This window comes from Zonotrichia leucophrys, chromosome 1A, assembly GCF_028769735.1.
Source record: "Zonotrichia leucophrys gambelii isolate GWCS_2022_RI chromosome 1A, RI_Zleu_2.0, whole genome shotgun sequence".
NCBI classification, from domain to species: domain Eukaryota; kingdom Metazoa; phylum Chordata; class Aves; order Passeriformes; family Passerellidae; genus Zonotrichia; species Zonotrichia leucophrys.
The window spans coordinates 56,311,842-56,549,699 of NC_088170.1; the positions used below are offsets into that span (position 1 = coordinate 56,311,842).

Consider the following 237,858-nt stretch of genomic DNA (forward strand, 5'->3'; position numbering starts at 1 on the left):
GCTTACTATACTTTCAAAAATCCTTCTTCTGGGTAGAAATGAAGGATGTGAAGGAATAAAGTGTGCAAGAAGAGAAGATTTTTCTCCTCAAACAACCTGACACTGGATACTGAAACCCCAAGGGGCTGGTCCTTCTCTCATTTACTCACAAGAACACTGCTCAGTTCAACACAAGATATTACAATGCAGTGATCTAAGGCGTGTCTCCAGAGTCACAGTACTAAGGAGCAGAAAATCCATGTGAAGAGTGGAAATTTTAGGAAAAAACCGTGTTTTTGTGAATTTCTTCCTCCATCTATCTTCCTGATAGGCAACTGTAAGTGTTGGAATTAATACCTGCTTCATTCCATCTCAATGGATAAAAGCCAGATTTTTGAGCCTATAATTTCAGCACAACATAATGAACACACAGTTCTCCAATATCTGCCTTGTAAATAATCACAAAAGCAGTCATTTTTCAGATTTCCATCACAAATATTACTGTGTCTCTTCAGTCCACCCATCTTCCCTGAAGACAAATAATTTGATATAACAGGGAAAATAATTTGAACATAAACCAGAGTTCATGCACACAGGGGAAATCACTAAGGAAACCAAATTTATGATCACTGTTCAGTGAATAAATAGCTCTTTGATACACACTATAGAATAAAATAAATATATCTGCTAGTTTGTTAACACTTATTGCACAAGTAAATACAACACACATAAGAAAATTAAATCTTTACCAAGAAAAAAATATGAATTGCCATTAACATTCAGAAAATCTGTCTATTGAAGTGGCATTAACACATTCTTAAATATCTTTACATATATTGATCTGTCAAAGAGTTCTCTAAATCATTATTTCTTGATCATGATTCTATGTCTACACCTTCCATTTCACTGATGCTATCTGTGGTTGAGATTGGGATCAGCTCCAGAGCAGATGATTCTCACTGAAAACAATTCCCAGCTGAAGGGAGTAATGCACAAAGACAGTGAGAGGCTCTAATGATCAAAACCAACACACTGAGCTGCAAGTCTGAAGAGGCAGCGAGTCATGTAGGGTCTGATTTATAAAGAGTAGATGCTGACTGTGCCAAAGAGCAGAATTTCTGGGCAGGCTAGTCCCCTGAGATGACAGTGGCCGTCACTTTGCTTCCACAGGGCTGGGCTAACATGGAGCAGGATGATGAGCTCCCTCACCAGCAGAGACACACAGCTCCCGGGCAGCAGCTTCCCTCTGCCTCAGCCCCATGCTGCTCTTCTTTGCCCCCTCTTTCCTGCAGGAAAGAATTCATATCACCTCTGCTCCAGGGGGCAATCACAGACCCTCAATCTACTGATAAAACCCTCACTTGTCCTCCATGCAGAGCCTGGCAGTGGCACTGATTTGGGACCACAGCTTGAACATGCACTAGTCTGGCAGTGCCTCCATCCACTCCAGGGTTTCATAGATGTCTTGGAAGAATGACTTCACGAGTCCCTAAGAATTCATGCAGGTACATGAAAATTCAGCTCTATCATAACAAAAACAAACAAACAAAAAAACCCCTACCAAATCTACCAAAAAAATTAATTTGCTATCTTTTATTCTTGTACAGTTTGAATATCATAAGGCAAAACTGCAGAGCTCAATTTGCTTTATCACAGCACGGCTGGGGGAGTCCAGCTAGGATTTTTGAACATTTGGGCGTGCACATGGTAGACAAGTGGCTCGGAGTTTGCCACGGGGAAATTTGCGCTGATATCACTACAACAGAAAATTTGTAAGTGTGGAGGCAGCTCTGGGATGCTGCTAGAGGAAGCCGGGGGCTCTGACAGACCAGAAAGTGTGGCTGAGGGCATTATCACCCCATCTGTCTTTCTCTCTGCAGAGCCAGCCTTCCCGGGGCAGAGCATGAGAGACGAACGTACCTGCTCTGGGCACGGATGGGGCTGTGGGCACGGATGGGGTTCCCGGCACGGATGGGGCTGTGGGCACGGATGGGGCTGTGGGCACGGATGGGGCTCCCGGCTCTCGGAGCCGCCCCGGTGCCCGCGGGCTCTCGGAGCTGCCCCGCAGCCGCCACTCCCTGCGCCCGGGCAGCCGAGAGCAGCAACGCCTCGGAGCGCGGCTGCTCCGTCTGACACAGCCCATCTGCCAAAACCCGAGTGAGAAAGGCAGCGAGATTACACAGGACCCGTGTTTGTATTAAGGGGATGTGTAAAGTCACGCTTTCCAAGGAAAAAAAATATGCAGTTAAGTCAGTTGCTGTGCCTCGTATTTGTGCGCAGTATCTGTGGCAGTACATTCAATTAAAGTTAAAGAAAAGGAAATAAATCTCAGCTGGTGCTCTGCCTGGATAAGTGCCCGAGCAGGAAGTAGAGTTGTACTGTCTAAACGATTTATGTTTGTGATCAATTAATAAAACAGATTTTTCTGTTGATTCTGCACTTTTAGCTGATAATTATGGAACATTTTGGGGGTGAGGAGCTGCCACTCTTATTGAGATAAATTTTCCACTCTAAACAAACAGGAGGCAAAAATAACACTGTATCTTATCAAATTTTTAAGGGGAGAAGTGCTTTTAAAAATTCATTGTTTCACATCTATTCTGAAGTTTCTCTTGGTTTTATAAATATGGTTTAGAATACTTTTAAGTACACATACTTTGAAGTATTAAAAAAGTACACATACCCATTGCGACAACAGACAAAATAAATCCTTGCATAAAACAGAGTTCTGTTTGTGCACATTTTTTTTAATTAAACAATAGTGGTCTGGTATGACATGGAACCTGGCATAGGCATTCTAGTTTTTCTACAAGATTTTTGCATAACCTTGGGCAAACCACACCACCTCTTTGTGTGTTATCTGTGAGGGTAGGGAGGCATGGAAAGTCAATATAGCCCTTCCTTCCTTATCTTACCAAAATGCTGAGAGGAGAAAATACAAAGAGTAGGTTTGGCTTCACATGTGGTTACAGCTACAGAAATGAACTAAAGAAGGTCAGGGTACATGCCAAGTGCTGGTCTGCAAGTTTCCACCCAACAGTAACATTTCCCAGCTGTTACCCCAAGGTAACAGGTACCCACAGTCCCTAACACTGTTTTTGGCTTTGCTGTCTCAAGCATTGCCCAGGAAGGGCTCAGGGGTAGCAAGGGCAGAGGTCTCTGCAGTGGTAGCCTGGATGTGGCAGTCCTGATTTATGGGAGAATGGGAGCAGAGTTCCTTCTGGCTGGACACACACCAAGCAGCACCAACTGGCCTCAGGACTGGAGACCTGTCCCTGCCTGCTTTATTTACTGTTATAGACATAGCCTGTGAAACTCTCTGATAAAGAGACATGGCTTCTAGTTACAGACAATATAAAATTAGATTAATGGTAAGAGTCAAGCGCATACTGTTGTTGGTCAATTTGACCTGCAATTAGATCCACACTGACAGTTTCTTGGCTGAAGTTTTCAGGACAGAAAGAAGAGTCTGCAAATACAGACACAGCCTTTGCTGGGTTGGATTCTGCCAATGACCTGGAACCCAGCAGCACGACCTCCCTCTCTCTTGCAATGTTTGTGCTGATGCAAGGATCTCTCCTCTCAGGGTGCTGCACACTGCTGTGAGCCAGACAAGCCAGACCAACAAGAGGTCCTGCAGAGCTACCATCCAAACACGTTGGGCCAGCAAACACACAAAACTGGGAAACCACTTCTGCAGCAAACGCCCAAGGAACAGGCCATGGGGAGAACTTCTGGTGAAAGTTACAGTTGTGTAACAAAGCACTCCCCAAAGAGACCAAGAGGAAAACTGGTTTAAAAAATTCCTGATGGAAGATTGTGTCCTACTTAAATCAAAGCACTTTTGCAGGAATGTTTCTATCTGTAGGTTTTACAAAAATAGTCTACTCATTCCTTTTCGATATAGCTGAAACATTTCATTTTGAGAAATTCAGAGCATTTTCTTTCACTGCTAGTGATAATGTGTTTTATTGCAGAGTATCTCAGAACTGACAGGCTGGGAGTTGCCTGAAGACAGCAACTGACTGTCCATTCCTCTGCTTTTTAGGTACAATCAACTTAAATAGAGCATTCCTGGCAGAGCTTTGTCTAATCTAGCCTCACAAGATTTTCTTTTTGGTGAGTTTCATCCTTTTGTGAGGATGAAAATAAATTTGTGAGTTTACCAGTCAAGAAGCTATTCCTAATATCTAATAAAAATTTACCTCAAAATTTTGAAACTATTCTAGAGAAAATGTCATCAAAGCCTGTGGTCTTACTGAAACAAGACATTTATTAAAAAGGCCATTTTTCTATTCCCTCAACAAATTTTCAGGATGGTTTTCACAAGCTGGATCACAGTCAGATGTCAGTTTGACATTAAGGGATAATCAGAATTTACTGCAGAATAGTCACCCTCATTTTCAGCTGTGTTTCTCTTCATGATTAAATGTACAGGACTACCTCAGTGCACATCTGCAAATGTAAGGAGAGACAAGAGGGTGCTGCTTCACCTTTTTTTCAGCTGAAGAAAGTCTTGGGTAAGCTCTTAAGCATGACCCAGGCTGAGCATGGAAGCAAGGTCAGGAGGGACCAAGAGAAAAGAAATGTTACAGAAAATTACTGAAGTATTCTTAATTCATTAAGATCTTATTGCCATAGCCAAAGTAGGGGCAGTGAGAACAGCAGGGAACTCTCTGCAAATAGACCTGAATCTTGGCATGGGGAGATTTGCTATTTATGTGCTTGCAATATAGGACAAAGATGCCTTTTCCTTTTTGTGTGTCTGCTGGGAGTGCAGCGTTTCCCAAATTAATGAAAATCAAGAGTTAAGTTAAATGACATAATAAAATCCAGACATTGATTTTTATGTTAGGAGTCGTCTTTATGCAAAGCATAATGTATCATCTTAAATGTCACTCATTCAGTAATACTATTATAATTCTATTCCTTGGTGATGGCCAAGAAAAACTTGTTCAGGGCATTCATCAACACTGTCTCTATGTCATTTTTCGGTCTACTATGAAACCTGACTGAAAGAAATTTCAGATATTAGTTGAGAGGAAAACTGGGATATAGTTGCTCCCAAAGCTGGATCAGCTGTGTGTGCCCCATTCCTGTGCTCTTCTGTGTGCTCAGGCACAAGTCACCTCTAAAAATCAAGAAAAGGCAAACAGGGAGCTGTGAGGCCAGAATGCCAGGAGAGAAGGGGTTTCTAACTGGCATCTCTACACAATGCTGACAGAGCACCAGGCCCACAACCAGCAGTTCCCAGAGGTGTGCAAGGAGTTTGGAAAATGTGCTTGCAATGATGTGGAGGGCACTGAGCTCATGTCCCTTTCCCAGCTCCACACCAGCTCAACCTAGGCATGGAGGAAGCAGACTCTGAGGGAAGAGTGCCATCTACTGAACCCCAGCCTTTCTCTGGGCTGCCCACCCAAATGCAGCTCACTCAGCCTTGAAGCGTTCCCATCTGCAGCCCCCCAGCCCGCCAGAAACAGCCTCTCCCCTCTCTGCCCTTCTTTAAATGCAATGTGAGCAGTAGAAGCACGCAGAAATACCACCAAGGTACAGAAACAGAAATCAAATTTCTCTTGCATTTCCTGTTTCACAAATTAATTGCTTATTTATATAGCAAGAAAAATAACAGCTGAGAATACCTGTAATGGTTGGATTGTTCTGGGAGTGATTAACTCTGGTGTAAATGTCCACAGCTCTCAGCAGCACTGCAAAGGAATCATTCTTCATAAAGAAGAAGAAATTGATCTCTTCTAAGACTAGAAAGCCCTACATCTACTGATCAACATTCCTATTCATCAGAGCAGTAACCTGCTGCTACATTATCTGGGCCACGAGGGTGCAATGGTATTTTTCCATCCCATTATAATAAATTAGCTGTTCTGCTATTAACGTTCTTCATATTTAAGAGAGATAGTCACCAGCTCCTAAAGAATCAGAGCCAGTCCTTTACAGAAACTGTCCCAGGGCTCAATTAATTGTTGCAGTGACCAAGTGTTTAAATGAAACTTCGTCTTCCAGATATGTCCCATCAACACAGAGTGAAATCAATAAGGCTCATTTCAAGCAATTTACCCACCGTCTCTATATTCCAGGCAGTACTTGCATTCATCTGGATAGTATTAGTTTATCATATGTCTCTGATGTATTTTCCTGTCAAACCTTCCTGTTCTATGCTCATACAGATGAATGAACAGTGTCAAAATAATTTCATTCTGTTTTATCTTTGCAAGAATTTCAGAGCTGTAGATGGGAGAGAGGGGTAATTATCTGGGTCTGTGAGGGCCATGGAACAAGGACAGCATCCTTTCTGATTGTCACAGACATACTTTAGTTGATACTCAGCCTTCAGTCAGATCACTGAATAAGAGAAAATTATAATTTACTGTATCACCCCAACAGCCTTTATGGTCCTTTGCTCAGCCAAGGCAATTTTGCTACTAGAATGATAGAGAAAAAAAGCATCACTACCCCATATAACAGTGAGGAATTTGGGAAAAACAGTTGCAACTTCCCTAGATATCATTTTGCTGTTGTTTTTTAGTTCATCTCATTCCTTTATTCAGCAATTAAAGAATATGCAGGAGATGAGGCAGCTGAAATTTTCTTTATCAACAGTTTTAATCTGAAGCAAAGGGGCATCAGGAAATGAAAGAGAAAAACTGAAGTTTCTTAGCAGTCTGCTTGACTCACAGAGATCAGACTGAAGGAGATGTCTGTTCCCAAGTGACTATTTAAGAATTAACCTTTAAAGAGGGTATTTGCTAGATTGAAAAGAAATGAGAATTCATTACTTCTAAGGATGTGGCCCAGAATTGTTCCTACTCTCTTGGCGAGGCATTGCTCCCTTAAAGAGCCTTCCTTTCAGATGATTAGCTATCATTCAGTACTATCAATACACTCAGACACACATTTCCTAACAAGAGCTGTCTCCTGCCTCCAATCCAGGCATCACAGTCTGTCCTGCAGACTTAATACAATTGCAGCTGAGCAAAAAGCTCATTTGAATTTCAACAGCCTGTGGCCACAATAAGGAACAAGCAATTTCAGGTTTCCAGGAATTTCTGGACAAGAAGCATAATACAGCTGCATAATTACAGCACACCAATATGTGAAATATGCAACTAAGTGAGTATTTTAAATAATGTTTGCAACTTAAACCGATGCATCCACTTCATATACAACTTGATTACACAGGCTTGTATCAATAAGATGGAGTGGAACAGAAAAGAAGAGAGCTGCTCCTGGCTGTAATATTGTTTCACTGCCACAGAGACACTGTCAAGAGGGTCTCCCTCCATTGCATTAATGTATGCATCCAATTACAGAGAGGCTTTTTGTTTGCTTGTTCCAGCTGTAGAATGCAATGCTATACTTGTGCTCACACTGTCATGTTCTTGCCTACTGCAGAGGATAAAGTGGTTTTGGAAAGAGATCTCAAATCCAGCTAGAAGAAGATACTGCCCTCATATCTCAAGTAAGCATCTACATTGGGCAGTTAAAGTTAGAGTAATCTAATTTTTTTTTCTGTTAAATTTCAAATGAGAATCTCTACAATCTTATTTTGAACTGTTTTTCATGTTTTCTATTTTCTCTACTAGGAAAATAGATTTTTATTTCTTGAACTCCTTTGCAAACACCAGTGTGCAAAGGTTTAACATTGATTTTGATCAGAATTCATTCAGTAGTAGACCCTGGTCTTGCAAAGAGATCACTGCAAAATCTTTCTTGTTCTTGTAGCAAAGACAAAAACCTCTTTCAGAGGTTTTTTCAGCTAAATCTTCTGCTCCTTTATTTTAGAGAACTAGCTCTTTTGCACTGGAAAACAAAAGTGAATAAATGCATTTCCAAGATGTTGGCTTCCCTGCAATTTTTCATGGAAGGGAGCAGCATCCCAAGTTTGTTTGATTTTCCTTGGCCTGTAATGAGATGTTTTCTAGACAAAATGTTTCACTTCACAAAAGGTATGCTTAGTTGAGAGATTTAGTGTTAAGAACCCTTTCTGTTCCTATGTTGGAGATGTGAGGTGCAGAAATTCCCAAAAATCCAACAATTAAGGGCAAGAGAGGCAAGGAAACCTTTTCACTTTCTTATCTAGAACTTGATCCAATGGCAAAAAGCTAAAAGTGAATTGAAAGGAAACAAAGAGAGAAAGTTCATGCTGTGGAATGCTGGAAGTCCTTTTCTCCATTCAGTTCCCAGAAGAAAAAGAAGCTCAGCAGCTTATACTTTTCTTGATTTTCCTGCAGTTCATGTGTGGCACATTTTAAAAAAGAACATACCTTTTGCATACTGGTTGTATCAGCCCAGAACCTTTCCTGAGAATGAGATTCACTCTGTAAAAACAATCACAAAACACCCACTGTTCAGTATCTCCTAGACACAGTGGGGTGGACTGAGAAGAGCATGTCAGCTTTATTTTTAAATGTGTCCAATTTTATTTTCTTATATATATTTTCTTTGATATTTTTATAGGATTCTTTTGACTTTTCTTGGTTAATGCCCTAATTTTAATTTCTTTTATGCTCATTAGGCTACATGAGAAGTGATATAGTCACATCATGATGTCAAGCATTTGTAAATAAATATTTATGGACTTCAAAAAAGTGAATTATGTAAGTGAAGTTCAATAAATTGTGAAAATGTATCATATTCTCCACAATGTGTCACGTACACCTTCTTCAAAAAAATTCTTTTCAAGTGATGTTATGAGCTGGACAGAGCACAACACTTCCGCTGGAACCATCATGGTTTAATTACATGGCAGCATATGTACTCCAAATATTTCTAAAATGGGTAGAATTTGCAATGTGCATGCAAATCAAAATAGCTGCATGACCTGTGCAGTAGCCCGTTTTCAGAGCTGTATAGCAATCCCATTCAGAAAACATCCAAATATTCTAAAGGGGGAAAAAACCAAAAACCAAAACCAAGACAACAAAACAAAAACCCCAAACCAACAAACAAAAAAAAACCCAAAAAAACCCAACCAAACAAACAAACTAAAAAAACCCAATAATCTTTACACATTATGCTGAAAGACCAGGATGCAGCACAATCAGGGCCAAACATCACCAGCCCACACTTCTCATTTCCTCATTACTCTGAAGGGACTGCCTGCAGTCTGCATTGCATCATGTCCCATAAGATCATCTGCTATTTTACAAGTCAAGAGGAATTTCAGCCACCAGGAACATGGATTTTAAAAATAGAGGACATTTTAGAAAGAAGCGTGTACTGATTTTAACAGCAATGTTGAGATGTAATGATTTTGGGAAATATTCTGAGTAGAGCATATTTTTTAAATTAGAAAAAAAAGTAAAGACTACAAAAGGTGAGGATTTTGCTATAAATATATCCATACTTCTCATACCCTCCAAAAGATTGAACAACCAGCATTTTTTAAACCAAGGCATGTGCCTGACTTCGTCCTTAAATTGTGTCTGTGTTTAGAAGGGATCTGAACACTCAGTTTTACCAACTTCAGCAAAGAAGCTGAGAATAGGCAAACTAAACTATTAGTCTGGAAAATACAGGCCATTACACATCTTCTCTAAAAATTTAATTACATAAAAAAAGATCTTAGCTAATCAAACTCAAACAGGAAGCGTGTGCAGGGTGACTCATGCCTTCCTCTGCATTGTGCTGGCAGAAAATGGAGCTGGTGGGGGCAATGCCTTGCCTGTGTCAGTGCACTGCACTCATCTGGCAGCTGTGGTGGACTCCAGCCACCCCAGATTCTGGCAGGGGAGCAGGCAGGGTGTGCCAGGACCGCGCTTTGTACAAGCCAGAGGAAGCACTGCAGCAAGAGGAGGTTGTGATTTTCCACAGGGCACAGATCCTGTTACCACCTCTCTAATCTTGGTACCCTTCTAGTTTGTTTTTCCTAGCACAAGTCAAATGCCTCATATAGCCACGCTCATTTTGACACGGGTTCTAAAAGGCATACATTAGACTTGTATCTGTAATAGACCACAAAAGGACCTTCATAATCAGATTATGTTTGCTGTGATAATCATGGTCCTCAATTATACAACTGTATATAAAATACCTAATGTTTCAAGAAGTAACATTTTTCAACATTAAATTAAACTTGCTAAAAATACATTATACTTCCTGCAACTTCTCTCTATATGTCAGAAGAGTAATGCTGTATTTATAGCAAAGATGATACTCCCATTAAATCTTTCAATCAGCTAGGGACTGAGATAATTGGCAAAATTCTCTTCACTGCTATTTAGTCAGCTGGCTTTAAACCACAGTTAAACTTTACAACAGTGTTTCTCACCCACTCTAGTTTTATTTGATGTTATTATATCTGTCAATCTTGAACAGGAAGATGCAGAGAGAATTGAAAAAGTTTTTTGTTTGCCTGATCATTCTGAACCTCATCAAGGTGGCAAGTATAAGGAATGGGGTACGGTATCGAAGAAAGAAAATATTAGTTGTGACTGACAGAAAAATCTTCAGTTACTGTCACTGCACTATTTCCCATCTACCATTCCACCTAATAAAATACATCCCTGTGGCACAGGCACTCACAGTAAGGTCAGCTGTCTGTGGAGAAGAGTGCACCTGGAGATGCATGACAATGAAAGGACATTGCTTGGAGAAAAGCACTTTCAGTCCCAATCAGCTGTGCTTAGGACCAATGGCTGACAAAGGGGTGATGCAAATATTTTAAATTTGTGGTATGAGGTTTACCAGGATTTTTTGTCTCTCATGCCATATTTGCAGTGCAATCCACAGCAGTGTCAGCACCTGTTTATTGGTAAATACCTTGCAGGACAAAGGGTTTGGGTAGACTTTTACACCTGTAAATCATAAAAGGTAAAAAAACTGGTGCATAATTTTCCAGGGTTTATTTTTATGGGCTATGGGACCTCCTGAAATGCAGCTGCTTGATCAGACATTTTTAGTCTAAACATTCCTGGAAATTATGTGGGAAAGCACTCCACATTTTCACATAGCAGTGATTGTAGGAAAAAAATATTAACTTTTTCCCTCCAAAATGATATGCAGGATGGGAACTATCTTACCTGGTTTTAGCCATCTCAAATCTAGGCATTTACTTTACTTAAGGTATAGATTCACCCTATAAACTACAGAAAGACTGAGGAACCTCCAGACAGAGATTCTCCATCCTAAAGTAATTGGCAAAGATGACTAGTGCAGAGTGAGCTGATTTTCCCTATTAGGAGCACAAGTAGGAGGTAGTAGGATTTATATGCTGTTTAAGTATTTTCATAAGGTACAAATCTTCACCACAAAAACTATTAAAAGAGGCCAGCTGGAAACATTCCCATTTAATATTTTAATATGGATTTCCCCAAGAGGAAATGTTTCACCGTCACTTAAGTAATTTGAAAACTGCTTGTTTGAAAAGAAACATGAGGAGGGAAAAAAGTGGATTTTGCCATGCATTCCAATAATACAATTGTTAAATAATGGGATAAAAAGCTTGACTGCACACACAGAGAGGAGCACAGAGGCACAAAGGTAAGAGGGGGAGTTCAAATTACCCCCTGCCCCTTCTCATGCCAGCCCCATCTATGCAGGCCCATGTTTGCATCCATGAAGGAGCACAGGGGCTCAAGGCAGGAGGAGAAACCCCAAAATCCCATTCAGAGAAGCAGCCCCCACCCAGGACTGCCACAGGAGTGCCTCAGCAGCATGGACTGGGACATCCATCCCCATGAAGACGTGGGAGCTGCTCCAGCTCACCCAGCACAGAGCGGCCACTGCCTAGGGCAGGGGAGGCACTGTGGGATGCAGAGGAAGAGCATTCCAGGATTGCATAGGACTGATTATGGGATGTTTAGGGTGGGAACCAGAGGTGGAGGAAGAGAAGAATCAAGGTGATTTGGGAAGGAACACACACAGAAAGACAGAGGAGTAAGGGGATTAAAGGATGGGCTATGTATGAACAGGGGCTGGTCAGCACACTCATCTGGCTGTGCCCTGCACCCCAGTAGTGAAATGTGTCCTTTCCTCTTGCTAAACCTCTCTCTAGCTCTTTTCCTGGGTGAGAGGTGGGTGGGCATTGGTGTGTGTGTCTCTGGGAGGGAGGTGGGAGGAAGGGCAGCCTCTGCCTGTGCTGTGTGGCTGAGCCCAGCTCCAGGAGGGAGGCCCAGTGGCTCTGCTGTGTGTGTGTGCCAGTGCAGGGGTGTAAGAGCATCTGTCCCAGCAGCTGGAATGAAGCTACAGCTTTGGGGGCTGATATGTCCAGTGCCAGAAACCGGGAGAGTGGGACCCAGGGACAGCTGCTGGTGTAAGGGCCCAGCTGCTGGAGAGACCCCACTGTACATATGGGGACATCCATCTCCACCAGCACCCTGCTCAGACAGACAGGGAAGTAGGATGAGGGAACAGAATTAACATTTTCAATTTTATTCAAGGAGGATATTTCAACTGACTCAAACAAGCTGGTGGATTTTTGCTTTAAAGAATATCTTCACACTGTTTTAAATGGGTTTTTCCTCCTGTTTTGAAGCACAGTATTCCCTAGGATACTAAAGATATGCTGCTATTTATTGCCTTTAGAAAAACTTACTGGTACAGATTCTAAAAGTGTTCTCATCAAGAGCAGAAAATGTCTGAATACCTTTCTGGAACTACAAGTTTCAGAAGTAATTCAAACATCACACAGAGGAAATTTTATGGCCTCAGTAACACAGTCAGACAGGTTAAATGATCATGATGTTCCCTTCTGGCCTTAAAATTTATTAAGTACCTCCCATTTTTTCTGTTGATAGGCTCAGTAATACTTTTCAACTGCACATCTCTCCGCAGATATTATATGGTAGCTGCATATAATTACTTCTACCTTAGAACATGAAAACTGATTCAGAGGAGTTAAGTGACACAATCATCATGCAAGAGTGCACTAGAACCTACATTAGACCTTAGATTTATTGAGTGGCCATTCTATGTGCAGTCCATCAGCCTCCCAGTTTCTCCCTAGCTAGTTAATTCCAGTGTTCCTGTTTCCTTCCCTTCAGAAAAATAAGAGCAGTATCACCTTCTTATTCCTATTGATCTATAAACTGTTGTCAGCGGTGATTTCAGCTCATGGAATTTCTTCAGCTATTTCTAAGCAAACTACCATGGGCAACATTAGCTGTGTAGCAGCAGTAACAGGGAGTTAATTGCAAAATAATTACCTCAGCATTTAAAAGACAGGTTTTGCATCCTCTGCTGCCATACCTGGTACAGAGGCATGAGATCTGCAGCAGGTGCCTGCAGCAAAGCCAGCAGAGGCTCTCAGATGGCAATCAAGCTGTAAGCACACACATTATTACAGTGTACAGGTACCCCAAGCTGTGAAGATCCACTGCAGGTTTTCATATTTCATGTGCACCTGACATATATAATGGGAAATTTGTGGATTCTTCTGGAGATAGGATCATAACTTGCATATGCACCAATCTTATCTTTGACTGTTATTCTGGGTAAAACTATTTACATTTTAAATGATGCATACCCGTTCAACATAACAAAATAATTATGACAATACTCTTTGTAATAAATTGTAGTGAGCAAAAACTTAGATTTTGATTTTGAGATATAAAGTAAATTGGATATTAATACTTAATTAGGCTAATAAAAAATTGAAGAACAATTTTTACAGCACATTTAATAAATATATTTCATGTGTAAACTGTCTGGAGCAGCTTAAAAACACATTGAATGGAGCTGCCCTGAGGTGGCTCAGGTTTCTCCTCTCTAGCTAAATTCAAGGGCTGATTATAATAACCTCTTTTCCACATCAGCTCTGCCCCTTTCTCCATTTTACTCCATACCTGCAGAAGTTTTAGGGAGAGATGATAGGATAATGTACACAGAATAGGTAGCACCACACAGGTGAGAGTGAGAACCATGTGCAGCTCCTTCAGTGAGCTCTCCCAGCAGCAGCCTGCTAGCAGTGCCTGAGTAAAGATGCAGAAATAAAAGAACTGAGAAAATATCCTAAAGAAGTTACCTCCTTGACAGCAATACCATATTTGAAGGGCATCCATCCCCAGGAATGTCTTCATCACACACAGAGCCATGGACTGTGTGACACACAACAGCTGTAAAAATGCCTTTCCATCCTGCACATAGGAGATTGTACATCACTGTTTTGTGCTGGCATAAACCTGGGGTGCTCTGCAGCCTGCCTCAGTCCTACCAGGCATCTCTGTCCTGCTAAGAGCCAGACAGCAAACCTAATTACCAACCTTCCTAACCCCACCCAGGCCTTCAGTCTTGTTAGATCCTTCTCTATTTCCTATCAGTTGTGCATGCTCAGAAGCATCTTTTTAGCAAAAACAAGTGTGTTATCTAATTGGGAACTTGTATGCAGATGAACAGGCACTTGGCTTCTGTCTGAATCCTCCAGAGAAACAAAATGCTTAGAGATGGTCAGAGATGTGACTAACTTTACACTACTTTGCAATGACCACTGCTAGCCTAATAATTTATGCATAACATCATTTTCTAGATCCCTTCTCAGGTGTTTCTTTTCCAAGATCAAAAGTGCTAGGTTACTTTTCTCTTCTTACATAGAAATCATTCCCTACCTCTGTTTTGGTATTTTTCTGAGGAGTTTTAGGGAATTCTTTTTTCTATGTGCTTCCTATTATATACCATCCTAACATTATTCTGAGATCTTTTTAGTATGTCTATACATTTTCCATGGACAGATAAAGGAACACATACTGATTTCAATATTCACAGCAAATCCTTTATACTTTGCTTTTAGCTTTGCTCTTTTACTTTGATTTCTCTTATGTATTTTCTTTCCCTTTTTCTGCTATTGTTTTTCTTTTTAGTCCAGGATCATTAGCTTTCACTGGAGGGTACTAATCTGTGAAGTGAACCTGTTTTACCATTCTCAGGTACAGAACTCATTCCAGAAGAGACAAGGAGCTGTTTTCTTTCACCCAGAAGAGACAAAGTACAAAATACAACTGTTTAACTTTAGTTTTGCTATGAAAAATACCTTCACACACATCTTCCTACATTAATTGGTCCTAGTTACTGGTTTTAAAAATTGAGGAAAGGAAAAGGATGACTTTTGCTATTATTTCCATTTTTAACTATATGATTGCTTAATTTATGGAGGTGTGGCACTCAGGTGTATGAGAGGAGAAGTAGAAAAATCCAGGTTAGAAGAGAAGGAAAGAGGATTCTAGGTTTTTAATATAGCATTTAAATATTTTTCTATATATTGCAAGTTTTTCCTTTTATTGAAGCAAGCTTTGGCTTAATAAATTAATGATTCTACAAAGGATGAACATGGAAGAATTTTGCATTTAAACTCAATTTTCATACCTGTACCAATATATGAGTTGACAGCAAATTAGACCAATGAATTGCATTGAAGTGATTCAGTGGAAGCAGGGAGAGGAATGGCAAAAAAAGGATTTTGGGCAAGCCCTAAATGTTTGGGAAGACAGATAGCATACCTGACAGAACTAGAATGTGTATCTTAGCATAGAAACTTTGGTTGCCTTTTGTGGCCAGGATTTTTTTACCCACAGGGGGGAAAAAAAATCTTCAGTATTAACATATTTGTTGAATTAGGCACATAATTCTGTCTTTCACTGTACTCCATTTCTCATAAGGCACATAATCTATTCTCAGATTTCCCAGCTGAATGCAGCTCTGAGCTTGTGGAAAGGATTACAGAATTTTATTTGAATACAAGCTAGCAGTTGTGTTTTGTGCCCAGTACGATTACTGAAATCACAATTTGTTCCTCTTTATGTATGGAGCAGGTTTATACCAGTGTATGCAGAAAAGGCTTTCTCCGCCATTGGCAGTGAAGAATATCATCTGGAGCATCTCCTAAGGCCCTCTGTTGAGGTACACCTGTTATTACATGCTATAGTCTTTCTCCACTGCTATAAAACACAAGGTCTATATTTTCATGTGTGCTTAAACTAATGATAGATGAGTCACATTCCAAATTACTGTTGTGGAAAGCCAACCCTCAGGCACCAATCCATTGTCATGCAAGCATGCTAAAATGAGATTATATCTTTGAGCCAAACTGCGATTAAAAAGGCCGTTAAAAACACTAATAATTTTGACTTAATCAATGATTATTGCTCTTTTAAAATGGAGTTTAGAATTTGTGCACTGGCTTTGATTTTCACTTTTTGTTAAATCAAGCTCTGTTTTTGCCAGAATGGAAAATCTGTCACATTGCAATAACACTTCAAGTGCATAACTACAGTCTAAAAATTGAGCAAGTGTAGCTTTAACACGAGGATGGGAATTAATTGTTCTTTTGCTGCAATATCTGGGGAAGCTGAAGGCAATTCACATTTCCGTGTGCCACCACAATTGTTTCACCCAAACTAATCATCCTTCTAGCCTCATTTCCAAGGATATATAAAACCCCTGAGCATGACACAAGTCATGCAGCAGAATTCAAGTGAAGTTAGTACTGAAAGATCAGATTCATGGAAGAATCATTTCTTCCAGTAATTATAGTTTGGTAGGGCAGATTTAACTTAACAGGACATTCCACAAGATGATATTTCTACAGAAATCTCTCTCTTTCTTTTTTCATGCCTTTTAATTAAGTTTAAATCTTGCATGGCTCAAAGTAATGTAAAAATAAGTAAGCAGGCAGCTGTAAATACAATAGAGTGAAAGAAAGGATGTCATATATTGCTAAACAAAGATGTGACATTTGCTGGGTGGAGAAGAAAATAGAAAGAGCAGAAATATTACAACCCAACAGGATTCCTGATTTTACATTCTTCTTCTCTTGTACTTTCATTCTGGTAGCACATGGGATGGATGCCAGAGATGCATCAAACTGTCCAAGTATAATTTAAGTAGTCAGGGAACAGATGTTCACAACAGTTTCTGGTCAGTGCAGGGATTTTACTACCTGCCCACAAGCTTCTCCCCACTGTGAAAACTGTATTTCTGGAAGATGTACAGTATCAATTTATATCAAAATACACGTACCCTGTAAGGTTGAATGACCCTAATCGACTCCCAGTGTAATACAATATCTCCTCCTTTCCTCTCATCCTCCCCTTCTCCAAGACTGGATAGAAGTCACTTACACTGGCCAATATTATAATGCAGACTTCAAATGCTCAGATACTTTAGGAATTTGACTTTGAATGTTGGGACTTCCTACAGCGTGAACAGGTGGGAGAATGCTGGAAACCATGAAAGTGAGCAACAGTTCTCCTTCCCTTCTCCCTTGTACCTGCAGCAGAGGTCACAACTTTAATCCACACTTTCAAAGGAGGAAGACTGTGCCAGCTCCAGAAATCTACCAAAACTTTTTCCTTTTTTCATTTATCCACAAAAAGTAAGAAAAATGGTAATTTCTCTAAGCTAATCATCAAGCTGTATTGATTATTTTCATTTAAGAGGGAAAGGTAACCAAATACACTGATGGGATTGAACATATCAGGATTTATATACAGAAAGATATATATTGGCATGACTGGAACTAGAAACAGATAGCAAGAACAACTCAAACCTAGAAAAGGGTGACTGGAAAATGCCACTTAATGAATCAAATCTATGATTTCAGCAACATAAAAGATTTAATGTTCATTTGAGTTCATCTCAAACAGCAACATCTGTAGCCCACATATACCTATTTTTGCTAATTTTTATGTAGGTCAGCAGCAGTGGAATAGCTGTGTTAATGGTTCTTTGTATCTGAAGTTTTCCCCAGTTTCCCTGGAGCCCACTACAAGAATGTGCCATTGTGGCAGCACTGCCAGCAGTATCCAAGAAAGGCAATTTTACACTAACTGTAGTTTTTCTAAACATGCCACAGTATTGTTGTGGCCTTGGCCTTCACTGTAGAAGGCAAAATTGAAATCTCCGTCATCATAATATCCGTGGTGTGTTTGGGGGTATATTTGACTTGTTTTAAACATTTTTTTTAAGAAGAAAAATGGCTTTGTACTAATTGTGTACTTCTAGAAGAAGACAAGATTTCACATTTTCTTCAGTAAGAAAAGGATCAAGATGCATGCTATGATGCATGTAAGAATCACACCACAGACAGACCTCAGAGGCAATGAAAAGGAATATCCTGAGACCAAAGGGGACACAGCAGTTTTTTCTAAGCTACCATTACAATGTTAACTCCAGTAAAGCTCAGAACCAAGAACTCATTGGCTGGGACGCAGTGAGAAATGTAAGTGCTGCATATAAAATTATTATTTTTCTTTTATTTTAACTTCCAGTCTGTGAACTCTACTTGCTTAGAGCTTTATTTTCTTTAAGTAACATTCCATTCAAATAAAACATTACTGATTTTGAAGAGTTCCTGATCTCTTTGAAGAGCTGACTTGGACCCAGTCTGAGTATGTTGACCTCACATTTGCGACCTGCTTTGTGGCACCATCTCAGCCAAGAAAATACAAACAAGCTAAGATTAAGAACCTACTTAGTTTAGGAATAGTATGCTTATCAAATTGCATACAAGTGGAAGATCTCTTTTATAAGTCCTCTGTTTTAAACAGAAGCACAATATAATGTTGCCTTATGTCATTAGATCTATGTGGTACATATGTTCCTTCAAGTCTAGGAGATCCCTTAAAATCTTAAAATAATCCTGAAACAAGTGGTCTGGTTGGATCTCCAAGCACTATCTTATCGTACTCTGTGTGGAAACCAAATAATCATAGTAAATAAAGCTTTCACTATTTTTTCCACTCTCATAAAAGCAATAATGAGAAACTGTTCTTTCTCTGCTTAAACCAAAGTTCCTGAAGTGAGCTGGAAATACAAAATAAAGTAACACTACATAGGCTTAATTTTCTCCAGCACAAATATGCTGGCTAGATAGTAAAGAAAAAAAAAAAAAGAAAGAAAAGCACTGAGCAGGATCCTTCATTCCCTGGTTAAAATGCACTAACACTCAGATGTTGTGCAAATGGTTCCACACCATCTGGCAGCTATAAAGGGAAAAACAAACCATCATTTGCAGGTTACGGTACTTCTCACATTTTTAATAATGTATCACAGTGCACTCATTGTCATAACACCCAGCACAATGTACAAAATATTTAAAGTGCAGTATGCTCCCTCTCATTCATATTTATGCAACATAGCTCAGGAATGCACTTACATGTTGTGCCATTGCTATTCCTGTGTTGCCTGGCTGTGTAGATTACTGAGAGACAGTGCTTTGTACAGAAGGGATGTGCTTTTCACAACACAGCCTTGCACTGCACCATGGATGATAATCACAGCAGCTCCTTTTTCCACCACGCTGATACAGAGACCTTGCCACCACCTCACAGCCTGCTCCAGCACTCCCACAGACTGAAACCTACCCTGAAACTGTTCCCCCTGCATCCCTGCAGAACTGCACAGACATCAACAGAAACCAATCCTGCAACTTTTCCCACTACATCCCTGCAGAACTGCACAGACATCAATAGCCAGCTCCCACAGCACCTAGCCAAACCCTGGGGCTAATAATTAACAGATTAATTTAGGATGTGCCATTCTCTCTCTGAGAGAACCCTGCATCCATTCACCTGCTTCAGTGATGCTGAACACAGCCCCAGCATACCTGCACCTATATTTTTCTCCACTCCAGGCATGGTGAGACATGTTTCTCCATTTGCCTTGCTTGATTTTGGTTGTCACTGAAAGCACCAGTATCTGAGGGAAGGATCAGGAAGGATGCAATCACAGACTTTGCAGGGTCTCATTTTTGCTACTCCCTATGTTATTTTTGAAGCCAGCCAGAATGGCAAGGCAGTCCTCTGTTTCTTTGCAAATACATGTCTGTCCCTTCAGAGTTCCACTGACAGAAAGTTAGAGAGGGCAAGGAAGGGGCATTGCTCATGGCCTAGAAACAGTGACAAGAAAGATCTTTCCAGGACTTGCTGCACACATAGTCTTAGAAATGAGATGGTAGGAAATTATTCCTCACAACCTCTTTCAGCAGCTCTCACATTTTTATAGATCACAGACTCTATCAGATGTAGCTAAACTGGGGGAAAACTCATGCAGATTTCTGTCTTCCTGGTTGACATCCAGTAGACTTGGTTTTTTCCTAAGGAAGGCATCATTAAACTTACACAGCCAGACAATTCAGCATGTGTCATACAGTCTGGGATAGCTTTCCATACATATCTCCTCAGCCCACACCAAGGCAATTAGCTATTTTAACCTTCTTTCTCTGAAAGTTTACATTATGGAAATGTCTTGCTCTACCAATTGGAGAAATACACTTAGTATCATCTTCCCCAGCAGACTCTTATGCCTTCTGTTATCACAGTTTTTCTCTCATCTTTCACTCCTGTACCAAATGCAAACTTCATGCCTACTCCTGCTCTTTCCTCATCCGCTATCCATCCTACACCCCCTCCTTCAGTAAAGGAGCGTTTTTCTTCATTATATGTGCATGCTACCCAGCAGGCTCAGCCACAGAGTGAAGCTGGCATCTCACAAGGTCCTGCCTCTGCCTTCTGTACATCTTCATTACATTGAGAAATAAATTATCTTGTTAGTTACATTATTATATTAAAAGTTGACAAGTAAATCTTATTATAAAAGTGTAATGATACAATGAGATATTTTATTCATGCATTTAGCCCTCACTCTCTGACACTTAATTATAGCTACTGCTGCATGGTGATCTGAAACATTAATTCGAAAAATCAACTAAAATCCTCCATAATAGGCTGATTTCCTGCCCTGCTCTCGGGGTTCTCTTTTAACATACACTGAAATTACTTAAAACATATCCAGTGAACCTGAGAAGAGCTTGATAGTAATGGGAAAAAAAATACTATAGCAGGGGTATTTTGTTAAGAACTGCAGAGAGGATCAAATCTGAACTTGCGTATAGGATGAAGTTTTGCAAGGACTGAAATGAGATCTTCCCTAATGAGTGCAACATAACACCCATGCATCTGCTCCACCATGGTACAGTGAGCACATTATCAAAGAGTGTTACGTTATTGCACAGTGCAGCTGAGGCTGCTTCCCAGCTTTTCATGGTGCTTTGGCCCAGGGACCTTGGTTCCCATGAAGACATGCACAAATGTCCATACTGGGCAAGGAGGCTGTAGTGTGAGCTGGACACTGCACACCACGGAGCCCTGGGCACTCCTGGGATACAGCAGATCATCTATTTTTTTCCTTTAAGGCAACCAGCATTCAGCCTGTGTTTAGATTTCCTACAACTCCTCACCACCACAGGATGGATATCCCCAGAGCTGCCTTAGGTCTTGAAAGGAAAAGTAATAGGTTATTCCTCCTGCTTTGCAAGTGTACACTCCTTATCTCATAGTAAGAGCTTACGGGGCAGCCAGTGACTGCAAAGAGAGTCAGGGCCAGACATCCTGCAGATAAATCAGCTCTGGGGTCAACTTGTGAAGTAGAAGACCCATTTGATCCCCAAGAACTCTAGCAGGGTGACTCCACCACAGCCCTGAAGATACTCCAGGGCAGAGAGTTTGATATATTCATTGGAGCATTATTTTAGGGATATTTTTTAGAAGCACCAAATTATTATTTATTGATATTGTTTAAATGCACCAAAGCCCTGTTGCACAGCTGTCATCCAATGTGCCTCTTGCACCACTGAACCATCCCAGTCTGCATCCTAAAAGAGCACCAGAAATGCTTGGAGGTGTAATGGCTACAGAGACACACCTGCAAGGATTTAGAGCTTGAAGGGGGAGGCAAGTCAGTTGGATCTGCAAATCTTAACGTAAAAATATTCTGAAATCAAGAAAAAGAAATTATAGTTCCAAAACTACCTATAATTGTGTTCCTGTTGTGTTCCTGACACAGGGATGATCTCCAAGCAAATAATCTTCTCTCATGATGAAAACTAGTCTGCCCCTGCACACTTTCAGTAAGGAGCCCACAGACAATAGAACAGGGACATTTTCATTTTCTTCATGTGAATGAAACAAAGCATCTCATAAACATGAACATCCACCCTCTTTAACTAAGCACACTGGCAAGTTTTCCCATCTAGTGTAAAGGAAATTGAAAGAAAAAAGGCTGAACCTCTCCTTGTGGTGGTAAAAAAATCTAAGAAAATTCCAGTAGAGTTGCAGCACAAAATGTAAAGGAGAGCTTAAGAAACTTGGGCACTCAGTTTTTGCTGAATATCAGCTGGAGGTAAATTACTAACTTTTCTGCACTCCTTCAAAAATCCTTCTGAAAACTATATTCACTTCATGACCTCAGTAAAACTTTGTCTTCTGCTTGCATATCACATATCCCATCAAACTTGGGACTTGCCACTTTAAACAGAAGACTTACTATCAGTAAACATGTCTTTTCCAGCCTTACTCTAGCATGATTCTATTCATCAGTAATAAACTCTGAGTATAAATCTTTTTTACTGCTGTACTTCCCTCTGTGTCAAAAATTCACATATAGATTTGGTACTAGCAAGTCCAACTTCCTCTGAAAGTTTAGGGGGCAAACTCTGCAATGACAGAACATTGCAAGTTATAGGCAACTATAAAAACATTCGAGTGACAAAATAAGCCTGTTTGCAATTCAGGGGGAGTATCAAGACAGCAATTCATGCTACAGTTTTCAGAATAACTAAACCTCAATAGCTGAGACAAAAGATTAAAAAAATTCAGATCTCACTAAGACACCAAAGGAAGTGACCAGGTTTTAATATAAAGTGAGTCCACAAGTTGTCTACTAGGGGCTCAGCATTTTCTCAAAGTCCAACTCTAATTGTGATCAGCTCTACTGAAATTTTAAAAATTAGCACATGAATTATTTTCAAGGTCTGTTCCCTAAGGACACTTCAACATAATTCTGGAAAAGATGATATGAAGAGTAAAGAAGTTCAAAATCATGACTTGACCCTCATGTCCATACTGCTTAACCATAAGCTTGGGTGCAAATTTACCATATGGTAGTTAATTCATCTGCAGAAGACACACTCTAAGTCACAAGTGTCTCTTTCAGCTTAGTAATATTTAGACAGTAAGCATAAAAATGTGCTGAAATGTTATGAATCATTTAGGGTTCCTACAGTGGTTTACCTCAGACTCTTTCTCAAAGTCAGCTATCTTCTGGCAGGGAATAGGTGTAAATTAATCTTTTCATCTAGGAATAAATAATTCCTTCTTAGTACAGTCTTCCTCTGATTTTCCAGTGATTCTTTCTTCTTTAATGATGTTTTAAGAAGCATCTTCAATTAAGGAGTAAACAACCCATTCTGAACTTGTTATTTCAACTCAAGAAAAATGATTAGTTCAGTTCCTTGTAGTCAAACTATTAACTTGGACAATTATTAAGGACTAATTAGTTACAATGCAGTTCTGAAAAAAAGTTCTTTTAAATATATATATATGAATATAACCTAAATTCCACCAATTATATGCAAAAAGAATATTATACAGTAATCATTATTCTATTTTTAGAGAATTATATAAAACACATTTCATTTTTAAACTGACAGGTCTGACAAGCATATGCATGAAAAACTTTTTTATTTAGTAACCAAGAAACAAGTTTCAAGAATAATGTGACAACTCAAAAATATATGATATTATCCTCAGTAATTGGCAAAATCAATACCTTACTGCATGACCTACAGTATCTGTTCCTAGGGGAACAGTAAATTGAATCTACTTCAGCACAGGGAACAGTGGTAAACAGAACCCTAATCTTTTCTAGAACTTCATTTGTCATGTATGATTTATCAGTATTTTTTCATTTCACAATGCAAGTGTCACTTGTTGGTTTCATCTTCTGTAGAAAGCAAATTGTTTTGATGAAGGTCAACTGTATGAGTTGGGTAAAAAAGGCAGACTGGTCATGATAGTTCACTTAAATGGAAAACCATCCTACATGAGTGCCATTAACAGTATCCTTCCTGATGGCAGAGTATCTTAATGCAGTGACCCAAGAAGGGAAATGCTCAGTCTCTGAGTTTTACCTCAGGCATATTGAAATGCAAGTCTGAGTGTAGAAGACTAAATACAAGGTATTTTTCAGCCTTCCTTGCACAGAAAAAAATAGACCCTAAAGAAGACATTTTAATTTGCATTGCCAATTTTATTATAACACCTAGAATTTTCCCTTCCCCTTAACCATGTCTTACCCTATTAAGCACTCATTTTGTTAAATACTGTTGATAGAGAGAAGCCCCCATGGACTGCAGCTCAATTGGAACAAAATTAGTGAGAAGGAATGGAGTAAGAAGGCTGAAAAAAATCCCATAGTTATTATGGTAGACTATTAACATTAAAGAATTTGTTATATGTACACAAGGAATGAGGAAAGGACCATAAATAAATGACGTTTCTTTGGGAACTTCTTTATGGGATTAATGATACGGAGCAAAGAGCACATTGTCTGTACAAGTGATGGGACTAGTGGAAATCAGTGCTGTTGTCAAAAATGGGGTGCATGTGCAAGAAAAATTATGAAGGAGAAGCTATAAAACCCCTACAGGAAGAAGCTGTGATGTACCCTGACTGCAGATTAAGGTTTAGTCTGCTACTAACATGACCATTGTCTGTAGAGAACAAAACCACAAAATTTCTAATGTTTGTATGAAAAAAGTAAATATTCCATAAGAAGTTAGTGTCATGGAATCTCTTTGCTTCTGCAGAGTGCTCAGGGTGATTCACATTCCACCACAGCTATCATAATTCCATAAAATCCCATTGAGTAGCATCAGTTTTTACATAGACTGTGTTCTGAGTGGAGCTAGCACAGATCTTTATTATTCAAATACGTCTGATATGTAGAGCAGCCACATTTGATGTAAATCATATTTAATAAAAACCTAAAGAACTCTGCTCCCTCTCAGCCCCAAAATTCTCTTGAATGGAAAAATTAGATGATGTCTAAAATGTCAGTCTCTTGTTTTCATACAGTATTAAATCAATCTCCCTCTAATGCCTTGTGCTACTCAATTTGTTTTCTGTAACGTAGTTTTCTCCTCTCTTTCCCTACATAAGTAATATTTATATTATTTAATCACTAGAAATCTTTGTCTGATATTAAACTGCTAGCAATTCAACCGCACATCTTTAGATCTCTCATGTCTCCTTTAAAAGTGAACTGTCTCCTCTGAACAACAGAAATTGCAAGATGAATTTAAGAGTCCACGTCAAAAAGAGGTAGCAGTAAAATGGAAGACTGATGCATATAAAAATACTGAAGCAGCTACTGTTTTATATTTCATTTTAATACTTATATATCTTCTACACTAAAAGTTACTAAATCTTTTCCCTTGATCATGATTTCTGAACAATTCACTTATCAGTTGCACAGATATTTTTTCATAATTCCAGAGGAAACTGAACTGTCCATACACTATGGTTATGCTGCAGTCTTCTGAACTGCAATTAATTCTATATGTATATTAAGATATCCCTCTGTGTAACTGTAGGAGTAGCATGGGCCAGGTGCTCAGTCCTGAGGTGAGCTGAGACCCTGGAGCCCTGGGTAGGGCATTCCAGGAGGGTCTGAGATGAGGGGGGTCATGGGCTCCTTGAAGATCTCTGATTGTCAAGGCTTCAAAGGCTCAATTTCAAAGGCTTTTCTCAAATCAGGACTAGCATATTATCTACCACAAATGTACATGTGAAACTTGCTCTGTATTGAGTCATCTTTCACCCTAAAAGGGTCACTCTCTGGGAAAACTGAAATTCATGAAACTAAGGCATTCTATGAACAGTTTGGTCCTCCTCTTTTCCTTTCTCATGTCCTTCCTCTTGTTTTCCTCCCAACACACACAACAACACTCCCAAACATGGAGTACTCTGCCAAGTGTGGAATAAGCTGAAATACTATATTCACTGTGAATTATTCAAAGAAACAGGAAAGATTAAATCCACTTCCACCTCCAGACCAATTGCTCAGCTGCTTAACCTGCATTTGCAAAAGTGAAGAGGAGACAATGCTGAGACACAAAATGGTGCATGGGGCCACAATGACCCATTCCAGCTTTCAGGCAACCTCTTGGGCCCTGGTTTCAGCCCTGGTGGCAGTAGGAACAAGAGGAGGAGAAGAGCAAAGTATAAAATTGCTGAAGTGGTGTGACAAGCCTCTTTGGCAACAGTTAGAGACTGTCTGGCAGAATTAACAAGAATCAATCATGCAGTAAGTTCATCGGAAAAAGAAAATGAGAATAACAAGGGACAAGCTAAACAGTAGCTCAATAAGGTGGAAAGGCAGATTCTCAACAGGCTGGTGAGAAGCAGTTGATGGAGGATATTACAGCCACTGAGGCAGAATTATGGCAAGTAATTAAGCATAGGGGCATTGTCAGGAGGTGGGGAAACACTGCTGTTCAAATGTGGGAATGGCTCTGGCCCATGCTTATTCCAGCACAGCTCAAAAAGAGGATGATCAAAACTGTCAGTTGCAAGAAAGGGTCTGATTAACCCCTGGGTGGATAGATATATTTTTTAACTACTCTACCATGCATAGACTTGCTTCCTTGCAATAGAACATAGCTCAATAGGGCTCATAACCTTTAACAGCAGAAGGACTTTCATATCCCTATTTCTGTGTCTTGACATGAAAACTTATTTTTACCTGCCCCATACAGCATAATTACATGATCTTATGTCAATGTTTAATCTCATTTCATCCACAATAGTCTCACCTGCTTCAAGAAGGTAGTCATAAAACCCTTCAAGGCATATATCCAAAGGGTAACTTCGGATATGTAAAGAAAAAAGGAAGATAGCATATATAACCTAATAGCAAAATAGGGATCCAACTTCTGTTTACTTGCATTTAAAATGTTTGATTGTTTTAATAACAGCCTCACTGGCAAACTTCTAATTTGGATCTATTATCTTCCTCATTAGAATTCCAGTGGCAGGGTGAGCACATAGGCTGCTTATTATACAGGAGTTCATTATCAAAATCTACCAGAGATTGATTATCAATAAAGTGTTTTTCATTTCCTTAGAACTCTCATCACAGCACTCTTTTTATTTATTATCCTTCCACTCTCTTTTCTTTATCTAATCAGCCTGTGTTGAATCAGCTGCTAAGTATTCAAGAGCAAATGGTTTCTTCAGCCTCATAACCATTACAAGTCAGTAGGAGCTATCCTTCAGAGCAATTGTTCTGCTTAAGATCCAGCTCTCCTTTCATTTTTAAGTCCTTATCCATCAAGAGCATAATGATACCAAATGACGACCAAATGTTTTTCAGTTAGATATAGAAAACGCTTCAAACAAAGAATTTACCTTTCCAGTCTAGAAAGTCAGAGTGTGGACATGCACAATAGAATCCTCCTCCTCACCAGCTGGGGAGAACAAGTACTGCCCTCCCTAAATTTCTGCTGGGAGAGAGAGAGGGGCTCGAGAAGGAACCCAGGCAAGCTGGAACCCAGCAGCTAAATCTCAGTTAATGTCTGAGGTTGAGTTGCACACAGCTGGTCTCTCTGGGTGCCTCTCTGATTAACAAGGGTGGGTTAGAAACAACACATGGCAGCTGAAGTTCCTGCTCATCTGCAATCAGTGAAATGGAAATAAGCCTCCTCCAGGGCTGTGATTGGTAGGAAACAAGAGGAAATCAGGGCAATGTTTAGACAACATCTTTTGTACTTAAAAGTTAGCAAAGGTCATATCAATAAGTTATAGAAAGAGGAAGTGCTGGGCACTCTTTTCAATGGAAAAGAGGGAAAATAATTTGGGAGGCTTGAAGATCAGATCAGATCACCCTGTGATACTAAACCAGGGAAATACTTAATTCATCACCTATTTGGGCTGAAAATATCAGAGGGAACTGAGATGACTGGAAGATTTTACTAGCTCTAGTAAAGCTCATTTATATGGTAGTTACATTCTTTGAGTCTTATTACTAGTAGATGGAGATAAAATAAGAGATAACTACCTCCACCTACAAGCTAGAGAGGGAAAAACCTAATTTCTGCTCTATGATTTCAATCCCAGCTGTTCTTATTTACATGAAGTGTGGTGCAGAATGTAGTACATAACTCTGAACTAGCTACAACTAATGAGACTCAAAACTAATAGTGGCTAGGCTGACTTAACTGATAATGTTCCATGAACTGCTCCAAGCAAACTCCCATAAACAGTCACTATGAACTGACTATGGTCCCTCAGGCATTTGGGAAAGAACATTTCAAGGGGCTTTGAGATGAACTCCCCAAAGTTTCCCAGCTGGCCCGTGACATGCTGTGATGCTGGTTTTGTGGGACCCTGCAGTGCTGGCTGGGCTGTCCTTGGCTGGGGAAGGTGATGGCTCTGCTGGCTGCAGGCTGTGGCACTGGGGAGCCTTCTCTCTGCAGCTGAGGCAGATAATGCTCAGTTTACACTCGGAGTGGAGTTTCTAAGTGGAATGGAGGACAATATCAGAGCACTGACTCCAAACAGGACAACCACATCTAACTGGAGCAGCACTGCAGCACACGGCTGATTTCCTGCTGGAGTTTCACTCATCTGTTTGAAAAGAATACTTCATACGTTTTACCCACAAAAGGCACCTACATATCCCATTCTCAAGCATTTTTTCATACCTGAGGGAAAAATCTGTAAAGACTGTAAAGTACCCAAAAGCCAGTAAGTGACACTGTATCCATGGTATCCATGTAAGAGAAGTTCCTCAGCAAGGGGCATCCTGGTGATTCTCTTATCCCAAAAGCAGAGGTTTTAAGGAAACAAAACTATTGTCTAGCTGAAGGCTACCCAAAACTTTCGATCTAAACCTGTCTTCTCAAGTCCATCTTTCTAAAGTGATTGTCTCAGTTTCCCTGTCTCACCATTGAGCTTTACAAGAAATAACCCTGCAACCTCTCCTGTGTGTTCTTCCTTTACATTTGGAAAACTGTCCTTTTTCTTTTTGTGTCTTGGACCACAAGTCCAGACAGAGTGGGTGAAAGACTCAATTTAATGTTCTTAAGAAAACTTTAGGAGTCATAAATAAACATAAAAGCTGAGAGAGGAAGGATCCTGCTCAACAAAAGGTACATAAAGCGAAACACCTTTTTGTTCAGTTGTTTTGTTTATATGTAGGTAGACGAGGAAAGATTTATGTAAGCAGATGTTTTCTTAGCATTGAAAAAGGCTTCTCATTTAATATGCAAATAACCAACACAGTATTTAGCCAAAATGTTAAAATGATAAAATTTTACCAGCATAAAGTACAGCTGCACAGAAAAAGGCCATAGGTAGTTCATACTAGCTGAAATAAGAACAGTGAACTACATAAACTAAAGCCTGAGGGCTCAAACTGATCAATGCTGGAAGCCAAAGAGGATTTATATCCTCTTACATAATATTTTATTCCTGTCTAGATATCCTGTGAGCTTTTTCTGCCCTCTTTGACAAGCTAGTAGGCTTGATGAATCATTGTTTGTTTTCTGATTTGGTAATTCCCATGTTCTTATAAAGAAAATAACGTATGACAAGGTCAAGAATATGAACACAATTATAAAGGAAGCTTGACAGATCAGATAAACTTCTAGGGTATAAAGGGAAAAAAGTAAATAAGGAGTTTGAGAACAGATATTAGTGAGCATAGAAGGAATACAAGCAAAAAAAGCTTCAATCCTGGAAAAGCACAGCAGGAAGTTTTTGTCAGTAATAGGAAAAAAGAGGGGAGATGTAAGCATAGTTACCTATTTGCAAACCAAACTAGGAATGGTAAGCTATACAATCATTGTTGAGATTTTTTTTAACTAGACCAAATTTAAATGAAAGAGAGAAAAAAAATAGGAATGAAATTCTGAGCAAGTATAATTGCAAATAAATCAAAATTGATGTCAGCCCACTTACATGGCATGCTCCCTGTGAGGATCTGGTCTGGATACACTGCAATCGGTGTTCAAAAGTGTGTGCAAGCCAAGGACACAGAGTTTGTCAGGAAATGAAAGACTGAGATGAGTAGATTCAGAATGAAGAAAAATAATCAGAAACTGCATATCAGGTTTCAGGTAAGCAAAGAAAAGAAAGTCTTCTTGAATGAAAAGCAATTTACTAGTGAGCAGAAGAAAAAAAAGATGATCTGAGGAACATCAAGTCTTTGGAACAAGAGGGGAAAGTTCAATAAAAATTAAATTCTTTTGATATATATTACAGGAAATATGAAAGGATTTGGGGTGACAGTGAGAGATGGATATACAGGAAGAAGGTGTAGAGGAGAGAGAAGAGCTGAGGTAGAAAGAGGATGGTGTAGCAGTCCAGATGCTGACAGTGGGACTGTGATGAATAGCATCTGTTTAATTTTCTGGTTTGCAGTCAGTGTTTTTTATGTTCCTTTTTAAAATCAGTGGCTGGTAGCAGGCAAGAAGACTGCTTGTCTGCCTTGCCTTGGCTACTTTGCCACTGGGCTTTGGCAATAGACGAACCTTTACAGACAGGGCAGTTGCTTCTCTTCTGACAGCACTGAACTCGCTCAGCAGGGAAAAGGTGAAGAAGAGCAGAGCTCAGCATCTGGGAAGGGACAGACTTGGCAGGAAGGGAAATGCTAAAGTGGGGAAACAGGCAGAGGAGACCAGAAAACACACATGTAGTCCAGAGCTAAAGAAAAGGGAATTTTTGAGGTACTTGGTGGAATGGTAAAAGATGATCCAAAGCAGCAGGCTATTTAAATGTTCTAGACTGAAAAGAGGGCTGGAAGAAAAGTCCTGCCCAGCCCAGTACAGGAGATGAAGGTTTGTAGTCTTTTGTTTTCAGCCCCTTATGAGTTTCTCACCTGAAAAAAATACTTACTCTTCTGTTCTAATAAAAAATAGTGTTAAAAGTTCAATGTATTCTGATACATTTTGCAGTAGCCACTTTAAGAAACAGAGGCAGTCTATGGCTTTACTTCAGGGTGAGGATATATTCAGCTCAATTTCTAGTCCCAGCACAGACATTTTAGGGGATCTTGTATAATATCCTGTTTGTTTCTGCTCCAGTCAAAGGTATCTGATATGTAGACAATATATACTTAGTGAATGACAATAAACCCTTGCTTAATTCTGGAAATTGCACATACCCATATAAGTATAAAGATACTATTTTTGTATGTCCTTTAAGAATTTGTCCAGTTTCTCTAATTTGATACTTCTGCAAAAGCTTTTCCATTAACAAAAATACCCTAGGTTTTAGGTGTGGTATAATAGAATATTAGTGCTAGTGAAAGTATGTTCAAAACAGGAGTATATGGGAAAATTAAATGCCTCAGAGAACAAGTTGAATTTTAAGAAGGGAGAGGGAGCACTGAAGATAGAGTGGCTGTAGCTTTGTTGCTTCTGCCAGTTGGAAGTGATGATTCCTGCAGGCACACACTGTCAGCAGTGAAAACAGGGAGAAAACAGGATCTGCCATGAGCTTACCCAGACCTTGTGTCCTTCCATTCTGAAAATCCAAAGGAAGACATGCTGCCTTCCTTAAGCTCCTGCCTAAGACCACTGAGCTTGGCTCTGAGCTGTAGGCTGTCTGAGGACTCCATTATTTTCAGCAGAAAAGAGATAAAAAAGGGTTAATTCCTCATCCTAATGAGAGCTACTGGGAGCATGCACATCCTGGCTAATGGACCTGCAGCAATGGAAGACACCTTGTCAGTGAGAATGCTTCTCTGGTCAAATGCAAAGGGTACATGAACCATTATTTGGCTGCATTATTTTAGACTGTACTGCGAAATCTGAACTGCATTTGTGAGACTAAAACAAAGTAATGCACTTTCTCAAAACCCAAAATATATAGTCATGAGCTCACCATCACAACAGTGATGCCTACAGTTAAGCTGATAACTGCTACTGAGGCGAGCAAAAACACAGGATGCTGAAATATTGTGCTGTGATTTAAATTTAAATTTATCTTTAACCATATAGGTGAAACACTAGAGGTACTTTTGTGTACTGAAACACAGTGCAGGCACTTAACCTATATCCTGGTAGTAGAGTTCAACCTGTTCAGTAGCAAAACTATTTAAGGAAGGAAAGCTGATATCTATTTCATGAGATCATAGTGCAATCCCACTGCTTCAGTGCCTCTGGCTCTGTTTTAGTGTGGATGTTGTTTAGGAAAGAATTCTGATAAGTAGGCTGAAGAAATGCAGCATATTAATACGTTAAGAAAAGTGACATATTAAATTATGTGTACATTGCATTAGCTGACACTATCTCCATATCACCAGGCAGTGTGTCAACACCTGCTTTGAGATTTTTTTAGTTGATCAGTCATAAACAAAGGGAGTAAAATTTTTAAAAGGTGAACCTGTATTGCACCTATAAAACAGGCAATTTTGTGCCTAACAGGCCATACAAATGCACTCTCATGTTCTTGAGGCTTTTCTGAGCACAAACATTATTGTGGACCTAACTGAGATTGAAGTGAAAAATGGTACAGCCTGAAGCTATGTTATCTATTGATAATAATAATCTTTCCCTCTTGAAAGCTGTATCCAACACATTATAAAATTTCAAGGTAAAATTAAAGAAATGTGTTTCCTGAAATGAAGTTTGGGTCGATCCAGCCAGAGTTGGCTGCATGAAAGATAGTTTCAATCCTTTATTGCAGTCTGAATTTGCAGGGACACACCGACCTTTGAACCCAAGACCTGTGCAACTGGAGAATGGAATAAAGAAGTGCTAATAAATTGTGTTACTCTATTAAGGGCTAAGAATCTTTCAAACAGCTGCAGCTAGTGCCTTGCTTTTTAATTATGTAAGATAGCATCTTTAAACATAGAGAAAAGCTTTGTTCATTACTTGTCCTTCTGCCACAAAAATGTGTATTATTGCTGAATTCAAAAGCATTATTTTTCATGACCCATTTCAGGCCAGAAGTTCACAAGTGCTTTAAGCTGGCATTTGCCAGCATTGACCCTAAGAAAATTGCCCTGCTGACTTCCTCTACTTCTCCTGCCTGCTGTGCATTTCTCCACTCTGGCACAAAGATATGTGAAGCTGAGTGGCAGACTGGGGCAAGGAGCTGAAGCAAGATCAATTTGAGGTGGGAGAGGGGACAGAATGTTCATTACATTATTGCATGAGAAGTTTAAGCAGGAGGATGAAGGCAATGAGCTAACAAGATCAGGCAGAAGCTGCTGGGGAAGGGTGTTCAGCAAGGTTGGCACTTTAGCAGCAGTGCCAGCTCCTGGAATTACAGTGTGTGATCATCCTGCTCTTGCCAGTGACACTCAGCACCCTTATCCTTCCCTCCACTGAGAAATCTTCAAATGCTGAGAGGAGCAGGCTAGACATAGCCCTAATCATTTAAATGTGTCCCTCAAGCATTTCTTAAATCAGATACTTCTAAAACTACAGAAAATCTGTAATTTACATCCTACAGAGTTTTCATCTGCACACTGAAAACAAGTCTATTTGCTTTAGAGTTGTCAAAGCAAACTGTCAATTATTTGGTGTTAGATTCATGTTATCTCTGTCCTAGGACTTTCTTTTTTGCTCTTCTGCAAGAGTAATTGTGACATTATAATACAACTTTGGTTCAATCTAAGAGATGTGTGCAGTGTAAGCATGAGGTACGTTGCATCCCATGCTTCAAAAGGGAAAGTAATTAAACATCCTGAATCACAATTTGTTCAGAAAAAGCATCACTTGAATTCTCTGTGTGCAATATTCCACATTCTGTCTCCCTTTCCAGCACACCAGAGGAAAAGCTCTGCTAGAGAATTGCATGTCTAAGGAGGTAAAGCAGAATTGCTAATAACTATTTTAGTAAGTGCTCTATTTTACATGATTTTCTTTTTTAATGGCTATGAGTTCAGAAAAGAACATCTCATATTTCCATGAGATAAAAGAGGAGTGGGAGCAAATACTCATCAAAAGCTGATAGGTCATGACGTGCCTGGTTTGGAGCAGATGTTACCTAAGGAGAAAAGCTTTTGTTTCTGTAAGAGGGAAAGGGAAAAATATTAAATGAAATAGAAAACCTGCATGATGATTTCATTATGTCAGGTCAGTGATCCTGTTTGATGGACTAGGACACTTAGTACCAGCAAATCTTCTGGCTAAATATGCAAAGGAGGACGTTATTCACCCTTCCAGGCTTATTTAAAAGACTGCAGGCATCATGGAGCCTTTTAAGGACAGTTAAAGACGGTAGTTGTCTTTGCTGGTCACATATAGTTAGGTAACTTGTTGCCTGGAAACACAATCCCAGTGGTTGATACACTAAAAGAGTCAATTTAAAAGTTGTCTTTGTTCCAAATTTTAGGTATTCTCTTATTTTCAGCTCTTGCCTCCTATAAGGCAACTGCTCTATATTTTATAAATTAGCCATAAAAGACATTACACTGATTAAAGCCTTTCATGAAAGTAAGCCTTAGTAAAAATAACTCATGGCAGGAATGAGTACTTGAAAAAGCACAATTAACTTAGAAGTGGTGTAAAGGACTGAGCATCCTTTTGTCCATCCTTTCTTGATTGACTGAGTAACAGAAAGGTGTGGGATAAAGTAAAAATCACTTTAAAGTGCCCAAGAGGTAAAAGTGAGGAAAATAAAATAGCAGTGGAAAGCTATTAAGGGAGCTGGCTGCAGGCAGCACACTTGTGTTTGCATAAGGGCTGTCCTTCAGACAGGCTCGTCAGAGTGCTTGGCCCTTTATAGAACATCAGAGACTCTGAGGCTCAATTTAAAATAAAACCTGATCAAACACTGGATGTAATCTATGCCTACCCTGAAGTGAAGGGAAATACTCCTGAGGAATGAGCTATGTGCTGTTTCTGAATTACAAACACCTCAGCCCAGATTACAAAGAGACAAGGTGCTCAGTCTCACGGCCCCATTTTAGGAACTTGGCTCCCTATCTGAAGAGATGCCTCAAGAAAGGATCACAAAATAAACCTGCTGAAGGGGAAGCTGCTTATCTAGCCCAGAGGAGACAGAACAGGTTTTTCCTTTTTTTTTTTTTTCTGTTCTCCTTCCTTTCCATCTCCTTCCATCTGGAGGAATCTCTCTGAGATACTAAGTGCCCAAGGGTAAATCTTTCCTCCCTGAAACTAGCAAGCTTTCATGCATGATATTTAACCCATGTAAGATGCAGGCTGTTTCATTCCCTTCATCTCTGCTATTTTGAAACTGGAATTTCAGAACTACCTCCCTGGAGGAGACTGACCTGCTGGCCAGGCTGTAAGGATTTAAAGAGCAAAGTAGCCCATCTCAAAACCCTGATCCACAGAAGGACCTTGTCATAAGAACAGCCACCACAGCAGGTACTTGCAATAAGCACAGAGGGGAGCAATTTGCAATAGGAATGTGCTAATTCCCAGTCTGGCGAGGTGAGATCTGGTTTGCACATCCTGGTTAATGCATCCAGACAAAAATTCCCACTGTGGCAAACTGTGAGGAAGGAGGCAACTGCTCATACACATATGACCCTAGTTATAGGGACAGCATCTGCAATTACCCTGTCGATACCCAGGAGCTGGGCTGTGTAAAGGGGGAACCTGCAGAAGAACGACTCCAGGGCCCCCAGCACTGAGAAGCCCAGGGTGAAGAAGGACCAACAGGACACCACTGGATCCATGGGTGGTGCCTCTCTTCTGCTTGATCTCTCTCTCCCCACCCTGCCACCCTTCTCTATTTCTTTCCATCTCTCTATCTCACTACTGAATAAACTCCATATTACTGACTTTGGCATATGGTCTCATTTGCACCTTACTTTGGACAGAAGCACCTCTCACTTACCAAATCACAGCACCAGCTCTCGCCTTTGTCAAAGTTACAGCACAGTCCTGGCTGAAAAACCAGCCAAGGCACAAAGAAATCTCCCAGCAATGAAACTGGATTGCTGCTACATCACGAGGGAACATGCTGGGGAGGGGATCTCTGGCATTTCACATCCCAGTGTAAGCATTTTACAATCTAGCTAGCATTTTACTCAGATACTGCACAATATATCAACAGTCCTCAGAAAAGGACTGCAACTCAGGATTTTCCTTTCCCTTCTTTCAAGTGAGGATCCAAATTTCTGATCCAAGAGCTAGGCTGAGAGCATGTCTAATACACCAAATATCCATGCTGAGACAGATGGCACAGCATCCACTTTGTGAAACGTGAAAGCACTCAGGTGTAACACAGATGCCAAAATGCTCGATATTGTCAAATAGAAGGCATCTGTGAGCATGCACGGAGGCGAAGTTTCATGTTTCTATAGCACATAGGGTTATCCAGCAGCTGAGCAAAATGCTTTGGGATTTACTCATCAAACAGTATTTACGTCTTTCAGAGCAATATAGGATTTGATCTTCAAACCCGTGAGTAGGATTATTGTTTGATACTTTGTCACTGGCCCATCTGGAGCCTGCCATTACAGCTTCCTCTGGGATGAGCCATTTGAAACATGTGGAATCTGCCACCGGAAAAGAATTAAGCTCATTTAATTTGCAGGATTAGAACTCAGTCTACAGGACTGTGTTTTGTGAGGAATGGGTAGGTGTGGTACAGCTTCCAAAGTAGCAGACAAGTCTGCAGACTAATTGCAATACAGGGACATGAATTAGTAGCTATTATCTTATTATCTGGCTTATTATGCACTCCAGACCAAAGTCCCAAATGCATTTGCATATTCTCTCACACAGTACTGCCGCATTTTTTGTTCCTGACGTGGATTCCCTTTTCTGCACTCAGGAGGAAATTGGTACCTTCGTCTGCTTGGAACTGCTGCAGCAGCACTGCAAGTGTGGAGAGAGGTCAACAAAAAAGAAATGCTGAACTGAAACCTGAATCTGAAGTATTTTGTGCAAAGAGGGTCTGAAAATATTTCCTAGAGTGAGGTGCTCATATCAGTTTTGATATACAGACCTTTCATCTATTGGGGGGTGGGGAGAGAGCAGTTTGTGTGCATGTTTGTATTTAATACAATAAATTCAGGTGGGAAGGGACTTCAGGATGTCTTTAGGCAAACCTCTCCTCAGAGCAGTGTCAGGTCTTAGATAAGGCCAGGTTACTGAGGGCTTTATCTAGCTGGGTCTTGAAAAACTAAAAGGATAAAGACAGCATATATTCTGTGGGCAGCCCAGCACAAAGCTTTATTGTCCCCACAGAGAAAGAGGTATTCCTTTCTTCCTTTTCCTTTCCCATCTGAACATCCCTGTTTCAGCTCATGCCTGTTGTCTCTAAACCTCCTTCCATTTTCCGCTGTGCAGGGCCTGGCTCCACCTCCTCAGTCACTTCCTGCAGGCCCTTGGATGTCTCTGTAGCCCACCAGAAACTATCCCTGCTCCAGGCCAGACAGCCCCAGCTCCCTCTGCCTCTCCTCAAAGGCCAAGTGCTCCAGTTCCCCACCATCATGGTGGCCCTCAGCTGAACTCATTCATAGCTATGAGTTATGAGTCTCTGCCTGGGGCTGGGGACAAAAAACTTTTCCTTTCTTTTCTACAACACTACCACCAGTTGATACAAATAATCAGGAAGTAGAAATCTCCTCTTCAGTGCTTTCTTCCCACTGTGGAGTCAACTTCCAAGCCACTTCTCTGTGCTCCTTAAAGCTCCTAGATACCTGGTACTCTAGGATGGGAGGGTGTGTGCTTAGCAGGTACACCTAGCCCTACAGCTCAGGGTGGAAGATGGATTGAGCCACTGTTCCACATTTTTATCTCCAAGTTGTTTGAGAAAAGGGGAAGAAAGGTGAGCTTTTTTCCATTTGCACTTCTTTGTTTTAGCTTAACAGCTACTTCATTCAGTTGAACTTTATCATTTCTCATCCAGAGTGAATTTGAAAGTCCCAGGTTCTCCAGCTGTTTTGTGTGGCTGTAAGCCTTAAGTTTCCTTGTTAAGATGAACTTCGTTTTCCAGCTATTGATCTTACCTTCTAAATTTTTCATTCTCTTTTTGAAGCTGCAGCCAAATAGAAATGTTCCTGCCACTGACTGTGATTTTCTCACATGAAAATTAAGCTCAGTGTACAGTGGTATGTGAAGGTAATGAAATCATCTGAGCTAAATCAAAGCCTTTACCAAGTAGCTTTTATGAAGTTTTTCTCTTTTTTTCCTGTACAATGGAGGGCCATAGTCTCTCTTGGTCTAAGTGGAGCACTATTCAGATGATAAAGATATTCTGATTCCATTTAAGATTCATCATGATTCTGTTTACTGTCATAGATTCACTTTCAGCAGATTAATGATTGTTTTCTTTCTAGAGAAGATGATTCAGTAATAATACTTTCAGGTAAGAAAGAAAAACTTACCAGATAGAATTGCTAATGTTTAGGTGAAATATTTACAGGACAGAATTGTAAATTAATGCCACATACCTGAAATGCCTAAAATTCTGATGAATTTTTTATATATTTATTCTTCTATGAATGTGGGGAAATTAGTTACAGTAAGGTGGTGATCATTAGTCAACTATGAGATTAAGAGGTAGGAAATGTTGAGTTCCGGGACCCTCAAGACTATGCAATTAAATTTTCTCCTATTTTTAATCAGTGTAACCCTAATTATAAATTCATAAACCAGCCTACTGACCAAACTATTCCATGTAAATTGTTTCTGTGCACAGCCCCTGACTTGCAGGAAGGGTATTTGTCATAGAAATGGAAGAACAAGCTAGAAATAGAGAAAAACTTTCAGAGTTGCTCTATTTTACCATATCTGGGAGAGCTCTTACTTATTGCAGGGAAGCCATAGTCAGACAGACTTTTTAGGCATCTAGTCTAAGCTCTGAAGCCTGATCTAGTATTTCCTGGGGGCAGATGTTTCAGTGTCCCCAAGTCACCAAGTAGTCTCTGAGGTCTGGATGCAGCTCAAACCAGCAGAGTCTGAGCAGTCACAAACAGCTCAGGCACAGCAATGGGATGCTCCTGAAGCGTGCCAGTGTCAGAGCATGGACACTGGGGTGTCTGGAGAGTGTGGGGCTGCAGGACACACTCAGCACCAGTGAATCCTGGTCCACACCTATGGATGGATGCAGTGGCACCTCAGGGCTTCCAGAGCCTGGCAAGGGGAGCAGTGGCTGCCAGCCCAGACAGGTGCCAGAGGGTGACACTGCTGGGTGTCCCCACCCGGGCCAGCTGTGCGGTGTGGGAGGGCCAGGCACTGCCCTGCAGCTGCAGAGGGACAGTGTGAGAGTGTGGAGCTGGGGCTGAGCAGCCCAGGGACTGGGGGACATGGTAAGCTGTAAGTCAGGCTCTGTCCTCAAAGTCAGATGGGTGCAAGAGCCACAGGGATGGCACCAGATACAAATTTTCCCTGTGTACTCTCAAACTAGCCGGACTTCTGGCTACCCTGTGCTGCCCTCTGGATTTCAGTTTCAGCTCTCAGTTTTACATGGAAGTCACTCAGATATCCCAGGGATGGCAAACTGTTTTAAGCAAACAAGCAATACACTTCCTTCACTCCTAAGCACGGTAATCACTGAAAATGTTAATACAGCTGTTAATTCCCCATTTCATAATGAAAATGCCTGTCTCAAAATCTGACTTTTATCTGTAAGCAATGATACTAGAATGCTTCGGCCATCCTTTGATCTTAGATACAATGAGACACTGAAAAGCAGCAGACTGTCCATTCTAGCCTCAGAAGTCTCCTCTCTGATCACAATATTTCTGTCAGAACAACCCTACTTTAATGCTGCACTTGCAAACAAAGGTCCTGCCTTCTTTCCTCGCCTCTTCACATCTTTCATGACCTATTTCCCAACAAAACTTTGTTCTTTTCAGAATGGTAACTAAGAAAAATTTGCATTTCTCTTTCATTTCTGGTTTTTTCTTTTCCTTTTGTTGCCATTGGTGACATGCTGAACTCAGGACTGTACTCTCTGCACTCCCTTCCTCCCTCTGGCTCCGTTTGTGCCACCCCTCCCCACCTTCCTGTGCTCCTTCCTCTTTATGCTATTTGGTTTATGAACTCAATGAATATAACTGTTCTGTTTAGGAAAAAAAAAGATCACATTTTCTTTTGATCCACTTCCAGTGCTCATTCTACTACCTCTTATTCCATTTCTTCTACAAAAGTCATTGTTAAGCCCTTTTTTTCGAAAGTATATGCCTTTTTTTGATTCAAAAATCACTACTTCAGTGCCTTTTGAAAACTCTTTTATCAGTGCCGATATCTTTTGTCAACTCCCACCACATTTTCGATCTCCATTTCCATCAGTGTGATCCCTGAAGAATTGTTGTATTTTTCTTACCTCTCTCCTCCTCAGTGCTCATTTCACACAGGTTCCCATTATACAAAGAGCACAGTTACTGTAATCCTTCATATTTTTGGACAAACTGCGCATTTTACCTTCTGAACATTAGTACACTGAAATTAGTTTCATACCTGCCATTCCAATTCATTAAAGTCATATTTTTTTGCTCTGCAGAAACAAGGGATCCTGCAAGTAGTTACATTCACCCTCTACTAATCTTTGAACAGTTTACAGTTTCCCCTATCTAAAAAAATGTCCATGTTGCGATTTTCCTATATTTGTGGCGTATTTGCTTTCTAAACTGAAGAATCAGCATCTTTCTGACCCATAACTTACTTTTGTACCATTGTCCCAAGCCACTTAGAGGTCAGCTTTTGAGTGTACTAAGCCCATCAGTGCATTGGACCACTTAAACTTTGACTGACTGTTCAGCACACATGCAATGTGCCCCAGCTGGAAGCACCTGCTCACATATTTAAATTTAAGTATGAAATTAAGTCCTCAGGTGGATCAGAGTTCATGGGTCAGGCACAGAGCTGAGTCTCATGTTTTCCTCTGGCATCCTGGGGTGCTGCTCAGTGCAGAACCACATCCATGCAGCACTGAGCTCTCCAGAGTCAGACCTAAACACTACATTTCTTGTAATACTAATGTGGGGGAACTCTGTGCCTTCTGCATCCTCCAGTGCTGACATTTCATTCCAGTAAAACCAAATATAATGCTGGCAGGCACACCCACCTGCCAATCCCCACATTACCAATTAGCTGTCTATGGATGTACTAACTCATTTTACCAGTTCTCTGTTGAGCAATTCCCCCATGCTCTTCAACCACCACCCCAGACACTCCCCAAATTAAACTAGATTTCCTAAACTACTGTTGCAATAACTTTAACATACATCCTAGATTGCTATTCAACACAATGATCTGTTACTTGTAGCACAGGAGGAAATACAGCCTGAAATATAAATTTGGAAATGAATAGAGTCCAAGTAATTATAAAACCTAAAACTGGAATATATTATAGTTATGAAAAGCATACCAGAGAAAGTGGAATAAATTGAAAACTTATAGGAGAGAGGATATTAAAAGAACAGTACAGTGCAGGGATCAAATTTACTCGTGAATATCTGAACAAAATCAAAAGTGGTAGTGCTGCATATGCTAAATGGTTAAAAAAATTAAACACAAACTAATTGTGTCTCTCCTACAAAGCTATCTCATTTTCTGCCTACAAAAGCAGATGATTAGTGTCCCTTGAATCAGTGTCCCTTGAATATCAACTTTTTCCCATGCAAACTTGACAAGGAGTGATTGAGTTTCAGTAAGAAAGCTGTAACCCAGGCTTTTTTGCACATTTGACTTATGTAGCTGCTTTTCCTATCTAGATCATTTCTGCAAATTTCATGTGGAATTAATATTTTCACTCAGGGTCAAGATATTAATTTACATTCTAAAGTATTTTCTACTACTGAAAATGCAAAATATAAAAGCAAATCATACCAAAAAAACCCACTAATCCTCTCTCTGTTTTTAAAAAGCCACTGTCTTGAAGAGAATAAGTACCAAATACTGAACCTAATCTTCAGAAGTATGTGTTCAGTTTTATAGCACCTTCAAAACAACTGGAAATTGAATAAGACATTTAGATTAAAAAATATTCTGGAAAAGGATTGCTTAAGAGCAAGTTTTGGCTGGCATTATTTTTAATCCTTTATAAATTTCTAAAAGGAATGGAAGGTGAGACATGTTTTGCAGATTTAAATAATTTAAATAATAATAAAACACAGATTATTTAAGGGGGTTGGACTATTACTCTCATTAGTGCCTGAAACTCCCAAGTGATCTGACCACTACAGCCACTCACAGTTGCTCTGTGTTACCCTGAAGTTACTCAGGCTTCCATCAGGGAAATATCCCAACATTTGGGGATATCAGGAAGTTAGAAGCTTGACTTGATCATCTGACTCCAGAAAAAATAAGGAGCAACTTCAGTATTACAAGAGCCTGCATTGGCTCCCTCCAGGGCTGAGTCCCAAGCAACAACAAGAGTGACTGTGAGCTGCTTTAAAAGTTTCCTAAAATTCAACTGAGAGCTTGGGCACAGAGCTCACAACTGAGTTAGGAGAGATAAGGACCTGAAAAATCTCTTTTGTGGACTTTCTGGGCGTGCTCCAAACACATGTGGTGTGAGCAGCCTCACAAGTTTAAAGCTAAACAGATGCTGAGACATCCATGGGCCCGAGGACAGCCACAATCCCTTGGAAAGAGCTGTGATGTTCAATGAAACAGCCCTGGTGGCCCAGCACCTGCCTGGCTGCAGAGATTGCAAGGCAAGTTGAAGAAGCTTGTTAAGAAATGCTTCCAGCAAAGCAGAAAATATCATTGTAAGGGGAAAAAAAAGGGAACACTTCAAACAGAGCCAAAAATGATTATTCTGCAAATAAGTGCTGCCTTCAATCTCAGTAAAAATACCTGTTAGCATGAAGCCAGCTGTGGAGGAGAACAGTGCATGCTTTAACTTGTAAAGCAAGATGGGAGACACACACTTTGGGGTCACACAGCAGAGCAGCACAGCACAGCATGTGAGAAATCTGCTCCCTTGTCCCCTTTCCCCATGACATCCCCACAAATCCTTCCTCTGCGCCTCAGGGGACAGCTCAGCTGCACCCAGAGCAGCTGTGGAGAGAAGGGCACTCAGTCTCTCCAGGCATTCCCTTGCCCTCATGCTCAGCTTTCCCTGGGCTGGCAACACCCACAGCACAGCAAGGCACAATGTGGGGGCACCTGCCTGGCAGCACCTGCCTGACACATCTCCCAGGTACTGCCCCAGGTACCTTCCTCAGCACCCAACCTCAGAAACACAAAGGAGAAATCAGTTGTCCACGGTAGAGACCCATTTGGGAATGTTTTGCCAAGTTTCTTTGAAAACAAAACATTTATGTAAATACAGACCAGCCAGCCTGTACAACAAATTCCTTTTTCTCTTACAGCCATTGTCATTCCTCAGCTCAGGGATGAGCAGGACTTAAAAACAGATGGGGTCCTCTGGATGGAGCCAGGCTTTGGAGTTTGCAGTGTCTGAAACACTGTGCTAGCTCCTGCTCCTTCTTGCTGTCCCTCTGGAAGCTCAGGAGAGGAAGATGCCATGGACCTTCCCCTGTGTGCAGGTGATGCTGCTGCAGGGCTGGGACACCCCAGGCTGGCTCTGTCAGCCCTTCTCCTGTCCAAAGGGACATGGACAGGCTTGGCAGCCTTCCCCAGTGGCTGTGTGGTGCTTCTCCCCTGAAATCACTAAGCAGCTCTGTCTTCTCCTGAGCATTGCCCACCACAGGAGTTTTAGTGCTACTCAGCTTTCTAATGGGTTGGGATTGCACTGATGTTGTGCTTCCTCTCCTCAGATGGTTTCCTTTGTGAAACTGCCAGGAATGAAGATTGAACTTTGCTAAGTGTTGCCAAATCCAGTAGCCTGGCAGAGGAAAGGCTGCCACTGCTCCTTGTTCTGGGGCCATCCCAAAGGGACCTTGTCCTGGTTCAGGGCAAATTTGGGAGAGAATCCCCAAAGGGGCTCTGGTGGAAAGGCAGATTCAATCGGCCCGTCCCCCCAACCAGTCCGGGAGAAAATACCTCCTTGGAGAAAAGTAGATAAAACCCGTTTATTAAACAATAAAACCTAAACAATATTAGACAATAAAACCCTTTGATGCTCCAAAAGAGATGACAAACTCAGAAAGTCCCCTACCCGGGTTGCAGTTCAGCTCACTCAGCCTCTGATCAGTCCCTCAGTGCTGGAAATGCCGCGGCCCAGGCCCAGCCTGGTGGGCCTCAGGTGTGAGCTGCCGGCGCTCCTCTGGGTGTTCAGTCCAGAGCAGGTTTAAACTGGTCCAAAGAAAAGAGAAAAAAAACACAGTCCAGGGACCTTCTTTGCCTCAGCTAGCTAAAACTAACTAAAAGCAAAGGAGAGCTCTGTCCCGCTGTCTGTGCATCCGCAGACAACACAGTCCAGGAGCAGGAATGTGGAGGAATGCAGTGTCTGAAAAAAACCTGCAGCTTCTTATCTCCCTGCTTCACTCTCTGGAACAAGCCTTTAAAAAGTGCAAAATTTCATAATAAATAGAAATATTCATAATAAATAGAACAAGATGATTGGGGATAAAAGCATCATATAGTCAACCTAGGACAGACCTGAAGGTCCATGCTGCCTACTGGGAATCCATGGGGCTCCAGAGACCATTTACACCAGGCTTCCAGTCCCTCCAGTAGCCAACTCTCAGAGTCTCTGGACTCTCCAGTGCCCATCCCAGAGTGGGAGCTCTCTGCCTAACTGGGCAACTGGAGCTGACCCTCTTGCCTTCCCTTGTGCCCCTGTGTTCTTTACATGTGTGTGGAGATGGTCTTTTAATCCCATCATTTAAACATTTATGTTAGTATCTCCACGTTGTGCTGAAATGAGAAGTTTTACTATGGAAACTATAATTTGGTGGCTATTAAAATATTACTGGAATTCATGTGATCAGTAAAAATATGTACCTTTTAAGAATATCTTCATATTTCCACACCATAATCATAGCTTGCTTCAGATGGGCTGAGATTTATCACACAGGACTAAGGAAAAGATCATGCTGTTTCTACAGCTGCTGCCTTATGTCTCTGTTTTCCTCTAATTCCTGGCCATGTACCCCCCCCAAACTAGAAGAACCTTCTTTTGTTGAGCAACTGAAAATCTTAAGAGTGAGATACAGAAAGACACTTGCACCTAGTTTTATATTTAGGACATTTCCAGATGATTCTTATATTTCCATTTAGTAGGTCACTTACAAAGAAAAGAATATAAATTATTAATGGAAGAATGGATCTCTTATTTTTTTCTTTTTTATCACTCCCACTGGGCCCTGATCAGTGGAGTCACACCAGACATGAACTGTACCACAAGCAGGTTTTTTTTTACAGTCTATTTTGTACTAATCAAAATGCATAAGCAACTTGTTAATCAAATTACTTCAGAATTGCATCCTAGTGTTCAGTGATTGTTCTAACTCATTACTGCCAGGGCAGAATCAGCTTTCAGATTCTTTCTTTTTTTGCTATTCTGAAAGTGTATGTACTTCTACAACATAGAGGAAAAGAAGAATGTTCATGTATTCACAGTAGAGATTTTGTGTCATCAAATGTTACCTTTTCATGCTGGAATATATTATTGCTCTTAAATAATCAGACCTTCTATTTGTGCCAGCAAAAGTATTACCATGATTATTGGGGAAACATGTTTTGGAGATAAAAACCCACTCTGAAAGACCAAACTGTAGCTCTCAACTTACTGAACTCAGAAAGACTTAACTTAGGTCCAGTAACAAAACTTCTGGAAAATTCAGGTGAAAAAAGGATCTGTCTTTTTGATATTACACATCTGCTTTTCCTTTCCATCTCTATAGTTAAAAATACTGAGTTTGTTTCCAATTATCTTTTATTAAGCTTGTATAATAAATTGGGCTTTTTAATTACAGAAATAAAAATATTAAAAGCAATTTGAAACACAGAATGATTCTTTCTGCCACCAGAGGTGGAAGATAATTACCACCAGAGTAAAGTATTATTTGTAAAAGACATCAGGGGAGGAACAGCTTTTCACAGTCACAAGTGGCAATTATACACTAACCTCTCCAGGAATCTCCATGGCCACTGAATGCTATCAATGCTTCTGTGAAAAATCCCCTTGTTAATGTATTTCACCATCTCTTGCTAGCACTAAGATAGGTTATAACCTGTTTACAAAATAAAACACTAGAAAAACACTGGCAAATCTACCTATGCCACAGCTGACATCCAGAGGTTTGTGAAAGTCTAATGACTGAAAAGCTCACTGCTGCCATTGCCAGGTGAACAGTGAAGGAAGCATATTTGTACATAGGCAAATTTTATTTGACAATTATGCAGTTCCTTCTGTGGAGTTTTTTATGACTAAAAATTTAGTTTTGCCTAAAATGTTAGTTCATGTTTTACACTACAACTTTCAGTGGAAGAAGATGATACTAGCAAAAGGCAGTGTCAGTAAAAACCACTCTGGAGTAAATACAAATTTTAGATGCTACTCAGTGGGAAGACGTGTGGTTCAGAAAGTGCAGGGAAATATATTACAAGAGTTAGTGCAGGCTAAGTAATGAAAAACATGCAGAAGCACATTCTGCAGTTATGAATCATTTTTCTATCACAACTATCATTTTTATTAGCTGCAATACTAATTGAGTTTCTTTGTAGCTACTTCAGTTCATCTCATATTAGCAGAAGAGATATTAAATTGCAAATCAGAGCCTGTGGTGATCTCATGGAGGTAGGTTCATAATGAAGGAATAAAAGTGCCCATTTCTGCAGCTATGCCTCATGAAGCTGCAGAGAGAATTTACTGAGATCTCACTCAATTTTCAGCTTCTGAAGCTGACAGGTAAATGTTTACATGCCACAGGAAAATTAGGGAGAGTGGGAGAAATATGATATAGAACAAGTTATGGTTCTCATCGTGCCCTGAGCTTCTGAGAGCCTCGTTAGGAGTGTTCTAGTGGAGCCCCAGCAGGAGCAGTGCCCGAGCTCCTGAGCTGCCTTTTGTCACTCAAAGCCCTGCTGGCTGCTGCAGCCTCTGCTCACTGGGCTTACAAGCAGAGCTCCCTGCAAACCTGACATCACCCCACAAAGATGTCAAATCCTGCCTTTAGTCAGAATAACAGGGCAGCATCCAGTTTTCTTTTCCACATAGCACAAATGGGATAGCTGCAAATGAATTCTGAGCAAAACTGTCTCCTAACTGTGTTTTTTCCACACAAAAACCAACCCAGCAGATATCCCTTGTGCCATATCACAGTTATCAGTTATTAGTTGGCAAGTTGATCAATTTTCAAATAGCAAGTCAGCTGCATCAAAGTTCTGCAATAATGATCTGGTCTCTCTTTTTCTGTTTACTGTAAAATATTTTGTATGCATTTGTGTTTTTCTGATTGCTAAATTTCTGAAATTAAAAGGTTATGCTGTTGGTAATTGACTTTGGGGTTAGAAAGTGGGAGTAGATATGAAATGTAAACACTGGAACATCCCCTGCTATCTGGAAGGGTTTTACATGCAGTGAGCTGTAAGGTTTGGCATGTCTGATACCCAAGATAAAAGTTACTTGCCTGCAGGTCTGTCCATTGTGGACACAGCCAGGTTAGTCACAAAGCTGGTTTATGGAGGTGAGGAAGAAAGGGGATTATAAACTCCAGTAAGCACAAAGTTGTGAAGGAACCAAAGGTGACTTCAAGCTGTAATATGCCATTGGTGCCACCAGGTGGATTGAACCAAATGGCTGCCAGAGAGAAGCTGGGCATGAACAATTCTGTAAGCAGAAGAGGAGCAAGAGACTTACAATGACTTTGTTCTGAATGGGAGAGTCTCTGTAAGTGAAGCAAAACAGCCAGAATCAATGAATCAAACTTATTCAGAAAGAGAGGAGAAAATCCATGTGTTTGCTTGTTCAATTTTGGGGTTTTAGCAGAGTTTTATTTCCTGCAGACTATGTGTTCTATGTTCTGTTGTAGGATATGTTCTTACACCTCAAAGTCACAACAGACCTTACCTCTTTCAGTCAGTGAAAGTTCACCTAACACACATTTGCATGGTCTCGGGTCGGCTGTCTGTCTCTGCCCCGAGATGCATGGGATGATTCTGTGGCAGCCCGTGCTCTGAAGAATGAGTCTGGACTCTTCACTTTTCAGTCTTCAGGTTGTTTATTAATTCTTATCTACAAAATTTTCTTTCTGGCCAGCCGAGATCTGCTCAGCAGGGCAGTCACGGGCACTCTGACCACCCCTGAGGCAGTGTTGTCCTTTTATACTACAAACTACGTATAACATATTTACTTTTAATTCCCAATACCTATCGCCTATGTTAGACAGTGCACTTCTACTCTAGACCAGTCCCAAAGTGCCAACATCACTGCAGAAAATGGAGAAGAAGAAAAAGGACTAGACACACCCAGATTCCTCCATCTTGTCCCCATAACCCCTATACCAAAAATCCTAAAATTTACATTTTCACCCTGTGAATACTTTATTATTACAGCATTCAAACCTGTGTGGCTTTCACATCCCTATACCAAGCTGTCAATTCGTTGGAAGGATCAAAATCAACCCACCAGGTGTTCCAGGCAGCATGCCAAGGTCTCCGATCCCCCCAACGGGGTTCTCGGCAACTCTGGACATCCAGAGGGATGTGCTGAGTTTCCACAGCATGGAGCAATAACTGTTTTTGACTAAAACTGTGTTCTAGATGAGCACTAGGAGCTGAAGCATTCAGCACTCTCTCTCACAGTTTGCTGTAACAGTTAATCCTTATGTGGAGGACCTGAGCTCTGTTTCCTCTGTGAAACAGGACAAGAGCTTTGCTCAAGGCAGTGGTTGCTCAGCATGTTCCTGTTCTGTTTGAGAGAGCTCTCTCACAACCATCCCATGCAGTGCTACAGGACAGAGTGGCTGCTTGGCAGAACAGGATCCGGGGGTGCTGGACTTGGGGGTGCTGAGCCTGTGTGTGCCCTGGTGGGCAAGAAGGAATCCTGGCTTGCATCAGAACCTGTGTGAGCAGCAGGAAGTGATTGTCCCTTGGTACTTGGCATTGGTGAGACCACACCTCAAACCCTGTGCTCAGTTTTGTGTCCCTCACTATGAAAGAAAGACATTGAGGTGCTGGAGTGAGACTGGAGAAGGGCAGCAAAGCTGGTGAAGGGTCTGGAGCACAAGTCTTTTGAGGAGCTGCTGAGTTAGTCTGGAGAAGAAGAGACTCTGGGGACCTCTGCAACTGCCTGAAAGGAGGTTGTTGCCACATGGGGATCAGTCTCTTCTTGCAGGCAACTGGTGACAGGAAGAGAGGATGCAGCCTCAAATTGCACCTCATGAGGTTTATGTTGGACATCACGAAGAATTTATTCACAGAAAGGATGGGTAAGCATTGGAATGGGCTGCCCATGGAGGTAATGAAGTCCCTGTCCCTGGAGGTGTTCATGAAATGACTGGACATGGCACTTAGTGCCATGGTCTAGTTGATGAGGTGGTGATGGTTCAAACGTTGGACTCAATGATCTCAGAGGTCTTTTCCAACCTTAATGATTCTATGACTCCTAGATAACAAATCTATTTTTCCTAGGAAATACTTATATATTAAAGTAAATAATCTCTCTTTCCTTTTTGATAAACCAAACCATAGCAATGTCTTTAAACTTGGTATTATTAGGCTTATTTTCCAGCCTCTAATCGTATTTGAAGGTTTTTTTGACAGCCAGTTGAATTTTTTTCAGTGTTTGTTGTTTGTTCAGTGTTTGCTCTAGGACTGTTCACCTGTATTTGATGAATTTACAGGGAGAAAGCCCCTTCTCAGCTTCCCTTCTCCTAGATTGAAGCTGAACTTCTGCTTCGAAAGCAAACTTGCCACTCCTCCACCCTACCAGCCTTTTCCTGCAGCTAGTGAACACAGAAATCCCCTTTCTTGACCAGGAATGACCAGAAATACACACACACATTTTATTCATCATCTTACCCCCATGACAGTGGTTTTCCTTACAGAAGTCTCTGTAGTTCTTTATGGGTTTTTTTGTTTGTTTTGTTTTTTCAGGAGCTGCTAAATACCACTAACATTTGTGCCTCTGTGTCACACAATTATTTCCCAGTCTGAACTTTACAGTGCTCCCTCTGTCTTTGGCAGTAAATAAGTTCTGGAATATTCAAGGAATGTCTTTTCAGTCATTCCCTTGCTGTCCATATCTGCTACCTGGTGCTCAGTGATAACCAGCAATCCGAGTGTGCTGCCTGTGCCAGCGAGCCTTGCTGGCGCTTCAGATGGATGTGCTTGAGAGTGACTGGGACAGAACAGAGTTCTGCAGGGACCTGAGAAACCCCTCCTCAGCTGTCATTTGTGGCTAAATAGAGACACATCCATACCTCCAAAAGAATACCTCATATTTATTCTCTCTCTCTCTCAGAAACCATGAACTAATTTTTGCTGTTTCACTCTGGTTATTCACTGAAAGAGGGGAACATTTACTCAAGGACTGAAAACCCCAAGTCACCTCAGAAGTTTAAAGATCTGAGCCCAGTGCTTCTCTCAGACAAAAAAAAAAAAAAAAACCTCTTTCTTAGACATCAGCACCTAAGAGCCAAAACCATGTAAAAATATATAGGAAATTTATTCCTTGCAATACTTTTTCCCATCCCTCTGCATTTGAAGGCAGTCAACTTGTTACTCAGGGAATCAGTGCCATGGGATATGGCTGTTGGATAGCCAAGGTCATTTTGAAATGTGTGTTTCCTATTGAGGCACACTAAGGCCCCCGTGGTGCAAAGCTGAGAGCATTTAGAGTGTCTTCACAGAGTGCACACATAAAGGAATCAGTTTAGCTTTTGGGCTCCCTGTAACTCACTGGTAGCTACTTCCCCAAACAATAAAAGCATCAGCCATCAAATGATTGCTGCATTCAGCTGTATTTCATTGAAGTGAAATTGAAAGTCCTGACAAAGAAAGGGGAGAGACAAGATCTTGTTTTATCATTTTGTTGACTTTTGTCTTCTAAAGAGAATGAATAAATTGTAATTAATAAAATAAAACAGTTCTTCAAGTGAATACCTCTCTAGGTATTAACAGTAGATAAAATATTATAAAGGCTGTCAGAATAATAGAAATCTTATTAAAGAAACAGACAAATGGCATCTTGTATGACTCAGAGTCTCAGGCTTCTGTTGCAAATTGATGCCTAAAGAGTCATGCTCAGCAAGCAAAGGGCACAGTTCTGCACCTGTGTTTTCAAATATCCTGCAGTACAACTTCCAAAGAAGCCCTGCTGTGTAACATCTAGGCTCAGTGCAAGACCAGCCACTGAGATCAATACAGACACTCAGAACCCTGCAATACTTATAGGCCATTACAGCAATTCTAAAATCAATGTAGTATTTAACAAGGTGCTAATGTAACTCCATTGAGACCAAGATAGTGAGATAGCCACAACATGCTTGTGACAGATTTTTGCAGAAGCATTTTCAATTACTGTGTATTTTTGAAGACAGGATAAATAGCAGTGTTCTTTGTGCCTGGCATCCTAAACAACACTTCCTCCCCAGCACGCCCCGCTCTGCAGCTGACACGGGGCTGTGGTGAGGCTGCTGTGCTCAATCCAGCCCGGCTGCTGAGCCTGTCCTGGCCAGCAGCTTCCTCCAGGCAGCTCACAGCCCACACCCAGCATCCAGGGTCATCCCTCTTCCAGTGCACTGCCAGGACATGCACCAGAGAGAAAAAAACAACCCTCAGAGCAGCCTCTTCAGCTGCAGCCAATTAAACTCCTCTAGAGTTTAAAGACCTATACAGAGTACACCTCAAATGTCACTTCTAACTTAAGTCTCCTTCTTAACATCTAGTGCCCATAGCAGGGGCCATGGCAGCAACATTGATGGAAAATTCTCTCTTTGCATGGAAATGTGTATATAGACCTGGCATCTTAATTTGCAACTTTTTGATCCCAAAGTAGAAAAGGAAGAAACCTGTAGTGATATTGCTGTGATCAGTCACCTGGTTCATCCAGTCTTAGGCAGTGACTAGATGCTAGTTCTCTACAACAAAGGCAATATAAGAAGTTCCCATTCTGTCCATTGTCCCTCATTGCAATTTTCTGCACCCAGTTGTGCAAGCATCTGTTGAAAAAATGTTCTAAACCAGCCCAGTCAAATGACTGTTTTTAAAAACAAAAATAATTTTACAAAAGGACAACAACTACCACTCATTTACCTTGATCCCACTCGTTTACCTTGCAGAAATGGTTTGGATCATGAGCAACAGGCAATTGCATTTGTGAGATCAGCTTCAGGCAGTGTGTGGAAAGATTTGCATCACAAGAGAAAATCAGCATGAAACCATGCAACCTGAAAAACCACTTTATGATTGTTGTCTTGGTCCCAGAGACTTTGCTTCTGGAGAGCTCATAAATCTGTCCTCTCTCCCACCCTGTTCAGATGCTATAACAAGCTGCTGGGGGATGCCCCAATGGTACAAATTAGAATGCCAGCACTATACTGATGGACTTGGGAAACCTTTGGTTCACATGCAGGAACCTTTATTGTTTCCTAACTTATAGAAACTGTTGCTCCAAAGTTTTTTCTATGATGTAGCATTTGCAGACAGGAATTTAAGACTACAGAGAGAAAAGAAAGGTTAATTTTTAAAAAAAATAAATTAGAGAGTCAGTCAAAAAGGTAGATGAAACTTGCAGTTGTTACTTCATGATTTTTATCTCAAGAGTCAGAGAATCATAAAATGGTTTGGGTTGAAAGGAACATAAAGACCTTCCAGTTCCAACCCTCCTGCCACTAAACCAAATTACTCAGAGCTCCATCCAGTCTTGAACACCCACAGGGATGGGGCATCCTCAGCCTCTCTGGGAAACCTGTTCCAGGGCCTCACCACCCTCACAGTAAAGAATTTCCTTCTAATATCCAATCTAAACCTGCCCTCTTACAGTTTAAGGCCATTCCCCCTTGTCCTATCACTACCTACACTTGTAAAAGGCTGTAAAAGGCACTTGGGCTCCATGTCCCCCTTCCAGTCAATATCTGAAGCTGTGGGATTGAACACAGCTTTCCTAAAGAGAGATTTTCACTCATCTCTCTTGCTTGCCTCCATTCTCCCTCATCCTTGTCACTTTTTATCTGCTCCCTGAATTCTGCTTTTATTTGACATCTTTTAAATTCACTAATCTAGTAATTTTAATAGTTCAGTCTTCTCCCAGAAGCATTCAGCTGGGTCAGAGCTTTGTCTCTGAACGCTAGATTCTGCACAAAGTAAACTGTGCATTGCTAGGAACCACAGAAGAGTTGGTGGATACCATCACATTTAAACCATGAAGCTGCGTGAAGCCATTCACTGGGTACCTAAACTCAGGGAGTTTTCAGGTGATGTTCTCAAGTTATTTTCATTGAGATATGATGCTGCAGACAGTAATCATTCTGAATTACTGAATTCTGGTCAAATTCTTTGAGTCTTGATTTCAAGAATCTGGAATTATCTACTGCCTGGCAATAATTAGACACACTTTTGAAAAACAAGCTCTTTTTGCTTGGTTGCTAGTACTTAGTATTAGGATATTCTTAGTTCCTGGTATAACATATTTTTCTAAGACTGTTTTTATAACATGTATCAAGCTACAATTTTAAATCAAATAGCTTTAAAATTAAAAGACTTATTTAGCTTTTTTTATCTTGTGAACATTTGCGTGAAATTGGAGCCTTGCTGTGGGATGGTTTTCTTACATAATTGAACCTTTTCACAAATCCCTCAATTAAAATGTATAACAGCTTTTTATTAAAAAAAGAGCACAAATTCATCAAAACAAATAACAGCCCAAATTGTCACTGAATTGTTGCATCTGTGCTTCCTTGTCACATAGTTATAGATCTGCAAAGTAATGCAGAGGTGCAGATGACATTTCATTTTTCTTCACTGATGTCACTACAGACTCCCAGCACTCCTCCACCTATTCTCCTTCAGGACAGCAAAATCAGTAGTTCCTTTGGAGCATGACTGCTATTTGCAGCTCCTTGATAACGTCTTCCGACTAAACTATTGTTTTACCTGGTCTTTACCATTAAAAGTGTTTATGTCTGCAATAATACAGCCCTTCTCTTATATATCATCTGTCAAAGGGATTTCTACTCAAATGGAAGAATACATAATCCACTTTCTAGGAGAAGAAGTTATGTTTTTCCTTCCTATCATAGTACTACCTAATTTCAGAGAAAATTCATTTTCATTCTGTCATAGGCTCCAGCCTTCTCATATTTGTCTCCACCATAGCATGGTGCAGTAAGCCTATGACAAAACATGAACTAATTTTTTGTGGCTGCAGGAAAAACCGTGTGTGCTGTAGGCTGCAGTAATTGGGTGATCCTACTGGGACACTCTGATTGTCACTGCAGGATTTGAAGTGGCAGGTGTTTAGTTGTGATGCAGATTCATCCTCTCATGCCTGCGCTGCCTAACAGCATGAAGGCAAATCCAAAGCTTCCAAAAGCCTGTAAAACTCTGATAATCCTGCTAAGATTTATTGCAACAGTTCAAGAAAGAGATACAAGCAAGTCCTATAATCAGATAAGAAAAAAAAGAAACTTTTTTTTCTAAAGATAAGCAAGTCCACTCTAAAGGAACAAAGCCTGTAATTCACCTTAAGTACTATCCAAGGAGAAACTAATTCCTTTCAGATGCAGGGTCAAGTTTTATGTGGAGTCATCTTGACCTGTAATCAGTTTGGCTATGAATAAACATATGTGCTCTAAGGACCCATAGAGAGAAGATAAAATATGATCACTAACACATCTAGTCCAACTCTCTTGGAGCTCTGTGGAAAGGCTGATTTTGATGGGATTTGGATGTAATTCTGTCATTCAACACAGGTGCTTTCATTCAGGACATTTTGGTTCTCTCGGTGTCAGAAAAAAATGCAGCCCACATTATCATCAGGAGAAACCAGAAAAGCATGGTACTTGTCAAAATTAAGCTAGAAAATCTTTTAGAAAGAGTTGTGTAACCGCCAATTGAGTCCTTCTCTGCTGGTGGTGAACACTAGTTCAAGTGCTAGTTTAAATTGGAAAAGGTTTTTCAGCACAGCTGGAAAAAGCAGGGAGAGATTTTGTGAAGCTGGAGGTTTCTACTTTTGTCCTTCCATGAGTGGCACTTTGTTTAACATATAAATTCTGGGGCACTCATTGATGACAATCATCACTAACCAGTGGTTCCACTTCCTAAAGTGTAGGGAATAAATATACATAATTGCATTTTGCAATGGTCAGTGCATTAACAAAAGAGGTCCCTATTTCAGTGATTTCTATAACTACCAACAAAATGACCCAAATTGCTCTTTCTCAGACACACCAGCTATAAAACTGAATTCACTTCACAATGCTGAGATCCATGGGCTAAGTTCTTCCTGATGCATGACAAACAGGGCCATAAAAATTTTAAATCATATTTCTGATTGTTAGAGCCTTGGAAAAGACATAAAGAAAAATATCACTTTCCATGACTTGAAGTATTTGAATTTCAGCTTCTGACTGGAACAGAAGCTGGGGAGGGAAGTTGTAGAACCTTTGAGGCAAGGATAGAAGGAGCTCTTTAAATCAGATAGTCATACCAATCCACTCTGACCATAATGACATTGGACAGTAGATCAATGGCTGAGCATAACTTTGGCACTCTATATAGCCTGTTGATAATATTTTGTTTCACAAAGTTTGTGTCACAAAACAGTCTGAAAATGAAAGCAAAATTCCTTGTGGAGAAAAGTCAATATCAATGATTCTTTCCACTAAGCAGAAGGAAGGACCCCACAGACTCTTGTCAGACAGGATTCAGCTGGAATATTTGTGCTTTTCAGTGGCTTATCCTCAGCCCGCAGCAGGACAGATCCTTGTACCCCAGCCATCAGTCCCCACAGTCCATTGGGGCCTTGCAGCCTGGGCAAGGGGGAGTAAAGGGGATCCCTGGAGGAGCAGCTCTGGTGTCAGGGCACACCTAGGCCACCCAGGACAGTCTGTCAGTTCAGTGCAATGCCAGCTCCTAGTGGCACTGACACTGCCTGTTCTTTCATCCTCCCCCTTTCCAGCTGCATGCCAGACACTTCCTGACTCCTGCTGGCCACTGAGCCATTCTTTCTCTAGGAATTCAGGTTGGCTGAGTGAAACCCATTCTCCCGTCCTCAGGATAAACATTGAAAAGTGATGGAGCCTTGCAATTTTGCCAGTTACTCTGAAACTGCCCTTAGGAAAGGGTAGCAAAAGCCAAAAGCAAATCTGTATACCTAATTGAGGGAGAGCAGCTCTGCTGTCTGTGGAAACAGTTGGACAGAAATGAAGGGAAACGAAGCGTGCCTCATGTGACCGCTCCATTGGCATGGTCCAGCGGAGAAGGTGCCAGCCACTGTCAGCCTTTCTGTTGAGGACACTTTCATCCAACCTGGTGTCCTCCATTTGTACTCTTAGAAGAGGATGGGGTTGGAGGACATCCTAGTTTCTTTCACAACCCAGCTCCACACCTGGGCATAAGTCAAATTCTGAACTCTCCCTGCTTTTTTGTTTATTAGCCTAAGCAGAAACATCTCTACCTCCCTCACATAAAGTCTTTGCCTGTTACACCTACTTTGCACAGGCAATTCCACTCTCAACTGGTCACTGCTGACCAGAAGCAACCACACCCAGAATAAACCTTGGCAGAGTACTCGTAATTACAGAGCTTATCATAATTACTTTTGCAAGGATATTATTCAAGGGCAGGAATAAAGCTTTTCACATGTAAAATTTTAGTTCTGCATTTACATCCCTCCGCCTTGTTAATCTTGTTTAATAGGATGGCACAACTGCACAGATACCTGCAGTGTATTACCATCGGTCAGTTTAGATAGAATGGTAGCCAGCTCTGAGAAGGGAATGAATTTGGGATCCTCACATCATCTTCTCTCCTACAAGCTTGACTTTAAAGGTTCACTTGGAAGACAGTCAGCTGGATAGCAGGATGGCAGTCAAATTTTCTGGACTCTGAAAGCAGACACTCACAGGCTGGGTTTCCCTGGAAGCTCCTGTCAGACCCCACATGGCTGCAAGAGATGCAGCTGACTCAAGGCACACAAGGCAGAAAATCTGTAGCCAAGCTGTCTGAAGCAGTTGAGGGAAGAAAAACCTTCAGTCATCCAGGCTGGAAAATTACAGTGTTTGCTTTTCACAAGGTACAGTAACACCTACATAGTTTGCCACTGAAAAATTATATTTACAGTCTGTTGAGATGAAATAATGTACTTTAATCCATGAAATTCAGAAAAGTTGAAATGCTACTTTTTAAATAGCATTCTCTGTTGACTGAAAGTTTTTACTGCAGACTGTAAGACAGCAGTAAATGTAGTCCCTCTTCAGAGCCTGAAAGCTAGAGTGGCAATGCTGACATATGAAATAGTGAATAATACAATTAAAGTAGTCTGCTTTCCTTCTAATATGAGCTTGGAGATGTCAGTGCTAGTACTCTTCAGAGTAATAACATTGTGCATTATTAAAGACAAGATCTCAACAGCTGTTTAATGTTAATACAAGATACCTAAACACATTCTGAGAGGCTCCATGTCAGTCCAATATAGGCACTGCAATTTTAACTTACTAACTTCTCTTGCACTCTAAAAGTTTATTTCCTGTTTCGTCAGGAATCATTAATCTTTAAAAAAAATCTGAATGTTCAGAAAAGAGCTCCTAAAATCTACCCACAGTTCTCCATATCCCTATTTGAAGAAAGTTACTCCAGAGTCAGCCAAACCTCTGTCCCTTCCTAGGGCCTCGGTATTCATACCTTGTCTCCATTTTGCCTTGAGTAGAATTCCACTGCTCCTCTTTTCCAAGACCGAGCAATACTGGCAGCAGCTGTGGTTCCTAAAGAGCCTCATGCAGGATCTGAGTTTAAATTCTAGCTGTTCACACACTGTGTACTAGCATATGTTATAAGCAACTATAAATTGTGTACAGATGTGTTCCAGAATTCCAGTGAAGCCAAGCTAACAACACTGAATAACAGCTCGTGTGCTTTGTAATTATACATAATGCATTTGCTGTCATATAACAGAGTCCATCTCAGTGTCAGGATTTATCCACTAGCTTAGGAAGCAAGGATTAAGAATTATAGCGTAAATTTTTAAGCAAGATTTTTAATACAAGATATGCAAACCAAAGAGAGATGACTGATTTCTGGGGAACATTTCATGTAAGAGATTTTGATTAAATGAGCACACAAGCCAGGGCTTAAAAAAAAAAACTGTTTAGAACACTCTTGAAGGTCTAAAGACAAAAAACATTTACATACAAGTGAAAACAAAAAGTAAGCAAACTTTGGCCCAGCTGGAAAAGCCAAGTGCCAACAAAGAGGAAACAGAGGGAAGCACAGTAAAGGATGGGGTGGGGCAGGGGAAGGAGCAGGGCAGGCTGCTGTCAAAAGAAGATGACTCTAATGACCAGGAAGAGCAGGGCTGAAGGGAGATGAGCATCCTTAAAGCACCCTGTACATTTTCTCTGCTGTACTCTGGTGCAAAACTGATTCTTTTCTTAGAGAGAAGATTGCTCTCTGCAAATTAGAGTTTGAGCAATAAATGTTGGGAATATTGACCATCTTTGTTGCATGGAGAGGGAAGGCCATCATTGCTCACATATCAGATGTGCCCTTTCCATGAGTCCAACAGCAGCACTGCTTTTCTTCTCTTCTGACCAGTGGCAAACACCAAAAAGATACACAAACCTGACTAGAATAATCCTTTTCTTTAAGCTGCGTAGACAAATCAGTAGAGGAAAAAGAAAGGTCTGAACACAGTATCAAAATGTGAGCATAGGTTAGTTAGCAGCTGGCAGAAGATCAGACTTTTATGGCCTGCCCCTGTTAGAGCCCTCAGGAAAAGCATCTCAGTATGTCTTTTAAGTTAATCTAGATCAAGCTCTGGTCCCACTGTCCTGCCCATTTCCAGCTTTTTATGCCCTTCTCTGTGACTTTAGCACAAGCACTTATTGGAGTACATAGTGAGGTGGTTTGCAGTGCTGGAAAAACTGAAAGCTTATGAAATGAAATAATTAGCTTTCAGCAGGGTAAGTTCGCTGGATGGGATCCACGTGAAATCAGAGAGATGCCAGGGCTAATGCAAGAGTGGGGACAGAGGTGTGCAGCCTTGGTCCACAGGGAATGTGCAGGTTACAGTTACCCAGCCCTAGATTGCCTTGAGCTGCTGTGGAAGCACACCCACACCCTGATGCCTCTCACAAAATATCACAAGCTTCTTTGCAATCCCATAGATAAAATTCTGCCTCTTTGGCTAATCGAGAGAGACACCTTCTCTTACAAAATAAGATGTTTTGTGGTTCCTCTACCCCAGGTTGCTTTCCTGATTGAAAGAGGGCTTGTAGGTTTAATGAGAGTACTCTCCAGTAGACAGTAGCAGCAAATCATTAGTGAACAGCATCAGTTCTGACAGAGGCACAGCTTTCAAGATTCATCCTGTGTTTGAAGGTGATTTGCTACATCAAAGCTGAGAAAATTTATTAATAAGGCAAAGGGAAAAAACTCTGGAACTTTGATTATATCTTGTTTTTTTGTTATTGAGCTTACCTTTTGGTATAGCTCTTTCTTCTTGTATTACACATTCCAGTGCATTTCTCCATATGCAGAGTATTTGCATCATTTGGCAAAGAACATGAAAACCTAAACGATGATCAGACTGTGCTGGAAAGGGTCTGTTAACAGTAAACACAGGCAGTTAAATCACATCATATTAAATCAGCAACATTCTTATCCCTGAAGCATGGCATCTTATTATTTATGGACTATTTATTCTTGACTCTTTGGTCTCCTTATACCTCATGAGCCTGATTAGCTGCATATTTGATGGTTTCATTTCCTTCTTTCTGAAATTCCTTGGATTAATCCATGGCAGGTCATTTTGCTAACCCACTTTGTCCACACTTGTGATACTGCTTGGTACCCTCAGAGTCTACCTTGCAACGTTGATATAGCTTAACACTGGCTGGTCTCCAGCCCTTCTCTGCCACAAACAAAAAGATGAATACTCCTGTCCCTTATCTGGGAGGGACAGATGCAGCTCTACTTCCTAGCTCAATTTTAACTGCATATTTCTGAAAGATTTAGTGCTATATACAAATTCAAAGTGAATCTTTTGAAAACATATCTATGGAAAACATGTAAAAGCACAGAACTAACCCTAGAAAGGGCTGTGGCTCTAAAAATCTCAGGTAACATTAGATTGTCTGCCTACAGACAGTCAATCACCAACATAGATTACTGCTATTTTATTGTCCTACTGCCTTTTATTGTGCTAGATGCTTTATTATTTCTTTGAGTCTTCTCTTAAGGCAGACTATATTTGAACACTTCATTCAGCAATGGTTGCTGATTTTCTGGAAGAACTAGTCTGAATTACATACATTATGTCACACATTGATGATGGCAGGAGGCAGCAAAGTCTGATACCACTTTCTGGCCAGGATAAACTGCAATAGAAAACTCGGTGACAAGTTACACTGGAGGAATTTTTGCAAGGGATGACATTTCATCTGAGTCCTGAACTTACCTTAAAGCATGTCCAATGTTGGGCAATGGAGTTGAGTGGAAATGGTGCAGGACTTCACAAAGGGCCTGCCACCAGCTGTCAGACCAGAGTCATTGTGCCAGACCTGGCGTCAAGTACACAGCATCCAGGATGAGTTGGTAAGAAAGAAAAATATAGTAAGGAATAAAATATGAAGGTAGTGTTTTATGCATATAGAATAATCTTGGTCTCAACAACAACAAAACAGCTCTTGTTACTGGCTCTAGGTGCTTTAATACTTTTTGTAGAAAAGCAGCACAAGAGGGGTTGCTCCAACGCAAAGGGTGTTTGCTGCTACATCAAAGAGCAGCTAACTACATTGTTAGGACTTCAGCTGTTTAGACTTAGCATGCTCCACTGCATTCCCAGCCCAGCATTCCCTACTTAACAGATAAGGAATTAGTTTGATGATTACATTATTTCCATCAAATGCTCCCCCTCTCAGCTATGTTAGTTGTCCTTTGTTGCTTTAGTGACCCCGTTTTCCAAGCCATTGAGTTTCCAAACATCAGTCCTCAGAATTATCCCATCAGGGAAACAGTTTTCAGATTTTAATTTATCTGGGGCCTTACAGGTATCTGGTTGCATTTCTTCACCTGTTAGCTTGCTTCAGGAGGTTTTACATGCCTTTGCTGCTGTTTTAATTGATTGCTTTGGCTTATTAGGAGAAGCCCAAATGCAAAGACCAGTGCCCAAGTACTCACCCACATTGTGCTGCCACACATTGCAGCAGCTCCAGAGCTTCCCAGACTTCAGAGGCAGGGAGAGAACTGCTTGGAAATTTTTGCTACAAAAATTTTGTTGCCTAATGACAAATGAGTTCAAACTGGAAAAGGTAAAATAAGTGCCATAGCTGAACTTTCAGAGGTCAGTCTTGTCTCAAGATACGGTCTCCCCACTGGAGCAGGAAAACAGAGTTGCCTTGTACAAAAAATGAGGCAGGATCATGACTCTGCTTTTCTCCTTCACGATATCATGGGCCAATATCTGTCCTTGTAACAAAGAAACTATAGGCACTTTAACTGGGAGTCATCCCTACACGATGCACCTGCTCATTTTGTCTCCTTCCATTTCAATATTGAAACAAGTTGCAGAGACAAATTCTGGCCCCATGGTATTACTCAAGGTGAACAGCTGAAGCATTCAGATAGACATCTTCTGAATCAGCTTGCAGAGGCGAAGTAGCTAGATTAAAAGAACACAGGTGGGAGAGCGATAAATCCCGTGATCAGAGGCATTTACAACGAGCTATGAGACTCTGCTTTGTGCTGTTTGTTGCTTTAGGCTGGGATTTTTAAATCCCAGTCTTTGTTGTTTTCCCAGCTTTGTTTGCTCAAGGCAAAGTGATTGTTGAATACCTCACACAGAGGCCCCTGGTTCTGACTGGGACAGCCTGTAATATAAAACTTTAATGAGACACAGTGCCAGGATGGAGAGATATGTCATTCCAGCCTCACTGCTGCTGGTATTTCACTAATTTTACCATATGGTCCATGTCTGCAGTATGCTATTTTCCTATAGATTCAGCCTATATACCAAAGTATAGCAATACTTACACTAAAGGTCACATTTTGCTAAATTTATTCCCGTGAAGATGTGTCCTGTCAGATCTGACCAGCCCCCCAAAAAGCCACAGAAACCACACACATGATTTTCCTGGCTCCAAAGGCAGCATCATGGCCGGTTAAGCAAATTCCTTTTGACTGGCCTGACCGAAGGGAAGCGAGTAATTTCTGAAGCGTGGCTTGTAATGTAACTATCCCTGTCTGGCACAAGCTCCTGGACCACGGCTGTTTTTACAATTCCCGTGTTCTGGCTGGAGATGTGATTGCTAAAGCGGCTGCCGTACCTCAGAAGGAAAGGGTTACTGCTGCGGAGCCGAGCGCGGCTCAGGCGCTGCAATTGTAGGATTGATGCGCCCTCCCGTGTACCAGCGCTGAAGTGTTTGCTCAGCCACGGCCTTCGGACATCAAGGCAGCCCTCTGGAGATTTGGGTTTGTTTGTTTGTTGGGTTTTTTTGGTTTTTTGGGGGGTTTTTTTTTTTGTTTGTTTGGGGTTTTTTGGGGGGTTTTTTGGGTTTTTTTTTGTTTTTTTTTCATCAAATAGCAACTCTGCATAACCTGTCATTCAATCTGCCGGAACTTATTGACAAAAAATTAATTTGGAAAAAACTGAGAAGCTTAGACTCGCTAAAGAGCAATAATAGTAGGGCTAGTCCTTCCCACATAGCTTTTTTTTGTTTATGCAGAGAACCCAGGTCAGAAAAATCAAGAATACATCCACCAAGAGATTTTGCTACTCCCAAAGAGGGTCTAATAAGACTTCATGTATCCACCTTTCATAAAATCAGTAAGATTTCTGTCAAATAGAGAAGGGTAAAGAAAGAAGTATTTCAAGGTGACAGTCCCTTTGCATGAACGTCTTTGAAGGAGTGTAGCACCAGCTGTACATTTTAATTTCAGGGAACCACAGCAGAGCTTAGGTAGAACCACTAAAAATCTTTTCATTTTTACTTACTTTGATTTTGAAACCATCACTGCTCCACTGATTCACCACAAAATATCAGATGAAAATAGCAGCCATCAATATCCATGGACAACAATGGAAATTATTGTGTTTTTCAAGAATCTATCTACCTCTTCCTATGAGAGTTTACTATTAAATTGTAAGGTATCCACATTACAAAACAGTAATACAAGAATCTCCAAACTGCCCAAGAGATGCTCTTCACTGGCAAGGAAAAGGTCCTGAAGATAAATCTATTTCAAGTAGCAGAAGAGTTATGTCGGATATTCTTTGTCACAGCATATGCCACAGCATATACTGCAGTTGAGATGGCCACAATACACAGAGTACCACCATACAATTTCAGAAAGCTTCAACCCATGCAGAGTAACACCACCTCACTTCATAAGGCTTTAAGCATCTGCCCTTCTTGCTCTTTAGCCCAACCTTTCACACCCCTCATGTTGATGCACTGCCCTGTGTGCCCTCTGTTCCCTTTGGTGTTGGTCAGTGCCCTGGGCACTCCCTGGCTCATTGCTGTCAGTGCTGCTCACCTGCTGCTCACAGCTGTGCCCACTGGGGATGGGCTCAGCCCAGCCCCATCCCAATCACCACAAACTGTGTGCCTACAGTTTGTATTTTCCCTCAGCAATGGCATGGAGCAGGAAAGGGAGGCATTCCTATTGCCCATTTTCATGTAGCTGACTGATCCATCTGAGTTCTTGGCACAAGCCCTCAGTGACTGGGGGCAGGACAGAGGTTGGAGTCTGTCTCCCTACCTTTGTCTCCTTGTGGTCCCTGGAAGCAACTTAAAGGGATCCTCTGCGCAATGCAGGCAGTAAATTGGCGTTTAAAGGTGGCACTGTGAATAATACCTGTTGGGTAACAACATAGCTGCTTCAAAAATATGCTTTGCCTTCCTTCTTTCTTTATCCTGCTGTCCAAGAAAATCAAATGGTCAGTATCTTTATTTGGTTAGAGATGTATTGGACTGCTTTCCTTTCAACAGATTATCCAGTCCGATTAAGTCTTGTCTATTTTTTTTCCTTTTTTCTTCTACAGAAAATAGTGGTATTTCTGTCCTTGGATCTTTTTCAGGCTATTTCTTTTCATCTCCTCTTGTAGTTAGGGAAATTCCAGATGCATTTTTCTTCTATTGATCTATTTTGCCTAGTCACCATAAATTTCAATGTTCTTCCTCTGCTGCATTTGTTCCATCAGTTGTCTTAACTGGCAGTTTCTTTAATAGTCCTTGTTCACATATGAGATTTTCATAGCTTTGAGCTACTTCATTTCTCTAGAGAGAAAATTAATTTGCACTTTAAACATAAGCAACACTTAGTCCCCATTCAGGCTGCTCTTACACTGTGGGCTGCCTCAGATCTGTCAGGTTTGTTGTTGGTTTTTTGCCTGAATTTGTTTCTTTCCTTTATTAAAAAAGAATGTTGTAACCAGAACCTGGTTTCAGGTACTGAAATGACACTCAGGCCAACCAAGAAAAGAAACCTACCAATTATTTCTGATGCTTAAATCACTTCCTTTTCAATAATCCAGAAGCTGGTGCTGTATCATTTTCTCATTCTGTAGCTCCTGTTAGTGTGCCTTAAAACACAGTTGGGGGAAAAAAATCTTGTAAAGATGATTATAAAACAATGGAGATTGATGTTTGGGCCATTACTAAATTCTAAAATACATTTGATGCATACAATATAAAGTTACCACATAATATGACAGATTAGGAAGATTTTTTACAGTTCTAACACCTAGGGCCCAAAACTGGATTTGACAAAAAATTCAACAGTTCACACAAATGTGTTGCAGAGTTGTTTTTTGAACTGAGTTTAAAACCTAGCTGGTAGTGTTTACTAATCTCCAAGAGGTTGTCCAAAATACATGCTGGCCCTCAGGACCCCAACACTATCCTGTATTGGTTTGAAACCAATTTCTACTTGTTGGGGCTGTATCAATCCATAGATGTAATTTATAGGTGGCTTGCATGAGTTCCATGATATGTTACCAATTATGGCATCCATGCCCTCTAACCACTATTTTCCTCCAACCATTTCTGATATCTCTGAAGTTAGAAGAAAGTTGGTTTGTCCTGCCAGTTAGAAAGAAGTCTAACAAAATCTACATCAAGGGCCCAGAGCAGTTTAAGGAACTAAAGCAATAATTCAGAATGAAAAGAGGCATCTTCACAATGTTCCTGCTCAATAAAACTTGATGTATTTTTCCCTAGCTCTGCTTGATAATTTGAAATTAGGAGAGTACCTGTGCTGTCTTACAGAAAATTTCAACATCAATACTTTACAAGAGCATCGTATAAAATACAATCAGTGTATGCAAGTACCAAGACAAAAGATTGATGCTGTTAATTTAGTTCTGGAACAACAACTTAAAGTGGACTGGTTGGGCTCTGATACAGAGATGGGTTTCTAAACTAAGGAGGGGACTACATGGAAACCTGACATTTCTGAAGCTCTCTGTATCAAAGCTTGCCTTTTCTCCTGGCATGGTTAAAATACCCAACCCCACTCATAAAATTGAATGCAAGGTTTAAAAGAGCTCTGAGAACTAGCATAATCTCTAATATGCAAACACTCTGTGTCACCTCCCATCACATGCAGGTACTTCTCAGATTGCTGTTGGATTCCTTCTAAACTTCAGCAATAGCCTCCAATTTTCCATTGCTAATACTGTTGCTTGATATCAGTGTACTTCAACAATGGTTTCACAACACTGAAGTTACTTTGTTTATCCCATGGGTTGATAATATGCTACAGGTGGGGAGGTTGTTTATTTTTGTTTTAATAAAGAACACAGGACACAATCAGGCCATTTTATTGCTAACATACTGTGTTCCCAAGAAACATGCAGGTATATGAAGTGAATGCATCGCACACTAATTTGTGGATTGGAAATCTGGTCAGCTAAGCAGGGCCTCCTCTGGACATTTGTCAAGTCCTTGGTCCTTGTCAGATACCCCCATCCCAGCCAACACTCCCTGCAGTGCTCTACACATTCCATTCTCTGTAGGATCTTTATCTTCCTTACTGTCTGGAAAACAGATTATACAGTTTGGATGCTACTTAAATGGGAAGAGTAAACCCGACCATTACTATTACTTTTGGTTAGACAGAATGGGAATTTGTGTCCTATACATTTTAGTTAGCAGCCTATAACATTTATTTACATAACAGGCGGTAGGAGGAAGATCACAGTGCAAAGATTCCATTTCAAAATGAAGTAATTTGTCAACATTTGTTTTTCCACTCATTTCAATTTGCATGCAAGGATACTAAGTTTTATCTCTGGCTGTGCTACAGGGCTATAGTTTATTCACAGCAGGAGAGAGAGCAAATACAAACAGCAAGCTAATGGGCTGAGCCACCATCTAGCTGGAGCTGAAGCTTACCTTCAGTTGATGTCACAGTACAGTAGCTGCAGCAAACAAGTCAATGTGAGCTGCAGATTATAACTTATTTGGGCCATGAGAATGAATATAAGATTTGAAATTCAAGTGTGTATTTTAAGAATGTATCTGAGGCAACTGGTGATTCTTTCTAATTTATGTACAGCAATGCTGTTTCAGACTGCAATTGTAGCAGCCACTTCAAAATACCAAAGTGGCAATGTTGACATCTATCTATAGATGTCCACTATTTGTCCTCTGAGCTCCTTTAGAGCCAGTGGAGACAGAAATCTTTTTGGCTGTCACTCATTTAGAATCACAGAATCACAGAATGGTTTGGGATGGAATGGACCTTCAAGATCATCTAGTTCCAAGCTCTCTGCCGTGGGCAGGGACACCTTCCACTAGACTGGGTTGTTCAGTGCCCCATTCCACCCAGCCTCGAGCACTTCCAAGGAGGAAACCTCCAGAGCTTCTGTGACCAAACTGTTCCAGTGCCTCACCGGCCTCGCAGTAAATAATTTCTTCCATATATTTAACCCAAATTTCCCCTCTTTCAGTTTGAACCCATTACTCCTTGGCCTGTCACACAATTCCTGATGGAGAGTCCCTCTCCATTTTCCTCTTTCAGATACTGGAAGGTTGCTGTGAGGTCTCCACACAACCTTCTCCATGCTGTACAGCCCCAGCTCTCTTAGTCTGGCTTCATAGTGGAGGTGCTCTAGTCCCCTTATAAATTTCATGCTCCTGCTCTGGATTTGCTCCAAAAGTTCCATGTTCTTCATCTGCTGATGTTCTTCATCAGTTCTTCCCAGGCTCTGGCACTTGGCCCAGGCAGGGCTGTACTCACAGGCAGGGGTGGTGGCACCTTGAAGGGCCTGAGCTCAGCTGGGGCCTGGTGCAAATAACACCAAGGCTGAGGGTCAGTCCTGAACAGGTCATTCATGTTAAGAGCAGGACTTCAAGAGCCTTGTGGGTCCCTTCCAAGTCAGAACATTCTGTGGTTTGGAAATAAAGACCTGATTCTCGCTATTGGCTATGAAAGGAATGTGACTGAAACTCAAATGTAGATGTCTCTCCATTTCTGACATACTGGGGAGAGAGTAACTTCCATAGATAAGCAAAGTTACTGCTTATCCAACACTAAATCTTTTGTCCATTGACATACCCCGTCAAGACAAATATTTTGTGATTACTTCATTTTGTGAGGAATGCTTGTTGGATTTGGGAACCCTTTGCTGGCTACAAGTATCAATTTAACTTAAATTGCTATGAAAATTGAATAATGTTATATATGCATATTGTATATAAAACATATTGTTTTCAGAGCATTTCCATAATGAATACAAGTTTTCAAAACTGAAGAGGTGTCCTTGGATAAAGAAAGATGGACTTTTCCTTATTATTCTTTCATAGATAACAGAGACAATATTATCCAGTGTGATTTGAATTATCTGGATTAGCTGTTATAGCCCAGAGGATGACTGCACATGCAACAACAGGCTGGCCCTTACTATCAAAACATAGTGGAGTGATGGAGACAAAAGTACTCCTTTTTAAAATTTATACAGAATTTTTCACTGATGCAATAATAGTAAAATATCTGGGGAAAAATATAACAGTGAAAATTTTCTTTACTGATATGCCAGCTTTATTCATTTCTGCATGCAAAGGCTGAATTATTTATTTGCATGAGGCAATTCATTCTATACAGTTGCAGCAAGTACTTGTTGATGTCTTAGGAAAAGTTTTTACTTGATCACATAAGTATAGAACTAAATTTCTTTTTCCAGATATATAGTTTATTGTTAGCTACAGTCTGAAAGTGCTTCTATAAACACAGCTTGGAGCCGGAGCTACAGACTTCTTTTTTGATGACATGAGATGAAAAATTACCAAGTCTCTTTGCTGTTTGAATGGGATTTTATGAGTGAGATAGCCATCTAACTATTGATAAGCCTGGGTATCTCATTGCCTCCTGTGAGCTGTCATGACAGATACATATTTTGTATTTCTGCTGCTGCTAAAAGAGTGAACAGAATTGATCAAATGGGCTGGTAGCAGGAACTGTTCACTGGAAATCTCAGATCTTTCTGGAGGGAAGATGGAAATATATATGAAAATACATAAGCTGAATTTCAAAAAAGCTCTGTGTGAGAGATTGCATCCTGAATTTAAGGATGAAGTGGCCTAAATATCCCAAGAGGCACATTTCCTCCTTTCTGGAAATCAGAAATTATTGGGAATAAAACTCCTCTATTCTCCCTGATGGTTTTGTTGTTGTTTTCTTCTACTGCTGTAAATTTCAGAATGTTCTTCCCATGAGGAGGATTTCTGAGAAGGCACAAGTAAGTGATGGTTGGATAAGAAATTTCTGAAAAAAGTTCTGGAGTAAAGTATCCCCAAATCCAGATTTCACAGAAATGAAATCTTAGTTCTGAAGGATACATAACAGGAAAATTAGAGAAGTATGTATACTAAATCTTGATTTATTTGATAACAAAGACTGAGCACTTCTGTCCATATTGGTTGCAATTTCAGACTTTAATTTTCTCTGATGTGGAAGCTTGATTACAAGAACAAACATGGGAGCCCAGTTCAACCATTTACGGTGCACATTAATTCTCCTTTGGAGAAGCTTTGGAAGCTTGTAGGAAATTGTAGGAAATTCTTGTGGCCAGAAAAAGCCCAATTTTCAGAGCACCTGTCTCTGAGAGACTTTCTCTAGCATCGCATCTCTCAGCCTCTCATTTCTGGCACAGGCATTGACTGTCCTGTGGGCTCCACACAGAAGACTTTGAAGCATTAAAAGAGTCTCTGATACAGTGCCACAGCAATTTAATTATTTTCTCTCATGCTGCCTCAGCTACACTAAGCTTAAGGAATTAGATGGGATGCAAGATTTTAGCTTTAACTTATAAAAATGCAAATGATCTGGAATTAAATTGCTCAGGAACTTGACTCCCTATCACACAGTGATAAGAAGCACTCGAGCTGCAGTTCTTTCCCATGGCACAGAATTCTGCCTGAGTGATTGCTGGACTGGGAGCCTTTCCACCTCACATCCTCCTCCAATCTCCAAAGAATTTAATGTGCTACAAAGTACTTATCTCCACTCTGTTTTCAAGGAGGAACTGACCTGAAGTACAGATCAGATTTTCAGAAAGTCCCTTCTGTTGTACTTCACATTTATATCCATGGAAAGTCCTCCATCTGCCCAGACAGTTTTCCATTACTCCTTTTGCACAAGAAAAATAAACAAACAAATACCAGCACATACCTTGTGACCCTCTGGGCCTTTACTCCACCTTCTTGATCTCTTCTGCTTTTGAAAAAGCAATTTGAAAGACCTCCCATTGCTGATTTTATGCAGGATCTTTAGAGGATTACAGCAGATAAAGAAACACAAGCTTTACTGAAGGTGAGAAACCAGCATGATTACAATTCATTGTCACTCGAGCACATAACAGACAGACTGCCTCTGCATCCCTGTCTCCATACCCCTGAATGTGGTGGGGAGTTTGAAAGAGAGAAGTTACTGTCCTTGCCTTCTCTGTATATTTTCTCACCAGATACACAGGATTATTGGAAGTCTCCCAGTAACTTTCTTGACATAAGGGACTTGAGCTACATACACATATATGATATCTCTCCTTGGTAGTTAATCTGCCTAAATCATCTTAATTTCCAGATCTTATTGACCCTATCAGCTGTTTATTGTTTCCTCACTATGAGCTAAAGTTTCCCCTTCTCCTTTACTCCCAGAGCCGTACAGAATTCTGTGCTTCCTCTGTGTGCCTTGCCCTGATTTGCTTCACCTTCAATTTAATTCTGCTGTGGTGTCAAATCCATCTTCCAGAAAATGCTCCACACCCTCTATGTACATGATCTATGCACAGACACAGCCTTGGAACTTGCTTGCATGACCAAATCACAGAACCTACAAGGTACCTGGGCAGAGAGTGGCAGAAATGTAACTGGGAACCGAGGTTCTGTTAACCCATCTCCTCTTGTGGTAAAGGCTTTTCAGGCTGTAAAACAGAAACACACCAAATCCATGCTCTGGTGTAGGGTGCAATGTGTTCAAAGAAAAAATAAACACAAGCTTTCCACTCTATGTAGCACTTCATAAATATGTGTTTATTTCCTCATCTTTCACCAGTTTTACAGTTTTAACCAGTGCCTCGGGGGTAATGTTCGTCAGAAGCATACAATGGAACTTCAGATAGTTCTATTCTGTAGTTAAGAATTGAAAAAAATTAACTGGCCTTTCCATACGGAACTGCACCAAATAATAATGAAACTAATTTTTATAGCATATTACAGAGTTACCTAAGATTTCAACTTACATCTCTATCTTACTCATGTACTGTATTTACACAGTTAACTAATTTATTATTTACATTTTTCAAATTCTGTAGTCATAAATCTTTTTTATATTGTACATTCTAGTTTAAACTTTTATTACAGAAATTATTCAACACACATTTCAGACACTGCAATTTAAATATTTCACATGAGTCCTAGGAAATGACTGACTGGTTTCACTAGTGACATGTCAAGATGCCTCCTTCATAAGAAAATATATATTACAAAGGAATTTTATCATGTTCAGAATCTTGAATTTTGAGAAAACTAAGTACATGGGATGTAACCATGATAATGCTATTTCCTTTTCTATGCAATATTTTTTTTGGAATGACACTTTACCTGAGATGCAAAATTGTTAAATGTGTGGGCTTTTGATAAAAATTTGAAATTTTACATAAATGTTGGCCTTCTATTTACTGAGAACTACTCCTATCTGCATAGATATATAAATGTTATTTATATATCTATATCATATTTTCCAAAAAAGTCTATATCTACATAAATAAACATTGGTATTATATTAGGAAACTTCCCACTATCCTTAAAAAGCAATGTGCTCAAGTACAATATTCAACTTCTGACACAGACACAATAGTAGATGTGACCTCTAGTGGTAATACTTCCTTCCAAGGGAAGTGAGAGGTACCTGTTGAATTTGGAAGACATGACAGACAACTTATGTGGACCCAATGAAGGGAATTTTATATATCCAGTCCCAAAAATGTTGTGCAGGAGCATCTGACACAGCAGACAACTTTGGGTCACCTTTCCATGTTACATGTAACTACCTAAATATCACCTTAATAGAAAAAGTTAATTATAGAAAACCCTTACACCAGTTAATGCTGTGTTGTCTTCTCTCGTTACAATAATATGCATTTCTATTAACAAATGATTGCAGATACCAAGTTTAAAGCAAATAGTCGTAGATTTCATGTTTCTTTTATTCTGTTATTGGTAGACACTGTTAGGCACAATATGACATTCCTTGTAAACATAAATTTTGATACATTAGACCACAAACTGAGGTTACAGAAAGCAGTACACAGACATGTGAGAAGCACAGATCCACTACACATTCCAGGCACAAATGCAGCCACCTGGGAGGCCTGACCCTGTATCCATCACAACTGAAACACCCAGCCGACACCAGTGGAAAACAAATGCATCCTAGTTGCCAAACCAGGTTTTTGAAATAATTCTCTTTTTATCTTCTACCAAAGATTTCATATACTTTTAAAATATAGATGGTCTCATAATCACGTGGTGGTAAAAATGTATTTTACTTTATTTACCCTGAAACACCTAATTATTATGAAGTCTGTGTAAAGAACTAAGGCCCCTAAAGCAAGTAATGTAAGTAATACATTTAGAAAGCTCTCTTCAAAATATGTATCTGCATATTTTTAAGAAGTTGAAAATAATCTTTCAATAACAAGTCATAAGAGAAAGTCTCTTGAAGGTTTTTTATTTCCCAAACTTAAAAGTGCACTACACTTTCTGTGCAACGCTGTGCCACTCAAGAACCAAACTGAGGAATAAGAAGTCTGAACTTTTAAGTATATTGCTTATTGCAACTCCCACCCTTCATAACCTGCATGTGTATGGTAGGCACAAATTAATATGAGTTATGAGTTATTTACATCCAACAGAGCAAACTTAGAATTCTTACCAGAAAATATTCCTTGAAATAAAACAGTGCACTTGAATTATGTAAGTTTTAAGAAATTATTCAGTATTCCATGGTTATATGAAGAAACATTAATTTTAGTCTATAAACTCAATTTTTGTTCTGCTAATGACCCATGAACAATCTGAGTATACAGTTACCACTATTGTTGTTGGGAGCTAGCTCTCTTCCTCTGAATAATCAGGAAAAGGGTATTAAATTATTTAACAAAAAAGCTTTGGAAAGATATATTAATTTTCCTTTTCTAATCACTAGAAATGGAGAATAAGGCAACAACTGAGATAAAAATATATCTTGCTTAGTAAACCAAGCTTCTTAATACATTTCTTAAAAGTGAAATTTCATGCTGAAAAATTGCAAGGCCTTAAAAGAGAAACTTTAATTACTTTGACAAGGCCTTGCCTTCTGTTTAATTCACTATTTTAAAGCACTCCAGAACATATTGAAAGGGACTTATTTCAGTGTAATAGATGAGTCTTCAGCTTTAAGTAACTCCTTTTTATGGCAAAAAAGCTTCTATAGCATCCTTCAACACTGAATAATGTTTAGAAAAATGCCACCAATTTCCATTACAACCTTCTATATTCTTATATTATAGAAGTAATCTAACCTAATTCCATAGAAAAACAACAGATGGTGTGGTAATATCAGTGTCTTTTGAGCTATAACCAGACCCCAAAACACAGGCCTTGCTGTCTCACGTGGTCTGTATGATCAAGGAAAAGTTCTTTTTTGCCACTCAAAGTAGATTTCACCAACCAAAACTGGCTGACAAATTCATGGCAGGTGACACCGAAGTAATGACAAAATAATTCCGTAAGTAGTTTTAAGTCTAAAGTACAATTGAAAAATTGCTCCACATAAATAAGAGAGACAACTATTCTATTTAGACAAGGGGAAAAAAGAAGAAAATAATACTTCTGAACTCATTTTTCATGCTGAGCAAAAAAATTCACTTTTAAGTTCATTCGGTGCTCGATATCCTGCTTTGTCCACTTCTTTGGTATTCTGTTCTCATTCTGCAAATTCCAACAGAATTTTAATGGTCATCTTACTTCAAATGAAAGAGCAAGGAGCTGAAAGCATAACCAGAACAACAGATGCCATAATACTGCAGAACACGTTGCTTCTAATGATTTCAGTCTCTTTATATTCACTTCTTGTAATGATTAGGGGCGTCCGCAAATGCAAACTTCAGTCTGTAGGCCTCTGCTAGGAGCACACTGATGTCTTCATTTCCCCAGTGTACTGTGGGCAAATTCTGTAAAAATATCAGTAACTCCTAATTGAAAAGGAAAAAAAAAAAAAGGAAGTAAATATATTTTTTCAAATAGCAGTGTAATAACTATATATTACTTATACAATGATCATTTATAAGCAACTACTCATGTACCACCTCTGCATCCCAAACAAATCTGAGATCCAATTAGGTTTAGGGATTTTTACATAGATACTTGCTATTCAACCTTTCAGTTCAGAAACCTGCTATTAATTGCAGCTGAAATATGTTCATTTGATAGATAATTTTTTTTGAGAAAAATAATCTGTGTTGCTGCGTACCCAAATTATTTTTTTGCTCCAGGGCATGAAGTCCTACAATTGGATAAATTTTAAAAATTATGCATGATTGCTAAGTCTGGGATTCTCTCACACCAGTGCAAAGATAAACTACTTCTCTCTATACTACTTATACATGAAGAATTATGAAATACGTTATTACTTCAGTCAGTTGCAGTCAATTTCCACCTCAAGTCTTAGCCCAGGTTTCCCACTCCCTGCTGGTTTCTGATCCCGAAACATTTTCCTGTGGGTAGCTTTTCCTCTCTCATTTTAGGTTTAGGTGAAATTCACTTCCAAGAAGCCTAAGCCCAGGAACAGAGGTAACAAGAAGCTCACTGGCACACAGTGCCTCCATGTTCAGTTCTGATGAAAATGCATCAAAATCCACCATGATCCTCAGCAGCACAAAGCCTCAAATCCTCATCTGTAGGCTGAGACCTGACAGCTCTGAGAGGACTCTTTGGAAGATCAGCTACCACAAATTGTCTCCTGACAATTCATGCAAATGACAAGTTTTATAAGGCTCCTAATTTGACTAAACTCTGGAAGTTAGTTTGCTCTTTAAAGAAAAAACCTGGTGACCCATAAGGTCAGAAACCCTCAAATGTGATGCAAAAGCCACCCTTGGCCAAATTTTAAGTTCATGTTTGAAAATTTTCATAGAGCAGATCACCTGTCTGTTTTAATTGTTTTGATAAACTGTGGCAAAACAGCAAAAGAGAAGTTTTGGATGAGTCACAGCAAAATAAACATGGACTTTTATGATGGGAGGTATAAGGCAATCTTAGGAATAAATGAAGTTGTTAAACCTGCTCGTATCTTCTAGGTGCTCTATTTTTGCAGAAAAAAATGCACACAAATTTGTGCACATTTGTATACATGCATATGTATTTGTGAGGATGTGTATATTTTTATGCGAGTACATCTGTTCAGGTTTATTCTGAAGATCAGGAATAAGTGAACGGGAATGCAATTAAAACCACAGCCATTATCTTGTTATAAATCAGAATCCTGCAGTAGCATGTATAAGTACCCAGGGAAATGATTTTTCTTCATAAGAATCATATTTTCCTTGCTTCCCCTGCTCCCTTCTCTGCACCTTCTTTCATAGAAGATGGCTGTAGAAGCCCTTAGCAAGGATTCACTGATTTTAAGAAAAGCCAGGAGCAGAATTAACATTAAATTATTTCTTTATGTTTATGAGAAAATTATTTTGACTTCATCTATTTCACAGTCTTGCTATACTGGTTCTTAGAGAAAGGATAGAAGTTGAGCAGTACTGTAATTATGAATACTAAGTAATAATACAACAGAGTTGGAATGAGAATGTCTCTATTACACTTGAGAGAACACATTTTTAATAAAGTATTGTGCAATTGTCAAAATCCCACTCTTCTAAAAAAATTCAATGCACTTATTTGACAGTTATGTTGATAACTGTAATTAATTAATTAGCAGTAGAGTGTAGGAAGGTTGTGTGGAGGGATCATAAATGCCTTCCTCCCTGAAAGTTCTTTTCTCCTTTTACAAAACTTTCAAGCAGCCCTAAGACACAGCAATTAATTCAGTGAGTTTTGTGAAATTACCTCTTTTACTCTTTGCAATCTCAAGACTTCTCTGGGTCAGACTACTGGTGCAAATGGATTCACATTGCTGGAGCAGAGTTTTGGTTTTCTTTGGGCTTTGGTTTTCTTTGGGCTTTGGAACATCCAATGACTTTATCAATATATATATACCACAACATCCATGCTATATGAAATTTAACATATTGCTCAAATCTGAAATAGGACTGTTAGTGATGAACTAGTTTAATACTTCAATCATTAATTTCAAATTTGATAATAGTTTTCATCTTAATTAAATATATAAATAAATGGCAGATTAATGCATTTACTGTCTCCAAGTCCACTTCTGTTTGAGTGGGGATTTTGCCACTGTTACCAGGGAAGAAGACCAAAGTCTAAGACTGATACTGGCTAGCAGATATGTGTTATAAATCCGTGTAAAGTAACTGGCCAAAGACATACTACTTGTATGACCATCTAAAGATAAAGCTTATCTTCCTGTGATCTATTACAGAGCTTCAAAACTTGCTCAGATAGAAATAAAGCTTACATCTTTTTAAAAATAAAGTTGGCAAAAACCTCACTAAAGAAAATGTTATTTTCTTTAAATTGGAAAATTTTATTTTTCTTTGACTGTTAAAGAAAATCATGCTGCCTTTATTGCTGCATATGGAGAATTCTTTGGAAATAAGGAAACTGCTATAAAGAAACTATCAAAAACCCCCAAAGTCTTTGGATGTGAAGAACTGTACAAATACACTGCTTAATATTTAAAAGACCACAATGACAAGTTGGTCTAAAACTGCTCAATTCAGCATTTTACAGTTAAACAAACAAAAAAAGAGCAAGAATTACTACAAGTGACTCAAGCTTAATAATTTATTTTTAATTATCATTATTTTTTTGCCAACAGATAAACAGCTAAGCAGCATGTATAAATAAGGCATGCATACTAACTTCTTAGATTCATTTTCTTATCCACAACAGTATTAAACTATAAGGCACTCTTTGAAATATGACGACTCATAATGTGAATTAACATTTACCATTAAAAGCTTGTAGATGATAAATTGCCTGGTCTATTTCGGATGAAAACTGAGTCTAAAAAATCAATCTTTGTAAAATATTCCTGGAAGAGTTCTGCTTTCTGCTTAATTTAAATGGTATTGTGATGACACCTGGCTGAAGAATCAGGGCAGCCTGATCATCATCATCAGAGCTGGGGTTTCTAAATTCGCAGGCCAATGTTTGTTTATATTTTGGCTTTACCAACAATAAATATGCTCAAAATTATGTCCTTTGAATTTGGCAAATAGAGTGCCCTGTTTTCCTCTCTTACTGAGAGGAGCAGCTATATTAACGCCTTGAACTGGGGCCCATCTGCAAGGCCCAGCCTGCCAGCACAGCTTCAGCTCTGTCTGTGGTGTCTGCCCTCTCACGCCACACCAGGGAAAGGCATCTCCTCCCTCCTTCCCTCCTTGCCAGCCAAGCAGAGGAGGACATCAAGGTACCACCTGCATTTGCTCCTGCCCCTCATCAAGCACAAAAAGGGAAGAGATTTTAGTCACAGTGCTACTCCCATAGTTAGGGGCTGCAGTTGATGTTACCCAGGACAGTGTGAGGAAAATGGCATTTGTTAGCAGGGAGAAGAGAAGGCTAAGGCAGCATCCAAGAGCAGCTCCACACAGAGGGGGCTGGAAAGAAGAAAAGAGGTGCCAAGAGGCAATAGTAACAAGCTGAAGCTAACTTGTCATAGGGAGCTGACTTGTCACACCAAAACAATCCTCTGCAATGAGGGTGCTTGAGCAGCTTGCCAGGGAAACTGTAAATCTGTCCACTGGGATTTTCACAGCTCGCCTGGCACACCCTGAGCAGGCTGCTCAAGCTCCAATGCTAGTCTGGCTTGCAGCAGCAACATGCACTAAGGAGCTCCCTTCCACAGTGAAATTTGCCACTGTTTTATTTTGTAAAGGACTTGGGCCTAAATAGAAAAGAAATCCCAAAGTGAAAAAAAACAAACAAACAAACAAAAAAAAAAAGGCAAAAAGCTAAACATTTACCCCTTTGCACCATTTCAAGAAACAAAGGTATGTTTCCTGACAAGTAGAAGCTTGTATTTTTCATTTGTAATTAAAGGATATAGGGGGCTGGTGCAGCAGAGTTGCTGGGTCAGACTACGAATAAATTAAAAACTTATAAATCAAACTGACTTTTAAGTATGGCAAAAGATCTGAATGTAAACTATATACTAGCCTTTGTAAGGGATTTCTGGTTTACAGTGACTTATTTAACCCACAATTCTGAAATAATTCTTCAGTACATTTGAAATTCAATATTTTTGTTACCAAACAAAAACCTTATTTTTTATAGAATTTCACTCATCATATTTCCACAACTTTAACTACATTTGGATTTACATGATACTTTGCAGATTTGCATTTGTAAAATATGCTACAACACTTTATATATAGCATGCTACTATATATAAAGTATTTTTAAACACTTAGAAGTTGATATATAGAGTGCAGTTTTAAAGTTAATGCACTTTTGAAATCTAATTTTTCTAAGATAATTACATTTTTCTAAGATAATTACATGTATTCTAGAACTACTGTCTTCACCTTTTAGTCAAGACAAGACAGTGATAAACATGCTGGAAGTGCTGTGGTATAAAAGCTCCTCTGGATGCATGAAGAGTAAAAGCATGAGGTCTGTGTTTTACACACCACAACAGTAAGAGCAATACTCTTACTGTTAAGCAATGGCTATTGTCAGACACAAAATTATTCTTGAGGGAAAAAAATGTTATCCCAGAAGATCCAATACACATATCTAAAATAAAATACCAGACTACCAGACAGACAGCTCAAAAAAGGTGATTTCCAAAGCTTTTATTCCTCAGTTTCCTCTAAAATCAAAAAGGTCAAGGTCTGCTCCTTGTAGACTAGATCAAAACTGAATATTAATAAAACTTCACAAAATACATTTATAATAATTATTACAAAGTTATCAGCCTCTTTCTCCTCATTGAGATTTTAACCCAGTGAAACCTCAGCATATTAAAACCATTTTAAAAAACCCCAAACCCAGAGCAAAGAAAGCAAATTTTATCGTGTTTTGGAATCTCGTTCATTACCAAATCTCCTTACAGTATGACGTCTACTATAATCCTGTTAGAAATACAATTTTTAGCGTAAGATTGGCCAATAATACTGTTTTTTGGCAATGGCTATCTGTAGTTGTTACCCTATTTACTATCACCCCTACTCTGACTCCATATGAGGATCTTGAAGGAAGGAACATAAAAAGCAGTTCCAGGAAACATTTTGATAGTTTATAAAACATAAAAATGTTATTCTAATGAGTAGAACACTAAGGTATCATCTGTGCTAATCAAAGCAGTATATTTAATTTGAAAATACAGAGGTTTTGTCTGTGTGAATTATTGACAAAGTTCAATTGCAAGGTTGTTTTGTTTGCTTGTTTGTTTGTTTTAAGAAACTTAACAGGACATAAAAAACAGCAATAGTGTTTTCATTTTAGATAATATAAAATGGCAGTAACTAAGGTAAAAATCAAACTTGAACATACTGAGGACATTACAGAGTTAGCTTTTAGTGTCAAAACTGAGAACCCATCTATTAATTTAACAAATAAAGGCACGCCTAAAATGCAGTACTTTTCTATGAGAGTTGTTAATCCTTCCTGCTGTTAACTGCAATGCAATTACAGCCTGAGCACTCCTGGTCTGCCACACCTCTATTTTATACTCATAGGCAGAACCTACAGTCTTGCTATACTTTATGATCATAAACTTTACAATATTATACTTTAGGACTGTAAATAAGTAACATAAAGGTGAATTAAATTTATATATAATCTTCAATGATTTGATAAGAAAATGCTAACAACTATAATTTTAATAAGAGCTGTATGTTTTACACATTATGATCACATATAAAACACTGCAAAATTTATGCTGGCAATTTGATGAAATGGCCCCTTCGTTTGTACTTTCCAAAGCTGTACTTGAAATCCCAGAATATGGCACCTACTTTTAAAGAACTAATGAAGTAAAATTCTACTAAAAATTTATTTAGAGTAATTATTGAGACAACCTAAGGAGGAAACCAATTATTGCCAGGAGAATAAAAATAGGCTCTTTTGTCTTTTTAAATAATAGAAAAGAGAAATAAACCTTATGTGTGCATTAAAAGAAATCTAAATTTTTTTATGGTTTTATAGGAAATTGCATAATGCTGGACTAGAGATAGAGCTGGATTATTCATACATGCGTTTGCAACCAGATGTAACCACTATACAGGCAAAAAAAATCCTTAATATAGGGATTATTTAATTCCTGTTTCCTTTACAACATTCTTTTCCACTTGATTGCATTTGGGATTGCCAAGTGTGAAAGGACAGGATGGCTAGTGCCAAGTGGGCATCCCCTGTGTGGGATCCCCTCAGCCCCCTTCCCTGCACTGAGAGCAGACAGACAGATGTGCCTCACACCCTGTGAGAGCCGCAGGAGCCAGGCTGCCACCGTGCTGTGCCATGTTAACCTCTAATCCTCCTCCCAGATATTTGGAATGAGGGATACCTGCTGCTTTGGGACTCAGCCAGGCTCAGTACAAATCCTCCCCTGCCAGTCTGCTATCAAAGCAGTGACTGCAGTGCCCAGTGACACGCAAGCACAGGTCCAGCACACTCTGCAGAGCCTGGCTGACCTCGTTCAGCTGCCTCAGCGCCACTTTCCCTTCTCTCTGCCCCTTGCTCTTATGATAGTGCACCAAATGAATTCAGCTCTAGCTCTGACACAAGTTCTCTTTTCTTTCTTGAGTGCTGTTTCTTGCAATATGCTCAGCAATATTCCCTATGCTGCTGCCACTTCTTCCTTCTCCAGATGTCCTAACCTGCTACACAGAGTTGCAAATAATGAGCTCTATTTCTGGAGTGCTGTGCCTCTTATTAATTACCTGTGTCTTGGACTCAGAGAAAACATTTCTTTCCTTTTGGGCCCAGCTGGAATTGAGAATGCTAAGATTTCAAAATCTAATAATTAAGAGATAGCAGGAATAGGTCACCTAGTGCAGCTTAAGAAATATTTGCTGCAGGTATGGGTTAAGAGGCATAAGCGGACCCGGATTGTCGCAGACATCTTTTCATGAAAAGCCTTTCATTAGGATTTTTTCCTGCTGAGAAGCTGAGAGGCTTCAGGAACAAAATGTAAACAATGGTTATCTGCTGCTGTGGAATGCAACAGGTGCATCTGTGATTGGCCCATCTTGAATGTTTGTAATTAATGCCAATCACAGCGAGCTGGCTCAGACAGAGTCTGAGGCAGCTGCCTTTGTTATCATTCTTTCTTTTCTATTTTTCGCCAGCCTTCTGAGAACTTTTCCTTCTATTATTTTAGTGTAGTTTTAATGTAATATATATATCATAAAATAATAAATCAAGCCTTCTGAACATGGAGTCAACATTCTCGTCTCTTCCCTCACCTGAAACCCCTGTGACCACCATCACACCAGATCCTTCAGTGGTACAGCTGAGTGCCTGTGCTGCTCCCTGAGCATGGAAAGCACACAGCAGCAATGGCTCAGGTAGCACAAAACAGTTCCTTTTGGATCCTGGATGCAAAAATGCCTTCCTGGTTCCTTCAAAGACTATGGATGAACCTAAACTTGGATAAGAACAAGATGGGGCAACACTGGTTTATCTATGCTAAGTGGTAGGAGCATTGAAGTCTGCACTTGACAGTCTGAAAGATTTAAGAGACATATTCTTGGCCAGTCATAAACCAGTCTCACTCAAAAACTTTCACCTGAAATATGAAAATTTAGAGGAAAGAAACAAGAGTTAAAAAACCCCAACTCAAATATTTGCTGAAATACTGTAACATTGACCTTCCTAAATTCAATGCTAAATTTGATCTTTTCTTGTACATTCCTTTATTGTGCATTACTTACATTATGCTCCAAGAATTCCTTGAAATTAATATTAATTCTTTCAATCAGTCTTATACATCTTAATTTTGACCTGTTTTTACACACCATGACATATCAATCAACAGACTATGGCACACAGAACTCAAAACAGTAGGAATAATTTTTTTCTCTACAAAAATTATATTCAGAATTCCAACCAGACTTGTTGCATCTTAAAATGAATATTTTTAAAAAAATCTAAAAATTTTAAAGGTTAATTTCTTCTGCTATCAGCTTACATTCAGGATCTCAAGGACAGTGGCTCTCAACAAGGATATATTTTTTTAATCCTTTGATTCAAATACAGTATAAATATATATAGATAAATATATATATTCTTTGGTTCAAATATACATTTTAATTCTTCATTTCAACTGATCAATCTGCCATTATCTTATTAAAACATAAAGAAGTATGCTATTCTCATAATTAATTTCATATTCCTAATAAGAATTTCACAGAAACACACCTTAACATCCTGAAAATGAAAGCTTATGAAAAGTTGATGGTTTTATCATTTCCTTTTCATCTTTTCCTTTTCATGACTACTGAAAAAGATTCCAGGACTCAACACACTAAACTAGCAATTAAAGTCCTGTTTCATCTGGTATGGATCTCTTACACAAGTCATTAGCAACCTTAATCACTAATCATGAAATATGTGGTTCTAAAGGACTCTGTCAGAGAAGCTGTGGTTAGCTTCAGCTCACTTAGCTAAAGAGATTTACATCTTCATTTCCAAGAGTATTGGTTTAAAAGTACATTAAAGACCACATCTCAGCTGGTATTATATGTAGTCTTATAAAATAAAAACCAAACCCACAAGTAATCTCCATCCCTAAGACAAGAATCAAATTTGAATGCTAGACCTTTTTCTCAATTGAACTTACTATCCACATATGATCATCTCAAGTTTGTAAGACAAGGTTAAGGAGTTAGAATCAAAGCAGGCATTGGCACAGGATTTAAGGTCCCTTCCATCCCAAAACCTTCTATGATTCTATGATACTCAAAGACTGATTTAAATTCAAACTCAAAATGGACAGTCAAACAAAACCAGTCCTGGTTTCTTTCTCACATTTAAACTAGAGAAAACAGAACTTCTATTTTACATATCTCATATGGAAACTGAGTATCTCAAGAAGTTTCACACTTGTATCCAGGAAATAGAGCTGACAGTTCCAATTGCTAGAGCTCAGAACAGAACAGTCCTGAACCACTCTGATTATATTTTTTTCCATATTGTTTTATGAAATACTGTTACATTGATGGTATTTGGAGATATGTGTACTTCTTATGTACCAAATACAAATCATAACAAATAAATAATAAAAAGCCCAAGTATGTAATTTACCACTAGTTCCATCCAAAACACAACAAATAAAGGAGAACAGATGCAAATATCCAGAATATAAAAAGTCATGAAGACCAGTGGTCATTCTATAAAAAGAACATCCAAAGAAAATCCCTCCAAACACAGAATGTACTGTACCAATTAAGGCTGCAGCAATTATGGCAGAATTTAATTTCTGAAATGACTTACCAATAAGTTACTACATTCTATCTATTTTTTTCTGTAGTCAAGCAGGATCAAAATATTTCTATAGCAGATCCCAAGAGAAAATTTACAATTCTATCTTTCCGTAAAGTCCATATGCTAACCACTCTTCTTGGTTTGGTTTTCCTGACCATAATTTGGCAAGGAATTTTAAGTGGGACAATTCTACAGCTACAAATTCACACATATTTCATTTCCTTCTCTACAATGACTTAGATTTTAACACTGTAGTATGTATAGCTAAAAGCTCAGCCAAAAATAAAGGAAAGAAAATCATAAAATACCAACTGAAGCACAGGAGAAAAGTGCATTAAAATTGTATGTATTTCTAACCAAAAGTAGTGATTATGTTTTGACAAAATGCTGTAAATGGTTCTGAGTAAAATCTCATCTAGTTTTAGAGAAAAAATATATTAAGGATGACTGATGCAAAATTACCTGTTTTATATAACTTAAGTAGTATTGCCTAAGATATGTAACTTTTACACCCAATAAATATGTCACAGTGCAGAGCCTACTTAAATTAGTGTAATTTTAGAAGTAAAACAAGTAGTCACAAACACAGCCCAAATGGAATCTTGTCAGTATCCATGGGAATATGGGGCTGAAAGGCCAGTTCCATTTAATTGCTCAATCACCACCAAATGAAGCCACATTTTGGTGTGTTGTTCTGTATAACAATCATTCCCCACTTGCCATGACAAAGCCCATAAAGCATTTGTGCACCTCCAAGAGACTTAAGGACAGCAGTACAGAGAACCAGTGACTTGGCAGTGGAAGAGACCTTCATGAAGATAGCACTGTTAAAGGAAACAACCTGCCCCATCTGATAACTGAAAATTTCCCAGTTAACTTGAAAAGCCTCACAAAAATCAATAAGAAGTAATCTGAAAATCCCTTCATCTCTGAGGAAAATGCCACTGTTCAAATTAAGAAATCAATTAAGCTTCCTTGGTGAGCATAGCACGCAGGCACAAGAACATAACACAGGGGATCACTCAAGCTGCACAGGTTTTCCCAATGTACAAAAAACAACAACATCTCCTCAAATTTCTATATATTCCTTGATGCCTTAAGAAAAAAAACATGAATGCTTCAGTCAGAGAGAAATTCCACAAGTGCATCCATAGACAATAGACTGAAGCATCAATTCAAATTCACACAATGTAATACAATTGTACACTATAGGCTAAAGAATTAAAATATACTAAACCAATAAATACCATGTGAGAAACACAATTAATAACTGAGGCTGTGCTCAGGACACCTTCAGTTTTTCTGGGGACAAGAAAAATCCCAAACCAGGATGAATCTTCCTGTACCACACAATAACATAAATTTATCAAGCTTTGTTAGAAAATATATGCTGCTCTTTATGTCCCGACATTTCACCTACAAGATGCTTTCTCTAATGATTTATACATCAAAGTGAAATAATTTATATACTTTTGATCCTTCACCAAAGTTACATTATTACTTAAATCTTTACCCCTGTTATAAAGCAATCCAAAGGCATTCTAGATGATGATCATATTCTCTATCAAGGTTTGCTTCACAAGGTTAAACAAGCAACATTCTTCTAATACTCTCTGCTAAGGTCAGTTCTTCATTTCCCAGTCTACTGTTGTTAAAACATAACTCTAAAGAAATTACATGAAACCCAAATAAATAATTCTCATGCAAGTGCCAGAGAAATGAAATTTTTAAAAACAATGAATATATTACTGGAACCACAGAAAAATAATAACACTAAATGGAGTACTTGGAAGCCCTAAGGTAGATACAAATATCCTAAGGCCTGGACTTCCAAGACAATTAAAATACTATCACACTTTCTTTATATAATATTTAATTGCCTTTCTTACACATCACTATGCTGATAAAAATAGATATCTACAACTCAACTTCAGCCAGCCAGAATTTGAGATTAAATTTCTATATAAGATGATAAATGCCTCAAGTTTCAGCTTGTAAACCAAAAGCTGAATGAAGGGCTCCAATGCAAAACCAGTACATTTCTTTATTTATCTACAAAAGAACAGCCTCCAGACAAACATGAGAGAACTGAATGTCTTTTCAGTACAGTGGGTGACAATGGGCTGGGTTAATCTTTTCAGACTGCTCATTTTTAAGATTTCCAAGATGAAAGTCATAAAAACTCTGAGGGCATGACTACCTCTTGGTAATCCTGGTCCACACACATAAGGAAATAAACAAGTTTACACTCAAACTTTAAAAGAATCTGCACACTGAAAGCAGTGGCCTCTGTCATGGTATCAATACCCAAAGAGCAATTTGGCCAAGGAACTCTGAAAGCCATCAGTTGCACAGCAGCTCTAGAATGGTCATCAAAGATCAAATAGGTCAAAACCCTTAATTTCCCACTATGTAAGGAGAAATATTACTAAAACCAGAATCAAAATGGAGGGAAAAACACTGTTTTCATAATAATTATTTCAGCACATGACAACTAGTATTACATAAACTGAATATGAGTAATATTTTGCTGTATTTCTCCCAGGTGTTGGGTTCTTATACCCACTTGGTTTTATAAAAATTCCAATTACATTAAGAAGAACATTGTGGCCTTCAGAGATTCAAAGAAAAGCCTCCAGAAAAATCTATCTGAAATGGTTATCCAAATAATCAAAACCACACATAAACCAAATAGGTTTAAGGCCAACATTATAGCTAAATTCATTCTCTTTGGATAACTGGATTTGTGACAACATTATTTCTTTTACAAAACCATACCTTGAGAATAAAATGTCATTTTGTTTAAATAAATAAACATGACCAAAAAGTGTTTCAGGGTCTGGCAAAAAACCATTCTAACAGCTCTAATGGACAAACATTTCAGTGATGCATTGTGTAGTATAACGTGTTTGATGGGCTGGTCACCAACAGTAACGCATCTCTCATCTGTTTCTGCTTCTTTAGCAGGCAGATGAGAGGAGCAATTCCTGTATTTATCACAATAATCTCCTAGAAAGGACACTATAGCACAGCTTGGAAAATGTGACCTTTTCTCACAGAAGAGAATAAAGGCATCAACTACATGAAATACAACTTTCAGAGGTGCATTGCTGCTGGCAATTTTGGGCTGCTTTAATGGGCTTGCCTGCGAGCTGGCACTGCCACAGCAGCTCCGTGCCCTGCTCTGTCATCTTTTCTCAGGGGTGGCAATATTTAAGAAAGGATGTGGTAGAGAACAACAGCTATTAAGGTTTTCAGATGCCCCTTTTTAACCTGCTGACCTATGGGGATCAGTGCCTAAGCAAGATGTGTGAGAACTGCAAGGAAAATAAATTAACACAAAGCTTTAGTGAAGCAGCTCTCGAGGACTGGATGGAGCCATTGCTATTCATTCAGCTAACAGCAAGCAAATGCTACTGTGAAGAAAACAAATTAAGATGGGATAAATGAGAGCTTTTCATATATTTGAAAAGGGATGTCTAATGCAAAAAACACTACAGAGAGCAAAGAAGTTGTGCAAAGATTTTACTCTTTAAGGCAGCTGAAAGATCTAACCAGGAGGCTACAACAGTAAATCTGTCATAATGACATTTCTGGAAAAAATCTAATTCTGATTTGTTTATGAGGATGAAAAAACAATAAGCATTTCAATTCTTGTTATTTTTACTGTCTTGCAGTTGCAAAGAGACAATTTTGTTGTAAGACAGCAAAATCTACATGCACTAGCATTTAGGAAACCATAGGAGAGAACAGAAAATTGAAAGAAAGAAAATTAATCCTCCTCCATCTTCTTGTCTCAAAGAAAAGCATATGTGACTTCATCCTATTACTAAGCTCATACTCCAAAAGCTTCTGGTTTCTCTTTGTTCTCTTATCAGTAGTTTTGATTGAGTTTGGTTGTCAAGTGTACAGGCTCCTGTGATTTTAGTCTTCTCCAGGGTTACACACTGATAAGGCCAATAATTGACATTGTTATGCAGCAGGTTCTGCTGAACAAATAAACATGGAAAGAAAACAGTTTTCTTTGTAGAGAGATGTCTCCAGTGACAGCTGTGAATTACTAACTAAATGGAAGTCCTGCCAGTGCATTTAGTTTAGCAGGTCACTTAAATTGCTCAGGATGAACAGGAGCTCTTCCTCTGTTCAAGAGAAACCCTTTTTATATTGAAATGGTGAAAATGCAGACATCCCTTTGTGGTATTTACTGAAAATAAATTTTAAAAAATTGGTTGGTGAGAGAAATATAGGATACAGGAATCAGAAATTGCTTTTTCTAGAAACTTACAGAACAGTAAAATCAGATTTTCATTCTGCGGAAGATTTGATTTAAAACTTGGACAGTAACAGCAGCACTCTGAAGTAGAAGCCATAAAGCAGGTTTACTGGAAATCCCTTCAGATTATACACACCCAGCATCACATCTTTCCTTTCCTGCAGCAGGAATCAGACCAAACACAACTCTTGCCAACATGTGCAGATGAAGGGGACCCCAGTTCTGCATCCCAGCCTCCAAACCACACTGCTCAATCCCTAAGGAGTTTAGTGCCAGCATCCCTAGAGGCATAGAGGACTGAACAGAAAATATACAGATATTTCTTTTTTCTTCGTGTTGCCTTCCAGGACAAGGAAGGACACAATTTAGAGGCAGAACAAAATCAACTTGCTTCTAGAGTTAAATAATGTTGCTGGCTACAGGAACAAATATTAAAAGCAATAAGGAAAAAAACAGTGATTAGTCAACAATTATTGAAGCTTTTTATATCCAAAATAGTGCTTTTCCTCTGCAGCTAGGCTTTGCAGAGACTCACAATTTTAGACATATTTACCACTGCAATGTAGTTCTAACATTGTGTGCTCTCAGTTGGTAAAGATAACTAAAAATTTCTAGAGTCCAAAATGTTTAGAAGGTATTTGTAGACAAAAACATTAGACATGTTTTAATATACATTACTGACGATTCAAAATTATATTCTAAGGCCAGTTCTTATCTAACTGTTTCAACAACAGTGAGAGCTTCAGATGCTTTTTGTACCTACACATGCTAGCAACCATGTATGTCAGTGGGAGTATTACTTGACAGGTACACAGCATAAATTTGGGGCTGGTTCCTAGAGTCATAGATGAGACCATTACTTATCCTGGTCTGACCTCCTGTGTGGATAATAGGAACTAAACCTAAACATATGGTTAGTGGTTGTTTTTTTTTTTAATTTCAGGAAAAGAGTTATAGAAATTCATTAGTAGTTAATGTCTTATAGGTTTTTTTTCTATATCAAATTTCTCATATATGAATCAATTCACCTCTTGGTTTTCTTTTTGACAAATTAAGTATGTCAAATACTTCAGTCATGCTCTCTGAGCCCTCTCTATGAGAACTGGATGCAGTATTGACAAAGAAAGAAAACCACCAAAAGGCAAAACAAGCTCTTAGGTTCATTAATTCAAGGATCCAACCACTCCCGTGTGCCACAGCAACATTCTGGGATCTCATTAGGAGAGATGGTGGCATCACCCATCCTTTTGAAGCCACATGTCACAGGGCACAGTCTCACACTCCAGAGGTATGACCTATTCTAATTTACTTTATTTGCAGATTTTTTTCATTTGACTGTATCAAAATACAGCTCACCTGAAGAGTTCAACTGAGCAAGTGATTCAAGATTTGTTTATGCAACTGCTCTGTGCTCCTCACTTTGTCAGAATGGTGAACCTGTGTCATCTTCAGATTTCTATTATCAGCTATTTTGTTAGTGGAAATGCTGAATAGCCTCATACTGACTCCCACTAAAGAAGCCTCCTCGTGAAGATGACTAACAAAAAAAGTATTTAGGACATTGTATTATATTTTTGTTGATTCTGTTAAATGCTATTTAAGTGTACAGAATAAAGCAGACCACAGAATAAAGTAGACCAAATTATTATGTTGCACTTTTGCATCATCAACGTAGATTCATTTTTCAGAATTAAAGATAGAAATGAAGCTGTTAAGAATGACATGGGGGAAAAAATGTTTCATTTGTTCTTCTTAACTGATAGTAAGAAAACTGGCTAAGTAAATATGAACAAATAATTATTAGAGATAATGAGTAAAGAATTAAATACTAGTAATCAAAACTGTATCTTTATTATCTTCCTGATCACAGTATTTTCTTCCCACTGTGCCTTCTGAGATAGATAAAAATTGCCACACATAAAGGAAGCACCTGCATGTTACAAGATTTCCATTAAAATCCATAAAGAAAAATTAACTTCTAACTCTTTTTGCAGACAATATTAGTAACTCATTACTATTGTTAGCTGGACACGCTGTGGTCACTAGAAAACCACTCATTACAACATTATCCTCTGATATGTTGGAGTTTCACTATTTACAGTCTTCCTGAAAATTAGGAAAAGCTTTAGTTAGCCTACTGAAAAATGAATAAGCCCATCAATTGGAAGAGCTCTGATACCTGTGTAGATATATTAACAAAAACTGCTGAGTATTCAAAATCTACATGAAGGCAAAAATAAATATCCAAAACTATCCAAATAGCTAAAAATATCCAAAACAATTGTAATTTCTTTCTGAAAAGTAAACGTAAATAAAGGTAATAAAATGGCAAATTATTTCATTGCAGTTCCACATGCATGACCTAGAGTGTATTGCTTATTGGTGAGTGATCATGTTGCCACAAGGGAAATGATAACACACTCAGCAAGACTGAAACAGGACTGAAGTATGAAATAACATCCTTGCAGCCCCAGCAAAGCACAAAGTCAGACTACTTATGGTGACTGGAACCATTCCATGCCTAAAGCTACCCCATTTATTTTCCAACACTGTGTTGAGATAGCAAAATTGCAGTATGGATTTGGAAAGCCCCAACAGTTCACTGCTGACTCATGCAGTTCAATCATGCTGTTCCTACATTACACTTGTGCTGTTATCACACCTCTTCATGATGGGAGACTTCACTATGGCCAGAGCCAGAGCAGATGATGAACTACACGTCAAGAGGAAACATCAGTTCCTTACCTGTATTAAAATACACAATCTGAATATCAGGTGAAATTAATTCCAGTGATTAAGAACCATTCCCAGTTACAGATACAGTCACACAGAACCCTACTTCAATGATTATACAAACAGCCACGTCTTGCCAAATGAAAATTTAGCTGTTTAATTACATGAGAACAGCTTATTTACACTGAGACTTTAACAAGAGTTTTTGTTTTTCTTTGATCCAAAGAGTCCTTCTTTAGCTGTGTGTGTTCTTTATGTCTTCAGGAATATTGTGGTTTGGATTTTTCTAGGTTTATAGTAGTGCATCTTCACCAATTCTACTTGCCCACTATAACAAATAACCTGAACAAAATTCCTGGGAACCCAAACAGCAAGAAAATCCCCTGGCTTACTGACAAGATTTTATCTGAAAAGTCAGATTTGGAAACCATTATAGAAATACTGTCTATTCATCACCTGCAACCTCCAATCAAAAATCCACCTTTTAATTTCTAATTTCTTTGATCAAATCTTCAAATAAGCTCAATCATTCCACTGGAGTATAATTTTGAGTACTGAGTTTCTTTTGCTGAATACCTGAACTTTGGTTGTTCTGAATTTTCAAATTTTTTTTTCAATTTTATGATATTCATTTAATTACTTAAAATATTTTTAGATATTTTCATCTTTCTGTAAGTAAAATCTAAATTTATTCTGTTTCTAATTCTCTCCCCACTAAGACTGTAGAAATGGGCATTATATAAACTAAATGTTAAACCACCTTCCAATTATGTTTCCAGCATCAATCATTTTTGTTTTGGTCAACTTTCTTAATTCTGTTGATCTTCACCACAGCAATTTTAGCTGAATTAGCTTCAGTATAATTTGTTGACACACTTGACAGCCTGGCATTGCTTTTCTACAGCAAATATCCACTATTATGTAGCTATTTTTATCCTAAGGCTCAAATTGTTAAGACAGGCAACTTAACTGAAGATAAAACATGCTAATTCTGCAATTAAGACTAACCTAATGTTTTGTATGAGAAAGAAAAAGTAATTATGATTAAACCATTCAAGATACAGCATAACTGTAATGCAGCAAAAATGAAATCTGGACTGACAAGAACATCCAATGGAATTTAGAAGAAACAAAAAAATCCCCTCCAGTGCCCAGAAGTGTACTATTCTATCAGGTGAAAATTTAAACATCATGGAAAGTTACACATTATGTGCTGTTCCAATGCACAAATCATAGCTGGAATGTATATAAATGAGCCCATGAAAAAGCACAGCTGGTTTTTTACCAGATAGCATAGACAGCTTCTTCTGGTTTGGATGGTTTTGGCTGGGCTTGTGGGGGCTTCTTTCCTCATTTGCTTGTTTTTTTAACATAAAGGGACATCCAGTACATTTGATGCTTTGCCAGACTGAAAATTTCTGGTGATAATTTTATTTTCTATTGGTAGAATGCCTTCTCTGGTTTTGGTACCTAAGACTGGCTAAGAAGAGCATGTCCAGAACAAAACAGCACTTTTTAAAACACCAGAATATGGATGCAAAAGCCTCAGCTCAGTTTTTCCATATGATTTTCTGTCAGAATTTTATGCAGTATTAACAATGATACATGTAAGTCTTAACTATAAAACAGAAAGACTAAAACCTTTGCATCCTGGTAAAATGTTCTGCAAATTATATTTGAATTGCTCTGCATATTTGCAAAACACTTTTTGTTTTGAAGCCTATTTACTGAACTTATATTCTATTGATTCTCAGTGTGCCCTAGTGAATATGCTTTGAAAAGAGGTATGATTGTATTTATGTAGCAGCAACGTGCCTCTGGATCCCTGAGAGCCTACTCAAAATATTCAAAATGCTATGCCTTTTTTTTAGCTCTGTGATTCATTTAACTCTTCAACAGCAGCATTTACTAAAAATGGTGAATTCAATTTGTCAAATAACTCAACTGAAGCAAAAACCAAATTATTATTCTGATTCACTTAAAGCCATCCAAAGACCTAGAGGGTTATCAAGAAACTACTTTATGGATAAGAGAACAAAAATCAATCTGTATTCTTGCATCCTTCCCAAAGGGTTATTAGCCCAGCAATATTCATTGCCCATTCATTCTGTGTGAATACTTGTAACCATATTCTTTTTCTCTTGAATAATCAAAATAGAATCCTGTTTCAATTATGACATGTGCAATGTGATTTTTAGATGTAATCACAATCACTTAACCTAAAGGTTATTAGAAAATTGTGCCAAAGCCATAAAGATTTAGAAAAAGTTATTTATATAAACTTACTGAAAAAAGGCCAGATCTGTTAGAAACTGTCAAGAGTCCTCTGTCCCTAAACAGATATTTTCCCTCTTCATATATAATAGTCTTTTAAAGAGAAAAAAGTTTCCTTCCAACTTCATTTTAACCTACAGATTTATGAATTCTAGGATAACATTACACTTTTGAATTCACTGTGCTCTTTGCACATTAGAAGAATTAATGATAAGTGTCCTTCTGAACAGCTTTTCAACCTCTATCTTCTGCAATTAAATAACAAAACTGTGGTTCCTCTGTATCATAGAAAAAAAAATGGTACTAAGGTTTTGGACAGTTTATTTGTTTGGGTTTTTTTCTCCTAAAAAAAACCTATCCTCACCCTGTGCAATACTCTGATAATGTGAAGAAATACATGAAAACCATATGGGTGCCATCAGTTGTAAGACTACATTACAGGTCTATTTAAAGAAAAAAAAAAAAACAAAAATAAAATACATAATCCACATTACACACAGCATTATAAAATAATTTTCTGATCTTGCAATGTCCAAGTACTGTTCAAGTACTTGCACAGTAAATCCACAGTCGAAAATCCAAACCACAGTATTCCTGAAGATGCAAAGAACACACAAAACTAAAGAACTCTTTGGATCAAAGAAAAATAGAAACTCTTGTTAAAGTCTCAATGTAAATAAGCTGTTCTCATGTAATTAACAGCTAAATCTTTCATTTGGAAAAACATGGCTGTATAATTCTATAATCACTGAAATATGGTTCTGCGTGACTATATCTGAAACTTGTAATGGTTCTTAATCACTGGAATTAATTTCATCTGATATTTATTTTCTTCATGTATTTTAATGCAGGCAAGCACGTGTGAAACTCCAAGTGCTGCTCTTCAGCTCAGCTTATCCATCCTTACATAGCTCATGCATGAATGCTTTATGACCCCATCAGAATATCTGAATCCAAACACTGGCTTCTGTAACACTGTTCATAAAAAAACCTCCCTTAAAATAGCAATGATTGCACTACATTCTGTCCAGACCAGTCTCAATCACTCTAAAAGCTGCATTTGCTGTTCATTCTTCTTGTACATCTAGGCCTTTTTATTAGGTGGCAGTTAATTCTGCAAGGACAACCTTCAAGAAAAACAATCTCATAAGAGACATAAAGACATATTAACATCATGCTACAATTAAAAACATTGTAGCATTAACAAAAACAATAAAGAAAAAAGCATTTAATCTAGCACAAATTTCACTAAGCAGTTTCCATTAAAAATTGAGAATTAATTCCTGGGGAAAACAGAAAAAGCTGACCAATTACATTATAAGGTTAATGGGATCAGTCTAATCACATTCAAAATATGCAATTTTCAGGGAGCAAAATGAAATAAAGATTTTGGTAAATTGCAGAGCTTTGAAGACACTATGTATTCAGCTTCACAAGATTAAAGAACTGAGATCCTAGAGCTTTCATGGTACCCTGAGTTCGAGACAGAATTTATTGCTATGCCATTGTAACTGCAATGATCTCTGAAGTTCTACATCCAGGAAAATCTCCATGTCTCCTATTTGTTGTAATCCTTTACATTTTCTTCTTCAAGAAACTCTGATTCTGAAGAGACTGGCAGATAGTCAGGGACCAAGTGATATGTTGGTAACACTCTTTTTTAGGTTGCTCGGCTAATCAGTCACTATGCAAAATGGGTAGTAATGGAAAGGTTTAAACCCAATCAATAAAATACATTAAAACAATTATTGGCAAGAATATACAGAAAATATAGTATGATTTTACAGAATAACTATAAAATAAAGTAAAAATTCATTCTAGAGCTCACTCAGTGACAGTAAAAAGTAGAATCCATTACTAAACAAGAAGTTATTTTCCTATTATAATCACAAGAATGCATTTCCCACAAAAAAAGCCCAAATCATATTCAAATCTGTAACACTAAAATCCTTAAATTCAAATAATAAGAATAGAGGTGCACACAAAGGCAAGGGCTCAGGTGTCTCTAAGAGTCAAGTAATTCTGTCTGAAGAAGGAATGCCTGCTAAAGAAACAGATACTTCTTCCATGAAAATATACAGAATGTAAAGGGATCTTCCAAGCAATATGAATTGTATAAACACTGTGTCCTACAGTTCTTCTCCACACAACAGCAAGTTTTAGAGCAATTATGTTCAATAGTCTTTCCCTCTATCGAGCAGTACAGAAAATAACATTTGGGCTTGCAAAGAGACATTCACATCTTCAAGCAAATCTTCACAGAGTATTTAATATTCAGACCATTAAATGTAGGATTTGACAGATGAATTCTAATTTCTGTCAATGCCATATTCCTTCATAAATAATACAGTGACATAAATATTTGCACAGGATAGGGTGAGATCAGAAGTGACTAACTCATACATGTCTTTCCACTGACTACAAATGTAATTTAAAAGTGACTTTATTTCTAATTTAGATCTGAGTTAGGGGATTCACTTTATTTCACTAAACCTTAAGCCAAAGTACATACTGTAACACATTTTCAATCTAACTGGTCTCTGAAACACGAATCATATCTTCATATAATATTTGTACTGAACTATGCAGCTGGTTAGCATCTTTGTTACTTAACAAATTAATATTTGAAAAATAAGGAAGACATTACCTAATATCACACAATTGATTTAGAAAATAGAAATAACTGCTGACTTTGTCATAAAGTTGCTTAGGGTTTTTTTGAAGAACACAGACAAACACTAGAGTAAGAACTCTGTCATACTAATATACGGTATAATGAACTGAGCTCTCAAATACACTACATCTATTGTTAAAGATTTTGCTCTGTATGAAAGAAGGGTTAGAAGTTAATGAATTGCAGTATGTCACACACGAAATTCAAGCACAAATCTGCACTTTCAGTGCTCACATTTGAACTTTTTAATTTGATGCATTATCTAAAATTGCATCCCCTGACTATCAGAAAAGCAAACTATTCAAATAACTTAATTTGAAACTAACTGTAGAACAAAACCTGATGAAATGCAATTTTTCAAATGGTGTGAACCTTTACATAGAAGAAAATACAGACTATTCAGGACTATAAATTATTATATCCCTTTTGGTTTGTTTTTTTTTTAAATAGTTGGCAAATGTGAAAGTATGACAAACTGACACTTGTGTGCAATGAGTCAAAATATATCTCCAAACTGCTCTGGCAAGAGACATAAGTTCTTAAGACCTTGGCTGTTTAAGCATGCTCCCCATTTACTTTCAAGAAAAAGTAGCTGGCCATCACTTCAAAACCATTCTCTGTACTCTTCTTACATCTTACACATTTCCTCTAGAAAGAGCCACTGCAGCTTTCACAGTGAGGTACCTCATTCCCTTTTAGATCCTCTCAACTGGTGTGCTAGGAAAGAAGGCACTTATTACTATCTCCCAGTACCTTGGTTTTCAGATTTTTTAAACTCCTGGGAAATAAGTGACTTCATAAAAGCCATGTGCCTTGGAATTATACTTAAAACAGGTGAGGCTAAAAATTAAGTTACTAAATCTCAACACTTGTTGAGTAATCTCAACATAAAGATTTAGTAATCTTTGTTACTCGAACTGTAACAAAGATTACAATTAGAAATATTTATAAAGTATAAAAATCTTTTAAAAAATTAAAATATTATTCTACTTAATATCAAATGCTGAAGATCCTTGTCCTGTTCCTTATAAGCATGGTTTCAGTTTTCCACTATTCATGCTGCATCCCAAATAAAATTTCTACTGATAGAGTCTGCTGGCCCTGTGGAACTGGTCTCCTTCAGCAGGGATTTTGAAAATTCTTCCTATTTTGACCAACCTATTTCAGTGGGAAAAAAAACCAAAACAAAACAACAAAAAAAACCAACTGTACAGATTTCCCAAGATAAGTCATGGCTGCAGTCATTAGGTATTCAAGGACTCCTGTTTTTCCTCAAGCGCTTTGGAGAGCAGGGCTTAGTCTCACTGACTGCTGCGATTTGTCTGATAATATTAGAATACATCATATCACAGAATAACTTCTGAGTTTCAGTAGCAAACACATATATTTAAGCTACTTGTAATTCAAAATCATTGTACTATAGCTAGTAATTTTACTATGTGCCAGTGTTCCAAATATCTTGAGGAGGAAGGAGGACTTCTGGGAGAGAGCTAGATGGAAAAAGGGCAACAGAAACAGGGGCAGATTTCAAATTCAGATATTACAAAATTTACATGTACTACTGGTAGTATATTAAATATTACTTTTAACATGCCAGGCATGATAATATATTATTCCTATAGGCTCTTGGCCCAGAAACTCAAGCAAAACAAAGAAAAAGAGGTAAATTTAGGAGTGAAAATACACACATTCCTAGCTATATAAGATATAAATCAACACTGGGGTTGGTTTGTTTGCTTGTTTTTTTTAAACTGCTTTGCACATTTGAAGCCAAACTTTGAGGAAAAACAATGTATAACTTAGGAAAAATAGGCCTACATTATAATCAAAAGAAAATGGAAAGCCATATAGCAAGAGATAAGTAAGGTTGAAGTTACAATTTTTTTTTCTTTTTCATGCTTCTTAAGCCATTTTTAGTGTACTATTTAAACTGGTCAGAATCTTCCAGTAGTTTTCCAGACAGAGGGCAAGTTCTCCTCCTAGTACTAGACAAGTACCAGTATTAAAAGAGGGATGACCTACAGTCTATCTGTTACAGTTCAGTTCAATATTAAAATTTTGCAATAATAATTGCTGTGGGATAAAACCTGTTCTTCTGACTGAATGTTAAAACATCTTTGCAGCATTCTGTTTAATTTGCAATACCCTCACATGTGGAGGCCAAGTCAAGATATTCATGACAGAAAAAATATGCAGAAGCTTTTGACAAAGTTGAGTAGGGTTGATAACAGAGCAGTTAAACTATTACCACTCACATCATTCTCTGTTCATTAAGCCCTGCGTGCAAAAATGAAGTCAGCAATGTTATTATTGCAAATTGGCTCTTCTGAACATGAATGATCCAAGAGTGTTGAATCCCAGCTGCCTGCTGCCAGTACTCAGAGATTCAGAACTGATCTCACGTTCGGTTGCCAGCTATGACTTTCGAAGTCTAAAGCAGCAGAGCGTCCAGTTTCTTGAAACACAGTACAATATGCTGAACATCTTCCAAAAGTGCTCTCAGCAGGGAATTAAATCACAGCAGTGGTAGTAGTCAGGCTCTTTACAGTTAGGAAGATTTTCATGTTCACAATTTTTAGTTCTTTACAAGTTTTGGAACATCCACCAAAAAGACCCTATTAGCTTCCATACCCAGAAGAATGAGGGCACAAAATCGTCTAATCATAGAGCTTAGAGAGAAGGAGGGCAAACATTCCTCTGTTCAAAAAACTAATCCTTTCAGAAACATAATTTTTTTTTCTTTAATTGAAAAATATTTCTTTTTACTGCAGGAGCAATGGAAATTAAAATTTTAGCACAATACATACCAGAAAGCTAAATTAAAATAGATTTATTAGCTACACCTCATATGATATGAAGTAAGCACTCCGATACTTTCAGGCAGAAAAAGTAAAATCTAAAAATCTGCATCATAAACTATGTAAAGATCACAAAAGACTAATGAAGTCTATATTACTGTGGTTAAGTGTAAAAAGATAGTACAAAATTACATTTCTGATATCTGACATGTTTTAACAGTAGATAATTTCTAGGAAAGATATTAATATAAAACTTTTTAAAATAAATCCCATTACTTATATAGGCAGCAGACATTAATTTGTCTTCTAAGTATCTTGTTATTCAGCATTTATCGAATTTCTAATAAGACATACATTTGTGTGTGCATTCATTTTGGTAAACAAGTCAATAAAACTTACTTCCTATATACAAAATAATAATTGAATAATCATTACTTAAAATGTGATATAAACAAGAATAAAGCACAGTCACTATTCTGAAGATTTTATGGCTCAAGCACAAAGCAAGAGACAGTAAATTCACAGAAAAATAAAAAGAAACAACACAAAACTCATCAATGTGACTCTAAGTGCTACTAACAAACTCAAGCCAAACTGTCAAATCTATTCTGGGCATAGCAAAAAACCAGAACTTAGCATGGCTTAGAGCAAAGTAGCTGAATATCTGCATTAGGTGCTCCATTTAAGTAGGGCGGCAAAGTGGGAGACAGCACTGCTCTTTCTTGTGAGTGCAGCTGGGTGATGGAGCTGTCATCACGGGCTGATAGACTGCAGTCAGCATCTCACTGCTGAATCTCAGGTGCCATGTAAGGTGTCAGTGTTAGTCCATTAAAGGCCTCAAAAGAGAAAGTGTCTAAGTTTTCCTTGGTGCTCTAAAAAAGAGGGAGCTAAGGGAGATGCAGAGCAAGAAAGCAAGAAAAAATGATGGACTGAAAAATTATCTTTACAGCTTCTTTGCAGTCTGGGTGAATATAATTGGAGCAAAAATGCATTTGTCAATGACAAAGAAAAGGACAATGCAGTAATAAAGACGTGAGTTGGTGACAGCGTGGGTGAAAATGTCTTTTAGACAGACAGAAAAGCCTATATCTTAAAATCATGAATAAGAAAAGATCTGCAAGAGAGATTCCTTACTACAACATAGTGAATATACTTTTGTAGCTCATCTATGTCAACAAAGTGATAACTTCCTTAAAGTACAAATCTAACAGATAAGCCAGTATGAATTCAACTATTACTAACTTAATTATAATTACCATTAGGTTATATTTAGTTCAACAGTTGAATCTAGTCTCTGAATTCTAGTTTCTGTAAAAATCCTTCAGATATCTTGTACATTCCAACTCAGTAGCCATATTTTCTTTTAATATTTTAATTCCAAATATGTTCAAAATCATACATGAATATTTTATCACTTAACAGCATCAGCTATCCACACCTCTCAAGAATTCTGGAGAATTTTGGATTTATGGCAGTAGTTAGGCATATTAATAACAGCAAGCCAAAGTCTGAGACATGCTGATGAGTAGAAAGGTTTTCATTACTTGCACATTTAGATACTTAAGCTAAATGAATTGCATATTTTGTATGCAAAAGGCATAGTGTATCACATTTTTAAAAAGTATTTTTATTTATATTAAGCTTATGGCTTTTTTTCTTTTTTTTTGTCTGACACTAGTATGGAACCAGGAAATTAACACAGAATATTCCTATCATGAACAGAAATGTCAGAAACCAAGAATGACCTGTTTGAGTCTATAAAACATCACACTGGTTACAAGGGAAAATCTAAAGCAGGATTAAAGTTTCTGCCATTTACTGCCTAGCCACTGTGTTCTCTGCTCCCCCACATGTGAAGTATAAACCGCTGATCTGAACTATGAACAGAGTAACAGAGCCATCCAAACTTCCTCTCTGTACCTGGGTTTGTGGGGCACCTATCTAGATAAAGAGGACTCTAGAAGTGAGAACCAAGAGAGAATAACAAGCTGTAATGAAAACTAAAAGAACTCTTTTCCATAATGATAAACTTTGTATTATACATGGGCATAAAATATTTAAAACATCTCCCTGAAAACATGTCAGTTTAATTTCACTGGTATCAAAAAGTGACTCTGGGGAATTTAAGAATTGCTGAATGGACTAATTTTTGTCCTCATTACACAGCATTGCATCACACAGCTCGCTGCACTAAATAGCAAATTTCAAAATGGGATTGTAGCTTACTAGAAAGATTACTGAATAAGTAGAACAAAATGTAAGCAGCTTTAAACTCCTAGGAAAATAAAACCATCTGATATTTTGTACTTAACCAAATAAATGGCAGTGAGAGCAATGACTTATTCAAATGATTCAAAAGAGGACAAGTATCATCATTACTTGACTATCATCTTACAATGAAAAAAAACAGTTTTATATGCCTGTGTTGGATCTCAAGATTTCAGTCCTGAGATGCTGAGCCTCCGAGACCACCTTGGGGGGCTCGGGAGTCCTGGAATGTTGCCAAAAGTGTCTGGTAGCTGGACTTTAACCCTACACAGGAGACGACAAGGATGAGGGCTTCACCGGGTGAATGGTGAAAAGATTAGTTAATTAGAGGGTGAGACACAAGGTTTAGGATTTATGTACAGGGGGGTTTAGAGGAGTAAGATGGAGGAATTGGGGTGTGTCCTGTCCTTCTTCTTCTTCCTCTTCTCCTCCATCTTCTTTGGCCATGGTGGCACTCTTGGATTGGTTATTACTGAGAGTGCACCCAGCAATGAGAATAGATGGTATTGGGGAAAAATGATAAATATTGTACACGTAACAAAGGGTATAAAGATACGTGGCTGCCCGGGAGGACAGACAGTGTGCCCATGGCTGACTGCTGAGCAGATCTTTGTTCGGCTGAAAGAACATCTTTTAGATAAACAATTAATAAACATAAAACCAGAAAGAAGAACTGAAGCCTCTTCTCGTCCTTCGATACGCGGGCTGCCCCAAGGCCACCCCGGGCCTTTTCAGGCCCCTCAAACAGCCGAGATAAACCGGACATTTGGCGGTCCCTGGCTGGGCACCACCACCACCTTCAAAGCCCTGAAGATCAGAGAGAAGAAGAAAACAAAAAGCCAACAGAGACTGCAAAAAAACAGCAGTCACTGAGGAATCCACCTCTCAGTTTCTGCCGAAGACAATTCGTAGCAGAACAGCCCGGACTGGAACCAGAAGGCGCCCTGGGACCACCTCTCGTGATCTGCTGGACAGAGACCGAGACGTCCAGACTGCTCTGAACAACAGATTTGGTAAGAAAGCCTGAAAATAAGAACATGGGGGGCACACCTTCCCAGGAACAACGGGAAATTTTGTCCGCCTTATAAGGTGTGACACAAACATACACAAAAAAAAATTAGCTCTGGCCTTAAAAGGCCAGGAAGGAAGACCCCGAGACGCAGCAGACGTCCGGGGGGGGGCCCTCAAAAGAGGGGGGAGCAAGACTCCGGAAAAGATTAGCTCTGGCCTTAAGAAGCCAGGGGGAAAGGCTCTCGAAGAAAGAGAGCGAGAAATATTATTAAAACACCCGGTCCCAAAACCCAGAAACCCTGGGAAACTCCCAAAAGCGTCCAAAAAGCCCAGAGAGCATGGAGGACTCAGGAGCAGAGGGGGAGCAGGGGGGGGAGAAAAAGGGATCGGGGGAGGCGCTTTCTCGCGGCAGCCAGGCAGCGGCGGAGCAGGCGGGGAGCGCGGCTGAAGAAAAAACAAAAGACGCGTGTTCAGATACGGCTTTGCTAAGCTCAGGGCCGGGGGGTGCAGCGGCCCCGGGGGCCGGCAAGGTAGCAGAAACGCGCGCGGTGGGCAAAACTCGCAAGAACCCGGGGCAGAATCACAAACCAACGCCAGGGCGTCTGACCCATGCAGCGAAATCAGGGGAAATTGCGCAATCCCAGAAAGGCTGCCGTGAGACGCAGGAGGCGCGCGGTTGTGACGCAAAAAACCCGGAGCGAGTCGCGGCGGGCGCGGGTGCCGGCGGGGGCGGCCGCACACACCGACAAAGGGCCACACACACACAGCGTCGGAGGAGGAGGAGACAGAGTCAGGGGCAGACCGAGGGGGGAAAATTCAGAGGCGGAACAAAAAGGGAGAGGGAAAAATTACCTCGGGAGAGACAGAGAGCGGCTCGGAAAGCACGCATGCGCAGAGTATAGAGCGCGGGCGGGGGCGGGCCAGACCCCCGGTGACGTCTCAGGCGAGGAGGGGCCCTCTCCAGACTTGGTGCCTTTGGTAAAAACCCTCGTGGAGTCCAAGCCTCTCCCCTCCTGGGGAAGCTTGTGTGTTCTAACCCTATTGTCAGTTGAATCAAAAACCAGGTAACCCCTGAGTGCACGACATGCCGGATCGGTTCAGCAGAGCTACAGCATCATTTCGTAACGAGTCTGCAACTATGCAGCGATTTTCCTCAACAAGATATAAGAAGAAACGAATACTCAGACAAAAGTCGGGACTCAGACTGCAAAGGACAACTCAGAAGAGAAACAAGAGAAACGGAAAGACTCTGGGGGGGTTTTTTCTCTTTGGGGTCTTGAATATTTCTGTATAAGAACGAAAGACTGGGAGGTTTTCTCCTTGGGATCTTGAATTGCAATAGGCAATGGGGTAAATTTACCTATTACAGGGAAAACTGACAAAGGATCATATATTGATCAGCTGGTAGATTTCTTTGACATTTCTCCCATTTGGAGAGGAATTTTAAGGGTAGATTTCTTTGACATTTCTCCCATTTGGAGAAGAATTTTAAGGGTAGGATTTTATGTTAATAGTTTAGGATTTTATGTTGTAATATTTCTCCTAGTCCTCATCCATGTCGTCCCAGATGCCATGAATCGGATTGTAAAAGAGGGTCTCTTGGTGCAAACAGAAGGGGGAGATGTCGGATCTCAAGATTTCAGTCCTGAGATGCTGAGCCTCCGAGACCACCTTGGGGGGCTCGGGAGTCCTGGAATGTTGCCAGAAGTGTCTGGTAGCTGGACTTTAACCCTACACAGGAGACGACAAGGATGAGGGCTTCACCGGGTGAATGGTGAAGGGATTAGCTAATTAGAGGGTGAGACACAAGGTCTAAGATTTATGTACAGGGGGGTTTAGAGGAGTAAGATGGAGGAATTGGGGTGTGTCCTGTCCTCCTTCTTCTTCCTCTTCTCCTCCATCTTCTTTGGCCACGGTGGCACCTTTGGATTGGTTATTATTGAGAGTACACCGAGTTATAAGAAGAGATGGTATTGGGGAAAAATGATAAATATTGTACACGTAACAAAGGGTATAAAGATACGTGGCTGCCCGGGAGGACAGACAGTGTGCCCATGGCTGACTGCTGAGCAGATCTTTGTTCGGCTGAAAGAACATCTTTTAGATAAACAATTAATAAACATAAAACCAGAAAGAAGAACTGAAGCCTCTTCTCGTCCTTCGATACGCGGGCTGCCCCAAGGCCACCCCGGGCCTTTTCAGGCCCCTCAAACAGCCGAGATAAACCGGACATGCCTGTGTTCCAAGTCTATACATACACCTGTTTAGGTATATACATGTACATCTACAATCCATACATATAATATATACACAAGAACATTTGAACATATGGAGACCTGAATTGAAACATTTATTTCTTCCACCCTTCTCTTATCAAAACTTACTTCCCTTAATATCTTAATATTTAATTCTACAGATATAAACAAAATACAAAGCAATTTTCAGGTTGTATCACTCTATAGTGAGTCTAGCCTAACTTCTTTCATTTCAAAATTATTTCTCTGCTACCTGACAATACACAAAAAAGTCCCCAAAACTACAGTCACACACATTGTGTGTCTATCATGAGGAAATATTAAGTCAAAGTCAATTAATCTGTTCATATTAGAAAGAATAAAAATCATACTTTTACTGATTGCTTGGTTTCAGACATACTTAAAAGAATGAAAACAAGTATCTTAAGAGCAAAGAGTATTTTCTATCATCATCATGTCTGTAATATTACTGATAATATACTTCATCAAATAATAAGAATAAAAGTATTGCATAACCAATTCCTTTAAAATTGGTCTTTCATTCAAAATCTGTTCAGTGTCTCCTCTGATGCACAGTGCCACATCTGATGTTCTTGGAAAATTATTCCAACTTAAAATTCCTGTGAGGTCTGTATTTCTACTGAAAGAGGTCAAGCAGACACATAAAAGAAGAGCAGGAGTTTTCACAGTTTGTAGCAAAGAACCAGGCCCTCTGGCTGACAGCTAGGAGAAACTTCCCTTATTCCTGTCATATGCAGAAAAACAGACATAGACCACACTATGTGCAAGAGAAATGACTGAATGCATGTGGTTCTTGATACAGTTTACAGAACAGAAATCTTCTGTACAGAATGTGCTATAGCTGTGACTTCTCAATAATGTGAATTCAATGCACTCAGAGTGCTCCAGACAGCACATACTGAACTCCCCAATTTTCCAATGTAGTTTAAGTGCTTATTACTTTGAAGACTAGGCACTGATCTACAGCTATTATTAACAAAGCAGAAGAATAATGGATATTATTCTTGCCTGTGGGACAGAAGTATCATTTAGAGAATTGATAACACTTTAGTTCAGCCATTTTAAAAGGTCATGTTATACAATAAAGAAGGCCAAGGCTTTTAGTGATAACATATGATGGTGATAAAACTAGCATGGATCTACAGACCCTCAAAATTACCAACTGCATTTCCATGTAAGCAATCCAAAGCAGTGTGATAAATGCATTCCAGTGTATTCCTGATTTCTGTACTTTATATTCTAGTTCACATGGCCTACAAAGAAATTAAACCATACAGAAATACCTTAGCTATTAAATAAGTAAACAAATCTGAATGTGTGTAAGGAGAACAAAACAAGTCTTCATGGTACTATACCATGGTATTATTCACTTGAAGCGTAGTTGTAATAGATTTGGTAGAGAGAGGAAAATTATGGCCTTTGGTGTGGGAAATCAACATGAACAATTTAATAGGGAGGATTAACAGTGAACAATTGTAATCGAGAGGTATGGATACCAACATTAGAGATGATTTTGACAAAGTACCATAAATTGAGAAAATCTGACAGCGTTAGCAGGTAGTAGAAATTAAAGCTGTTATGTTGTGCCCTTAGGGATTTATTCATTTCAAAGACAGGCCACGACAGCTCTGAATAAATCCTTTCATGAAGATAAAATAGATTGAAGTGATACACAAATTTGCACAATGGTTCATTTGTAGAGGGCCACAGAGTTCAGTCAGCTGGAGAGAGAATAAGCTGGTAATGGGCCATTTCCCCTGGGTAGGCAATGGTGGGGGCTTTGCAGCACAGGCTATTCACATTCAGCCTTCAAACGAGACTTTAAAGCCTTTTAGGCATTCAGTGTGTATCATAGGGTAAAATTCAATATAAATATTTCTATGAAAGTGAACTGTCACCAGTTCACAAAAATAATTGGACTTCTATGGATGTATGCAAATGATCTGCCTATCTACCATATTCAAATCTTCTTACAAACAATGTCTTGATATGCTTTTTGCTGAAAAGGTTTTGAAACACAGAGGCCTGAAGTCCTTTTAATTCCTAATGAAAGATAGGCTCCTTATTTTAAAAGACTGTTTGCCCAGCTTTTTTGAAAAAATGAACATGATCTTGTTAGAGAATGCTATATTATACCGATGAGAAATTACAAATAAATTCTTCAGTGACGCATTTAAGACTAACAAACTTTACCTTTTCAGAAATCTCTGCAAAATACCAAGGTAACAACAACCCCAGAAATCAACTTCTCAAAGTCTGCCTCAGTTAAAACAGCATTTTTTTCCAGAGTGGACAAAGAAAAGACACCTCCTACTGCTTATAGTCCATCACTTCAGGTCTAACAGTTTTGATACAACTCTAACAGCAAGATATCGCCAGTCTTGCTGCTCCTGTTTTGTCTTAAATTCATCCCAAGAGTAATGTTAGGAAGGTAAATCTAAGAAATGGCACCCTGTGCTTGAAAAATATCCTTTTCACTTACTTGAAAATCTTTCTCCTCCAGGATCTCTTTCCTCCACCTGACAAGGAAGGCAGCGCAGACGTACAAGTGGAAGTGAGAAAAACCCTCTGGTTCAGACTAGAAAAAATAAAAATAGATCATCCTTTCAATACACAAATAATAATACTTTTGATCACCATATGCCCCAAGTGTATTTTTATGACATTTACTTCTAACTGCAAATGTCAGCCACATCTGTCTCTCTTTGTATCACAAACATGCTTGCATTTAATCCATGCCAAACCTATTCATTGCTATTTTCTGTAACAGGGACAGAGATGAGGCAGCTTCCATTTCTCATATTTAAATCCATTCTTTATTGATGTGTTTTCCATTTCTGGTGTTATCCATTAGCTTATATCTGGTATGAAATACTGTACTGTCCATCTCAACACTGTGGTGTGAACATATGTTTCATCTCCATTATTAAGTCAACTCCTCTACTAGCAGTAGCTTCTGAAGTATAAATTTTGATATAGGAAATTATTAAGCATTGTAAAAATAAAAATACCTTGTATTATACTGAACTGAATTAGATGTTTTCACTATAGGAAGAAAACATAAGATGAAACATGTACAGTCTAGTTTTGTATTCAGATCTGCAGTTTTCTGTTCTGGTGCGAGTCAGCAGATTCCATCCCTTTATAAAACTCCCCTTGGAAATTAGTATTTTATAATTTCACATAAGAGATGAGAAAATTTTGTGATGAGGTCATTAAAAGACATCACTAAGTTTGCTCATATTATCAAGTTAATCTCAGATTTTATTTTCTATACCACTAAGACTGAAAAAATAATTATGATATTAAATTATCAATGTTATGACTGTGAAATAATGCTATGTAAAATCTCATTAAAATAAAATCTGAAAATAATAATTATGAAATTCAACTACATAATCTGACAAATGGAGGTGAATTTAATTGCTGATACCTATATAATTTACAAGATCTAATTATAGTGCTTTAAAAATGTAGCAAGTTTTTTCATATTCTTTGCTGGTCATTTCAAAACTGAAGTTTACTCTTTAGAAAAATACAGTGTTCTGCTCAAGTACAGTGAACTGAAACAATTTCTTACATAAAGAATAACATGATAAAATACCTATTTTATTGCTATTTAACCTAAAACATGGTATTTAATATTTGTGCAATAAATAAACCTCTAAGCTATAACAAGTGACAAAGGAAAAATATTCTCCTACTACTACTTTTGTTTCTCCTCTATCCTTGACTGATAAAAGAGCAGAGTGTGCTACAAGAGGTTTGTAGAACACCTTGTAAACAGCTACAGAAACCACAGACCATCTGGTCCACCAAATCAGTGAGGTTCCAGAAAAGAGACAATGCCAACTACTTGGAGGGAAGCTCTAAGTTTAAAAGTGCACTTGGAACTGAAAATAAGAATTAGCTACTTTTGGAAATACTTTTAAGGAATCGCAGAAGAATTATCTGGACGTGTATAAAAATCTGTACTTTGTCTTGTGATTTCTCTGGTTTTTTTCACCAATAAAATTTTCTTCAAAATGAAGCTCTTTTAAATGAAACAAAATAGGCTTAAAAATGCAATTCATTAGAGAAAAAATGCATATCCCCTACAGATTTAAAAATTCATCATGTTTCAGAGATAAGTCTAGGTACAAAGTATTTCCAATGGATAGTTTTAGACAGTTTTAGAAATTGAGTAAAACAGCTAATGCATAATTGCCTTTTCTAACACCTGATACCTATTACACTTTTCCATTTGCAGCTTTTGAAGTTACAAACAGTTTGATCTCTAAATGTACAGAAATGCAGACTACCACCTAAAAGCTATTTAAAATCAAGTATAAACAATGACCTTGATTTAAATATTTCAGAAAAAAAATCTCAAGGCAGATGTACAACCTTCCAGAGGACTTATTCTGAACATATTACAGATGACTCTGAGCACATTATCTAAGAACCATCTGTCATTATCAATAAAAATCATGTTAACATCACAAGTATCTCATTGCCCTGCAAATGCTGGATCTCCTCTGCAGCTGAAAAAAAGGCATTCTTTGGACTGCACTCCCCAAACTTCTTGAATTTGCCAACCACCAAAAGAATGCAAATTTTGTTGTATGACTAGACTGATTATTGACTTGACAGTGATTAGTCTAAGCAGCCTTCCACCCTGGATACTTCAACATTTAGGGAGTGTAATACCTCATGCTATTATATTTGTATTTATATACAAATTTCATTGCTTATTTGTATTTATATACAACACAAGATTATTGTTTAAGTACTCATAATAATTAAAGCTATGAAATTTTGTCAGGGTTAGGTATTAAAACCACATTTCATTACTCAAGTAATAGCTCAGACACAAGGACTTTCAAACACTCAAAAATTACACATGAATAAAGCAACCTTAAGCAACTCCATTTCTACCACATTACAAAGAGCAGATACTTTAGGTAAAAAAAGATTTAAATAATTTTTGCCAAAATATCCAAGCAATCTATGGCAGAAAAACAGAAAGAAGCCAACACACGAACATCATGAAAAGTAGAATATGTTGGCTGCTCCTCCAACTTTTACATTTTTGATCAACCAGGAGCCTTGACTTCCTAGGTTCAGACTCAACTCACTGTCAAAAGAGACTCAAGAGTTCCTGTCTGAGAAGAAACAAGCAGGAGCACACCAGAGAGGTCCATGACAGTAGTGAGCCTCTCACCAGCAATGATCAACAGCAGACGACTGAGTACAGGAGTGCAAGATACAGCAGTACCTTCCCAGAATACTCCAGGTTTCAAAGGTTTCATGTTCAGAGATGTTCTAAGAGAAGCTGCAGAATATGTCCATTAAATGGGAGTTAATGGATTTGTCTTAACTTCTGAAATCTTTTTGCAACTGTAAGCTTTTGGTAAAAATCACCAAGTCCTGGAACAAAGAATTCCAAAACACGAGTGCATGCCATAAAGCATGCCTGGTTTAAACCTGGTAGTTTCAGTCAAAGTAGTTCAGATCGTTGCAGTGAAAGAGTATGAACCACTTCCTGTTCACTTTCTGCAATCCATTCACATTTCTTTCTCTTTTGCAGAGTAGAACTGTTTTGCTTATTCCACTGTTCCTCATGTACCAGTTCCACCTCCTTTGCTCAGCCTTCTTAACCATCCTTTCCTGTAGTTTTCTCATTTTGAAATAGGGTCTGACCTGTGTATAGCATGTAAATTGCAGAAAGAATATAACTCCCATAGTGTTCATAATGATATTTTGTTCTTCTTACCTTTTCCAGTAATTCCGAACCTTTGGGGTTTTTTTTATTTTTTTTCTATTCTTGACTGCTACTGAGCATGTATTTTTCTCTGGTGCTTGACTGTAGGAAGCTACCTTGAAGCCCATAGTTATACCACTAAAGCTAGGATTGGTCCAAACACACAATATCACTTTATTTAGTCCACACTGTATTTCACATGTTATGTATGCCAGGCTAACACATTTAACAGAAACATGAAGTTCTGTGACTCTTTGCTGTCCACCTCTCACCTTTACTACCCTTAGTAGCATGGTGTTGTCAGCAAACTTTGCTGTCTCAGTTGCTCTTCTATCCCTTTTTTATCTCTTCAGCAGAAAGAGCTTAAGCCTCATGACAAATTTCAAAAGAATGACATGTTATTTCCTTTAATTTTGAAACTTGCCTACTTGTTCTTAACGTTTGTTTTCTATCTTTCAGGCAGTTATTAATATTCATACAAGGGCATTCCCTTGAATTTCACAGCTGTGTATCTTCTTTAATAACCTTTAGTGAAGAACCCTCTTCACTGTTTTCAATATTCTACATCAGCCTGGTACATGTGTTCACTGGCTCTCAAGCTTTGTGAGGTGTGATTTTCCCCTACAAAAATCATGTCAACACTTTCTTAAAATTACATAATTAGTCATGGGGAAAAAATATTACAATCAAGTTTAGAGAACACTGAATTGAAGTCACCTTAATCTTGGCATTCTAAAAGACACTGGAATACTTTGCAGACTGCAACTATTTTTATTGCACACAGCAGCCTACCAGCCCATGTTGGATGATCCCTTCTCTGCTTCTTAGTTTTCCAGTCAGTTATAAAATGAAATTTCAATTATTCAAAAAGTGCTAAAAAATTTAATTTTACTCATCATACAGGTTGAAGTTTTTTCACAGTTATATGCAAAAATACCTATTAACAACACTTTTGCTGGGTTTGCACTTTTTGGATTGTCTTGTATCATTGTTTTTGCTTCACTCTGTCTATTCCCAAGAGGATGATTCTAAAAGCAGTAAGTGACCAAGAGCACTTGTCTACGCTGAATCCATTCTTACCATAAATGCAGCAACAAAGTTGGGTCTTTTATGCTTTAAAAAACCAAAAGAAACAAACCAAACATAACCAATAGGTAAGGCCTACAAGCAGCTGTTTCTAATGTGAACATCCATCAATTACCATGAAAATTTATGGGCAGGTTTGATCTTTGCATAAAAGAAAATCTGATCCAAACACATTTCATAGCGTTTCAAAATCTTTAATGGAAAGTAACATTTCCAGGTCATAACATCAAGCTAGAAATATCTGTCAGAGTCAAAAAAATATGCAAATATCTCAACACTTAGAGTTCATTAAATCCCTTATAGAAGAGCTATTTTTTAAAAAAAAACACTACATGAACTGTGTTCACATTCCCTATTTCTGCTAGGCATGTTCAAAAAAATGACTTATAAAATCTTCCATTAGATTTGGCAAATTTATGCTGAAAATGAGGTGAAGATCAGTTTTCACAATTTAGTCATTGGCTCATTGGTCTAGTCACCAACAGCATGGCAACAATTCTTGAAATATGACTTGATATAAACCTCTGCTGTGAAATCCCAGCCACAAAGAACACAGACCACTGCTGGAACTTTTTTGGATCAATACCTTGCCCTGTTGGAATGCTCCATATGGCATGCAAAATTCATGTTAAGACTATGACTCAATGTCAAATATAAATGCATGCTAGTGATAATTACTATTTACCCGATTTATGCACTCTTCAACTAATAATTTAGTTTTATGAAGCATCTTTCATATAAATTTCCACATGACCTTGTATTTTCAGAATGGAGTTTAAATTACTGCCCTCTTCACTTGCTAACATGCTCAATTCAAATAGATTAAAAAAAATAACTAACAAAGTGTGTATTTGACTTTTCTGTCCTAGCTCTTCCAGAATACACTGTGGTGGAAAGCAAAAATCAATGTTTCTCATTTGGTTCTTTTAAAGAATTCACCAAGAAGTCTTTAAAGAGTTCAGTCATGACTAGGATGTCAAGTGGATTCTCACTCAATCAAACACTTTCATATCCAACACTGAACTGCCATCTTTTACAGCTATTTTTCCTCCTCTTGTGTGGTTTATTACCTTTGCACACAGGAAAGGAATGGAGCTTCTTATGCAGCTCCCTTAAAGCCTTTTCTTGCTGAATTGCATATTGACAGAAGTAAGTGGAGGAAAGCAGTTTTCTTGAAAAATGCCTTGGATACAAATGCAAGAGGATGCTGAACTCTACACAAGGGAAACACTTTGCAACACTCATTTCTAACATTATTTTGAAAAGAACCTAGATAGACACAGAAGCATTAGGGATGGTGAGACTATCAGAAAATACAATTTCTTTTCTCTAATTTCCCATGTTAATAAGCCTCTTGTAATCTGTAGTGAAGAGTGACCATGACTTGTTCTTTGTACTTGCTGCAGACACTATTACTAATCTACTGCTTTGAATTTCTACAACTTGAAAAGGCAGACAACTTTCATTTAACCTAGCAGTTATAACTACATAGAACATAGCAAAACAGGGATGTGGCAATGTGAGCATGAATTCTGCCAGCAATAGTTCAACCACTGTGATTTTACATAACAATAGTGAGGGCTGTATATAAAACCCCAATCTAATATATGTATTTTACATTTTGTTCCTCTAGTAGGAACAAAAAATTACTTTCTGCACGTAATTTGTTTGTCAATGAGAATGGAAGAACCAGCAGCAAGAACTAATGAAGCTCTCTCAGGCTGATTTCAGTGCATTAACAAATAGCAGCCACACAGCACTATAAGCTCACATTAATAACAATAGATAATTTACACTGTTTAGGTTTTAGAGAGCAGTTGATTACTTACAGCTATATTTTCTTTGTTCACATAGCTGATGTGTTAAAAAACAAACTATTTAGGTTAGAGCCATTAATAAGGTTCCTAATTATCTTCCCAAACCATGACATAATGTAATGACTCAAAGTAGCGAATCTCTGCCTCATTAACACCAAACACCACTATGTCATTTACCTCCTCTAACAGCATGGAATACAAGCATACACTAACTCTGTTTCTCATGTATTTAAAGCTGAAGCATTTCCCTACACACCTTAGTCCTGAGTCTTTTCCTCAGAAAAGGCTTGGGCAGACAGATCACAGAAGCTGTAAGAGCATATGAGAAGGCAACACTACCAACAGCCTTTTCAAAAACTTCCACTGCTTGAAAAGCTTAATTCTCTAGCTATTTCCCAGAAAATTCACTTTGCATCTTCAATTTGCAGAGATTGCCCCACCCAAATTTAAAATCCCTCCTGCAGGTGTGAAGTTATGGAAGCACTGAGTTATGGAAAGTCTGAGGAGCAATAAAATAGGGATAAACCCAGAAGTGACCAACTATCTGCCTCCCCAGCATAGGTGAAGTCACAGAAAAAACTTGCTAAAACCTGTGGGCTATTTCTTTTTTAATACGTTACCTGGCAGATTTGACTGAAAATATTCAGTCAAAATATTTTCAAAGGCATGCACATTTGGGATACCAAAATTTAGATTTCATCTTTGTTTAACCATTCAATGATAGAAAGAATATGTATCACAAAAGTTCTTATATTTTAAGCTAAGCTGAAAGCTGGGCTTCATTTATTCAGACATGACTGTCCAGCTGGAAAGAAATTTGTTTTGAAGTTTCCTTCTAATTAAAACCCCATTCATTCTCTCTGAAATCACTAATTTAATTTGTTCTTAAACATTCAAATTCTGTCTCAAGTCAAGACTTGACAGCAATTAGTTGGCCAAAAATGTGGTGGGAAAAAAAGCAAAGCTATGTCACACTAAAATCAACACTGCTTTTAGTCACAGTATTCCATTTAAAAGTATGATTTAACTAAAAAGCACAAACTTAATCCAGATCGTTAATAAATATGATCAGCTGCAACTGATTTAATTCTGAAGTACTTTGCGGCAAGGCAAAATATCTTTACATAAATGCCAACCTGCTTTAAGCAAACTACTGATTGGATATAGGGACAAGCACAACTGCACAAGCACAATCAAAAAAGAACATGATAACTTTTCCACCTGTGAGAACTTCAGCAGATCACGGGAACCAAAACCACACCACACTTCCTCACCAACCTGCTTTTAAAAGGCAAATGAGCACAAATAAGCAGTATGACTAATATTTACTAAACTAATTCCCTATTTCACCTTTTGAATTTCAGAATTATTTACCTCATGTATCATTTTAATTATTTTTACAGTTCGTTCCCAGAGAACAGCGATACTGGGAAATTAATTAATGGGCACAATAGAAGAACTGTCAGCATTGTTTAAATATAATTTCTGCACTAGCCTCATTTACATGTAGCCCTTTATTCTAAACAGAGGTACTGCTGAATATTTGGTATGAAATTGTTAGTTCATTAAAAAGAGTACAATGACATCCTTTTCTGCAGATATTCATGGGTTATCAAATATACTGAAATACAAAGCTTGAGACAATCATTAGAGCTTTTAGTCCATGGACTTCAAATATCTGAAAAAGCTGTATAATAGTTGTGTCATTGTTTAATTAATTTGCTTTAGCTTTATCATATTATTAGCTTTCATAAAAGTTATCAAATTAATACTTCAAGGCAGACCTACAGAAAGCAGTAAGTGCTAGTCTACCATTTCACAACTGAAAAAAGTAGTGAGAATACCTCTACACATATATATCAGATATTTATACTGAAGGATTAAAGCAAAATCTAAGTATGAACAATATTAAAAAATAATGGTTGCTTATTCCAACTTCTCAAATAACAAGAAAGTGCTTACTGACACACTGCCAATACGTAATTCAAAGAAATCCTCTCATGAAGTATGTTTTAGGCTACATATGTCACTTCCAGATAGATAGAGGTTCTCATGTGCCTTTTGGGACAAAGTTGGTGGTCAGATTACAACGAACTCTAAAATTAAATACAATAGGTAATTTGAGAAAAGCATATTAAACCATCCAATAAAGATATTGCTGAAATTTTTTTTCAGTACATGAAAACTCTACAATCCCCAAATTCCTACTTCTGTAAATTAGGGGATGATTACATCAATATAATGTAAAAGTTTTGTGAAGATTTCTGATTAGATTGAATTTATACCAGAGCCTTGTCTGTTCTAAGAAAAACCTACTTTCTTCTTAATAATAACAACAAATAAATTTTCAAGCAAACTATTTCCAAAACCTTTTCTTTCCCTCAAGGAACACACCATAAGAGCTGAGAATGAACAAATATGTCACATGTTCAGTCACATGTTTTCTAATAGGTGGTCTTGTTGACTAAGATGATAAGTAGAAATACCAAAAATACATTTAGTAATAAGCATGAGATATTACCTTCCTCGTTCTCCAAGCTAACAGGTTTAGGCATGACAGAGTTAAATCATAACACAGTCAAGAACATCATCCAACTTTCTAACACAACCATTATCAAGATACTCAAGACACATCACTGTCTGCTTGCCCTTCTCCCATCATTAAACCACATTAAATCACATTCTTCAAAACAAGAAACAAGCAACAAAATGCTTAATTTTTTATCACCATTATTCCTATTAGAGGCTAGGAAATAGCTGGGACTGTTATTTTCCTTCATTTGCTGTCCTGCAAAAATCTTATTCATGAAAACACTTTCATTGCACAGCAACACTATCTGAATCAGTCACTACTCAGGGATGGCAATTTGCCTGAATGTTCAATCTTGCTTTGTGATGATGACTTAATTATACCAAGTTTTTTGTGACCATGTGACTGCTTACAGCATTCTTTGGTCTGCATGCTTCACATTTCATTCAACTTCCATTAAAACAAACTAATAATGCCACCAAAACCAATGTAGGCAGCTGCTGAATGCAGCAACATCTTGTCTGAGTAAAGAAAAGCACAACATCTGAAAACATTACTCAACAGCTCTTCAGCTCCATCCAGCACAGAGGCCCTATAGTCATGATGGTGCTAAACTGCAGGTTTATAAAGGGGTTTATATAAAAAGCAACTGAAAAGCCAACACCATTAATCATTCCAAGTATCTGAAAATTGCTAGTCACTCAATATCACAGCTGGAAATGTTAATAATGCACAAATTTTAATTAAATACATTAAATACTTGATAGCTATCACCAGGAGTTTGATCTTGTTGGGATGAATAAGACTAGCTGCTTCTTTTGTTAATACAAAAGACTCACCAAGCTAATCCAAAAACACTCTTCAGACCACTTCTATTCCCATCCACCAACTGCTTAGCACACAAAGAATTAATAGTGATGATCAGGTGCAGCTTTGGTGAACTCTGATCAGAATGAGAGACTACATCTACTACATCTACATCTACTAAACACGACTGCCTTCATTACATTTAGCAAAAATACTTCCTGTGAGTAACACCACGGTTCTGAGAATGCTAAATGACTCCACAGATGCCACCAGCCTGCTCAGAACTTAAGTATCTTTCAGGACACTGAATCAAGGCAAGATCTTTGATTTAAATCTTCTTAAGATGCTGACAATCAACTGCAGATCAAGACAAAGTCTGCTTTAATAATAAGTCTTCACACCAGACCACGGACTGAAGACAGCAGCATGAAGCAAAAGACTCACTGGGAATGGCAACACCTGTAGAGTTGTTGCAATCTGTTTATCAAGGGTCTCTGGAGGTTACCTCTGATGCTACTATTGTTACCTCTGAAAAACAAAATATTTATGTTGACCCTAAAGAGCCTTGAGCAATTATGAGATATTACAACAGTAACATTTTCATACTTTTCTCCATCTCAGGCGTATTAGACACTAACCATGAAGGATTTCCTAGCAGCCACTTCCTTAGAAAAGCTCCTACAAGAATATCCAGTAGCAATGCAAATGAAGAAAAAAATGGCAGAAAGTAAGGCAAATTTTAAGGTATTACCACCCACATGCAACTTAATTAATTCTAATATCACCAATAATGCATTGGGGGTTTTTCTAGAAAACCTTTCTCCATCACAAATCCAGCTCAAGGGCTTGAAAAGCTCTTGCTCTTCAGCAGCTTTCCCCATACTGAAAGCCTGATGCAACCTGCACAGCTTCGTGTTTTTCCTGTGTGACATGACATCACCAGACTGAGGTTTGAGTTGCTCAAATCTCTTACTGCTGTCAATAAACATGACTTGCTGTTTTCCTTCCAGCTTTTGTGAGCAACGCTGCACTAATCCATGCTGACACTGGAAGGACTGAGTCTGCAGTACCAGGAGCTTGACACATTTCCAACAGAAGACAAAGCAAACAAGAGTGCCCTCATCACTACCCCTACCCTTAAGCAGATCAAAATAGGAGGTCAGCTTTGATCCAAAGAAAAGCTTTCTGGCTGGTTTTTTTGACTGAACCCAAAATCTTCAGCTGAAATTCACAGTATAACATCTAGCATAGTACTTCTGCAAATTCCTTTATCAAAAAATATTGACCAAATACATTGAAAGGACAGTGGTTTAGGGACTAGTCCCACTGAAACAGCCTGGACACTGCATTAGATTCCCAAGCATCTCTCCAAATTTTCAGAAGCATTTTACTCATTTATTTTGTTCAAGACTTTAAAAGAGTACATAGTGACATCATAAATGGCACTTTCTGGATTTATTTTTACTATTATAAAAGAAAAAAATTACATACAATTTTCTTTAAATCTCTCTTATTAAGTTGTAACAGGTAACAAAAAAGCAATCATAAAAAAATTATGCTGCCAGGCTTCAAGACGAATTTTATCAACAAAATGAATGTGAAAAAAACAAACAAATATGCTCCACGGTAACAACTCAGCCTCTAGAAAATTAAAACAGAAAGCAAACAAAGTATTATCTACCCAATGTGTGAACTAAAACATTTACTTATTAAAGGACGTAGCGTCAAAATGTAATTGCTAACGGTACCTGTCCTTCAGCTTTGTAATATTTTTCTCACATGATTTTGCTTATAGCAATGAAGGCTTTGAATTTTTAGACTTTAAAATCTGACCAACATATCCCAAAATGCTGGAAAGAAGGATGTAAAGCTGTATGTTCATCAAGCATAAGTTTAAGTTAATGCCAATGTTTAATCTCACAAATAATTTAAACTGCAAATATAACTTATTTTGGTACACAGATACAAGATTTTTAATACTGCTTACTCTATTACTTTGTGTACATAGTGATTTCTTGATTCCAAAACACTCTAAATCAATATCAAAATAGCAAAGGATATTAAAAAAATTAAATGAACTATATTTAATGCAATTACGTACTTTGCAAAAAAAAAAAAAAAAACAAACCAGAAATTTTATGATAATCAATACCAATTACCCAATGCCATTTTGGAAAACTGTTTTCTGTACATCTTATTTTTCAGCGTAGCATTAAAAACTTACTGGGATAAAATCTCTGCCATCACAGAATGGCTCTGTGGAAGGATGAAGCTCACCACACACTGACAACATCTGTAGCTCATTCCAGCCAAAACAAAAGCAGCACAGTGTGCATAGCTGGGAGAAACATGTTTGAAACAAGCAATGTGCAAAATGAGCTGCAAAACAAAGCATCAGCTCACACAAAGTTATACTGAGAATTTATACACTGAGAGACTCCCAGAGCCAGGTACAGTGGCAGAAACAGAGGTGGCAAACTACTGACTGATTCCAGAAGATTTACAATTCTTAGGACTAGTGATGAGCCACTGAAGATGGGTCCTGGCCACCTCTCAAGAATCTGCATTTGCCACATGACTTTCAGACAGCAAGGAATGTGTCAGGAACATTCCAAGGACTGTTAATTTTCCATGTTATCCCATTAAAGCTTGGCCAGCCTTTGAAGGCTGTGAAAATTCACTGCATCCCTGGGCACCTAAACAATAAACCAAATTAATAATCACTTCTCAAAAACAACAAGGTGCTGCAACTATGGAAACAGGCGGGAAGCAAAAGTTGTGAGCACTGCTCAGTGGGAGCCTACAGGGAACCAAGCAGCAGAGCTCTGTTTCTGTAACGGGTACTGAACCCGAGAGAAAGAGAATTTAAAACAAAAAGAAAAATAAGAAAAAAAGAAATCATAGCCTAGACAGAATAAAAGCCATGAAGAGTGCATGTGTACTGAAATGGGACTCAATACCAATGAGGAAGAGAAACTACAAGTCAGAAAACCAAAAGTATATTTACCATAGACCTAATTTACATAGTAGATATTCAGAGATTATATTAATAATCACACTTGAAAAAAAATACACTGCAATCATACAAACATTTAGTCTGAATTTAAATATTTAACTGCAAAAGTCATACAGTATCATGAAACAAAATGTTTCAAGTTGTATCTTCCAGAAAACAGAACACAATTGGTATTTTTAACTATGAAAATGCTTTACTAAAAAGCAGGTGTTGGCTTGTTTCAAGACAAACCAAAAGCACATTATCACCATAAAAAGATTTTTTTCTGAAATATTAAAATAAAGTTATAAAATACTTAAGAGACAACTTTTCTCTGTCTGCAACCTAAGGTTTAAAAAAATATCACCAATGAAAGTTGTTTACACTTCTCAGAAAGGACAGATTGATTTGTTCTCCCATTAAGACACTAATTTTCCACAGTCTTGATAAATTACTACTAACAAGGAAAGAATCCCATTAGAAAGAAAACCTGTTTATTAACAAACAGGAAGATTATTAGAATTTAAAGGCTCGATCATGAAAATGCTTCTATTAGTTTTGTGGACTGTTTTGAGCACAAATGTGTAAGGCTTTTTTCAGCAACAAGAGAATCTATTAAAGGATAATCAGAAGATACAGTCTTTGTTGAGCTGATTGGTATTTAATAATTTATATAAAACTTCCACAAAGTCTGTTCTTTTACAGAAAGGAGACAGTAGGTAATGTTATCTGGAAATTTTCATCCATAACTTATTGCAAGAAAGAAAGAAAAACTGACTGTATTTAAATGAAAAAGCAAGAAAGCATAGATGTTTCAACTGTAATCTCTATTGTCCTATCTACTAGACCATGTTTCCTGTCCAAAATATTAATTTCTGCCTAGAATGCAAAAAACCTGCTGTATACCTATTTGTATCTGTTTAGCTTATTCAAGGTATTATTATATTTCCTAAGTCACCACATAAAACTTGCATTTTCAATACTATTTACTGTGTTTCATAAAAGTTTCATTAGAAACAAATTCAGAGCAAATAGAAGTTGGAGGCATAATTTCCATTTATTACCTTTCATAATTTGTTTCATTAGAAACAAATTCAGAGCAAATAGAAGTTGTAGGCATAATTTCCATTTATTACTTTTCATAATATCTTTTCTATTCAGACATATCAACACAATCTAAGGAATTTCTGCCATTGTTCTCAAAGATGACAAAAAATAATCTCAACATGCAATTGTTCTAATCTACCAAAACCAATGGAAGATGTATTAATGGTTATGTGATCCAAAGTACAGCAATCCCATGGATATTTACCATGACCCAATTGAAGAGTATTGTAAAAGATTATTATTTGCTTTCAGTTTGTGGGAGTTGTATTCATTTTCAGAAACAGACACAGGAGGTCAGGATGATGTCTCCAGAGGAAAAGTGAGATCCCTTAGGAGCTTCCCTTCAGACAAATTGAAAATTCCAGGGATCACAGTGAACATCTGGAGAAAAATTACAGCAAAGATCACCAAGCAGAGCCAGAAAGACTGATGGGAGGATCAGGAGGTAAACAGAGTTTGATGAAAAGAATCTTGTAGAGGCCAGAGAAGGCTCTGAGGAGTTTTCTAGGATTCAGAAAGTAATTTCTAAATGGCACAGCTACTGTGGTTTGGTTTGGATTGCAGACATCCTTTTGAAACACATTCTCACATACAGTCATGTACTGAACCACGGCCAAGGCCAACCTGAGGTTTCATGGAGCATCCAGGGTCTTCACAGAGCTAGTACATGTAGTTATGTAGTTATTACATGAACTATTCTCTTGCACATGAAAGTCTTCTTGCAAAGTTTTATTTATCTCCTATTCCTTCATTACTTGAAAACATAACAGAAAAAATAAGTCAGGCTGGGAATTTCATGTAATGTTTTCCAATACACTCCCTCTCTGCAGGAAAAAACAATCAGATACAAACTATATTAGTTTCAAAAACACTCAGCCAAACTAAACCACAGAAGAGCCTTTGATTTTATCTCAGTCACCTGTTTCATTTATAAGCAAAGACTGTTCCATGTACTGCAATAAATTCAAAGCCTTCAATCCGTCTCTTGTCATAAGAAAAATAAGAACGTTGCAGTGTGAAAGATGGGGAAAACTATGCATTTCCATTAATACCTGAAGTCGCCAAACACCTTTTGACTCCAGACTAAAACAGAATATCATGCCAATTTCCTTAATTCTGGTATTCAAAAATAGAGAACTAACAGCCACAGCTCAAATTACCACTTAAAAATGAAGATTTCTCAGAGCTTGGTAAACATTTATGACACAATTCTTAGTACTCTTAAGTCAAATGGACACCCCTATCTTCCCTCAAGGAAAGGACAGCACAGATAATTCAGAATTATTACCACATGCTCTCTTTCATTATTTGATCTCTAAGAAAGCATGGACATGCACAATTGCCAGTCCAACCTCCAGCAGTAATGGTATTCATCAGTAATCTTCTTGTGAGCCTTTACAATGGCTCCACTACTTGACTTCAATCAGCTGTAAAGCTCTTTTATTCTGTTATCACATCAGTGCAAGGGAATGAATGCCAAGGATTGAATGCCCTCCTAAAGGAGCACAGTCATGCTGTTGGAATAGCAATGAGCTTCATCTGACACTGCTCAACACCTCCTTTCACACTCCCTCACTCTAACAGAGAAACACAGGCATGACAAAAATAAATGTCTGGTGAGTGGGAATGCTAGGAAACAAATCTACAGAATAATATACTAAATAGAGCATATCACAGTTATATAGAAAGAGTTGGAAGTTGATAAAAAGGATGCAATTAATAGACAACTGGCAGCAGTTGGGTTCCATTTGTCAGACAAAAAGGATGAGTGGAATAATTATGCTAGTAGTGAGAAAAAACTCAGAATTGTCTACAGAGAATGTCTCATTTATTAATACTCAGCTCTTCCTAAGCACATTCTATTTTTCCTGATGTAAGGACCTAAGCACAAACTTGTTCTTAATAATTTTAATAAAGGGACAAAAACTAGAGGTCAAATCAAAAAATGTATGATTGCTAATATTCTAAGTAGAATCTTTTGGTAGCTCAGCCTGTCTCCTCCCTGCACTGTTTGGTGCTGTGTGCATGGCTTTAGCCAAAAGGAGCAGACAAGCCTGATATGAAATCTCTGCAAATATGCCCCCAGAATCTACACTGCCATATTGACAAAGCTATCAGACAACTCAGGAAAGCAAATGAATTGCCATTTATAACTTAATATTGTTTTTTGGACAAAATCAGTGGGTTTTATTTTTTTTTTTTTAATTTGAAATGCATCATCAAAACTCCACCATGGAAGTAAGCTTTTTTTTGTCAGGAAAAATAAAAAGTGCATTTTTCTAGCGCATGCACATTAGTGATATTCAGTAATAAATACATTATAAAGTGCTTTTCAAAAATTTATATCTCAATAGTTAATTATGATAAATTCCACTTTCTGACCAGCTATAAAGCAGTGTCTTTCCTCAAGAAAGCTTATTTCTACTAAATATTTTTTAAATATTTAAATCAAAACTTATTTTCACAATGATAGGAAAAAATCTAGGCAGTCTGTAAGATGGAATGGCTGAAAGGAAGAAAGACATCAGAAAGCTGGCGAGAAAATGAATCAACTAAGCTAAGAAAACTTAATTCTTTTTGTAGCACATTCTCTTTTAAATCAACACTAAGTTGCAAGTCCATTAATTCTCTAAAACTTACACTTCATAATCACAAACCCAATGGGTTGATGCTCCTACTTCCTGACATCCGTTAAGATATTCTGACTTTCTCCCTTCATTTAAAATGTTTATATCAAAAAGAAATCATCTTCCTTGCATGAGAGCTTATTTAAATTCCTGTGCTGCTCCATAAAGGATGAAGGATGGTGCTGTAGACTGCGAAATGCCTTTGTGTTTGACCAGAAGCAGATTATTTCAACAGTGCACCATGCTCTGCAGTCCATTTTAGAGTGAACAGGAACACAGTGAAATCTCTCTGCTGTGAAGTGTGCCAGCATCAACTCCAGCTTGGAGAATCAGAGAATGACTTTTGTGCCTCTTCTCAGGAACAAGGCATTGATGTGGCAAGAGAATGAGGCTTCTGAACACTGTTTTCAGAACACAAACTGACATCTCAGCACACCAGAGATGCAATAAAACTTAATGAGTGACTCCACTGATCACATTTCCTTGAGAAACTACACTGCTCCAGTGACATAAACAGCAACTTTTCCAGTAGGAATGTGTTAAATAGTTTCCTGTACCTCTCAATCATGCCTGTAAAAAGATCAAAACTCAGGATGAAGCTCTACAAAACACCTTCCCCAGTGAAAGTATATAGCCAAAATTGTATCTGCAATGGTGCTAGATGTTAGTATATAGTATTTTGGTGGCACCCTTTCCTAGTAATGTAAGGAAGAGAAGTCATCAACAGAAATCAGTAAAGGATGGATATTTTTCCTTTTTTTTTAGTGTAGGTGAGCAACAAAAATTTATTATAATGTGGTCAGACAGTTGGACTAGATGATCACTGTAGGTCCCTTTCAAATGAACTATTCTATCCAATTCTACTAATTACATCATAACAAACAGTTATTAGCACTTGCAGTCAGTAAAACTGACTCACATCTAATGTAGAAAAGGGCCAGAAATGACTGCTTCTAACATGGTCAGCCATTCCCTGCCTCCTCTCACAAGGTTGATACAGAACTGCCCAGACTGTTATAGCACAAATATGCTTGATTCCACATGTGCTCATCTTCACACTTCTAAGAACTCTTTCTAAATATGAAGAGTTTTCTGATTCAGGATTTATTTGCACTTCTAAAAGCAATGAAGCACAATAAGGGCAAGAAGAAAATGAAACAAACTGCCTTGGTGAGTAAACACATTTAATGAAGATTTAACTCTACAAAGTCTACTTTTCTACCGATACTAGCAGAATTTTTGGAAATGACACTAGGGAAAAATATTTATAGCAACAACCTGATTAATCTGAAAAAAAGCTAAGGGGATAAAATGCACAGAGTAACTTAAATCATAAATTCAAATGCACCTAAAAGAAAACAGATAGTCATTACATTTAAATACCAAAATGAATAATTGTTAAATTCCCCATTAAAAAGTACTTTACAAGACTTATTTACTACAATACAAGTACCTGCAACATTACTCTCACTTTGCATAATTTTCTGTTAATTACTTAGGCTTAGCAATATGATGGAAAACCTAATAATGTTTAGTACGTATATAAAGGGACAACCTGGAAGAGAACCAAATTCCAAATGATTTTAAATTACTGAAAGGATGAAAGAAATTTTTATCTTCCCTTCATTTTCCAAGCACTTATTTGAGGGATCAAAGCAGGTTAACACAACTGCTTTATTTAGAAATATTAAAAACAAGATGACTCATCTCTCCTACACTTTGTTCTCCCCACTTCATCCCTGCTCCCCTGCTGAAAGAATAACATTAGGTTTGGTTAGTGCTGTTAAAAAATATAAATGTCTTATCTGTAGAGGAAAACTATCATGATTAAAATTAAAGATATATTTATTTCCAAATGTATTTGCTTCTGACATTTAAACACATATAAAAGCAAAACGTTCCTGATATGAATAATATGGAACTAAATAATATATAAATTATTGAAAAGGGGATTACTGGAAACATTGGAGGTCAAAATGGATGTTTGCTTGAGACCAGGAAAAGGAAGCAGTAAAGAGGACACAAACAAAAAACAGGTCTTAACTCTATGAACAATATTAACACCTAAAGGAAACCACTTTGCCATTTGAGTAAGTTTATTAACACAAAAAGGTCTACCTATCATAAACGCATTAAAAGTAAGAACTTTGATGAATAATTATTTAAAGGCTTTCTTAATTAGAAGCAAAGATGTCACTTTCCCATACTACAAATAATATTTTATGTAAGATATTTGTATCCATGTTTTTCTTGACACTTTCCTCTTCTTATTTATTTGTCAGCAAATCAAGCAACCTGCTGACCTGGACTGAGTGCAGAAGTAAGCTGTCCTCACAGCTCTCTTGATATATTTGAAAACCAAACAAGGAAGTTAAATTTTACTACTGTGTTATATTGCCAAGTGCTCAAATAAAATATATGTGGAAGGAAGAGCAGAAAATATATTTCAAAAGTAAAAGCGGACACATTTAAGAATATTGCTTTTAAATAAAACAAATTTATATAGAAAATATAGATTTCAACATTTCACAAAGCAAAATGTTGCATTTTTCTATTTAAATATTTAAATTAGTAGAAAAATTCAATATCAATATTGTAAGCTAAAAAACAGTGTAGACAAAGAAATGCTGCCTAATTTTGCATATCAACTTTGCATTCCTCAGATCCTAGACATAACATAAAACATTCCAACCATGATGTGGTTATGAAAAAACACAGTGCCTTGTGGAAGAAGAAAGTGTCTTGAATCACATGGAGTTTGTAAAAAAATTGTAAAAAAAATAGCATCTTCTTCAACCTTTCTAACCTGAAGATGTTTTTTTTTATGTGGAATATATGCACAGATTTCCAAATATCAACAGGATTTCAGAATATATCAACAGAGTTTCAGAGTCCAGTATGGCTACTCTAAAAGAATCTAGGTTGAGCATCTTGTCTTTGAGTCAGGGAAAATCCAAGTAAGTGCAAGCTTTAGGTGATTCCTTCCCATCCACCAGCATCATAGCACAGAGGTATCTTGATCCAGATATTGGAATCTACTTCAATTCCTAATGATAGATTTTTCTCTCACAAGTTTTCTCAGATCCTTTTTGAATCCACATAACATTCAGGACCCACAGAGTGTTGTGGTAAAGAGTTCAACAATTGAACTGTTGTGTTAAGAACTATCTTAGGCATGGACCAGACACCAGTTTTTAAATGTCACTAAACTTTCCCCTATATCACATGTACTTTGTAACCTGTTCTACATTCTCCTCTCAATCATTTCCCCCACCCCAGGCTCAAGAATCTTGAATGTGCAATTCTTCACTTTGACTTATTCTTGACTTCCTCCAACCTGTTCCATAGGAACACTGCAGATTTATGTAATGGCAAAATTAGGGTCTCTTTCATTCTTAGTTCTATCATTTTCCTAAAAGTATTCTGATCTCCAGTTCTTGTTCCTAACTGGCAACACACAGTTCATGGCCAAAACTATGTACCAGAATATAATTTCCTTTTTCAACTCAAATCTTTCCATGTCCCTTTACACTTACCTGAATGGGAATTTTAAGGGCCATTGTATTTTTGTCACTCTGTCTCAGACAGACTTTCTGCTTTTCTTGGTTTGCAAGTTCAGTTCTATGCTTATTCAGAATGAGTTTTTACCAGCTGCAGGCTTTCCTATTCTGTTACTCACTTTTCTTTCCTGATACTTGTGATGATACTGCATAACACATGTACAACCAGCACAAATATGAAAAATACAGACATCTGTAGAACTTTCTGTTCATCAACTTAAAAATTTATTTTCATCTGAAAACTTACAACTTGTTATGCTACCAGATACTACTCTTTTGTTCAGATATGAAATAACTGAATATCTATTTTGTTTCAACTTCATCTACTGAGCATTTCAAAGTAATTGAAATTGGCCTTTTTTTAATTTCTAATCAACAAAGTTTCCTCACAGTGAATAAAGGAGAAATAGTGATACATCAAAATACCTTTCCAGTAGTACTTCCCAGAGGCTCACAGTGTCTTCTCTGAATTTATAACTACTCAGCAACTTTATTATGTTTAAACTGATGACAAGAAAAGGCTCACCAATGAGACTTTTATTTCAAATTATCCTGAAATGTGTTTAGTGGGTTTTTTTTATCTGTTCCCCAACAGCAGTATTTCTGTGCACCTTTTCTCCAATTTGACATTTTTATAACAAATCAACACGGCTATTAATATTTGCTCTGTGTTCAGTCTCTGAAATAATGTGATACAAAAGAAAGCAATAACAGAGTTAAAATAACTAAGTATATCTAAAGTACGCTAGGATAAAATGACATGTACACATGTCTTCTTAATCAGGAAAAAAAACATCACATCAAATTTAGAAATAAACCTCTTATAATGAATCTCTGTTTTAAAATATGACAAACTGCAGGTTGAAAAATTATCACACAGGAAGATAATGTGAATTTTGTATGAATCACTATTAATCAGCTATCCTCAAAAAGAAAAGTATCTTTGATTGAAATGCTATATTAAAAAGTATAGAAAATATGTACCTTAGTTCTTTTTACAGTACCAGCTGTAAGTTTACAAACTATATTTAATTACTGTTGATGAACACGATATAGGTTTTCCTGTTCACTACTCACAGTTGCACACCAGCTTGCCAGTTAAATCTTTGTTAATATTCTCATTTCTAAATGCTTTGAGTATGATCAGTGCTTACTTCCTGCTACGAAAAAGGCATAAAACACAAGTTCAGTTGCTTACTGGGTTTATGAAGAAGAATATTGTCAGAAGGATTGCTTTGACAGTTTGATTAGATTAACACAATCCATCAGCTTGCACAATATACATTGCTCTTCAAAATGCAGGTATTGCAACTTCTTTAGTGGATGCTAATGCATCTAAATTGAAAAGCACTGGTATCACATCTTTCCAATGCAAATTTCCATGGAAAATAAATTGAAATACACTGAATGGCATCTGATAATGGTATTTCCAAACATAGTCTTCTCACAAAAGAATAAGTTAAAAAGAAATGAAGCACAACTACCTGTATGTTTTCTCATGAAGATGCAACCATATTTTAAAAATGTACATGGAATTTGTAACTATTTTACATATATGGAAAACTACATGACAATTTCTGGAATTGCTGAGCTATACAGGTAAAAAAATACTACAGCAGAAACTGAAAAATTTGCAAGAGAGTCAACATGGCTTTATGAAAAGCAGGTCCTGCTTGACTAACCAGAGCTCTTTCTATGACAAGGTGACCTGCTGTGCTAGGTTCTGATTTATGGTTGCAAAAATAAATTATTAATTTTATCATGTATTTTATCACGTAATCATGATACAGCAATTCCATCAAATCTAAATATATGTGAATTTTTGTTAACTAAGCACAAGTACTCTGAAATTACTACTGTAAAATGTGCACAGCTTTTCAATTTTTTTCAGCAGATGTTGAAGATGCACTGAGTAACATTAGATACTGAATAAGAGCCATTTAATAGACTGCACTGACTTCCATATAATAACAAAATGCACCACTGGCCTTGACATAATGTCTAATTAACCCGTAATTATGTAAAATGGATTGAATAGGGTTATCTGAAACCTGATGTCAGCATTCACATTAGCAAGTAACTGAAGGCAACAGATGACAGGAAGATGAGAGCAGCCTGGGCTGAGGTTCTTACAGGATATTGCCTATAAACATCTACAAGTACAAACCTCATAATGAGCAACATGGATATTGGCACCACAATGTTCAAAAACCTGCAAGTTTTCATTTGGCTGTAAAAAATACATGGCTGTAAAAAATACATCTTTAAAACAACAACTTAGTGGCACTGGAGAGAGAAAACATTTTTTTATTTCAAAAAAACAAGGAAAATACAAAAGCTGCAATTGAAGGACTTGGAAACAAAGGTAGAAAGGTTGGTGAATTGTCACTGCTGCTTAAAACAGTGGAGAAATAAAAGCTAGTCTGTGTGAAATTAAAGCATTGTGAACCCCTGCAAATTAAAGCGTTGTGAACCCTGCAAATGAAATGAACAGAAATCAGAGTAATCAACTAAATACAACTGTGCTTTATTGTCCTCATAAAGTGGGATGAAGTATTCTTAGTGTAATAATATTCAACATTTCAAAATAATAGTGGCTAAATTCAGTATATAACCCACTATAAACATTAGAGAAAAGGGTATTGTTCAACTTAACAAATTGCCAGAGGCACTTTAAAAAAAGAGAATATTGCTTTTTAAATTCATTTCATAAGTTACCTTCAAATGAAGCTTCCAAATCAAATTTTTGCAACTTCTGTCAGCACACATGATTGAGAAACTTGTGCCATTTGCAACATACAATTCAACTTCTATGTGATTGCATGAATTCAGTATTTCTCAAACATCAGGGTCAATACAAACTGAGAAAGCCATATAAAGTACACTGTTCCTTCTTACAAGTAACTTCTTCATTAAACAAAAATCAAGTCCTATTTTTCCCTCCCTACTGTGGAAAAATACAGTTCCAGAATTTAATCCACATATCTCCAGCTTGAATCAAAACTTGTCTTTCTTCAATTACCACCAGTCACAAATTTCAAAAACTACAGCAGCTGATGTGGAGTCACCATCTCTGAAAGATGTTTCCCACAACAGCTATTTTCACTTTGTAAACTCTTTCTTTCATTGTTTACAAAGTCATGACAGTACTGCAACACAGCAATGATGTTCAAGGTGTGATTCAGACATTTTACTTAATCTTGAGTGAGTGTTTTAAAGACATGAATTTTAGCCTCATTGAAAGACATCATTACTCTATGGAACATCATTGAAGACAACTGAGTTGTGTGAAATGAATCTTCCCCACCAACTCCCATGTACAAGTCTGTTTATGGTTCATTGCACACACAGTGAAAATGGATTAGGGTGTAGCCAAAAAGGTTGAACAGACAAATAAATGAATGTTCATTCACAGACATATGTTTTCAAGAAGGTAAATAGACTAGGCAAAATTTAAAACAAAACAGAAGATGGCAGCGTCAAATTAATTCACTAATTTAAAATATGCAGTATTTATTAGTAATAAATTATTTGTATAGTTAATAACCAGTATATTAACTACATATTTCACCCTTTGTACTTTCACAGTATATACTCTGTTCAGAGATCTGAATAATCAGGACAACTTTATTTCTGAACTAGTGCTCAACTGAAAATTTCCATGTTGAAGTTTTTTGTTGTGTAGAAATGTATCTTAACAGATAAAGGTGGCAAAGACTTAGTGGAATAATGCTTACTAAAGACAGCCCAGAGGAGTGCTAAAATCAGATTTAACTTGAAAACCATTTCTGATGCCATATTAGGCATCACTTTAGAACTTCTTCATATTCATTTACAGACTCTAGCATTATTAGCATTATTTCAGTTTCATACTACAAAAAAAAAAAAAATCCAACTAAGCACAGAACAGCCAAAACTCATCAGATTTATATACACTTTGAAATAGTTGGAGTTTTTTGATCAGTAGGTTCTGACCTACAGCCTGGAGAACAGAATCTAAATTGGGATAACCATATGAATACTTACAGAGAAAAATGTCAAGAAAATGAACTGAATGATGGAACATCTGAGTAATGACAGAAGAAGAAAATTACATATTCTATCTGTTTTAAAAGGATTAATATTATTTGTATTAGATGGAAATTAAAAAAAAAAATAGGAATTGGGCTTTTGGAAATTCTGTGAGAGAAAAGTACAGCACAGATTGTCTGGAAAATGTAAGAGAAAAATATGTTGAACAAAAAAATCCAATGCAGAATCTACTAGAAAAAGTTTTGAAATGAGAGAAGCAAGAGCTCTATTGAGGAAAAGAGGAATTCTTGACATCAGTAACTGTTGCCAGCTATCTCAGGAGAACTGTCATGCAGACATTCGGAAACGTGTGTCTTAACTAAGGAAGATAGGTCAGGAAAAAAAAGCAGATATGCAAATCATCAGCATAAGCTGACAGTGAAGTTGTAAGAAAGCCTCAGATCACCCATGAGCAGGATGGAGAAGGAAGAGGGAAAAAGAACCAAGAACCCCTGTGAGACAGGAAGAAAGGGCAGAATAGCTCTCAAAACAGACAGCCAAGGACAATGCAAGTGGCAGAGCAAAGCACAAGAATGTCACGTATCAGGAATACAACAAAGGCCAGAATTTTAAAGAAGCAGTGATCACTACTAGGAGCTAAAGGACTGGAGAGACAAAAGAAGATAAGATTTTTATGATTTCATGTAGTTCTAATGAGGTTGTGCATTCCAGAAACAAACAGTAATTATACCAATTTCATAAGCCCTTCACAAGGATCTATGCTGCTATAAAGAAGTTATTTTTACTGAATTTCACTGGATTTGTCCAATATTAGTTTGTCCTTTCTTCCCCGCCCCCCTCCCCCAAAGTTGTGTTTGAATCTAGGTATTATGTCTTACACAGTGGAAAAGAGTTAAAATGATCTTTAATATTTAATAGATTTTCTGTGCAGGCTGTGTTAGCTATGGATGTCTTAATAAATCTGAAACAAGGAAGCAGAGAACTGTACAACATGTTAGGACCTTTGAACATTTGTTTTTAACAAATGTTTTAACAAACAGGTTTTAACAACAACAAAACATCAGAACAAAAAAAGGGAAAGTCAAATGGCAGTAATGGTTTAGTTGCTAGTGCTCACTTCTACGATCAATAATAACTAACACAACTAACTGGAGCTTCAGAAAAGAAAACTAAGTACATTTAAAATATTAAACTAAACAGCTTGAAATTGTGGTGTAATCTTAAATGTAATGTAGTCCTAAAACATCAGTGAAGCTCAGTGAGGAGAGGCTCTGTGGGAGGAAGGAGCATAACATTAAAGAGCACATGGATGTAAGAAAGGAAATTTTGCTTTTTGTCTTCTTGTACAGCAACACAATTCTCTTCCAGACTTTGGGCTTTGAGAACAATATTAATTTTAATAAAGTCTTCTTCTAGAAACACTGGCTACTTCAAAGTAGCCAAGGAGCAAAATAAACTGTTTTCAAAACTCTATCTAACATTCTACAAGTATTCTACACTCATTCATCAAGATCCTGATCAATAAAGCACTTGAGAGTACATGCTTAAATAAAACAATTCATGAGTCACTCTATTGAAGTCAATGGGATTATTCACATTCTTCAAGTTAACTAAGCTAAGCATAAGAAAAGTACTTTCTCTCTGCATTCACAATCAACTTTCATTTAACCACAGAAAAATTAACATCTATTTCAACAGTACTGGAAGCTGCCTAAAGAACTTGAACTTAGAAAAACCTACAGGCTTCCTATGCATATCACTGAGTTTTGATTCGTTGTTTTTTTCATGTCTAAATATTTTCCTCATAAAAAAACATGGGTTCTTATCTTTTTCCTTCTTTTCCTTCCCACACTGAATCTTCCCTGATGTTGATGAATGCCTCCAAAGAAAAATGGACAAAAATTAGCAATACACAAACATATTTCTAATTCACACTTACTGACATTACAACAGTGGCCAAGAATTTGACATCATTAGTTCTTTTAAATATTATGAAAATAATTTTAAGTCCCTTTTTGCAAAAAATGCAAAGAACTTCCATTTTGAGATGAAGATTTTTAAATTTGTGTGGCTACCAGCATGCAGTGTACTTATGCTACAAAGTTAATGAAGATGGAGTCAATATGTTCAATGGAGCCTAAAAAGGCATTCAGCTGATAAGCCACTTTAAACCATACATCTCATAAATCACTCTAAATCCCTCTCTAGGCTCCTGAGTTTATTTACTGGGTGAAGTTTAGAAACACAACACAGCAATGTACATAAACTTACAGAAAGACACCCCTCTTCTTGCGTTTATATCTCAAACCGAGCCCCACCTCTGCTGCTCACAGTGAGCCCACTGGTAGGAAGGACTGACCAGGAACTTCAGAGTTCTAGATCTGACAAACCTCTAAACACAGAAATTCCCATGTATTGGCAAGAAATAAGCAAACCCATTCAAAGGCATGCATTTGTGCCAGTCAACAACTTCAGCTGTCATGGGGAGTCACACACAGAGGCTGTCACTGTGAGTTTTGTATCTGCCAGTGTCAGTGAAACTGCAGATCACAGCTGGGAAGCTGAATGTGCGCACTGCTCTGTGCTAGAATGTGGTCCTGCAGAAAATCAGGACCCACTTAGTCTGCTTTCACTGAGAATTTGGGAACCCTGTCTCTCCACAAGAAACTACAAAATAAATAGGAAAAACTAACAAACTAGACTTGGATGACCAACAAAAGATTCATACACACCATTATAATTCTGCAAATACCATCTGGCTTTTTTCTATTATAGGAGAAAACTTCTGAGCTATATTCATATATAAAACACTGTCTTGTATGAATGAGAGTATTCTAAATTCACACTGAAAAGCTAAATTATTGTCTAAGAAATTTGGTTTTTTTTCCCTGTGCACATAATCCTTATGCATGTTAAAGACTGTACACAAAACTGTATATATACATATATATATATATATATATATATATATGGTTAAAGCCGTGTGGCTCTTTTTTAACTAACACTCTTACCTTCTTTTCTTTGAGTTTTCCATTATTTCAGATTGCACTTAACACAAGACAAACAATAAGAGGTTAGTGACTTCAGTAGTGCTGTACTACTGAAATATAATTGCCTGCCACAATAAATTCCTAATGAGCACAACTCTTACCAGTGGAAGGTTGCCCTGGCAACAAAATTATTCCAGAAGGTAACTACCCATTTGGTAGAAGGCAATGACACTCAGTTGTCTGACAAAGATTTGAAAACTATAAAAACTTTTTAACTGCTCAAGTTCAACAGAAACTTGATGTACCAGGACTCTCTTGACACAAGAAAATACTGAATACAAACGGATTGAGAAACTTCCAAATGAATGCAGAGTCAAAACAAGGGCATTATATTAAAACAGGTAAACATTTGGATTGCCAGTCTTACAATAAAAAGTTCTTCTCTCACTTGTTTATGTCTTCCTATAGTTCCAAATGACTAAATATGATTTAAACCACACTTTTATATTTACTTTTAAAGAGTAAAATGTGAAAATGTTTTCCTGAATTATAATGGAAGTTGGCAAGATCAAGGCTGGGCTCAGTAGACAGTAGGATGGTGAATTTCATCTCTGAGGTAGGGAGCTAAAAACATTCCCAAGAGAAACCAAGAAATGGCAGAATCAAAAGTAGAGGCACGACCTGAGTACAGCCTCCTGAGGACACTGATGCTTTTTAACCCAGAAGCTGTTTTCTCTTACAGTCCAGGGCAGATACTGACAAGAAGAGTCACTACCAAGACACACAGTATTTTTTTATTTCCTAAGAAAATTAAAGTTTCATGTTCACATTTTACATCTGGCAGGAAAAGTTATATCCCACTATGTCTGTCTCCCCTACTCCAGAACATTTAAACTTACTAGCCAGTTTCAAATTGACAAATGCTTAAAAATTTGAAAGACGATCCTACCCACATGTTAGTAATTGGATATTAAATATTCATATGTCCAGACACTTCTTACAAGGTAACTAAGTCAGATTCTAAAATTAAGTTATTGTCAAATGAGAGAGAAAGTGTTCATAAATTAAACGGACAAAAATAACAGAATAGAATCTGTGTTGTTCAACAAAATACTAAGGGGTCTTGAAAAATATTAGTTTAGTAGAGATGCAAAATTATTCCAAATAGCTTTTACTGGTAAAAAATAAAGTTGGCTTCAAAAAGTTTCAGAAAGCTGTTGTGCCACTGAATAATAAAATGACAAACGGAATGCAGTCTGGATATATAAACACAGAGGTAAAAACACTGCAAAGCAGAAACATCTGATGTCATCCATGACATGAACCACTGAGACTGTCAAGTTGGACTAACCATGAACAAATACCTGATGTACTCACCTTTGAGAGGGGAAATGGATTCTCAGCACTTCTGTAAAATTGTATCCATATTATTTCTTAAAACTCAACATTAAATGCCTACTTTTAAATAAAACCCCCTTAATCAAAATCTAGTAATGAGTTACATAAATGATATTAAGAAATAAATGGGAAACAAATATGTCTGTTACCATATTGGTAAATAAAGCATGAAGTCCATTATGAGACAGTGTTCATTTTTATTTTCATGTAAGTCAAAGAAATGAAAAGTACACTTCAGCCTTCCTTGAAGGGAAGATATAAATAGTAGTCAATACATTTACATTTTCCAGAAAAAAATAGTGTTTATTTTGGGCAAAGAAAGCACTGGTCTCCTTGATTAAGAAAAAAGAATAAAATTCAAGAAGGAAAAATACGTATTTTTCTAGACCCACTGGCAGGATTTCAGGAAGAAAGATAAAGCTGGCAGACTCCACCAGGAACAGGTGCTCCCTATTGAAGTTTTTCTAAGGGATGCAACCTGAGAAATGTACTATCTACCAAGAAAGAAAATGTGCTTTGGAAAGATGGCAAATAAGGACAAGCAATCATTCTGATCTAACACTAGGGCTGAAATCACAGCTCTTCTCTCTCATCCTCTCTCCCTTGCACCGGCTGTGGTTCTCATCAGCCTCCTCACTTCCCCAATGTGAAGAAAACTAATAGATACTGTCAAGGAGCTGAGGGGAACAGAAACTAGAAGAAAAACCTATTTTAGCAGTGAGACAGTAAATCAACTCACCAGTACTGTCAAATTCTGTCCGTGTTATTATTTGCTCTTTTCTGTGTCTTTTGTTAATCTTTGTTACTGTTTTGCATTTTAAATGGTCGGATTTTATAAATTCTTTCATTTGTGCCTAATTTTACACAGTAAGCTTTAGGTACCTTGGTAACAGTAAAGTTTTCCTCACACAAGAACAGGGCAATGCTGCTAAGTAGGACAGCAGGGCACTGTAAACAGTACCTACCTCACCTCCATGGTTTTGTGTTTCCAATGAGTCTGAGTGCATTATTCATATCAACTGCATCAGCTTCTTACTGGGGAGCTGGCAATACAGCAGTCAGCTAAATAATATGAAACAAAAATGCGTCCTGGCAGGTGAAAATATTAGGCTGTGCACTTCAACTCTAAAGATTCACGCAGCATATGACAGCATGTATTTAGAACTGAAAACTAACATACATTGCTGCTACTGTATTTTCCTTTTCCCTTTTCCTTTTCTGAGCAAGTGTTTAGCTGTGAAACTTGTATTGGTGTCTTTTCTGTGAATTATGAAATACTGCTATGGTGAGTTACACAGAGTAATCTCTGCACAAAAGAGAGCACAAAAAGGTAATTTATGTGAGAACATCAGATCAGAAGATAAACACTCTAATGAAAAATACACCCACTCCATTCTACTCTATTCTCTAAAAATAAATTAAGTACTTTTATGTCTATGAAAATGCCTATCCTATTTAAAACACCAGTCAGTATAACACCTTGTTATCTTGCATCCAGATAATTCAATGGCATTGTTAAGAGTCTTCCTTCCAGCTGCAAACTGCCTACAAGCCAAATGCATTTTGAAATCCATATTAAGCAGTTAAATATACTGATTCTCAAAACTAAACACTGTTCTGCTCTGAGTATTGGTATGCAAGCACTGACATTCAAGTCCTGTATTCCCATTTCTAGTCAGGGATGAAGAACTGGGAATGGCTGCCACCACTGAAATGGCATTGCTTCCTACCCCAACACAGGAGCACAAAGCTACATAAACACAGAGTATCTTACGAGTGCCTGAAGGACAACACACATTTTAAGAATTTAAATAAATGAAAATAAAAACTTCAATGGAAACTGCCATCACATGTTTTAGTCTGAAGAAAGGATACTTTCTGAGATTTTATGGTAAGCATATAAAATTCTTATTTAGAGCAAGACAGCAGAGATGCTGAGCATTGAGGCATCTCTACCTTTTCCAATACAGTATGTTAAATCTTCAGTTAAACTTAGAAGCCCACAGAAGTCACTTTCAAATAGCAAAGAAATCTTTAAAATAGTGTCAAAGCATCCTTCTGTCAAGGACCAAATATAAAACTAATTTGTATTTTGTAAGTCCATGGAAATGTGTAAAACACATATAGACTGAATAATTCAGCCATCACACCACTTTGATTTACCAGTCCTTTGTGCCAAAAAAGATGATAACATATAAGATAAAAAGGCAAGATATAATAAAAGATAAAACTCAGGTCTTATGTTACACTATTTTGGTTTGTGGACATAAACATTCATATTTATCAGTTTCAGTTCTATGGATTTAAATTTTAAATGTCTTGGGTATAACTTAACAAGCAATTCGTATTTTGAAAAAATTTACAAGATATTTACTATATAACAAAAAAAAAACACCACCAAGGCCTGAAACAAGTGAAGAAGTAGGATAATTCACTCATCAAAATGCAAGTCAGGTTAAAAAATAAATCAAACTAAATACTTACAGCTAAAAAGCTTTCTCAACATCTCTTTTGTAAGCAAAATTCATAATGTCTTTACTTTTTCTACTTTACACAGTTCTTCAGAAGACAGTGATGTATTTCAGTGGATTTCATAGATCCAGCTACAGAATAACAGAGCATTTACTGACGTGAGGATTTGGGAGCCTTTCCAAATTTCTCTTCCCCTCAACTCTAACTAGCTCAAGTACAGGTATTTTGGATATGTTCAACGATTTACTCCACAGACCCTAACAACTGACTGATGAATCCTAAATTAAACTAGACAGAGAATATGACTCCAGCCAGAGGACTCTTACTACCATACATTCCACCACAGCGGTGGGCATCATTAAAGTGTCCAATTCTATTCTCACAGAAGTCACTGGAAGAACAATAACAAATACCGAGAGACAGAACACAGTTCCAACACCTCCAGCCAACAGCAGTTATCTCTCACACTAGGAAATACACAACAGCAGACAATTTAAGTGTGTTGTTATTCCCCTGAAAACCCTCTGCTGCAGTTCATGAGAAACTGGGGCCTGCTGTGAGAATCACCAATCTAGAATTTAAGCTGGAAACAGCACAGTATTTATTTTTTCCACTGAAACAGATGAAAACAGGCAGCTTGGCGAAACAAGGCATGGTTTCAGCTTTAATGGGGAAAGAGAAAGACAAAAGAGAGAAAAATGTTATTTTCCATGAAAGCAGCAGCAGATCCTCTCTTTCAAAAGGTGCCACTGGTCTCTTCTCATGGATTTCTGCAGGAAACAGAGCCAGAATGCACTCAGGGTGCGGACATGAATGGAGCTGACAATTCTGCCTGCCTTCCTATTCCTTCCGCATGAAGGAATCTGACTGTCCCACCCCTCCTGAACCCTCATCTGACACTGCTTCTCTGCCATTCCCACATCATGACACACATTGGGACTAGAGATATCTGTAAACAGGGCCTTCAAAATGCCCCATCCCTTCCTAAGAGCCACAAGGCAGGCAGATCTGAACAAAAGCCTGACATAAATAGTGGAGGGATGAATGCCAGTAGTCCCTGCTGATGTTCCATAACAACATGATCAGTTCACCTTTCTGAACTTAAAGTGCAGGTAAAGCTAATTGTTTACAGTAGTTCAAGATTATCGGGGGTAAAAGTCAGTACAGGCACATCCTAAGTACTCACAAATAGCAGACAGTAAAACTCTGTAAATCTAAACAGAACTCCTATGTGTTCTTAATTTACTGCTTTAGGACACATGAGGTAGCAAAAGCAAGACTGATGATAGGATCATCAGCCTTTGAGTACAGGAAGAAAAGTAGTTAAACATCTATCCAGCCCTCACAATTATTAGTAGGATTGCTCCTCCCATCTGTATCTGGAAAGTTAATTATATTTCTTGCTTTTACTCATTTTACATGTCTCTTTCAAATCCAACGTCACAGGTCCCTCCATAGCTAAACCCCTGAAGAACTTCTTTAACAATATATCTCTAAATGAGAGACATATTTTGGCCTGTAGCAGGCTTTACAGTTAAAAATATGACAAATATTCAATTGGTTTTCTTGTTAAATAGAAATATTTAACAAGAAAACCAACTGAACAAACTCCGTCTCTGAAGTGTTTTCCATTCAGAAAGCAGCACTGCTAGTACACAGCTAGCTGTAAACAATTAATTCAGAAATCCCAGGCACCAGAATGGCTTAATGACAAGTTGGGTAAAAATCTGTAACATTATTGCTTAACACCTTAGCAAAAACTTTGCATGAACTTTACTGGCCCTTGCAGGTTCACTGCATTTATTATCCATAGTATCAAGGTGAAAAGATCCATATTACAGGTTGCTAATCAGTGTAATAAAAACACAACTGGAATCTGATTAGCAACTTGAGGAATTGCTTGAAGTTGTTTCAGAAAAAGTGTCTAAGGAATCCTTATTGGTTATAAATACACTATTAGACAAGACATGCATACAGAGCAGTCTACTGAATAATGAAACCTAGAAAACAGCACAAATCTGCTGTACCTGCTGAGTCAAAACACAGAATTACTCCTTAAGTTTGTTTAATACACAAAAATAGTCCCCACTCTGCATATAAGTATTCCATTTAGGTATTTGGATAAAAATACATTGAAGAAACCTTGATTTAAAAGATACCCTTGGAAATCGCATGCAAAGCTTAAGTATTAAGCTTTTAAATACTACTTTAAATACTCAGATTTTTTAAAAAATTATAATTAAATAATCAGAATTATTATAGATAAAGATCCCATTGAAGTGCAACTTGAGAGGTGCCTATGGACTAGCAATGAGAAAGCGCTCCTTTCAGCACAGCAACAGTTTGAGAAATTAACCCCAGACTTCCTTTTCAAAGGAAAATTCTCAACATTATCATAAAATCATAGCTCAGAGATGAACTTAAATTGAAATTCTGTCAAAAACATATATATTTTTGGGGCATGTATCAGCAGTTAGCTGGATTAAACAGGCTAAGATAGATAAGGCTAATGATCACGTACCAAGAGCAGTGCTAGAGGCAGCATGGTAAAAAACCTTCAGGTGCTGGAAATAATGCAGCAACAGCAACAACAATTATTCAAATGGGGATAAATTAGTTACAATAAAACATTTAAATAGCTCAGTCTTTCAAATTGCCAGAAAGTTTTTATAAAGAATACATTTTTTACTCTGGAATAAAATGCCAGTTAATAACAGATATCACATTAAGTAATAGATATTATAATGAAACAAAGGAAGCAAAAGAACCTCAGATGAAACCAGCAGCCATGTTCAATTCAGATATTTGTTGAAGATAAACTCTGCAAGGATACCACCTCTTAGAACAGATTAACAGTAGAACTGATAGATTTCTCATTTCCTAACACGTTCTTATCAGATTTGGATACCATCAGACTTCACTGAAACAACATACTGAACTCATTAAATAAACAGCAAGCAGTTCTTCACCCTCTGTTACAGGTCTGGATAAATGATCTATTAGACATTCTGACATTAAAGTGTATGAAACCAATAGGACATTTCTACATAATGAGTAGATATAAAGACAATGCTATTTAAAGATATTACATCTCTTTACAAGGCGTAAATTTTGAGTTAATCTCTTATTTACTGACTAATACACTTGAAAATTCTTAAGGAATTTAAAATATTTGTACTTTTCCCTCCCCCACTAACTTCAACAAGGAAGTTGTTAGATAAGGATATATAGTTTAAACATATAGTCAAGAATTGCAACCAAAAGCTACTGAAACATCAAGTAATAGAACTAAGAATGCATAAACCACTTTTCTCAAACATCAATTCTTTCTCTTGACAATAAGAAATTATTGAGGAAAAATAATTACCACACCAAGAGGTCAGCAACATGGAGTTTTATCCGAACAAACAGACAGATGACATGACAAAGGACAAAGGCGGAGAACTGAAGATTGAAAGCTAATATTGGATTGAGTAGTTAATCAGATGGATAATAAGAAGCCTGGAACTCAGAATTGATGGAGGGCATTGATTAGGCACAATTCAATGTTTCACTTCTCTGAAGGGACAGAAGGGAGTATTGAGTGAGTGTTCAACTTAGTACTACAAACTATCATGACATCAAATGCTTGGCTTTGAAGGGCAAGAAGACTGAAGACATTAAATGTTTCTAAGTAGTGGTGATCATTGAAGGTTTTTTCTTTTATTATGATGATACTCAGACAACACTAAAGCAAAAGGTTCAAGAAAAACCACTCACAAAGATACTGGCATGTCCAAAACACTTTACCAGAGTTATGGAAGTTTAAAAAAGTACTTACTTGGTATGTGTCCCATAACCTGATGGTACACCGTAAAGGGACTTCTCTCATCAGCAAGTTATTCATCCAACGGAAAGCAAATTGCAAGTATTTCACCTCATGCTGATCCAAGTGCCTATGAACTTGTTCTGAAGACAAAATAAAGAGGTATTTTACAGCAGCCTTTCTGAAATCTTGAAATATCAAGTTCTCTGTCTAAAACAATCAAATACTCCTCCAATCTCAAGGAAAAAAACTTGTTGTGGTGCATGCAAATTCTCACAACCAAATGAGAGCACTCAAAATATAAATTAAACATTACAATGGACGGATTTTTCTGCCATTTCATAGATTAAATAACTGGTCTGAGTTGCACTATCTTAATAAAACATTAAGATCAGAGTTTTAAAATATACCACAAAAATATACAAAGTTCTAATGTGAAATCATTAGGTACATATATCCTCACTAATTTATTTCTTAGGCTACAAATTTTTTGGGACAATACAACAAGAAATTTAGTTTCCAAATAACATAATGGCCTCCAAAAATAACTTTTTGGCAATCAAGAAAGAAAATTATTAAATTAGGAAGGTAAAGAAATATAAGGACATGTAAAGGTTTCATTCATTTGAGACTAGAAAAAGTGAGATTAATGTGTAGGAAATACAGTGAGAAAACTTAACTAATTTACAGCTTAAATAATTTCTTAGTATTACAAATAAATGCAAATAAACCCAATACAAATCAGTGGTTTCTAAATCAGTACTCTCACACACTGTGTTTTTTGTAGAACACATACCATTTGAAAGCAGTGATAATCACTTGCATGGATTATTGCTAGAGCTAATAGAACTAATTTACTACATGGCTTGTCTATACTGAGAGAATTTTCTGCAAAAAGGATCACAGACATGCTGTTAACAGGCTTTAGTTAACAGGCTCAAATATGACATTAGCATGGTGTAGATGACAAATACTGCAGAAATGCTCATGTCTTATTTTGGACAAATGTATGACAAGAAATCTTTGTTAAAGCCTAAGTAAGACATTCCTACTGTCCTTCTGTATACAAATACATTCTTTGGAGATTTTTGCTGCCCAGATTACCCCTTCATCCAAATTCACAGACATGTATTACCAGCTAAAACAATGAGTAAATGCTCATCTTCCAAACTTTACAAATCTAAGAAATACCTAAAAAGGCATTAAACCACTAAATTAATTAAAAGAATAATCCCAAGAGTATGGAAGCACTATTATAGGAAACATTACCTAGAGATTAAGGAAACAGAAGTTAAGTGATGCTAAATTATGATAAAGACTAATGCTGCTCAATTTTTTTCCCCTCAGGATGTATTTTTTGGCTATATGAAAGTCTCAGCCAATATAAAACAGTTTTTTCAATATGGAAGCTGGAAGTACAAACCTTTTGGATTTTAAAAGCAATCAAAAATGAGGGCTTTAAAAAAAAACTAAGACACAACAACACATTACTCCAAAGGTTCACTTAACACATCTTGTCTCCAAAGATAACTAAAAACAAATATAAATGAAAATGTATTAAGCACTGCTATTTCTCCATAGCACTTGTCAGTCTCCATTTATCTGTGGCTAAAGCAGTCTTCACCAGACCTGGTATTTATGTTCCTAAAGTCACACCCTTCCACAATATAAATATAAACAAATATAGACAAATTCTTAAACTGTAAGGCCCAGAACTGCACACCATGCTCAAGGTGATGCTACAGCAACACTGAACACAGTGGGATAATAAACAGTGGGATAATCAAGTCTTTTGGGCAGCTGGCAATGCTGTGTTTGATGCACCTCAGGATGGGATTTGCCCTCCCAGCCAGGACAAACTAGATCCCTTTTTTCAGAGCTGTTCTCCAGCCCGTCCTCTCCCAATCTACACCTGTGCTCAGAATTACTTCATCAAGGGTGCGGAACTTGTAAATTCTTCTTGCTAAATTTTCAAATCTTCAATAAATCATTGATGATTGCCCAATGCTACAATCTAGCAAGATCCTTCTCCAAAGCATCTTGCTCCTCAAGAGTCAACAGTGAACCCCAGTGTAGCATCATCTGCAGATCTGGTAATGCTGCATTCAACTCCTGCATCCACATCACTGATAAAAATATTGAATAGAGCTGGCCTTGGACTTGAACACTTAAGGACATCACTGGTGAATGCTCACCTGCCAAATGCAGCCTCACTCACTGCAACCCTTTGAGCCGTGTCCTCTGCCAGCTCTCCACCCACTGCACCATTACTACATCATTTAGATTACTAGACTCATGCCAAATGCTGAATTACTATTGTGTGGCTTTGCTTTGGAAAAATTTAACTTCAAGCTAAATATACTAAAGTGAGATACTGGGTTAAATTTATTATTTGAATGTCACATGTGGATACCTTTATTACAGACAGCTATGATTTGATAATCTAGTACATCAAGCAGGACGCAAAAGAAAAAGGCAGTTTTATTTCTAAGCAAAGTTACTAACTCACAAAATTTTTGTTCTTCACATAGCAGAAACAATTTTCATTTGGTAGTTTGTAGCCATTAAAAGTAAGTAATGAAGTACAATAAATTGTGCCAGTTGTGATATTTCAACTATGGTAGTTAATGGGCCTAATGAATTTCTTGAAAGTTGCTTTCTAGTCTAAACAAGTTGAAAAATGGATTACTAAACTCTGTGCTTTATACCTAATTGATGCAAGGCTGGAATAGAAGATGCATTGAGTAAAGAAGCTAATTCTTCCTACTTTGCAAGTAATTGTAAGCAGAAGCTAATTTGCTGATAAAGGTAATTTGGACTGGCATAATCTAAATCTAAATTTTCCATTTCAATGAAAATAAGTATGTATGTGCAATGAACAAGAAGTTATATAATTACTGTCAGCTTTAGGACATGAAGTATTTTATAAAAACTACTGCTACTGCAGTTTCTGATAACTTAATTATTTTACAGTTAAAAAACAACCAATTCTTTTATCAAAATTCAAAAGAAATAAAAATTACAATTAGTAAGCTTCCCAACATTTTCAATAAATCTATATATAAAGTTTGGGTGAAGGAAGTCTTCTGATTAATGACCAAAATACATTACAGTGATGCATGCCAAAGGAGCATACTGTCAAAAATAGGTAACCTGTAGACAAAAACCATTTATAACTATTAATATTTTTATTAATTACACTATTGGTACATTATTTTGATCACATTTAGCCACCTTAAACAGATGCTTCTCATAGCAGATGGGCCTACACACATAAAATATTTATTCTTCATGTTCAGTGTCAGCATCTCATGCTGTTTCACTGAAGTCAAAATTAAAATCTCTATGATTACAAAATCATGAGCTAAACAGCTAAGGACAGAAACAACCTGTCAAAACAACTCAACTGTTCTCCTGACAGGAAGATGGTGTTAGAACTAGTCCCTAGGCAAGCTTACACATAAGCAAAGAAAAACAGCAAAATAATGTAAGATTATGCCTGAACCGCCAAATTACTGTGGCACAGCATGGTGTTACCACATCTATCTGTACAATTCAACATTTCAGAACATTAGCCTTTTGGCACTCACCTTTATTCCAAGATTCCAACAAATCCTATAGTTTCTGATGTTTGACCTAGTTTTGAAATTTTGAGTATTACTTAAAGTCTATTTTTCAGTCCTATTTCATACCCTGAACACTTTGTTGTTAGCTCTATTGTATCAATATTTTATACATATTCCATTGTAAATATAAAAAAAGCACTAAGCGTTAAAAATTATCTGAAATGTATGTAAGCTAACAGTCTCTCATAAAGAGGCATTTTAGTTCAACAAAAGGAAGTGTATATTTCTCATGAAAACCCACACAATTTTTCTTAAAAAGTGCAAGAATAACTGCTCTGATACCAAAGCAAAAGGAAATAATGAGCCAATCTTTGCCACAGGAGCTTATTGGCATTGTCCTTTGCATGCACAATGACTTTTTTGCATTGATCCTTAACGTACGAAAACATGATACATAAACACATCGGCACTCCAGTCTTCCATGGAATCATATAATTATTTAGGCTGGAAAAGACTTGTAAGATCTGGATGCTAAACCATTAACCTAACACTGCAAAGCCCACCAATAAACCACGTCCCTAAGGGCTCACATCTTTTAAAAACCTGCAGGGACAGTGACTCAAACACTTCCCTGGGAAGCCTGTTCCACTCCTTGATAATCCTTCTGGTGAGGAAATGTTTCCTGATATTCAACCTAAACCTCTCCTGCCACAACTTCCTCTTGCCATTTCCTCCTGTCCTGTCACTAGTTATTTGGGAGAACTGACTGACCCCCACCTGGCCACAGCCTCCTTTCAGGCAGCTGTAGACAACAACAAGGTCTCCCCTGACTCTCTTTTCCAGGCTGAACAGCCCCAGCTCCCCCAGCTGCTCCTCATCAGACTTGTGCTCCAGACCCTTCCCCAGCTGCATTGCCCTTCTCTGGACACACTCAGCACCTCAATGTCCTTCTTATTGAGAGGGGCCCAGAACTGAACACAGGATTTGAGGTATGGCCTCACCAGGGTTGAGAAAGGATAATCACTGCCCTGGTCCTGCTGTCCGTGCTGTTTCTGATATGTGCCAGGATTACATTGGCCCTCTTGGCCACCTGGGCACGCACTGACTGATGTTCATCCAGCTGCTGCCAGCACCCCAGGCCCTTTTCTGCAGGGCAGCTCTCCAGCCACTCTGCCCCAGCCCGTAGTGCTGCAGTGGCTGTTGTGACCAAAGTGCAGGACCTGGCACTTGGCCTTGCTGAACCTCACACAACTGGCCTTAATCCACTGATCCAGCCTGTCCAGATCCCTCTCCAGAATCTTCCTACCCTCCAGCAGATAAACACTCCCACCTGACTTGGGGCAAACTGAGGGTGCACTCCATCCCTATCTTACAGCTCCCACATACAGAACCTTGCAGTCCAAATGAAAGGACCTTGTCACCAGCCAATGATTGCTTTCTTTTGTAGTACTCTATTTGTTAAAAGCTGATCTTTAATCTAATCTAATTTTCTCTTCTGAATAAATTCTACATTGTTCAAAGTCAGGATATTTATGGGAAACAAAGGTAAAAGTTTGGAGTAAAATCTCAACATCAGATGTTACCAGTTGCAGAGGAAGAAAATCGCTTACAACCTCCAATATTCTGAAAAAAAGTAATTCTGTCAAGACCACAGCTTAGCAATTAGTTATTAGTAGTTATGTATATTAACTTCTATTAATATACATTAATTGCAAAAGGAGCTCCTGATGATTGAATAAGACATTCTAAAGATCATAAATGTGCACCTCAAGAAAAGATCTCATCACGATACATAGTTCTACTTCAAGTAATAGCAGAGATCCAAGTCAAATATTTACATGCTGATTATATCTTATTCCACAAGTTTATTTTTTATAACTGGTTAAAACTGTCCACTGTAAAAAATTACAAAAAAGGAATAAAAAAATACACTGGAAAGTCCTAAAAATGAAAATATGACAGAAATACAGAAGTATTGCCAATTACATTCTCCTCATGACCTACAATTTAAAGATAATGGTCTATTTAAATTGAGCTCACTAAACATATAGCTCATAGCTAGGACTGAGAAGCATCTTCATCATAACAAAAGATATGGTCCATATGCTAATAGTGAAAAGCACAAGAAACTGATAACATAGCAAAAGAAGAAAATACTAGAGGAGGGAAGGAGGGAAGGGAAGGCCTAGTTGCCTCATGGAATCAAATGAAAGTAACATTTGATATGTAACATTCCATATGTATGATGTGTATGCGGTATGTAACACCAAATGGAGGAAAATATAAGGAGAAACATTTAGTAGTAATCCAGAAAGATCTACCCTTCTAGCTAAAAGTTAAAAAAAACCTCTCATGTTTGCAGGTGGTCCTCAACATTCCAAGTGCAACAAACAACAGGGAAAAACATATGTTTGATGGGACACCTCTGGGTACCATCACTGGACTTCTCTAGCCTCTTCTTCTAAATCCTAACTGTATGAATTCATAAAAGTGTTTATTCCTGACACTTTTTTAATCCCCCATCAAGTGAAACATCTCTTTTCTTCCTTTTTTTCTTTTTTTTTTTTTAATTTGCCATGAAAATAGTAAGGTTTGGCAATTTAAAAGTTAAAGTACTTACAAGTACTCAGGAATTTACAAATTACAGTCAAGCTCAACTCTTGCTAAGGTCTCTGAACTCTGTAATAGCATACAAATATAATCTCCACAGTAAAACATAAAAATATTATTTAAAAGATATATCAATTAATTATAATGCCCAGTGAACAGCACTTACAAGTGGATTAAAGTATAATACAGTAATTACAACCATAAAATCAGATATAAAATAACTACTAGTGAGCTAAATAAAGTAGCTTTATTAAAATGAGAAAGAGCTTTGGAGTGCAAATTAATTAAAACAATTATGAAATGCTTACAAGATTTTCTATCACTTCAGCACCAAGGTGACATAGAAAGATGGACCAAGAAACAAGGTCCTTATTAATCACTCATTCTCAACAGCAGCAGTAAGGTCTAAATAAATTCTAATAAAATTCTATGTCCATTTCCAATTCAAAATGCATTCATAAGGCTAAGAATACCCATTTTGCAACTCTTGCAATTAGAGCTCTTTTTTCCAGACACTTCAACACAATCCTAATTCAAAGTTATTGGTGTCTGTAAAATGTTTTACAATATAATTAAACATGAACATAATTTTGCACATATAATTATGCATTCTTCAACCATCAACCAAAAAATCATTAGCATGATTAAATACATAACAAAGATAGATCAAATGTCATCTATTACCACAGTTTCGTTATTAGTTCATTGTAAGAACACCCAAGATTCAAATTAAAAACCAAATTAATTAATCTATATCTATCACGTATATTGAACAGATAACTTTTCCTGTGAGTTCTGATTAAACAACAGTAAGTGGATTAATAAGAAAAAGTATTAGTCCTGGTGGATATTTTGTCTTTCCGAGAGTCAGATTTTCCTAAAGAAAAAAGCAAAACTATTTTCTCTGCAGTTTATCTGAATGTCCTTCAGAAACTGTGGAAGCATTAAAACTATTCATGAGGTATGTCTCGTGAGTCTGCCTTAACTCGTCATATGAAATTAGGTTCTGAGCAGAATTGTGAAATGTTTGTGTTTGGAGCATTGGACAGCTCTATGGGAATAGGCACCTTTATCTCCTGGGACAAGAACCTGCTGCCAAACATCCACACAATACTCAGAGAAGAAACTGCAAGAATCCCAAGTGAAGTCTGGACATTTAAAACTTTGGCAGCCCATTAAAGACACACAGCTCTTAAATAAACTAAGACCTTAGAAAGGATAATCCTACAAGTGCTAATCCTGTTCTAATGAAGGATGTTTTATAAACTTCTCCAATTAAATAAGAAAACATATTATATATAATTTTAAGAGCTTTATCAACCAACCTTTTAGACATTTCTACAGTAAATATTTCAAAGCATGAGAAGTACACAGAATGGTAGAATAAAATAAGCCTTTCCACTGTGGTTAACAAAAATGCACACAAAAATGAAAAAGTTTCAACTGAATACATTCCACTAAGAACTTCATCTGCTCATATTTACACACAACACATAACTATTTACAAGAGAGCTATATTTTAAAATTTTATGCAAATAGCAAAATTATGCAAAATATGAATTTAAGGCCACAACATGAAAATACTTTATTACAAGTCCTTAGTTCTGGCATCATCTACAGAACTTCAGATAGTGGGCCAACCAAGACATTTGTAACCCAAGAGAGAAATAAGTAAAGAAAGTATGATTAGTGAAGTCAAGATTTATTTGCTCAGAACATTAAGACAAGAGGCATAATCTAATTTATCTGTCATTTGGTGTGAATGAAAACACATAAAATATAGCAGCAATAAGAAAAAATAGGATTTGTAAAATTTTTAATAGAAGATGGTTTTAAAAGGTGAAATAGAAATTTAACTGCACTTAGGAAATAACTGACAATATTTCCTCAAACAATACTATTCATTATTTATTAAAAGTCAATATTTTTAGCAATCCAAATACAACAACTTAAATTTCACACTAAAAGCACCTCTTAAAAATCTTAAATATATTTGCAACAATATAATGCAAATAAACTAGAAATTGTCCCGATGAAAACATCATATGTAGGAATAGCTGTGGTAACTCTCCAAAACAGATGATCAGAAGATGCATTCACAGTGGAAACAGCAGAAATTCTGAAATTTTATTGGACCTTTGAAAAATGTAGCTGAATTCCAGAGAAACTGAAGTCTTCCTTATTAGCAAGTTAAAATGCAGCACTCTTTTTATGTTCCTAGGTATTTTTCCATTACCTCCATTTTGAGGAGAAGGGGGAAAGTATATACAGCAGCTGTAAGCTTTTTAACTATTATTTTCAATAATTTTCTGCATTTTTTCATCTTTTGTTACTAAAATTCAAGGGAAAGTTCTACAAAATTATTGGTGATTTTTGGTGAAAGAATGTGAAACAGTAATAACAGAGACTTTATCTATAAAAAAAAAAATCTGTACAGAACACAAATGCAAAACCTGGGTTGAGTTGTTCTAGAAAAGATGCAGAAAAAAGTCTTTTCAAACGTATCCTCGCACAAGGCACAGAATATTTCTTCTGAGTTAACAATACTGGCTTTATAATTTTCTGTAACACTAATAAGAAGCCAACATATATTACAAATACATTTAACATAGGCTATGGTTTTTTCCTAGAACTGCCTTATTGTTAATTTGGAGAGAATGCTACATGATTCTATCACTTTTCATCAATGTTTATGGAATCCACAGACTACTTTTATCTACAAATGCTCAGCCTTCTCCAAATGGCCACCTCAAACTCTCATGTAATTACCAGTTGTCTTACAGTAAATTGAAGAAGCTGAGACTCTTCCAGCCAAGTGCTAAGCACCTGTAAATTCTGGAAACACAAATCCTGAATTAATTTGGGCATTCCTATACCGTGTCTGTTTGATTTCAACCCTAAATGAAGTAAAAGTGGAAGATAGTATGACCTTTTGCATGAGTATGACCTTTTACAAACCATGAGAAATGGTTAATGATTTAGAGCAGAGAAGCTCTGCTGGCATTACAGGAAACAGAAAAGATAATAGGAAACAGAAAAGATAATAAGAGATTCCTTGTATTATTGAGCTATCTATTGATTGTCCCTCTCAATTTTTTCATATAATTCTGAGAAAAATCTGAATGATGACGACAAGTAGACTAATGAGATTGAATAATGTTTTATCTTCAAACTCCATCTCATCTATAGCAACATTCCATTAACAGACCAAAAACTTCCATTAAACACAATTTATCAAAATTATTTTCTGGAGTTTAAGCAGAATGAGATTATGATTAAATTAGGATAGTATTTTGGCTGTTTGAAGTCCTCTGCAATATTCTGGAGTGTACACACAAGGACAGTTACTTTGAGGGGAGTTGTGATCCATAAGGCTGAGTTAATGAAGGTTGCTTGAATCACTGACATAATGCATTAGCACTCTCCAAAGCACAAGCATCACCTTTCATATACTGGTAATCCATTACTATTAGCAAAAAGGCAGTACAGGCTTCATCCACTCACACAGCTACTTACTAGATCAAGATTTGCTTCACTGCGCAGTTACCCAGCATCAAGAAATAACGTGACACAGTACCAACAGGAATATTATTTTCTTGCACAGTAACCTTAATGAGCACTTAGAGTAAGTACAGCAAATACAGATCATGAGGACCTTTTCTAAAAAGCCAAGTCACTGAATTTATATCAGCCATACATTTCCCTTTAACTAAAGTACAGCAAACCCAGAATAAAAAGACAAAAGCAAAAAGGAAATGAAGAGTAAACCACAATATTCAATCAAACTATGCCACGATTCCACCAAAAACCCAATAAATTCAGGATCCCTTAGCTGAGGCATCCAAAAAGGTTATGACTGCAATACACAACCACCATTGCCTAATAACAACTAAAACTTTATTTTAATCTTAGACATACTTTGGCGTGCTTTCCTTGAGAAAGAAAGTGATTGAGTGGACAGTCTTCAATACAAAAAGAAACAGCCCAAAGAATAACGAAAAATGTGTATCTTTACGACACAAAACTTTTGACTGGACCTTTGTATTAAAACGTTGTGATCAGCAATACAAAGTCCAACTGACAACAAATTATTAATGATATCCCTCCAGAGTCAGCACTAGGGCCAGTATCTTTGTTAAACCTAATGATAGCATAGAATACTCTCTGTGTTTGCAAATTATACCAGATTGGGAAGGGTGCTTGACACATTGAAAGTGAGGACTACTATTTAAGGAACACTGGCAAGCTAAAGGAATGGCCGAGAGGAATCTCCTGAGATCCAGGAGAGGCAAGTGTCCTCTGTTTGGGATGGAAAAGTCTCACTCAACAAGCACTGACTGGGCACAGCTTGATGGAAAGCAGCTCTGCCAAGAAGGACGTGGGGATCCTGGTGGACAACAGGCTGTACCCAAGTCAGGAATGTCCTTGCAGCAAGAAAGGCCACACATTTGTTGGGCTTTCTAAGCAAGAAAGACAACAACAGGTCAGGGGAAGTGATTCTTCCTCTGCATCTACCACTTGGGAAACCATTTCTGCAGCATTCTCCCAATGCTGTGACACTGGCACACATGAGCAAGCCCAGTGGGAGGCAGAGGAAGCCAGAGCACTTCACACATGAAAGGAGGCTGATAGAATTGGGTTTGCCCAGCCTGAAAAAGAAGTCTATGAAAAGCTGCAACTACCTAAAGGGAGCATGCAGAGAACGTGGAGCCAAATTCCTCTCAGAGGTACACTGAGATAAAATAAAAGGTAGCGGACATAAGCTCCATTTTTAAAAACAATTATTTATATAAAAAATAAAATGACAGTGGAAGTAGTCAAACTTCCCAAACAGTCCTACCCAAAGAAGTTGCAGAATCTCCATCTCCGGAATCACTCAAAACTCAACAGGGCAAGACTCCACAGAGCCTGCTCTAAATTGGTCCTGTCCCATTAGACAGTCATCCAGGCAAGGAAAAAGGCTTGGAACACTGACTTCCAGAGGCCCCATGTAACCTAAGCAGTTCTAAATGTCCATCAATATTTACTAGCAAACACTCATGATTTCTACTAAAAACTACAAAAAAAAAATTATAAAGACCTCACAGCTTTATTTCAAATTAGGTAAAAGAACAGGAACTCACACTTTACTTTCAGTTGCAAAGGATAATCAAAGAACAGGATAAGATTACACAGCTATTTGTTACAACTGACTTATTTTTTTAAAGCGTGAAGCTTTAAAAATAATGCTTCCTAAACCTAATAATTGAAAGAAATTATTGAACTATATCCCTAAAGCACTGAAGGTATACATAAGACTTCAGCATTTCTTTTTTCCTTAAACTAAAAAATAATATATTGTATCATACTTAATATTTTTATTCAATTGAACAATAAAGTTGACCATCAGAATGCTATTTCTGATTTTAAAAGCTTGGTTAAACAATTTGTTTATATAAATGTTCATTGACCAAGTTAAGGAAGTCTATTTATAGGAATTTGAATTATATACTTCATTTAATGTATAATAACTTGCTTCTGAAATGAAAACATCAATTGATGCAAGACTAAAACCACATATAAAAATCACATCACAAGAAGTTAGAATATTTTTTAAGTAACAAAATACACTGATTTAACTATATTTTAATATAAATATTTAGCTACCCAATATACAGAAATATGCCCTTACATTTTTCATATTTACTGGCATTTTAAAAAAATATACCAATAACAAAAATTTTTACATACATTTAAGTTTATAGTGAAATTTTACACAAACCTTTTTCTCCTGCCCTTGGTTTGTGATCATTAAAAATACCTTAATATCCTAGAAAAGCACAGAGACCATTATAAAATATTAAGGATGTACACACAAGGAGGCAAAATCTCCTATGAGAAGCACGGACACAAAAAAACCCTTCGCTATATGTAACAGAACCAGGGAATTAATGTTTCCAAGAAGATTATCAAATATAAAGCTACACAGGAAATATTTTTTCTAAGTCATCACTGCCATGCTAGTGTTGCAAATATATGCCCGGTTCTGCTTCGCAACATTTTGTTAATACTCTGTTCATTAATTTAACAAACTATCAAGAGATTATGTTTAGAATGGGCAAGCATTATCTCTTGCATTTCATTTAATTAAACTCTGTCCTAGCTATATGACAGTCAGCATTTCATGAAAGGAATTACTTTAAGGATGAAGGTAAAATATTTCAAAGCGCACTGCTTAAACATGAAAGAATAATCTAAAATTACCCCTGCACATACTGTAATTTATCTATAAAATTAAAGATGTTATTTCCAGAGTTCATAATTAATTGGATTCCACAGAGAAATTATGCAGGCATTCCAGATAGCAAAATGATGCACAAAGGCACAAAACATAGTGCCGAAGGACAGCCATAAACAACCACTGCGACTTGCTGCATTACAACAACCATTGGGGCTTAATGGGAAATGAATACTGGCTGCCTTTTGCGTGTGGTCATTACTCTGCTGCAAAGAAATTGCCATTGAATTTTGATTATATTGCCTTAATAAAAAGTAATGAAAGAGGCTCATGCTCTAGTGGCTTTCTTTTAAATGATACACGACAGTGATCCGCAAAGGCCAGCGTGCCACAAGCCAGCGATGACACCTCACCTGAGGAAGGTGATGTTACTGCACCACTGCAGGTGACTGCAGTGATGTTGGCTTTTCCTGCAAACATTTTAACCAAACACTTTCAGTGTAACATCTGTTAGAAATCAGTTTGCCTTTGAGACTTACCATCAATCCGACTAACAAGTTCTTCCAACATCTTCACTTTCCTTTGGATTCCTGGCTGTGCAAACGTGTAGTTATCCTAAAGAGGAGACCACATACAAGTATTAGCTGCAGAAAAGCAAAAAAGTTTTCTTTTCTTTCAATTACTTTTCTTAATCCATGTATTTTTCTCTGTTTTCTTACGGTGTTTCTGTTTTGTGACTACATGTCTGAGGTCTGTTTCTACAGTAAAATGGTAAATCATCACACTGTACAGTTCTGTGAGTCCCCACCTCTAATAGCATATTCTGTATAGCTATTCCTGCAACTGCTCTCTACCTGCTAATCTAGTGAAGTTACTTTATTGCAGAAATCCAAGTAGCTTTAAAAGGCCCTCATCTTACACACAAAAACGTGCCATGTGAGATATTTTTAAGGTGTTTTTTTTTCTTGGAAATTTATAATTCTACAAATAATGTAGGAAATATGACAATTTAGCCTATAATCAGAGGCAGGGAAATAATGTGATCTTTTGAAGTACAGAGTAATAACTTCAAGCAGCATAAGAAATCAAAAGTCTATTTTAATGTACTCATAACTATTCTGAAACCAAGATTACAGTTAATATCATGAATCAAAATCTAAGACAAAAGCAATGTAGCTAAAAGGGCATTATATTTGCATACATTTCTTTGAATGAATTAACTCTAAATGGATTTTTAATTTGTGGATTGCAGCTCTACAATATAGATTTGAGTTTGAAATAATGAGAGCAAGAAAGATATCTCCACTTGAAACCCAAAGTGATCAATCTTTTAAAATAATGACATTATTCAAATATACAGCAATGTTTCTGAATATTTAATTGGCAATCCCTCCATTCAGCTCTTTTTATTACAGTTGTCTTCCTGTGGTTCTTCAGAGATTCAAGAAAAGAAAATTATACATACACATTTTAAAAGAAAGTTGCTATGTAGAAGGTTTTTTTTGTGCAACCACCACATGCACAGAAAATCAGAGTATTGGATGTTTTGCCTCAACAGCTATTGTTTGAGTAATTCCTTTATCAACTGGAGGTAAGTAATCCCAAAATATTGATTTTTCTTGACTTCATTTCAATTTTTAACTTGGTCTTAGAGTAAAAGAATGATTATCTGTTCATATGTTTTATGTATCAGTTCATTTTTATGTTTTTCCATTTAAAACCAAAAAGAGTCTTATTAACTCTCTTGACTTTATTTACATGGAGTTTTTTTTAGGTTTTATTTGACTTATGAAACTAAACTACAATTTAATCTTCAAATTCTGTAAAACTGCTATAAAGTGTGAAGTCTAAAAGTTCACAAGCCAAAATGATACACTAATAATTCTGTAAATTAAAGTAGCTCAGTCTATAAGCAATTTACACTATCAAAAAGTCTACTGTATGCTCTGATCACTTGTAACTGACCACAGTAATTGCCATTTTAAAAATTATAGCAAATTTTTCTACTAGTTAAGCAGTAGCCCTTTCACAGTAATTAATATTAGAACTCAGTGTATGAACTAAAACAGTATGGATAAGGAAGCAAGAATAATTCCCTGAATTTTTAAATTTTTCACAATTGCCAAGTAAAATTGGCAACCATTTCAGCTTGTTGATATTATTTCACAAACAGAACATGAGCATCCTTTTTAATCCAAAAAAACACCAAAATGGAAAGAATGGAAAGACACACAGAATTCAGATCTATTATAATCTCATTTCAGGAAGAAAGAAACTATCCCATGTACTAGAACACTGCCTTTACACAAGTCTGACAGACACCTGTATTAGTCATGGATAATATCCAAGGCACAGAATATTTAGGAAATCATAATCACTTTCTTTACAGAATTTACTCTAACAACAGAAACTGTATTCACTTTTTTTTTGTCGCAAAATGTTTATTTACTGTCCTATTTATTTATTTAAATTTCTAGAATTTGATTTAAATTTCTAGTATTTCTAGAAGTAGTACTGCACTCAAAGTACAGCAACATGGTATTTAATTATTTCCTCTGTAGAAGAATTCTCCTGTATGTAATACTGAAAGTCAACACAGAGTTAAAATACTGGTGCTTCGATCATTAGTCTCCCCCCAGGTAGTGCAACTCTTGACTGTGATCTATGAACCTGAAACTACTTTATTTCTCAAAGCCTAATTTAATCCATACAAACCTGGAAATGCAACCCAAAACTGCCATCTTGGTTTGAAAACAGGTAAATTTGCTTTTCACTACATTTGATCTTTTGCTTATTTATTTCTCTGTTCATTATTTCAGCTGCAAATGAACACAGCTGGGGGTCACTCTTCTACTTGTGCTGACTCACCTAAACTGGAAAGATCTTTATTGGATTTCCCAGTACTCTCTTCTAATTAAATTGTCTTGTAGATATGCCCTCCTATGACACTTGTAGTTGACTTCCTGGAGTTTGTGAAACTATGAGAAAGACTTTGTAAATGTAAAAGGTATTCTGTTACCCACTATTCTTGCTCCTTTTGTGCTTATCGATGAAGGAAAAACAGTAAAACAGAAAAGAAAAGACATGCTAAAGTCACAAAATCCATTAATTATTGCTCAGGGCTGAGTCAAGACAATTATTTTCTCAATTACTTACGACTATTTCAGAGATTGTCTTTTGTTCATTATGGATGGTCAACGTTTCAAATGAGGAAATATTAAAAAAAATCAGGATGAAAACTAGGAGTTCACACAAAATATCTCTTGTTTCCAAACACTGTTCTTGACAGTAACCATTCACATATGACAAAGTATGTATTTATACCAGAACCCTTGATAAACATAAAAATTCATGCACTGGTGTGCAATGAATATCTAAATTCCTTGATGTTCTACTCAGATCGGTTCCAACACACTTTCAGTGAACTGTGCTAACCTACTTCACAGCTGAATGGGCATAATATCTAGTTCAGACTGACACATAATTAGTTTCACCTTACAATACAAAAGGTTAGGACTTCATAATGTCACAAGAGATCAAAACTTGCATCAGCTTCAAATCTTTGTGTTAGTAGGTACTTATTCTGTAGAGACTGGTATAACACCCTACTTCTCTGCAACTACAACTAGGTCTGGATTTCTCAAAAACTAGTTGCTATCATTTAAAATAAAATACTAAAATTACAGGCTTCACAGAATATTTTAAAAACTATTAAGCAATTTCTTACTTTTTTAAGGGTAGAGAAATGTTAAATGGAAGAAACTTGGAAAAATGCTCAAAACAGATTTAACTAGGACTGTCCTCCCAGAGAGGGTGAGGGGGAGACAGAGAGAGACTTCATAGGCACTAGCTGAAGAAAATCCCTCATCTTTTTCTACGTGATGATGGGATCATTTTAGAAGAAGAAGCAGCAAGCTGAAGAGGAATGGAAAACAATCTTTCATGACATCACAAAGAAGAAACAGAGACAGCCAAAGTAAAAGAAAAAAGCACTATCAGTAATTTGACATTATGACTGCAGCCAAGCAGAGGTGCAGGCACAATGCTTCTCATCTTTTCAGGTCATACACACTGTTCACCAACAGTGCACTGAAGAAAATATCAGAAACATTTCTAGAACCAAATGGAAAGTTTTGACATGAGGTGTTCATGTGTTCTTTGCTCATGTTTTTTCAATGAGATCAGACCTTTTAAATATAGAGGATACACTAAGCAATCCATATAAATCATACAGACATACAAACTTGGGTGTCTATTTTCTCTACTGATGTATATTTAAGAATTGCTATGCATCAATTTAGTATGTTCAAGTATAGTATCACATGAACAAATGACAACTGAAAGAAAAAGCTTTTCTTATCCTCATTATGTCACAAAGAGATCTCCTGAATTCTTCTTTTTTTACTCTTCTAAGTACTCATTCACATATTTCTGAATTCTCAAAGCAAACTCCTATTAAAAATCTTGGTTCACCTTGCTCAGAAAGTCATGCAAAAAGATAGGGGCAGGAGGCAGGGAAACATGACACCAGATAATGATAGCCACGATTTATATTTACACTATTCATGGAAGCACACTTCACCCAAAATGCTTCTAAAAGATAGAGATTATAATGTAAATTCAGTCCTGAATACAGCTCAGGAGAGAGTGTGCACGCACAAGAACAAACACACAAGTGTGCTGAACTATGCTGTTAGCACAGTCCATAGCATGTTCCATTATTACTCCAAGACACCTTCTTTAGAAGAAAGGGTCTGTCAACTGAGGCGTTCTCATTCTCTGAAAAAAAATCTCTTCACCCAGAACTTTTCTCCTGGGAAGCTGAGAAGCCTCAGAGAAAAGGAACACAAGTCTTATCTCATTTGCTTCTCCTGTGTTTTGCTTGTCTGGAATGTGTTTGGAGATTGTTTACCCACAAGTGATTGTTTCATTGGATTTTGGTGTGAGTTTTTTGACTCTCTGGCCAATCAGGGCCAAGCTGTGTTGAGACTTTAAAAAAAGTAATGAGTTTTCATTATTATCTTTTTAGCACTAAGTATCCTTTCTGCATTCTTTAGTATAATATAGTATTCTTTAATATAATGTAGTATTATAAAGTAATAAATTAGCCTTCTGAGAGCATGGAGTCAGATTCATCATTCCTGCCTTCATTGGGACACTCCCAGCAAATACAATAGTCAACCATTACAACTATTAAGCCTGACTTTTCAAATTGCAACATTTCCTAAGTAGTAGGAAAAATATTTACAAAGCATCACAGCCCAAAATTTTGCATAAGTATCTTACTTATTCCTACATAACGGGACAAAAAAACCAACAGTTTATTAAAATGTAGGTACTGTTTCTCCTGTTGGAGTAGCATCCACAAGGTCAGAACAAATGATCCAACCTTCTACTGGTCTGTGTAGTCAAACCTCAGTTTTACTCAAGTGGATGTATTATAAATTACAGGAACTGCTAAAGTGGCAATGACAAAAGTGCTCAGAGTATATTTTTGGATTACAGCATAGGCCAGGCAACTGTTCAAATCTGGATAAGAGCTAGAAATCATAAATACAAACTTGTACAATTCCAAAAGCTGATCTGCAAATTTTAGGTAGAGGATAAAATATTTTTATGCTGAAGTATACTGATAGCACAGTATATTTCATCTACTGATTACAAATAGATTTGTTGTCTTCCTGAAAATTTTATTCACAGTGACAGGCCAGAAAACTGCACTATTATGCAGAAACTTGTGCAGGAGTTCAATCAAAAGGTACAAAGAAAGCTATATTTGACCTATTCTTCCATTCAAATAAATCAGGAAGGTCCTATGAAGAATTTTTAAAAGACTTACTTCTGCACATTCTTCTCAACAATCGAAATGCATGTTCATGTTATTTATTGGATCCAGCTTTCCAAGCACCATTCCTTCCATCCATGCATGCATATATAAGTAACAACTTTCCATAACCCAGGAGTGAGAAAGAACTCTGCAGGATTCCCTTTAAAGGTCATAAATCTTGCTATTTTATCAGACATAGAAATAGCTAATATGTACCTCAGCACACTCTAGTCCCTGGATATGAATTATCTCACTTTTATTCTAAAAATTACCAGGCCCTGATAAATGATTATGTTAATATTTTAGTGCTATTTTTAATACATCTGGTTAGATCATTATGCAATGCATGTATTTCCCCTTTGGTTATTTTATTACCAGTATACTCGAACTTAAAATGAAAAGTTATACTCTATTTTATACATGAACATTACATTTTCAGGTGGCACAGATCAATGTGAACTTTTTACTGGAATGTTAATGAGACACTATTGAAGAAAGTGTTATAAAGGACAATTTAGTAATAAAAAAAAGAAGTTAATAATCTGGATATATGGGAATGTCTACTTAATTACATGAGAAAAATACTCATGGGATAATTCTTGTTTTCCCATATGAACAGCCACAGATGAAAATACAAGAATGTTCATGCATCATCTACAGTTTAGAAGTGTTGCAAAGACAACCAGTTTTATCACACACATGGAAGATATATTTTGCATATGGCCACACACAGCCTCAGAACCAGGTTTTCATAAATCAGCATAAATCAGCACATCTTGCAAGAATACAGGCTGGAGACGAGTTCTGTGCCAAAGGACCTGAAATCTCAGCACACAGAAAGCTCAGACTGAGTCACTGGTGAGCCCTAACAAAGCCTGCCAGCAGAGTGCTTGGCTGCCCAAAGCCAAATCACCTCGAGCAAGCTGCTCAAGGCCATGGACTCTGGGTTTGAACTTCCAGAATGAGGATTCTACAACCTCTCTGACCAAACAGTTCCAGAGTTCAATCTTTACTGTGTAGATTTTCCTTCAAATGTTTAAAAATAATTTCTTGTATTTCAAGACCATATTTAAAATACCACATCCAATTTTAAGGACCCTGATATAAGAAAGAGGCAATAAATTTCAGAATAAACTGAAGCAAGAGCAAAAGGTCACCAAGATGCTAAGAGATATGGAGCACATGCTCTTTGAGGGCCTGGGGAAACTGGGCTTGTTCAGCCTAAAGAAAAGACAGCTCCAGAAGCACCTAATCACAACCTAATAAAACCCAAGCTATCAAGACAACAAACCTCCATTTTCCATAGTGGTGCCCAGTGGGAAGATAAGAAACAAGCAGCATAAACAAAAAATATTCCATCTGCCCACTGGGGAAAAATTTCAACACAAGGATGAGGAAGCACTGAAATAGGTTAAACCCCAGAGACTGTGAAGTTTCTGTCCTTGGAGGGTTCAAGACCCAGCTGGACAAAGCCCTGACAAATCAGTCTGACCTCAAAGCTGGTCCTATATTGCACAGAATTATCCTATTTTCTTATGATTTCAGAAGATCTCATGTGTACTCCTGAAATAAATAAAAAGCAATTGCAGTGAGGTATAGTCTTTCTGGGACAAAAACTAAAAAAAAAATTCAGAGCACAGACTCAGGAAGCACTGAAAAGGAAAATCATTATATACATCATCATTCAAAATTGACTGCTATAAGACAGCTACAGATTTCAAGATTAAATGATATTTATATTTAAATACTCCTAGTATTTATTAGATCAATTTTTAAAACTGTAATCAAACTGTGATATGACACATGTGCAGTCTCTCAGAAGCCTAAACTCAGAGACAACCAACAGAGAAAGAAGATGCAAAGTAATCTAAGAACAAAAAATAAATTAAATTACCATGCAAGATTAAACATTAACTGCTGGAAAAGTTCTGCAAACTCTCTAGCTGGAGCCAAAAACTACTTGCATAGGAACCTCCAGATGACAAAAAACCCAGCACAGAGGAATCTGCTAAAGCAACAGATGATTTGAACAAGTTTTTATTTATTCTCTCAGCTGAGAACTGTATGCATGTCAGGAAGTGACTGTCCTGCTGCCAACCCCTTTCTTGGGTCTTGTTCTATTGCACAGGTCTCTGTGGTTCAAAGATGCTTTCTTATATTAAAAATACAGAGTCATGTTAGGTACATTAGGGAGGGAGGTAAGATGAGTGAGGAATGAAGAAATAATAGCTACTGTGTGTGGTAAAACTCCAGCAAGAAATGCATATATCTTAATAACACCTTTGACAATTCTAGAATCAAGAAAATGAGACCATCTGGATGGTTTGGAAAAATAAATGAGTTTTCTGTTAGGAATAATGAAGGGGTACAAATACAATCATACAATCATTCTTCCATTACACCTTTCTGCAGTGAAAAGACAAAACACACAAAAAAATGTATCTAGTTCATATTAGCTAAAAATTTCACAAAAAGACCATAAGAGTTATCAAAGTGCACTCTTTAAACTTATCCAATACTGGTAGGGCAACATGAAATGGAAATTTATATTGACAAATAAATTAATGGAAACACTCTGCAGAGATTCTCTGATTGCAGAACTGTCACATATCCCTGTAGAGTTTATTCAGACATCTCAGGCAAAATCATCACATCCATCACCCAGGAGTCTTCTATGCCATATTTTCAGAGAGAAATGATTGTGCATCGAGAATGCAAGTCATCCAGAACTATAGCATCACACAATGAATCCACTGGGAATCTTTAAAGTTTATCTAGTCCAAACCTCCTGCTGTGGGCAGGGACAGCTTCAGCTCGATCACGCTGTTTAAAGCCACATCAGTCCTGACCTTGAACGCTTCCAGGAAGAGAACATCCACAACATCTTTGAGCTCCCTCATCATAGAAAATGCACTCCTAATGCCCAATTTAAGTCTCTTCTGTTTGAAATGTTGCCCCTTGTCCTATTACTACAAACCCTGGCAAAAAGTCTCTCTCCAGCTTTATTAAAAGTCCCCTTGAAGTACTGAAAGGTTATAGTAACATCTCCCCAGAGCCTTCTCTTCTCCAGGCTCAAAAACCTCAATATTCTCAGCCTTTCCTCATGGGAGAGATGCTCCAGCCCTCTGATCACCTTCATGGCCCTTCTCTGGACCCACTCCAGCAGGTCCATGTGTGCCCCATGCTGGGGATCCCTGAAATGGCTGCAGCACTCCAGGTGGGCACTCACAATGCAGGGTAGAGGGGCAAAATCCCCTCCCTCACCTTGCTGCCCACCCGCCTTGCACACACCCCAGGACACAGCTGGCTTGCTGGGCTGCAAGTGCACACTGCCAGTCCTGTCCACCAGCATCCAAGTCCTTCTAACAGGGTAACTTCTTCCAACCAACCCTACCTGCAACTACATGACTGTTTTATCTGTTAAGTGGTATCACCACAGAAAGGAAACAAAGCAGGAGAATGGGAGAAGAAAAACAAGAAACCCTTTTATATCAGCAGCACTGCAGTTGCACTGAATTAACTGTAACATCATTAGTCACACCACTAGCATAATCTTTCAGGCCTTCTTTTGATGGATGAGCACATCCTTTAATACATCCAACATTATTCCATTTACATAGCTTAAATTTTCATTGATGCAGTTTAATTCCATTGCAATTGGTTTCCATATTTTGCTTCTTAGTACTCGATAGTTTTGTATGAAAACAGAATTTTAGGAGAAATTGACTAATCTGTGAACTTCCTTTCCAAGAAAAAAAATAAAGCAACAGGCTAGTGACAATGATGTTCCAGAAGCAGGTAAAAGAGTTGGAGGAGAATTTTCATTTCTTTACCTGGCTTTCTTCCTTCCCAGTAGATTTCAAGCTCTCACTTTTTTCTTTATAACTTTTCATATAATTTATTGCCTAGTGTTACAAACAGCTTTTAAACATTTATCAGAGAGTTATTCATCTTGGTTTATATTAATTTTATCTAAAAGTTCTTTAAACACAGCAATTTTCAGGAACTGATCTGTGGAAAACCCTTACTGAACATTCAAAATAAGCTACAGGCAGTAAACCTGAGTTCAGAAGGGTAAGAGAGGAAATTTTCTTTCTTACCTAGGACATAATTACTCATCTAATAACACCTTCAATTCAAAGCTCTAAACCTTTTGTTGGCTTTCAACTCTAGTAACATCATTCTGTGTCAAACATTAGAATCTTATGACAAAAACAGTTTAAAATTTATTTAAAATTTAAATAAGCAAACCAGCATTTGTTACAGGAACTGATGTGGGAAAATGACTGAGCATTTCAAAAATGCTACACAAAACACTGAGCTTTAACCAGGAAAAATACACTTAAAACACCTTCAAAAAAGTTAAAGCCTTTTGTTGCTGATTCAATCCTAGAACCATTCTGTCAAAAATGAACTCTTTTACAAGGTTAAATTCACAATGCACCTTAGCCAATGAAACATTGATATTAAAATAAGTCATAGGAAAGAATGTTGTAGATACTTGTAATCTTTATAAACTTTTAAGCCCATGAACAAAAATCTACCATTATTAGATTCCAACTTGCTGCCTGTAACAGAAAAATTGTGCCTTCATTGATAGCTTTTCCACATAGAAAAAATCAAACTCTCAGTGAAGCAGCGTAAGTACCAAGTTTTAAATGGGTATTTTAAAAATATGAAGATAATTTCAGGAACTATTAAGACAGCAATCACTTATGGGTTGCTATATTAACAACTGAAAAATTAATAAATAAGCCAGGTTTTTACCACCTCAGTGAAATTCTGAGCAACTATTCCTCATGCTTGGTAACAGATTTGTAAAAAAAGCATCTAGGACTGGAAGTTTCTGTTCTGCTCTAGAACATCACACACAATGGAACATGCAGACATTTTGATTAAGAGAAGTTGAACGGTTTTTTTTTTTATTCCTTTTCCCTTCTTTCTTTTCTATGCCAAACTCAGAGTGGATTTCTCCAATGGGAAATTCAGAAAACCCCTGTTTTTCATAGATGTACTCTTTTTCAGCCTTAAAGTAGTTGAAAGCCATGACATTAATCAGTTAACTCCACTACTTACAGAGAGGAAAAATCAATTTACCTGAATGCCATCAAGCAACTTGCTCATGCACCAGTAACTGTCAGCTTCTATGTTCTGCAGCACTTCTTCAGGCAGACTGGAAACATCAAAATTTTCCACTTCTTCTTCTTCTGTTGCAGGAAAAGAAAGAGAAAGACAAGTCAACGAAGTGCACAGAATAAATAAAGCAAGAATGAGGAAAATAATTGAAAACAAAGACAGCCACCACTTATCTTTGAGTCAGAAACCAATGCAGATTTACTTTAACAGGGCCTAAATGAATCATTTATTGCTTAACTGTGTCATCTAATGGCTTTAAATGTTAATGAATACTTAATTTCTTGCAGACTGTGAAAATCTCAAATCATGCCTGGTTAAGCAGAATTAATATATAATAAATCACTTTATTCTAAACATTTCACACCTGAAGGAGGATCACAAGCACTTTGAGAGCCCTCAAGCTATATATGAACAATCCCTGAAGAAGATGACTATGTCTGCACCATGCACAGAATCTGCAAATATGTTGCCAGTATTCACAGAAGAAAAAGCCCTGAAAAATACTTCTCAGAAAAGCACTGAACTTTAGGTAAAAAAGCAGACTACAGCTTGAATTTAAAAAAGAAAAACCTTTCCAAATAGAAAAGAAAATTAATGATGTATCCACTACAGCACAAAACAAAACTTCAGTACATCTTACACATATTAACTCACAAAAAAGTATTACAGTTATACAGTTTGTTATATTTTCATAAATCAGTGCCCCACTGTAAAAAAAACATCTAGTTAATATTTACAACTTTCAGTTTAATATTTCAAATGGCAAAAAAAGAAGCAACCCATTCTCACTCTGCCTCACTATGTCTACAGAAAAAAACAGTAAATGTACCAGAGTTCCTTGTATTGATATAAAACACAAACATATACTGAAGTGCCTTCCCTTTGAATGAAGTCTTCAGGCCCTCCTCCACCCAACACTTGCTGAAAGAATGAGATTACAACTACTTTGACCACATGCTCTTTTGTAAATTTTCTGCCTTGGAGCACCTTTTATTTCCATGGCACTGGTATCACATTTCTGAAAGAAAAGGCAGCTATAAACCATGGCACAACACACGTGGGTACAAAAAGATAACAAATGAAAAAGACTTGTTATGTTCTCTTTCTCATCTTTCTTATCTTACCTCATTTTTGTCTCTTTCTTTCAGAATCTACCATTTCATACTATATTCTCACATCAGGTTTTAAACCAACAAAAAAGCTGAAGATCCATATAAACATCAGAGGTGGGCATCTTCACCTCCCTTCACAGCCAACAAAGAACACCAAGAAGTGACAGAGTACTACCTGACCTGTTCTAAACTAGAAAGATAAATCAGATGAATCACATTTTTTAAAAAAATCTTGTTTCTCAGTATTAGGTATAATTTGCTTTAAAAGGATTGCCTCAGAATGCAGACCTTTAAACTGGGGAAGTCTAAACTAAGCTGAATAAAAGCTTTAAACACCCACCAAATGATCTGCTGTCCTGTGACTGAACCACCTGCAAATTGTAAGTAGATCAGGGCAGTTTGTAGGGAGGCTAAATGATGTAACTTGTACAGCAACAACACTCCAGCATTAGTATTTTGGAAAAACTAGATTCTTATTGTTCTAATAAAGATGGATTATGAAATTAGAATGACCAATTTTTATTTCCCCCAGAAAATACACTACAGCTTTTAAGAAATATCTTTCAATGGCTCCAATTACTGTTCATCAGAGGTATGTCCCCCAAGCACAAAGAGGAAGTCAGGCCAGGCCTTTCTGAAAAGAACACAGGTATGATACAAATTTACTACTCTGAGTAAAATTTTCATTATTCCACAGGGAACAACAACCTAGAAAAGGATATAGATAAGATATAGATGGCTTTTAGGAATCTTTCTTCACTGAAAGAATCGACAGCCTCAATTATAATGTCACAGAGCAACATGCTCAGCCATTACAGACATTAAAAAAGCAGTTTTATGAAGTACTTGTCCAGCTGTCTTGTCTCCCCTCTGAAGAGCTATCCAAGAACATTTTCCTTTCTGTGCCTTAAAGAGACTGATCTTTTGCATTGCCATAAGCCTCTTAAACATAAAATAATTATTCAATCTTTTAAATGTTCTTTAAATATATAAGCTACTTCTAGACCAATTTTCAATCCCATTGTGCTTCCAATTCATCACACTAAGTCATCTCTTCTAAAGTCAGATAATAAAGCTTTGAAATTAAAAAATCTAATTAAGTGTTTCAGACAACTCAGTTGTATTTCTATTGTACCCTAGCAGTATTTCCCCTGTGTAAAGCAACTGTGTCAAACTTTGGCTTAAAATTCTGCAACCAAGTATTTCAATAAATAAACCTAATTACTTGGACCTATAATACAATACAGTTTCATTAAATCAGCTAAGATGTATCTTTTTGGATATGTTACATTAACTGGTACTTTTTGATTCAAATGTGGACTATGATGAACAAGGAGAAGCACTGAGGATGCACCCAAGAACTCTTCTAATAAAGACGGCACAGCATCCCAAAAGTGAAGTCTCAAACAAGCAAGTGCTCAGTGATGTCAATGGTTTCTGCTGCACCAATCCACCCTACCTTGCCACACTTCACTGAGGAAGTTCAAAACGGACACTGAATATCCAAAGGACCCTTTTCCAAGTTACAAAGGAAATTAAAAAAAGGCCATCCCTTTTGACAAGCTCCAGAATTACAGAACATTTGATTGGCAGAATGCTATGCAAACTCCTAATTTACATATTTAGCATTTAATCATTTATTTGGGTATGCACATAGAGCAAAATGCTTCATTTTCCCTGCAGTTTTAAGGAGAAAAGCAGTCAAGCTCCATGTTGCTCTCTCTCTCTCTCTCTCTTTTTTCTTATTTGGATGAAGAAATAAACACACTAGAAAAGTTTTGAAAGAAAGACCACAAGGGATTTCAGAGAAAATAGAAGCAAAAATAACAAAATAACCATCCCAAAAGTACCTAAGATATGATTTGTGCTTGAGAACACAATTGCAATTTCTGGTTTTAAATAACTTTACATTTTTTTTCAATGAGTGAAATCTGAATGGACAGAAACATAAAGACTGAATAAAAGAATGCAGACAGAAACAGCAGGCCAGCATGTGCAATATCTGGGGGAGAAAAGATCACTGCCTGAAACTTCCCAATTATGAAGTCTTACAGTTTCCTGTGGAGATCATTATCAAATTATCTATACAAGTGTAAAAGACAGGAAAATGTCTGGTTGCCTGGAGGAGAACTGCTGTAGCATGGAGCCTGTGTCATGCTGATCTGAATACATGCATTGCTGTAAGCATGGGATTAGCTCTTCTTTACTCCCTCCCAGGGTATGCTTCTAAAACTTCCCACCCTGCAGAAAGACTAACTTTTTCTAAACAGTTCTGACTGGATCCACTCACAAAAGCAGAGACATAAGGACAAAATCAAAATTTAAAAAAATACTGCTTACAGCTACTTACAGATTTAGTTTCCCAATGACAGCAGAAAGTAAACATGCTAAACAGCTTGCCTCCATTAAAAGTAGGTTTTAATTCAAGATTAAGCCTAATGGATGATTTTGATTAAAGTTGTACAGAATGTTAAAATTAAGTTCATAATCTTAAAATCTTTGTCTTTTAGATGTAACAGACTTCTTCTAAAGAGTGCTGGAATTTTACATTTTCAGTACAGATCAGGGGTAAAAAACACATGCAACCAACACAAAGGTCGTTTGCATTCAGAACTTCTCTAAACCCGCTACTGACACCAAAACTCAATCTTAATAAAGTGTGTACAAAATTATTGTAACTTGATAATTTTCATACTTCATTACACCAAATAAGTTCCTACAACAGATACCTCCTTTAAATAAAGCACACGTTCTCTCAAAGGATTTTTTTAAATGAAATAAACATTTAATTTGTTACTAATGTTTTAACTGTAGCTTTTTATCTTGAAATTGTTTCTCAACACTCAGAATCAGCAAACCTCAGATGAATTCACCAGGGTGTGAGGTAGGGGATAAAATAGATGGCAGGATAAAAAAGACCTAGTGCTGAAGCCCAAAACACACTGCAGTATCTCCAATAAATTATGATTGCTCATTACATACACTCAATATACAAAATAATACATAAAGACATTAGATCAATTAATGAGCTGAACAATTTAAAACTGGGGATTTTTTAGCACTATTTTGTGCAAATGTAGACAAGGCATTACCATATACCTGAAGTCCAAATTATGTATCTCTTGCAGCACTGCAAGGAAACCATTCTGACCACAGATGCACAGGTGCTTCTCTGTATAAAGCTTACTGTGCTGCAACCGATTTCAGATGTTACATCTTCAGGCAGACCTAACATTAAGGTTACCACTCAAGTATGCAAGTACAAAAAAATTCATACACATGATTGCATGCAGAGGTGCACAGTAATATTTCCACAGCTAGATTTTACATATTCCACTCCAAACTCAGTTTTTAAAAAGCCTTATGAAACACCTATTCAATCACTGCTGCACTAAGGCAATGTTTTTCTAAGATCAAGACATAATAGAGCATTTAAATGTAAATTCTTTCAGTAACAATTGCCTAATTAAATATGTATATTACCATATCAATATCTCCCATTGAAGAAGTCCTAGTTACATATTAATCTTGATAGAAATAGCTCTTGAGCTGTTAAGGATGAATCACCAAAGTAAAACTTTCCCTTTTCTTTGTGTTACTGCAGTCACAAAGGTAAAAATTTAAAAAACCTTTATCATCTCATCAGTCCAAGCTTAGGTAAATATGACCTTACTGTATTTCAAATATTTCCCTATAAACAGTCATGTTCTCACATCCATGATATATTGACAACTCGTCTATTTTAATATTGTTAATAATCTTACATTGTTTTCAACTGATCTTCCACAATATCCTTCAAATGCAATAAGAAGCAAGATGAATATCTTTATGCATCCCTGTAAGAATAGTGTTTCAAACATTAATCATTATATTCTATTCACATGAATTCTCTAATTTGCTGCACATGGTGACTGTTACAATCTTGTGTGACCTGGCAAGGTAAATCATCCTGTCCAAAAACACTGTAAACTTGATCACATGCACTGAACTTCTATGCTCATCAAAATTAATGCATGACCCTGCAAGTACTCTCAATTTGTTCTGTCACAAGAGTGTAGATACTTCATATACTTTTCCTCTAATTCCAGATTCTGTATGAAAGTAATCAGTAAATCATTCAGAGACTTCCTTTAGTGGGTCTACACTGTTTGCCAGTAAGATCTTTTCTACCCAGGTTTTTTCTAGGCTAGATTTTAATTATCTTTTTTTCGTCCACACTAAATAATCCAGAATTTGCCTTTATTTAATATTCATACCCCACTGCACATATATACACAAAAACAGACCTGTTTTTAAGGATGCTACATTTATTTGAAAAATGGAAACTCTCAGGTCACATTGCAAATTAAACAAAAGACATCAGTTCCTTATAGGCTGCAGGCTGAGATTACTGCTTCATGTGTCAGACAAGAGGAAGATTAAAAGTTCTATGACCAAAACAGGGTACAAAGGAGAATTAAGTGAAACTGCTGGCACCAACATGTCTTTGACTCACAGAACTTGCATAATGCCAAATACAGGACTGAGAACCTCTTCCACACAGGTGAGAAATCAGCCAGTAAGTGCAGTTTGAAATTAGAAGAATGCAAGCTATATCCTTGGGCATGACATTATTATGAAATAGAAGCCTTCAAAGCTTGTAAGATGGCAGCTCCTCTTAAAAATGGATTTCAGCAACAATGAACACAATGATCAGAACAAATTCTTCTCACAGTACTCACTTCAAAAGGTTTGCTATTATCAACCAAAACAGCCTGCCAGGGAGAAGCTGTGCATGTGACACCAAATTAAGGGACTCATAATTAGCAACCAGTATGCATGGTGAGCACAGGATGCTGACGAGTATTTTCTTAGAATGCCACATAAGGGAATTCCCTGAGAAGTCCAAAGGGTGCTTGGAGAATAGGAAATGAAAGATTAAAGGTTGAACATGTCTCCCACATTGCATTTTTAATTAACTAGTTTGTGCTTTATCATTTAATTTTTTAAAGCATCAACACACATATCCACAAATACACAAGAGACAAAACACCAAGTGTGGGACAAGAGCAAACTGTAGTGTGGTCAAAAAAGTTTAAAGCAAACCTCAAGACCACAGGTGTTCCCTGTGTTCAGGTATGGGATTGATTAGAGACGTAGTTCAGAACTATCACCCTAGGACTGGAAAAGCCTTCAAAGAGAATCCATAAATTAATGTAGTTTTGAAAAAGAACTATTTATTGGAGATGGAAAAAAAAAAAAAAACTGTACTAAAAGCTACAATGTATATAAAAGATAAAGAAACCAGTACATGTATCTGCATATGCAAGGGTGAACTCTACTGAAAATGAATACTTCTTCACTGAAAATATTAAAAAAAAAAAAAATGAAAAGTCAAAAAAATAAATTGTATTGCATGTAATTACTTAATAATAGAAGGCTGGCAAAGAGAACTCATTTGAACAATTTCATAAACAGCAATATGTTTAATACATTTCCTGGATAACTTAAAAAGCTCAAAGGTTCAACTCTAACTTGAGTAAATATAAAAGCAGTACAAATTATCCAAGAACTTGTATGTGAATATAAAAACTCAGAAATGTAATTTTTTCTGTGACTGAAAACTGAAAATTTGCCACTGTCACATAAGCTCACCAACCATTTCCCTATGACCATAATTCTCTTTAAGTATAACTTCACTCACCCATGAAGCAATTTTTATTTTAACCCATTCATGTCATTTGAATGGCATAACAAAATAAGTTCACAAAGAAAAATGGATGGCAGAGGAAACAACTGCCCCTCAGTGACAACATCCCCACATGCCTCTGACTGTGGCAGTTTCCTGCAACCCACACTGTGCAATATCCAATTTTCAATTGGATATTTATCAATTTTCTTAACCAAAATTACATGCTTCTGTGTTTTGTAATCTCCCACATGATTCACAGCTAGTAAGAAATCCACCTAATAGATTTCTTGCCTTATTTACAACAGAAATTAAGTGACATCCATTATTTCTGCTTTTTAGCAAAAACTGCAGATACTGAATTTGAAGAGAATGCACTCTGTAGGAGAAACTATTTCTTCTACTGTTTAATTGCTGAATGCATTCCTTAACTACCTTAATCTGCTGTGACTTACACTTTCCTAATGAAACTGCTACATGTGCTTCTGAGGCAAAAAAGCCACAAGGCTTGCTCTCTTCATAAATTTCAAACATATTCTTACTGATTGTATAGGTATTTATTGTCAAGATAAAGAAATAATCAAACCTCTAGGAAAAAAAAAATTTTTCTCTGTCTGTTCAAAAATAATAGTATGATCTCTAATTTTCTTCAACAATGTTATTGCAAGAAAGGTAGTTCTTCTTAAATTTCGGCCATACCACAGTAAATTTCTGTCATAATTAATTAAAGATGGAACACAAAATGAATTCACAAATGTTTTTGATGAGAACACAATTGATAACCAATTTTTTTTAAGTACTGGGATTTGTCAAAGTGAATGTCCCATAAAAGTACAAAGTATTTTCTGCTTCTATGAAATAATGCAATGAAAGCCTACAGAAGAAAAACTGTTTTGCAAGAAATTTTTTCTCCCTTTTTTTCGTTATTGTGCTCAACTTCTGCTTTAAAAAACTTTTTCCACAGCTTAAAGTAGAAATTTAAAATATCATCTTTCTCAAATAAGAAACCAGCAAAATATCCCCATGCTAATGAAAAACCCAATGGCTTCAATTACTATTATTAAAAAAGGTTTGCATTTAAATTACAAGCAAAGCCAACTCAAATTGAAGTTTCAGCACACAAACTTATTTGTATTGGTTTGACATCTATAAATTATTAACTCACCATGTATCTCATTGAAAATAAGAAAAAAAATTGCTTACAGTTCTTTTTAAAGCACTGATCCACCAAATTTGAAAATCTTTTCTTAGATCTTCAGCTCCTACTGATCTGTGCAACAGGATTGGAATGTTACACTTCTAGCATTTGTAAAGCATGTTGTCATTGCTTAAGCATTGCTCTTTCTCTTTTAGCTTTTCTTCCCACAAGTTACTTCATAATAAACACAGAAAGCTGTGATATTTGGATGTCAAAAGCCACTTTTAATGGCATAAAAGCCATTAAAGTAATTTCCCAGTCTGTTGGAAAGCATTCTTGAGAAGTCTCAGATCTGGAAGTATAAGCACTTCTGTGCCGCTTCAGTAAAAAGAGATGATCACTAATTATAACTGTATGGAGACCATGGGGAGAGGAGAAATAGCAAAGCAGAAGCCAAAACTAAAATATGCTGCTCCCTTTGGAATACATGTCTCTCCCATAGCTATATTTATTGCAATTAACTTCCTTCTTCACAATTCTTCCATTTTTATACCTGAAGAAATTTTTTGGCTTCTCTTCAATTTTAGTTTACTGCTTCTACCAGTATTCAAGATTTTTTTTCTATGTATTCCCATGACCCAACATTTCCAGTCTGTAGTTTCAAACAGAACACCCTTCACTAATGTCTCATTACTTCCTCATAGTATGAGTCTATTAGTTTAATTGCCTTCAAAAATGAGACAATATAAACCACAAAATGTATTTCAAATTTGAAAAATGCACTCATTTTTACATTAGCATTTATATTATAAAATAATTTCATTTTTAAAATACTGGGAGTGTGCACTAAGCATCATGAAATAGCACATCTTCTTTAGACAGATACATTTGAAAATTTAGAAACACACATATAGATGCAAAACCAACTTTAAAAGCAAGTCATTTAAACCCACGTCATCCTATGCAGTAAAAGAGGACTTTCATTGACAGATTTGCTTTAATATATACATGGGGAACTAAGAATCTTTTTTCTCAAGTTCTTTTTAGTATACATCAGAGAAGAAAGCAAACTTGAATGATACAAAAAGTGATTTAAAACACAAATTTGAGTTAGCTGAAAACATCAAACACTTCAAATCAATAGTTAGTCTAGACCTGACTTATTTATTCTGATTACTTACAACAGAAGTTTGAGTAGTCCCTTCTGACCCAAGAATTTTTTTTATTAGTTCAGAGATTTCTTCTATACATCTCTTCTAGCAAAGATTGAAATGAACACCTCTTATTTTGCCCATAAGAGAGGATTTGGAAAGTTTCCTCACATGAAATATCTAAGGAAAAAATCCATACAATCTCCTGCTAGGAGGTGGTGTTTTATAGGTTCTATCAGATCTCTCTCAGACTTTTTGCCTCTTTGAAAGACTTCTAGGCACTGATATGATTGAAGAAATTTTTATTAGTAACTTTCAAGTTCCTACTTGGCTTCTCCTCTGAAGTGTAAAAACTATTAAAGTCATCTAAAAGATGGGCTTCACAAAGGCTTGAACTCCCCAGTAACTTTTCAAAAAAGTATTCCCTTTAAATCACAGCTTTACCACAAAATATAAATGGAGGGTGGGCCATACACCATAGTATGGTGATCAGTATTTTCAAGACACACTTCTTTGCTATGACATGGAAGTAGGCAATAAATATTAAAAACAAACAAATAAAATAAACCAAAACACTGAATTCCACCTGCAGATGCCTCCACTCACAAGAATGAGGAGAGCAGTACAACAAATAACAAGAAACTGTAAGTTTAAGGAACTATAATCCAATTATTTTTCCTCTAACATTAATAAGAAAACTTTGTAATGTTAGAAAGAGTAGGAAGATGATTGTAATCTCACACTTACAGATGTAGTCAAAAACATTTTTATGGAATGGCAATTGCCAATTTTTCCATTCCTAAGTTATGCCACCAAAGATTAAAAATTTTCATTTAATTCCATACTTCACAGGGCAGCCAGTCATATGCATTTTTAAGAAAAGAACATTTCATTTAAACTGTGGTACACTGAAGCTATTAGTACCAGCCATCAAAAATCATTAGGTCTGAAAAATCCTCTGTCCAACACTGATTTTAATCTTTGAGAAAGGGTTTGCTTCTTCATAGCTGCTCTTTAAGGTGTTCTCCATTGCCAACCTTTCTTAAACAATTTAGATACATTTTTTTAAAGCTTGTAAGTCAAACACAGATCAAAAATGCACCAATTGTTGCTACACTTTCAATGAAATAATGATAATTAGGTAAGAGCGTCTTTTGACATTTATTTATATAGGGTACAGTGACAGGTCTCAGACTTGGAGCACAGCAACTTCATATGCAGATGCTATTCTGAAAAGTTATATAGATTATCCTTTCTTTGAAGAATACTTTAAAAAATTAAAAAATTTGAAAGACTAATAGACCTTAAAATTTCAGGTGTTAAGGGAGGTTGGGGTTTTTTTCTTCCTTGTTTTAAACAGACACTCATAAGAGACTATGAGCAATTAATATCATTACTCAAAATACTGATTTTCCCTCACATAGAAAGCTAAAAATAACAGGCAATTAAGCAGTTGGATATACTTGAGATAATCCTAATGTCTCTTTTTCACTTCTGACAGCTATTATTAACAACAGCCAGAGAGTTCTAACTTTAATTAGGCTTACTCCACTGCAAATAGATAGAAGCCTTTTTTAAAATTATCCACAAAAACAATTTTAGTTGAATTACATTAATTTTTTTCCTGAAAGACAGTGAGGCTGAGGTAATCCTACTTTGTCAACTAATACATCCTGATGATTTAAGTATCCAGTACTATTACTACTCTAATCTGTAATCAAACTGAAGAAGATATTTCATCACAGCCCATACTTTATTCAAGCTAGATTTGTGCCAGTTCATAAGAATGAGAATTTTCATTTTACAGTTTGTGTGGTTAAAATCTGTTCAGATTTTAACAGGAATTTAAAATTCTTGTTAATTCCTGTTTTAAATATCATATTTAAACAGGATTTTCAAGGAATCCTGTTGAACAGATTTTCAAGGAATTAATTTTGTTTCAGTGGAGGTCATGAAGATTTACTTCACTGGAGTTACTTTCTCCATTGCATCAATATGATACGACTTTAAACACTTTGATTATAAAGAACTACAAATGTACTTGAAAAAAAAAAAGTAAGATTATAGAAAATGTCACAAAAAGTCTACATATGAAAAGCAAAGGAAGGGGACAAAGCCCAAGTCTATTGGATAGAACAAAGCATCCAACATTTCAGATGAACTAGTGTAATTAGCTCAGAAATTTAACAGTATATTAGAGAGAATAACTGATTTTGTAAAACTGCACTATCTACAGTAAATCAAGGTCATTCAAGACAGTACTAGGAAGCAAAATAATAGAAAAGCATGCTGCCATATCCCATATCTGTCTATGATCCCTAACCTGCTAAGCAAAAAGTGTAATTCACAAATCCTTATGATGAGCATGTGTTATCACACAGCTAAAGCAGTCTCAGCGCTACCTGGCACTAAACAGACCTTTGCTTCTCCCTTCTTCCCTGACCTGCTCTTATCCCCCACATCAGCACTCATATTCTTCTTCCACTCTAGAGATGAGTGCAGAAAGTTAAATAATTCAGTTTATCATGGGTGTAGTTTCCAGCCAGTTTAACTGTGCCCAAGGAAAGCCTATGTGGACCAAAAAGAGAAGACAGGAATGTACAGTTTGGGTTGGAAAAGAAAAAGCAAAGCCACTTATTTTGACAGCAGAAAGCCCTTCTACTGCTGTGCCATCTAAGCACACAGCAAGCAAACCTTTTTCTGACCAACTAAAACTAATCTGGAAATACTCAAATATGTGACTCCAGTGTGAAATTTAAGGAATAGAGAAATGAAACTACAACAGGCAAGGTACACTGATCTCTTGAAAGAACAAAAGGGAGCTGGAAGATTCTACAGCACATAAGAACCCATCCAGACTGTCCCAAGCCCTCACAGGGAATCAAATACATTAATGAGTAAAACATATGCAGCAATATACTACTACCCAACTACACTACACAGTTACTTGTAGATCTACATTCAGCTGCTCATTGTTGACACCTTCTCTAAAGGTCACTATTGTTCTAAAATATGCCAAAATTAAGTTGGTGCAATTAGTCAAAATTCCACTAACTAAAGAAGTAAATCACCTCATTTTATCAAAGCCAATAGAGAGCAGTTAGGCCAAAAGATCCACTCATACAGTTGATACTAAATGCCACCACAAAATTCCAGTAGGTTAAGCAACCAGAGAAAAACAGTAGGGAATAAACTCTGCCACTTGCAAGTCACACACAAACTGTGTATCTGAGTAAAGCTTAACTATGTTCATTAGGACTTGTATACCACTGTAACTATATTGAAACATATTCCTTAAATTTAATAGTTTTATAACTCTAAGCCAGAACAAAATGCCCACTACAGAATGAGTCCACTGCAGCTAAAAAAGTAATATTACAAGAAGTCATGCTAAACAATAAAGATTAATTTATCCAGGTAAATAAATAAAATAAAGATTCAAACACAAAAGGATCAAAAGATAAATAGGAATTTATCATTCACTGGTTCCTATCAATCAATTCTCTCCATGATACAAGTTCTGCCACCATATTTGCCCTTCTTCATGTTCCCTTATTCCCTAACCCCTCACAAACTAAGCATGAGATGTTCTCTTAATATTATCCCTGTTTTCCTTAGTTCTGTTTGGAAAGCCTCCAAACACCTTGCTTTATGAACCAGCCCTAGACAGAACAGTATATCATGGCAAGCACTGCTAGCTGGCAAACAATTCAAATAATTCAGTACTAGTTATTTTCACATGGATTCTCCTACTTGTTTAAAGTGAATAAAAGGATGTAAAATAGTAAGGTTTCTTTACCCAATTAGGCCTGAAAAACAACATTATATATTAATAAAGACAATTGCTCAGAGATTGTGAATAATTCATTTGTGCTTAAGTGAGACATACATAAAAACAAATTAACAATTTAAAAGTATAATCTCTCCAAGTGCTTCAAATGCATGCTTTTTAAAGCACTAAAATTCAGGTCTATATTTTTATTGTCTGTGTTTCCAGGTAATTCACCTGAAGGAACTTGGAATTTTTTTCAAAAATTACAACTCAAAAAAATTTAAATCAATGGAAAAGACTTCTAACTGCTTTCCCACTGCAGTCAAAATCAGTCCTGCTTCACATCACAGAAGTAACCAAGTCCTCTGTGTGTGGGCTCAACAAAGGTTTGTGCTTACTTCTGGGCCTTTCCCATGGCGCAAACCAGGAGTCATCAATTTGTAAAACCAAACTCAAGTACTGCCTACCTTACTCATTACAGGTCTCTCTCTCTTCAGCTACCCTGCAGCAAGTACAAAATATTTTCACTGACAACAGATTGGCCCAGCAACAGGGGGAGAGTGGGGCAACATATTCCTAGAAATTGAAAAGGTGAACAGTGGATATCTCAAAGCCAGCTAAGATAATGCTGAACAACTTCTATACCATGTTACAGCTATAAATAGCTATGTACACATATATATGTAATCCAGGTGTACATATACTAAGTGTTCAATAATATATGAAAGCAAACAGTGCAGCAAAGAAAACTGATGGAAAGTAAAAAGATTCAGATCACTGAGTGGCTTGTGTGTATTGCAGTTTTTTCAGAGGAATGCTTCTCATGTTTTCTGGACTTACACAGAAGATGTAATTGGCTTTTCAGTACTTTCAAGTCTTGAATTCAACAGTTCTGTGTAAAATTTCTTCATTGTTTGCTCACCAAAATCCCATAGATAACAATACACCATTTAATTATCAAAGGATGTTTCAGGGAATATTGCTCATGTTTATGATAACTTGAGTCAACTTTCCTGATGTCATTAGTATTACTATAAAATTATGGAAATATTAAGAAACAGCACTGAAATGTATTTTTGTATATGGAAACTACATTACTAGCAATTTGTATTAAGGAGAAAAAAAATCAATGTGATTAAATCAAACTTGTGCTATGGAATTTTCATTTGACAGAAAAGTGATTTTAATTATTTTGAATAGTTTTTCACAAAATTTTACAAGGGTTTTAAAAAACCTTTATTTTCTTAATACTTCCACAACTTGAAGGAAAATATTAAAATATAAATTATGCTCCATGTCCATGCTTTTATGCAAATTCATTTTGTGTTTCATAAATCATTTCAAGAAATGTGTAAATAAAAACATTTTAACACGAGATTGTGCAAAACCTTTTATTTATTTAAGCAAAGAAAAGCCTGAAAACAGTAGAAGTTTATTACAAAGTTTAATGACAAAATTAAAAGAGAAGTTGAAGAGCATACTATAATTGCAAGTAAAACCTTTGCAACTCTCTCAAACTGAAGTAATCTCTTATATTCCTGAACGTCAGTCCTGGGAAGTCTTCCAGAATTTCTCTTCTGATAAATCAGAAGATGGAGAAACTTGAAGGCCCTGGGAGAAGAAGCATCCAGTTAATCCAGTTATAACTCTTTGTTCTAGTTTATAAAAACAATTTGTCATCCTTCATTTTCAGTCTCTTCTAAATAAGTACCAATATGTTACATCTTTTCTACTTTCTTTCCCCAAAACTTCAATGTACAAGTCCTATTCATAATTCTGCAAAAACTAGTGAATTGGTGGAACTGAATAATAAAGGCCTACATATTTAGACAGCAGGATAAATTATCTCAAATTAATTTATACACTGTAGCAATCAAGGCTTCAGCTTGGTCTTGTAAAGGAAACAATGCATGTTGAACAAAATTTTACCTTATAACCCTGTAAGTATGAAGAAAAGCAGTTCCCTAAATTCAGTGGGTTAACATCCTCTGCTCTCTGGCTTGCTCTCTCATCATTCAGAAATTCAGTTTTATGTACATTCCAAACAGATCTATTCATTCTGCAAAAATTAAACTCTCCTGAAAAAAAAAATTCTGCTTAACTAACAAATTTACATATTTTATAAACAAACACTGAGGAATTACCTCAGATAGAGCCATGATAAAATGCTCCAAAACTGTACTCCAATTATACAATGAAAATACCCATTTTTGATATAGTATTCTAACTGTGGGGGAAAAAAACCCTCTAAATTAATAGTTTTAAATACAATTATTCACTGTTGAAAAGGGCAAACAGAAGACAAAAGTGAAACTGCATACCAGTTATAAGGGCAGGAAGACTTCCTGTAACATATGAGAGGGAATGGAAAAAGCAGTAAACAAGGGAGTTATAGACAGATGAAGGCATTTTCAGGATCAAAGAACATTTCTTCACTCAAAGGAAAAGTAGTCTGGGAATAAATCCTATACCATTTCAAGGATTTGGGCCTAGATTAATTATCCCATAAAGTCATAGCAGTATCAATTCAAAAAACACTAGGTAACAGAAGTTTCATTTAATGCCATCTACAAAAGGATTTAAGATGACAAGAAAAAATACTTACAAGGGTAAGATCTCTCTTCTTGAAGTTTTCAGTTCATGAGTTCTTGTAAGCATCATCAACTTGTCTTGAGCTCCTCTATTTCAAGAAGATCGCAGACAATATCTCAATCGCCATTCCAGTCTTCAGCAGCCTCATTTTTCTTGTCATTCTTTATTTGGCATAAAATGACCAAGGGCTACAATAGTGTTCATTTTCTGCCTTGACTTCCTACTGACTGCTAATTTTCCCTTGAGCCAGTACTCCTAAGCATCTTAAAATCATTTCATACAGCTATTCCACTCAGCAAGAATCTGACATACATCCTTATCATGGTGGTACTTGTCTGAAACTTTCATGTCTCTGGATGGTGAATAAATCCAGGTCCTCTTTGGGGTTTTAGATACACACACAAGCCCAGTGAACGATGATGTACTGGAATGTCAGATAAAGTGAAGTGTAGGTGAGTGAGAGACCACAAGTAATTGCACAGCACAACTTAACACTAGGAAACAAGGTAGCTCTACAGGAACCCAGGGCAAGAGGAAGGTGTACAAAGAGCACATCTGTGGCAAATTGGAATAAATAGGACTTGCAATCCAGTGCAAAATCTCCTTGTCCACATTAAGTCTACAAACAGTGAGTAGTCACATGGTATATCTTATCTCATTAACAAAAGCCCCTCTGGTGCATCTGCAGGGATGAGATTCATTTTGACACAAACTAATATGCTACAAACACAGAGGGCTTTCAGGAAAACTGCCCTGACAGTAATTAGCATTTGTTCTCACAGCACATATTTACAACACTACTATGTCATGCAGGAGGTTAGAAGTAAGCCCAGAATACTTTTCTTGCAACTCCACTGTTTGTATTTCTAAAGAGGCTGTTATAGTAAGACAAAATAAGACTAAATACCTTCAGCATTTTTCATGAGGATAAATTTTTTTTAAATGTTCAGAATAACACACACACAACCATCTGGTATAAGAAACCTAAGGTTTAAAATCATCCTCCTCTTAATTTTGACCAGAAAATCAAACCTGAAACTACTGTATTCCAGGAGGGGCCAGTATCTACCCCATCTGAAATTTTTTTTAATTATGGTTTTCCCTCTCCCTGCTTCATTTGACAATTACGTTTCATCTTGCTGAAAATGTTACAGCATTCTGGTTTTATTGCAAACTGGAAACTAATGAGACATCACCAGATTACACCTTCATCATACTGTTGGAAAGTTTGAAAGAAAGTCCTGAACATTTAGCACACCCAATTCCTATATTCAATAACTCAATATAGTCTGGATGTGTGAATCCATGTGCTAAAACTAGGTACCTCAATCTATACTAAACCATCAAAACATCTATGACTTCAGCACTTGTATACACACCCAAAAATCTACTTTATGGCATTTGGATTTCAATGAGAAGTAAATTAGCATTTTCCTCTGTGTCATTTTTATCTTCAGAAGTTCCTTAACAACACTTTTCCAGTTTGCTGATGTCTTTAGCAAAGCAAAAAGACTCCCATCACTAGGATAGCTATGTCACACACTTGTTATGCAAGATTAAGGATTAATTAAGGGCTCTCTCAGTTGTCCTAAAGCTCAAATAAACATCATGGCTTTCCTCCCACCAAAATATGTGACAAAACTGCAAATGTTTTGTCAATTACCAGGATGTACCATCAGATGACCTACTCAGCACAGATTTATTATTAATGGCATTCTCAATCATAATAATTTATTATTAACATTCAATAATTCTTTAGGACTTTTTTAACTACAGAAAGAAAATAAAAGTATTCTTACTTTCAACTGTATAAATTAGGATCCAAGTGACTTAGAATTGCAGCAAAAAAGTTTCAGTTAAATTAAGAAAATACAAAAATCCATAGTGAAAAGATTGCAATAAATAAAGCTGTTTAATGTACAAACCAATATTAGAAAGTTTAAAATCAAAAACTATTTAAAGAAAAATCTTTGAAAGTTTTTGCATGTCTCTGGGGGAAATAACTGCTGTTAGCACTTAGCCATGACCACCATTATACTGAAAGAAAAACAAACCTTGATTTTGCTTTTTTTCTTATGATATAGATACTAGTTTTTAAATGAGCTTTCAGAATACAGTTTTCTGAGCTTCATACATTTCCCCCAACTATCTTTTAAGGTTGAACATTTTCACATTTTGTCTTTCTTCACCAAATACTCACAGGAAAGGCTATGCTCTCCAATATGACAATCCTGACAAAGCCGCAAATACATTAACAATCATGAGTCTCCAAATGTAGGTTGGTGGTAAAGACAAACTTATTTACCATATTAATTAAATGGCCTATTTAACATGGAATATCAATTCTCTAATCACATCTCATTTGAACTTCTTATTTCAATTAGCAACCCTAAAGTCTGTTAGAGATCCTACTGTTCTAGGATCATTAAGAACATTTTCATGATCTGTCAAATGAGAGAGTAAAAGGCAGAAACTGCAAATACTCTCAGGAGTAGGCCTCTACCCTGCTTAGGAGATGATTAGGGAGAAAGCAGCAGTAGTTCTCATTAGTTGCTTAGCAATGAAACATCCTCCTATGGAACAAGAAATGAACAAAGCAACAGAGGTGTTGCCATGCAAATGAGTAAATGGATAGTCTATCATCCACTCAAGGATAAACTGTCCTTCATTAAAACTAATCAATCTGGACTAATACACCTATGGATAGCTGGCACAGACAAGGTAGGAAGAATCCACTGTAGGAAGCCTCACTGTAGTAGCCAGACAACGCATTGCTCAAGTTTACATATACAACACTTAAATTCTCACTGTATGTGTGTATGATGAACACAAGCACAAGGAAAACAATTTCAATTCAAACCAGATTAACATTATCATTTTTACTGTTAAACCTTACCTTTTATACCCATAGTTATACCCAAGTTACTAACGACTTATTGTTAATAGTCCATTATTCTCATAATGCTTATAACAACTTAAATACTTATTTTTTCAAAAGTATATTCACATATAAAGAAAAAATGTCAGCACAAATGGAGTTGTTGACACTACCACTGTTACCAATGCTGTAAGTCTCAGAAGAGCAGAGTTCTTAACCAGAGAAATTTGATTACTGTCGTCTTACTTTTCAGACCTTAATTCCAGGATGCCATTATTTCAGTGACAGATGCAGTTTAATAGGTTCCCTTGATTTCAATTTCCCAACAACTGATTTTAAAGTATCTGTGTTTCATGTGTTACTTTTTTTGTTTTAGTGGGGTTTTTTTCCTGCCAGGTAGGCATTTTTTGTTTTGTTGCTGTTGTACGGTTCACATGTAGAATATAAAGTTTTCCAAAAAAGCATGATTGAGAAGAGGAAATAAAACAGTGAAGACTTCTTAAGCAGAAATCAAGATGGTTCCTGAACTTCACTGACTACTCAAAATCTGGTTGCTTCTCAGTATATATTTAAAGCAATACAGATTTATAATTACAAACATTTATGATAAAATTCATGTATCAAATTATGCTTTGATTAGCTCATCCAAACTGTTAGATTAAAATAAAAATTATGTTTCAACACCAATACTAATTCATAATTCAGTATTAAGACAAATCTTACCTATGTATTCACAAACGAAGACTACAAAAAAAGGAGTAACAAGGTCATTTATGCCCTGAACATATCCACTGGCTGGATGACGTATTGCCCAGATAAACAAAATTCTTTCAAAGATCTGAAAAAGAGTTAAAGAAACCAGCAATTTAATTTAACAAGCGATAAGCACATTTTAAACATGACACTTGTAAATTATCATAACATCACAGAATTACAGAATATCCTGAGTTGAAAAGGACCCATCAGGACCACCAAGTCCAACTCCTGGCCCCGTACAGGACACCTCAGGAATCACTCAATGTGCCTGAGAGCATTGGCCAAACCCTTTTTGAACTCTGTCAGGCTGGTGCTGTGACCATTTCCCTGGGGAGCCTGTTCCAGGGTTCAGCCACTCTTGGAGGGAAAAGCCTGTTCCTGATATCCAACGCAAACCTCCCCAACTCAGCTCTGTGCCATTCCTCTGAGTCTTGTCAAAGAAATTGTGACATCTTGTGATCCTGGGAGTGAAGAGATTGCTAACTGCCCATCTGCCTCCCCTCATGAGGATGTTGAAAATATCCTTGCAGGTAAACTTCGTATCATGCTGTTAAGTAGCATAAAAACCATGCATACAAAAGCATAAATGAACAGTGGTATTCATAACCAACTCCCAATGCTATGTAAGCTTCTCAGTTCTTCAAAAAGAAGCATTTTCAATGTATTAGCACATGTTAAAACCAGTCTAGTATATAATTCAGTTAGAGTAGTTAGTACAAAGTAGCTCTTATTCACTGGAGCTTTTCCAGTAATACAAAATTCCTCTTTTCTTAAGAGAAAGAAATATGAAATTATCTTGCCATAATTTTTCATCTCTTTGAAAGAAGTATTCTACTAAATATTCTATTTATCCGTAAGTAACAGAAAGAAGGACTTGATATAGTTTAGATTTTTTTAATAACATGCCCATGAAAAGAGATTCCACGAAAGTTACACTTGCCTAATACTCCAGTGTGGAGTTTTACACTCCAGGCATCTGCATACTAGTCAATGAAAAACCTGAAACAATCAGGAAATGTAGAAATAAGGCAACTGCCTGCTGTATCACAGAACTTCACCCTCTCATCTCCATAAACTGAAGCTTAGGTATTTGTAACTGAAGTTTAGGATATGCAATAGCTCATGAGGCCAAATTATATCTCAGTGTGAGAAAAGAGCACAGAAATCAGAGAACTTTTTTCTGACTCCATTTAGGTCTGTAACATGCTGTATCTTGGCTCAATTATTTGCTTCTGACGATATTATGTGCCTTTGAAAGACTGCAAATAAGCAGCAGAGTGAAAGCTGCTACATGCTTTGTCCTAACTACAGCCATGCAATCAGGGATATATAATCTTCTGCAACAAAAGAATGTTTGCTCATTCATGAGAGCACAAACCATATTGCTCTTCAGATCTGGCCTCAATAATAAATAATAATAAATAATAATAAATAATTTATAATAAATAATAATAATAAATAATAATAAATAATAATAAATAATTTATAATAAATAATAATAATAATAATAATAATAATAATAATAATAATAATAAATAATAAATAATAATAATAAAAGGAGGAGACATTTTGGAAGGAGCCAAAGGATTCTGTGGTTGCTGCAACTCCAGAAGTCAACAAATGCTCAGGCTTCAAGAAAGCCAGTGAAGGACCTGCCCTGAAAGGATGAAATAGGTGGAGGAAGTTTATTTGTGAAGTCAGGATTATTTATATTCAATCTCACTTTAAGTTTTTGTTAGAATAAGAAGCTGACTGTTTTAATTCAATTTTAAATAAAACTCATTATTTAGTTTAAAAGTCCTCTTGGAGTTGTTTTTAAGTAAGGAAAGGTCTTAGCATAAAGAACTCACATCCTGGTGCTTGAAATTCCCATCATAGGCTTCCACATAAGTTACCCGAAGCTGAAAAATATTTGCATCTTTTGCTTTGAAAACAAGTCTCAATATCAACATCTATCCTTCTCCTACAGGCTTTCTTTCAGGAGTCAACTGTCCTCCAGGTTTTGTGTTTCCCTAGCTGAAAATTCACAGAACAGGGGAGACAGTCAACACAGTAAATACAAAAAGTTTTGGTGGGCACTGAAAAACAATGACAGCTCACATCTGACCCATTAGAACCCCAACTGAGAGTCAGTTTTTGTGCAGTGTAATTTCATTGATTAGGCAAAAAGGGAAGTATTCATTAGCAAATCCTCCATAGAAGCCTCTTGTTTCCATTAGCCAAGATGCTTATTCCTTTAGCTACAAATTCTGGGTACTAGTTCTGTCACCTATGCATTTCAACAAGAGCTGCATATTAAACCAAAAAAAAAAAACCAAAAACACCAACCTCTGCCCCTTCAGCAATAGCCAGTGGTGTTTCACTGTCTATCAATAACTGTATAAAGATTTTACCCTCAGCCATTTACAACATGCTTTTACATTTCATGTAATCATACCCTGATGAAATTACAGCTGTTTATGTAATATTTTTAGTATTACTGGAAAACTGCCAATCTAGCAAGGTTAGTAGCTCACAGCTACTCTGCTGCCTCTGTCCATTGCCACTTCTACTTTCAGCAACAGTAATTTCTCAGTATTACGAGAGTTACCATTCTGTGTTTCACTTCTGAAAAAGGACATGTTTAACATACTGCAAATATGAACAACTTTCTAAATGAGCTGACTAGAGAAACCTATTAAAGTAGCAATTGAAGAATACAGAACAGGGTTATGCACTAGGCTAAATAAACTCATGGTGTGAAGGGGCTACAAAATATGCACAGTCAACAACTAACCAAATTCAGTAAGAACAATCAATCAAAATACCCACTGCAGAAACTATATATAGTGTTTTTTCATGAAGGTATGTCTGAAGTCAAACAATTCACAAATTTGTACCACCAACCTTTCATTTCCTCAGAACCTGATAAGATGCAGTTCGCACTGCAAATTGAGAAGCCTATGCATTTTAAAATGTTTTTTAAATCCAGGTATGAGGGGGTGGTGTTTGCCTTTGTTTGGGGTGGTGGGGGGGCAGGGGAGGTGTTTTATTTTTGAGCAGGAAGCACCACTTAGTGAAGGCACATCAGCTTTAAGATCCCCAAATACTTCCAATGAGAAATTCTGAAATACACACTGAATAGCATTTTCACTTTCCTATCCATTTTCATAAAGTTTCATTAACTGTTTTGAATCAATAAAAATGAGCACTGAAAACCTGAACAGCAGACTGGTTTAAGTTTCTATACAACACTCATGACTGTATTCAAATAGGACTCATTAAAAAGGTCACTTTCCCAAAAGGATCCCTTCTTGGTTTCCAAGCCAGCAATAAAAACTGGAATTATTTTTCTACTATGAGCCACTACATCTCATGAGATGTCATTACCAATCTATTATTCTCTTTTGAATTTGATTCTCATTCATAATTACAGCAAGAATTATATTCATATACATAAAGAAAAGAATTCATCAGCTTAAACGAAGGTTTGAATTACTTGTGGGTTTTCCCACCTCAGAGGAACTTCAAAACCTCCAAAGCCTTAATTCAAAAGCTTTCGAAAATTTGCATTTTGTTTTCTAAGTAGAGGAGGGAAAGGAAAAAAAAAGGAGAGGGAGGACAAAATTTAAACTATTTTAAATTGTGCAGTTTTCTTGAAAATATGATGCATAATATGCAAGCACAGATGGGAAGTATACAGCCATGTGCTTTCCATTTCAACAAAATACAGCTACTGTAAGAAAAGATAATAAATTAGACCAGTCCATTAGCTAATCAAATTTATTACAACTAAATAATAAGTAGTCTTTAACTTGACTGCACTATATGGACTCTTCATATGGAAGAGTCTCTCACTCTTCCATTCTCCTTTTCAGGGACACTATTAAGTCATTTTTAGTCCTTTAAATCCTTGCTCCAACACTGCCTTCTCCTCACCCAGGATCCATTCAATTCCCATAAAAAAGAAACACTTTGAACTGACTTTAAAAGAAACACACAATAACTAGTTATTTCAGCACATCAGATTCAAAATATCTTTTTCTAAACTGCAACATTTTATTACAGAAACCAAACTCTGAGATCAGATAAGAAATTAAAACAGCCTTATTAACTTGAATTAAAAGCTCTTTGGCAACAGAGACTGATAGCACCAAGAAGAGCAAAAATCTTGGAATAGTAGCATTTGAAAATTTAAGTCAGGAGATTGTGAGCTTTATACATGTGCTGAGTTTCTGAAGCTTTAACCAGTGTTTTTTCCAGTTCCGTCAGCTACAGTCTCTACATCTCATTCTATGGGAGATTCTGCCCAGTAGTGGCATCATTACCCTAAACCATTGCAGCATCAGAAGTATGTACAAAAGTCACCATAATATCCACAACAATGGTTTTGCACATAGTGCAATCCTTTAAAACCTGTCTTTGACCTTCACTCTGATTCCCCCCTCCTCTTGATAACCCTTGCAGTCTCACCTTAAAAAGGTGGGAATGACTGTTGCTCACCAGAGACCAGCATCATCTTCTCTCTCTCTAGTAAAATCAGCTCTGGGAACAACACATCCTATCTGCAAGAGCCCTTGGGAGGAGGGAAGCATCCCTGTGGGGCCTGAGGGATTTGATGGTGCTATGGTAGGTCTCCAGAAACTCAGATAGCAAGAGAAAGAAACATTGGAGAAATTGGGTGGTACGACCCTTTTTTACAATGGCATTAAGTAAGTAGAGTTTGGTTAAAATCACAGAGAGAGTAAAAGACAGATGCAAGCCCATTCTCTCAGTAGCCCTGATCTAATTTATTTATTTAATAATTTCTTGCCAGTATTGCTTTGTTACTGTCCCTTGATTGTATTTATACTACTCCTCGATCCATCCCTAGAACAGCCCAGGTAAAACACCACTGTGCAGAAAGCAGGTGGACACCCCTATTTATATAGGCTTTTCTTTTGAAACACTGTACTAGGCTATTTCTTCAAACCAATTCTCCAAAGTGTGGAAGAGCACTGCCATTAAACAAATAATTGTTAAACAATGGAAAACCAAAGGAAAGCTAGTTCTGCATTTAAGTTCTCATACTGAACAACCAGATTATGTTCTATTTGGATCTGTAATTGTATGAACAGAAGCTTCATGGCAATACATTTGAAGGTCTAACTAGAACCATTAGAAAGGAGAGTAAGTTGGAGAGTTAAATTAAATAATTGAAAAAGGTTAATCCACACCATCAATGCTATTTATGACCTATATACTTCAAAATGAAAAGTCCCCACGAGATTCAATTCAACAACAATATAGGCCAGTTTGATTAATACATTTACCATTAATCACATTATTATATATTTACACTAATTTAATAGTTATAATATTAGTAAAACAATTTAAATTGTGTACTCAACATACAAAACTTACAAGTATGCAAAATCAGACAAGGCATTCAAACCAGTCCTGCTACAAATTCAAAAAGGAGAACTTCCCAAGTGGAACACTCTAAGAACTTCAGACCTTAAATGATTTTGACAAATACATGGAACCAAAGGAGTGTGCTATGGATTACTTAAGAAACACAGTATTAACAAAATAAATAAAAAGGAAAAAAAGGGGGGGAAAAACCCTCAAGGGCACAAGACCACAATAAAAACTGACAGATTCAATACAGGAAATTAATGAGCTGCCTTTGCTTTTATTACTCATACTTACACTGCTATTCTTAACCTCTATTTATATGCCCTATTTTTTTTTACTTTAAGCTTGTTCTGAAGTCACAATAGCAAGTGTATTGAAATCAATTATTAATCAATTGATTGAAATTGATTGAAATTAATTGATTAATTGATTAATCTGTGATATCAGATTCATTAATAAAATGTTTCCTCTAACAAAAATAAAATATATTATTCTTACCTCTGTTACTTTGGGCTGAAGTCTTAAAACTTCAGGACTCATGCGTGGTATATCTATGTGGATCTAATTAGACAAAGAAGAATACTGTAAAAGGAACCAACAGCACACTTTCTAAGCAACATGATACTTAAAACAATTCCATTGGTTTACACTATTAGTTGTAATTCCATTGTATCATTACTTTTGGGATAACATGGATTTTTACTGCATTTCAAAACATACAGCCAAATCTTTAAGTTAATCTTTCAATGAAGTAAAATTTAAAAACACATATATTTGTATTCACATTCTAGGATCCTTACATCACATTTTAATTATTTGCGAATTATAATCATATTGGCAATACTCATTACCTTAGGGTAATTATGAGTAAATACATACTACTACTTCTGTGAAATCATACTCAACTGCCACTACCATAGAATCATTTAGGATGGAAAAGACCTGTAAGATCATCAACTCCAAATGTCCAAAGGTGAAAGAAGAGTTTAGCACCTATTTTAATGTATTTCACAATCAAGAAGAGAGCACAAAAATACCAGTATTCCTAAAGTTTTTTTCCAAACTTCACAAAGGACTTTTATGCAACAGGGTGCTCAAGTGATGATTTTGTCTTCTATTCACAAGCCTTATGTTACTGATGCTATATACTTCTTGCTACTAAAGATTAGTCTTGAAGCTGAAAGAAAGATCTTAGCTTCTTTTCACCCAAGGAAGGCTAAAGTATCATTGCTCATTGTTACAAACTACTCATTTCAATACAAAACTTGAAGAAAAGTTATCTGATTATCTGGGTGAGTGTGAAAGTTTGACACCCCTATGTTTATAGCACATCATATACAGTCTCAACTTCTTATGCAGAAGTTTAGAACCAGTAAGAAACAGTCACTGCTGTACTTTTCCTATCTATCTTCACTTATTTGAAAGAGGGTTTGAGCAGGAGATGAAAGATTTGAAAATGCAACTATTTTTAAACAGAAAACCATAGCAACATTAATGCTAACATTAAAAGAAATCTATTCTTTTGAATTTCAGATGAAAACTCCTTCATATTTTTCTTCTAAAATTCAGGAAAATTATTAGAGGGCTGTCTATCTGATAAGATTAAAGAAACAGAGAAAAACAGCAGCAAAGTTCAAAAATAATCTTTAAGTCCTTTAGCAAGTGTTCCGTAGATAAAAGTCAATTCAGTCAGGTGTTCTACCTGTCTGTAGGTATCTTGGTGGTTTTCATCATTTCTGGAATCATAGTATTGTTCAACAAATGCAAAATACTCTTTGCGTTTTCTTTGTAAAGTGCTTTCTCTTCGGTCCACATTTGCAGGAAGATAGCCCTGAAAAAACAGTGAAATTATAAAGACATTATTCTTTGCCTTACAAAAAGCACTGCTGGAATTTGATTGCATGTGACAGGAGTTCTAACAAACTGATGCACTGTCATCTACTCCTACACAAATCTAAATAATCCTTTACTAAACTATTTTTTCTAATCCCTCCAACTCATATAAAAGTTCAGAGACAAACATCTTATAAAAACAGCTCTTGGGTTTTTTGCCTTTTTTTTCTACAAAATGCAATTTCTCGTCAAAAATACTAAGATGGTATTGATTTTTGAGGAGAAAAGCTTAAATAAATAAGTTTAGTTAACTTTAATAACATGCAAGTTCCTTAATTTCTATGTGGCCAGTACTGGAGCAATTTTATTAAATTTTTAAACACTGTGTATTAACTCAATTGCCTTTAAGTAGGAATGATATACATTCCTACCTACATTAGCAAGGGAGGTCTAGATTCAATATTAGGAAAAACTCCTTCATGGAAAGGATTCTCAAGCACTGGAGCAGGCTGCCCAAGGAAGTGGCTGAGTCACCATCCCTGGAGGCAGTAAAGGCACACGGATGTGGCCCTAAGGACATGGCTTAGTGGTGGACTTGGCAGGGTTGAGCTTATGGTTGGACTACACAGCCTTAAAGGTCCTTCCCAACCTATACAATTCTATTATACTATATTAAAAGTATTAAAAACGTTATTCCTGTACACTTTAATTACTTCATTTATAATGACAGGAGAATAAGTAAACAAGCCATATTACATTTCAAATACCTTAAGAGGTACTTTCTTTGGCGAAATGAATTTCTTAAAGATATACAGACTTGTGTTTGACTCCAAGTACTTTAAACCTCACCAGTTTCACTTTTTCCTAAAGATTTTGTCTGACATTTAATATCCTATCCCAGTGTTTTGTGTTAAATATTGAATTTATTCAATAATTTTATTGAATAAAATTTATTTATTCTCAACAGTAGTATTCCCATTTATTCTCAACAGTAGTGGTTTCTTCCCTGTAGGATATCTTATTTGGTTGCTTTAGAAAATAATTCACTTCTTAAATCAAATGTGATTGTTTGAAGCACACCGATACTTTCTCAGCAAGTCTTTTTGCCATTATTCAGTTTCAAAGACTGAACTAATCTTTCAATTCAACATGTCATGTTTCCTGTTCACTTTACAAATTAGGTTTTATTTTTAAAAGTTGGGAAGGTTTGCAACATATCAGCAGAGAATAAATTGGTGGAGAGTTTAATCCGTTTGCTCATTAATTTCCTCCAAAGGCTTTTGCAAACATATCTTTGGTTTTGTTATTCAAAAGAGAAGAGAGCCTCTACAGTTCTTGCTGTTTAGGTACAGTGTGCTTAACACTTTAGCTATATATTAAAAATAAATAATGTCTTTTTTTACTATGTGTTGTTACCAGTAGACATGCATAACATCAACAGAGTATTATAGTGAAAAACTGTCTTCATCAAACACTTGTTAACATTATTAACATCCTGACTATGTAACAAATAACTGATCAATTTCTTAAGTTATATTTTTAGAATTCCAATTTCTGTGGTGGTTTTACAAACAAAACAATCATCATCTGCCTCAGGTAGCACCAAGTATACTCTGTTACCTGAGAAAAAATTCAGTCTGGGCTTTTTAAATAAGACTTTTAATAACTGTGAAACAAGCATATACTAAAACCATAACATGCTTTGGTTTCTTCAGTTGTCTGGTTGTTTTTTTGGTATTGCAACAAATCTTTAACCAAAATATCACTTGATTTTTACAAACACTTATTTCCCCGGGAGCTCCTGGTGACTGTATAGAATCATAAAATGGTTTGTGTTGGAAAGGACCCTAAAGATCATCTAGCTCCAACCCCCCTCCCACTAGACCAGGTTGCTCCATCCAGCCTGGCTTTAAACACTCCCTGGGATTGTCCTTATTAGTCCTCCTTACCGGGGACATTAACAGTAGGTCACTATTAGGTTACCACCAGAAAAGCATGGTGCAGCTTATGACCAAAAAACTAGAAGCACTTTTCTTTCCCACTTGGGAAAGAAGGTGAAAGAAAATGCTGCCTTACAGTATAGAAAAGTAATGATTGCTAAAAGACTTGTCTTTGAGTTTCCAAAACATACTAAATGAGGACCACATAATAGATAAAAAATCACAGCAGGACTTACCTAAGAAAAGCTAAGAATTTTCAAAATATTGCCATTTGGAGGTAGAAAAAACAAACAAACAAAATAAAAAAGCCAGCTTCATAAAACCCTTACTTAAAAGAAAAAATCCACTTAATTGATAAAGTACAAAAAATGTAATCTGAAAGCAGGTTTTTGCAGAGATAAGGCAAGATGAATTTACAAATTGAACTGAAATAGATTCTGGAATTGTTAAAGCAACAGAACAAGAGAACTCTACACTTAGGCATTCTCTGGACCAGGAATACTAAATTAAAATCACCTTCTGGATTTAAGTTAAAGCTCCAGGAAAGCCTATGCTCTTACAAGAAAGCAAGAGGAGTCAGCTCATTTTATATTTTTATAATTTGCATAACTCCAACTCTCTAAACCCCACTGTCAGTCTTCTGATTCAGAACTTAAAATGCGTATGCTTTAGCTTACTACATTTCAAAGTCAACTTTGAGTTAGTCATAATTTTTCTTACTTTTTAAAATTTTAAAACAAGACATCCTAAACTTCAAGAGAAAAAAACTCGCCTTTTTTACAAGCAAAATCACATATAGCTTTGGAAACAGAACTAAAATAAATTGTAAGCTCCATGTTTAATTTCAATTACAGCAGGATATTTGAATATCCACCATTAAACTGCATCTGCATTTAACATTAGAAGGAACTAAGCTGCAAATTTAGTAGAACTCATCAACAAGAAAGACTCTTTCAGTCACTGGAAATCAGTGTCAATCTGAAGTAAATACTTTGCATTCCCTACAGAATTATTCTATAAAAAGCAAAGCTATTTAAGTCTACTCTCTGAGAAATTCGATAGTGCTAAACTGGTGTGTGTGTACAATTCAGAATTTTAAACAGTTCTTAAATGCACAAAGATTTGTTGAGAAAGTGTCTTTCACAGCCTCTGGAGAGCAGACATCATGAGAATTCTGCTTCTTTTTTACACAAACATCCTCATAAACTTTCTCCCAACCACAGGCAGACAAATAACAGCTAAAATGCTTAACTAGTTGTCATCACAAGCATTATAGCTGAAAAGACAGACATGAAAAATACCTCTATGAAGAACTGCATTTTTGCAGAAGAATCTTTTTAAACATAGTGCAAACATCAAGATGAAAAAAATCCTATTCTGTAACACCAAACCCAGTGAATCACATATTTCCACAAGCTTTTCCCCACATGCCCAACTGAAACACCTCCATGGCACTTCAGCCAACCTACTCCCAAGCTACAGCCATTGCAATATCCTCTGGCCATAGGGAAAGAGAAGAGTGCTCAGCCAGCCAAAAACTCACACCACGAAAAAGGGATTAGCTTTTTATTGAGATGGTCTCTGAACTGTCTCACAGGTCTGACATCAGGAAAGCCAATGCCACATCTCAATTGACACAGTGGTTCAGAATTGTTCATCTTAAAGCACTACAGAAGAATCAGCCAAAAAAAACCTATAGATGCTATCACTGCTTTTCCTCACTACAGGGCTAATCCTTTCTTGCAGTTACTTTAATGCGAAGTCAGAATGAAGCCTTTCGCAGGACGCTGATAGTCTTTGCTTTCCCTGCCATGTGTCTGTTTTCAAGAAAACCGTTAAGAATGTACTTGTGTTTGAACTCTCCACCATTCCATCAAAACTGGTTGAAAGAAGCCACTGTTATCACGAGCCCTACTTTCACAGAAAGCCAGGCTGAAAAATAAAGATATACAGTCGGCACGATTTACTACTACTTCTCATCCCCCTCCTTTCAGTTTGATAGATTAATCCGGAAATTGAGTAAAAGAACATAACTTCCATTACAATTCAGCACAAGACACATTTCCAACCACCACTGATGGATTACAATTCATGCAAAATCATTTGCAATGCTTGAAAAAGCTATTAGTACTAAAGGCAGAGGAAGAATAAAATAAAAAAAAAATGCAACTTACTGAAAGGAGCTTCCATGCAATTGGACGAACCCGTTTGGGAATGCCAGACCAACTCAATTTTCTCAATTCATCTATTAAAACACAATGGTTTCATGAGAAGCAAGGAAATTACTACAAATTTACATACACAGATACATTCAAATTAGCATAAAGGCATTCACAACAATGGTCTTAGAAAATCCAGTTATTACAGAAATATAGGGCAATCCTAATGAATTAAAATACTGGATAATTGCTATCCATAGGGACACCTATGGTAATAGGTACTGAGTGTGATAAGGCAACTCTCTGGAGTATTTCTCAGCATTACTGTTTGGTATACATGCCTTATATTGTCACAGTTGGCAACCTACTACATAAATGTTTTATTCTTCCAAATATTTTTGAGAATAAACATATCATATGAATAAGAGTAGAAAACCAGTATTTCGTATAGTTTATGAACAAAAACAAGAAAAAAAGAGATAATATCTACCTTAACGAAACAATCTACAAATTATATATATATGTATTTCCCTTCCACCCCAAAGCATAACAGTTAGCTCCAGTTGTTTTAATACCAATGAAAGCCTCAAGTCTTCAAAAGCAAAACCTCCAGCTGTGCATATTCCTGCTCTACTTGTCCTTGTGCAGTATTTATGAACAAATATGCTTTATTGGGTCTAATCTATTTGTGTCCAGGCTGAATGAAAACTTATCTTGTGCATTAATTTATTACTTCCTTACACAATCATTTTGCTCAAGTTTCAAGTTTTGGCTACCTTTATGCACAATCATACCATTTACAAACTATGTAGTTAGTATATGAAGAAAAGAGAAAATAAATTGTAACTCAGCAACCACTTTTATTATTTTCTAGTAACACAGTTGTCAATTCTCAACTCTATACCAACCGAACCCACTCTAATCTTTCACCTTTCCATATTTTTGCTCCACTCTTAACTCACCTGAATAGAAATCCATGCACAAACATGGATACCAATATCTGAAAACAGCACATGTAAAGTAAATATAAAAAAGGAAAACATGCAGATCTACTGTCACAATCAGAAATGTGAAGCATATGATTGAGTGACAGATTATCCCAAATCACCCAGTATAAAAATTCCACTTACTTTTAGGTAACTCATTTAAGACCAAAGATAGAAAATACAAAAGCAAATTGGAACACAGCTGATTTTCCCTCCCTCCCCTTCTGATGCTATTCTGCAATGAACATACACTTCCTTTGATTAGGGATAGCTTGGGCTATCATGTAATTTCAAACAGAAACACACATGATGGGAGTGAGTTCAAAAGGACTGCTCTTTCTGGAAGGAAATCTCAGCACTGGTCATGGAAATGAAAACCAGGGACAAATGATGTGGTTTTTTACAACATAACTTATTTGAAACAGATTCTCTATTTATCCATCATGTAAGATTTGGGAGTGAATACATCCCTACATTCTTCCATGCTGAACACAATTATTTACATTGCTTTGCCACTGCCTTATCCTCTCTGGAAGCTCTTTTTACACCTAGATTGTCTGCTGGGCCTACAAAATCTTCAGCAATGTTCCTTCTCCCAACATATCTGAGAAAAACATTTAAAGCTAGGTTTTATATGTTTCCAAGTTGTTTCTCAAACTCTTTTAGAAATGCTTCCATTCATTTGGCCTGACAGGATTTATATTCTGCTCTGCTCTCCTTATTTGACACAGAACTTTACATTTTGGATTGTATTTAATAACCTTCTATTGCATTTAATAACCTACTCTGCTCTGTTTTCATGCCATCCTTCTGAACTTTCTCAAGGCTTTTGTTTCTGGTTTTGCTTTCATAAGTGGTACAGTAATTGCTTTCAGGACAGAGGACTGTAAGCCAGATGATGGCACAACTGAGAGTTAAGTCAATTCCATCACAAGCCATTAGCCCTGGGTATGTCATGTTTCTATTTCTTCACACTGACTGCTGTCCTATATCACAGCCACCTGAAATTCCAGGATCCCAGACTAATCCAAAAAAACACAGAGAATTCCGGCCCTAACTTCTCACTACAGTGACCTCAACTACTATTTTGCCAGTGACAAAGAGCACACAGCAAAACTCAAAGGGGCTATGCCAGAATTCTTATCAGGTGTAGTAGCAAACCCCAAAAGCACAGAGTCTGATCCCTGCATGGCACTACTGCTAAAGCATCAAATCACATTATGCTTTCCTCTGATGGTTCATCACCAAAACAAGAGGAAAGAAAACAAAGGACCCTGCCCTATCCAACAGCAATTACAACAGCAGGACCAAAGTTATTCCTGGAAGGCTTAGACTAATGTTAATATAACATAAAATAAAATTGCTTCTGGTGAAGAGGAAAAAAAATTGAAGCATATACACAGGAGTACCATTTTAGACATACATAAAAGACTGACAGTGAAGCTAAATTCTAATACTGCTGTTAAAATACATTAATTACATGTGCATTTTATTAGACATACATAACTAAATTTTACAGCGTCTCTATTACAGTCTTTAAGATGGGCTTTATTCTTACAAATGACTCAACAGGTGAGTTCCTAAAAATTAAATAACCACATGTAATTGAAATAGTCACAATCCAGTTCTCAGGTTACCTTGAGACACTAAAGACTTAATTTTTTTTAAAAAGAGGACCCTGGGGACTACTGATTGGTCAGCCTCACTTTTGTGCCTGGGAAGATCATGGAACAGAAGACCTTCCTAGAAGCTCTGTGAAGGCAGGACAGTGATGTGATTTGAGACAGCCAGCACAGCTTACCAGAACAAGTCCTGCTTGAGCAGCACTTTGGCCTTCTACAATGGAGTGACTATCAGTGGACAAGGAAAGGCTTTACAGGTGTCATCTATTTAGACTTCTGTAAAGCCTGTGACATGGTCCCCCACAAAATCCTTCTCTATACTGGAGACAGAAGTGGATTTGATGGATGGACTCTTTGGTGAATGAAGAATTGCTTAAATGAGCACATCCAGGGAGTGATGGTCAAGCTGGAGATCAGGGATGAGTGGTGCCCCTCAGGAGTCCATACTGAGCCCAGTGTCATTCCATGTTGGTGACACATACTGTGGGATCAAGTGCACCCTCAGCAAATTTTCAGTGACCCTGAGCTGACTGGTGGGGTTGGCACAGCTGAGAGCTGGGATGCCATTCAGAGGGACTTGGACAAGTTGAAGTGGGATCACAGGAATGTCATCAGGTTTAACAAGAACAAGTGAAAGGTCCTGCACGTGGGCTGGGGCAACCAACCAGTATCACTACAGGCCAGGGGATGGAGGGATTAGGGCAATACACATGGGAGAAGGACTGGTGGGTACTGGTGGACGAGAGGCTGGACAGGTGAAAAAGCCAAACGTGTCCTCAAAAAGCAGCATAGCCAACAGGTCAAGGGAGGTAATTCTGCCCCCTCTACTACACTTTGGTGAGACCTCCAGGTGGGCATGGAGTGATGCATCTAGCTCTACAGTCCTCAGCAAGAGAAAGACATGGACCTTTTAGAGTGAGTCCAGAGGGCCATGAAGATGATCAGGGGCTGTAATGCTAAACAGATTTTTGGGTTTTTTACATTTTCCATATATTTGTAGCTCTGTAGACTACTATTATATAGTTATATAGCTCCTCAACTAACTATAGTTACTTTTTCTACCCCATTACCTAAATTTTGGAACAATAAGCTAACCTTTCTGGAATCTTATTTAGTCTTCCCTCTGTAGTGTGAACCACTATTTTGTCACTATGTATTATATCCATAATAATGGGGGGTTAGAAGCTAGGGGCAGCTTCAGTGGGGGCCAGAAACATAAAGGAGATTACTTAATTAATTGTTCTTCTAATTGGATGATTTCTCTTAAGTATGCTAATTTGTTAAACTAATAAAACTGTCACACTGTATTGTGTGTATCTAGCTGTATTTGCACCATGAAGAACTTTCATTAAAGGAAACTGTTTAGCTTGTGGCATCAGGCATCAGCTGGATCACCTCTCCTATAAAGACAGGCTGAGAGTTGTTCAGCCTGGAAAAGAAAAGGCTCTGGGCAGCCATTGTTGTGGCCTTTCAATACTTAAAGGGAGCTTATAAGAAAAATGGGGACAGACTTTTTGTCAGCAGCTGTTTTGATGTGACAAGGGGTAATGGTTTTAATCTGAAAGACAGTAGCTTCAGACTAGACGTAAGGAAATTTTTTACAGTGAAGATGGTGAAATGCTGGAACAGGTTGCCCAGAGGAGTTGTGAATATCACATGTTTAGGTGAGGGTCTCAGAGCAACCTGATCTAGTTGAATATGTCCCTGCTAATTGCAGGGGTATTGAACTAGATGTCTTAAGGGTCCCTTCCAACCCAAACTATTTTATGAACTTTGTAACGTTTCAGCCAATGACAAATAGTTTAATAATTAATTAAAATACTTTCTCCCTAGTCAAAGCATAACATCAATTAATTGTCATTAGAGCAACTCCTTCCCCTTGTAGATTTCCCAAGGAATTAGACATCCTAGTTTTGAGTCTCCAAGCATGTTTCCAAGCACAGACTTTCTACAAAAGAGTTTTAACAGCACCTACAAATCAGACACACATTTTCTATCAAGAGAGTACAGCAAAAATATTCTTTTTTCAATACAATTAATGTTTTCCTAAACTTCCAGAACAATTCTTTAGAAAATGAGCGCTTGGAAGCATTCTAATTACAGACACAATCACTTGTTAAAAGAACGAGCAAAGCACCAGCTGAAATAAGCCAGATCCAAAAACAGTACCTGTAAAACCCTGTCTGAACCCTGTGAACTCTTTCTCAAACTAAAAGGATACTTTCTGAAAAACAGTTTAAACCCCATTTGTTAGTCTGTTTTTCAGCTGCCTCATTACTTGACATAATTCTGTGACCAATTCTGTGACCAATGTATGAAAGAATTTATAAATCCCCATAGATTTTAGACAGAAAAATATCTCAATTTGCTCCTACTAGCCAACTATCACTTCTGCTTAGGAGACAGCAGTTACTCTTCACAGAAACATTGCTTTAGGATATTTTATTATTAAGGTATAATGTGGTATGAAAATGCTTCAAATCAATATTAATAACTTAATTTAGGAAAAAATTTGATCTGGCTTACTACAGTACATTTCCAGATAAATTTCCTCTTTCTGAGAAAGAAAAAGTTTAAAGCAATTGTTCTAACAGAAATCTTAGGACTATCCTTTAACTGCATTTAGATTTAAAGACTTCTTATATTCCATAAATATTTCATGGAGAATTTTACAAAGAAAACACGCCATTAGTTTGCCAGCTTTTAACTGTACAAGCAATTACTGGAGTTACTACCCACTACACCTAAAACATGAGGCCAAACAACCAAGTCGACAAGTATTTTTCCTGGAACTACAAGCTAATCATTCTACCCATTACAAATATATAAGAAATCAGAAATATTAAAGGAGTTCAAAGTTTCTCTGTATGTATTATTCATTTTTGATACAGCTGTTATTTCATTGAGATTACTATACATGGCTACATGAAGTCATGGCCTGCATGAGCAACTCCATGATAGATATGATAAACTAGATTTACATGTTTTATGTTCCTGCAACATAAATTCCATGGATATTTTAACTATAAAAAGCTGGAAAATTCTTTCAAAAGCAGAGATGCACAGAACTGCAGCTCCCCCAACAGCATGTTATAATACAGGCAGTACATATAGAAAATAACTTTAATACAGAGCTTGTTATTACTATGGCAACCACAGCAACTGGTTTTCAAAATGAATAATAGCTCTGTTAGGCACTTCATTAATTTTTTTTTTTTTTTAATCAAACACTGCCCTTAATCTTCTCAATGGAACAAAGAGTTATTCTGAATGCTGCAGAAACAGGAAATAAAGTCCAATCCACCTTTGTAAATACAGGGTAAGATCCTTTTCAGAGCCTTTGCTAGAAAAGAGTAGGGAAGTACATCCTGTCTGCTACTTTACATAAGAAGTCAGAAACAGAAGCAGATGAGGTTGGTTTTACAAGGTACAAGAAAGCAAGTGATTAGGTAAACTAAGACAAAAAGAAGAATATTGAAATTGCCAAGACCTGCAACATGTGAAGCCAGTGATCCAGTGATGGAAATGATAAGTAATGGAGAACAACTGTGGCAGCAGCAGATGTTTTTCATAGTTCTCCCAAAACATCCAAATTTTGTGCAATATCAACTGTTTTGCCATTGAAACAGTTTCTAACTTTTCATGTACAACTAAGGGAAAACCTTTTATACCCTATTCTGAATGTTAAATAAAAAAGCAGCTCTTAATGATTTAATTACGAGTCTTTACTTCAGTGGTTGCACTGGAAGTATTATTTAGTTTAGCTTTACTATAGGTTCTATTATACCAAATTCCTGTATAAGGCTAGCCCTTAACCTCTAATCCATGTGAGTATTTCTCAGTTAACTGCAAATATACATCACATCCAGAGTAATTGTCCATTGTAGCTAAAACACACGTGAGGGCAAACCTAACCAATAATCTGCAACAGGGAGGCAGCGCAGCACAGACATACACAGTGAAACTTGCTCCACTGTGTTTACCAGCCCAGAGAAGTTTTATGTACTTCTTCCAGTTCTGGGCATGCAGCTAATGAAGTAACAATGACTTATGTTTCAACATTATTAATAGTGAAAGAGATGCTGGCAAGAAAACCTAAAGGATTAATTATACTTCCTTGAGCCTTCGTAAACTGATTTACAAGCTGTATGTGCCACTCATTACAACATGCACATTGCTAATCTTGATGCTCAAAAGCTTCAGGACACACAGCATGTTCAGAGTTCTCAGTAGTCTTGTTGGTGACATTCCTGCTACGTCCCTCCCATGCCACAAAGTCTGCAAAACATCATGGGAAGAGGCAAAGCTGCTCCCTCAGTCTATGACTTCAAGAGAGAACACTGAACTTCTCACCCATGTATTTTACTGGATAACACAGGTTTCACAAAGTGTTAAGTTCAGCTTTCATGATGCTCTCAGGTAAGGAAGGGAGATGGCACACCAAAAACAAACCAACAAACAGCCATACAAACTCAAAAACTACAAGAACACTTCATCATGTAATACTTCTTTCTCCTAGTTCATCCAGACTAAAATACCCCTCTTCACTGTATTGTTCACCACATGGCTAAGACTCACACCTGAACACCTGATCAAAAATCAGAGCAATGATCATCTAAAAATTCTGCTAAAACTTAACGGACACAAAAAAACCCTTTTAATTAACCAATCTTGTAATCAGGAGTAGAATGCTAACTCTTTTCTTTTTTGATGATCAGTTAGTTGTATCTACCACGGCAATTTTTCCATGTACACAGAAATTTGAATGAGAATTTAGTGTTTGTTTGGGTTTTTTTTAACAGTAATCCCTTTACAACAGCTGAACTTAGGGGTCCCACTGTAATTCTCTACATCCAAATCCACTTGGAAAAAGACATAGTACAGAACTCCACTCTTCATTAATAGAGCCATGAGTATAACATGGGAGTTTTAACAACTGTGCTAAGAGCACACTTCTTTTTGAACAGATCAATAGTTTTAACCTGAAATGTTCCCTGTGGACATCCATACAAAAAGAAACAGCTTAGCCTCTAAGCTATTCTGATACTAACAAAAATCCCATAGATCTTCTATTTATAGACAAGAAATCCAGAACCTCAGAACTAGGCTCATCTGTGCAGTTCACAATGCCTCTTACCCATTTATTATTTTGGTCATACTTGAATACCAAAACTCTTGACCAAAAAAAAAAAGGTAAAGCTTTAGGTGACAGGCTCCTTTTTCAGAACTGAGAAAAGGGAAGGATTATCTTGTTTGTTAACAGGAGCTGCAGCTGGTTCAGTCTTAATATTTTTTTTCCCCCTCAATAAAAACTTAGAATCAATGATAGGTGGTGTTTGGAACACATAAAGGTAAGAAGTCTTCACTCAAGTCAAAATTAATAAATCCTTGTTAAAAAACAACATTAATCTAAAACTAAACTACAGTTCTGCAAGCCTTTGATACAGTCCCCCACAACATCCTTGCCACTAAAACTGGAGAGATTTGTTTGAGGGATGGGCTGTAAGATGCAGACATTTGGTCAGTTCCTTATCCAAAGAGCTGCAGTCAATAGCTCAGCTCCAAGTGGAAGCCAGTAACAAGTGGTGTCCCACAAAGGCCCACAGTGGGGCCAATACCATTTAGTGTCTTCCTCGATGCCACTGACAGAGGGACCGAGTGCACACTCAGCAAGCTGGCAGATGACACCAAGCTGTGACACAGTGGATTTGCTGGAAGGAGCACATCCCATCCAGGGAGACATGGACAGGCTGGAGAGATGGGCCAAGGCAAACCCCATGAAGATCTACAATGGCAAGTGTAAGGTCCTGCACCCAAACTGGAGCAATCACCAGAATCAGCACAGGTCTGGAACTACTATGTCAATCTTAACAAAGGAAGAGAAATGCATCCTGAAGAAACAAACTAGGCAAAATCTTCTCAAAATTGTTTCAAGAATCTATTATCATCTAATTACAATGAAAAATCATAAATTAATACCTTTACATTGAAATATTTCACCAGAGCAGTAATCAGAATAAATGCCTACTATTAAATGAAAATACAAGTTATGAGACCAACCCACAGAAAATAGGAAGACAAAATACTAATCCTGCAACAAGTAACTAAAAAGGGAATAAATAATGGATATTTAACATTCATGTCTTTCAGAAGACTCTGAATTAATAAAAAAAGATATTACAAAATCTATTGGTACAATACTGCCTGGTTAATAATATTTTTATTAGCTAAATAGGAAAGCACGTTTTGTAGATAAAAAGCTAACTAGAACAGGACAAGCATCAGAGAGGACACCTTTTGGTGATAATAATTTGAAAAGACAGACATGACTAATAGCACATCACATGAAGCAGCAGTAGGACACGTTAACTTTATACTATATATCAACAAACTGAAAGAAGAATAGGCGCTCACATGATCAACTACAAGTAATTCACAGCTGTAGGGGGCATTAAAATTCTAAATTACATGGATGTACCAGGAGCACAGAGATAAATCACTGTGTAGCTTAGTGCAGATAAATTAATGAAGCTGGGAACAAAATTAATCAAGTTCATCTCAATTAATGTATTTTGTAAAGTTATTGAAACTTTTCAATAGCACCAGTTTGGCAAGCAATTTTATAGGACATAACAGACTGGTTACAGAATACTAGATTTATGAGCCATAAGTGAAAGAAAAGGTAATTACTATGTTAGATCAGGTTTAATATAAATCTACAATGGATGTGACCATGAATAGGAAAATCCTATTTCAAGTTGCTGCAACAATACAGCAGCATACTGTGATGGGGAAAAGAGATATCTAACATGTTTTCTTTCTGAATTCAATCTCTAGAGAACCACTCTTGAATTCTTTTATTACAGCACACAGAGAAAACCAGCTATTGTTACAAAATAATCTGAGATTACAGCATTTTAAATCCTGTAAAATTATGTAATTAGTTTTTGCTACTATCGGATAAATCCAAAGTTCAGCTATTCTTTACAAGTTCTGTAAGACTTCACAACATTATCCACTACTTCCATAGCAAAAGACTAGCTAAAGACAGCACCCAACTCAGCAGCCTCCAGTACTCTCTGAAAAGGTTTCCTTTTTGAGATCTGGTCAAAAGGAGGAAGAAAATTAGATGAGTTTTTTAAAAAGTACAATGGAAAGTGCTCTTGAATGTGTACAGCAGCTGGAGTAAATTTAACATGGGAATACTTCACAATTCTCATGGGTGCTTTTACAGGGCTTTCTATTATTTTTACCAAGGTAGTATGCTAAAACTTCAACATATTTTATTCAGCTTGGGATTTGTCATGACTAAGTAGGAAAAAAAGAGATCCTAACATGCAAAACAATTTGACAATTTAAGAAATTAGTTGGTTTGACTCTGAAATAATACATGTTTTATGTTGCATAACGGTAGCAATACAATGTTTTGAAGCTTCATTAAATGAAGAGAACAGAACACACCAGGTTTATCACTGGTTGTTATTTTACTTAAATAAACACATTTCTCACATCCAATTAGCTACTAATTAGCCATATATGTATAAAAAACAGAAAAATAGTTGATTTGAAAATTAAAGCACTTCCTTAATGCCTTTATCAGCTAATTTTTAAATTTATATTAGTAACCCATCATACATCAACTGTGGTGAAGTTGCAAGTATGCAATAACTTGTTTGTTACTTTGTCAGATTTTATCAACATTGCTTACATTGTGTTTGCACAGTAAACATCTCCCTAAAACATTTTACAAGATTACCAAAAAACACAAGTTTAACAAAAAGAACCAAACTTTAATTGGAAACCTGATAGACACAGCAGAACTGTTCCTCTAAAATGTACAAATGGTCTGTGAAGGAAAGAAAAATTTCTTCTCAGAAATATTACCCGCAAACTGCTTTGTTAAAGTTCTGTTCCCCCCACTTAAAGCAAGCAACTGTTTGCAAAAATTCTGCAAGCCCATCTTCACTTAGTAATGCAAGGTCCATTACAAGGAAACACAAGACCTGAAATTCAGTAAGTCTGCAGCAAACTGCAAGTCAAGCATAAACAGGTTTGTTGCACAAAACTACTGTGAATTATTCCTGCTGAACACGCTGGCATGCACTAGCAGGAGTCAGCAGCTATGCAGACAAACAGAGCCTACAGCTACCCCACAGCTGTCTCCTGAGCTCAGCCATCCTCCCAGCAGCCCCACTCTGCTTCCTGACCTGCACGCACACATCTCACTACCATCTAATGGACAGGGGTCACTCCTCGAGTGCCCATCCAACCAAACTGCTTCTTACAACAGGCTCCTTCTACCAGCCCACATTACTTGCAGTAACTGCCTATTTCCACGAGCTCAAAGTAGCCAGCCTGTGGACCAAACCCAACTCCAAAATCTGTTAGTGGTTTCCAATGATTAAAATAATCTTCACTTCCAAATTTATACACATAATTCATCTTATTGAGATTTCTCTTGTGAAAGAACACACTCCTTCACACCTCTAGTTGGCATACATACTAAAACTGCATTTTACACCACCTTTATAAGATGATTATTCAAGTGTGAGTCAAAGGCTTTCAAGGTCATTTGCATTACTTTGTATTCACAGTCAATGTTGATTTCTCTTGTTATGATAAGAGAATATGCCCATGACATGGCTACAAGTTCCAGAAATTAACTTACTTCTATTTTGCTTTGAAAGGACTTGTTACATAATCTATTTCAACAAAATGTGAAACTATACCAAGAAAACAAATACAATAGAAATACTTGACTTCAGTTTACTTCTACTTCCAAGCAAAACCAAGCCTAATACTTGCAGAAATTAAGAGAAATATTTACAAAAATGTCTCCATGTCCTACTAATTTAATTCACTGTGACAAACAAAGCCCAACTATTTGTGGGTCTAACACAAAACATACACATACCACACCACCCCCCACACACACAGACAGAATAAGCCATCTGCACCAGGAAAGCCACCTATCCCTATATTACTCACCACAACTTTTAGCTTGGAGCCTACTGCCTAGCTTCTGCCTTAATACATTTCCAGTATTGTTCTGAAGAAAACAGGAAAAGAAAAAAAAAACCCCAACACAAAAACCACCCCAACAAAAAATTAAAAAGTCCACCACACACAACCTCTAACACTTTCCCAGGCTACTGCTGTCATTATAAATCAAGAACACCTTTTAAACATAACCTTCACTGTAATACAGAGCTAAACCGAACATCTTCCAAAAATGCAAACATTAAAAATGTATATAGACATGCACCCACCAGATTCTGATGAACTGTGCATACAGCAATAAGCATATACATATTTGCATATATGTGCACACACACTTTCCCTAAGACACCAAGAATTCAGTCCAAGCACTACTATCATACATGAGCTACTCCTGAGAGCGTCATGAGCATCAAGAGCTTGCATGCCATGAATAACGAGTCCACTTCTTTCACTAAAACTATAATGTATTACCTGTAGATAGATATATGTGCTATTGGACATATTCCAGATACAAAAGTCAAAATATTTGCATCAAAAAAGTCAAAACTGGATATAAAATTCTATTCACACAACTTCAAACTGTACTTATCAGTTTGTACAGCAAGAGACAGAACAAGCTTCCTATAAACAGATGTAGAAAAGGCATTATTTAGTGGTTTGTACAAGAAATAATATTGAGAGCTTACTAGATATTTTTCACACTTTAATATCAAGGAAGCATATTCATATTTCACTTTCTTACATATATTTCAGGGTGAGATTCATAAAGTTCAATAGCAAAAAAAAAATATTGTTTGTTTTATATTGACTAAGTCACCACAGACAGGGTGACTGCACTCCTAATAGGACTGGAAATTTTCTCCCAAAATTATTTCACTTTAATCCATAAATCTGATTTACTGGTAAAGTATTCTAAACTGAACAAACAGCAAAAGTGAAATGGATAGGTTTAAACTGAATTCTGTCTTTCCTCTGATTTTGCAACCTTATATAACGAAGATTTCTACTATCACAACATTCTTTAGCTATGAGTTTCCATGTCAGTCATAATCACAAAGGTCGCAACATCTCTTAGATCAAAGGGCTAAAAAGTGATATTTGATTACCATTTTCAAGTTTATGTAAAATATGTTTTAACACCTCTCTTTATTCACAGTTGCATTTCATAAGAACATCTTATAACTCACTGAAATGCTCAGTCTCATGCAGTTATTATAGTTTCCATAATTGTACTTCCCCAGCATCAATCTGACAACAAGACACAGGATGGAAAAAAAAATAAATAAGAGCTACAACTTAGACTGTATTATATTGAAGAAGCCTCATGACAGTGACCAGGCAGAAGAGCATCAATTCAAGAACTGTAAACATGCAATTTCTACTTCTTTCTCTAAGCTTCCTGTAATGGTCTACCTCTAAGACATTTTCTTTATTCATTATTTTGCCCTCAACTCCTAATCACCAAGTTCTCCAAATGGAGTGTACTAATCCTGCTTCAGATTTTCACTTGGGATACAAAGCCATTTGATTCTGTGATACCCTCTTGGCACTTGTATTGACTATTCAGCAGCTAAAATCCAGTAAACAAAGGGAACAGTCAAGTTATCTGACAATACATTTGTTTTGCCATTGACTTGTTGTCAGCACTCACAGATGAGACACAGAACCACTGTATCAGCCTGTGAACATGAAGAAGGCTCACAGAGCAGACAAGCAGCAATACTTACACGCCTCATCGTTTGTCACTCCTATTTATTTCCAGGCATGAAAATCACACTTACATACAAAGCTGTTCCCTTATCAGGCATTAACAATAAACACAGCTAATTATACTGTGGGGCTTTTTTCTACAGAGATTAGTCTGCTAGGAAGAAATAATGTGAGAAAGAACAAGAACCCATCAAACACCCTACATATATCAGTAGGATGTATGCAAATCACTTATTAAAAGCAGGAGTGCTACAAACTTCCAATTTTATTCATTTTTTTGGAAGATCAATTTTCAATGTTGAAAGGATTAAATCCTAACCAAACCATATGACAGGACAGTACATCAAACAGGAAAATTCTACAGTTTAAAAATAGTTTAGATGTAATTCATAGGTCCTATGAGAAACACTCACCAAGATCTGTATTTGGGCCAGCAAGGAGCTGCTTAAATTTGTCCAGCCGAGACGCTTCTCTCTCAGTTAATGCAGGAGTAACTGAGGTGCTGCAGTCTGCCATTCCACTTGCCAAGGGAGGTATGCAAGTTTGTGGAAGTGACTGTGACCTCTGCATGGCAGAATTTTCACTAGCATTATCTGAAGGGAAAAAGAAGTATGGCAGTTAGCCTTGGCTAGTGAGAAGATTACTAATCAGTTGAATTTAATTTGTAAATTTAAAACAATCACATTTTTGAAAAATGCAAACTCAAGTACAGCAGATGTTTGGACTTCAAATTACTTGGATTTAGCAGAAGGAGCATTTCTCTTTGAAGCAGTATTCCACAATTAAAATACATCAGAGGTCATATTAATAGCAAGTCTTATGGATTTCTAAAATCTGTGTTACAAAAAGCTGTTTTGATTCTCCCTTACATTCTTAAAAAAAATAAAAAATAAAAAAACAACCACTGAGGAACCTCGCAATTATTGCAATTGAAAGCATGTATAAAACCATGGAAAAGAACACATGAGGGTGAATATCCCAGTCCACCTGCATGATCTTCTCCTGCTTTTCAATATATTTTAATTACAATTTAATTATAATTTTTCACAATAGTGAAAAACAAAAACAAATAGCAAAACCAAAAAAAGTTTAGTTATTCTTCCCTCACACACATGCATTACAATTTCATAAGGCATGCAGTCTTCCTCTCAAATAAATCACTAGTGATAAACAGTATTTTCCTGCAATATTAATAAAGGGTTGGGAAGGGTTTACTGTCTTACAGGGACAAATATGGTAGCTCTCATCCTTTAACTCCCAAGATCTTTTTCACTTTTCAACATACCTAATGAACTGGATGTATGGCCTTCACTGACTGATTTAACAAGCCTATTATCACCACATGCAACTGGAGTCAGCTGTGCAAATTCCTCTTGTTTTTCTTCCTGTAGATGTTCTTCCTGAAATTTATGCTGTTCTTGTAGCTTGCTGTGATTCTGAATTACTTTGTGAGCTGTTTCCATGACCACTTCTGTATTTAAGTTTTCAGCAGCTATTGCTAAGAGTTCATCATCATCATCTCCAAGATCCCAGGCATCACTTGTGTTACTTTCAAATTCTTGGAAGGTGCTGACTTTCTTCAATTTCACTGGAGTTGTAGGTGGCTTTGAACTTGGTTTTATCAAGCTGTTCAAAAACAAATAAACACTATTTACAAAACCAGTAAAGAAGCAAAACATTCTGGGTAGGACCAAACCCTGAAAGTTCATAGCTGATACTACATAGGTAGCAAATATTTCTCTCTCCAGTCATGTTGCCACCACATCCACCCACCATAACATACAGCTAAAGAAATCTGAAAAAAAAGGCTGTAAAAACTGACACTGTTGCTTTGAACAGAAGCAAAACAAATCTTTCCTTCCCTTTTCTTAACAAAACAAAACCCAAATAAAAAAAAAGGACTACCCCCAAAATCACATGAAAGGATTACTACTAGAATAGCTTATAAATAGGGCACGCTGCACTGCTCTTGCTTCATCCATTTCTGCAGATTTCAGCCCTTTCAATGCAATTGCTGCACAACAGCACAGGAGCTAAAATCAAGCCATGGTCTACTCCTAAGTCATCATAAGCAATCATGCAATACAATCACTGTCATAAACAAACCAAGTCTCACCTTAAAACTCATTAAATCTATCATTCCTTTTCATCTAGGCATGCCAGCATGGATTTCCTTCAGAACTTTGCTCTTCTCAGAGGAAAGATATTTCTTCCAGTTACTGGTCTAAGTGGACCCTGATCAGCTCCCAACCTTTTGCCCCTCTGTCAACAGGCAGTGTGAGATATGAACCAAGTACCCCTCCCTAGCCTGGAACCTGCTCTCACTTACAGTAATGCAGAGCAATCCCATCTCCCTTTAGAAGTGAGCTGAATAAGGTATAAAGTTGAGAGGGTTTCTTAGTCTGTTCTCAAGAAATGAAGAAGTTACTGCCATTAATTTAATTGTGCTTTCACAGAATGGGTAAGATGGGAAGGGATCACAGAGGGTCATCGGGCCCAAACTCCCCACTTAAGCAGGGTCATCTGGCACAGAATCACATCAAGATCATTCTTGAGTTTGTTTCTGATCTCTCTCTCTCCACCTGGGCTAGGTTTTCTTTTTTTCTGTTAAGACAAGGCAGGCAGAACTGCAAATCAGAAAAAGTTCTTACCCAGTTCTCATACAGTATCAGGTACAAGGTTTCTGTTATGTCCTGCAGGGATTATCTTCCCTAACAGGTGCTACAGCACACTTTCACCTGACTTGTCATCACTGTCCAAAACAGCAAGGTCTTTCTCTAGTTCTGTCACTTCAAGCTATAAACTTCCAGTTTTTGTTACTGTGTCTCTATACCTCCGTATTTTGAGCCAATTAATCTCATTTCTTTTAATTCCACCCTCAGGATCACACATTTTAACTGCCTCAACTCTGCATCATATGAAAATTAACCAGAATGTTTACTTCTTGTACTATCTGAAACCAGCCCTTGAAAAAATTTAGTAGAAGCATGACGTCCTTCCAACCAAATACTTGTCTTTGTGACACTATTTTTTTTACTTAACCACAATTTCCTATGTATAAAGCATTAAAAATAAGTAATAACAGCTGGCAATCTCTGTTAGTTAAGATCTGAAAGAGCTGATTTGTTCCTGCAAATACGGTAACCATCAGGAAGTCACAAAGGAGAAGTCAAAACAGGGAAGTCAAGATTATGACAAAAATTGAAAAAGGAAGATTAACAATAAACTTTACAGCCAACAGCAAAAAAAAAGAGAAGACAGAGGAGACACAAAACACTTGGAATATTTAAATATTAAGTTAACTCACGTTCCATGCAATAATGGGTCGAAAGGTGGATGCTGAGCTCCGTACACATGTTGGATACTAAAGGAAAACAAAGAGAGTTATCACAAAAATAATAAATATTGGAAGAGTTTCTTGTTAAATAGTCAATAATAAACAGAACTGAAATATTCCAACAGTTGTCTGTTTCAAAAACTAAAAATAATGAACCTGCAATTGATATGCATACTAAGAAGTAATTTAATAAAAATCATAGATTTGCTAAACAGGAACTCTGAGACCTAAGCTAAGGCTATTTTAGGCTATTTTATTTTTCTAACCAGGAATTAAAATAATAAATAAGTCAGACTCTGCAATAAGAATCTACAAAAATTCTCTTCTCAGATTTATCATTTCTTCATCTCTTGCAAAAAGTTAAAAATTCCCAAAGAAATATCTATAGAGATTTAATCTTCTGCATACCCTTGTCACCCAAAATCCAACCAGAGAGTTCCTAACCATTACTGAAGTACAAGGACGACAAAGCTACAGAAAAATGCAGGTGACAGTTTAGAGAATAAAACACAGGAGTACTAAAAGAATGCTTTGAAACAAGCTTCCAAGGACAGATTTACTCACTAGCCTCTAACACTACAAAATAGCATGTTATTGGGTGAAAACCAAAACTATCTGCAAACTAAAGTTCATTACCTCCCAGTTACTGGGTATAAAACTATTTTGTAAATAAAAAAAGGCCACAGAAGACACATCAAGACTTACATATGGCTCCATATCAGAAATTATTACAACAGAACTCTCTAGTTGTAAGAGAAATCAATCACATTTCATTATGATTATTTGATTATATATCTTATGCAACATTAACAACTACCCAAACCTGTAATAAAATCACATAGAACAAACATGCCCTCCTGACACACCAAAAACTATTTCCAGACCATAAGGATAATTCCAACCTTAGTAAACCTGATCCACCTGATTTATCTGAGATAGAACCAAGCCAAAATGACCACAGTCAAAACAGATTTTAAGAGAGGCTTAGATTTTCACAAGAGCTGCAGCATTAACACCAGTGAAATTAGCCCTAGGGGTGACTGAAAACGGTGGTTTACCAAAACTCTCAATGATTTTCATGTGATTCCATGGAAATCAATTCCCCACCAGCCTTTCCACAGAATCACATGCCATCCTCTCCACAGGCATATCCCTGCTGTACACTCCTATGAGGGTCAGGTGTCACTGCCCATTTCCACAGACACAGCACGTGCCTTTTCCTTACATCACTCTGTGAATACCTGCCATGCAAATCCACTCAAATAGAAAACAACAGTCCTCTCCATGCCATGAAAAAAATGAATTAAAATCAAAAGCACATTCTCCACAGTGTCCTTGTTTCTCCACAAGCCTGCAGTTGCCTGCAAATTAACTGCAACTATTTATAGATCCTGTGCAAGGGAGGAAGGCTCCAAGTGTTTCACCCTCAAGAGATTCAGCAAAGTTACAAAGAAAACATAGTAGAAAAAAGACAATAGGTGGACTGAAAAAGTTAGTTTGTAACTAAAGAAACAAAAGCACTCCAAATTAGTGCTTATGGGTAACTGAAAATGTAAGAAGGTAAATGATGAGCAAGACCACGTTGCTGAGTTCATGTTAAGGGTATAAAATACAGAGTTACTGTCCTCTGAGAGCAACAAGTACACATCATTCTTACAAAAAGAACATAGAAAACTGTACTGTGAGAACAATTTAAGGATAAGACCAGAGAATGTTATTGCTAAATAATAACCTGAACATGTATTTCCATGCTGATCTAACAGTCAAAAGAGTTAACAGGACTTTGGGGATCTATTCCCTGGAAAATCTTGAATGGGACAATGTGCTCGTAGCTCTTTGCACTACAACAACGACTGCTCTGCTGCTCACACTTCAGATGAAAGCTGAGAAATTGACAATGTTTTGAAATACACAGCAGAAACTAAAACACCTCTCTATGCCTAGAAAATACAGCTTCCTACAAAGCATTTCAAAAATTTCACAACTTGTATCAAGTTTCAAAACATCCTAACTCGGCCCTGCTGAGAGCTACAAACATTCTCCCACTCAGCATTTCCCGGCGAACACGTTCCCACCATCACGTTAACTCCTTTAACAGCGATGTCAGCCTGGGAGCGCACATTCGGACAACTACTGAACAACCTTTCTGACACAGCTGGAACCAACACATTCTGACAATTACTGAACAACCTTTCTGACACAGCTAGAACCAACACAACTGGAGGCGCCCAGCGCCGGAGGGCTCCGAGCGCTGAGCCAACAAGGGACCCGCGGCCGAGCAGCGACAGACCGGACCCAGTCCCTGCGGGGACTCAAGGGCCCGCGGGGTCCGGCGGAGCAGGAACGCGGTGTTGGGGTCACAGCGGAGCGGGACGGGCACGGACGCCCCCCTGGCCCGGCGCCATACAGGGGCCGGCCACGCCGACCTTCCGCGGCTCCTCTCACCTGCCCGGCACCTTCGCGCCGCTCCGCTTCCAGAACTGCTTCCGGCCCCCGTCGCTCGCCATAGCGGCGTCACCTCATCCCCCTCCGCGCTCCCGGCCCGCTCCCTCAGGCTTCACTCCCCGCCATTCCCTTCCACAGAAGCACCACTGAGCGCCGCCATCTTGGGACGGGAAAACAACCCCGCGCCTTATTGGCCCCCCGAAGGGGCCCGGAAGTTTGAGCCAACCAGAAGTGAGATTGCTGCCGGGTGGGCCCGCTCGGGCCAATCGCAGCCAGGGGATGCTGCGGGCGGGGGCGGCCCCGGCCCGGTGCCCGGTCAGGGCTGTGCCCGGGGTGTTCCCGGGGTGTTCCCCGGGCAAAGCTTTCCTGTAAATCCGGAATTGCTTGTCGGCTCTCCGAGTGGGACGTTTTCAGACTTCAGTCCTCTTTGATTGAACCGTACAGAGCAATTCCTCAGAGTACTCCTCAGAATGCAAAACTTGCCTTGTAAATGGATGGTGGTACTAACTGAAGATCGGTGGCATCGGTTTATAACAAAATCCTCATATTTTTTATACTTTTATTTTTTACATTTATATCCAGTTATTAACACAGTGAGGACGGGGAGAGCAGGGAGCCTTGAAGCTTCCTCTGTTTGAAAGTCCTCCCATCATTGTACCCATTTCATTTAAGGCTTTGGGATGATACAACACTGAGGGGTTTTACATGTATCTATCTGTACATTTCCCAGCAATACATCACATCACAAGGATACATCACTTCTGCCAACAAAATAAGTCTGGTTTATGTTATTCTTTCAACCATGGCTTCTGAGAAACAAGTGCTGAATTACAGGATTTTTTGCTGCCTCTCAATGCAATTTAGCATATAATTTAACATATAAACAATTGTTCAGGAAACATCCTGCCACAATTAAGCCAGAAAAACTGGCATATAGTACAAGACGTGATCTGCAGTGCAACCTTTGTTCTTTAGTATGTAATTCATGTGTAAGTAATTTCTTAAGAATTGAAAAAAAAGGTTTCCTTCTGCTTTGGGATTTACTTTAGCAGTTGCCTTCTAAAAACTGACAAAAATGAAATGTTTCACAGATCTTGCTAGATCACTGTCCACAGGTGAAAGCTGTAATTTCAATGCCTTTTATAGATATGTATGCTGTAGAAGTATCACTTTCTCCATTTGTGTCCTTTAAGTAGGATTCATCTTACACATTCTGGACTTTGAGTATCATTAAAGGAAAACATAAGAAAAGTAATATGATTTATGTCTGTTAGCTAAAGGGAGATGAAACCTGCAAAGTCATGACTGGAACTTTGTTTAGTCATAGCTAGATAAATTTCAATTATACTTGTTGCTGCAAGAATACAAAAATGGAGTGTTTTTCTCTTGTGACAGTCAAAAAAGTGATAAATCCATAAAACATACATTCCATTGTTACCATTAAGATGGATGTTAAAACTGTGTTTCAGTTATTTTTATTTGTTCATTGTTGATATTTATCAAAGAGAAACACAGATTCAGCCTAGCTAGCCCAAGCCATCTGTGATCCTTAAGACAGTTGACCTGAGTCCTGAAGTGACACTGTTTAATTTTTGTGTCAGTCTGGTGCAGCCATGTGGAACTTCTGGTTGATTTTAGCAGTGGATGTTTTGCTGAGATAATCAAGTCAGCACAAGGGTAACTGTATTATTAATATTTTGTTATATTAAGTATATGTTACCTTGTGCGTAGGATTTTAATGTGGTTCAGAATTTAGTGCTGGAAGCAATTGGCTGTTGCATGGATTGTTCCCTGAATAAATCTGACTTGAAAATGGGGCTACATTTGTACCAAGAACTGCAAATGCCCTCCTCTGCTTCTGTAAAGGGCTGCTGCCAGTTTGAGACCCGTGGGCTGAAGTCCTACAGAGCTGGCTGCTGTTAACTTTCAAGAAGGCAAGGGTACTGTTTGTATTCCCTTCCCATCCATTTTTATATTTTCTCCTTAACCTGAGTGTTGTTTTATCCCTGGCACAAACCTGTGTTGCCAAGGTTCTGGAGGTGCAAGGGATTTGGAAGGAGGAACCTTTCAAGACCTCACCAGGTAAGTTAGGTGCAATTCTCCTTGCCCACCACTCGAGCTGATCTGACCACAAAAAGTGTGTCCTTGAAGAGAACTTATCACATGGTAATAACTGAGTATCACAAGAAGGTAAGTTCACAGCTATAGAAGGAGGATTTGGTCTGAGCATGTGTTTTAACAGTGTCACTGCTTAACTTTACAGAAATGTGACATGGGCAGCTGAGGGTCTGCATGGGTTCCACTGCCAGTCTCTTTGTGTTTGAGGAGAACTGCCAGTGTCCAGGTGCTGAATTCAAGGAGTGCAGCAACTGCAGTCACTGCTGGGACTCACTGCTGGTCAGCACAGTCCTCAAGAGCATCCCAACAGCCAAACCAGCTATTTCAGTACTCAAGAGCACCCCAACATCCAAACCAGCTATTTCAGTCCTCAAGAGCATCCCAACATCCAAACCAGCTATTTCAGTACTCAAGAGCATCCCAACATCCAAACCAGCTATTTCAGTCCTCAAGAGCATCCCAACAGCCAAACCAGCTATGTCAGTCCTCAAGAGCATCCCAACAGCCAAACCAGCTATTTCAGTCCTCAAGAGCATCCCAACAGCCAAACCAGCTATTTCAAATCTGCACAGCTGTATTAACTAGGCTTTGCCTCGTGTATTACTCAATACAGTAATATTTCAGTACCATTTCTACAGGAATTTCTGTTGCTTCAGAATAATTAAAAATATTAAAATATCTACTGTAGTTTTTTTTTTTTTTTTAAGAAAAGTCGTATGTAAGAATTTATAGTTAGGAAGTGGTCTGTTGCCAATAGGGTGAAATAATGTATTGAGCTAGAGGGTGTTTGGTAGACTTCTTCTTTTCCTTTTCTCCCTTTTTACCCCTTTTGATTTTTTTTCCTGATTTGTGTTCCTCTTAACTTGAGCATTTTTCAGAATCAGGTAACTGCATACAGTTAGTGACTGTTACTGAGGATGCTTGGAAATTTTCTGTTTATTCTAGAATCTACATGTGTAGCCATGCTCTTGGCTGACCAAAATTAGGAGTGTTGTAGCTTGCACCAGCAGTGTTTTGAACAAAGTAGGCACTGAGATGTTTATTTAGTGTGTAGCTCCTGAGCTGTGCATCCAGGTGGACATTCAGGTTGGGTTTTAGAAGTTTTCCAGAACTCATGTTCTGGAAAGCTTCTGCTGTGCTGGTGTGGTTACACAGCTTTCTCTGTGGAGAGGCAGTGGTATCTTGGGAAAATTAAGTTTTTCTGACAACAGATGTATAGTATAGATTGGTGCTAAACATAGTTAGCTAAGCTGACAAAAGCACTCCTCTGCTAACTTAGCTGCACTCAGAGCAGGAGGATTTGCAGATAAAGTTGCATAAGCTGAGGAGTGCTTTTTCATGCTGATCCTTACACTGCTGTGTCAGCAACAAGCTGCAACTGCGAGGTGTGGCCTCAACTCACTCTGCAAGCTGACAAGGCCATGTGTCTCTACGTGTGGTGTTTTCTGTTTGCTTTAGTCAATAAGGACTTAAGTTGACTAAGTCAACAAAAATTAATGAAAAGTGAATTCAAATGATACACTTCCATGCTGAAGCATTATTTTATGCACTTTTTTACTGTTCCAACAAACTAGTGGAAGTTCATCTGAAGCACACAAGGCTTTTTGTGGTTGCTGGTCACTCTTTTGTCTGGTCCGTGGGCATGCATTTCTACCAACACATTGTCTGCATTGTCTGTACTTTATTGTGAATATCATGGAAGAAACAGTTGTTGCAAGTAAAACTGAGCAAGTGGATTCAAGTTACCCAGAAAAATCAGAATTCAGGTAGAATCAGAGAGAGGAAGACAGCAGGTATTCTTGGGTAGAAAACAATCCCAGAGAGTATAGTACTCAGTACTTGATCCAAAAAGATATGAGGCGAGGTAAGATAAAAGGAACAAGCAATCATGCAGAAACAAGGAAGAAAGAAAATAGGGATGTTAAAAAAGAGGGATAAGCAATAGCTGCATTCAAAGAGGTTGGACATGGCCCAGCAAATCACACAGGCACAAGACCTCTGTCAGGGCAGTGCAATTTTTCTCCAGAAAACTGGAGAGGAAAAGAGAGAAGGAATCAACATGGGAGAGTAATGGCCAGAAGGAGTTCATCATTGAAGACGAGCCATCACTGTAGTATTTTGTAACTTTTACTCTGTAAGTGCCTTTCCTATTACACATTAATTGAAAAAGATTTTGAAAATAATAGCAAATTTGTGAAAATACGTTTACATTGGTAATGCAGATGTATAGAATCATGAACACTCACACTCTATATGAGTGAAAGAAGATTGTGAGACAGAAAAATAAATAAATAAATAAATATGTGCTGGTTTGGGGTAAATGTCTTTGTCTTGTTTCTCCATCTAGAAGAGTGATTGATGTGGGTAGTTTTCAAAAGTTGTCATTCACTAAAATATTAGTGGCAATGCTCATGTTGACATGTCATGCATTTTAGGTGAAGGTTTTTTGCTTTATTTTTGTTTGCATCCACACATCAACTGACACAGCCTGCTGGGTGTAGCCTGGCACTGCACTCTGTGCCCAAGGACTGCTGCTCACGGGCAGCCCAGTGGATGGAAATTCTCTTTCCTGAAGTCTCACACAAGATGTAGTTAAGACTTAAACGACTCAGAGAAAGAAGGACACTTTGTAAGTGGGTGTTCTGGGTAGAAGGCAGGCAAGTTTGCAAAAAACAAAAGATCCTCTTTCAAATGTATTTCTAGTTCCTTGAAATTCCACCTAATTTTGCCTCCGCTACATACAGGGGGTGTTTAAACATAACATCACAGCATGACAGAACTTCACACCCAGAGTAATAAATCAATGTATATTTGTCTCTGAGCCATGATAATTGTCTTACATTCATTGTTGAGAGAAACCTATTTTCTTTAAAATGTTTGGTTCACATCAGTTTCTGAATTTCATGTTCAACTTACTATCAGAACAAGGTGAAAAGCAAAATCATTGGAGCATTAGTTTATGTTTCTTGAAGTTAAAAGGTCTCAAGCTATTGGGAGAGCTTTAGAGATGCCAGGAGACCTGCTTAGTACTGTGATTTGATGAGGAGATAGTCAGTACCATTTCTCTAAGATCAGTAGGAGAAGGCAGCTCCTTGGAACAGACACAGAACCTCTTTTGTTTTTGCTTTTTTTTTTTTTTTAATGCCAAATCATAACAAATAGCAAAGCTATTGCTTTAGGCTAAAAACTAGGCCCATAAGAGAACAATATAAAAGATGTGTGTCTGGAGCTTTTCTGAATCTAAAAATTGGTTTGGTTTTTTTCATTAAGAATCATCCATAATGTACTTGAGTGCAAAACTAGATTTGGGCATGGAATATGAGAGTGAGCAAGGCTCTCAGACCCCTTGGGTTTCTGTTTTAAACAGCCATACTCATCTTTCTTACTATGTACCTCACTTTTTTCTTCTTTTTGTATTATAGAAGTTTGTATTATAGAATTTTTTTGAGAAAGTACCTGAAACAAAGTGTCTTGTAACTTTAAGAAGAAATTCAACAACAAGCTTAGGTGCTTTAGTTCAACCACTGTATTTTGGTTGTTTTTCTTCTAATGGACAGCCTAATCTCAAATTTCAGGAAAAACACCGGACACAGACAGAAGTATTTATCAGCATTATTTACTTTTTTGTTATTTCAGTTCATTCTCTGGACAGTCTGTCTTTCTTTTTGTATTTGGTCCATTGTTCCCAGAAGTATTTAGCATGGAGGCATTGCATTTGGCATGCCAGTAGCATCAATCATGTCCTTGGTCCCTTCCTTGTTTTGGTCAAGAAAAGCTCTTTAGAAGTAAATCTTTAACTCCTCACACATATCTAAGAGTGGAGACATGATGATACACAGAAATTTCAAAGGATTATCTACAGCAGATGTTTTCAGATGTTAGAGTGCATTAAACTGTGTGTTAATTGACATCTATCATTTATCTTGAGAGCACACATTTGTTATCTCACAATATTTATGACTGACAGCAGCAGGATCTGGGGTTTGGAGATATTTTTTTCACTTGTCTTGTCTTTGACTATCCAGCTTCATCACCAGTGATTTTATGGCTTTTTCTTGGATCTCTGTGTCTAAGTCTACCACTGACATCTCTTTTCATGTCTCAAAGCCCCTGTTAGTGCATTTTTCATATCATTTATGTCTATGGGAGGGATTAATTTTTGTTGGTGTTTCTTGAAGATAGCAAAGCCTTTACCATGCTATTTGACCCTATTTATCTCTCAATTAATTTCTCATTGATCCTAATGTGTATTAGAAGGTAATTAAGTTTCACAGTTTGCTTTTTAATCCCATTTCAGGGTTTTGCTGCAAAACAGTTGAAATGTACACTTGAACTGAAAAGAGTTTTATTCCTGTCTTTCTTAGTGTTCCACATATTTTCAGCATTAAAATCCTATTAATGCAATTTCCATAAAAAAGGATTAGTGGTAGAGTAAGTTCAGGTAGTGTAAGGTAAATGAAACATCCCAGATAAAAAAAAATACAGCTGGCCTTACAGTGTATTGCATAGGTATTTCCCAGAAGTATCTTCAGTGTAATACATTATAGTTGGTATTCAATTCAAGTTGTATGAAAGCCATGGTTTTTTCTTCTGAAAGAGGAATGGACTTTGCTACTTAAGAGATAAGTTTGTATCAGGTCTCATGAACTGACTGTTATTGAATATTTATTGTTGGTTTTGTGGTTTGTGTATGCTTTTGTTGGAGAGCAAATATAAACATGAGCAATGAGTGTAATGAAGATAATGCAGTTGGAGTCCCAGGAACAGTCTTTCCAGCCTGACTGCCAGTAAAAAAGAGTTACTGAGTGTTCCTGGGGTAATGCTGTTGGCCGAGCTGCCCATTTTACTAGTGAGAGTGTTGGCAGGGCTTAGGATTAGCAGCAGAGAGGTTGAGGGCTTGGTGGAAGAGACGTAAGCAAAATTATAGTGCAAAGAAAATGGGAGTAGCTATAGATTTTTGGGTGAAAATATATGATAAATGTAACAAAGTATTTTATACATTTTCTTTTAGGTGTGCTGCTCCTTATCCGAGAGGTATGTTCTGTTAGTGAGTTGGATTTGCAAAGTAGTCTTTAGCTGAAGATGATAAATGCCCTCCCATATTTAATACTGTTGGGGGAAAAAAATCAAAACTTGTGATTTTTTTTCTTTTTAGATATTGTTACTTTTAAGAAGTGGGTAGGAATAGTAGACAGTTTTCAGCTAAGTGAAAAAAAGAAAACTCAGACTAAAATGCAAGATTTAAGCATTTTTCTATTCTTATCACTTTCTGGTATAACACAGCATGTAGCATCATGTTGTAAAAGTAATAAAAGAGAACAGCTTAGCTTCTTAACCTTGAAATGAAAATTTGCAATTTTGCTTGAATGGTCTTGACAGTTGTGTCAGGACTGGCAATCTTAGTGCAAGAAATGAACTGGAAATACTGATATAAAACCACCAGAGAGTCCCTAAGTTTTGAAGAGAAATTGATAAGGTAATCACAGAAAGCTCTCAGAAGTTAAAGCCATTTTAAATTGAAAGAGCTCAAAGGTTTAATCTCTTCTACTGAAATCTTGAAGTATAGTGGTAGTTAATTCTAGTACGCATGGTCATTAAAATAAGATTTCTCAAGTAACCAGAGCAAATAAATACGTTAAATGTAATTTTTCAAAGATCTCTCCAACACTGAAACTCGGCCACAGCCCATGGAACAGAAACAATATTGAAATACTAAGGAAGTCCAAAAACTTCTGTGTTTTTCCTTCTTGGTTTTATTTTGTGAGAGGAAAGTCTTGCTTAAGGAGATTGTATCTTACACTGTACTAGTTAATGCAGCCAAGGGAAGAACAAAGAGATTTCTACCAGACAATACTTTGTCTATTCTTTTACAAACCTTAAAAAAAAAAACAACCTCATGTCGTACTGTATTTTTGTTCCCCTATTAATAACACTGCAATTATTATGACTATCTGTCTAAACCCATGCCACCTTTGTTGTCTATGACTTACATAAATCTCTATGTGATGCTCTTCTGTTTGTTGACCAGTTCTCAGTCAATGCTAGCCAACATTTTTACTAATGCTCTAAAAATTCAAAATCACTTTTGGCAAAAATTAAACGTTTCAAGTAATGATAATGGCAATCACTACTCCAGAATGTAGCGGAGCCTTAACATTAATTAGTTGTTGGGAAGTAATTCTGGAAGAAGGGTTATTAGTTTTAGATATATTGCTGAAAACTTTGCTATGGTTTAGCTATAATTCTTCGGTCCTGACTGAGGTTTTTACTGTGTGAAAAATCAATGTTCTTTGTGCAAAAAATCAGAGGAGATGATCATAACCATCCTTTGGACTGCAAAACCTATTAATTGCTCTCAAAGCTATTCTGTTTTTAATTTCTTGGTAATATCAACTCTCTTTGGCTGAATTAAACTCTCAACAGTATTATATTGTTTTAGATATGGCATATGTATATATATGAATGCATATGAGATACAGATGCTTACTCTTATTTAGAAATCAAATTAAAATGTGGTTTTGTTAAAATATCACCAAGAATAATGGACTTTTCATCTTTTTGGCAGAAGGAAATTTAATGGAACAAACTTATTGAAATTATTGTGTCTAAAGCCTCAAAATTAACTTTCCTGTGTTTGTGCACTAAAGAAAGGAGGCCATGTGGCACTGCATAGGTTTTAATCCAACTAAAATTTAAACATCTGTCTGGAAATTTGCTCTGTCTCTCCTCACTGAGAAGTCAGGAGAGTTGGCACCTTCTCTAATATGGCTTATGGGAGGGGGGTCTGTCTTGGAACCTTTTCCTTTGGAAACAGTAACAGGCAATTTCTCTGTAGTTCTTAAATAATTACCCAGTTGAAATGTGAATATATGGGAACAGGAAAGGAATAAATCACCACAGCAGCAGCTATATTCATTTTTATAGTATCCCAATTTTCTCTCTTTCACACTGCACAATAGAAGAAAATGTCCACTTTATTTCATTGCTAATAGTTTCAGTATGCTGAAAACTAGTAAAGTTAATGAGAAAATTATTATGGCAGAGAAATACCGGTCAGTTTTCATCTAGTTTTTGGAAATGATGGATCTAGGATAAAACTGCTATTAGTAGGTTTTGAATTTGGTAATTTTTCCTAACACCCTTGCTGTTCTGTAACCTTTCAGTATCTAACTTAGCTTTGAAAATATTGTGTTGTACTTATAAAGCTGAAGGTTGTACTTTTGTTTTCACCCATGTCAAAATGGGAAACAAACATATATGTTACTAAATCCTTGTTTGCATTCAAGTTCTTTCTTGAAGGCAAAGAGCTATTCATCACTGCATCTCTGATGATGATGCAATCTGAGCAATGAGATGCATCACTGCATCTCATTGCTCTTTTCAGTGCACTCAGGCATCTCTGTAGAGGGGCTGAGGTGCCCTTGGCTCTACTGGAAACATTATGTCATCATCTAAACAAGATGTTGTTATGCCAGGAAAGGATCAATACTTTGATGAGTAGTTGCTGGCTCAAAACTGCATTGTTATTTTATAAAGGACCACTTGGAATACATTCCAAAGCATTTCTTGTGGTATGAAGCTCTAGGGATTTGATTTGTCTCTCTGCCCAGGAAAATGACTTGATTCATCTGTAAATACATGTCTGCCAACCTCAGATAATAAAAAATGCATCTTGTGCCCACATCAGGCTTCAGCCTTTCAGCCATTTAAATAGTTTACTCTCTTTGGGAAGGAAGTACTTCACATACCAACAATTAATTCAGTGGGGAAGAGAGGAAAAGCTTTTAGCCTTTTTCCTTCTGCTGAGACCAGGTGAGCACACCCTTGGGTCTGTGTGAGCACACAGCCCTGGCAGTGCTTCCCTGGGTGGGTGCAAGGGCTGGCAGCCCCCAGAGGCTTCACTTGGAGAGAATGCAGCAATCCCTGAGAGGGTGCACTGCTGCAGTCCTGGAGAGGATTAGCATGTAGCATCATGTTGGAGAAGGTGCAGTGCTACAGACCTGGAGAGTGCTGCAGACCTAGAGAGGATGCAGTGCTGTAATCCTGGAGAGGGTGCAGTGCTGCAGATATTGAGATGGTGCAGTGCTGCAGACCTGGAGAGGATGCAGTGTCACCGACATCTTTTCAAAAAATTCCTTTCTTTAGGATTTTTCTCCCTTCTGAGAAGCTGTGGCCTCAGCAACAAAATGCAAACAATGGTTACCTGCTGCTGTGGAACGCAACAGGTGGATCCGTGATTGGTCTCCTGTGGATGTTTGGATTTACTGACCACTCATGGCAGAGCTGGGTCTCACTCTCTGCTGAGACACAGAACTTTGTTATCCATTCCTTTTCTATTCTTATCTTAGCTAGCTTCTGAGAACTTTTCCTTCTATTTCTTTTTAGCATAATTACTTTTAGCATATTACATTTAGTCATAATGTAATATATATCATAAAATAATAAACCAAACCTTCTGAACATGAGGTCAACATTCTCGTCTCTCTCTTCATCCTGCAACCCTTGCAAGCCATGTAACAGTGCAGTGCTGCAGTCCTGGAGTGGGTGCAGTGCTGCAGACCTAGAGAGGGTGCAGTGCTGCAGTCCTGGAGTGGGTGCAGTGCTGCAGACCTAGAGAGGGTGCAGGTGCAGTGCTGCAGACCTTCCCCTTGCCCCCCCAGCCAGGCTGCAGTGCCTGTGCTGACATCTCTGTCTGCCTGGGGACCTGCAGCTGAGATAAACCAGAGCCACAAGCCTCTGGCCAGTGTGTTGGGAAAGGCAGGACAGATACAGCTGAAGGGCTCTCTGCTGGAACAAGCTCAGCTCTCTGCTGAGAAACAAGTCTTGGAAGACATTAGTGTTGTTCAGAGTACTAAACTAGCATTGCTTTGGATAATACCACAAGTATACAACAACCAAGGATTATGTAACCGGTTAGCAAAATGGTTTAAAAAGTTTTGGGGGTCTTCTTATATCCTTTTCATGCAGTTGGCAGTGGCTTTAGCAAAAAGGCTGTATGGAAGTCCTGTAGCTCCTTATGAACAGCTGATATCTGAGGGGAAAACATGACCTTGCTAGATATCAAAGCATCATTTAACCCTCCCATGAACTCCTTTAATTATTCTGTTGGCTCAAGACCAAGTAATCCAATTTGAGGATTTAAATGTATAAAGACATGGAATTATTTTTCCTTTTATACTGATGAGGAAAAAAATTACTCCAATAACGTTAATATGGGAGAGAAAAAAAAAGGAGAGTTCAAAATCTTCCCATGATATATAAATTTTCTTTATTCTTTTTAGATTAATTGGTTGTTTATACTAAGCTTGATAGAGACTCAATACCTAGTACAGTTTTGAATGAATTGACTTGTCTAATAGAGAGAAGTTGCTCATTGGTGTTACCAGAGTAAACAGATATATTTACCTTGACAGAAGGCATTCTTACCTCACTTCTATCCTACTTGCTCAGGCCTAATTTGTCAAAAATGCTCCCAGGTTCTTCCTTGTGTTCTGGGGTGCTGAAAAATTGAAGAATTCCTTTTCATTCTAGCTCAATTTAACTATTACAACCCACCATCAAAACACTGATTATAACATTAGGCTTGTAAGAGCATCTGAATTATTGACAAAAATGATGGTTATTTTCTGGAAACCTAACAATGCAGAACTTGCTTTTCACACAGAAACAATGTGATTCACTGCATCTGGAAGGCAAGGTCAGCCTGAATACTTATTTTGCCTTAAAAGAATTCCTCAGTGTTTGTTTGCTGTTTTGTTTCTTTCAACAGTGAGGCCATATGATATTTCAGCTGAAGAAACAGGCAAAGAATTTTATCAGTGCTCTTGTGAAAAGCCTTTCATAGCATCCATCAGCTCCTGAAAACTTCAGTGGGATTGTTCATCTCTTTGATACCAAGGAGATAGGATCAATATCTGAGAGATCTATTGTAAGTTTAGGAGTCCTGAAGAAATCAGCCAGCAACAGGCATCTGTGGTTCTTTGAATGTTTATTCTTTCATGCAGTCTTTTTTTCTTCTGCCACCTGCACATCTAACCTGCATTGTTATTGATTTTTATCTGGCAGACAGGCCTCAATATACGCATATACGATGTCTGGGAGAAACTGAACCTAGGTGGGAAGGTTTCACACTGCCCTGAGAAACACTGATTTTTCTAAAAAGCTCAGATACAGATATTATGAATTCTAAGAACAGTAACCTTGAACAAAGGGCTTTTTTTTAGAAAATACCTGAGAAGTTTTTAACAGACACAAGAAAGAAGAACCTTGTGTGCTTTAGAGAGGACTGAACTTTATAACTTTGCCCCTTCTGTTAGAATTAGTCTATTTCATTTGTTCTGTATTATGCAACAAACTTAAAGCATCACTGTCTAAGTAGCTCTCACAATCCCTTCACACAGGATCAATGTTTTTTTCTCATTTAAGCAGGCAAAAATAAAAATTTATCTTACTATTCCTCATATAACATTATCATCAAAGCCCATTGTCTCAGTTTCAGTTCTCTGTTGACCAAGTATTGGACTTTAAATGTTCATTTTTTCCTATAGAAAGAAGGACATAGCTCAGGAGCATCTTCCCACTTGCAGAGGAAGAGCTGCGGAACACCTTCCTTGCCACCAGCATTTCCATCCTGTACTCTACTGTAAATGGAGTTTCACATTTACTGATGATTCCTCCCTGAGAAAAAGCAAGCAGTTTTCTCTGAGGTTGCTATTAATACCTCATTATGAGATTATGATAAGAGATCTCCCTGGAGTCTCCAAGCAGCTGTTGGAGTAGATGTGTCAATACTGCTCAGTGCTGTAATGTTCTGGTAATCTCAGACTTGAAGGTAAAGTCAGGCCTCATTTGCAGCATGTCCAGTTGTCTCAGCTGCAGACCAAGGAGCTCTGGAATGATGTTTGAACCTGGCCTTTTTCATGTCAGCATAACCACAGGGTTGCTAATCTGCATTTTTGGAACCTACCTACTTTGATAATTAGTGTATTAGGAAACAAAGTGTCTTTCTTAGAGCAACTGCAATATTGACAACATTAAGATTGTGATGGAAACATGCTAATATAGGAAAGGAGAAAGAGAGTCATTCCTGAAATTTGAAGAGCACATCCTACTTTATCCCACACTTGGAAGAATTGTCCGTCTATACAGAAGAATGATTGGAGGGTGATTTCTGCTTGAGATGAGAAAAAATTCCTTCATGTTTCTTTATCTATTTTTAAGGTGGGTTTTCAGTAATTCAAACTTTCCCTATACAAACTTCCCAGAGATCTGGCAAAAATTACTGACTTAAAAAGAGTTCTTCTTAATTCCAGTGCTATGATAGCTGTGCAAACTCATACAAAAGCTGCTTGAGCAGCAGTAGTAAAAACAGTGCCAAATACATTCAGCTGTTTACTTTCAAGCTAGGAAGTGCTGCAGGGATCTTGGCATATGGCCCCCACTATTTGAAATCTGAGGAAATTCCCACTGGGTCTGAGACCAAACACTTTCTTGCAGCCATTTGGTGGGCTTTTACTACTGTGGTGTTTAAAAGCTGTGATGGTTAGCAGCCTCTCACTGCTCAGGCATCCAGCTGAGCTGCCCCACAGAGTGCTGTTCAGCTTGCCATGGTTGCAAGCACAATTCAGCCACTCCCAGCTGTGTTCTGCCTACTTACAGCAATGATTAATTTCTTCCCAAGACTTCAATATAAAAGTCATCTGAACTGAGTGATGTGCAGTGCTTCATTCTTCTTTGCTATGTTTTTTAATATCAAAGCTGTGAATGATTGTTTTTTCACATTAGAATTTTCAGAAAAAACATCCCTTACAGTCCTGTTTTTATTCTAGTGGACCTACATAAGCAGGCTGAAAACAAATGAGTAACTGAAAATTGGGGTGTTTTTTTATGTAAGAGGCAGGATTAAATCTCTTTAAACAGTACTTACTATTTATTGATTAATGTAGAATTCATGCATATTAATAAAAATAGTGTTGGTAAAATCTGAGGCAAACCCTCTTTCCTTTCTCATCATTCATTTTTCACCAGTTTGATGTTTCTGTTTGTTTGTTCTGTTTGTTCTGTTCCGGATTTTTTGTGTTTTATGCTGAGCAGGAATCAGGACATTATAGGGGTTAACTCACGATAATGACAGTAAAGGGTAGAAAAGTTGATTGTAGACTGCAAGGTTAGTAGGCCCAACATTTCCCACATTTGATCAAAGTAATTCTGGTTCCAAAGCATCCCCATGGCTTCTTGTCACAGCTTCACTGCTGCAATTCAGACTGGTGCCCAGCTATGGCAGGTCAGCTGCACTGCAGCCTGAGAAAAGGAGGGTAACCATTAAAACCAACTTGTGTTGATTGTCCTAGAACATTGTAATAAAGTGTTTGTAATGGAAATAGTTTCCAACAAGCCTTGAAACCATTCTTAAAATTGCCTCATTTTGCTTCAAAGAGAAAAATGTTATAATTTGTTGAACAACCACTGATTTGATGAAAGTTTTTGCCCACTCAGAAATTAATTTTAAAGCACAGTGGAAGAACCTGACTGCCTGAGAGAGCTTCCCAAGGGCGTTGTAAAGGTCAACCAAATTCCAAGCCAACCATTTCCCCCACAACAAATGTTACCAAGAGATTGCATCTTGGGACTGCAATGCTTATGTTATTTTGTGCATTTGTGCTATGCCCTTCCCTCAAATAATGAAGAACATTTATTCCGGAGCTATTCCATACTACAAAATCTCATTCAGGATTTGATTATTCACTAGTAGCTTGCTCTAAACAAGATCCTTAGCTTATAGGCTGATTTTTTGCTTCTACTATGAATTTTCAGATATTGGTGTCTCCAAGGAAAACAAAAGATTGTTTACTAAAGAGGAAAATGCATTATGTCTTCCAAATTAATTGGTAGGAATAAACTTGAAACTTGACTGCTTGTGTGGTTTAGTTACTGCATCAGCTTTAAGTAGCTTCTTCACCAAATTAAAGAGGCACAGCCCTTCTGTGCTCACCATGCTCCTGTATGAGTCAGAGATTTCCATAGAAAACGCATCCACCTGTGGATTTCTGATCTATGGAGCATTCTGTGTACCTGTTCTTAAGAAAATTACACTATGCCTTTTTCGATTTAGCTGGATTGATTGGATTTTTTGAGTCATTTATAAAAAGTCCCAGCAGCACTGGGTAATATATGGGGTTTGGGTAGACTTTATGAAAAGTAACAAAGTTAATTCTATACAGTCAGCTGGAATACATGAAAAGGAGGATGGAGGGTATGATGATACCCCAAAGATACTCTAGAAGCAGGTTTGACTGAGCATACCCTGCCAGCTAGTGCTTCTGGACTCCTAAACCAAAACCAGGAGTCTTCTACAAGGGGTTAGACATAGCTACAAGTGTGTTAGCACTTGCCCCCTTACAGCAACAGCATCTTTGAGACCATGATAATGATGAACATGGTTGTGATTTCACAGAGTTGCCATTTCACTAGCTGTCCATTACATCTTTCAATAGAAATAGATATTAAAGGACACAGACATTCTATACTATTTATTTAAGGTGTGATAGATCACTTGTAGCAGCAGACAATGTGTTGTATTATTGGTAGATTGGAGAAGAGGAAATAATGAGGTGAGCTACTCAGCCAAATACTGATTTTGTAGAGGGTGTCTCTTTAGATTCAGTTCCAGATGGGTGAATACAAGATTCATTTGAGCCTGATAATAACTTCGCCCTTACAAAACTGTTTAAAATCAGGCTAGTTTAGTCTGGTGGTTACCAAAATATTTCTACATTAGCAGCTGTCTCTTGAAGTTACTGAGATATCAGCTTGATCAACCATCACTTTCCTTGAAACCTGTTTGGCTTTTTGAGTACTTGAACTATAGCTGAACTTTGAAATGCGTGAAACTATGGAAGATTAGGTAGTGGCCATCAACTCTGAGTTGTACTAACTCATTTTTTGCCAGGTGCCTATGACAATTTGGAGCCTTGGGTGACATACAAAGGCCAGTAAAGGCAGGAGAGGTGCATTTTAAAAAAAATATTATGTTTTCTAAACCATGGAAACTATTACACAAAAAATTAAGTTGATAAAGCCACATAAAAGGTCTGGTCTTGTGGCCCTGGGCTAAATCTAAGTTTTGAATGAGCATGGTAATCAGATCTAGCTTAGCAATATGGTTCAGAGAAGTAGTGCAGTTTTGAAGCAAATACCTTGGTAAACTTCACTTACTGTCTGTTCATTAAGTTCCGAGGACAGCTGTGGTGCCCATGAAACACATTCTGTTTGGAAGAAAACCAAATCAGGTGCTGCAAAGCTTTTCAATAACATTCCTGATTTGGTTGTGGAATATGCCACCAAAAGGTGCTCCAGTTTGTGCCTATCATTTTTCCTTGAGCATTGGATGTAATGGACATATATCTTAACTGGGAAATCAGCTCAAACATCTAAACAAGGGGGAGCCTCCCAACACTCTTATAATGGATATGTAAGGAGTCTTAGCATGACACATTTTCATCTGACTGCACTTCTAGTAGAGGACAAAATTAGTATATTTAGAAGTTCCTTTGGCTAAGACACTAATCCTGGGATTTAGGTGATAAAACTCTTGAGGTCTCCCTGATATGGAGTGTCATCAGCCATGAGGCACAATATTCTGCTGCTCAAACCTAGGCATTTAGTGCTGCTCTAGATGTTGAGTAGCTCTAGGGTACCCCCCACCACTGGCTACTGCTACAGAGCATGTGGGTGTGGTGGTTTTCACAGGGGTCTCAGGTTGAGGGAAGAGACAAGGATCTGACTCCACATTTCAGAAGGCTTGATTTATTATTTTATGATCTACATTTCATTAAAACTATACTAAAAGAATAGAAGAAAAGATTTCCTCAGAAGGCAAGCTAAGAATAGAATAGGAAAGAATGATAACAAAGGTTTGTGGCTCAACTCTCTGTCCGAGCCAGCTGGGCTGTGATTGGCCATTAATTACAAACATCCAACATGGGCCAATCACAGATGCACCTGTTGCATTCCACAGCAGCAGATAATCAGTGTTTACACTTTGTTCCTGAGGCCTCTCAGCTTCTCAGGAGGAAAAATCCTAAGGAAAGGATTTTTCATAAAAGATGTCTGCGACATGTGGGTCTTTTTTGAGACCCTGTGCCTAACTCTGCCTGTTCCAGACAGGCATCTTGGCTTTTCAGAGCCTCTCAATTAGCATTGGGCACTTTGCTTTATACAAGCTGGATCACAGTTGGGTTCAGCTCCCAAATACGTACTAAACAAAACCAAAAAAATCTGAAAAAAGACCCTGAAGTTGTGGACAATGTCTGAAGAGATTAGCAATCCAAAGGCTTCCGTGGCTTGCATCCAAATTCAGAGTTTTGGTGTCTGTCCAGGAAGTGGAAGAGGGATAGGAAACGAGAGTGAGGACTTGCATTTTAAAGTTTGCTTTATCCACATATGTTTATGCCTTTCCATAATTCAAACCTTCAAAAGTAATTTAGGAGACAGCACTCTAACACTCATTAGGCTGTATCTCACTTTCTGGAAAGAAAGCATGTTTTATTCTCATATATCACACTCTGAACAGCTAAGTAGATTACCAGAGAGTTGAACACAGAAAGGAGAAACTTTTAGGATTTTCAGGATTAGCAAATTAAATTTCAGAGATAAAGAAGTCTAGGTGCATTATATTTTCATCACTCTGAAGTGTTAAATAGTGGGTGAGGTGTTAACATCATTATTATCCAGTGAATCTGGAGGTTCAGGTAAATGTTTTTCCATCTGGCTGTACATGCACACCTGCACCCATACCCACCCACATGTTTTGCAGCATCTTCAGAGAGTGGAAGGAATTAACATCTTTCTTCAGTTTTGTCATTACTCATGTTGCTTTTTATGTGGTAGTTTTTAGAGAGCCACGTTGTTGTCATTGATTCAAATAAGTAGGAGCAGTTTGTCTGTTTTAACCCAACCTCATGCTGTGCTGCTGTCGACACTGCTACGCATGTTTCTCTAATCAGCCACATGAAACATTCATGGTCTGTCTTCTGAAACACTGAGTACAGGGGTTTGTGCTGCTTACAAAGGGAAGATGTGGGGGTTTATCTCCTTCTGCTCGTCCTGTTTGTTGTTGGGTACCACCAGCTTCTGGTAAGTCTAGAGCTGCATTTCTGGTTTCTGCTGAGGCAATCTGTAGGACACGTCTCCATTTCTCTCTCCCCACTTCATGTTCTGTCCCACAGTGTCCATGGCACTTCCATGCATGACCAGGACAGTTTGTGATGTTGAGATTATTAACCATGTGGTACAGGCAGTAAGTCACACATGCTTTCTCAGCAGCCAGTGATTGCTGGCTGTGAAAGACACATAAAGCATTACATTAGCTTCTGTCCTAAGAATTCTAGTCACAGCCTCATAATTTTGTAAAAGAAAAAAAAAAAAGCAAGAGGAATGAAATGTTGTACAAGTTTAATTAGACTGAATATTTATTTTAACTCAATAGTACTTCCCTGATTTCTATTATAGCCGCTGTTCTGTCCCTTTATGGGCTCATGCCCATCCTACTGTGACAGAGGAGGAAGTTTTTACAGCTAAATCTAGTACAAATGTTTTATTAGTTCAAGTCTCATTATTACATTTTCTTTTCTAATCAAGACAAATAATCTGCCATTAAGAATATAATCTTTTTTCCCACTTATAGCTACAACCATAAAAGCAATTGGTTTGAATAGTTTCTTTGCACTCAAGGTTCTTTTTTGAAACATTGATTACTCCTAATTGTCATTTCTCATCCATAATGATTTAAAATTGTGTCTTTCAGAGTCATGATTTTTGCAAAACAGTTCACATTGCAGTGTCTGGACATAGTTTTGAAATGATTTATTTTTCAAAGCATTGCACTGAAATCTGATTCATCATTCTGACTAAATTAGCTGATTGACTAAAACCCTGTGCAATATTTTAAAAACATAAAACTTTCATCAAAAGCCATAATTTGTATAAATTGTATTTCAAATTACATGTAGACTAGTCAGCTCTAAATATGTTTCCCATAAAATGGGGTGCTCCAAATTAGTTAGCCATTGCCACCTGGTAAGACAAACAGCTTATAAATGTGTATTACATTACTGTTCAGTCTTTGAATTTTCTTTTCGGTATACTCATAACTATCCCCAAAATTACTGTCATCCATTTGAACAACTATGACGTTGGGTACAGCAAAGTTCCTTAAATATATTTGTTTACTAGAAAGAAATTTTTAACTTCAGTTATGAGCTGAACCTCTTTCTTCACCATTGCCCTCTTTTTTACTGTGCCTCTGTTTTACTGTGCCTTCTATTCTTAGCTTTCCATTTAAATATAATACCAGAAAATCAAAAAGAGAGTATGTCAATTCAAGTCAACATGCATGCTGAGATGTCAAAAGGCATATGCATAAATAACTCTGCTTTGTGGATTTTATGCAAAGTATTGGCATGTATTTGCATTTTAGTACCACTGATTCAGACAGCTTCATACCAGCTGTCATCATCTCTACTACAGCAGCATCTGACAAACAATCAAAGTGAAAATTACTCTATTCAGACAAACTGCTGCAATCCATCTTTGATCTTACCATTCAGAACCTTGGTCTGAATAAAAATTTCACCTACATTTCTAAGCATTTACTTTAGGTTTGTATTCTATTTTTAAAATATTGGACTAACCACAGAAAGCAATGTTGTTAATTAAATCACATGAATTAACTAAACTTGTACCTAGGAGAAAATTGACTCTTATTCAAAGAAAAAAAAACCTCTTCCCTCATTTACCTTAAATCTGAAAATGCAACTCTGAAAGAATCTGCAAACAGGATCTGTATCTTTACAAAGGTAGGTAGTTGTGAAAAAATAAATTTGTGCACCTGTGAACTTTCCAATTATGTAATGAATCGATAACACAACTGATGAAACTGTGTCCCAAAATGAATAAGATGGAGAAAAGAAATAATATTTTTTATTTCTTACATTACTATCTTTATGGAATAACTTTGTTCTGCTAAAGGTATTGTGTAGGTTTGCTTTCTTCCTGAAGTCAAAATGGTGGAAAATTTAAATGAAAATATGAAAATAGAAATCTTGATTATAAATAATGAATTTTTCAAAGTGGACTTTCAGCAAAGTTAACTCTGTGCTATTCAATTTAAAAATTACAGTACTCATAAGAAAGAGTTAAATCCATCAAATAATTTTAGTTTAGGCAAATACCTTTGCCCTTCTGAGCATCCTTCCTCCTCATGTAGTAACTCTGCTGTCTTGTAAATAGTGTCTGTGTCTTTGAACCTCTCTTGCTCCTGTAAGAAGATGGAATGCAAGATCCATCTTTAACCAATTATTCAGTCATGTAAACGTAATGAAAGACACATGAGCCTGTGAATATCAGTCAAAATGTCTTCCAAGAGGGCTGGTGTGGATGTTTGTGTTTCGCAGTATATTTGATAGGTGATAAGTTCAAAAGGAGAAAAATTCATGAAAGTGTTGAAGAACCTTCCGAATGTCAAATAGGAAGTAGAAGGATTTTTTGGGAACTGGTCATTAGGGGTTTCACTAGCTCCTGAATGAGCTCAATCTACCTATGTTCACAGGAATTATTACAGCTTTAGTCAGAAATGATACATCAGTGTGATTTCCTTGGTGATGAGGAAAAAAAGGAAAATTATTTAACATAATAACATGAATTAGGTTTATGTTTCGTCTGATTCAGTCTGTATCAGGTTGATTTGTAATCTTGGCAGCTATACAGAATCAAGAACATTTTTAAGAATATAGATTCTTTGCATAAACATTCTGATGTCTTTGTTGTTTATGTTTTTTGACTTATTAACATTGGGAGGCTACAGATATTTCCACTGATATTTGGAAATGAATAATTGATTTGACTGCCATGGATGACACTGCTGTTCATATGTTTTTTATAAATTTTACTTTTGCTTTATTTATTTATTTATTTATAGTAAGATAATAATGGGCTTGTATATAGCATTTATATATTATTGTAGTGAGACCATGGGTGGTGCCTACAGAGATGCTTCTATGGTTGCCTAAGTACTAGATACTTTATCTGGTTTTATCTGCTAGACTGATTAGTCCAGCTAAGTATATCTTAGGTAATATTTGGTCTGAAGTGTCACAATAAATAATGGGGCAGTGCTTATTTGCTAGTGTTGATAATCTGATTATCTGTATTTCTATTTAGTACCTGTGTTGTTAATGAGGCTATCCAGAACTGAAGGAAGTAAATAATATTTTTAATTTTGAGATTGTTTTATTTTAAAGATATTTCACTAGTAGGTTATTTTAAGTCTTATATACTCCCCATATTTTTCTTTTCTACTTCAGAGAAACAGAAACTGGTTTGGTTTATATCCTCCTTGGAAAGGGGCTGTTTCTACTGCCTCCACAGTCTGTGTGATTTTTTTTTCTCCCCTGTGCTTTCCTATTATTTTACTTGCAGTGTTGATTAGTAGTTTTACAGTGTGTTCTTCTAAAAGCAGCATAAAAATAAGTCGTCTCTCCATCTTAAGTGTAAGAATAATTTTCCTTCATTTTTTAGTTTATGGAGGCCATGCTGCCTGGTGCAAGTTGGAAGAGCCCTGATATGGATTAGAGCCTTGCCTGCTGAAGCAAAGCAATTAGAGAAGTACTCTGGGAATAAAAGATCCAGTTAATATGGCTCCACTTAGAGGTCTAAAAATGAGTTGGGAGAAAAATTATTGCTTTGGTGATGGTGGGAATGTTTATGTTAACAATACTTTCATCCTGAAGCTCTTTTATTGCATAGATTGGAGCCTGCACTTGAAATTTGTCAATCGTATCATGCTGGTGGCACACACATGTCCTGCAATAGTGTAAAAAACCCTTTAGGCAGTAACAAACCATAAAAAACCCTACTGTTGTTATACTCAGAATGTATAAAAGTTAGTACATACAAGGGAGGTTGCTATTGAACATGATACATAGTTTGATAATACTTCAATATCAGAACTATAAAAAATTATCTGCCTGCCCAGAGTTATAGCTTCTTAGAGCTCTCCTCAAGAACTGGTCCCTACATATGGTTCTGTAAAAAAGCACCTGGACATGTTCCAGGCCCATGTTCCTGGACATGGGCCTGGTTTTGAGGGACTGGAAGCACACCTCATAGAGAAAAACAGGCTCTTATTATACAGTTGAGGGCTGGACAGAAGACAGAAACTTTCTGATGTCACCAGCACTTTCTTCATGGAATGGCAGAACCATAGAGTGATTTGAGCTAGAAGGGACCTCAAATGTCTCATCCCACACCCCCTGCCTTGGGCAGGGACATCTTTCACTAGACCAGGTTGCTCAGGGCCCCATCCAACCTGGCCTTGCACACTTCCAGGGAAGGGACATCCATAGCTCCTCTGGGCACCCCATGCCAGTGCCTCACCACCCTCACAGCAGGGAATTTCTTCCTAGTATCCAATCTAAACCTACCATCTTCATTTTAAAACCATTCCCTATTGTCATATCACTCCATGCCACTGTAAAAAGTCCCTCCCCAGCCTTCTTGTAGGACTCCTCTAGGTACTGGAAGGTTGATCTGGCACTGCCAAAGAACAGAATCATTCTGGCAGACAGGGATCTTTAGATTTCATCCTTTTTAACAGGATGCAGTTAGTTGGAAGGGAGGCAGGGGTCTTACATCTCCTCTGGGACTTTGGTTGAGACTAATAATTAAAATAGAAATAAAGGACTTAACAAAGAATAACAAATCAATATTTCTGTGTATATCTGTAGGTGGGAGCTGCAGCTACAGCAGCTTGAAACAAATAATTAGTTTCACAGCAGCTTGAAACAAATAATTTTTCACAGATAGGCAGTTTTTGCAGAGAATATACAGGGAGGTTGGAGCTTTGGAAGAAAGGAAGGATTCTGTAAATTTCCATGGTTCAGGAACAGCATGTAACATCTCCCTTCATAAGAAAACAAAGTACCTTCTGGATTTCTTCCCACATCCTGCTGTATATCAACAACTTTCTCTCAATTACCTTTTGGCTCGAGCAAATAAAGGGCTGCAATCATCCTTTTTAAAAAGCCTTTAAAATTACTCTTTTTTTTTTTTCAGATCCTCTCCAACAATAAATGCAATTTAAACTTTTATGATAAAAGTGTGGAAGAGCTTTAAAATAGCTCAGGTATTTTTCTAGAGAAGGTGATGTCATTCTTTCCATCAGCAGAAATGCAGAACTCATGCTTTAGTCTTTGTTTGCTGATAAGTAGAAAAGGAATTAGAATATTAGTCAGGATTTTGATATTTAAAATTATTTATTTTCCTCTTTTATATTATCTTTGTCAGCTAGTTTTCATTTTCCAAGAGTATTTCAATTGCCAAATTTGACCTCTTGGTGTATTTACACTGTTCTAATGTGACTTATGTGTATAATTGAGAACAGAATTTGATTTATGTGTAAGTACTTCAAGTTGCCTGACGTGAACTAAGATAAAAAATTTTTATGACTCCCAAGCAGCCTTTTAAAAACTTTCTTGGGGTATTTTTCTTTGGAAGAAAAGAAATATTTCATAGTTACTTGTGGGCAGTAAAAAAAAAAAAAAAAAAAAAAAAAAAAAAAGAAAAAGTAAAACCCTTACTGATTTTGGTTTTTGGTTCGAGTTTTGAATTCTTGAGCAATGAGATTAAAGTTTCACTTCTGCACTAGTTGTCATTTGGACAAGAGCACAGCTGACTCTTACATGCATATTCAAGGAACAATATTAGGAACAATTTCACTGATGTTGAACTTCCTTCAGCAGGACTGAGCATAGTTGCAGACATTCCTTGGGGCATGGAGGAGTCCTTGAGCCTGCTACCATCCCCCTGGAAGCACTGGGAATAGCAGCTGAAGGCTCCCTTACATGTCTGTGACCAGCTGTGGTTTTCAGAGCTCCTGCTACAAATCTGTGATTCCCCCTAGAATTCCAACACATAACTGAGTAGAGTGGCCAGTTATGGTGGAATATGATTCTTCTTTGTTCTTCAGCATATTTATGTAAGCATTATCCAGCTTTCACTGTAGTTAAGATCTTTTTCACTCTAGACTCACGCTCTCAGATAAGACTGGAGACACAGTATTTTCTACCTCTGCCAAAATAATACAAGGGTATGCTTGATTTTCACTATGGAAAATAAATTAGTTGCAGGATCCTAATGAAGAAGTACACACGCAAGAGATTTGGAAGAGTGATAGCTGGACTTTATAATTATTTAAATCAATACGTTGGTAATGCAGGTCATGCTGAAGAATATGTCTCTGCTGCTGTTGATTAAATAGATGTACCTACTTAGAAGAGTTCCTTAATTGACTGCCTGCATTATCATGTAATGATCCTGTTCCGTATAACAGAGTTGCTGGAGTTAAGTACTTTTTATAGAGATCTCAGAGTCACAGAATGATTTCCTGCTATGGGAGGGACACTTTCCACCACACCAGGCTGCTCAAAGCCCATCCAACCTGGCCACAGGGGGGTCTCACAGGAGCAGAGTAAAGGGGGAGAAATGTCCCCCAGGGTGAGGCGGGCTGGCCACACCTCTTGATTCAGCCCAGGATACAGTTGGCATTCTGGGCTGCAAGAACACATTGCCAGGTCACGTTCAATTTTTCATCCACCAGCACCCCCAAATCCTTCTTCTTAAGGCTGCTTCCAATGCCTTCACCCCTCATCCTGTACTGATACTGGTGATTACCCTGACCCAGGTGTGGGACTTTGCACCTTCCCATGTTGAACTTGCTGAGGTTTGCAAGGGCCCACTCTGCAAGGCTGT

At 37.3% G+C, this 237,858-nt stretch overlaps 1 protein-coding gene across 1 annotated transcript; it reads right to left on the reverse strand.

The window, feature by feature from the left end:
* Nucleotides 1-71,411: 71,411 nt before the first annotated feature.
* Nucleotides 71,412-213,111, reverse strand: TBC1D22A (TBC1 domain family member 22A). The gene is made up of 13 exons (XM_064702797.1): nt 212,935-213,111; nt 210,460-210,516; nt 208,438-208,778; nt 207,566-207,745; nt 193,850-193,920; nt 189,605-189,733; nt 188,401-188,463; nt 182,494-182,608; nt 163,421-163,530; nt 153,036-153,111; nt 140,119-140,246; nt 105,617-105,712; nt 71,412-73,460 (listed from the first exon to the last, which is right to left on the reverse strand). The coding sequence occupies exons 1-13, from the start codon at nt 212,994-212,996 to the stop codon at nt 73,332-73,334; spliced, it is 1,557 nt and encodes a 518-aa protein (XP_064558867.1). The 5' UTR covers nt 212,997-213,111; the 3' UTR covers nt 71,412-73,331.
* Between the last annotated feature and the right edge of the window lie 24,747 nt (nt 213,112-237,858).

Excerpts from the sequence above, each read along its gene's own strand:
- TBC1D22A (XM_064702797.1), bottom strand. The coding sequence starts at position 212,996 with ATGGCGAGCGACGGGGGCCGGAAGCAGTTCTGGAAGCGGAGCGGCGCG. Across the intron at positions 210,517-212,934 it reads GGCGCGAAGGTGCCGGGCAG|TATCCAACATGTGTACGGAG; the intron begins GTGAGAGGAGCC and ends GTTTTCCTTTAG. Across the intron at positions 163,531-182,493 it reads CTTCGTTTGTGAATACATAG|AAGAAGAAGAAGTGGAAAAT; the intron begins GTAAGATTTGTC and ends TTCCTGCAACAG.